The sequence below is a fragment of the Ursus arctos genome, unplaced genomic scaffold (genome assembly GCF_023065955.2).
Source record: "Ursus arctos isolate Adak ecotype North America unplaced genomic scaffold, UrsArc2.0 scaffold_23, whole genome shotgun sequence".
Classification (NCBI taxonomy): domain Eukaryota; kingdom Metazoa; phylum Chordata; class Mammalia; order Carnivora; family Ursidae; genus Ursus; species Ursus arctos.
This window is the reverse complement of record NW_026622908.1, coordinates 15,320,128-15,595,511: the sequence shown is the minus strand read 5'-3', so window position 1 is coordinate 15,595,511 and position 275,384 is coordinate 15,320,128. Positions and strand designations below refer to the sequence as shown.

The window sequence follows — 275,384 nt, the reverse complement described above, 5'->3', positions numbered from 1 at the left end:
TCTGTTAAGGGTAGAAAATTAGAAATTAACCAAATGCAAATTGGGAAAAAGACTATATATGTGTGTGTGTGTGAGTATACTATATACATAGACTATATATATATAGTGTGTGTGTATATATATATATATATATCTCCCCAGGGAAAAAATAATCCCCTTGGGACCTTATAGTTATGGGAAATATTAGATAGCATGAGGAAAAGGTCAAGTTAATACATTTGATTTGATAAGACTTTGCACAGAGGTCATTATTCACTTGTCTCTTTGTATAAATTCATACCCAACTCACCAACCTCCTTCCTTTTAATATCCCCACCAAACTTGGCTAGTGTGGAATGGTGCCTGCATTAGCACATATAGACTAATTGTCATAAAAAACAATCTTCCCATCTCAATAACAAGCATAATAAAGTTAATTTCCTGTTCACTACACGGTCCAATGACAACCACTAGAGCATACTTATAAGATTTATTTTCTTTTGTTTTAAAAATCTGCTTAGCCAGACCTTTTCTTCCTTCCCCTAACTAGAGGAGCTCTACAGTTAGGAATAGTCATTGTCCGTGTGGTCTTCATCATCATCATCGTCCTCATCATTAGCACCAACAGATGAACAAGATCAACCACTATTCATTGAGAGTTCCTGTGCATCACTTACAATGAGAAACATTGCACATAGTTCAGGAATACATTCTTTACTCCCATTGAACAGATTAAGAATCACATGGTCAGTAAAGTGGAGCTGGAATTCAAACCCATATCTATTTAAATCTTAAGTTTTATGTTTTTTACCACTTCCTTATAGTGTCCTAATATATTTTAATTATAGAGAAGAAAATTGGAAAAGTAGAAGACTATCAATCCAATGTAATTTCTACTTAGAATGAAGTGGAGAAGACACTGTAAGATTTAATGAATTCTTAGGGTTTGAACCCAGTGTCACCTTGGTCCTTAACCCCTGCAACCTGAGTTTGCCAACACATGCAAGCTATCTCTTTTCCCCATTGAATGAGTAGTGAAACTCTGGACTTTCCTGCGTTTGCACAAAATCCTCACTGACATAAAGCTGTATATATATTTACTAGATTTTACTGAAATTTTTGAGGTGTGGTTGGGGGATAGAAGTACAGTTTACATTGTCGAAAAGCAAGTAACTTCAAACTGAACGTCAGATCTTCACTCTTCCCCCAAGTCCCAGGACTGTGCACTGGTGCTTTGCCCTAGCTGTAGGTCATCTCCTTTTCTGGCCCCTTTCATGGTCTGTTCTGGATTGTTTCCCAAACTCCACAGTTTTCTTCTTCTATTAAGTAGGGGCGTTCAGTTTTCTCCCACTTTACACTCTGCTTCATGTTCACCTTTGTGAATCCAAATCCATTAAGATGCTCAACAGAGCAAAAAGGCTCTCTGTATTACAGATTCCACTTTTCTTAGAAGACAGATGGTAGAAATTTCCTCTCTAGGGCCACCACCCTGGAGAGACTAGGCTCATTCCAGCAAGGACCTAGCAGATCCTCAAATCAATGCTAATGGTAATCTAGCATCCCACACCTCTCCTGATAGCCTGAACCAAGCAGATTCCCTGAAGACTAATTTTACTGGGTCTAGGTCTGGGTCTCTGCCTTCTGCTACTTTTGGGCTAGGCTGGAGTTTCTGGAACCCAGGGGACTGCTTGGGCTTCTGGGCTCCTTAAAGGGCACTTGGCACCCTGTAAAAACTGCTTATTAAAGGAAATGGTAGGACTGCTTCCCCTTTTATAGTCTAGCCATGGAAAATTTGACCCACTTGGGGAGGTTGGAGGTGGAAGATTGTAGACTTTGAGACAGTAGGTTGAGCCTGTTTGGCAAGGCAGTAGCAAGGCCTCAGATGGAAAACATGGGCCCTTGAGCTCTGAGGCCAAGTTCCTGGTGGTCAGGAAAGCCCAGTGAGGGCTCTACAAAAAATAATGACAGCAGTTAAGACATTCAGTCTTTGAGCTTTGAGCTGCAATTCCATATTTTGCTTTTTTTTTTTTTCCTTCTTCTTCACTCTTGAGGTTTGGCTCACCACTTTTTCCCCTCTCCTGAGGTCCTGTTCACACATGAGTGTTATTAAGGCATCTGGAGGGCTGGGTGAATGGTGACTACGTCACAAAGGAAGGCTAGTTGGCTTGAACTCCTCCTTCCCCCTCTTCTAGCTGGCCTGAATCTCTTTGGTTTTTAGTTCTTCCTAATGCGTCTTGGCATGGGTGGCCTGCTTCTCTTTTCAAAAATTAAAACCAAAGGAATTAAAACTATATCTTTCTTGCTGCTAATGCTTTTTAGCCATAGTTTGTGAGGTAGGTAGATGGAAGCAGGGTGCCATTGGGATATTTTGGTTTCCTACCTAGACCCAAACCCAGTCAACTTCTCCTGCAGAGTATGCCCAGGTCATAGTATCCCCTAAAACATGAATGGCAAATTCTGGGCACGTGTGAGGCTCTTCCCACTCCCAAACTTGTGGCAGAAATTACTAATGAATGAAAACTTTTTTTTTTTCCTTGTCAGATGAGCCTGGGTAATCCCATGATCCTCCTTAATACAACTTACCCAGCAGCTACACACAGTACTTGAGGTTGGCTTAGTGATTGGAATCCACTTAGCATTCTTGTTCTTACCCTAAATTGCTCCGAGGCCTAGAAGGCATGGCCTTCTTGGTAGGGGCTCAGCCAAAGGCAAGGTTAGTTGGATAAATTGTAGGTTTGCTTTGCTTCTGAATCCAAAAGAAGCTCCTTCCCAAGCCTTAAGACATCTTGTACCTTCTTTCTCCCCTCTCCTGTCTGCTTCCATACTTCCTCTTCTCAGAATGTACTCTGGCCTCCCAGGGAAGACTCCCTGCTTTCCAAGGTACTCGCTACAGTGATGAAACGGCCCACCTGATTCAACCGAGACTCCCTTAGCCATTAATTTACAACACTTACAGTGATTCTTTTGGATTAGGCCTTTAATTAAAATGAGAAATATGTTACCTAGAGGAAGCTGAGCTGTCTGGAGTTTCTGGAATGTTGAGTGGGTGGCAGCTGGTTGACAGAATGGTTCACTAAGGGTACCAGGGTAGATAGAGCTGAACTCAAATTGCTGCTAGACCACTGATTTGCCATGTGACCCTTGGATAGTTAATTGAACCTCTTTGAACATCCATTTCCTCATCAGTAAAGCAATAAGTCCTTATCTGATGTTGCATTGGGAGGATAAAATAAGTTCATACCTGTTAAGGCACCTGGCACAGTTTGGGGAGTTCTGAGTACATGTGAGGCCCCTCCCATTCCCCACACTGGTGGCAGATAATATTAATGGACCAACACATTCAATAAATTTGTGCTGATTTTATCCTCTGTTTATTGACCACTTGACAAAGAGATGACATTAGTTGTCCAAGGTCACACAGCTAATAAGGGACAGAACTGGTTTTTGATTCTAGGTCTATAGGAAACAACTTTGGTGTTTTTGACTACTGGTTGACCTTAGGTAAGCTACTTTAATCATCAGTTTCCTGGAGGAAGAAATCATCTTCTCACCTGTAAAATGGAAACAATATAACCTATCTTACAGAGTTACTGTGAGGATGGAATCAGTCAGTGATTATAGCGTAAGATTTGATCTGTTGTGAATACATGCTCTCACAAATTTGTTGTCAGTCTTGTCCTCCTCTTCATAACTGTTACTACATTTTTTTTCAGAATCTGCTCCCTCCTCCCCAGCACCCAGCACTGTAGCTAGCATGTGACAGGTGTTTAGTATGTGAGCAGCTCTGTGGGGGCAACATATGGTATTGTTACTCTAGCAAAGGGAGGAGAAATGAATGACTTTTGGGACTGAGAACTCTGGCTGACCTCTTGGCATCCTAATAAGCAATTCCAGGAAACCTCTTTCTAGCTACCTTGGGAAAAGCCTGAAGAAGTAGCTTAGCCACGCAAGGATCAGAAGCTCTTCCCAGTCCCCACCGGATCTTGGCTGTTTGTGGGTATCCTGCAGCGGTTGGCCTTCTAAATGGCCAGTAAGATAAGACCTGTTCTTCTTATGTTCGCAGGGGAATATCTCCTAGGCCTCCTGTGTGTAGAAAGAGCAGATGATTGGATCATGTAGGAAAAGAGATCTCATTAACTGTTGTGTCTCCATTTTTAACACCAATACCTGAAATAGACCACTCTTGTTGAGATTGTTAAGAGAGGTGTTTTTGTTACCAAGAGTTCTAAGAAAATCAGAATTCGCTGAGCTTTGGCCTGAACTAACCCCAGACAAATGCTAACATAAGATTAATTATACAGATTATTATACTTCCCCATCCCCAGTAGGGACTTACTGATTCGGGCAGTCTTCCTTAAGCTCTTAGTGATCATTTCCTTCCTGAAAACATGTGAGTTCCAGTGATGGCAATTTTATATCTCTATTGGCCAAATGAAGGTGGTATACCTTGCTTTTAGTCCTCATATATCTGTTTTCCTCATGGTTCACCTATTTAAAAAAAAAAAAAGGAAACAGAAAAGTTACAAAGATAGTACAGATAGTTCTCATATACCATCACTCAACTTTCCCTAACTATCTTATACAATCATGGTACATTTGTCAAAACTAAGAAATTAACATCAGTACCGTGGTATTAACCAAGCCATAGACTTTGGGGGGGGGGGATTTTAACAGTTTTTTCACTAGTATCCTTTTTTTTTTGGTTCCATAATCCAACCCAGGATTTCACATTGTTTTTTTTTTTTTTTTTAAGATTTTATTTATTTATTCGACAGAGATAGAGACAGCCAGCGAGAGAGGGAACACAGTCAGGGGGAGTGGGAGAGGAAGAAGCAGGCTCATAGCGGAGGAGCCTGATGTGGGGCTCGATCCCATAACGCCGGGATCACGCCCTGAGCCGAAGGCAGACGCTTAACCACTCTGCCACCCAGGTGCCCCTCACATTGTTTTAAATTGTCATGTTTTTTTAGTCTCCTCTGATCTCTGGCAGTTTCAGAGTTTTTCTTTGTTTTTCATGACATTGACAAATATTTTGCAGAATTTATTTCTATTTGGGTTTGTCTGAGACACTATTTATTTAAATAACTTTTTAAATTTTGTGATAGTTTAAGATTTACAAAAATCAAAAAGGTAGAATAGTTCCACATACCCCACACCCAATTTTTCTTATTATTAACATCTGCCATTATTATGGTATATTTTCATAATTAATGAACAATATTGATATATTATTACTAACTAAACTCCATTGTTTATTCAGATTCCTTATCTTTGACCTACTGTCATTTATCTGTTCTAGGATGCTATCCAGGATACCAAATTACATTTAGCTGTCATTTCTCCTTTGGCTCCTCTGCTCTGTGGCAGTTTCTTAGACTTTCCTTGTTGTTGTTTTAAAGATTTTATTTATTTATTACACACAAAGAGAGAGCAAGAGCAGGGGAGGGGCAGAGGGAGAAGCAGACCCCCCACTGAGCAGGGAGCTCAATGTGGGGCTCAATCCCAGGACCTCACGATCATGACTTGAGCGGGAGGTGGACGCTTGACCAACTGAGCCACTCAGGCACCCCGACTTCCCTTGTTTTTTATGACCTTGACACTTTTGAGGAGTACTCATCAGACATTTTGTAGACTGTCCCTCAGTTGGGATTTGTTTGACATTTTTTCCCTCATAATTAGACTGGGATTATGGCTTTTTGGGCAAGGACTATAGAGGTAAAGTGCCATTCTTACTGTATCATATAAAGGGTGAGTACTATCACATAATTTATGACTGTTGATGTTGACTTTGATACCTTGGCTGAGGTAGTGTTTGTCGGGTTTCTACACTGTAAAGTTACTGCCCCCATCCACACTGACTCTTCATAAGAAAGTCATTATGGACAGTCCATCTTTAAGGAGTGGGGAGTTATTCTCCACCCATCCTTGAGGGTGGAGTCTACATACATTATTTGGAATTTTTCTGCACGGAAAATTTGTCTTTTCTCTCCCATTTATTTGTTTAATCATTTATGTATATTAGTATGGACTTGATATTTATTTTATACTTTGACTTATAATCCAATATCACTTTACTTATTTTTTTGCTCAAATCATTCCAACTTTGATGTTTGGGAGCTCTGTCATTTGGCTCCCGTATCCCAAAATTTGACATAGCTCTATCATTTTATTTTATTTTTTTAAAGATTTATTTATTTGAGAGAGAGAATGAGTGGGGGAAGGGTCGACGGAGAAAGAGAAGGAAAGAATCTCAAACACACTTCCAGCTGAGTGTGGAGCCTGGCGCGGAGCTCAATCTCATGACCCTCATATCATGACCTGAGCCGAAACCAAGAGTCGGATGCTTAACCGACTGAGCCACCCAGGCGCCCCTCATTTTGTTTTATTTATTCATTTTGGGGAGCACTGCAAGGTGCTTCAGGTTTATTTTACATAATTCTTGCCCCAGTTCTAAAATCAGCCATTTCTCCAAGAAGCACTGATTCCTTTTATTCCTCTAGTGATATTAGAAACCAAGATCTTGGTGTTCGGTGTGCTCCTTGCTACTGGAGTGCTGTTTCTGTGCCCTTTTAGCTGACTGAACAAGGAAATATATGTGCATAGTAATCCATGTTTCTAATAGTATTTCTGTATTTAACTATCTGTATCTATATTAAGCCAGACATGAATTCATACTGATATCTTTAATTCTAATGCTGTTTCCTCTCTGCTTATTTATAAACTCTTTCTCCAACAGTAAGAAACCTGGATCCTACCATCTGGCATTCATTTACTTAATTGTGAATTCCAGTATACATGTATAGTGATTGGAGATTTGTTAACCTATATCCTTAGAGGAAACAGTTTTATCAACTAGAGTATAGCATTATGTACAATTACCTTTTCCCTCGGTGTTACAGACTACTCATTTCCAGAGTTACTTAGGTCAGCACCTTTTCTCCATCCCTTTCACTGATGTTTGTTTCATGCATTTCCAGCCTAGTTAGATTCTTTTGTCACATTCTGCATCTCATCTGGGATTTCCCCTGACCGCCTAAGTGATTTATTTTTAATTTGCACATATTAAGTTCACTCTTTGTTTTGAAAAGTTCTAAGATTTTGACAAATATGTAGTGTTGTCCATTTGTCTTTTCTACTTACTGTTAAGGCATACTTTTCAGGAGTTTTTAAAAAATTTTATACAAATATAAGATGTATCAAAGATTATATTTAACTCATTAATCACTGAAGAAAACTAAAATATTTAAACCAGTCCAAAGAGCATTTTATTTTTTATTTTTTAAAGATTTATTTATTTAGAGAGAGAAAGTGCGTGTAAGCAGGGGAAACGATACTACTAGAATCCTCAAGCAGACTCCCCATTGAGCATGGAGCCCATTGCAGGACTTGAATCCAGGACTCTGAGATCATGATATGAGCTGAAATCAAGTTGGCTACTTAACCAACTGAGCCACCCAGGTTCCTCCAAAGAGTATTTTAGGGTCTAAGTATCTGATATTAGATTAAACATCTTAATTACATATAATACTGGTTATTTTTTAACAGGGCCATAAACCATAAATTCTGAGATTATGTGTTCCTTGGGAAGGAAATTATTTCCATCTCAACCAGACACAAATGTACAAGGTAACCTCTGCCCCAGCAGAGCTGTAAAATAGCCCAGACAATAGATTGTCAAGAGGGGCACTGCACTGGCAGAACATCCAGCAATTCCTTTGCAAGTCTTAGATAATTTTTCTGATACTTAGTTGTTGAAAAATGAATTTGAGGTATCTAACAAAGCTACATAGTTGGGAAAAGTGCAAAAATTGTTAATGAGGTAAATTTAAGAGAGAAAAGTAAGGATAGAATGAATCCAGGAGTAAAGTTCGGCTTGGAAATTTATACCTGAAAATCTTATACAACTTCTAAGAGACGCTGGCAAATTTAACTTTCTAGCTCTTGAAACAAAGAGGGAACTAGGGGACTCCTAAGATTTTTCATATTCAGAGATAGTTCTGAAACACACAGACTTTGGGTGTCTTTTTTAATTGGGGGGAAAAACAAAACAAAACCCAAAACCTCTTAGTTAAATTGTTAGCCGAAGTGCCTGTAGCTTCAGAAGCTGAGATATTTATGGGATTAGGGCTCTATGGGATCAAGGATTCTCAGGCTTTTTTGCCAAACTACGATTTCGCTTGGATGCTTCTAGCCAGAGCCCTTTTCTAAATAGACCAAGGCCATGGGTCTAAACCTGCTATAAGTCAAACAAAGAGGAAATTGCTCTCTGATGTTGCCCACTATAATGTGTTTGGCTGGGTTAATTTTCTATAAATATCACTTGAAGAGGTGATAAGTTGTACTAATGGTGGTAGAATATTAAATCTCCACCAAACTGCTTATCACAAGAGCTGATACTCCCAATTTCCTGAGTGATACACACCCAAGGGCCACAGGACTAAGAATTTCCAAGAAAGCCTTACAGGCAAGCAACAGGGCTCGGAACAGAACAGGGCAAACATGGAGGAATCAGAAGGCCGCTCTCAGCCTGATGTTGCTTCTAGATTGTTTTAACATTTTCTTGATTAATCTTCCTATTGTGTTTCTGCGTTTTAGGCAGAGGTCCTCTCAAAATGTCCATATCTTTGTTCCTTTGTCTGCATTTAAGCCTCAAACACAGGGACACACTGAGTCTCTGTAGGTGGCAATGGAAGTGTCATGAGAGAAATCCTATAGGGGAGGAAAATATTAGAGGCCAAAAGTTGAGGTTACTTGTGTGGCTGAGTCCTCCCCAAAGCTGAATTTCCAAGGAGCACATCTCTGCTCTAGTTTTCGGAGGAAAACTTTATAACTGGTTTTTAAGGGTAAGGGTGATCCTCTTACTGTGTCTTTATGTAGAGCTAGACATGAGCTCTTTTTTGCCCGAATCATCATCTCTCAGTCAAGAAGAGGTACTATAGGATTTCTTCCCTATACAGGATTAATGGAAAATGGCTTTTCTCTTTGAAAGGGTGTTGGAAATACAATCCCTCCACTGGTCTCAAGTTCAGGCAGATCATTCCAAGATAAGTATTTTTTATTGAATTGTTTTCATTTTCCCAGTGAGGTCACCACTCTGCCTCCCCGGGAGGCCTCCCACACAGAGAACATCACACCATCTCACTCAGCCTTAGAGATCCTGTCTGGCTGCCCTGGCACGTGTCCCGAGCCTAAGACATGGTGAGAGCAGATATGGCTCCTCCTTGTCTCAACCACAAAGATGTAAATCTTAGCAATATGAGTGACAGTTTGTGGTTTACAGATGGTGAGAAGTCCTGATGGAACCAAAGGAGCACTCATTTAATCTGAGGGTGCTGTTTAAACCCTAAATATTGGGTTTAAGGCTGCAAAAACTTTGAGGAACTTTCCATTTTCCTCAGTTTTTCTTTATTATAAACTTCAGTAATTATTAGCTTCTAGAACATTCTGAAGGCCAAGATAACCATGTCTTTCAAAGAAGAGAAGAATTCTAGCATGTTGTTTAACCTCCACATGTTTGCATTTTTTCCAGTTTTTTTCCTTGTTATTAATTTCTAGTTTCATACCTTTGTGGTCAGAAATTTGCATGATATGTTTTCAATCTTCTTAAATTTATTGAGACTTGTTCTGTGGCCTACCATGTGATCTGTCCTAGAGAATGTTCCATGTGCACTTGAAAAGAATGTGTATTCTGTTGTTTTTGGATGGAATGTTCTGTATGTATCTGTTATGTCCATCTGGCAAAGAAGAGAAAATTCTAAACATCACAAAAGTCCACTGTCATCTCTAAGCCCAGACACTTATTTTTCATTATTTATATCATCACCACTACCACCACAACAAAAACCAACAAAACAAAACAAAACTGCCTGTAGTGCCTAAAAATATCTCCTTTATATTTCCTGGGGTTTCACTTTCAAAAGATATTCTGAGTTAAGAAATCTTTTCTCTACTGTTATATATTATCCTTTAAATTGATGCATATGAGACATTAGTCATTCATGCTTTGATGTTTAATTCTGTAACTTGCTTTTTTCCTGATGTCCTTCTAATCAGCACCTAAAGAAATGGAAATTTTGGGTTGCCTGGGTGGCTCAGTTGGTTAAGTGTCCAACTCTTTTTTTTTTTTTTTTTAAGATTTTATTTATTTATTTGACAGAGAGATAGAGACAGCCAGCGAGAGAGGGAACACAAGCAGGGGGAGTGGGAGAGGAAGAAACAGGCTCCTAGCGGAAGAGCCTGATGTGGGGCTCGATCCCCTAACGCCGGGATCACGCCCTGAGCCGAAGGCAGACGCTTAACCGCTGTACCACCCAGGCGCCCCTAAGTGTCCAACTCTTGATTTTGGCTCAGGTCATGATCTCAGGATTGTGAGTTAGAGTCCCGAGTTGGGCTCTATGCTAGGCATAGAGCCTGCTTAAGATTCTCTCTCTCCCTTGCCCTCTGCCCCTCCTAAAAAAAAAAAAGAAAAAAAAAAAAAGAAATGGAGATTTTATTGGAAAGGAGTGGAGTGGAGATGGGAAGGACTTAGATTGGAGAACACTGGTCCATATCTAAGACTCCTATCAGCCTTAAGACTCTTCTTGTATTTGAAATCTCTTTTCCTTAAAAAATTATGTCCGATATTTAAGCCAATCCAGAGTATAACTATATCAATACACACCTGCAGATAGTCACCTAACAAACACTCAGCTAATTCAATTTAGATAGTGACAAGAGAGCAGTTCCCAGTGAATGACTTATTGTTCCATCTCTAACTCTTAAAAGAGTGACTACAGGGTGAGTTAGGAAGGTGGAAAGGAAAGTGGTATCCTAATCTCTGGGGTGCTCACAGGCAACCAGTGTATAGTATACTCTGCAACTCCTTTAGCTCTATGATGGTCTGTCACTTTTCTATACCCCCTTCTTCACTCTCCCCTGGATGAAGTTTGACCCATTATAACACAGCCTCTCATTCATTTCCAAGCAGGTATAAGTTACATTTTTTTTTTAAACACAAACAACAGAAGCCGACTTAGACTAACTTTATTTAAAAAAGGATATATAGGACGATTAACAGGGAACTGAATAACAAAGTTGTGGTAGTTTGCACATATGACCACATTTTTATACCCCTCTCTGTATCCACACCCTTCGCAATGTGACTTTGCAGCTCCTCCCACCAAGGAGTAGGTCTTAGTTCCCACCCTCTTGAATTTGATCCTGTGGCTTGCTTTGGCCAATGGAATGCAGTGAAAGTGATGGTGTGCCCCATCTGAGCCTAGGCCTCAGCAAGTCTTGCATGCTTCCACTTCCTGTCCTGGAATTCTGCGTAGCTGCATGTGAATAAATTCAGTGTGAGATGAGACATCATGTAGGACAGAGCTAATTCCACCTGAGGTTACCTTAGACCAGCCAGCTTCCAGTTTACCAATGGCTGATTGCAGGTGATGTATGAATCCTTCCAAGACCAGGAGAGAGGCCCAGCTTAGCTGAGTGCAAATGGCTGACCTCCAGAATTTTGAGATAAATAAATTGGATATTATTTTTTGCTACTAGTTTTGGAGATTATTTTTTATACAGCAAAAGCTCACTGGTACAAAAGCCTTGAGAAAAATAGAATCCAGGAACTGGGTCACTTGTAGCTCCCCACAGAGCTGCCAGTAGATGAAATGGTTCCAGTTGCCCTTTCTTCATTTTGAACCCTGTCAGTTCCTGTGTAAAAGAATTTGATGGGCCCATCTTGGGTCATGAGCCCTCCCTAGGAGAGTGGTGGAGCCCTCTGGTTTAACAACCTTGCCTGAACCATAAGGAGTAGAGAAGGGACAGTTCCTTGAAAAGGGGGGTAGTAGCTTCCATTTCCAAGAACAGGGAAGAGGAGGTCCTAGGTAGATAAAACACATTTATTTTATGTACTTACTCAAGGAGGTGTAAGACATTCACTTTCCTCAAGGAAGTCTTGGTCTAATGGAGGAGTCTGGGAAGCAGCAGTGTCAGGCAGGTAACAGTGTGGTTACTGCTGTCACTGAGGGACCAGAGGTGACCGAGAGCCCAGAGGATGGACATCTAACACAGACTCACTACCAGGAAAAGATTCTTGGAGGAGACAGCATGGGAACTGAGTTCTATGAGATATATACTGAGCTAGGTAAGGAGGCAAGGGTGGCAAGCAGCACTGAGGTCCTTCCAGGCACTTGGAGTGAAAATGTACAGTCAGAATTTTAAACTTATCACCATGGACCAAAATTACATAACACTTATGCCTGGTGTGGCTCAACTTCTTTGCAGAGAAAAAAAAAAAGAATTATTTAAAAAATTATTTTTAAAAGTTTCTATTGTTTTATCTTCCTCTGTTATAGACAAACTTGTATGCTTGCTAAGGAATCTATGTTTTCTCCTATAAGCAGTGGGGAGCTATTGCAGGTATTTGAGCAAGGAGGGTGGTTAGGCTCATATTTGTATTTCAAAAATGTTGTGCTTACAGCAAAGAGAAGAAAGATGGCAATGGGCAAGAGAGGAGGCAGGGAGACCAACCACGGAGCTGTTGTTTTCTAGACAAGAAGTAATGGCTTCAATTAAAGGGAGTGGAATGAGGAAGTGGCAAGGATGGGATGGATCTTTCGGTAATATCCTCAATGGATATATGAAGACACAGTTGCTTCTATCTTTAAAAGTACTGTTGTTCCCTTAAAGTCGTAATGAAAAAGGCCTTTGTGTTTGATAACAGATCTTCCTTTATGTCAAATAAGACACACCTGTTATGAAGAAATTTGTGATAAGCTTACATATACATGATCCAAAAAATCCCTCCTCATTCTTGCTTAGAAAAACAAACAGCTATCCTTGGATGCACTCAACCTGCAAGAGAGCCAAGCAGTCTCCACACCCACTTAGAGCCGTGGTGTGAGACTGAGGGCCATCAAAGGCCAGTCCTGAACTAGAACCAGATGGGAGAAGATTCACGCCAGAAACCATCATCCAAACCTCTTGATTTTCAGTGATCAGCAAGCAGTTGAATGTTCAGAGAAAGTGCATTTGATGGCTTAGTCACAACTGGATCAACTGTAGTAACAACGCAAGGAGGTGTCTGCCCCCTGAGGGATGAAAGGAACAGCTGCCAAGAGATCCTTGCTAGCCTTCCATGGAGAGGAGAGGGAGGAAGGGGTGATATCCTTGCCCAAAAGGGTTGGACAGAAGGCAAAAAAAAAATTGATTTGAGGTTTCCTCTTTTAATTTGATAGAGTAGGCTTGTGTGTAAGTTGGAAGGTAAAAAAATATGCATTTATAGTGGAAAGTGTATTTCTGTTAGCACTTAAAAAAACTTGATATTTAAAAAGTATTAGTAATTCAATTAGTAGGTTACATGTTTGTTGTAAGCACAGAAACTCGCAGCAGAGTATATGACTCTTTCCCTCTGGCTGGGAAGTTCAGACATTTGCATCGAGACATGCCGATATCAACACAAGGAATAAAGGCTGATGGCAATCAGAATCTAGTGGTGTTGGTAAAGGGAGGAGGTGCCCAAGGAAGGCAATTTGGCAATGAAACCCAGTTTTAGACTTGTTTTTATCTCTAAATGATATGATTGAGTTGCAGAGCTTTACTGACATGACTGAAAGAAGACTTTGTACATGGAGAGCTTGACAGCTTGGTCTCCTTCCCAGGCCACATTGCCTACGTGATGTGTGCTCCATGCATTATTTGTTTTTCATAAATCTTGAAATGTATCATCAATTGCATGATTTTATTGTATTGTGGTTTTGCATGTGTATGTGTGTTTAAAACATTGATTTGTTAAGTGAAACATTTCAAATATATCATATGTTTTATAATCCTGTTTTTCCATTTATCTATTCTTATTTTACTTTTTTATTAAACAAGGCAGCTCCAAAAAATGGAAGTCAATCTGTCCTCTCTTGACAGTAGAGAGCTCCTGATTTCAATGCAGGAAATGTTAGGGCACTCTGATTAATTCCCAAATAATAGTGATTACTTTTTATCAAAGACCTATTATAAGCAGTTACTTTACCCATATCCCTTAAAATTCAAAAAAAAATTAATGTATTATAGCAGACACTATAAAAAATCAAATGAGGAAGAAAATAAGTGACTTGCAATACTACAGGAAATCCGATCACTGGAGATCCCTGTTAAGAGACAACCATATTGTCTCAGTCATGCTATCGCAAAGTTGGATGAAGGGCCAACCCTGCCTTGCTCCAGTCGGTGGAGCTGAGCATGGCAGAAAGGTAAGGCAGACACTTTTTAAGGGACTGAAGTCAAGAGACATCTCTGCATTTTTTTTTTTTTTTTTTTTTTTTTTTTTTTTTTTTTTTTTTTTTTTTTTTTAGTAGATGGGGCTTGAACTCATGACCCTGAGATCAAGACCTGAACTGAGATTAAAAGTTGGATGCTTAACTGACTGAGCCACCCAGGTGACCCTGGACATTGCTCCTTGACAAGAGAATGTAATTCTGAAGTGCCAGTGAGGGGACAAGGGTCTTGTAGAACAGAAGTGGGGACCATCATTGGGTGACTTCTTGCCTCAAGCTGGCTACCCTTTAGAAAGTGCCCCCAGCCTTTTCTTTCAGGTGAGATGTCCCAGAGCTCTTCTAAATCATCAGCCCCGCCGTGCTCATACCTGATGATGAAAGTCTGGGTGTGAGGGCAGTGTTAACCTCCACCCAGAATTCAGAGGCCTGGTCAGCTGTGCCATTGCTCAGGCCCAAACAACAGAGCACGTGGTCTCTCTTTTCCCTGTGATTTTGCTCCTCTGCTGACTGGTTTATTGTATTTTCATTATGTGTCTCTCTCTCCCATTCCTGCCAAAGGTCAGGGGGAGGTATTTCACCTGGTGAAGACATCTCCTTTACCTGGTGAAGATATCTTCTATCACTGAAATGTTTCAGGAGGGCTATAATTTATAGGCAATGTGATGCTGTGTTTAAAGCAGGACCTTCATGAGTCCTACATGCTCTGACTTTTGGAGTCCCCATCACACAACATATCAAATATACCAGCTGCAGCCATATCCCACATTAAATATACTTTTTTGTTTTAAGAATCTTGTAGGGTTTTTATATTTGTGCTTTAGAAATTATTTGGCTCCATGATACTCATTTAATTTATGATTGGCTATGAGTTCCCAACAATTACTGCGTATACTATGAATAAGGGAATTTGTGAAGTGAGAAAACTGAACCTATAAGTTGTATTTGATGGAATGAAATCCTTATGAATGCTAGATTTAACAGTGAATGAAGCTGGCATGTTGGTACATTTCGTAGACATTTAATTAAACATTTATTAATTTTTACATTTATTGTTTTCTTTTGTAGACTTGCAGCCAACAACTGTTTTTCTACCTGGGTCTCATACATTTTTCTAGGCTCCTTAGAAGCTCTTACCTTTGGGATCTCGTTGCACTGGTAAGATTCTTATACAATGGTAATTCTCAAACACTTTGGCTTCAGGACCCCTTTACACTCTTAAAAACTATGGAGGGCCCCAAAGAAACTTTTTATTTTTAAGTATGGGTTGTATCTACTAATATTTATTGTATTAGAAATTACAACTGAGAAATTGAAAAATCATTTATCTACCAATTTATTTTAAAATAACAATAATGAACTGATTAAAAGTTACATAATTAACATTTTTTGTGATAATTATATTTTCCAAAAAAATTTCAGTGGGGAAAGTGACATTTTGCAAATCTCTTTAATGTGTGACTTAATGGAAGACAGATTCTCATAACCAGTTCTGCATTCGATGTGTTGCCATATGTTGTTTTGCTTGCAGTATAAAAAGAATTTAGCCTCTTGCAGATATGTGATTGTAAAAGGGAAAGGTACTTTAATAGACTTTTTTGATACTAAATCAAAATTTGACTGCCAGTTTCTTAAAAGTTGGTTGTAATGTAGAATCTGAAACCATGTCAATGAAATTAACTATGTTACCTTAAAGTCCATTGGCTATTTTGCACTTAAATCAGTGTTTTGCCTGTGTGTAATTTTGCAACATGACGTATTGGGCATTTGGAAAATATTGATTCACTGAATTATGCAGATCACCCAGGTGTTAACACATTTCTTTATATAACATCAAAATATCACTTTCATTAATGCCACAGATCTCATCAGGAAAGTCTTTAGGTATTGGGAAGCTGGCAAGTTAATGATGGCATAGATATTTTCCAGAATCCTAATTTCCATGTGAAAGCACAAATGTTACCATTGGCAACAAATACTGTCAGTTGTTTTCCTTTATATAACAGGCTTATTTACTTAATTTTTGAGAACATGTCTGCCCATTACTCAAGTCTGAATGCCCACAGTTTTCCATTTGTTTTTTCAAGTACAAATGGTAATCTGTGAGAAAAGTTTAGTTTGGATTGCAGTTCCAACAACTGAGCAGGTGCCTTTCCTTGAGACAACCAGGATACTTAGACGTGTAGAAATACATTATCCGATCTTCCCATTTCCCCATGTAGAGTCTTTTTTTCTTTTTCTTTTTTTTTTTTTTTTTTTGAGAGAGAGTGTGCGGGTGAGGGGGGGAAGGGCAAAGGGAGCGGGGGAGAGAGAATTTCAAGCAGACCCCAAGCCCAGCGTGGAACCTGATGCAGGGCTCTGTCTCACGACCCTGAGATCACAACCTGAGCCAAAATCAAGAGTCAGTTGCTTAACTGACTGAGCCACTCAGGTGCCCCTTATGCAGAGTCTTAAAAAGACATGTTCTCAGGGGTTGAGATTTAATAAAATTAATAATTATTCTGCTTCATCAAAGACATGCCTAAGTGAAATGGCATTTTTTTTCCAATGTGGGTGACATTGGAGAATGCAATGACCTCTAGCATAGTTTGGTGGCAGCTTTTTGCACCTTTTCTTTTGCACCAATGTGTAAATACATTGGAAGACAAAAATAATGTCTTGGTGTTATTATGAATATTGTTTTGACCTTGTGGGTCCCCTGTCAAGCTCTGGGATCCAGAGTTCCATGAACCTCACTTTGACAGCCGCTGTGATACACAGCCCTGATATATGTACGGGACAGTGGCAGGTACATAGTACATGTTCAATCACTTGTAGTTAAAACCATGTTTTCTTTGCCTTACTAAGCATCATTTTGCTCTTTTTTTAAAAGATTTTATTTATTTATTTGAGAGCATGAGCAGGGGGAGGGGCAGTGGGAGAGGGAGAAGGACAAGCAGACTCCTTAATGAGTGGGGAGCTCGATGTGAGGCTTGATCCCAGGACCCCGAGATCCTGACCTGAGCAGAGGTCAGATGCTTAACCAACTGAGCCATGGAGGCACCCCTACATTTTGCTCTTTTAAAAACAAGGTTAATGTTACCTCATAAGGTGGTTGTGGAGCTTAAAGGAATTAAAGTCTAAGCAAAGATGCTTAGCACAATGTCCAGTACATAAAATATGTGTGATAAATGCAAAATATTATTATTATTACCAATAATAGGTCATTTAAACTTTTCCTAGAGAGGACCAGCAGGATCCCTTCATATTTCTACTGCCAGTGCTCAACTAGACTCTCTTTCCTTTTATTATTATTATTATTACTATTTTTTTTTTGACAGAGAGAGAGAGAGAGTGTGTGTGTGTGTGTGTGTGTGTGTGTGTGTGTGCATATGTGGTGCAGGGGCGGGGGGCAGAGAGAGAATCCTAAGCGGGCTCCGCACCCATCTGGGAACCCAATGTAGTGCTTGATCTCATGACCCTGAGATCATGACCTGAGCCAAAATTAAGAGTCAGACGCTTAAACAACTGAGCCACCCAGGCACACCAAGGACTCTTTCCTATTGAGACTTGTACATGAGTACCTCTTTTCCCTTTTTATATTCATCCTTCAGGCCAAGGCTGCTGCTGCTTCTGGGATTTACTCCTGTGTACTCTGGGGAAAGGCCTTGCCTGGAATTCCCACTTGTTCGAGGGCCACAGAAAGCTGTAGTCTTTTTTTCCCCCAGCTCTCGCAATCTAGTCTAGACACCCTGACGAGGTGGAGGATGTAATTACACCTTGAAACACTCTGTGCACCAGTAATCCAGCTCCTCACATGTGTGACTCAAGCCCCAAGAGGTCAGTGAATTCTAATGATTCATGTGTCCGGATAAGCTGGAAGTAGAAACCTCGAGGTCCAGGGCCAGTTGCTTTTAGTGTACAACATTTTTTTTTTTTTTTGCTTGAAACCAATTTCTCCATTCATCAGTTCAGTTTAAGGCAACAAACGTGTCTTGTGCCTATCCTAGACACACACGCTGTGTATGGTGCCCCGTGTACCACTGTGTGCCAGCTGCTGTGCGGGTTATTCTCTGGGCTGCCTCATACTCATCCCTGCTTTCCTCTGCCTTGCTCTGCACCTGGGAGGCCGCCTTTATTGCCATCATCCCCGGTCTCTCGCCCTCTGGCCTCCCGTTGGATTCCATCTACAGCAGGGGCTGGCAGGACAGAGATTAGACAGTTAGAGGAGAAATAGGTCGCCCCTCCCTACTCTTAGCTGGTTCTCCTTTGGCCACAGTTTCTGTCTGGTGACTCCTCTTCCACCATTGCAGCTGGAGATCGCTCTCCATAATCTGGTAAAACCATTTTCTGCTCTTGTGCCTTCCAGGGTGCTAACAGCCTCCCTCCATGGCTAGTCCCCAGCACATCACTGCCTTCTGCCATTCTCTTGTCCTGCTCGCACACATCCCTGAGCCCTCCTTCATCATGCTCTTGCCAGTGAAGTCCTTGCATGCGTCATCTGTTCTCTGGCTGGACCCTGACTGACACTAACAGGATCCTGCCCCCAAGAAGCTCACAGTCTGCTTAGACTTGTTACTCCAAGCGTCGGTCAGGTGCAGGCCTCGTTGTAGCTGCCCCATCTGAGAACCAGCTTACCACTAGTGCCCTAGTATACTACTTTACTTCAGGTCGAAAAGAGGCTTTTATCACCAGTTAAATAGAAAATGAATATACTTGCCCAAGATAGAAGACAAGGGCAAGAAAACAACAACTTTGTGAAACTCTACCCCAGGATTACTGTGGTTAAGAGCCTACACTGGGTACGCTGCTTAGGTTGGAATCTTGGTTCTCCCACTTCCCGGCTATATGACTGTGATGAAGTCACCTAACTTCTCTGTGCCTCAGTTTCTTTGTCTCTAAACTGAAAATCATGATCCTATCTACTTCATAGGGTTGCAAGGATTCACTGAATTAATTTGCGTAAGCATATGTAAAGCCTTAGAACACTGGCAGGCACACAGAAAGCACTACATGGATTTAAGCCACCATTGTTTGATGACGATGATGACGATGGTATGGTGATGGAGTTACCTGACTCGGGCTCTGAGCTGGAGGATTATTAGCAAGGGGGCGAAGACACATCAGCCCCAGACTGAGGCTTTCTCCCTGATGTAATGGGAGTTTGGAAAGAACTGAAAACAATAACTGTCTTATTTTGTGGTTTAATATTGCTTGTTTCTCTGTGTACCAAATGAAATTATTGATGTACCACAACAATTTGTCTCAGGGACCAGCAGTGGAACATTTCCTTACACTTTAGGAAACACGGACAGGGAAACAAATAATTGTTATGTCACAGCAAACAAACAATAAGTAAAATGTAAGAGGCAGCACAGAGGAATGAGTGACAGACTTGGGGCTGGAGATCTGGAAGGGAAGCCATTGACCAGGTTTATCAGAGTCTGAATTGGGGTTGGAAAATGCAGATAAAGTTTTCTCAGGGGTAGAGGGAAATAGCATGTTTGCAGGCAGGTGCGTAACTTAGCAAGGTATGTTCAGGAAAGGACAATATTCAGAAAGAAGTAACAGCTCCCTAACAAAAAGAGGCAGCAATAACTAAAGAACTTTGTAGAGCAACAGTTCTCAGCCTGTGGTTCCCAGAGCTGCAGCAGCAAGACTTAGGAACTTGTTAGAATGCACATTACCAGGCTCCCAAAACTCCTGAATCAGGAACTCTAGAGTTGGAGAACCACTGGCTTAGAGGACTCTGGGAGAGTATTAGCAGTAGCGGAGCATGACATCTTGCGCACAGTAACAGTGGGAGCTCTTCGTTGAGCACTTTTTCTGTGGCAGGTATTGTGCTAGTCACTGTACCTGTTCTGTCTCCTGTAATCTTCACCACAACCCTGACAGGTAGATATACTATTATACCTGTTTTATAAATGAGCACATGGAAGCTGAGGTTGGAGTTTGATAACCATCTCTCCCCCAAGGCAATAGAACTGAGAATAATGAGGCCATTGGGTGGTGGAAAGAAAGCCAGAGGATGGATTCAAAATGATTGTCAAAAGCTTGCCTACATTGTGGAATTTAAGAAACAAAACAAATGATTATAGGGGAAAAAAAGAGAGAGGCAGACCAAGAAACAGACTCTTATAGAGGACAAACTGATGGTTCCCAGAAGGGAGCTGGGTGGGGGATTGGGTGAAATATGTGATGGGGATTAAGGAGTGCACTTGTGCTGAGCACCTGCTAGTCTATGTAGTGTTAAATCACTAAATTGTACACCTGACACTAATAGTACACTGCATGTTAACTAGCTGGAATGTAAATAAACCCCTCCCTCCCAAAAAAGCTTGTCTACAGCAGCATTGTCCGATGGACTTTCTGTGAGGGTGGTAATGTTCCGCATCTGCACAGTCTGATACAGCAGCCACAAGCCATGTCGTTAGTGAGTTGACTAGTGACTACTGGTGTGACTACTGTCACCAAGGAACTGAATTTTATATTTTATTTACTTTTAATGAATTCAAATATAAATAGCCAGATGGGGCCAGTGGCTACTATCTCAGGCAGTGCAGGTCTAAAATCATAGGGCAAGTAAATTCAGGGCCAGGACTTGACCTTGGGTGTGTCGGACTCCCAAAGCCATAGGTTTGTCCGCACTTGCTCCTAACGTAGAGCATCGCTTGCCCATTGTCTGAGAAGCACTAGGCTCTTTTCCTTGTCAAGTCCTTGGGAAATTACTTCCCTGACCTGGGGTGGCTCTTCGAGTACCCTATCCTTAGCTGATTAGTGTTTGTGCAGTGGCTGGGAATAAGGCATAGAAAGGAGTTACACAAGCTAACCTCAAAATATTCCCCATGTTTTGGGAGACCGCTGACTGGTGGCCGTCAGAGAAAGAGTTTTCATACTGACATTATCTTCCTGAGCTTTACCGTGCCCCCCCTCCCTGGCCCTTAGGTCAGTTATTAGACACTGGGTGGCCCAACTAGAGACTCCAGGAGGCCTCCTGGAAAAGATATTTCTTAAACTGAATTCCAGAACTCAAGTACATTTTATTTTTGACTTGCTTGATTCTCCATGGAGCTGATGGAACATTGCAAACTCCTGCTCCCAGGAATTCTTGGCCTCATCAGCCCTATAAACTGTTCAGATCCACCCCCTGCCTTTCTCTCCACCATCCAATGACCTCATTATTCTAGGCCAGGGATTGGCAAAGTTTTTCTGTAATGAGCCAGGTAGTAAATATGTCAGACTTGGGGAGCCATGGAAGGTCTGTTTCATATTCTTCTTAGCATGAGTTTGTTGGTGGGTTTTTTTGTTGTTGTTGTTGTTTTTTTGTTTTTGTTTTTATTTTTTTGTTTTTTGTTTGTTTTAAAGGCAAAAACTTAAAAAAATTTAAAAATGTAAAAACCATTCTTAACTCTCTGGCAGAATTTGGCTCAGCAGCCATAGTTTACTCCCTGTTCTAGGCTCTCTTGGGAACAAATATCTATCAAACTTCAGTGGACACCAGGGCATCCTGGGCAAGCTTGTTGACACCACAGATCCCTGTGTTTCTCAGAGATTATGGTTTAGGGGCATTGGGCTAGGGTGTAGGAACCTTGGGGTTGGTTTAACAAACAGTCTAAGCAACAGTTCTAATGCAAATGGTCCATGGCCCACCTTTTGAGAAAATCAATTAGAGGTGTTAGGGCAGACTGAGCTCATTCAGTGACCAGCCCCATCAATTGACAGATCAGGGACTTGAGAGGTCCGAGGTCTGAGGCAAGGAAGGGAAAGGACCTGGCCTGAGAGTTCCTGAATTGGGGCCACAGAGAGAGTGGGCTATAGGAGGAAGATGGTGCTGCCAAAGGCAGAACAAGAAGATGAAGCAAAACTTGGCTCTTTGGTGATTTAATTTAGCTGCCAGGAACGAGCCTCCCCTGAAGGTCGCCATACTGTGGCGCTTTCAACAAAATCCCCTTTATTGCTTAAACCACTTTGAGTCAGATTTTCTGTTGCTGGCAGTTGAAAGCACCCTAACGGATACAGACCCCTCTTTCCACCAGTCTTCTTTGATCCACCTCTTTTGAGAGAACCGTCTTTGAAGGAATACTCCCAAGGCATCATCCAAATGTTTAATCCTTTAAATGTCAAGGCCTTTGTAATAGGCTGGGTAGGTCACATGTACCTCCCTGCACCTGAAGGCAGAGTGCACAGAGTTGAACTGAAAGTGGGCCAGCTCTGGAATTAGGAAAATCTGGCTTGTAATCTTGCTTCTATCATCATGTAAGTGTTTGAAATGGGCAAATTACTGAATTCTCTGGGTCTAGCTTTCTCATCTGGAAAATGACAAGGGTGGAAAGAATCATTGTTTAGGCCCCTTTTGCTCTAGATATTCCCATTGCATTCTAATTGTCAACACTGATCTCCTTGTTTCTAAACTCACTCCTTCCCTCTTCCTCCCGATACATTCTCTCTTTGTGTTCTCTTTCTCTCTCCCTTCCTCTCTCTTTCCTTCCTTCCTCAGTCCTCCCTCCCTTCTTTCTTTCCTCCCTTTCTTTCTTCCCTTCTTTCCATCTCTTTCTCTTTCTCTCTCCCCTTCCCTTCCCCTCTTTTTTTTTTTCTTTTCAGAGAAGAAACACAACCCCCCCCCCCAAAGCATTGACTTTGGCCCATCCTGTTCTTTCCTGACAGAAATTGTATCCCTGAGGAGCTCATATGTATTTGCATTTGAATCAACAACCCTCAAAGGTTTTTCTAGGGAACTTGAACATTTCCTTCCTAGTTTAAAGAATGGAGCTAATGGACAAAACATGAATTTTGATCAGGTGGAAACACATTTTTTTTTCCATTTGGAAAAAAAATAATCAGACAAGTCAATTGAACAGCAACAATGTTTAAAAAAAAAAAAAAAAAGAGGCTCTCACAGCTCAGTATGGTGGTGTTGGTGGAGTGAGCTCTCTGGGCCCCAGACCCTAGGAGAGCGGCCATCCTGTCTTGGCAGGTGTTTTCCTTCGCTGAGGGAGGACGTTACCTAATTCCACCTTCAACATGTTGTGACAGGAGCCAGGGAGGCCTAGGTGGTTGGAGCTCACACTCACGTGAAATCATTCTTGTTTGAGTTTTAATAACGTTTATTCTTTTTTTCTTTAAATCCTAAAGTATTACACGTTCAAAGCAGAAAATGAAGTAAAACAGAAAACACACAAATTAAAGAAGCAGAAACACAAATCACCAGTAATCCCACAACCCAGAGATGACCACATGTGGTTTTTTAACTGTTTTGTTGCAACCATTTCTTTTCTAATCACCAAAGCCCGTATATATGCTCACTGCTCAAGCAAACGCTAAAAAGAAAAATTAATCACTGCTAATCCCACAGCCAACAACAGTCGCCCAGAGTCTCTCTGAATGCCCCACCCTGCCCATCCCTCCCAGCTGGGCCCCATGCAGCAGGATTTCATGTTCTGAGAACTGTGGGCATTGGGCCTAGCAGAGGGGCATAGCATATTTGGTTCAGTGCTTTGGAATGATGTCTCCCTGAGGGCTGGACCCAGGGAAGGGTCTGTGCACAAGAAAACCAGCTCTGCAGAAACACACAGCCACCAGGGCTCCCCTCCCCACATCAGAATTTAAACAGTGTCTGGAACTCTCCCACAAGGGCTTTTTCAAACTGGTTGGAATGCCGGCTGTACTCACAGGCGGCAATGCAGCCTAAAAGACTGTTTTTTTATTTGCAGAGTTAGCTTCTGATGTCATTATATAATTGACCCCCTCTCTCCAAACCATTGCTTTTTCTGTCTTCGTTACTTCTGCTAGAAGATGAACCATCACTCTCCCTAATACGGAGCCTCCCCTTTTTTGGCCCTATCTTTTCTGCCCAGAGAAAGTCCTGTTTTTGTACTAGGTATATGATAAAGAGTAGTGGGATAAGCATTCTACTAGCTCTGGAATCAGTTTGACTTGGATTTGAATTTTGCTCCAGCATGTGAGCTCGGGTGAATTAATTAACCTTCTCGAACCTCTCTTGCAGGCTCTGTAAAAGGTTACAGCAGTCAAGAGTAAAAGGTTACTATGTGCTTAACACTCTTCTTACTGCTTTGCATATATTAACTCATTTAGTCCTCATGACTACCTTATAGGTATCATTATTCTCATTTTACTGGATAGAGAAATTGGCCCAGAGAGGTTAAGCCACTCACCTCAGGTCACACAGCTAAGTGGCCAAGTCAGAGTTCAGACTCAGATAGTCTGTTCCAAACTATTCCTCTACTTACCCCTCCAGTTTACTCCAAAAAGTATCACAAGAGTTGAGTGACAAGCTACGTATAGTGCCTAAGGCTGTCCAATCTACATGCTTCACTTTTCCTTAAAAAATTCTTAGAAAATTTTCCTTTCTAAATATTATTATCCTGTCCTCCCTTCCCCACTTTTTTTTGGTTAGAGTTGCAAAATTGGAATTTTAGGAATGCAGATGGTCTATAAATTTTTAATGGCCAGGTCATAAAAACACAAGTGTCTACTATGCATTTACTGTGTTCCAAGTACTGTGCTAAATATTTTAAATAAATGATCTTAATGAGTCTTCCTGGTCGCCCTGTGAGGTATGCAGTATACTGTCCTCATCCCATAGATGGCAGGACTCTGTCTGGTGTGGTTAAGTTACCTGGCCAAGGTCACACAGGTGAGGGACAGAGCCGGGATTCAAACCGAGGCTGCTTCACCTCAGATCCTGAAATCTTAATCAGTTTTGCTAAAAGAACACCGTTCTTTGTGGTGATAAAGCTTTTCTCAAGATGGGGGTGGGGTTGGGAAGAAATACATGGGATTCTTTCTGAAAGGATGAGAAATGGTCCTCCCCAGAGGGACGTTGGTAGATTTGCTCTGGCCTCCGGGGGTGGTGGCATCACCGCAGAACCTCAGTCACGCAGACATCTGATGGGGCGAGGGCGTGCACGTGTGGCTGAAAGCATTTGGAGGGACTTGACAGTGTTAGACCCCCAAGCCTTCTCCTTGCATCACCTACGAGCTGTCCTCATAGGCATAGGGGAGGAGAAGACTTTCAGACATTTTCTTAGCACAGGAACCAGAGTGTGGGGGTGGAGGGCACAGGCAGTGAGATTAGGAAATGAAGGTGGGATCACAGTCAACCTTGAAGGGAGTGTGGCTTAGGCTGCAAGGCTTTTCTTCCTCTTTCTTTCTTTCCTTCCTTCCTTTTTTCTTTTCTTTTAAAATATTTTATTAATTGTCTTTCCTTTGCCTGGTGTGAGAAGTAAGGGGGAAAGAATTAAATTTATAGAGAACCTTCCACGTGCCAGATGCTTTCTACAGACATTATCTCTTGTCAGCCTTATGATGATTTTTCACGGTAGATAGCACCAGCCCCACTTCACAGATGGGAAAACCAAGGCCAGGAAGCCTAGGTGACTTGTTCAGGATCATGAAGAAATAAAATGGTGGAGCTGGAATTTGAAATCAGACCCTTGTGACTCCAAAGCCTGCTCTCTCTCTCTGGGGCCCAGGAATGAAACTACACGAGTGTGACTGAAGGCCAATGGCCACGGACCAAGTGCTGTCTAGGTACGTTGTCGTGCTGCGGAGCAAGGACTTGGTGACCAGCGCAGCCAAAACACACAGTCTGGGGTCAAGACTTGTCCTCCCCTGGGCAAGAAATGGAATTCTTGCCATGTCCACACTGTTTGCTAAAGTGGTTTTGTTCCAGAGATGACTGCTTGCTTGTTTTCAGTTTCAACTGTGACACAATAAAGACAGCTCTAAATGTTAGAAAATGTTTTCAGGGAGCAAAACACAGTTAGTACAACGTGGTGAACTAGGTGGTGGTAAGTGACGTCACAGGAAGACATTCTTTTTTTTTTTTCTTTTTAAGAGAAAGAGGGTGTGTCCGTGCACATACAAGCCAGGGGGGACGGAAAGGGAGAGAATTTCAAGCAGACATCCCTCTGAGTGCAGAGGTCTGATGCAGGGCTCCAGGCTGGGCTTGATCTCAAGACCCCAGCTCATGACCTGAACTGAAATCAAGAGTCAACTGAGCCACCAGGGCGCCCCTCACAGGAAGGCATTCTTATTGGAAGTTTCTTCAGTTCAAACTCTGTTGGCTTCTGATGGCTCCTCCAAGACCAGCACCTCAGCGGCCCTCCTGATGAAGTCATGCCAGATACTTTTCCTCTGACTGGGAGGAACCCCATCTTGGCTCCTGTCCGCAGGCAGCTGGGGCAGTACAACCCAGGGGATTAGTGGGATTTGTGCCCAAGCCAGAGATATCTGCCCCCAGCGAGCAGGTCAGTGACTTCAGCATGACCTGCTGCCCTGAGACAAACGGCCCCTGGGCCTCTGCACCCTCCCCTCCCTCTTCCTGGAGAAGCCAGCTCCCTCAGGCCTGGACTACTTCCTAGAGTCTCTCTGCTTACTTAGTTTGGTGGGGGAGAGCAGGGGGCAGCCTGCAAGTTATCCCGGGGAGAAGCAATGCTGGCCCACACAGCCCTTCCACCGCAGGCAACCGCACGTGGAATTTTCCCCGGCGTCTGTGCTGTTCTCAGGTTTCCCAACCTGTTCACCCGTGCTTGGAGTTGGCTTTCCAGCTCAGAGAAAATACTCGGGGCTGCCGTGCCACCAGTTTAGCCTTGGGGCTGTGACTAAATAAATAAGAGGGACCCCTCCCCCAACTGGATCAGTTTATTTTCAAAGAAAGGGCTTTCCGCAGATGTCCCTACGGAGCCAACAGGAAGGACTGTGGGCAGCGGACTGCCGTAGCCACACATGGGCAGCTGCAGGACCCTCTCCCTGACCCGTTTAAGTCACTCCGTGATTGATGATGGCAATGGAAAAACAGCAACTGCAGATGGACGGGCAGTGGGATAAGCAAAAAACAATAGTGCTGTTCCTGTCACCTGTCCCTGGCTGAGGTGCAGGAGGCGCTCTTACGTAGTCTGGTGAGGAGAAATATGGGTTTTGGAGGCAGACAGGTTGAGTTCAAATCCCACCAGCGTCACTGCTGGGCTGCGTGTGTCTGGGTGAGTTTGTATCACTGTTCTGAGGCTCAGCGTCCTGGGAGGGGGGCAGATTGTCCTGCCTGTCTCAGGGCTGTTCTGAGGATTAAATGAGCTAAAACCAGAGAAGGTACTGACAGCAGAGCCCGGCAATGAGCTGCGATTATTTTCTGATCGTATAAAATGCTCAGCCCAGTACCTGGCACCATGGAAATGTTCAATACATGGTAGCCGTTTCATGGGATCCTGGAATGCCTGCGTTGGGAGGGAACTTGTCTGAAGACCAATGAATTTCATCTGCTCCTTGGGTAGGTGAGGGTCCTGAAGACCAGAGGGGGACAGTGGCGGGTCCAGGATCCCACTCCTCGCCCAGGGCAGAGAGAGGGCAGACCGCATCACACTCCCTGCCTTCTCTCCCTTTGAAGAACACCCAGGCCCCTGCTTTGCTCATCAAACTTAGTTTGGGGTTTTACAAGTTAGGCTTGCTGGGAGAAATTCTGTTCTGCGGTGTTGCTCTGAAAGGGTCCAGGCTGCCAGTTTCATTTGGTTTGGGAATCTGTGGCCTGGTGGGAAAGCAAAAGACACTAGACTTGGCAGCTGCAGAAATGGGTTTAAATCTTACCTGCAACACATCAATTCTGTGGCCGCGGGCCAGCCCCTGAACTCTCTGCTGGTTCCCACAACTCACTGTGAGACATCTTTGTGAGCGGATGTTTAACTTGCTATGAAAAAGGGGGAGAGAACAGAGGAATGTCTCACGCTGCCATAGTGCTGATGTCGCTCCCCCTGATAGTCAGTTTCCTCTTTTGTAAAATGGAGATATCAATTGTACCTACCTCAAAATCTCTTGGTGAAGATGAAAGGAGTTAATATAAAGAGGTTAGAACAGTGCCGGGCACATGGTCTTCAATCAATGTCGCTGTTATTATAGTTAAGGGTCAGGTTGCAGGAATTAGGTACTTGGAAACCCTTTCCTGCCCCCCCTCCCCCGTCAGTTTTGTGCCTCAGCAGCTGGGTTGGTGGCCCTTGTCATGAGATAAGGGGGCGGCAGAGCTGCTGCTCTGGATGGAGTGGTGGCACGGGAGTTACCCAGGATTCACGGGAACAAGAGAGCATTGATTTGCAATCCTGGCATGAATTTGGCCACTTTCTCCATGGCTGGTGGCCATGAGAGCCACATATTACATCATTTCTGTTATTTTATTTTATTTTATTTTATTTTAATTTTTTTTGTGACTGGAACGGAGCAGAGGCTTTCGGTTCCAACAGGAGCCATGGGCAAGGCCAAGCAGAGAAGCAGGGCAGCTGTCGGGAGAGCTCAGGCAGGAGCGGGCTCAGCGCCCAGGCCAGCAGCCTGCGACGGGGAGGAATGTAGTGAGACGTGACATCTGCTGCCCAGCCGCAGCCACACGCCACCCGCCCTTGTCCAGCTGCTTCAGAGAAGGAAGGAAACCAGCCTTTTCCCACTGCTATTGTGTACCTGACAGGTTCATCAATCTTACTCTGCTCATCCTCATGACCTCTCAAGCTGGTGATTCTTTCTCTTCTATGGAAGAGGAAGAGGAGATTCAGAAGTGTCCTGGGGAGCAGGGAGGGGTGGAGCCAGCATTCAGGCCTGGAGCCTCTACTCCCAAGTCTGCGCTCCTTCCTGGGCACCAGCTAGTTCTCGCTGGCCCGGCCCCCCTATCACCCACAGCATCTGGCTTATCTCTAATCAGAGCGTGCACGGCCGGAGGAGACACAAACACAGGTCGAGGCGCCCAGCTCCTGAAGAAAAGAGAAGCTTGAGCCCAAGACCCCTTCCCTGCTCGAGTACTCACCCCCACCTTTCACCTTCCCACCCCCAGCGCCCTAGGCAGACCTTTGGCCTGGAGGGGCACCCTGTCCCAGTGCCAGCCCAGCAGGCTGGGCCGAACAACAATAGCCGGAAGGGCCTCTTAGAGCAAGTACTTCCTGAAGTGCCCAGAACAGCCACTGTCCCCGCAGCTCAGGAACAATCCGCTCAGCCGGCTTCCTCACTCCTTGCAGGGCCTCCAGTGCTAGGGCGGAGTCCCTGGGCCTGCTGCTTTGGGACGAACAGGCAGACAAAAGCAGCGCTCTCTAGAACACACCTTGGGAGATATATATATATATTTTTTCTCACATTGAAGCTGGAGGAGAAATTCCAGATTCTCACTTTTCTTTATCCTTCCTGTAAATCAACTGCCTCATCCTTGATCTTTGTACTTCTGTCATCTGTCTTTGGGATTTTTAAACAAACAAGGAGAAAGGAGGGGAGGAAGCCAAAGGGAAAAATAAATTCTGGAATCAGGCTATACGCTCAGTTCACTCAGCAACTCTGAACGAGGCCCGCTATGTGCCAAGCACAGTGGGGTCCAGAAAGGAATTATTCAGCATTCACTCATTAATTTAGGTATTTATCTGCTTATTTCATAATCTTGATAGAGCTTCTGCCAAGTTCCAAGCATTGTGGATGTGGCCAGGACTCAGCAGCGTGGGCCCTGCCCCACGTGGGAGGCAGACGGGTGAACCTGAAGTTGACTACCCGGTTTATTTGGTGAGTGCCAGGAAGTTTAGGGCCATGAGGGGCAAGAACAGCAGGGCCAGCGGACCCTGACCAAGAGTTCTGGAGGGTAGGCAGGACAGAGCCCGAGGAAGAACGAAGTCAGGCTGCGGACTGAGAGAGTGTATGGAAGAGGTATTAGCATCTGTGAAGGCTGGGGGTGGGAGAATGCACGTTTTCCAAGCAGCGTCAAGGAGGTCCCGATGGCTGGAGAGTGGGAGGAAGAAGAGCGTCTAGTGGTCACAGTTGGTTCGCTCCAGCCTGCCTGGGCTACTTATTACTGTGGGTCCTCTGCCCAAGCTGTTCACCTTGCCGTGACTCACTTTTCTTGTCTTCGAAATGCAGAGGATGAAAATAATAGTACTTACTTCATAGGCTGTGATAAAAATGAAAATGAGCTAATACACATCAAGTGTCCCCGGTGCGCAGTTAGCATTACAGAAGCGTCCGCTGTGATTAGGTGGGGGCCGACGGGGAGGGGGAGGAGTGGAGAGCTGGGAGAAGTGAGCTGATCCACACACCTGGAATAAGCTCCAATCGTGGGCCGGGCACTAGCAAACAAGCAGACTCAGACTCAGCTCCTGCCTGCAGGGAACTTGCAATATTCCCTGCTGTTAAAAACTTGGACCTAGAGGGGCGCCTGTGTGGCTCAGTCAGTTAAGCGTCTGCCTTCTGCGCAGGTCATGATCCCAGGGTCCTGGGATCAAGTCCTGCATCAGGCTCCCGGCTCAGTGAGGAGCCTGCTTCTCCTTCTACCTGCTGCTCCCCCTACTTGTGCTCTGTCTGTCAAATAAGTAAAATCTTTAAAAAAAAACCCCAAAATCTTGGACCTAGAGTCAGAGAGACCCAGATTCCAATCTCATCTCATCTGTGTGATTTTGGGCAATGATTTTGCCATTTCGGAGCCTCACTTTTCTTATCTGTAAAATGCACATAATGATAGCCCATTCCTTATAGGTTAAGGCGAGGGTTAACTGAGATAATACATGTAACATAAATAGCATGGAAGGTATAGGGTTAGAAAAATGATAGCTATTAACGCAGTTGGTATAAAATGAAAGAGAAATAATACAAGGGAGAGTATCTTCTAATAACCGGGTTGGTGATGCCCTTGGGTACAGTGGCTACAGCCTCTCAGTGGCTTCCCATTGCTCTAGAATAAAGATGTACTTAATTCACAGGCTTCATCTCCTGTCTTCATCTTTCCTGCTCTCTCTTCACTTCATCTATCCTGCTCTGTCTAGAGGTTCTGCTCCCAAACCTTCAGATCACAGGTGAGAGAAACTCATTTACCAGGGGAAGCCTTCCCTGACCCACATGTAGTCACATACATGCCCCCCCCCCAGTCTCATACCACTCTTCATTTAGTGCCTGTCACCCCATCTCGAGCATAAAGTCCATGAAACCAGAGGTCATATCTGTTTTACTTATCGTATCTCTGGCACTTAGTATGGTTTCCATAGTAAGAAACCAATAAATATGTACTAAATGGATAAACAAGAACACGGTGCAAGATTAAACTCTTGGAAAGGGAGAAGCTGGAACCTGTTCTAACGCTCAACCACCACTCACAGAGCCCCATTTTCCAAGGCCCCTCTGCATTCTCTAAATCAAGACAGTGGACTCAGAGAGCCCGTTCTCTCTCTCTCCTCTCTCTCTCTCTCCTGGACAGCAGTGTAATCGATACCTCACACTGTAAGGAACTGGAGGGCCGATGAAGAGTTTATGTAAATGCTGAAACCTCTGGCAGCAGTCACTTCCCTCAGTTTGCCATGACTCAAAGCACGGGAATTTTTTCAAAAGAGAGAGCTTTCAGAGAATATCCACACCCAACGGTGGAAACTTTAGAAGAACGGAGTGTGGGGGAACGTCCCTTGTTGAGGGATTAGGGGACTCTGAACAGGTTTTAAAGGCATATGGAGACAAGATGTCAGTGTGACCTTGTTTCTCTGATAGAATCTGAAATGTGTTTAACCAGCCAGTTTCCAAGAGGCTTTTAAGTGAAGAGGTTAACGTTGTAGGTTTATAAATAAATGGATGTTTGTGGTGACTTCACCGTGGTTCATGTAACAGGGTGAACTGCAGGGAGAGATTACGCCTTGCATCAATGGTTTAATTGCTTCTTCTGCCTCTCGGTTCAGTGAGCAGGAGAAGGCCTGGATGAGCAACTTTCTCATCGTAGCCTTGCCTCTGATGAGGATGTGACCGTGGACATGATAGTAACTGTTTCCTGCCTCGGTTCCTTCGTTTGTGCAATGAAATTGAATAAGACCTCATCGAAGTGTTGTCACGTTGACTTGTAGTAACAGTCCCTAGAAGTTACTGAGCCCTTACCATGTGTCAGTGCTTATAAGAGCTCCGCAACAGTGTGTGGGATAGGTTACTATTACTGCTGCTATTTTACGCACGAGGACACTGGAAGTGCAGGAAGGCTAAACGCCTCGCTCAGGGTCACACGGATGGTAAGTGGCGGAGCCAGGATTTGAACGCAGCCTGCCTGGCTCTGGAATGGGTGTATGACTCTGCTATACTCTACTTTCTTTCCAGGTAGGGAGTGCATGGGTTGGGGAGGGGTTTAAGAAGAGAAAACACCCCAATGCTTGCCAGCTGGCCAGGATTTCAACAGTTCAGTGGGGAAGGAGGAGGGTGGAATGGCTGCCGAGGGGAAACCTGAGGTCTGACCATGGTAACTGTGCTGTCAGAAGGTAAGCTTTCCATGTTTATGGCTAGTGTTGGGGAATGGGAGTGCAGAGATCCTGGGCTTGGAGGCAGATACGGATTTGAATCCCGACTTGATCACTTGATGTGTGACTGCCAGGGTAAATTATTCTAATCTGATCTGAGTTTCATAGCTTATGTGAAAAATGGCACCGTCTAGGTTATAGCGTTGCACGGATTACATGAGAAAATGTCTGGCAAATAGTGGGCAGTCAGTGAGTTTCTTTTTATCGTGGTCCCAAGAAGATGAATTTATTTAATCAATAACTTAATCAATTTTAATCAATTCACTGAATTGACTGAATTTATTAATTCAATCACAGCCTGAAGCTGGTTTGGGATAGGTTTATTCTCTGGGTTCTTCAGATAAGCTGCATTATTTGTTGAAAGTCTTTTTCAGGTCAGGGTAATTGATAGTTTTCAGAGTTACTTCCACATTCATATTTGTCTGTCAAAGAGCAATTTTCTTGTCCTTTGATCAGAGGCGATGACCATTTTTTATGAGGTTTTTTTTTTTTAAGATTTTATTTATTTATTCGACAGAGATAGAGACAGCCAGCGAGAGAGGGAACACAAGCAGGGGGAGTGGGAGAGGAAGAAGCAGGCTCATAGCGGAGGAGCCTGATGTGGGGCTCGATCCCAGAACGCTGGGATCACGCCCTGAGCCGAAGGCAGACGCTTAACCGCTGTGCCACCCAGGCGCCCCTTTATGAGGTTTTAGTAGCCATATTGCAGGTAGAGCCTCAGCCCCATTCCAGTGATGAGCTATAAATGAACATGGACACGAGACCATTGGATTCTCTGTACTCGGATTGTCTATACCTGAGCACCAGTTCTATGCCAGCCTTCTGAACCTAGGGCTTTGGCTGCTGAACCAGGAAGCCAGCTCCTTGGTTAGCTGTGGCCTTGGTTTAGGAACTTGAGGACCTGATAAGGCTAGCTATTAAGGAAGCAGGAAACCAGAAGAGCTGGTAAGATAAGCCCAGGCCAGAGTCCATGATGGCTACTTGGAATCATTTGCCAGAGAGTCCAGAAGCAACGTCCAATGAGGTCAGGCAGGATAGGGATTATACATAAAATCTGAAAAGCTTCATTGAATCCAGAGAAGGTCAAGATCTGAGTGAGGAAGTTTCCAGATAAGCCCAGGTAGAGATTAATGATCTGAATTTATGAAAAAGAAGGTACGTGGTGGTGTAAGAGTGCCAGGTGTTAAAGACAGAGGGTGGAGATGGGGTGCAGGTAGTACATTCAGCACTGGAAGGCAGCCAGATAAAATTTGGAATTCCCTGGCCACCCCAGCCTGGGGGCAAACATTCAGGTGAGGGGTGGGGGGGGGGAAGGAAAACTGACTTGGGTTCTCAGGCCCTGTGCAGATGGTGATAATAGTATTTGCATGTATTGAATACCTACTGTGGGTCAGGAGCTGTGAACATGTAATCCTCTTTAATGTCTACCACAAGCCTGTTATATTAGGACTTATTTTCTCCATTTATAGATGAAGAATCCTGGTTTTAGGAAAATGGAGTAACTAGTTGGTCAAGTAGTTAGAAAACAGGAGGGCTGCACCAGTGATTTCTGACTCCTTGGCTTTCTCTCTTAGCATGCTTTTTGGGCTCCTGAGCTTTCTCTTCCACATCCTTTCTTCTTCCCTGGCAGGGTCCTGGAAGGCTCTTATGGTCTGATTGGTAACCAGAACATTTTGCTGGCTATTGTCATTTCTCCCACTTAGAGGTTTTAAACAAAGAGTTGGTATGCCTTCTCTCCCTCCACTAACTTTGGCCACCTGCTCCTGGGGAGAGCTTTCCTGACCAGCTTTGGGATTTCAAGGGCAGTGCAGGCAAGATTTTAGGTTAGAGGACTCTTGAGTAGCACCATGCAGGGTCCCTCACAAATATGACCAATCCACTGAGAATTAATGGCATTTCAGGACAGAACCTTGGAACTTTAAATTTCTCCTTCCATTGAATGGCATCCTTGCCTGAGAAGTCTTCTCTGTGGATGCCTGTTCGTCTATGTTCTACAGCATTTGGCCCAGGGCTCTGGAGGAAGTCTGTCTGTCCTGGTGTCCTTGTAACATTTTACTCAAGGTTGTTATGCAAATAGAACACCTCAAGCAATGCTCTAATCATCACTTAGAGGTGGGAAGGAAGATTAGAACCCCCTTTCTTGGACAAAAAAGTGTTAAGAGTTGGTAAAGAGTGAAGCAGTCCATGAATTGTGTCATTAAGGCTTAAGCGTTTCCTTACTCCAAAAGGGATAGTCACATTCACTGTATAAGTGGGGACTGAGCAGAGCTTCAAAACAAACTTGAAAAGTTCTACTTGAAGACTCATGTCTAAAATTTAAGAAGGTGAGAGCTCCTCTCTTCCATCTCCCTCGCACTCGACACTGGGCAGACCAACCTGGGACTGGTTAAATTCTTTGAGTCCTGATTGACACTGACAAATAAGAGAGTATTTAAAAGAGGGGGTCACCAAAAGATGGAGAGACTTGAATTCTTGTCATATAAGGAATGGGTTGTATTTTGAAGGGGATACAGTTAGGCAGAGGCCTAGCCATAGGAAGACTCATATCTTGCCCAGGACAGAGTAGACCTCTATCCTCCTCCTACTTTTTACACACACATTCCAGATGGAATGCTCTAAAACATGACTCAGAGTCATTAATAACATGACCACTTGTGCAGCCCAAAGATTAGACAGCCAAACGCCAAGAGTCTGTTGTGTTGAAGTGGCGCTGGGTGGGAAGCACTCTCTCCAGAGACTGGGGCAGGGTATGACTTGCCAAAGGAGGGTTCATAGAATGTTTAGACTGTGACTCATGGAGGTCTTAGATGAATAAATAGCTCTCTTTCTGCTGTGACTGTTGACAGGGCTGGTGACAGCTTACCTTTGCAGTTGCCAAGGAGAATCTGACTCTGATTTTTGACAAGTTCAAATTTCCTAACCAGCCAGACCCTCCAGAGGGGCCACCTTGAACACAGAGCTAGTCAAATGAAAATGGCAATGAAGCAATGGGTAATATTTGGAGGCATAAAATCAGAAGAGCAAATGAGGATTGGAGGAAGGAAGTCTTCTGCTTCTAGGATTGGAGAAATGTTATCTTACATCTTCATGTAGCTAGTTGGTCATAGACTATCACTTTGTTAACAGTCTCAGAACTTCATAATTCTAGTAAGAAGAAAGGTGGTCCTCTTTCTGGAAACAGCTTCATAATTTAGGATATATTGGACAACAAGCATCAAAAAATCTGACTGATAGTGGCCTGAGCAATAAAGATGTTTGATTATTTCACATTATAGAAAGTCTAGAGGTACGTAGTCTAAAATGAGAATAGAAGATCAGTAGTGCCATAGAGATGCCAGGCACTTTTCTATCCTCTTGAGGTATGTAGGTCATTGATTCTTTTGCTGGTTGCCTCATGGCTGCAGGATGGCTGCCACATCTCCAGACATCACAATCATATTCAAAGGTAGAAAGGTGGCAGGGGTAGGGGCGTGATGTGATAAAGTATCCTTTTCCTGGAATGACTGTGGTGTTTTGTCAGCGAAGGAACAAAAATATCTCAGAAGTTTCCCAGCTGACTTACACTAAGTGTAATTCACCAGAATATTATTAATCAGCACTGGGTCACATTAGCTGTGAGGGAGTCTGGGAAAATGAGTGGCTGGCAAATGTTGATGAAATAGCAATGTTTGACTTAGACCCATTATGATTCAACCCCGTCAGGTCTGGACACCTTGCTGTCTTGAATAAAACTGATGTTCTGCTGGCCATGGAGAAGTTTATTGGGAGCAGGGAATGGTGCTAAGTGCCATATACACTTAGAATGCTAGTTAAGCATTACACTATGAAGGCACATCGTTAATACAAAATTAAAAACCCAGAGATAGAGGTGTGGATTTGCAGGATTTTCAAGGCAGGAAAGTCTATTGGAGTGTGATAGATTCCAAAGACCATCAGTGGATGTCAAAAGAAAATACTCATCCTTCAAGTCCCAGGTCTTCACTGACTCTGTGACCCTCCCATCCCCCACAGGCAGAGCTAGACAGTCCCTCCTCCTTTCTCCTATTGCACTCTGCATACATATTAACTCCGTCCCTGCTCTGTCCCAGCCCTGTGCTTCATATCAGCATGCATCAGGGAGACTTTCCATGGCTTCCCATTGTCGATGGGTAATGAGTGTTCATAGAAGGCAAACTCAGGTGAATTTTTAACTTAGCTCGCAAGGCCCTTTGGACTCACCCTGACTTTCGTCTCCAGTCTCACCTCTCCCCACCCCCTTCTCTTTGAATCCCACTTAGGTACATTCTCGACGTGTAGAAGCTGCCATTTCTTCTCTCCTCACCTTTGCACTGCTATCATTCTGCACAGAACACTCTTCTTTCCCTTCCGTGCCTGGCCAACTTCCACTTACCCTCAGGCCCCCACTTAGGTGTCATTACCTCTGCAACGCTTTGCCGGCCCCCAGGACTGGGCAAGGCAGCCTTTCGCTGTGCTTTTTCACATTCTGCTTATCACAGAGCGATAGTCACTTCGTGTAACTCCCGTGCTTCCCAGCGGGGGGACCGGGGTGTGTGCCCCTCCTCATTGCCAAGGCTCCGCGGTGCCTGATCCATCCTGGTAGATTCTTGTTGAGTGGCTGAGTGACAAATGCTCTTCGTCACATATTTAGTGCTGGGACATGTGGCAAAGCCCACAGTTACAGCCCTGTCCAGAGGAGGAGCTCTCTGAGCACTTGAGAGGAGTGGGCCAGTTGCCTTGCCACTGTGTGATCAAGGGCAAAGCGTGTCTCTCTCTGGGCACTGACATTTCTCCTCTAAAACAAAACAAAAAGAAGAGATAGAAGAATCAGTTTTCAACTTGTTTTTTCTTTTAACAGGAAAATTGAAATATCACAAAAAAACCTTATAGTGGAGGGACTGACTAAAGCAGGGATATTCTAGATTTCTGTTGCTGCCGTTACGAATTACCATAAAGTTAGTGTCTTAAAGCAACACAAATCTATTATGTTACAGTTCCATGAATTAGAAGTCTGAGGGGTCTCACTGGGCAAAAATCAAATTGTCGGCTGGGATGCGTTCGTTTCCGGAGGCTCTAGGGGAACATCCATTTTGCTGCCTCCTCCAGCTTTGAGAGGCGACAGTTCTTGGCTCACGGCCCTTCCTCCATCTTCAAAGGTAGCAACGTTGCCTCCCTCTGACCATTGTTCTGTAAGCACAGCTCCCTCAGAACGCAGCTGGGAAAAGTTCTTCATTTTTAGGGCCCTGAGTAATTGGATTGGACCCCCTTGGATAATCCTGGGTAAGCTCCTTGTCTCAGGGTCCTTAACTTAATCACATGTAAAGTCCCTTTGGTGATATAAGGCAACATGTAACAGGCTCTGGAGGTTAGAGCAGTGACATCTTTGGGGGGGGCATTATTCCACCTGCCATGAAAGGGGGAGAAAGGTGGGGTGGGTAGGAGCTTTTCTCTCTAGCTCTTCCTTCTTGGTCAGCTCTTTCCCTCACAGTTGTCCCTGGAGGCCCAGAGCTGAATTTAAGACCGCCCTGGTCTCCGAGACTTCTTTTGGCTTTAACGATGTGGCTGAATAGCTCTGTGACCTTGGAAAGTTATTACTTCTCTGTCCTTTCATTTTCCCATCTGAAATAGAGGTAATAAGTCTATCAACCTGATAGCATTGTGCTGATGTTAAAGGAAACAACCTATGCAAAGTGCTTAGCCCGGTGCCTGGCACGTGATCAGTGTTTGGCAAACGTTAACTATTTTCATTATTAGGTGCCTAAGATTCCATTCCATTCCACTATCTGGTCCATCACCTGAATTCAAAATATGTCTGCAGCAGATGGGATGAAAAACTGGTTTCTCAGGTAATTTAGCCACCATACTGAATTTTTTTTTAAAGTTTCAGTTATTTTACCTCAACAATGAAGCATATTTTTGTGCCTCTGGGGTTAGAGACATTTTGTTTTTTCGAACAGCTGGAAAAAATGGAAAACATGGTGGGTACCAATGAGAATGAAAAGGCTGGGAGATCTCGGGGGTCTGCTCACACCAGAGGCAGTGTGCGGGCCCTGGTGTTTATTTAGAAACATATAAAAAGGGCTGAGCCTGTGGCCACGAGACAGTTTATGAAACACAAACACCAGGGAAGTTTACCAAATATCAGGCTTGAATTTTATAGCTTCTGGAAGGGGCACCGTATTCCCAATGACAATAAAAATCTAGCCTTCTAAAGGTAAATAGCCCCTCATGTCACTTTTGAAGAAACTAACCCACAGGAATGTTCAAGGGAGGGGCCCTTCCTACTCAAGAGACATGTCTCCATTCTCTTGTTTCCGAAGTCTCACAGTGGCATCTTTGAGTTAGAGCCAACTGGGCATGGAGTGTCAGTGGCCTTAAGTGTGCTCATCCTTTCTGATTCAGTCACACTACTTGGAGGATTCTAACCCAAACTCAAAATATAGAAAGAACTTTATGCACAAAGATACTAATTGAAGCTTTTTTCGTAATAGTCCTAAGTAGAAAGCATTTCAAATTGTATTAGGAGAAGGAAAGACTTAGTAAATGATGGCATATCCAGGTCATGGAATATAAGGAAGCCTATACTCAAAAGGAGCTTTGAATAACATAAGTAAATGTGACCAGTATGTTAACTAAAAAAACAAGGATGTAGGATGCATCCTTATTTGTAGATGTAGTCTAATCTCTGTGTTGTTAGGAAAGAGATTAAAAAATTATTCATGCTTGTTCCCAGGCATCTGGAGAATGGAAAAGTTTTCCTCCCCTTCTTACTACTATTTTTCTCTGTTTTCCATCTTTTACAAATGAATGACTAGCACAGTGTTTAAGCATGCTGGGTATGGAGCCAGACTGCCTACTGACCTATCTTAACCTCTCCAAATCTCAGTGTTCTCATCTGTCATGTGGGAGTACTAATCATTCCTAGCTTGTTGGATGGCTGTGAGCACAAAGAGGTAATGTAGGTGAAGGGCTCAACACAGCACTTTGTACATAGAAAGTACTCAAGGGATGCCAGTTGGTACTGTTATTTTCCAGTTACAAAACTACCTCCAAGAAAACTAAAAGCCATAAGGAGAGGAATATATTGTTTGTTCTTCCAGCTTTAGTTCAGTCAAAGACGTATCCCAAAGGGTTATTTAACAAATGTTCTTTTTTCTAGTCCTTAATCACTGTGATAGTTTGAAAAGCAGCTATATATAGTCAGCAGCTAAAAAGCCTTTTAAATGAGAAGACTCTGTTCTATTTGAAGAATAATCTAGAACCTTGGTTTTCTCTTCCTCTGCCAACAATCCCTGCTCTTCAGCCTTCTCTAAAAATCAACACCCATCTCTCAACGCTTTCAGAAGGTGTCCCTAAATGCTCATTTGTGTCTCCGCCAGCTGTATCTGCACATAACAGAAAGCTGACCGCAGCAGTGTAAATGAGTGTATTAGTGATTTGTTGTGGCATAACAAGCTGCCACAAGTGTATGCATTTATTATCTCACAGTTTTTCTGAATCAAGGATCTTGGCATGGCTTGGCTGGGTCCTCTGCCCGGGGTGTCACAAGGCTTCAGTGAAGGTGTTAGCTGGGCTGCATTCTCATCTGGTGGCTCAACTGGGGAAGAGTTTACTTTCCGGCTCATTCAGGTTATTGACAGAGAATATTTCCTTGTAGCTGTAGGACTGAGGGCCCTGGCTTTTGCTGCCTAGAGGCCACTGTCAGCAACTAAAGGCTGTTCAGACTTCCTAGAAGCCTCCTGCAGTTCGTAGGCACTTCCCACAGTTCCCAGAGGCCACCTGTATCTTTTTGCCATATGGACTTTTCCAACATGGCTACTGACTTTATTAATTCAGCAACGAGACTCTCTAGAGCAAGTCTGCTAACAAGATGAAGCCTTACATAACCTAATGCAATCATGGGAGTGACATCCCGTCACCTTTGCCATATTTTATTGGCTAAAAGCAAGTCACAACCATATTCAAAGGGAGTAGATCACACAAAGACATGCCCACCAGTAGCTGGGGGTCATGGGGACCACTTTTGAGTCTGTCCACCACCTCAAGGAAGGGCCCTAATTCTTCATGGCAACAAGAAGCCTGAGCACACACAAATGGAGGGTGAGGGCACTCCCATTTTGCCATCCATACCCCAGGCTCTTCACTTCTTACTATTCTATCATCTTTCATCTTTCTGATCATAAGATAGGTGCTGCTTCTCTAAGTTTCACCTCCTCATTCAAAGAAGGAAAGTGAGAAAGGGCAAAAGACACATACCAGCTAAGTAGGACTTTTTTTTTATCAGTAAGACAATAGCTTTCCAGAAACCCACCCATACACGTGTCCACTGCTTCCCACTGACCTCATCTGAATCACCTGACTGCTTCTACAGCACCGGGCATTGGAAAATATATATATTTTATTAAACAGTATCCAAGCGACCCCCACAAGATGAGCAATGTCTGCCACAAACGTCTTCAATACATGGGCACATGGGTCAAATCTTCCAGTGGTGGCTAGCTAGCTTGAGTGGGGAAATCGTTTGCATAGTGCTTGGCACATGACTGCTTCTCAGTCAATATTGCCTCTTTTCTCCCTTCTCTCTCTCTCTCTTTTTTCAAACCCACCTCTGGGTTTGAATATTCCAAGTGCAACAGCACCTCCAGAGTTAAACACCCTGCCGAGCAGACAAGTCTGCATTTGGAGCTCAGAGGAAAACTGATGAGGGAGGAATGTAATAGCCCCAGCTGGAACCCTGCCAGGGGACTAGCAACTGCAACACCCTTATTTGCTCCAGGGAGGAGCAGCTTGGAAACTTTTTATGAGATTCCAGAAGCAGCAAGGTCATCAGTTTTATGGCCATTCTGCTTCGTTTGTAAATACAGCCTTTGAATGAGAATGTTTGGGCTCCTTGACAAGAACAAGGCTGCTGTTAGCTCCTTTGGAAGAGGGGACAATAAAATAAATAGAAGATACTTTTGTTCCACGTGACTACAATGCTTTCTGAGTGACTCGGGACCCCCAACAAATGCCAACGAGGAACTAGAGTACATTCAGAGAGCTGGACTTCCAGGTTGCCTCTCAGTAAAGCCCCTGTGTGTGTCTGAGGCAGGTAATCTGATTTGTCAGGTCACAGGCGAAGCAACATGTGTTTACTATCACACTCATTTTCCAGCCAGCTGCCAGGGTCCGGAGGAAAGCTCTAGGTTGGGCCTGTTTGCTGGGATAAAGTCAAGGCCGAGGAGGAGGGCTGTGTCTTAGCCAGCATCTGTACGTTCTTGTAAATGGGAACCAGCTCCTCCAGGGACACCTGGGCCCCTTTCTCTAATTGCTCACTGGACTGTGCTTTTATTGCCGCTGAAGATTTACTAGGCTGGGCCCAGGAAATACTGGGCCTTCATTGTCTGGCCAGCTGCCAGGGCCGCCGCTGATTGCAGTTGGCCATGGGGACAGGGTCACCCTATCTTTGGGTTTCTTTTCTTTGGGCTGCAAGGCACAAAGGCAGAGCCAGCCTGTGTGGGTCTATTTGTGGGGGTAGAGGGAGGGTATGGCAGAAAGTGCTAGGGAAGCAAGGAGACGTTTTTCATAAATGGATGAAATTCTCCTTTATGGGCACAACTCGTGGCCCCTAACATGCTTTTTTTCTTATTTTCATTTTTTTATTTTTTAAAGATTTTATTTATTTCTTTGAGAGAGAGAGAGAGAGCACGAGTGGGGTGAGGGACAGAGGGAGAAGCAGGCTCCCTGCCAAGCAGGGAGCCTGATGCAGGGCTTGATCCCAGGACTCCGGGATAATGACCTGAACCGAAGGCAGACGCTTCTGACGGACTGAGCCACCCAGGCACGCACGTAGCAAGCTTTTAATGAACATTTGCTGTGTAAAGAAACGAGTGATTTTATTCATTTAACTGATATTTACCAAATGCCAATTGTTTGCCTGGGGCCTAAAATCTGATGACACAATTCAAAATTTAACAGGCAAGATTTGAGTTCTCCTGGAATTTGAATTCTGGTGAGAGATAGACAGCAATAAATAAATGAGCAAGGTAATTATGGAGAGTGAAAAAGGCCATATGAAGACTAGAAAACAGAGAGGGCTGGGGGGGCTGGGGATGGAGAGCTCCTTTAGATAGGGGACCTTCCTTCCTAAGGAGGTGATATCTGAGCTAAGACCTGAGTGCTGAGAATGCACTAGTCATGAAATATCTGGGAATGTGCATTCCTGGTGAGGCAGAACACATCTCTGGAAGGGGGAAGACAGACGAAGACACAAAAGGAAGGGAACTATAGTTTAGGCACCTCAGCTGAGGAGGGGGCTCATCTTTCTTCTAGAACCTGGGCAAGAATGAGGAAGTAAGAAAAAAAAAAGTTTAAGGAGCAGGAGTAAGAGGTTGTGTTGAAAATAAGACGTTTAAAGACATTTAACGTCAAGTCTATCTGTATTCAGAATAGGTGGCTCTCCATCCTTGCACCAGGACCCTTGGTGGTCCATCCTTAATGCAAGCAAGTTAACCTGTTGTTTTCTGAAGACTTTGGACGGCCCTAGACAAATGACTTTCCTCTTGAGGAATTTAGGGGATCCCTCAGCATGATAGTAGCTCCCTGCCTGATCACCACAAAGTAAAGCCTGCTAGTTGGTCCCACACTCACTAGGCTACACAGAGCTCCCAAGCAGCTATTGATCAGCTTCTTTGTAAATATGGAAGCTAATTAAGCTTCACTAAACATATGAACAATGCTTGCAACATATGCACATGAATAATATTTCTGCTTATTAAATTCCTGGGCTGTGAAAGTTTTGCCTAGAGTTTATCAGAGTTGGCAGGTCCTTGGGAGCTAGGGAGGTCATTTGGCTTTGAGCGTCACAGAGCCTGAAAGTTTTCAAAGTTGAGTTTTTTATATTATCTAGAAATGCACACATAGGATTGAAAGAGGAATATGTGCAATATGTATCTTTAAACTTATGTCCCCAGTACGGAACCATAGTACCTGTATACTATGAATTAATATATGAATCCTAAAATCAACCTTGAAAGAACATAATGATATCATATTTTATTTTATTTTATTTTTTATTTAGTTTTTACTAAGCTCTAGGCCAAGCCCGGGGCTTGGACTCACAATCCCAAGAGCAAGAGTTGTATGCTCCACTGACTGAGCATTAAAAGTCTAACTTTGTTAAATATAAACATTTTATGCATAGGATAATTTTTAAAAAACTGTTTTGGCATTTCTTTTTTAAAATTGACTATGAGGGGCGCCTGGGTGGCACAGTCGTTAAGCGTCTGCCTTCGGCTCAGGGCGTGATCCCAGCATTCCGGGATCGAGCCCCACATCAGGCTCCTCCGCTGGAAGCCTGCTTCTTCCTCTCCCACTCCCCCGGCTTGTGTTCTCTCTCACTGGCTGTCTCTGTCAAATAAATAAATAAATAAATAAATAAATAAATAAATAAATAAATAAAAATAAATAAAAATAAAATAAAATTGACTATGAGCCTCAAGACATGGAAAAGGCCTGGATACTTGAATCATCTGGATGGGACTTTGAGTGTTCCCAAAAGCATCATTACACATTTGCAACAGTTGTTTGGAGGATTCACACTTATGACTCGTTCTACCTGCATATGGATTTTACTAGTTTATCACTCGGAAGAAATCCTTATATCTGAGGTCATGGGAAACCCTCGTGTTGGACAGAGCTAATGATTTGGACATTATCAGCCTACTCAGGAGAGAGCATTGGGCCTCTCTCAGCATTCTTGGAGAATGTTCGACGTGGTTAGAGAAGTTTTAGGTAATGAAGACGTGGAATTAAAACTGCATTCAAGCATAGAAAATGAGAAGTCTAGGAGGATCAGAGAGGTGATAGATGGAAGAATATTGCATGCCAAGGGAAGCCTCGACTGTTTCCTGAAACTTAGTGCTTGCTTTATGCTGAATGCTTTTTGTAAAGATTGCCAGATGAACCTTTGCAGCCTTCCCCATCATTATACCATTCAGTTAAAATCCTATCCATTCAGGGGCGCCTGGGTGGCTCAGTGCGTTAAGCATCTGCCTTCAGCTCTGGTCATGATCCTGGGGTCCTGGGATCAAGTCCCACATAGAGCCCCGCATTGGGCTCCCTGCTCAGTGGGGAGCCTGCTTCTCCCTCTCTCCGCTCCCCCCATGCTCTCTCACTATTTCTCTCTCAAATAAGTAAATAAAATCTTTAAAAAAAAATATCCTATCTGTTCATCAAGGTCCATCTCAATGCTCCATTGAGAGTTATGAAGCTCTCTATGAAGCTCTCCTTGAATGTCCAGTTGAGAGCAATCACTCTTTTCCCCCTTGTTCGCATGTTGCACTTAATTCATTCTCTCTCTCTCATCTATCTCTCTATCACCATCATCACCATCATCATCATCATCATCATCATCATCATCATCATCATCTATCCTCTGCTTTGATCTCTGCTGGGCACTAATATTTGTTCAGTGCTTTATGGTTCACAAAGTGACATTCATGTGCATTTACTCATTTAATTCTTTGCAACTCCATGATACCAAGAACAGAAACCGAGGCCAGAGACATGAGGACATTAGTAGATTGGCTTTATAAATTGTGACTACAAGTCAGATAAAGTCATGTGATCTCTAAATTCAGTAGCCAAAGAATGCAGTGTTCTGTTAAGAGTTAGAAAAGACATTCACATAGCTTTGGATTCTATTACATTCAAAAGTCTATAACATTCAATGAAAGAGACATGCAGAGATCTTAAGAGCCAAAGAAAATGCATAGTCTAATCAAGAGGCCAACCTGAGTTGAGTTGCAGACATTTGTGAGTAGACGTTTATGAGGTAGAATCACCATGTGCATATAACTTGAGTCCCAGGATGTGACCATGCCCCACTTAGAAGCTACAGAATCAGTGACATAACCTTTAAAAATAGAGTTCAGGATGTCACATCAAGGTCGCCGAAACCTCTGATCACTAGTAATCCCAAGAATGCTGAGATGACAACTCCCCGTACTTCTGGAGATGATTTAATAGTTTTCTTCATTTTTGTAAAGAGCACCACCCAGGAAGCCTGAATTTCCAGATCACATTTCCAGCCAAATAGCTCTGTGTAAGGTAATTTCAGTTAGCAGGGATGATTGTCTTTTTTACTGGGTAAGCATCTTACATTTCCTGGAAGTTTTAGATTACATATATGCATGTCTAAAATAATCAAAACCATAGTATAAATATTTTTGTATTAAGAAAGAATCAGGTCATGTTTCATTTCTATATGCTTGCAATGTTTAAGAAAATTTGGCCTATTTAAATGACACTCATAATTCTAATTTAAAATGTATAACTAACAAATTATTGAGACTCACAACTCTAAGTGGAAATTCATGTCAGTCACATTTAGAAGCAGACTATATTAGATTAAATTCTTGGGAACATTTGTTGATCAGACAATTGATGTGCTTAAAAATGAAAATTGAATTTATAAATGCAATTTAAACTATTTGAAAAGATTCAATGACTTATGTTTGCAATCTTAAACAAACATTGGTCAAGGCTCTTTAAAAGTGACTAAAAACAGGCAGCTCTTCCTGCGCCTGGGTCCTGTCCCTGTGCTTTAATAAAACCACCTTTAAAAAATGACTTTAAAAAGTAGGAGAAAATTTGGTCCACTTCTAAATAGAAAAATTAGATTTGTAAGTGGAATGTAAACCCAAGAAGAAAATATATGTATAACTTTAATAAATTAATTTAAAAATCCAAGATAAATATCTCAATAGCCTTTTCACTACACAGAGCTCACTCTTGGGGCCTCAAAATAGCTTAGATTCATAGAGGCGACCTGTGCGGGGTCACCAGGCTAATAAATGGCACGCTCACAACTTGGACCCAGGATTTAAATCCTATATCTTTTGGTCAAACTCTGCTTCCCTTATAGACTTCATTTCAGTACCTCTTTTATAACACCTGTACTATTTTGCCTTGGATTCGGGTTATTTATCTGTGTCTTATTTTGACTACTTGCCTCTCCTTAGCTGCCAGCACAGGGTCAGGCATGGGGTGGAGGTCAGGGGAAATCCAATAAGTGTGTCAGATTGAAATGATGGTAGGCCACAAATGGCCTCTGAGAAATGGTGGCTGGCATGGGGGATTCATATAGAATGTTATCTCTCTGGGACACTGTTTAGCTTTCAGGGGATCTAACACAATAGCCTTGGACTCCAGAGGTCTAAGCTCTGATGAAGTGGGTATAATTAGCCATATGCTGTCTGCCTTATTTTAAGATTTGATTCCGTGGATATCCTTCAGTGTCTTCCCCTTGATCAGGATAGAGACCAATCCTATTTATTTGAGAGAGAGTGAGTGACAGAGAGAGAGAGAGAGAGAGAGAGAGCGAGCTCGCACACACGCAAGATGGGGGAGGGGCAGAGGGAGAAGCAGACTCCCCTCTGAGCGGGGAGCCTGATGCGGGCTTGATTCTGGGACTCCAAGATCATGACCTAAGCAGAAGGCAGACGCTTTACCTACTGAGACCCACAGGCATCCCCAGACCAATCCTTTTTATGCTTCATGAGGCCGGTATGGTCAGCCCCCTGATCCCCTCTCTGGACTCTTGATCCACTTGCTCTGAGTACACGACCAGTTCCCTGCATAAACCGAGGTAGTCTCCAGATGAAGTCAGTTCTCTAGCTCGAGTGCTGTTAATAACTCTCTGAACCTTTCCTTCACAGCTCTTGCTAGAGGTTGTAATTATAAAGTACCGTAGTTATTTATTTAATATTATCCTCCTATGGAAGGCCTTTAGCTCTGTGTACTTTGCTGTTTTTCTCACCATTATCCTTGATGCATAGTAAGGGCTTAATAAATGTAGACGTTAATGATGGTTATTAGCGTTTAATAAATGTTGTTGGGATGCACGCGAGAAAGAATGAATGAATGTGAGAAGATCGAGTTTATGGTGATCTTTTAGACTGGCCTGGTCTCCATTCAGCCAGGAAGGATTTGAGATGAAATCTTATCAGACAGATAGGGGACATGATGTCTGAGATTCCTTCCAGGCCAGTGAGCCTTTTGCTCCGGGAAGGCTATTTGTCACTTTGCTTTAGCCATTGCTTTTATCATTCTCATTGAGAACTCTGCGTGTGCGTGTGCGTGTGCGTGTGTGTATGAGAGAGAGACAGAGAGTGAGAGAAAGAGCGAGAGACAGAGGAAGAGACAGAGGGAGAGAGAAACAGAGACAAAGAGAGAGAAAGAGATGTGCCGGCATGCAAGGTGATGGGAAATGATCCAGGGAGGCCCCTGGGAATGACGTTGGTCTTCATTTTGCCTCATTCAAGCAAGTGAGATCTCATTTGGCAGGGAGGAGGCAAGCTGCAAAATGTCAGGCCCCTGACCATCAATGAGTTTTGCATTTCCAAATGATGGGTTTATGATTAAACTCCAATAACTCAAATGCACCATCCGTGAAGAATGCCAGTTGCAACTGGTAATTCTTGTTCTGTTTAATCCCCTCCCCCCTTTATTTTTTTAAGCTGTGCCTCAAAATCCTTCAAAGGACAGCCACGAGTTGGGGGCTTGATTAAATTTTCTGATGACATGGAGACGCTTACTGATCATGGTGAACCCATCCTGAAAATTATAGGAAAAGACACCAAAGAGCATGAGGCTGGAAAGGCAGACAGATTCTTTAAAAACAAGCTGTAGTATCCTCGCTTTCTTCCTCAGGGAGACTGGAGTAATACTGACCTCTAGCTGAATGGAGAGGGCGATTTCAGCTGGTGCCTTCTACTCTGGTTGGATGTGGGCCGATCTGAAATTAAAAGAGAATATTTGGAAATCTTCTCTTCCCCCCAAATTTTTCATATATCTCTCCTGGCTTCTCTTCCCCTTGTCAAGTAATAATATCAACCATTTATTTAGTATTCATTGTGTGCCTGGTGTTAGGATTTCCTATATTAGCTCTAATTATTCCCAACGACTCTGTGAGGTGGGGGTTATTGCACCCATTTTTTCTGGCAGGAAAATTGAGGCTCCGTGAGTTTTGTAACTTGCCCAGCACATACTATTGTGATGTGGCTGAACCAGGATTCTAAATTAGTTTTGTCAACTCCAAAGCCTGTCCTCCTTCCTCTAACTCTGAGTCTGGCAGAAACCTCAGGGAAAGTTTGGGTGTCTGGTCCTCTCCCCTCCTTCCCAGGGCCTGCTCTTTGGAAAAGGTCTCTCAGTCACTGTGCTTATTTGTTCTGCTTCTACCTTAACGAATTCCTGTTTATATTCAGAAGCCAGGCTGAGTCTCCTTCCAGATACGTCAGTTCCTGTAAAGGCGGCCAGCTGTCTCCTAAGCCCTTCGCTTTCTTGATAACATCTTCGTTCTTGCAGACTGAGAACTCTGTTTTAAGCCATCAGAGTGACTGGTTAGTAGTGAATCAATGCAGCTACCCAATAATGACCTAGAATGGAATTTGAAAACCCAGGGGTTGAAGTGTCCAAGAAAGTGTAATTCGGTTTTCTGTTTATCTTTCTCTGTGTGTTTCTAGGATGTTCTAGCTGAGATTTTTCAGGGTGATGAGTGGGTTTCAAGCTAACCTGATTAAGATGGGATTGGGGGTAGTGGGATGTAGGAAAACAGTTTCATTCCCGCTTTGAGGAAGTGATTGAGCTGAGTGTGTGGGCGGTGAAATGGGTCCAATAATAAAAGGACGAGGAGTTCTGGGGGGGAAAGGCAATAAAATTTTTAGTTTTTTAAAAAATGCATGAGCCAATAGAAGGACTGTTATTGCTTCTGTAACAGGGTGTTATCGTTTTCTCTGGTGGGGAGTCTTCTAGCATATATCCATGTTGTCCCACTGACATGGCTGGGACTTTTCAGTGGCTTGCAAGCTGGAAGACGTTGCTCTAATGGCCTTTTTCTGTGTTACTTCCTTCGGATGGAAGCTTGCTTAGGGTGCCTTGACATATTCCTATTAAGGTGCAGTGTTTACCTGACGTCAAGTATCTTATTTTTTCATTTAATATGCTCGTAGCTACCCAACTAATTAAAAATAATCGTATGTTGTTCTTTTAGACATTTCCCGTGGATAAACTATATTTCTTTGTTTAAAAAGTTTGATTACAACATACAGACTACATTTTTTTAAAATTTCTTAATATTGCCATCGATTCAAAGCTGCAAATGCTTCCTTTCCGTTCACCTGTCACTGCCCCACCTTCATTGCATATGCACTCTTCCTGCTGCTAGATTGCGTTCCATTCCATAGTATGAGCGAGCCGTAGTTCAATTCATGAAACTCTCATTGTTGGGCATTTTGATTTTTAATGACATTTTGGTGTTAGACACATTCCTGTGATAAACTCGCTTGTAGGTGTATAAGATTACTCTGTAGAATACATATTCAGAAGCGGGGTTGCCAGGCCAAGAGTGACAGCTCCACTTCTGAAAATACATGCTTCAGTTCCTCTTCTGAACAGTTATACTAACTTACATTTTCTCCATGACTGTGCATTTCCCCAAGGCTTCAGCCTGCACAGAGTGACTTCTCAACCTACTAAGTAGTGTGAAAAAAAAAATGACAAAGTTGGAGATTTCAATTTAACAAACACTCATGGACAATAATATGAGTGAGACATTCTGCAAGCTGGCAAGAATACAGATACTATGAAGACTAGCCAGTGTCTGTGGGAACCCCACTGTGTGGTGGGGGGATTGACATGAAAGAGCGGAGTGAGTGTGGAGAAATGCTGGCAGACTGGGGTGGCTGGAGTGAAGCATACGATGGGAGATGAAACAGAGAAGGGATAATAGTGGGGCTCTTGTATTTCTCTCTAAGGGGTTGGGTTCTTCTTTTGGTTGTTGATAGACATGCAGGCTTTTGAGAAAGGGAATGTGATGGGTAAATTTGATTTTTTTGAAAACCATTCTGGTTCTCTTTCCTTTTAGCCCCTCTCCTTTTAATCAACCTCGTGCCCCTGCTTCCTTTAGGAATCAAGAAGAGAGAGACAGTACATGGTTGTTTGTTTCTGCATGCAGTATTTACTTCTTAAAATTTAAAGTTATAGGTAGAGAGGGATTTTCTTGTGTTGGTGGAGCTTAAGGATAAAATGGAGGGCCAGCCAGAAGCATTGTTGACCTCATTGGGAAAACTTACTTGCATATTCTTTTTTTTTTTCTTCTGCTCTGGACCAAAAAAAAAAGGAGACTGATTCTGGAAAAAAAATTTATTAATTTAGATTTTTTTAAAAAATAAAGATACTCAATTTTTCTATTTGCATTTTAAATTCATCACTTTAAAATATTAAATGAATAATAATAGTCTAAGTTTGTTTTGGGAAATTAAATATTATGCATTGCATTCTGGTTAAAGATAAATCAACATGTCAGTTGAGTTCACAAAGGATGTTATATTTGAAAATCTAACAAGTTAAAGATATGGATATTCATGGAGAAAAGGCAAATGAAGGGAAGGAAGGAAGAAGAAGAGGTGATGGGAGAAAGAAGGGAAATTAAAAGCTTGAGCACAGGTTTTCAAGTCCAGAGAAGCAAAGGCTCCTTTGAGTATTTTTTTCACCTTTCTTCGTGAACTGTTAGAAACAAAATAAAAATTATAGCAATCCCATAATTATCTTAAATTCTGGCAGCTGTATCTTTGTATTGCATTCTTTGCAATCATGTAGAAGGCAACTCAAGGAGCCTTAAAACTCTGACCTCCGGCATGACATGTGACCAGAGCGGGTCCCTCTAAAACCTGGAACCTCACTCTTATCTTTCCGCTCACAGGCACGTCTCTGCCTGGACCGGAAGGGAAGGTGGCAGAAAATAACAGATATGGGAGCTTTCTGGAAGGTAAAAAGAAAATTCCTTATAAACACAAATCTTTTAAAAAATTATTGTTCTCTTTTAGATCACTTTACCAAAACAAATTGAGACACACACACACACACAAGACCCAGGGACCCAGTAATCTGTTGTCGGGACAGAAATCTCCCGGTGACATATCACATCTCTTTTACATTGTCACCAGTACAGAATGAATCCCAGAGTAGTATGTATTGCACCAGTGTTGCTACGCAGTTGACAACTGGTTTTCTTTAACTATCTCTGTTTCCAATTCTTCTAGAGCTATAGACTATACTTTTTTTGTTTCATATGTGTACATTTCCTCCCTTAATAAATGAAACCGAGTTTATCCATGACCCTTCTGGTACATACAATTTTTACTAATTGGGCTTATAATGTCTTACAAATTGACCAGGAGTTTTATTGACTTTTTTGTTTAAAAATTGGGGCGCCTGGGTGGCTCAGTTGTTAAGCGTCTGCCTTTGGCTCAGGGCATGATCCCGGCGTTCTGGGATCAAGCCCCACATCAGGCTCCTCCGCTATGAGCTTGCTTCTTCCTCTCCTACTCCCCCTGCTTGTGTTCCCTTTCTCGCTGGCTGTCTCTCTCTCTGTCAAATAAATAAATAAAATCTTTAAAAATAAATAAATAAAATAAAGGATTAAAAAATGAATATTAATAAAAACAAGAGTGAATTTGGAATTATATTCAGAAATTTCTGAGGTAGTCAGCATTGTGTTTGGTCAATGGTCTGTAATTTGCTAGCATCAATCTCTCATTTCTAGAAAGAAAAGGGCCAATTTTTACACTTTGTGGTTTTATAACTAAATTGTTTACAAAGATTTGCAGTATAACTTCATTATGGAACTTAAAGGAATGTCCATATGATCTTTTTCTCCTGCATTAGACATTTGAATCCCTATACCTTCACTCCTTAAAAATGTCTAATAGGGGCTCTGAGTGGCTCAGTTGGATAAGTGTCCAATTGATTTCGGCTCAGGTCATGATCTCAGTGTTGTGATATCGAGCCCTACATCGGGCTCCACACTCAGCAGAGTCTGCTTGAGATTCTCTCTCTCCCTTCCCCTCTGCCCCTCCCCCCAGCACTCTCTCTCTCTCTCTCTCTCCAATAAATAAATAAATCTTAAGAGAATGTTAGTAAGTTCTCCCAAAGAAATCTACCTCTCGCTTGCTTTTTTATTTCCCATACTGTGAAGGTATTGTTTTCTATGTGCACCTGGAAACTCCCCAACTTTCTTTAAATCTTGCTGGCTTTGGATAGGCCCATGATGTTTTACTTGAGGCTAATCTAGTAAGGGAAAGAATGTTAGATTATACAGGGCCATTGGCTCAGCCTCCAATGGAGTGATCATAGGTCTTGGTTGAGATGAAGGGAATTGATGATCCTGTCCTGGCTGGAATTATTGATGGAGGACTTAAGTTGCCCAAGCTGACCCTTTGGCCTTCAAATCTGGTGTAACATAGAAAACCACTCCCAGAGTCATCGTTCTTCATGGCAGTGTCAGGAGCCTTCTGTTTGAACGTTTGACTTCTTTGGAGCCCTACAAGAGAGACAAGGCATACTCTGAGAGAGTTGATGTTTACCATGAACAGGAAAGAAGATTGATGGGAAGTCCCAGCTTATCTAAAACACAGGGGCAAGGCCTTGAGATAACAAGGTACTGTTTCAAAAGTATCTGTGTCCAGAAAGAGGAATTTGCAAGGCGCCAAAGCATGGCCATTGTGGCATGAATAGGGTCTTCCTAACCACTGCCTAACCCTGGAGTGTCTATTTTGGAAAGTATAAAGATATTGCTGGGAAAGGAAATTATAGTACTTATGAGCCTAAAATCTTAACAACTGGTAATAGCAAAGTGAGATAGTCTTGGTTTGGGAGAAAATGAGGTAAAATATAAAGAGGGAGATTTACTTATGCATACTGCCCTCCACACTGGCCAATAGTAACCATCAACTTAGGGGTTACTGATCAAAAAAGCTTTCATACAGACTTAACAACAACTTTGATTTTATCATCCCCTTTCACAGATAAGGAAACTGAGGGCTAGAACATTTAAATAACTTTCCTATGACCCAGAGCTGCATGTGCAAGTACCCATACATACACAGATGAAGGTGATGTTGACTGAGTGGGATTGATAACGTGTATTAACTGAGAATCTCTCTCTCTACTGTTAAGAGCAAGAGGCCAATTAGTAGACTGCTAGGTAAATAACATAATTTCCCTCAAAAATGCAAAACCAATAACAACAAACAGCCAATCCTGTTGATTTTGTGAGAACAGTAAAGATTCATTTCTATGTATTTTTCCTCTTCGCCCACTCCCCTTAAGAGTAACTGGTGGAGTTATTACTGGTAAAAAACAGTGCCAATGCTCTGTCAGATTTTCAGTTTCCAAAGAACATTACTGTCATTTTTACCAACTTTGACTTCCAGAGTACCACAGTAGATTCATACTTTCCGGAAAGATTTTCAACAGAAAATAGAAGAAACACAAAACTGGTTTTACTTATTCCTCCATTTACCCAGGGCACTCCAGTTCATTAAGGTTTCTCTGTATTGATTTGATTCATTTCAAGGTACACAGGACAGTGTGGCTAGGCGAAGTGAGTACCAGGAGAGTGGCAGATGAGGCAAGAGAGGAGTCATGGCTGGATCATAGTGTGCTTTGTGAGCCCCGCAAAGGATCTGGGGTTTTATTACAGTCCAAAGAGATTAGAGCCAGAGAATGACATGAGCTGGTATATAATTTTAAGGGATAATCCTGGCTGCTTTTTGTAATTATTTGTGTAGTTAATGCATTGGAAGGGGACGGAAGAGGCCATGGCATCTTTGACTTGGGTGGGTGACAATGGTGATGGAGAGAAGTGAATAGATTTTTAGAAATATTTTAGAAGTGGGAATTATGGGATTTGGCAATGGATTGGATATGGGATGGTGAGGGAAAAAGAAGAGTCAAGGATGACTCAGGTTTCCTGGCTTGAGCAACTAGATAGATAATGGTGACATTTGTTGAAATGGAGAAGACTGCCAGAGTAAAAGCCTGAAGGAGATAATCAAGTGTTTAATATGGATACATTTAGCAGATATCCAAGCACAGGCATGCAGTAAGCAGCTAAAGGAATGGATTAGGAGGTCAAAGGAGCTATCTAACATGGAGAGGTAAGTATGAGAATTGTTGGCGTATGGATGGTCTTTGAAGCCTTGGGAATGAATAAAGCCCCCCCCCCTTTTTTTCATTTTCATTTAAAAAAATTTTTTCTATTTCTTAGAGAGAGAGAGTGGGGGAGGGGCAGAGGGAGAGGGACTCCTAAGCAGGCTCCACGCCCAGCACAGAGCCTGATGCAAGGCTTGATTTGAAGACCCTGAGATCATGACCTGAGCCAAAATCAAGAGTTGGACACTTACTGACTGAGCCACCCAGGCACCCCAAATAAAAACCTTTAATATTAAAATGTCAAGTGAGAAGAAAGAGACTCAGTACCATGCCTTGAGGACTCTAATATTACCAGTCTAGTGGAGGAGGTACAATCAATAAAGGAAACTGAGAGGTAGCTACCAGAACGGAAACGAAAGGAAGAATATTTGAAAACGGAGGGAGTGGTCAGTTTTATCAATTGGGATCAAGTAAGATGAGGATTGCATTGCAAGGGTAAATACACGCTTACCAGGGAAAATCATATGCTATGAGCAGTCTCAAAATTAGAGATTTATAAAGGTCTCAGGACATATATTGGGCAAATATTAAGAGTTTACTGTTAGCTTATAAAATGTAAAAGTTGTTTTAAATTACTTTTCAAAATAGCTAGGTTATTAATATGGTGGGGGCACAACTTGAGGGAAAGTCAGAACTCCTTATCCAGTTGAAATTGACTAATGGACAACTCATACAGAACACAAATTTCTTAGTAGCAACATGTGTCGTAATTAAGGAAGGGAGTGAATTCAGGGAGCGTTCTTTGCAAAACCTAGAGCAGTGTGGACAGGGCAAAGTATATTGTCTTTATGGTCAAAACAGAGCTGTTAGTCACTTTTTCCATCTTCAGTTAACAGACTCTTTTGAGAGCAGATACAACAGGGAGATCTTGAGAAAACCAAAGGTTGTATTAAGCTTTAAAGGCCAGATCTTGCTTCTGGGGTCCAGACTAGGGGCTAGGATTCTCTTTAGAACAAGAAAAGAAGAGTATCATCTTCTTATGTGATTGGTACCAAGATTTCCCTTCAGGCGAATTTGAAAATAAGCTGAGCAAACCTGCTTTGCCCAATTTAGGCTTCCTTTGAGGTTGGAAAAAAAAAAGACAACAACCTGAAGACTAAAATAGAACAGGAGATTATATCCAAAGGAGGTTACGAGATCTTTGGCAACCACTGCAGAGAATCAGAGGGACATACATGCATAGTTGGAGAGAGAGAGAGACTACGGCACAGCTCACAGAGAGAGCACACACACACTGGAGTGGTAGAGTGAGACCACATGCTGGGATTCTCCCTGTAGAGTAGCTTTATTTTGGAGGACCAAATAGTTTCTTTGCTTAGGTCCCAGAACTTTTCCCAGCATTCTTCAAGTCAAGAAAGTAATACACGTGGGAAGGAAAAGAGTTGATTTAAGGACATGGGTGATTTTATTTGTAGTGCAGAGCATTGGAGTTTCTTTGAACTTCTGGTCAGTTCAGGGTGAAGTTAACATCTCCCTCAGGGGATAAGAGTATAAGCACCAAGCAGAACCCTCCCACTGGAACATAAGAAGAATGAGAAAATGTAGCTTTTATGAGCTTCTTAGACAGGTCTGGTTGGATTCTGGTGCCAGTATTTACATCAAGATACTCAACAACATTAAATTAATTCATTTGTTCAACAAGTATTTATTGAGTGTCTACCATGTGCCAGGCATTATGCTGGATACTAGAGACACAGGTAAGAGTGAAGCAGACAGGGTAACCTCATGGTGCTTACATCCTGGAAGAAAACACAGAAAAGGAACAAGCAAACAGAAAACAATATAATTTCTGTTAGTGATAAGGGATGGGAAGAAAACAAAACAGAATGTTGTGAGAGAGGATGCCTTGTTGCGGGGAGAATAACTGTGTGTGGAATGGATGGAATTTTACTGTGTGATCAAGGAAGACTTCTCTGAAAAGATGACATTTGTACTGAGATAAGAAGGAGGCAGCAGCCATACACAGATCTGGGGAGGGAACAAAGCGGGCTCATAAAGCTGCAACTGCAAAGACCTCAGTAAGTTTGAAGAAGGAAAAGAAAGTCCATGTGGCTGGAGCTTAGTGAGGGGGAGGAGAATGGTAGACAATGAGTTTGGAGAAATAAGCGGGGGATGGATTGATCAGGGGCTGGAGGACCAATGATAAGGGTGGTGGATTTTGTTCCAAGTGCAATGGGAAGCCCTTGAAGGATTTGTGCAAAGGAGTATTATGGTTTAGCTTAAAAGAACATAATGAGGAGAATGGACTGAGATACACAGAGCGTGGAGATGGAAATCTATTAGGAAGCTATTGCCATAGAATTCAGGTAAGAAAGAAGCTATGGTAGCTTGAGCTAGGGAGGAACTGGAATACAGCATCTGAGCTGGGGAAGGATTATGGTCCAGTCTTTTCAACATAGCATGTGTAAAGCCATGGGGTTCAGATGGAGGAGAGCAGGGCTGGTCAGGGCCAACAGAGTACTGGCCAGGTGGAGGTCCATCCCTGTCTGGCCTTCCTTTCAACCAGGGCTTGATCAAGGTCTGAGGTATCCTGGACAGGCTGATAATATTGCATTCCTTTAAAGAGAGTATCTTTACATTTTTCTTGACCATTTAGAGATGAGAGAGAGACTTGCCTTTTGGATGATATAGGAGGTTACAATGTTTAGCTTCTCCGCTGTTATCAAAAGCAATCCAGCTCTGGCCCCAAACTTACAAAGTGGCTCAGTCAAAGAAAACTCTATCTCACAGGCCCTACAGAGTTTAGGAAATAGTTTAGCAACTTTAAACCCTTAATTTAAAGGAAGTATACCTTGTGGTGGGGGAGGGAGGTCTCACTCCCATCTCATACGGTTACCATACTGATTTTTCCAATAACATGCTATATTGCCAGAAAGAATTCTGGAAAACAGTTTTTACATCTTGTTACATTTCCAGTGTTCACAATCATCCTTTTAGATTCCCTTTATTACCCCAAGTGGAACACCCTTTAACTCAATTTTACCTTTAGCCATGGCATCCCCCACTCATATCTCTTATATATTGCAATTGGGCCCAAGGTTGCATTTCATAAAAGGGTTCTAATGCCAAAAATCATTGGGAAACCATTAATCTAATCTAATCTAATCTAACCACACTTGACAGCTAAGAAAATTGAGGCTCAGAGACAGAAAGAGACTTCCTCAAGGTTGTACAGGGAGTTAGTGAGTTAGTGGCTAAGCCAGAGAACCTCCTTTGTCCTAGATATTCTTTCGCCCATATACAGAAATTTGAACAAGCTCCCTTCAAAGCAAGCAAGCAAGCAAACAAATATACCTCTGTTGGAGTATGGCCCAGATTTATCTGGGGACTAGTGTAGGAATTTCATAGGTAACTACTTCCTCTTCTGAGGCAATAATTCTAAGCTCCTAGGCATAATTCGTTATGGTATCCCATAGCTAAAGGAGGCAAGGTCCAGGGCAGGATTCCATAGTAAGACCCCTTCTTGCAAGTACACACAAAAAAAACACAAAGCTTGAGAGCTGGGTGCTACTTGCTCAAGGGAAAAATATGACTATACTTTGTTCTCTGAAGGGACTAAGTTTGAATAGAGACTCACACACTGACTTGGACTTGGGGTTGTCCCAGGGACAGAGATAGTTGCTGGGGATTTGGTGTCCCAGGGCCACAACTGGGTAGGGTTGCAGTACTTCAGTGGTGTGCTGGTAAATGATTAACACTTGGCTCTGGGCGGAAGGGAGAAGCCTAGAGTTTAGTGTTCACCCATTGCATGCTGCAAATTCCCCCACAATGGTCAATTTCAAGCTGCCAAGTTTAATGTCACTGAATGCAAGTGGGGAAAAGTTGTGCACAATTGGCTCTTTGGAGCCTGTGCTACCAACTCCAGCAAGCCACTGAGCACTTTCCTCCCTTCCAACTCTGCTTCTGGCTACTGCTACTAACTACTGAAAACTGGGCAGTTGGAGCCAGAGATCCAGTTGTCACAGCCTCTTCTGCAGTCACGAGAAGTGTGAAGAGGTATGCCTCCCTCCTTACAAGTAGGCAGCTGCCTCTACTCTTTCTAGAGTGGGTCTTGGTGAACCCTCCTGAAGCATCTCCAGTGCATTCACCCATGCGTGGGGTTCCGCCATTTATAAATATATATATTTTTTCCCTTTTCTTCCTGCAGCCCTCCAAGAAAGCAGGATTTCTTGGGTTGGGAGTGGTGAGTCTCTGGCACTTTGACATGAGCACATTTGACAGAATGGAGGCCCTGAACTTGAAGGGTGTTAGAGAGGAACCAAAGCACTAAAAAAGGTCATGGGAAGATTGCAGAGATGGTCTGGAGTCAGCATTCTCATTCCTCACAGTCTGCTGATTTAGTGAGGCCACCAACTGAGTAGGGGAGGACATGACTTTGATTCTTCTTACCCTAAAGTCCCTAGGTAAAGCCCATGGTTAGAAGACTTTGACTGTCCTAAGGGAAAACACTTTTGATTGGCCTGGAAAAAGGAGGTTCTAGGATAGTTCTAAAAGATTCCATACTACCTTATATCAGAGCTCAAATAAATTCTGGATGACATTAAATGTAAAAAGCAAAATCTTCAAATGTTTAGAAGAAAACATAGGAGAGTGTCCATATGACCTGGGGGAGTAAAGGATTTATTAAATAAATAAGACTCGAAAAGTACTATAAGTAACAGAGAAGAGGTAAATTCAACCACATTAAAATTAACTTGCATTCCTCAAAGGCCCATTAAAAAAAGACAGACTTCTAGTTGGGAGAAGATATTTGGGATGAGTAAACTATCGAAGGATTGATACAGAAAAGCTATATGACAAATGTGAACAAATAGTTAAAAGAGAAATGGGCAAATTACATGAACAAAAAGTTCACAGAAGAGGAAACATAAATGGCCAACAGTCATACTCAGTCTCATTAGTAGTCAATACTATATGCTATCCATTGTATTCCAACTAGCTTGGCCAATATTAAAAAAAAATCGAACTACCAAGTGTTGCATGAGATATGTAGTAATGAGACATAGAAGCTGCTGATTGGTGTAGAAATTGGTGCAACTGCTTTAGCAAAGAATCTGATGCTATCTTGAAAATTTAAAGATGAGCACACTTATAATTCGGCAACTTCACTCTAAGTATATCCTCTAGAACAGTGATTTTCAGCCTTGATACTATTAACATTTGGGGCTAGATGATTCTTATTTGTGCAGAGCCGTACTGTGCATTTTAGGCTATTTATCAGCATTCTTAGTTCCTATCCACTAGCCAGTATCAGCTTTCTGCCTCCACTTCCTCCACCCATTTCCCTGGTTGTGACAACCAAAAATGTATCCAGACATTGCCAAATGTCTCCCAAGAGACAAGCTTGCCCTGATTGAGAATTTCTGCTCTAGAGAAATTGTTGTATCCTTGTATGAGGAAACATGCAAAAAATGTTCATGGTAAAGTTATTCTCAACAACAACAATAATGCAAATCTGGAAATTATTCAAGTATTAATCAATAGTAGAATGGATAAAGTGTGGTACATCCATTCTATGGAATACTATACAGTAGGGAAGATGAGAGGACTACAACTTTGGAAATCTTTAAAATATAATTTTGAGTAAAAAATCAAACTGTAGAAGGATGCAAAATTCATGATTCTATTTGCATAGCATTTAAAAACAAGTGAAACAACAAAAAAATGCAATGTCTAAGGATATATACGTACATAGTAAAGCTCTGAAGATAAACTGAGGGAATGAAGGGAAAAGAGCAAAATTGAAGATAATAGATTTCTCTTGGCAAGGAGGTAGAGAGGCATCATGAGAAAGGGGCACACAAGTAAGTCCTATTTCTTAAATTAAGGGGTAGATTATGGATGTTTATTATAATTTATGCTTTATTAATTGTGTGTGTTAGATACCTTATTTTTTAGGTAGAAAAAACTGAAAAAGGAAGAAGAAATCATGGGATATTTTTTAGAAGAAGAAACCAAGTGTGTTGGGAATAGCTGGCTGAGGGAGGAGACCCAGCAAGGGCTTTTAGAACACAAAGCATGTGGAAACTTCTTTTTATCCACTCTCCACTCCTGGATTGATCTGTCTCAGGGTTTTCATGATCTGAAAACTTACTCCTTGTCACTTAGCTGAATGACCTTGACCACACTCCTTTCCTTCTCTGGGTTTTAGTTTCCCCAACAAAACAAAACAAAACAAAAACAAAAACAAAAACGTGAGCCCTGGATTGTAAATCAGACTTGGTAACTACAAGCATATCCTACTTATTCTGTGCCCATGGCAGACATGAATAATTGATCACAATTCTCATTTTAAGTTAGGAAGAGACCTCCCAATTGCTTTCAATATAACTTCAGTCTATTGGTGACATGTAGCAATAGAGAAGAAATCTCTACTTCTAATATTTTATTTTGAGATTTCCTTCAAGTTTTGTCATTCTTTATGTCCCTTTCCTCCCAGTCCATATATCACCCTGGTCAGTCTAGAAGCTCTTTAAAGGATGGGACTATGTCTCATTTCCCTGGTACCACCCATGCCTGTGTTTAGTGGACACTAGGGTTTCCGTAAAAACTGGCTGGCTGGAAAGCACCATTTTTCCATCTTTTTGCACCATTCATATCCCAGATCCTGAATGAAGCAAATCGTTTAAAGCCCATTAAATGGATTCTGACTGTCTATCAGCTAAACCCGTTCGACATCTTAGGCCATATTCCAAAGGACCAGGATCTAGTTTCTGATGGAGATTTGAGAAAAAGACAAGGGAAGTTGGAGAAGTCATGTGCAGGCATAAGGAGCAGAAGGGATGGGCTCAAAGCTGAGCTGAGAGGTTGCGGTGTGAAGGTCTGTATGGGGCTAGTATTAAAGGGGGAAAAGGAAATAGAAATGGCACCATGCTGATTAAGTAAAGTTTTCTCTCTGTTGACTTTGCCAGTTCCCATCTCTTCAAGCTGCCCTTCATCTGTTAAGTCAGTCAAGTGAAGGAGGCAATTTCTTTGAATCTCTGGTTCTGATTTGAATGACTGAAATTTAAGTTGTGAGCCAGAGAGCTAAAATCCTGGGAGGATATTTTACAACCAAGCACTGCACGCCCTCCAGTGGTAGAAAACCAGTAACTCAGTGAAAATGGAGAATGGAATTTTTGCCTAAAATAGATTTTGGAAGTATTATATAATGCTTTTCTTTTCGCTCTCAACTGTATACGTAGGATTATATACAGATTTTTAAAATGCTTCAGTGCTCTGAAGGAGTATTATTGCAATGTTATCAATCTCCAGAAGGTCAGAGCTGAAATTAACCATAAAAATAACATATCCAAGTTTTCATTACACCCAAGAAACAAAGTTCAGGAGGTAAAGGGACAGGTATGTCTTGTGGCCTCTATCTTCTGGCTCCCAGTTCAGTACTTGTGCTCCTCTGAATCTTGGGTTCCCGATAGCAGTCGTTTTTGAATATTTGCCTTGGCCATGAGCCTGTTTTGGGGGATAATGGTAACAGTTTTCAGTTACCGAGTCTTGCTCTTTGCAGAGCACTATTCTAAGTGCTTCATGTCTGTTTCTTATTAATTCTCACAGCAACCTCATGAGATAGAATAATTATCCTTATTTTGTAGATGAAGAAACTGAGGCTCAAAGGATTTTAAGAGTGTTACTAAAAGGAGTAAATGATTTGTCTCTGCCCGCAAGCCATTTACAGCCTAGGTGGAAAGACCAGCTTGCTTATCTCGGCTGGAAGGAAAGATACATCTATAATTAACTGGGGCTAATTTGTCCAGGATACAGAGTTTTGGAGCTAGGGCACTAAGGCCTGAGATACGAGGTGGGTTTTCCAAGTGGATTTCTTTGTAATGTCGATGGATGGGACTCGCATCAGCACTTTTAAGCTCAAGGGTGACCAGTAGGCTTCATCTCACATAATTATTCCTATGGAGTAGCGTCCGTACTGTGCTCTATCCAATGGTCATATCTAGGCTCCGGAGGAAAATGCGTTTGAACAACTAGTGATCTCCACTGTGGGTAAAGGATGGGGGTGGTTGGTGTGATGCTAAGTAATTGCCATAATTGCTCCAACTGAGCTAAATTCTCCAAAGCTTACACATTCTACAGTGTTGTCTGTAGGCACAGAAGCAAGGGCATCATCACTTGGGAGCTTCGTAGAAATGCAGAAACTCAGGCCCCATTCCAGACCTACTGAGAGAGAATCTTCATTTTAATTAAAGCCTGAAGTGATTTGTGTGCCCATTCATGCTAGAAAAGTGCTGCTATAAAGCTTATTTACACATACATTTGCAAATGTGACATTTCAGAGGACAGGGCCTGCATTCTGCTGCATTGATTCCATGATACGATTTTTTTCTTTTCTTCCCTTTTAAAAATTTTATTTTCAAATGATCATACAGTTAAATTGACTTATTTTTGCTGTATGGTTCTATGAATTTTAATACACATACATATTTATGAAACACCATCGTAGTCAATACCATTCAATCATCATAAAAAAAACTTGCTCATGCTAGTTCTCAACAAGCCCACTCTGTCCCCATCCTGAATCCCTGGTCACCACTGATCTATTCTGTCACCGTACAGATGGTCCCCAACTTACGATGCTTCGAATTAGGATTTTTTTGACTTTATTATGGTGGGAAAGAAAGACATTCAGTAGAAACTGTACTTCAAATTTTGAATTTGGGTCTTTTCCCAGACTAGTGGTACATGGTGTGGTCTTCTCTGGTGATACCGGGCAGGGCAGTGAGCCTCAGCTTCCAGTCAGCCACGTGATCAAGAGGGTAAACAGTCAGCGTACTCACAACCATCCTGTACCCATGCAACCATCCTGTTGTTCACTTTCAGGACGATATCCAATAAATTACCTGAGGTAGTCCACACTTTGTTATAAAATAGGCTTCGTATTAGATGACTGTGCCCAACTGTAGGCACATAAGTGTTCTGCGCACGTTAAAGTTAGGCTAGTCGGAGCTATGCTGTTTGATAGGAGCATAAAGTGCATTTTTGGCCGATGATATCTTCAACTTACAATGGGTTTATTGGGAAGTAACCCCATCCTAAGTTGAGGAAGATGTGTGGTTTGTCTTTTAAGAACGTTACATAAGTGGAACCAAACTGTGTGTAACTTTTTTTAAAAAAAGATTTTATGTATGTGTTTGAGAGAGAGAGAGTCAGCGAGCAGGGGGAGGAGCACAGGGGCAAGGAGACTCCATGCTGAGCACAGAGCCTCAATCTCATGACCCTGAGATCAGGACCTGAGTAGAGACCAAGAGTTGGATGATTAACTGAGCCCCTCAGGCGCCCTGTGTGTAACTTTTGAGACTGAGGCCGATCACTCAGCATGCCTTTACTAACTGTGTTTTAGTAGCTTTTTTCTTTGTTTCCCAGCTATGTAGACAATACGAAATTCTGTGACTCCATAGAAAAAGACGATTTCTCATTATAAAGGTTAAGATTCTCAATTATTCTAGGAATTTATAAATATATTAACGTCTAGGCTCTTTCAAGTATGACACCATGTACTGAGTTTACTTCCTAGACACTCAGCCCGATGGTCTTGAGTTAAATTTTCACTTAGCATTTGTTCTACTTCATAAATTGCTTATTCATATTCCCTTTATTAGGCTAATATTTCCTTTATTTTTCTTTCTAAAATAATACTTTTAAAGGATGGCATTCCTTAACTAACTTTGTAAATTGTGTTTCGGATGGAACCCTCAAGTATGTATCTGTTCCATCCCACCAAACATTCCAAAGTGGAACAAAATCAAACAATTTCTTTAAGAAAATGTGTTTTGAAACAAAATACATTTTGAAACAAGGCCTCTAAGGGCTCCTTAAAAGGAAAAAAACAACAGTAACAACAACACTGAAACTTTTCAAACTCTTCCCTAGAGTAGAATCTTCACCATCAAACTCAGGCTTTGTGTTTGCAAACGAGTTTCCCATCCATCCTCTGTTAGACATCACCGGCCTGGGGACGTGAGGGAGTCGGGCCAGGTGTTGTTGCTGTCTTTTGTGGATGAAGAAGGTGAAGACTGGACAGAGAGGTAGCAGTTCCAGGTCACACAGCTAGCTGAGCTGGCGCCAGAACCAGAACGCAAAACTTTGGCTTCTACTATGTGCATTAGGCGTCCCTGATCACGGGCTTTTGTTCTCTTAGGTACCCACAAGGACCTCTTTAGATCTAATGTGTTCCAAACAACAGGAACAATCTCTTTTTCTATGAAAATCAAAGGGTTTTTTTCCTATTTATGGCAATCCTCTAAAACTTGATGAATATTTTGATAGTGATTCTACTCCGTCATGTTTTGTTTGACTCTAGTCACACAGAGCAACCTGGTTTGAGGATGTAATTCATTTGCCATTACAATCACACAAATAAACATTCAGAGAGGAAAACTATGAAGATTGACGTCATTTTCTAGTTCAGTTCTCCTGCTTCCCATTTTAGCGCTTTCCAAGGACAGTCTCTTAGGAAGCAAGACTTTTAGAAAACGAGGTAGCCTTCTTTTCTCCCTTGGAAATGCCATGGGATCTGGTAGCTACTTCTTTACACCCTTCTGATCAGGTTTATTGGGACATCTTACAATCCAGGGAATAAATGATATTTCATTGGAAGTGGGACACTTTGTATGGCATTTGATCTGAAATGTGCTGTACATTTGTAATGTGGGAGACAATGTCTTCCAAGTCATGGAAACTGAAACTGAGGGCCTCTTTGAACTTGCTGGGCATGTACAGAATGGGTTAAGCCAATGGTTAGCCCTCGTGCATAAAGCTTGCTTTCCATTCTCTCAGCGCCCTTTTTACCCATCCCCACAACACTCTCCATACTGGCCCTGATTAACAGTGCCCAGATGCTGTGTGGCATTCCTGCAAGGATAACCTGCCACCATCTCATGCCGCAGAAGTCTAGTCAGGGTGAGCAGCAGGCTCAGAATTCCTTAATTAACGAGGGTGATGTGAGGTTGTAAATACAGCTGTGGGCTGCTGGCTCCGCAGACCCACCTGCAGATAGCAAGGGAGGAAACGTCAGGTGGTAACACAGCTTCATTGTCCTGGGGCCTCCTTAACTGAACTTGACAGAAGATGCTTGGCAGGGGAGCCGAAGGCAACATGCCAGTCTCTCCAGAGGTACCCAGGGGCAGGGCTCCTTTTTCCTGGGAGTCTCTATCCTTAGAATCAATCCAACGATGGGAGAGAGTCTTGGAGAAGAGGAGGAAGGAAGCAACAGCTTACTTACAAAACGCCATATTTTCCAGTCGCTACGCACTTTTGTTTTTGGTGAGTCCCCCGAGGAGACTTAGTATCCAGCCTCTTCTTCCCGGCTGTCTTTTCGTAATGATTACTTACCTTTCATCCCAAACTGGGCTCTGACAACCTTCTCTGTGGGAGAGACACATTCATTGCTTTACCAGACAAAGTTGTTTGACACATGAGAACGAGAGCACCTTGTTTTCCAGAGAGCCAGTCTACAAAACATCTCCATATCTGCCTTTCAAAAAAAACAAAAACAAAAAAAAAATGAAAAAACCCCACCTCATTTTAGTCTTACCAGTCCCAGCTTATAGAAAAGACTGAGGTTCGGGGACCCCTGGGTGGCTCAGTTGGTTAAGCCTCTGCCTTCTGCTCAGGTCATGATCTCCAGGTCCTGGGATGGAGCCCTGCATCAGGCTTCCTGCTCAGCAGGGAATCTACTTCTCTGTCTCTCCCTCTGCCTCTCCCCCTGCTCGTTCTCTCTCTCTCTCTCTTTTTCAAATAATTAAATAAATAAAATCTTAGAAAGAAAAGACAAGACTGAGGTTTGGAGAAGTTAAGCAACTCACACAAGGTTGTGTAAAAAGCCAGGGACCCAACTAAAACTGGATTGGAATCTTCAGTCTCCACACTCTGTGCCCTTTCCACTGCCTCTTAGAAGCCCCGCCAGATCTTCTGAGAGAAGCAGGAACTCATACTGAAGTCTGACTGTTGGCCCTAGGGGTCAGAATCCCTCAGCCTGCGTCAGCCTTCTGACTAACACGCAAAGCTCATGGACAGCACATTCTGATAGCAGAAGAGGGAAACACGTGAGGCAGCTTGTTCATTATTAAAAATGAGAAAAAAGAGGAAAATAAGTGAACTCACAAGGAGGCCAAAGATGAGTTCCTTCCTGCTCCTGGCAAAGTGTTTTCCATTCATGCCCACAAGACGTCCAATGCCCCTGGAATTTCTAACACTGGGTTCTTTTTTTTTTTTTTTTAAGATTTTATTTATTTATTCGACAGAGATAGAGACAGCCAGTGAGAGAGGGAACACAAGCAGGGGGAGTGGGAGAGGAAGAAGCAGGCTCATAGCGGAGGAGCCTGATGTGGGGCTCGATCCCATAACGCCAGGATCACGCCCTGAGCCGAAGGCAGATGCTTAACCGCTGTGTCACCCAGGCGCCCCTAACACTGGGTTCTTTAACAGTTCAACCTGGTCACCAATATGTGTACAATATATCAAGCGACATACACACACAATTGTTCTTTGCAAACAACAGATGCGCTATATATAATATATATTATTATATTATATATACAGTAATATAAATAAAGGTTCCAATCAGGTTTATTGGGACATTATTGGGCTCGCACATTGCAAAGTATTATTGTGCAGTAGTGGTTTGCAAAGCATAGTGGTAGAAGCTGACTGGTATCAGAAATGACTAAACCGGGCTCCGTTCTTTTGTGTTGCTTCCAGTCATGTGGGAAAGACTGAACTCTTGTAAACAACTTTTCGGAATATGAGGCAGAATGAAGTAAGTGCTATAATGGAATGAAAAATTAAGTGTTATGTGATCCAGAAGAGGGAGAACTTTTTCCAACAGGATAATGGAAGACTTCAGGTAGAGGAGGGATTTGTGGTCAGCCTTGAAGGATAGTAGGATTTAGACAGAAAAAAGCCAGGAAAGGCATTCTGAGTTCAGGAGCAGGAGGAGCATAGGCTGGGATGTCTACAATGTTCTGTTTCGCCAGAGGATGGCTCTAAGGTGAGGGACCTGTAAATGGCTGGGAGCAGAGAAAAGCAGCCAGGCATAAAAAAGGAAGGTCATAGACGTGTTAGAAATTAAGGTGGGCTTTTTAATAGTTTCATGTCTAGGGACCTGGAAAAGTTTAGATCTACTCTACCAGTCATTTCTCCTTCTAATTGATTTTCCAGTGGAAATAGAGTCAAGGAATAACAGCTAAATAGGAATCTAATTAGCCTTGGGAATACACAATAACTCTCGACGTGGAGTTCTGGAAAGCACTGACTTTAGCTTGAAGACCAAGTTGGGATTTAAGTCTCATAGAATTGAGTCTGAATCCTTCCAACCGGCTCAATTATATAGACAGGCAAGGGCCAGCATGCTTAGGCATGCATAGGGAGATACAGTTGATCTGCCTGGATGTATGTTCCCAACCACATGGAGGAGGTAATGGGTTTGTACCTTTAACACACAGTAATCTGATCCCAAAGAACATGTGACATAAGAAATGATCCAGAACTTTGATCAGTCAGATTAGTAACTCTTCCTCTCTTGAAAGGTGAGGGAAGGAGCTAGAAAGGGGTGGCAGAAGTTTGCATGGCATGAAGAGAGGGACAGAAACATTCCCTCTTCTATAGGCAGGGAAGTGGATGAACCTCCACGAAACAGGCAGACACCGATTCTGGTTGGCAGAACAAAATGGGTGGGGCTCTGGTTCTAGCAAACAGTTAGGAACTGGTAGAATTGACGGAGTTCACGAGCCAGAAAAAGGTGATGGTCAAAGGACCAAGGGATTGATAGGAAACAAGGAGCAGGGCAAGACAAGTAGGAAAAGGCACAGATGATACTAACAACAAGGCAAATGGAAACGTTGTGGTCCAAATGCCCTCTTCACTCTTTGAGATCGAGTCCCTGGTGAACTCAGGCGATGATGACTGTAAACAGCCCACTTGGTAGTAATGGAGTGGGGGGTAAGGAAAGACCTCTGTCTGTGGCAGCGGGCAGTAGAGACTTCAGCCCCTGCCCCCCTCCAGCACCCGAAAGATCCGTTCTGCTGTATTACACACTTGCATGCCTGTTTTCCTAAAGAGGAATTTCCATGCTTTGCAATGTTGGAAACTATTGGTATGGCAAAAAATATTGGATTGAAATTCAGCAAACAAGGGTTTTAGACCCAATTCTGCTATTTCAGCTAGATGGCTTTGAACAACAACAACAAAAAACCCCAAAACTATGATAAGACCATGATGATCACTAACGGATAGTGTGTTAAGCTGTGTGTTAGGAGCTGTATGTTATAAGTACCTTACATGTTCTACTTTATTGAATCCTCACGGCAATTCTATGAGATAGGTATATTACTCCTGTTTCACAGAGGAGGAAAGTGAGATGCAAAAAGGTAACTTGCTCAAGGAGATTCGCAGCTGGTAACAGACCCAGGCCTCAAACCCAGGTCTGTCTGATATCAAAGACTCTGATCTCATAGGACTCCTGCTAGTTCTATGACTTTCACTCCCACCTGTAAGAGATAAACAAGGATCCCCATCTATTCCCACAGAGTATGGTCAAGGATCAAGTGAAAGAATCTTGGTGAAAAAAAACAATAGTAAAGTGCTTTAAAAGAAAGTAATTGTTACCCTATTCAAAGTCTGGTGCCTTTAAATGCTTATTGAATGAATACGTCCTTAATTGGGAATGCAATTTCTCTATATCTGCATCCCTCTATTAAAAAAAATTTTTTTTGTCCTAGTTGTGTGAACAAGAGGGACTTCCTAAGCCACAGGAAAACAATCTTTTAGAAAATCTTTTAGTAGAAGAGCTTCCTTCTTCCCAAAATTTGATTGGTTTCGGAGGATCAAAAACTGATTGACCTGAGGGTGCTCTTTCATGAAAGGAATCACAAAAGAGCTCATCTTATTGAGGGCACTGTATGCGAGGTGTACTTGTTAATCTCATTGACTCCTCAAATGTGGACAGTATTATTTTCATCTTATAGGCGAGGGAATTCAACCTTTAAGAAGTTGAGAGATTCACCCAAATTTATCTAGCCTGAGGTGCAAACATGAAGCCTGAAAACATTGGATGCCTTGGAATAGAAATACAGCCTTGGAACCACAGCTTTAAAATGACTTTTATTCCCTACAAAGCCAAAGGAAAAAAAAGAAAAAGAAAAAAGAAAAGAAAATGGGTACCACTGCCTGTCAGGAAAGCATTTCCCAAGCATTTCCCATAGGTGTGGGTGACTCTGAATATGGTTTCAGCAGCCCTGTGACCCTGAAGAGTACAGTCTGGCTCCTCCCTGGAGCCCTGGCGGGTGGCTCCAGCTCTTCTCAGTAGCCTTGGCGCGAACACCCACCTGGCGAGGGTCTTGTTTTCCTCCCCGACAGAGCTAGGCTGGAGTGTTTCTGATAGTGTTTAACTTCAGCAAGTCTCTGCCTGCGTCTCTGATCCAGTGTTGGAACAAAGCAACGGGGAGGGAGGCCTCGTTTAGAATGAGTCAGTCCGATGCCCTGTTTCTTGTTAAGCACCATTCCCCCTCCAGGTATGTACTTCTCCCCACCAGTCAAACTCTGTCCACACAAGTCTGGGCTTCCCTCTCCCCATGAAGGCAAACACTGTCAATAGCAGGAAAGGAGAAGAAGCCCATGGCTGGGATTAAAGACCTGCGCTTTCAGGAGGAGGATCAAGAGCCCTTCACCTTGCCAAACATTATTTGAATTTTGTAGAACAAACACTGGAGTTTAAGTTATATCCTCGAATCCAGTATTTGGCTAGGATACTAACCATTGCTGATTGCTCCCACTTGGTGTGCCAGTTAATTGCTTTGAGATAAAGTGACAGACCCTATCAGAGGATTTTAAGCATTCATTTGCATTGAATCACCCTTTTTTTAAACTAGTGACTAAGAAACTGATTAATTTCTTCACCCAGGGCTTTATAGCTACTTGAAGAGTTGGCTGGTCAAACTGAGGGCACCTTTCAACTATGTTAGACTTAATTGTTTTTGTTGGTACCAATATCCACGGAAATAAAGCTATTTGTCTTGGACCAGCTTGAAAACACATTCTTAAGAATTGATCTGCTAGTGACTAATAGTGTTTACTATTGCTACATATTCTGATTTCATTCACCAGCACCTCTAATGCTGTGGAAAGTCCTCTGGAATCTGCTTGGGTTTGTATCTGGGTTGTGCCACTTATTAGCTCTATTATCTGAGATTTCATTGATGACTTTGCACCTCAGTTTCCCTCTCCATAAAATGAGGATACTAATCACTCCCAACTAACAGAGTTTTTGAGAGAGTCAGGTGAGACTATACATATACAGAGGTCAGAACAGTGCCGGGCACATAGTAAATGCCCAATAAGCATCAGGTGTCACTATAACATGGGACTTTAGGAAATTTTAGTTTTGGCTCGGTCACTACCTAGCCTCTTACTCGCTTTGCCTCAGTTTCCCCATCCTTGAGATAAAATTCTCGTTGTTTCGCCATTCAAGATTGAATAAATTGACTTGTATGCGGTGCATTGGAGGCATTTATTCCCGTGCTCATTTATTTGCTGATGAATGAATATTCATTGAGTGCGAACTATGCCAGGTAAAGTGAGCAACACAGAGGAGTCCCCTGTTTTGGAGGAGTTTTCAGCCTGTGGGGGAGACAGGAAAGTATACAAGCAGTGACAGTAAGCGCAATAATTGTTGGGAGAGTTGCAGTATCAGTGCTGGAGACCTCTGTGTGGCAGGGGAAACTCAGTAGTTTGAGGGTGGGGGTGGGGAAGTTAAGGAAGACTTCATGGAAATGATCAACTAAAACCCAGAGCATGAGTAGGAGTTAACGAGGCAAAGAGAGAGTGTTAGAGATAGTGAGAGCAGAACACATGAAAGTCCAGAGATTAGAGAAAGCAAGAGAATAAAGTGGTTCTACTGTATATCTCATCTACTTTGAGACACCATTGATTTTAAGATGAGCCCTTATTTTATATACCCCCAAGAAAGAGAAAAACACTGCTAGTTAAATATGGCATAAAGTTTTCTTATAACTTAGGGCTTAAATACTATTTGAAAGAGCTTTATTTATTTTTTTTATTATTTTTTTAAAATTCTTAGGACCCTTCTACTCCACCATCTTCCCAGGTTCCACATTTTTTTAGTTCTTAATTGGACATGCATTTTATCAAATAGCACTCTATCAAATATAGCAATATATATGTAAAATACTTTGCTCTCAGTGTTCCTAAAACTTCACTTTTAGAGTCAGATTCTTTTGAGAGGTGTTTTTAATTCAGATGCATTGACTCCAAGCTTTTCCACACAATATGGTCAACAGCACTGGTGATGTAGCATTTCTTGAAAGAATTCATGGAAGAACTGAGCCATTAGGGCTGGGCCCTTAAGCTGGGTTTACATATCTGGAACTAGCCTACTTTTGATTCCTCCTTGGGTAATGTTGCTAAATGCCTCTGATTCACCACCTCCCCCACACCCTCCTCATAACATTTGGTACCTATGGGTTAAAAGGGTGGTCCACTGTTGTTTCTGGGATTTTCTTCCAAGCTAACACCCATTCTGACGGTTTTGAAACTGGTCCTTTTCATGTTTGTGCATGCAAGGCCAGAACTCTGAGTTAACAACTTTGCCTGTTTTACAATGATTTTCAGATGTGTCCCAACCTCAGGGGTATTATAACGTGAAAAAAAATTGTGCATCTCCAAGGATGATGAAATATGGCTGAAGCAGACTGTGTGTGTGCGTGTATGTGTGTGAGGTGTGTGTGTGTGTGTGTGTATGTGTGTGTGTGTATGTGTGTGTGTGTATTGCAGGGAGCAAAATGAGGTGAGCAAGTGGTAGCCTGTGGTCAGACCAAGGCATTTTGATTTCATCTTAAAAGTCTTAGTTAATAAGGATATTGAGCAGAAGAATGATAACCCTTGCTGCCAAGTGTAGAATGCAATGGACAGGAGCAGATCCAGGGAAGAGGCTGGCTATAGAGGTCTTTTGCTTTGTAGGTTTTTGTAATAAAAAGAGGAGGAATGATCCTCATCATCTTGGGAACTTCTGGTGGGGGCTTCAGGCACAGATTACTAATCAGGGTAGCCAGCAATTCCCCAATTCCCCAGAAAAGGTGGCGTCCCAGGGAGAGGATCAAACACAGAAAGACTCTTAGCTTTTGACCTTGAATGAATATCCCAGATAACTGAAACTTCTCTTTAAGAAGTAAATTCTCTTTTAGATGAGAATCTCTTTCAATTCAATACAAATTTAGATGCTTTCTTACATGGGGCCTATTAAATCTAATCTTTTTAAACTGAGTGCTATCACTAAGAATATTAATATTCTTAAGAATATCAATATTAATAAATGAATGAAGTACTGATGCAGTGAGTTCTAAAAGGCTATTGAGTTGTATAGAACGATTTGCCCTGTATTTTTTTTTAAGTGATAATACCTAATACTTAGTTTCTTGCTATGGTTTTCAAAGGCTATTTGCATCCATGATCTTATTGATCCTCACAGCATTCTGTGTGTCAAGGCAGGTCCTCCTGGGAGCAGAGGGCAAGATGAAATTAGAAGTGTGAGAGATTTACTGAGGGGAATGCCTGTGAACCACGAAAAGGAGAGAGAACAGGGGTAGGCAGGTAGAGCCTTCAAGTACAATGCAGGTTGGACGGCCCTGGAAAGACCAGAAGAGGAAGGAGATGAGTAGGAGGAGGCTCAGACTGCAATGTAGCTTTGGGAATGTCTCTACTGGGCTGATGGGGAGCTCCTGAACAAAGTGCTTACTAGAGAATCCTGTGACAAAGCAGAAATGGTCTGGTTCAAGTTCCACTGCCATACTCAGTCACTGGCTAGGAAGAGCCTGGGGAAGGTGTAGTCCCAGAATGAATACTATTACAGATGGCCAAAATACAGCATCTGGAAGCTGCTAGCTAACTGTACTCCCCCTGGCAGTTTTTCCTCTTTAATGAGGAAGATCTTCCCTGCAGTCACCCATGGCTACCACACCCTGTGAAGTAGACAAAGCAGTTGCCAATAACCCTATTTTAAAGAAGTTTCAGATAATTAGAAATGTTCAGTGTGATAGCAACAGATTCCCAAGATTCATGGCTGTCCTGCTAAGTAGATTTCTAAAATATTTTTGAAAACCCAGTTGTGGTAGATGGTCTTCAAAATGGCCACCATCTATTGCTTCCATTCCTGTAGGTCAATCTGCTGCTCACATCCAGAGGTGGACTCTCTTGCCCCTCCACTTGAATCTCACTGTCTCTGTCTTGCCTTGACAATAGAAGCTTCAGCGTTGCTCTGCAGGCTTTCAGAAGACAAGCAGCTTTCTCTTTTCCCTCTTAGAAGCCAGACACCATGGAAGTGGTGTGACCATAACTTCATTCCAGTTACAGAATTGGAGAAGATGCCAGATAGAACCAAACTGAGAAGTGTTCTAACAAATAACTGACTAGTACTTGTCAAAAGTGTCAAGACCATGAAACACAAGGCTGATGAACTGTTACAGATTAGAAGAGAGTAAGGGTAAACAACTAAATACAGTGTGGGATCCTGGATAGGATCTTGGCATAGAAAAACATCATTAGTAGATCACCCGGTGAAGGTTAATAGTGTCCGTAGTTTAGTTTTAATAGTATAATACCCTGTTAACTTAGCTTTGATGATGTATTAAAGTTGTGTAAGAAGTTAATGTTGATGGAGCCTGGGTAATGAGTATATAGGAACTCTCCACACTATTTGTGTAACACAAAGTTTCAGGGTGATTCGCAGTGCATCAGTAGAGACCTGGAACATCAGAACAGAGGCAGCAGCTCAGATATTCCCAGCAGAGTTCCTCTTAAGTCAGGGCTGTTGGAAAAAAGGACTGATCTCAAGACTGAGCAGCTGGTGTCTTTTCTGTGATGTTATCTGAGGGGGATGAATGACCTTTGGTTTCCAAACAACCTCTTCATTCACCTGTCTCAAAGCTGAAATTCCCATTCTTCTGATAATTCATTAATTTAAGGCAAGTACCATAAAAGGTATCTTGTGAAACAGTAATTCTTAGAGAACAATCACGAAAGAAGAACATTTGGTTAAATGTTTGGGAAGTACTTGCACACTTTATCTACTTCTTGAAGATTATCTATGAACCTTAGTAAATGAAAGGCTCTGAGAAATTCTCCAGGAGAGAAATCTATGTAACTTTATTTAACCTAGCATTTATTCCCCACATTTATTCAACCACAGAATCCTAAATGTATGCATGCACAAATTTTCCTGCAAAAGACCCTTTAGGGAATGCCAGATGAAGTCATCGTGAACTGCAAAGGATTTTAAGTGGCAAAAATGAATCCCCTTTCCCTAGATGGAATAAAAAGGAGGCTGAATGTCAAAATTACTGTTAAAAGTTCTCTCACATTAGGAGGTAGTTTAAACTCAATAACCTCTAAATATTCTCTCCCACTTCGAGAGTCTGTCAGGTAGTGGAAGGGTGTGTATTAGTCAAGATTCTTAATTATAAATTACAGAATCCACTTTAGGAAAGGGATTTATTATAGGGCATTAATAAGTTTATTAAATTTAAATGAGGGCCAGGGAACTTGTTTTCATGCTACACAGCTAGAACATAGCAAGTTGGAAGCACCCAACTACTATAGAAAGTCATCTAGAAGAAATTGTATTGCCAGAGATGCCCAGCTCTTGTCACCTGTGATGCCAGAACCTTCACCATAGCTGCCCAGAAGAACTGAGGACCCCAGAAGACCCTGTCTTGTGGAGTGTGACCACTACCTTATGTTGTGTCTTTCGTCATCTTGTCATCTGTGTCACTTCTGCTTTCCAATAATGTTTCTCCACAGACTGTAAATAATGAGTATGTCAGCCGCAAAAGATTCTGGGAAAGATTCACAGTTTTCCCCATTTTCTACTGTTATAGTAACAGGAAGTCACACAAAAAGAGTTTCCGAACAGGTGTTGGGTAAACCAATTTGCGGGATTAGCCACACAGTGCTGCGTTTACTCATTTTTCATTTGACATATGCAACCATGAGATTGTTTTAATATCATGATTGTCATTTTTTCCATCTCTACCCAGACCATTAAACTCTTACTAAAACACTAAACGTGGCAGCAATGATAAAATCTAGAACTGTAATAATGATAATAATCATCACCATAAAACCCAGTACTAAAATAATACATGCAATATAGTATTAATGACCAGCCAAGTATTGTAGTTAAACTAAACTTTAAAATCATGGTAATGAAACTCAATGTTAATGAAATTCATTATCAGAGTAAAATAAAATTCAGTATTATAATGGCAATAAAACTTAGTATTCTAAATAGACTGAATAACATGGGTTGAACCTCAGTATTTGAACTTTGTTCTTTTCCTCTTAGTGGTTAAGAACATGGGTTCTAGAATCAGAGTGTCTGGCTCTACCCTGACTTTCGGACATTATGTTAGTTGGTTAAGCAACTTAGTTCTCAGTTTCTCATTATGAATTGGAAGTAATGGTGGTATCTCCCTCATAGGGATGATGTGAGAATCAAATGAGAAAAAGCAGGAAAGTATCCTGCCCACAGTAAGCAAATCTATAAATGTTAGGTTGTAGTCAGGGGAGAATGTGGGGAATGTCAATGAAACTCATTCTCTACTTTCCCAGAGATAGGAAGCCTGCCTCTGTAATCTAGTTTTCTATGACAGATTCCCTGACGTCTCCCTATTTAGCTACTTCCTGATGAGTTATCCATCACTACCTAGTGGGATGGCCACCCACTTCCAGTTGTGGATTGATCCCTACTTACAAACATGGAGTTTGGGACCTACATTCTGTCCATGAGGTACTTTCTGGATCTCTGGCTTTAGGGACTAGACTTCCCTAGAGCTCAGGGGTCTGCCTATACCTTTAACTGTCTTTCCTTGATTGTGGCTTTACAAAGAGAGACAAGGGTCTTTGGAGCCAGTCACAGTTGGACTCAAATACTATATTCATCTCTTCTTAGCTGTGTGACCTCAGGGAAATTATTTCACCTCTCTGAACCTTGTGTTCACATGCAAAATGGTATTAATAATACTTTTCTTCAAAGGTTACTATGAAAAACAATAAAGAGATGGTGCCTGGCACAGTTCTTAGCGCATAGCAGGTGCTTTATAGTGAGGATTCCACCCCTTCCACACTGTGCTGTCTGCTCTGTCCCCCAGTGCCATTATTCTTTGTTTTAATAATGTGTGTGTGGTGGTAGGGGCTGGATGCTGGACCTTGAATCTGTTATGACCCAGAAAACACCTAGATGTTGTCGTGATTTTTCTTTTAGTTCAAGAAAAAAATTCAGCCTGTCCCCTTGTGTGTTTCTTTCCCTAGAAGTGGAACTCAGCTAAAATTCTGGGAACAGAGAGTTCAGGTTGACTGGGTTCTGCTTGAGAGGTTTTGTTGAGTCTCTCCATTGAGCAGGTTGTTCCAGATCTCTTGCTTGGTTGGGCAAGTACTTTACTTACTTTTTACTTAATAAGTTAATGACTACATTCTCCTTAGGGCCCATCGAGACTTTGCACAACTTCTGAGACTCTATGTTGGAGTTTGGTATAATTGTACGATCTCAGAACAATCTCAATATAGTTATTATTACAGTGCTGGCATTTACTATTTTGATTGTAAGGCAGAGAGCAGAGATTGTGGAGTGTTATATCTAGGCTTAAGTCCTAGGCTGTAGGACACAGAGAAAATTACAGCTCTTGGTGTGCCTGGGAGGGCAGTGCCCCCAGCTCTTGGGTGGCTGGACAGGGCCTATGGTGGCCCGTCTCCCAAAGATAATTTCTTATGGCTGCTAATACCTACAATGTGCTGTACAAATGGTATCCTTTTCTATCTGTGGCTTGACATGACAAACCTTGAGTTCTTCGTTTGCAAAATGGTTTCAACAATACTATCTACTTCATGGGATGCTATAAGGATTAAAATAATTAGAATTTACAAAATGTTTAGAACAGGACATTTGACAGAGTAAGTAATATATGTAAGCAATTATTATATGTATTATAGATAATGTAACTATTATCTGTAAAAGGGGATTCATAAATATTTATTTTGTACTTTTTTAATCAGATAGAGGCATATCTCAAACATATGGAGGGTTTGATTCCAGACCACCACAATAAAGCAAATATTGCAATAAAACAGGTCAAATGAACTTTTTGATTTCTCAGTACATATAAAATTATGTTTATACTATACTATAGCTTATTAAGTATGCATAGCATTATGTCTCTAAAAGCTATGTACATACCTCAATTTAAAAAGTTTGTTGCTAAAAAATGATAACCATCATCTGAGCTTTCAGGCAGTCCTAATCACTGATTACAGATCATTATAACAAATACAATAAAAATGAAAAAGTTTGAAATATTGCGAGAATTACCAAAATGTGATACAGAGACACAAAGTGAGCTTGCTATTGGAAAAATGGCGCTGAAAGACACGCTTAGCGTGGGGGTGTCACACACCTTCAATTGTGAAAAAGGCAGTAGACTGTCAAACACAAAAGTGAAGAGCAGTTAAATGAGGTATTACTGTGCTATGTTACTTCGTTACTCAAATCGTTCAGGCTCCACTGGGAGATTTTTCAAGCTGACTCCTGTTTACCTTTGGTGTGCCTCCATTCTTCTGTTTGCACCCTTCTTTACTGTTTGGCATTGCAAGATCCTCTAGACTCACTTTGTATTTTCCCTTGACTTGCTCTCAAATTGTCCATTTCACCAAGAAGCCTTAGTTTCTTTTATTGGAGAGTAGAATTAGAAACCAATAAACACATCTCCAAACAAGACATCCAGATGGCCACCAGGCACATGAAAAGATGCTCAACATCACTTGTCATCAGGGAAACACCAATCAGCACTGCAATGAGATGTCACCTCACACCTATTAGAATAGCTAAAATCAGGAAGACAAGAAAAACGAAAGTTGGCAAGGATGTGGAGAAAAAGAAGCCCTCCTGCACCACTGGTGGGGATGTAAATTGGAACAGCCACTGTGGAAGACAGTATGGGGGAGTTTCCTCAAAAAATTAAAAATGGAAACATCATATGATCCAATAATTCCACTAGTGGGTGTTTACCCAGGGAAAATGAAAACACTGACTTGAAAAAATATATACACCTCTCTGTTTATTGGAGCATTATTTACAATATCCAAAGACATGGAAGCAACCTAAATTTCAATCAATAGAGGAATGGATAAGAAAAATGTGGGGTGTGTGTGTGTGTGTGTGTGTGTGTATAATATATAGTACATATAAAAAAGGTGTGTGTGTATATATCATACATATTATATACTTAAAAAGCCATAAAAAAGGATGAGGTAGTGTCGTTTGAGACAACATGGATGGATCTAGAAGGTGTTATGCTAAGTGTAATAAATCAGATTAAGAAAGACAGATTAAGATTTAGATCAGATTGAGAAAGACAAATGCTATATGATTCCACTTGTAAACAGAATCTTAAAAATGAATAAACAAATAAAAAGCAGAATCAGAACTATAAATACAGAGAGCAAACTGATGGTTGGCAGAGGAATGGGGAATGGGAGGTTGGGCAAAATGAATGAAGGGGAGAGAGAAATACAGGCCTCTGGTTATGGAATGAGTAAGCCACGAAAATAAAAAGGAGAGCAAAAGGAATGCAGTCAATGATGTTGTAACAGCGACGTAATGAGACAGAGGGTAGTTATCCTTGTGGTGAACATAACATAATGTACAAACTTGTCAAATCACTAAGTTGTACCTCTGAAACTAATGTAACTAATGTCAACTATATTCAAATTAACAAATGTCCAAAAAAAAAGTAAATGGTTCAAGATAATCGGCTTCCATTTTGTTATGACTTGTATAAGCCACATGGCTACATTAACTTTAATAGAAAATTTGAGAAGGAAGGTATTTAACGAAAAGGAAGAAGAAGAAGAAACCAAGATGGGGATGATGGGTGAGCCACTGTATTTTGATCCAAATACTTCTGGTGTTATGTTAATGTCTACTAAATGAAACAGAGTTGAGTTGGTTAGGGAGGCCCTGTAGGGCAGAGCATAGGATCATAATATCAAGTCCGGGTTAAAGAAAAGAGAGAGTGTTTATAGAGCTTGAGAATACTCCAAAGGGAACCCTGCTTAGGGGAGCCGGTAGAAGTAATTGAGCATGTGTTTATAGACAGCATGAAACTTGACGATTCTGCAGTTGTGCTCCCATTTAAATGATTCCTGGCTTGTCCTGTATGGCTTTAAGTCTTTCATTCTGTTACACTGTCTACTGCTTTGTGACAAATTCCTCCAAAACTCACTGGTTCAAAGGGACAATTATTTTATTATCGTCCTTGGTTTCTGTGGGTTAATGATTTGGGGAAACACTCTGATGGACAGTTCTGGAGTCTTTAATTGTTTTAGTCAATTGGTGGCTGTAGCTAGAGCAGTAGGTGTTTATAGCATCTGGGGACCAGCCAGATGTCTCTCTTCTGTCTCTCTTTGTATAACCTCAGGGCTTCTCCATGTGAAATGGTTTGGCTTCCTCACAGCATGGCAGGCTCTGAACTGGTGCACTGCTTACATGGTGACTGAGGGCTTCAGGGCAGGCACTTCAGTGCACAAGGCAGAGAGAGCCTCGCCCCTCTGACCTAGCTTTGGAATTTATTTCCACTCCATTCTATTGGTGCTGAGTCCTAGACCACTCAGATTCAAGGAAAGGGGACATAGACCCACTTTCAATGGGTGGCGAGCCAAAGTTAAATTTAAGAAGAGTCTGTGGAATGAGAGATATTGTTTTGGTCATCTTTGGGGAAAGAATCCTGCCACACAATCACCACAGCTATGCTTCCAAGATTTCTAGCACTTGAAAATGTGTCATAAGCCCACAAAAACAGCAGTCTGCTGCCTTAAAACTGACGGGCCTTTCACTGGTGTTTTTCTGAATCTCTCTCCATCTATTTTCACACTCTCGTGGCTTCTTAGAACTCCTTTGCCACCCACGATTCTTCATCTGCTTTCCTGGGGCATGTTTTCTGATTCTCCCCTGAGGGGCATAAAGATTTCCTTTAAAAACACTGTTTGCTCTCAGTGCACTGAAAGGAAACGTGTCAAGTAAAAGAAACATGTAGAGGAAAAAGACACAAGTGAATAATGGGAGACACAAATGGGAGTGAACAATGATGGGGAAACAGAGTCCGTGGCTCGGCGTGATGTTTGAGAGCGTGCAGAGAAGGGACCGAAAAACTTGGACGAGTGGAAATTTTAAAGAATGGGGAAGACTGTACCAGTGCTAAGAATTGTCACAGGCCTAGTATTTATGGAATAGTGAACTTAGAGATCAGGGATGGGTTCTGGGGACATCCTTAAACGATCAAAATTGTATGCAAAATTACATATAAAATGAGAGAAGAGGGTCCACAACACTTACCAGAACTGCAAAGGGGTATGGGGTCGAAGAAGCTTTAAAGTACACTGGTAATGAATGTCAGAAGCTCATATGGGGAGGTCCTTAATCAAAGTCACCTGCTGATAGGAGCAGGGGCGCTCTGGCCACCTGAGGTGACTTGTCGAGGGCCAGAAACTAAATGTCCTGGTTGATATTTGTCTCCTTTTGGTCACACTGTGCCTCCCAGTCCCGTGAGGCACCATGCTTGCAAGTTTGTGCATCTGCTTTTGTCTCGTTGTGCATTCATTCATTCTCCTGTTGTACGGACTTGTATCCCATATCTCCAACTTTGGCCATTGTCTACTCTAGCCCACAACTGGGCTCTTTTCTCAGCATACCCAAACCTGACACACACACACACACACACACACACACACACACACACACACTATACACTACATAATACACACTCACACACCCCTTTCTCCCACACACGCACCTTCTTTCCTTTTTGTCATTAGAAATCATTTTTCATCTATAGCAACAAGATAAACTAGATACAAGACCTCCATGAGTGGAGAGGACACAGCAAAATCTAGAGGCTAAGAAATCTACAGTTCTGGGTGACAAAGGGACGGCGTTCAGTGGGCTCAGGGAACACCTGGTGAGGTAATTTCTAGAGCAAACCACTAGATGGAGTTCCTGCCTAAAGAACACGGTCGGATCCGGGACTCCAGTCTGCGCATTTTCTTCTCTAGATGAAAATGTGAATTGGGGGCACCAGGTGAAACCCCAATCTATCTAAAGGGCTCTGTAATCTTGTCTTGTTGTGGAACACGCTTTCTCTCAAACTGCTTTCTCCATTTCTTTTCAGGAATTGCCCCAAATGTGGGTCATTCCGTGCCACATGGTTTATTAAGCTTAGACCACTACTGCAGTGTTTACTTTTCCAGTGGTTCTTCCCCTTTGAATGCCTGAACTGCCAGTTTTGTCTTTTTTCCCTCCATTTCATGAGCTTTAAGTACTGCCTGTCCTGTGAAGAGCTCTTTGTTCCTTGAAAGGAAACCCTGCAAACACAGGTAATTCTCCCAGTATGGCTTTTACGTGCAAACAAGGCCGTAAGTAAACTCAGACAAATCTGGAGCCAGCTAACTTCTCTTTCTAGGGGTTGAATTGACTTTTTCTGACTGATACCGATTACCCCATAGCTAAGGAACTTGAGACAGACTTTATTTTTATTACAAGGATTACTAGAAGCAAGTGTGCATTTATTCTGCAAATAAAACTCCGTTAATTTAAACATACGATAGATCGATTTAATGAGCTATGAACTCACAAATATTTGACATTTTTGCCAACAAAAAGCTTCACGCTTGAGATTTATGAGTGAACTGACAATTCACAGGGTTTGTCTGTTTCCCTTTTGTGTGTAAGAAAGCAACAACTTTGCACTTGACAAAGAATGATTTGTTTTCTAGTGAAACCAGATGGAGAATTAGGTTACACTGATGTTAGCCTTGGGAAATCTTGATACCAAGTAGCCTCTGAATCCCTCTTGGCTAGGCTGACCAAGGTCAAGGTGGCTGAAAGAAAATTGGGGGCTGAAGACGTTTCTTTCCAGTGTCTTTGATGTTCAGTTAGCCTCTCTTTACCTCTGTATTTCTTGCAGTCAGTAGCAGGGGCCATGTTTATCACTTTGCCTGCTTGTTTCTACCCCTTGGTCAAGACTGGGAAGGGGGTAACATTATTTTACCATCCCAAATGACCAGACCAGGTGATTCTTGCAGGATCTCCCAGGATAGCCTAAAGTACTCCGAGTATTTAAAACACAGGAAATTTAATACAGGTGATTGGTCATACAAGTGATTTATAGCAGAGCTGCAAAGATTAAGAGGGCAAGAAACCAATCCAGGATTAACAATAGCAAGAAGTCGTTACTACCTCTGGGCTTGAAGAGACAAAAGGAGAAGGAAGTATGTCCTGATTCAGGGGCTAGGATCATCAATCAGAGCTTGGAACCATAGAAACCCTGATAGCAGGAACTGGAGTCATGGGGAAGGTGCATTCCCTCCCCGAGATGCCACCCTGGCATAGTAACGGGGGAAATACTCTGGCTTTCCCCTTCATTGGGTCTGCAGTCTTTCAACAAAGGATTCCATTGTCCAAACTCACCAGAAGCCAACTGATGGGGATCTTGGGAAATACTTCCTACAGGGACCAGGCCCCTGGCTACAGAGCAAAGCTGAGGGAGGGTAAATGGGTCCAGGAAAAGTACAACAGGCAAACATCCATACCAAGTAAGACCAATCCAACACTTTCTTTCTTTTCTTTCTTTCTTTCTTCCTTCCTTTCTTTCTTTCTTTCTTTCTTTCTTTCTTTCTTTCTTTCTTTCCTTGAGAGGGAGAGAGAGCACAGAGGGAGATGGAGAAACAGGCTCCCCACTGAGCAGGGAGCCTGATGCAGGGCTCGATCGCAGGACCCTGGGATCATGACCTGAGCTGAAGGCAGATGCTTAACTGACTGAGCCACCCAGGTTCCCCCAATCCAACATTTTCTTCCAGGAATTAGAATGGACTACAGAAACTAGTGTTAGTTGCTTTTGAGTGCTATAGCTGGAAGGTCCTATAGAGCTAGATTGTGGTCTCCTGTTATGTTTATGTTTTTGCTAAAAGGGAGAAAATCAGTATGGAAAGAGTAAAAGAGAGGGGGAGAGGGGCCGAATGAGGGAGAAGGTAATAGAAAGGTGTATCTAAGAGGCTGACGGAGAAGCAGAGCTGTTGGTGGTATTAAGGTACTGGGAGATAAAAGTAGGAAATGAGGGCCTGCCAAAGGACTAAATAGTTCAAATAAAAGACAAAGCACAGGAGGAAGTAAATAATGCTGAGAGTATCTCTATCGTAGGGTAGAGTCTTTTGATGGGGCTTCTAATTTTAATTGGGTATGTTTATATTCTGTTCCAAAATGGAATGAAAACAAGGAGGCCTACAATTTTGTAACATCTAAATCTGGCGACATTTCAAAGAATTATACAATTTTTTTGATCAATCTCGCCTTCTAATAAAATACTTATTAAATAAAAATATTTTAAATAAAATCAGAAAGAGAGTACCTTTGGGCACATTTGGGCTGAATTTTTATCCATTTAATCCAAAAAATATAGAAAAAAAATACTTTCTGTTTAGCAGATTTTGCTCTGTGTTTTCTAGGAAATTCAGCACCTGTTGTAGAGAAAGTATTTTTTAATTCAATATATAATAGTCTACTGAGAAAAGTCAATTAAAGGTGTCAAGTTATTAACCATAAAATCTAATTTTGAAGTTTGCAGACAGTTTTATGAAAAAAATTAAAGGTAACATTACATAACACAAAGCATTCGATAGCATACCAGTGACATGGTATTAGACACAGGTATATGTTCCAAAAATATTCTGCTCATTTTTCTAACGTTTGTACTGTCAACTTAAGGAAGCTTTTAAGATTATTCAATGTTCACAGATATACATCATCTTAACTTTTTAAAATGAATTAAAAATAGTTTTAAAATGAATCTATTTTATAGATCCAGTAATACAATAAAAGCAGTTTGTTGGTCAGTAAGTAAGTATTAAAATAAATAATCAGACGCACTTTTCCCAAGAAGGCCCCTGGAGCAGTCAAGTTCAGGGTGCTCTTTGTGGACTCTGAGCTGCCCAGCAGCACCTGTAAGGGGAGGACAGAGACTTTCACCTCCTACTCCCCTTAAAAGTCCTTGTGGACATTTTCTCTCCCAGCAGGAGGGCTAAAGCCTCTGGTTCTCACTGAGACTCTCTACTGTACTTCATGTTCATCCTTCACCCTGACAGCAGTAATTCTCCCTAACATTTCAGAAATTACCTGTAGAACAAATTGGTCAGTCCCTAGAGGAGAAAATTTTGTACTCTTTCTTGCTTGGATTACAGGTTATTCCTGCAGATGATATCCTTATGCTTTCCAATTATATGTTAGATAACCAGAACAGATAAAACAAACAAAAATAACTCCATATAGGAAACAAAAAAGAATGTTGAAGCAATGAAAATTATAATAAAAACAGGCAGGATAAAACAAATGAAATTAAACCATGATAAGACCCTAAAAAGAATGAAGAAAGCAGTATAAATAAAAAAAACACAGAGTAGACCAAGGACAGTGAAAATACAGTAAAAGAGTGAAAATGAAAGGAACAAAAGGTTCAATGAACAGATCAAACCAAAAAAGGATGAAAGTAAAGCTCAGCTTTTGATTTATAAAAACTAAATCAGTTGAAGATTGGGTGAGTACTCGGCCGCATTCGTATTGCATGGTGCACTGGGTGTTATACACAACTAATGAATCATCGAACTTTACATCAAAAACCAGGGATGTACTGTATGGTGACTAACATAATATAATAAAAAATATTATTATAAAAAAAATTAAAAAAATTAAAAAAAAAGAGTTCTTTGTCTCACCCCGTCGTGTGAAGATAATCTTGGCCTTACTGGCTAAGCCAGACCTGGAAATTCTAGAGCATTCTGGATAGAATGCTAGTGCAGAGGGCCTTCAGTGCTATGGGGTGAATTCTAGAATGCAACTTAAATCTATGAAAAGAAACCTTCTCTGAAGCCTAACTGACTATTTAGATCACGGATCATGGTACAGTAGATGGTTCCTTAGAAGAACAATCTAGTCCGATCTCTTTTGTATAGTTTTGCAAACTAGAGCCTTTGTTGAAGAAAACAGTATAATTTCAGTGACGGGGGTGGATAGATGGAGGAGACATAGGGAACCTTTCTTGCCATTACCATCCGATTAGGAAGCCTGCCCAATTAAAGATCCTACCCTCAGCACCTTTTTAAATAATCCTTTTCCTTGCACGTGAAATTTTGGGAACTGACACAAGTTTGCTTGATATGCCTGATGATCCGTTAGCCCGCTTGGGATCCATTCCCTGGGCTGACTAGATTGGTTGTAGGGAGCTGAGCTGCACAGCTGAGATGTCCAAGAGCAGTGGTTTCCCATCAAGGACACGGGAAGCCCTGCTGGCCTGGGGTGAGTCAAGGCTGTTGCAGAGGAAGGCAGTGGAGGAGGACAGTCCTCAGAACCTTTGGCTGGGTTTGGTGGAGCAGGTGGAGAAAGCTCTGAAAGGGGGAAGAAAATTGCAGAGTAAACCCTGATCCTGGGCCAGCCCCAGCCTGGCTCAGCAGCGCGGGTGGTGTTGGGATCTCTGCACAGATGGGAAAGGGGCTCCAGGCACAGAGCTGGTGGTGGGTGAGGACATATATGGTAAGACCCAGATCTGTCTTGTGCCGGTTCCAGAGTGAGGGACTGTATTCATTTCCTATTACCACTGCGACAAATCACCGCACGCTGAGTGGCTGAAGACAACACAGATTGATGTTCTTACAGTTCTGGAGGTCCGAAGTATGCAATGAATCTTATGAGTCTAAAATCAAGGTGTTGGCAGGGTGAATTCCTTTTGGAGATTCTAGGGGAAAATATGTGTCTTGCCTTTTCTTGCTTCTAGGGACCGCCTGCATTTCTTGGTTTCTGGCTCTGTTCTCCATCTTCCAGCAAGGTTGTGTCTTCAAATCTCCCCCTAACCGCTCCCTCACCCCTTCTCCTTTTCTGTTTCCCATGAAGACTTCCTACTCTAACCATCCTACTCTGTTCTTATAAGGGCCTTGGTGATTACATTGGGCCTACTTTGGCAATCCAGAATAATCTCCTCATCTCAAAATCCTTAATTTATCAGAGCTGGAAACCCCCTTTGCCATTATTCAGCCTACCACAAGAGCTTCGTCTTGTCGGGAGAGGGCACAGTGTCCTTGCAGAAACACCCACATTGAAGAAGCCTGTTCATCAGCTCCTGGTCCTCACCACTCTCCTGGTGGGAGCTGAAGGCAGACACTGCCTCAAGACTTCAGTAAATGATGCGTGATTGAGTCAGCTGCTTTAGGGCTAACGTGGGACTCCACTTTCTCTTGCAGTTCTCTGCAGCCTAGGCCTCTGGTTGCTTAGGAAGAACAGAGCTAAAGGTTGGCTGCAAAACTTTTTAGTACCAGACATGTTCATTGAGCAACTCAGTACTTATACTCAGTACTTATTGGATACTGAGCACTATGTTGGAGAACAGAACTGGTGAATAAGACCCATTGCTCTCAGATTTTATTGATTTTGCTTATTGTCTCCTCACATGCTAGAATCTAAGCTACATTAGAGCACAGATTTTGTATTATTTACTACTAAATGCTGATGCCAACTTTCCAGGGGTTTTGATGGTAAATTCTCAACAAATTTTTGCTGAATTAAGGAAAGATATGATTTTGACCTTAGTGAATGTATAATTCAATATAGTGGACAAGAGGTTGGCAAATTCTCGCCCTTGGGCCAAATCTCATCTACTACTTGTGTTTGTAAATAAAGTTTTATTGAAGCACTGCCATATCCATTTATTCAGATATTGTCTTCCGCTGTTTTGTGCTACAATGGCGGAGTTGAGTGGCTACAACAGACCGCATTGGTTGCGATTTGGGTCTAAATTATTTATCATCTGGCCCTCTACAAATCAAGTTTGCCATTGCCTGGGCAGACAGATAAATGGTAACTGCTTTGAGTATAAGATCTATGATTGGAAATATACTATAGGATGCCTCTGGTTATTCTTGGAGTGTCTCATGCTCCCAGGGTTGTGTCTTTAGAGAGGCCCTTAAGGGTATCAGTCGTCTGTCCACAGTAGTTGTCACGAAGAACCCATTGCTTCAGTCTTCATGGTCCCTGCAGTTTTGCGGTTTCATCACCCGTGAGAATCTTTGTTGAGGTGGGAACTCTAGCGTCTAAGAACCTAGATTCCCTAGATCGGCCATTCTGCCTTTCTGTCCAAGGTCTCTCCACCTTCCTGCTATAAGATGGGGGAGTAGGGCTTGGATCCCTACTGTTCACAAACTTCTCCCTTCCCTGAAATGTCTTACGATTGTTTGCTATGACCTCATTTCTTCTCTCTCTTTCCCTTATCTTCCAGAGAGTCTAACATAATCTAATGTCTTCAAAAGGTTTAGATAATTACAAAAAACTTAAGCTTCTGATTTTTTCTCATAAGAATTCCTAAGGCAAGAAATTGCAAAGTTTGGTTACTGGTTTGGAAAAGGTATTAGGTAGAAATGGTGATAACAAAAAAAATTGCTATTTTAGGAAATTATCCTGCCTTATTTGCATTGCTAAGCAGTTGTACTATATCCTGAAGGCAATAAATTTTAAGAGAATCAAAAGAGAATGGTTTTAAGGAAGAGAGTGACAGGATGAGCAGAGGGGATGATGCTCAGTATTTAACAACAGGTGTATGCAATAACCTGTCCAACCACTGTTATGGCAAGATGGGTACATAGCGGCTGAGGATCAGCTGGGTTTATGTGTTGGAAGCTGATCTAGCTGTCAAGGGCAGAATAGATGGGAGGCATCCCTCCACGATTAGAGGGAGGCTAGGGAGGAGAGTATTACAGTAGTGTAGGAAACAGATGATGAGACCTCTACTTGGAGAGTTGCAATGGGAATGGAGGGGGAGTGTACAGCACCTAACTTGATTTTAGATGTGGAAGCAAAGCGATTAGGTGAGTGATAGATGCTGAGACTGAAGGAAAGGGAAAGGCGTGGATTGCTCATAGGGCCTGGGTGAGGGGGTGGCTGATGGAGTTAGGAGATACTGTAGACAAGCAACTGTGAATGGATGGAAAGATGTGAAATTAACTTGACTGGGGGATTACACCTTCTGGCTTAACCTCTGAAGTCCTTCTTTTGATTGCTTAGTGAATGACTTAGGCATTCTAGGAAAGACAAGACACCTTATGCTGGAATGGCAGACATCTCTGCATCAAGGGAACCATTTTGTTCTGTGCAAGCCCAGCCCAAGAGTCTAGGAAGGGGGACATAAATGTTTACTAAGTCATTTTTTTTTTTTTTGCCATCTTGCCAGCATTTCTGTATGTAGATTTTATTTTATTAAATATGGAGTCCTCCAGTCTGATCTCTTTCTTCTCTATTTTAGGTCCAGAGAGTTCTTTGGAGCATTTAAGATCATGTGAAATCACACACACACACACTCATTTCCATTCTGATTCTATTAGGAGTTATGTTTTCTTTATTTTTTTCCCTTCAAAATAAGTTTTGCAAACCCCATAAACTACAACACATACTGGTTTCATTTACTGAGATTCCGCAGAGAGTTTTCCTGATAGGACAATGCAGATAAGGCACATGGCAAAATTGATATTTGATCTATATTTTGTTCTAACCCCAAATATCACGAATAATCCCTTTCCCATAGAACAGGATCTGACAATAGTAAAATGGCCATTTTTAGGCTATCGAAGTATAATCTGCCATAGAAGCAGAGGGCAAAGTAATAAAAAGGGAATATTTAAAATTACTTTCTCCTCCGTCAGTTCCCCCACTTCCCCATCCTGTCCTTCTCTTCCTCCCTCTGTTCCTCTTCATCCTCATCTTCCTTATTCTCATGGGAGTAAGGACTGATGACCATACAGTAGCCTAAATACCCTTCTCAGCTTAGAGTTCCCAAAACAGAAAATAAGGAGAGCTTAAGGGTTGCATTTATGATGGAAACTGTTCAGAACTTTTCCAAGTAAAATTTAGTTTTTCATTTAGTCCAAATTCTTTTTCACTTAAGTGGTTGGATCCAACTTAGGATCCTCTCAGAGAATAAAGTGAAATATTCAAAAGTAAAATCCTTCTGGTGATTTAGCAAAACTAGAGCCTGCTGTCTTTGTCTTAATTCGATCCATAGCCAGAGGATAGATGTGCTGAGCATGTAAATGTGTTTTTATAGACTGTTTATTTTTATTTTTTATTTTTTTAAATTAACAACCTAAATTTTTAAGAGCAGTTTTAGGTTCGTAGAAAAATGGAGCTGATAATACAAGAATTACTGTCGCTCCCTATACTTACACGTGACCAACGTCCTATACCACAAGTGGTACATTTCTTATCGTCCATGAAAAAACATGGGCTCATCATCACCCAAAGACCCTAACAGTTTACATCAGAGTCCACTCCTGGTGGTGTACATTCTGTGGGTCTGACAAATGTATAACGATGTGTATCCACCACTGGAGTATCACACAGAGAACTTCCACTGCCCTGAAGGTCCTCTTCCAGAAACACCTTCACAGACTCACCCAGAAATAGTAATTTACTAGTTGTCTGGACATCCCGAGCCCAGTCAAGTTGACGCATAAAATCAATAATCACAACAATACTTGCTTTAAACATTTATATGTATTTTAAAGACATTAAGAAAGGAAACTTATTTTTTAGTTTACTCTTTTTACAATTTTGGGTACTTTTTGCCCATTCTTAAACACCTGTGTGTACTTATGCTACCAAGTCATTTCAGTCTGAAGAACTTCTTTTAGTATTTATTATGTGGATTCGCTGTCAATCTATTCTCTTAGTGTACACGAAAGTGGCTTTTTTCATTGAAGATATGTTCATTGGATATAGAGTTCTAGGTCAACAGTTGTCTTTTAGGAATTTAAAGATGTGGTTCTACTGTTTTTTGGTCCCTATAATTCTTGACAAGAAGTTCACGGTTATTTGAATCCTTGCGTCTCTTTATGTAATATGTTTATCTCTCATTGCTTTCCATGTTTTCTCTTCATCTTTGGTTTTGGCAGTTTGATGATGATATGCCGAGGTGTGATTTTTATTCCTACTTCTCCGTGTTTAGTGCTTGCTGCGGTTCTTTCACCTGTTCATCTCTATATATATCCTCTACTCTATTTAGGAATTTTTCGGTATTCTTTCTTCAAATAGGTTTTTCTTTCCATTCTCTCTTTTCTCCTTTTGGACTGAAATGACCCATATACTTCTGTTTCCTTGTTCTTCACATTTGAATAATTTTGGATTGTGAATTCATGTGTCAGGACCCTGTATACTGTTTTAATGCGCCAAAGAGTGTTGATACTTTTGTTCCAGAAGGGCAGCTAATTTGGTGAAACTCAAACTGGAAAGTCTGCCTTAACTGTGGTGGATGTTTAAATCTCAGATTAATTTTTTTAGTTCTAGGGAAGTTGTTTGAACGTGCCCAGCACATAAAGTTCAGAGTTCTTATGCATAATTTGGGGCCCCTCCTTCTTCTCCCATCTGAGATTGCCTCTTCCCTTTCTCTGGTTTCTCTGGGCTCCATTATTCAGTTCGTCAGGTGAGCAGGATTGAGGGGTTTCAATCAGAGGGCTAGTCATCCTGAATCGTGTTGTGACTTGTCCTGCAGCTTGTCCACAGGCCAAAGAAGAAAAAATTCATCCTACTCCAGTCTCTTCTCCCAAGCTCTGATACCCTTTCAAAATTTGCCTGTCTTGTTCGCTCTGCAGAGACCTCGGGTAGTTTTTCTTTTTGACTCCTGTGTTTTCCCATGTTTACGGTCGTCTATTAAGAGAACCATTTTGTTAGAGGCTTACTCTACCATAGAGAAATGTCTCTTCCCTCCATTTTGACTACATTATGTTTTTCATTTCTTTCTTCAAGGATTCACTAGATCCTGTAGCAGGTTCTGAGAGCACCAAGAGTCACACGGATGGGAATTAAAATGCAGATTTTGGAGTAGAAAGACTGGATTTGTACAGGGACTCTCCACCTAAGTCACCCAATGAACTTGGCCAAGATATTTACCATCTGTTTCTTGATCTGTTAAGGAATAATGGAAAAATGTAGTGTGGAATGCTAAGCAGTGTCTTTCACTTTGGAGGTACTCAGTAAATTCCAGTTTCTTTCACTTTGGGTAACTCCATCAATTAAAGGAGATTACATACATCAGATCGATATAATGCAAAGTGAAATAACTTTTGGTAGAGGGTTATACAGAGGAGCAATGAAGGACCATCTCCCACAGTATGAAAAGAAATGGGAGAACTTTCTGAAGCTGAGTTGTTATTTAAAAATTAATTTGTAGTTTTTCATGTTTTCTCTGTAATGTCATTTGTTAAATATTTTGCAAATATTTTATTTCTGTCTGTCATCTGACTTTTGTCTTTATTTATGTTGATGTTTGTTGTATAGAAGTTTTATGTTTTTGTGAGGTCCAATCTTCCCCATTATGTTCTAGGTTTTATATCCCGTCTATGGAGTCTTCCCTACTCCCTGATTGTAAAATACTTCTGATAGTTCTTATTATGTTCATACTTTGTACATTTATTATAACTCCAAAATCTATTTGAAGGTGTGTGTGTGTGTGTGTGCGTGTGTGTGTGTATAGAGAGTGAGATCTTGTGATAGAGATGGTATGAATTTAATGCTTTCAAAATGATGGCCAATAATGTTCTAATATTGGAAAGAACATCTTTCCCTACTGACATAAAATGTCACTTTTATAATAAATAAAATTGTAGATATGTTTCTGAACTCTATGTTATACCATGAAAGAGCCTTCTATTCTTGTGCCAATACCATGGTTTCTGTTACTACAACATAGTTCTCTTTGACATCTGGTAGGGTAGAAGGCCCTTGTTCTTCTTCCTTTACTCTGTTTTTAATGTTCTTTGCTATTCTTACACATTTTATCTTTAAAGTGCATTTTAGAATAGCTTGTCAGAGTTCATAAATGATCCAGTTGGAAGGGTGCCTGGGTGGCTCAGTTGATAAGCATCCGCCTGCGGCTCAGGGCATGTTCCCATGGTCCTGGGATCAGCCCTGAATCAGGCTCCCTGCTCAGTGGGGAGCCTGCTTCTCCCTCTCCCTCTGCCCCTCCCCCCTGCTCGGGCTCTCTCTCTCCCTCTCTTTCTCAAATAAATAAATGAAGTCTTTAAAAAAAATGATCCAGTTTGAATGATGGTTCTAATTTCATTTTATTATGAAATAATTAATTGGAACAGAACTGAAATATTTATAACATTGAAGTTTTACATGCAGGACCATCGTATCTCTACATTGTTTAGGTCTTTCAAAGTGTGTCAGTAAAGTTAACATCGTTTTTTATTTGAATCTTCCACATTTGTTGCTAGATTTATTTATTCCTATATATTCCAAGTTTCCTTTTAAATTGCTTTCTCTCATTGGTATTGTCAATCTTGTTTTGGCAAGATTTTATTTATCTCAGAGAAACTGATTTTTTTGAGTCATGTAAGATTCTATTATGCTGAATAATATGGTAACATTGATCCTAACTAGAAAAAAATTACTAGATTTAGAATCACAAAAAGTGTTATTGTGCCCCACTATTTGTTATATATAAATCACATAACATTTCTGTTGTTGTTCTCCATTCTCATCTGTAAAATTGGAGTAATAATTTTAACTTCATACAGGGTCATTATAAGTATCCAATAAGATAGCATTTGAGGATATGCTTTATATTAATGTAGGCAATCAGTAGATTTCTTACTTTTGCTAAAATCCTTGGATAAAAGGTGAGAATCAAACTTTTATAGATTTAAGAAGCTCTGGGAGAGTCCTATAATGGAAACATCCCTACATGCTAGAATATCCCTGTAAATTAAAGAGAAATAAAAACTTGTCTGAAAACTTTTTCAAAAGCCCATTAGAACGACTACATAGGTATTCTTTGAGTGCTCCAGGTTGTAGAATAGCTCTCCTTTATTGGACACCTTCTATGCTTGAATTACAGCACTCAGCACTTTACACACACTACTTAAATCTAAAAGGTAGGTATTATTACCTCCATTTTAAAGATTCTTTCCTTTCTCCTTTCAAACTTACTGAAAAATTGCAAGAATAATAAAAAGGATTTTTGTATAATCTTAACTCAGATTCTCTAAAAGTTAACATTACATATATATATATACATATATATATATATGTATGTTTAATTTAATATATATGCCTTTTCATTCTTCCCCCTCCACATATTTAACCTATAATTTTTATAATTGTATTATTATTTCTCAAACTTTAGAGAAAGAACAAATTGAAGATGTAATGCCTATTGCTGTTTAATACTTGAAGAACCCTGTCCTACAAAATCACTGGACCACTACTAAAAGCACATACTAGCAATATAATACTACTATTCAAACCCAGAGCCCACTTAAATTCTGGCCCATTGTCTCAATAATGTCTTTGTAAACACATCCATTCCTTTTTCTCTAGGATCTAGAGAAATTGTTGCATTAAATTGTTGCATTAAATTGTCATATCTTTCTAGTCTCCTTCAATCAGGAAGAGTTTCTCATTTTTTTTCGTTGTCATTCATGACTTTGACATTTTTGAGAAGTACAGTCAAGTTGCTTTGTAGAATGTTCTTCAGTTTGGGTTATCTGACGTTTTCCCATGTTTTGATTAATTTATACACTTTTTTCCTTTGGCAAGAATAGCACGATGTTGTGTCCTTCCTAGTTCTTCCTACAAGGAAGCAGATGGTGTCTATTTGAACCATCACTTCGGATAAAATCACTTTTATTACTTGGTTAAGATGGCGTCTGCAAGATTTCTCTACATTAAAGTCCACTTGATGTATTTTGTACTTATTCATTAATACATAATTATATTGGTAAGTAATTAATAAGTGTTTTATGGGCAGCTACTTTGAGACTATGTAAATATTCTGTTCCTCAACAAATTTTCACCTACTAGTTTCAATATTCATTGATGATTTTTATCAGAATCAGTTATTACTATCATGGCATTTTAATTCCATGATCTCTTCCACATGATTAAAGGGCATTCTGCTGAAAGGTGAAGTTTTCCATTCACCTCCATCTATTTATTTATATTAGTATGGACTCTGGAATTATTCTTTATGCAATCTGAAGCCATAGTCATTTATTGGAGGCTCAAATTATCCCATATTTGGTCAGTGGAATCCCTTCAAGCTGGCTCTCATTTATTTATAGAATTTCAGTTATATTGGGGCTTATTTTTGCCATCCTATTTTATTTAAAAAATTTACTATATTGTGTTCTTAGATTAATCTGATCTCCCTAATGATGAATTCCTAATCCATTCTTAGCTGAACTCATCCTACTATTTGTCTTGTATATTTTAGTCTTTATTTCAACAGCTACATTTTTTATATCTGTTATTTTCCCTATTTTTTTAAATGACTTTTTATTATAGCTTCATATTACTATTATCTTTCCTTACCTCCTTAATGATACATTTTCGTGTTTATTCTAGATTATTGGCCCCTCTGTGCTGGCTGGTTCTTTAGTGGCTGCCTTGCCTCTCTTTCACAGTGGTCATATCCTTAGGTGAATTGTTATTTTGTCTCGTGAGATCACATTGCCCTAAAGGTAACAATTACTCTGAAAATGAATGTTAATTAAGGGCCGAGGCCAAGCCTTCATGTCTGTCCACCCCAGTGAGTTTGAGGAGGGAAGAATGAGGCCTTGCACCACTTTTAACTCTTATGAAAAAATAGCATGGTGAGGAGATGATGGCTACAGGTTGTAGTATTGCCAATCCTGGGAATTTGGGAGGTAGAGAGTAGGATCTGGGCAGTCATATCCATTTTCGTTAATTCTTCACCTTGTTAAGACTTTTGAGCTGACTCCTGTCTCTCTGGCCATCATCAGTTTGGGTGCTAAAGGAACAGGCTGTGATTTCCCCAAGGTTAACAGGACTGAGACAAGAAGAAAATTAAAAAATATTTTCCCCAATTGATCTCCTCACTCCTTTCCAGACCATTTCCACCCCATGCCGCATTTACCCATTTCCTATACAACCCTGATCAAGACAGTCATTTCCTCTTCAGAGCTTCTTGCGTTTTCTTGATGATTCTGGGAATCCACATTTCCCCACTCATGTCTGTGGTTTTATCAGGTCTGACATTTGGCAGGTAGCCAGCAGCAGCCCCTGCTGGTTTATACACCGACAAAAAACTTGCAAAAATTTGTTCTGTATAGTTGAATGGCTATAATTTCTAGCTTATAACTTTGGGTTTTCAATGCAGATTGTACATGCGGTCTCCTAGGTTTATTTTTAGGCTTTTATTCTTAAAAATATTGAAGTCATTCGTCTATCTATAATTTACTTTTTTTATTTTTTATAATTTTAAATTTTATAATTTACTTTTTTTATTTTTTTAAAAGATTTTATTTATTTATTTGACACAGAGAGACAGCGAGAGAGGGTACACAAGCAAGGGGAGTATGAGAGGGAGAAGCAGGCTTCACACCAAGCAGGAAGCCTGATGAGGGGCTCGATCCCAGGACCCTGGGATCATGACCCGAGCCGAAGGCAGATGCTTAATGGCTGAGCCACTGAGGCGCCCCTATAATTTATTTTTGTGGGTGGTTTAAGATTGGGATCTTGGTCAGTTTATTTTTCCAGAAAGATAGCCTGCTATGTCATTATCAATAAATAATCCATCCTTTTAGGAACTGAACTACCATATTTGTTAATCCAATAAATTCTTTTACATGGTAGGTTTTATTTCTGGATTCCCTATTACATTTCACTGGTCTGTTTAGCTATTTCAGTACCAGTAGCATAATGAATAGATTAAAGAGGCTTAAGGTCTTGAACCACTAGTGGCTCAGCTGTAGCTCCTCTCAGGACTCATTCTGTCACAAGGGACGAGACACATATCCAGAGTCACCAATGCTGGTTATGGCTCCCTATCTTAATTGGAAATACTTGTTGAATCACTTTTTGTATGTGCCAAAATATAGAGGGTAAAATTTGCCAGAAATCAGCATTCAGTGTAGGGGCTATCTGGTTTGGTTGGTTTATTAGATAAGTAAATCATACTCTTTTTTTTTTTTTTTAAATACCACACTGTTTTTAAAAATTAATTTAAAAGGCTACATAATTGGTAGTTGCTGCTAAAGGAAAGCAAATGGCATCTCCTTCTTCCTTAAGAGGTTTTCCACTTGGGTCCTGATTCAGTTTCTTCAGCAGATAATGCCAATGGGAAACTGCTTGGTGGTGGCTTCAGATGTGGTCTTCAGAGTTGAGATCAGGTCTTCCTTTGGTTCCTGGGAAAGAAGGTACATTATTCCTCACCACCAATACTTTCAGTTGTATCCAAGAAAAAATACAAGACTTTTTCTGTGGATTGTTAAATGTTAGCTTTCACCAGTTTCATTTGAATTTTTGTTGAAGCCAATATTTCAAAGACATTGCCTAAAATTTGAAAGCAAATTGTATAGAGGAAAAATAGAAACCACGAAATAAGTTTTCTTTAATGTGCATATTTATATTCATTGCATCTTTTTTTCCCATCTGGTTCTGCCCCACGACTGGTCCAAGAATTAGGTCTCTCTATGCATGACTTAACTCAAAACAACTAGGACTGCAATTTTGCCCCAGTGTATTAGAAAGGAAATGCTGTGATTTATGTCTTACAATGAAACCACATATCTATATGCATTGCATCTTCTCTATCCTGGTTCCCCACCACCAGCTGAAGAATTAGGTCTTTCTGTGTATGATTTAACCCAGAGCAACTCTGGTGGTAAGATCTGTAATTTTGCATAAATGTATTAAAAGGGAAACCTTGTGATTTATGTCTTTAAATATATAATGGACGCTATACAGCTGGGTCAGCACTCTGATACTTCTTGGAGAGAAATCATAGCAGTATTTGCGTTCATCAAGCATCATTGACAATGATTGTTTCCATATGGCTTCCTGAGAATGTAAAGCTTAGGCAGGCCCACTGCTTACATCATACATAAATAAGCCAAAAGCACCCTTTTTGCAGTTGTTGTAAATGTTTTCTCATTATATTCATTTCAGCAATTTGAGAACATTTATAACCACCATCTTCCTGGGCACATCATAGGGTGACCATTGGAAATGCTACTTTCTCCAAAAATAAAAGGAAGGAGAACATTTCCTCTCTTCTGCCAAATGTGAAATTTGAATTATTTTCAAAAGAAAAAAGAAGGTGATATTTTGCTTGTTAATCAGCATCTATTCATCGAGTATCTCCCAGCTCCCAAGTATACTGTATATTGTGAATATAACAATGTCCAGGGGGGAAAAATAGATCCCAGATAATTAATTATGCAGACAACCCTTTGATTATAGTGATGGTAAGTACTTCCAAGGAAATGTTCAGTTTTTGAGGAGAGTTGACCCCTAGTAATATACAATAGGGTAAGGAGACCGTTTTTTGCTATTGAGGTACCAAAGGAAAAGAAGGGAAGTCTTGAGCAAGGAGAACGGAGTAAGTGCAGACAATGAATGGCTATCAAAGGTCCCAGAGGCCTTTTCGATCAGGACTGCTTCTTTGGGATCATGTGATTAGAACACTGTTTCTGAAAGTGTATTCTGTGCGCCGCCTACAGCCCTATCCCTGGGATGCCTGTTAAATGTCGAGATTTGTGGGCCCAGCCTGCTGGAACCAAATGGAACTGTATCAGGAGTCAGCATTTTATATGGGCTTCCAGTGTTCTTCGCCTGCACTCCATAATTTGAAGACTTTTGCACTGATTTAGATTCTCGTGTTTATTAAACCCTCAAATGACCTTTGTACCCTTTCACTTTTGTCTCTGAATCATTTCTGGGATTACTTCACAGGGTCAGACATTTAGAAATGCAAGTAGCCAACCTAACTCCACATGAAATTGGAATACTCATAGTGTAGAAAAGTGGAAAGAGAACTGAACTGGAAATCCAAACTTGTGTTTGCATTGCCCGTATAACAATATCTGAACAATAACACATGTTGTTATATATGGTCATGGAAAGTAATTTCTCCTCTCCATTCTGTTTGCTTGTTCATAAAATGATCAGCATTTTCCAAACTTTGGTCAATGCGCTACCACCTTCGAGATAGTACCACCGACAGTATTAGCAATACTTTTCTTCTAATAGTTACTTCAGGTTCATTTTTACAAAGCTTTATACCATTACCATAGTGGAAACCAATCATCACTTACTATAATTAGAAAGTCATAACTATAAAATGTATAACAATTAAAAAATTTTTAAAGTCTATCCCTGAAGCTCTAAAACAAATGTACCTACTGTTAATGATATTGTCATGATACTTTGGGAAACAGTGAATTAAATACTATTTAAGATTAGTTGCTGCTTTATAAATCTAAGTGTTTATTAGAATATCATGCAAATGGTTATTTCATTATTTCTGGGAGAAAAGAAGTCCAAATTTATAAGGCAATTTCTGAAAAATCAACCATCAGTGACTATCAGGCAAAAATTCTATAATAGAAGCTGAGAAAAAAATGACACTTCTTCCTCAAAAGAAATGGCATTTAATGTTACTCAAATATTTAATTAAACAATTATATCAAGTGCACAGTATTTAAACAAGAATTACATCTGCTAATTCCATCTGTTTCTTTTTTCACATCATTAAAACTAGGATGGAATTATAAAAAATATTACACTTTTTGCAGAAATGAAATTCCAAATCTGTTCACAGTATACTTATTGTACATCATTTTTTCCTCAGCTTTATTGAGATATAATTGACATATAACATTGTATAAATTTAAGATATACAATGTTTGATTTGTTGCATTTATATATTGTAATGTGATTACTACCATAGTGTTATCTAACACTTCTATAATGTCACATAATTACCATTTCTTTTTGTGGCGAGAATATTTAAGATAGACTCTGCTAGCAAATTTCATGTATATAGTACAGTACTGTTATCTATAACATACAGTGTTTGTCTTTCTTTTCTGACTTATTTCACTTAGCATAATGCCCTCAAGGTCCATTCATGCTGTCACAAATAGAAGTATTTCCTTCTTTCTCTGGCCAAATAATATTCTGTTGTATATATACAAATAATACATATACATATATACAACATATATACACATATATGTATATACATATATATTATATAAATGCAATGGAATATTATATGTATTATAGTTTTTATACATTTATATATATGTCTGTGTATATATATATATATATATATATATATATATATATAATCTTTATCTGTTCATCCATTGATGGACACTTATGTTGTTTCCATACTTTGGCTATTTTAAATAATGCTGCAATGAACATGGGAGTGCAGATGTGTCTTTGATATCCTGCTTTTATTTTCTTTGCATATATACACAGAAGTGAAATTATTGAATCAAATGGTATTTCTATTTTTTTTTTAAGATTTTATTTATTTATTTGACAGAGACAGAGACAGCCAGCGAGAGAGGGAACACAAGCAGGGGGAGTGGGAGAGGAAGAAGCAGGCTCATAGCAGAGGAGCCTGATGTGGGGCTCGATCCCGGAACGCCGGGATCACGCCCTGAGCCGAAGGCAGACGCTTGACCGCTGTGCCACCCAGGCACCCCTGGTATTTCTATTTTTAATTTTTTGAGGAACCTCCACACTGTTTTCCATAGTGGCTGCACCAGTTTGCATTTCCACCAACAGTACACAAGGGTTCCCTTTTCTTAATGGTCCTTGACAACACTTATCTCTTGTCTTTTAGATGATAGCTATTCTAAGATGTTAGGTTATATCTCATTGTGGTTTGATTGCATTTCCCTGATAATTAATGATGAGCATCTTTTTATGTACTTGTCAACCATTTTTGTATATCTTCTTTTGAAAAATTTCTATGTAGTTCCTCTGCCCATTTTTCAAATGGATTGTTGTTGGTGGTGGTTATTGAGTTGTATGAGTTCTTCATATATTTTGGATATGAACCTCTTATATGAATCAGAGCTTCTAAATACATTAAGCAGATGCTAAAAGCTCTGAAACAAGAAATAGAAAATAATACAATAATAGTAGGGGACTTCAATACCCTACTTCTAGCAGTAGATAGGTCATCCAGATAGAAAAGCAAATCAAGTTGTAGCTGTCCCACAGTCCTTGGATATTCTGTTCTATTTTTTTTTTTCAGTTTGTTTTTTCTTTTTGTTTTTCAGTTTTGGAAATTTCTACTTTCATATCCTGAAGCTCAGATATTCTTTCTTTAGCTGGGTCTACTCCCCTTATGAGCCCATCAAAGATATTCTTCATTTCTGTTATAGTGGTTTTGATCTCTAGCATTTCTTTTCAATTATTTCTTAGAATTTCTACCTCCCTGCTTATACTATCCATCTGTTATTGTGTGTTGTATACTTTTCTATTAAAGATCTTAGCATATTAATAAGTTTTTTGGGTTTTTTTTGTGTTTTTTTTTGTTTTTTTTTTTTAGAGTTACTGGTCTGATAATTCCAACATGCCGGCCATATCTGACTCTGGTTCTGAGACTTGTTCAGTCTCTTCAAACTCTGTTTTTTTTATCTTTTAGTAAGCCTTGTAATTTTTTGTTGAAAGGTGGACATGATATATGAGGTAAAAGGATTGGCGGTAAATATCCTTTAATAAGGTAGTGATAAGATGTAGGGGGAGGGGAAGTGCTCTGTAATCCTATGATTAGGTCTTAGTCTTTTGATGAGTCTTTGCTTGTTGACTGTGAACTTCAGTGCTTCTTAATTTGTTCCCTTCTTTAGGTGGCTCAGGATGGCTGACGGAGTCTAGAGTTGTGTATTTTAGATCTTCCAGGTAGGTTAAGTTCTGATATAGTCTGATATGTTTTTTTCTCTTGGACTTGTCCGTATTGAGCCTTCAGCAGTTTGCCAGTTATAATTCAGGTCTTCCTACCCTGGCACTGGTTCCTGTGGAAGTTTCTACTCTGGTACATTGTGATTCTCTGTATTTGCCTTCTGTCTGTACAATTTTCAGGGCAGTGATTCCCCCTATAACCTCACTTGTCTGACAAATCTAAGAAGAGTTGTTGATTTTTCAGTTTGTTCAGCTTTTTTACTTGCTGTGAGAATGGAGCAAGGACTGGAAACTGGAAGTTCCCTATCAGATTGTTTTAAATTGGTGAATGGACTGATTCTGGGAGAGTGGGAAAGCTTTTGAGGCTAAAATTTGGTATGTGCATAGATAAAATGTGTTACACAGTAGAGAGGGAGAAAGAAATGAGGTCCTGCCTGACACAAAAAATGAAGACTTTTTTGGGTGACTGAGATCCTGAGGATGGGACTTGATTTCGTTGAAAATGTAAAATAAGGAACTCTGAGAAACAACCGACCTAGTACCCCTCACTTATTCTATAAACATTTAGGCACTGGAGAGACACAAATGAAAATATCTCTGCCTAAAGGGTTCACAGTATATTGGACTCTGCTTGTTGCCTACCTGGCTTCTTAGACTCATGGCCTTCCTTTATTTCTTCAAGGGCACCATGCTGCCTTCCATGCCAGAGTCCTTACTCTGCTTGCTCTCACAGGCATGCTCTCCCTGCCTGCCTTCCCCTTTCCCTTCCCCTAGACAAATCTCTCCTATCCAGCACAGACAGTAGTGGTTGTCTACATGCCATCTAGCCTTCATGTTCATCCCAACTTTTTAGTTATTCACTCCTTCTCCATACAACCATGTGCACCAGAGATAGAAACCACCTCCCCAGCCCAAGGGCAGGTCCTGGCTTGTTTCAGTTTGTCACGGAAATCCCATTTCCTTCTGTCAGTAGTTAGTTTAGGAGAGTGTATTTGACCTAATTCTGGTTGAGAAGGCATGAGGAGAAGCCTGTCTGAGGGGTTCTGGGAAGCATTTCTATGCTTCTAAGAAGGTGACGTAAGAAAAGTCTGTTTCTTTCTTTTTCATTCTGCAGTCATGTCTGAATGTGAGACCTGGGACTTTTGTAGCCATTTTACCAGCTTTACCAGAGGGTGAAGCACACACTTGAAGACAGAGCCAAAATGGCTGCACAGAGGTGGGAATGGGGATACACAGTATGGGGAAGCTTCTGGACTCCATGTTTTATGAGATAAAAAACTTCCTTATTTGGGCGCCTGTTTGGCTCAGTTGGTGAAGCATCTGACTCTTGATTTTGGCTCAGTCAGGACCTCAGGGTCGTGGGATTGAGCCCCATGTTGGGCTCTGTGCTCAGTGGGGTGTCTACTTGAGATTCTCTCTCTCCCTTTGTCCCTCTCTCTGCTTGCTCTCTCTCTCTCTCTCTAAATAAATAAGTAAATAAAATAAAATCTTTAAAAAATTTTCCTTATTGTTAGATTTAGAGTTTCTGTTAATTGAGGCCAAAGTATCATCATTGTATATCATTCTTCATCAAACAGCTCAAAAGCTTCTTCCTTAGGGAAGCCTTCCCTGAGTCCCACTTTCTTCTTATTTGTCCTATCTTCTTATTTTATACTGCTGTAGCTTCTTGGACTTTCCACCTATAGCAGTTGCCATAATTCAAAATTACTTATTTATGTGATTATTTGATCAATGCTTGATATTACCACTAGACCATTAGCTCTAAGAGAGCCCTTATGTCTGTCTTGCTCATCACAGTATTACCAGTGCACTAAATAGTGTCTGGTACATAGTACATGCTCATGAATATTGCTAGAATGAATGGATAAATATACAAACCTGTATGTAAGGCTCGGTGGAAGCCAGAGTAAAGGGTGCTTAAGCCATACTAGAAGAATAAGGAAAGGTCTCCCAGGGGAGGTGAAATGTAACCTAAATTTTGAAGGAGGAGGAAGAATTTTCTAGGCTTAAAAGATAACAGGGAAGAGTATTCCAGGCAGCTGTGCAGAGACAGAGAGGTATGCTACACGTCATTAAGTCCAACCAAATCACATTTTCATTGCAAGAGATTTCAGTTCAGATGTGTCCTTAAAATCATATTTAACATAAAGGGGTACTTTTGTTTATAAAATGTTTCCTGTTTCCTAGTTTAAGTTCCTGAACCATGAAATTACCCTCAGTGTCACTCAGTTTCTCCCTGGAATTCCTTCTTTTGCATAAATTCCCTGTACCAATAGTCACTTGCTCACCTTTTAGTGGTTAGCTTGAGGGAGAAATAGAGACCAGTGACATGTCATTCTTGTGACCTGTGGAGTTATTCTGATTAACCTGCCAAGCAGCTAATATTCTCCAAGTCAAATCAGAGCAATGGAACAGACAGTAAGAATCCCCACTGCCAAATATGGGTAAATTCCAATCCAAGTTACCTCAGATCTATTATGAGTTTGGGGGAAAGTCAAATCTTTAGACCATTATATCCAGGAAACCCAATCATCTTTAGTCAGCACCAGCTGCTGTAGCCCATAATATGTCATGTCCTATATAACACTTCAGAAATTGTTGCAACTGCATCCAATCCTTCTGTCCCTCCTTTCCAGGGCAGAAATAATTTCTGACAGAGAAGGAAACAGCCAGGCCGTGGGGTGCTGGCTTGGAATGCTGTCTTCTAGCAACAAAATATGATATGTAAGAGGTCTAGCTGAGTTTGAATATAAGCCACTGCAGATTCTTTATGTTCAAAGTGTAACTGATTCCACAAACTAGGCCAATATCATTAGGTTATCATCCTACCATGAGGCTTGTGACCTTGGTCACAATCACTAAATGTCTCCAGGAAAACAAGTGATGATTTCATCCACCATCTATATACTTTCCAAATGGAGCGCTCTATTCCAGGTGTCTGTCCCAAGCTGTGTGTGTGCATATATGTCTAGCTGCCAAGTAGACTAACTCGGGGGCAATTCAAATTCAGTCTGCTCGAAAGTGGATTTGTTTTCTTGCCACAAGCTTGTTTCTGCTGTTGTGGTTTCTCTCCTTGTACTTGGAATCACTGTTAGTCTCTCTTTCCCAAGTAGAAACCCATGTTAAGAAACATCTTAAACATCTCCCTCCTTCCATGGGTCCTCAGGTCCTCTAGATTTGGCTTCTAAATATCTCTCCTCTTCTTGTCCCTCTCCCAAGCATTCTCATTCAATCCTTCCTAACTTCTCATCCAAATTCTTTCAGTAAGTGGATTCACAACCTTGTGAGTGGATTTATGGCCTCTGGTCTTGCTCATTTACAGTTCTGTCCACAATGTAGCCAAATGCATCTTTAAATAATGAATATCTGATCAAGGCACTTTAATGCTTAAAAACTTTTAAATGGTCTCATTACTTTCAAGATAAAAATATCGGATCTTTAGTGCAACATGCATTTTAACATTTCATGACTTGGCCCCATCTCGTCTCCAGCTTCATACATCTCTTTTTACCCTAATCTACCCTCTTCCTCTACAACCTCTGTTATTATAACTAATAATTGTTAACATATGTTGAGCACTTACTTTCAGCTAGAAACTACGCTAAATGCTTTACATCAATATTTTTCAAACTTTTTGATGAGGCATATCACCTGGGATCTTTGATAAAAAATACAGTTCCTGTTCCTTATCCCAGACCCACTGAATTGTAATCTTCAGGGAATGAGTCTAGGAAGTTGTATTAAAACATGCACATTCATAGAACTAGAAAAAATTCTAAAATTTGTATGGAGTCACAAAAGACCCTGAAGAGCCAAAGCAATCTTGAAAAAGAAAAGCAAAGCTGGAGGCATCACAATTCCAGACTTCAAGTTGTATTACAAAGGTGTAGTAACCAAAAAAGTATGGTACTAGCATAAAAATAGACACATAGATCAATGGAACAGAATAGAAAGCCCAGATATAAGCCCACAAGTATATGGTCAATTAATCTTTGACAAAGCAAGAAGAATATGCAATGGGAAAAAGTCTCTTCAACAAATGAAGTTGGGAAAACTGGACAGCAGCATAGAAAGAAAGAAAAGAAAAGAAAAGAAAAGAAAAGAAAAGAAAAGAAAAGAAAAGAAAAGAAAAAAGAGAAAAAAGAAGAAAGAAAGAAAGAAAGAAAGAAAGAAAGAAAGAAAGAAAGAGAAAGAAAGAAAGAGAAAGAAAAAGGAACTGGGCCAGTTTCTTACACTATACACAAAAATAAGTTCAGAATGGATTAAAGATCTAAATGTGAGACCTGGAATCATAAAAATCCTAGAAGAGAACACAGGCAGTAACTTTTTTGACATCAGCCGTAGCAACTGCTTTCTAGATATATCTCCCCAGGCAAGAGAAACAAAAGCAAAAATAAACTATTGGGACTTCATCCAAATAAAAACTTCTGCACAGAGAAGGAGACAATCAAAAACCTAAAGGGCAAACTACAGAATGGGAGAAGATATTTGCAAATGACATACCTGATAAAGAGCTAATATCCAGAATCTGTGAAAAACTTCTGAAACTCAACACCCAAAAAGGAAATAATCCAATTAAAAGATGGGCAGAAGACAGGAGTAGACATTTTTCCAAAGAAGACATCCAGATGGCCAGCAGACACATGAAAAGATGCTCAACATCACTCATCATCAGGTGAATACAAATCAACACCATAATGAGATACCACCTCACACCTGTCAGAATGGCTAAAATTAATAACACAAGAAATAACAGGTGTTGGCAAGAATGTAGAGAAAAAGGAGCTCTTACACACTGTTGGTGGGAATGTAAAGTGGTACAGCCACTGTGGAAAACAATATGGAGGTTTCTCAAAAAGTTAAAAATAGAATTACCCTATGCTCTAACAATCGCACTAGTGGGTATTTACCCAAAGAATACAAAAACACTAATTTAAAGGTATACATGCACCCCTATGTTTATAGCAGCATTATTTATAATAGCCAAGATATGGAAGCAGTCCAAATATACAAAGAAGACGTGGTATAGATCTACAATGAATACTATTCAGCCATAAAAAAGTGAAATCTTGCCATTTACAACGACATGGATGGAGCTAGAGAGTATAATGCTAGGTGAAATAAGTCAGTCAGAGAAAGACAAATACTATATGATTTCACTCATATGTGGAATTTAAGAAGACAAATGGGCAAAGGAAAAAGAGAGAGAGGGACAAATCAAGAAACAGACTCTTAATTATAGAGAACAAACTGATGGTATGTTAACTGGAATTAAAATAAAGACTCAAAAAGGCAAAAAAAGATGTGCACAACGTGCACACACACTTAACTTTAAAAACGTTAAAAAACTTAAAAAACTTAAAAACAACACACAAAAATCAATGTGTGATTCATTATTTGAGAAGTTTGGGAAAATATTGCTTTACATGAACTTGCATTTAATCCTCATGAAAATTTAATCAGATAAGAACTGTTACTAGTCTCATTTATAGATAGAAAAACTGAGGCTTCAGGGAACATGTTATATGTTCAAATACACAGCTAACCGTCATCATTATAGTTTGAACCTAGGCACACAGTCCCAGAATTTACACCACTGCTAGTCCACGATTTTTCACTTTAAGTCAACACATGCACTCTGTTCACACTCAGTTCTCTGTGCCTCTTTTGCCCTTTGACTTGGACAGTCATGTTCCCTTCTTTGCCTGAAAAACTACTATTGACACCCATTCAACTCAGACTGAAGCTTTGATCAATCTTCCCAGTCTGGCTTGGTTTCCTTCCTATGAACCATTCTGTTAACATTACATATCGTCATCTATATCCTTATCGGTTCCTCTACCAGACTATAAGCAGGCACATCTCAAGTCCTTCTGTGTCCTTAGTCTAGCGGAGTGCATGACATATACCAGCTATAGGGTAAATATCTGCTGAATGAATAAAAGTATAAGTCACTTTAGCCTGGCAAGTGCCTAGGGTTTAGATGCTGTAAATGGATGAAGCTAGGGTCACTCCAGAAAATTATTTTTAGGTATTGAATGCTGCCTCTTAGAATCAGGCCATGTCTCCATTGAACTCACCTATTCACTAGGGGTGCCTTATGAGAGAGGAGATTGAGAACCCAACCCATTCCTTTTGAAGTTCAAAGACATTAATCATACATGATATATTACTGTAATCTTGATCAAAACCAGACTATAGGAAAGGACAAGGCAGTGTTGTCGGGGAAAGGGGAGTCTGGGCTGGCAATGTGGACTCAATACCAGAGTTTAGAGAATCAGAGTGTGTGCTGACATGGGCTCACAGCACCTGTGATCTAGCCTCCCGGTGCCGTGGACACCCAATGAGTGTGAAGTAGAAGGAGCACATGGTTGGAAGTTGAGTTTTCACTTGGTCTTAAGGCAACAGGTAGAGCTCCACAGCAGTGAGTCATTAACACTTAAAAAATTAGAGGGCTGTTTAGGTCCCCAAAGTTATCAACTAAAAATCTATATTACCAGGATTTCAGCAAATGATAATTTGCTTTCAGCAGGGTTGGGGAAGGGACTGGGCTCACCAGGAGTGGGACTTCCATGGCTGGCAGTGATATCTGTGTTCCACCACTGGGGGCAAGGAGTGGCCATAGAGGAAGGCAAGATCAGCAGGTGAAGTGGTCCTGAGGTTAGCAGACATTGTGTTTGTATATGAGGGTTGTGTGCACCTTGGTTGTACCTTTCCTAGTTATTAGTTGAAGGCAAGGAATGAGAACTGATTCACAGACAGGTGTAAGCTATTCTGGCAATACTTAGGAGTGTTTACTTAGGGCAAGAGAAACTTAAGGAGACTAGGTTTTTTCTTAATTTGACATGTTTGGGTTTGGTGTCATAATTCAGCTGTTAAAGAAAATGTTGAGATCACATGTTCTTGAGGTCTGAAAATTTGGATAACAGAAACCTATAATAAAAGTGAATAAAACAGATCTTTGAAAATATGAAGACTTTTTCCAATCACGCTAAGGACAGTCACATGCAGTCATGAAAACTGAGACTCTACAGAGAACAGAGGAGAAACATGTTTTATTTGAGACAAGTTTTATTTGAAACACAAGCTTTATTTGAAACAAAAGCTTTATTTAAAAAAGGCTTCATTTGAAAAAGTTTTATTTGATACAAAACTATTTGTAGGCATTCTGGAGACTCTCCTATACAGGCAAAAGAAATTAGATCATACATGCAATAGAGCAGAAGAAATGCTTTATTTGGAAAGAACACTGCTAAAACATCTAAAAAGTTGGCATTATATGTGATTACAAAGAAAAGAAAACCCATTCAAGAAAGGTGACATATTCAATGTGAAAGAAATTAATATGTAAATGACATGGACCGTGGTCTGTGAAGACAACCTTGCCATATCTTATAATTGGAATCTTACTGAAATTGCAGACAGGAGATTCAGTTTCTATTCTGGATACTCTGCCTTAAGATACGAAGCCTTGACATCACTACATCCCAGTCAGCATAAGCTCCTTCCAGATGGCGAGATATCTCTGTTCCTGCTTCATAGCTACATCGGCCATGAAGTAAACGCCAGTTATCAAAAGTAATCACATCACCTACACAAAAGATTTTTTTCAACATGAATAATCATGAATTTAAATGATTTGCAGACCTAGAAAATATAAAATGCAAAATAACATTGCTACTTTGTTCACATCGAGAAACAGTATGTTTGTTTGTCTCGTTTTTTTGTTTGTTTCAAGTTTTTATCTAAATTCTAGGTAGTTAACATATAGTGTAATATTTGTTGCAGGAGCAGAATTTAGTGATCCATCACTTCCATAGTGTTCATCACAACCAAGCGCCCCCTTAATACCCGTCACCCGTTTGGCCCACCCCTCCTGCCCACTTCCACTCCATCAACCCTCAGTTTGTTCTCTGAAGAGTCTGTTTTATGGTTTGCTTCCCTCTCTCTTTCTCCCTCCCCCATGTTCGTCTGTTTTGTTTCTTAAATTCCACAGATGAGTGAAATCATATGGTATTTGTCTTTCTCTGACTGAAAACTGTGCACTTGCTTTTTCACAGAACTTAGGCCATTGGACGCAAACTGCTTTAGACCTTTTGACATTTAAAGTACAGGCATCTGTAGACACTTTTATAATTTCTACTTAAAATATTATCTTTGTGTAAAACTTTGAATTGTTCTTCCCAGTTGTTATTTAGAAATGTTTATTTACTTACTTAGAAAGGTTTATTTCCAGTTTAACAGCTTCAAATAATTAAAAGGATAATGACTTGGTTTGTCTTCTATGTTCCCAGTATTTTGTGTGCATTATTTCCAAGCCTCATAAAAATCCCGAGAAGAGTGTGAGCTCTTCTTTTTGTGTGAGAAAACTGAGGCTCCAGGAAGTTGAGGGATTTGCCTGAAGCTATACAACCATTAGACAGTGGAGCTCGGATTCCAATTTCTATTTTTTTTGGTATTTTTCTCTCCTGGTATTTCAATTTTATATGTTACTGCTCTTAAAATCAGCCTGTGGAGCCTGCATATCAGTGGATTTATAGAGGTTTCTAGTATTACTTTATGATGTCAAAGATCAATTCAAAAAATAGTCAGAAGTAAAAGCACCTTCCACTTGGCCAGGTCAACAGTAGAGAGAAATTCTGTTTTTACTATAGATATGGAAAGCCTCAAGTTTGAGGTCACTTCACTGAGTAGAGATGGTCAAGAACAAACACAATGCTTTCTGTTCCTTTATTTCAAGTAGCTGGACTACAAATACCGCTTATTTCAGGTAGCACTCTCTCTGCCAGACCAGATAAGCTAAATGAGTACACACGACCCATGTACCTCATGAGTGAGAATCATGGGGATACTTTCACTTGTTTACTGGGATAGAAGAATTAAGTCGAAGCCGCAGTTCATATTGACTGGCTATCGGCGCAGAAAATATAAGTCATCTGTCTTGACCTCAGACATGAGATTTCATTTGGCTTAGAGCTTGTCTTTCACATACTTTTTCTTTAGGTTGGAGGTTATTAAATTTCGGTGTGCTTAAAGGTTACCTAGGAGTTTGTTAAGAATGAGTATTTTTAAGTCTGGAGAGGCGGCCGAGCAGGGACAGGGGCTGCTGACAAAGATTCCGTTGTAAGGGTTCCACACGCTGTATCTGAGAAAAACTGCTCGCGATACTGCTCTACGTGGTTAAGGTTAAAGAACATCCATGTTTTCAGTTGTTTAAGAAAATGTGTTCACTGACCTGGATTCATCTTGAAAGTAAACTTGGATTCCTTACAGTTCATGAGGTCAACAAACTCCCTCAGAGCAGCATAAAAAGGCTGAACTCTTTCAACAGGTACATCAAATGCCGTGTCTCTGGTTGCATTATTGAAGTTGATGCGAACCACTTGGCCTTTATCATCTAATCTGTTTTTTAAAGAGAAAAAAAGTTAAAAAGCCATGAGGTATTTATTTACATTTCTGAGGGTCAATTTGTCTTGGAAGATGTGTCTGAAATACAGTATTAAAGAATCCAAAGACATGTACAAAAGGTATTAAGGCTATCTGTGGTATGATGTGCTCATTTGTTTTTTATTCATTCATTTAGCAGTTTTTAAAAGATTTTCAATCCAGTATAGTAACCCACAGTGTTATATTAAGCTTCATGCGTATCCTGTAGGGATATGGCAACCTCTACATCCACTGCTCATCAAGATGAGAGCGCTCTTAATCCCCTTTACCTACTTCGCCCATTTCCCAACCCCCCTCCCCCCGGCAGCCAACAGTCTGTTCTCTGTAGCTAAGAGTCTGTTTCTTGGTTTATCTTTTTTTCTTCGGCTTGTTCTTAAATTCTACATAGTGTAATTACTGCATTGTGGGGTAATTCTATTTTTAACTTTATGAGGAACCTCCGTAATGTTTTCCACAGTGGCTGCACCAGTTTGCATTCCCACCAACAGTGCACGAGGGTGCCTTTTTCTCCACATCCTCGTCAACACTTGCTGTTTCTTGTGTGTTTGATTTTAGCCAGTCTGACAGGTGTGAGGTGATAGCTCATTGTGGTGTTGATTTGCATTTCCCTGATGACGAGTAACGTTGAGTATCTTCTCATGTTGGCCATCCATTTAGCAGGTATTTTTTGAAACCTTACTACGTAAGTGCCAGAATGATTCAAATTAACTTAAAATAAATGTTACTGAAAGATTCCAGTTATTTTTTTTATATTTTGGGAAATGAATTCATTCCTCATTCTTTAAAATAGTAGCTTTTATGTATTAAATATTTTTAATGTTACAAATTCATGGTCAACCACTTTATTAGGGTTTTAAGTATAATTTTTTTGAAGCATGATTGGGAGGAATGATCTATTTTCTAAAAGTGTGAAATTCACTGTTCTAATTCAACCCTTAGTTTACAGGTAGGGAAACGAAGACATAGAGAAAAGAAGAATCTAGCCTGGGATATGTTCTTTGTATCTCTCTATCTGTACTATGTATCTTAGTATATAGGCTTCTAGAAAACCAATACTCTATCTCATTTAATATTGTATTCTCAGCACTTAACATAGAGCCTGCACATCATAGGCCATTAATAAATATTCATTGCATATGTGACTCTCTATACTTTTTTCAGTACCCTGGGAGAATACCAAGGTCTTTTTAGTACTTTTGAGATAGTATATTGTGATTTCTCTACCCTTCCTTAGAATATGCATCATAATCATGACAATGTAGGGTAATATTACTTTCGATGTAAAAAAAATACCATTATTTTCTAATTTAAGCTATGCTTGTTATAACTAGCACAACATAAGCACTGTTTCCACACAGAAGCAAAAGGAAGATATATTGTTAAGCTTATCGGGAAGGTAAACTTTCAGTCAGTCCTAAAGCATCTACCAACTCTATCCTTTCTTTAGATAGAAGAAAGGAAGGATGGATAAAAACTGAAGGTGAGCAAGGATGGTGGCAAAGTGCCTAGAGTTGTTCCTGGGCCGGCCCAGGAGGTGGTACTATGAGCCTACAGCTGACAGGGATCCAGACCTGATGGATCAAACCAAAGAGACTGCTGCATGTACCCAGGGACTTGGTGACGCTGATTTGGAGTCTAGATCATACTTAGCTGACCAATCACACAGAGTGAACCATTATCAACAAGTCAGGGTATAGGAAGAAAACGTGATTGCCTGTGGCATATAAATTGTGGCCCTCTGGGTCCCTCTGCTTTGTGACTCAGATTAATATTCAATTTTCTGAGCCAAAGGTAATTGTAACAGTAAACTCTAAGAACTGGTCGTTAGCCACAACTCTGCTTTTTGATAGTGACAGAAAACCACCTATTGAAACCACACCGGGGAAAGAAAGTGAAAAAAGGAACAGGTTTTCAATAAGGCTCTTGGACCCTTAAAACCAGAATTTACATATATTGATTAAAAAGCAAATATGACTGAATAGGCAAGGAGTGCCCTCCCTCCTTCCCCCATCCTTTCCACACAGATGAAGAATACTCCGTGGCCTGCAGGTTGCGGCTTTCTGAACAAAGAGTCAAGGAAAAGGTCAATCATCGGAAGAGACTGTGGGCCTCCACAAAGGTCTGAGTGGCACAAAGGGCAGTGACTGACCTTTCAATTGCCCTGTTAGAATTTACACTGTGGGTTTCAGACCCTTTCACAGTTTCTAAGGCCATTTTGTCTTTTAATCTTAAGATTCTAGCCTCATTGCTCCTGATTCCCTTTCCCTCCACTCTCCCTATGCTATTTTCTGTACATTTAATGATGACACCCTTTGTGCCATCCACTGTGTTACAGACAAGGTTGTCATGACTTTAAAACTTCTTGGAGGTCTTCTACACAAGCCACTCAGGCGATCTGTTTCTTTTTTTCATTGACATCGTAATTCTTTGATGGAAATGGTTGTGCTAGTAATGAGTGCTCCCTTTTGGAGTTCATGTGTGTATCCTCACATATCAATGAAAGAAATTTTGTGACTCATCAATTTAAGGAAAATCAGAATTGTGTACCCCATGAACCATTGTATTACACTTTCATTTCCAAAAAGTTCATATATATAGGCAATACTAATCAATATTTTCTCTTTGTGTGTGAGAGAGAGAGAGAGCGAGAGAGAGAGATCAAGAGAGAGACAGTCTCTGTCTCCTTTTGCCTGATGTTTACTTTCTATCTGAGAAAACAAGGCACAAATTCATTATTTAGCATTTTTCAGCAATGACATGAGGGGAAAAGAAAGAAAATTTAGTTTTGAGGTCTAGAGAAGACATTATTTTAGGGATTGAACAATGTTAGAGGAGCTGATTGGTTGATATCTTGAAGGTCAACCTAAAATGCAAAACTGAGTCTCATTACGCATTCTGTGTGCAGCCACAGAATGAAATGGAGGTCCCAATGCAGGGTTACATGCTAAGGAATGGGTAAAAAGCCTCCAAAGATGAGGAGTAACTGGTTACATACTAGCAATACATAAGGGGCAAACATTTGAACATAAACCAGCATCCCAATGACTGCAAATCAGCAAAAGCAAAATGTCATCAGTGATGCCAACAAAAGAACCCAGTGAAAGGACTGTAGAATCAATTCCTGCCATCAGAGTTGGTGACGTGACTGCTCCTCGTTAGTTACAACAGTCTGTCTCATTGAGAGATGGGACTACTTGAATTTGTTGTATGTCACTGTGGTGTTGCCCACATCACATTTTACTGGAATCTGCAGGAAAAATTTATTTCACACTTTAGAAGTGTCTCGAATCTTGCAAATTGATTATGTTGCCTCCTTGCTTTGGTCTGTAGAAACTCAGAGCTGAAACTGAAATCTATCACTAGTAGTTGTGTTGGACTTTATAGAATTTTAGCTGCTAAAAGTTATTCTACTCTTTCAGAGCCAGGCAGGGGAAGTCTATCTATTGTCTCTATAATTCCCGCTTCGGTTGTATGTGGTAGGCATTGCTATTACTCCCTTTGTACTGGCAAAGAGACTGTGCTTAGCAAGCCTGAGTCACTAGACCGTGATTGCACCACTAACCAGGCAAACAGTAGGAGCAGTGTTCATGGGATTGAACTTGTAGCCATGAGGATGCACTGCTGTAGCTCAGTCTCACCATTATTATTTTTCCTAGTTTCTTTTTCTGTTTACTTTTCATTATACTGCATTGTACCCTAATTCTGCCAGCAGCCTCTAAGATCTTTTTGTACTAGATAGGACATAAACATCTCAAAGGAGTTAAAAATTTAAGCATGAGGAATATTAAATTAACCCAAACACACAGACAACCAAATCCCTCAATTAGTTGAAAACCCTATTCGTTTCACCCCCTGTTGTTTAAAAATACATTTTAAAGCGGATTAACATTAACCACTTGCTAGTCTCAGGGATGTCCCTGAGACCTTAACACTTGACAATGGCCAAATTCTGGAATTCTACTCCAAAAAATAACAAAGACAAATTATGATTCGGATGATGAACATTCAATTAATCTCACTCAATAACGAAGGGTTTATTTGTTCTGCCTCCGCTCACCAGCCTTGCAGAATCTGCAGTTATATTCTGCCACAACAAAATTATGCAACCTGTCATGGATTTTTAAGGTAATTTTTGAATAGTTAAAACCATCATGTTAAAACTAGGAATCCAAGAGTTATTTCTTCTCTTTTTCACTGTGGCCACTGACTCTCAGAGAACATGATTCTGAACTAGAATTTATTTTTGATGGCTCTCTTTCTCTCACACTCTTCATCCCATCTGTCAGGAAAATATGCTGTTTCAACCTGCAAAACACATCCTTAAGCAGTTCTCCACACTGCCTCTCCCACCACGTGGGCTACTCATGTTCAAGTTACCCTCACCTCTAGCCTACTGTCCTACAGTGGCTTCCTGACTGGTCTTCCTGTTTCTGTCCTTCCTTTCTTCACTATATTCAGCACAACAGCCACGGTGACCCATTTAAAATGTAAATAAATTTTATTTATTTGTTTTTTTAAATAATAATTTTTATTATGTTATGTTAGTCACCGTACAGTATATCCTTAGTTTTTTATGTAGTGTTCCATTATTCATTATTTGTGTATAGCACCCAGTGCACCATGCAATATGTGCCCTCCTTAATACCCATCACTGGTCTATCCCAGTCCCATACCCCCCTCCCCTCTGAAGCCCTCAGTTTGTTTTCGGTAGGAGAAGGAAGGGAAGAATGAAGGGGGGATAAACAGAAGGCGGAATGAACCATAAGAGACAATGGGCTCTGGGAAATAAAATGTAAATAAATTTATATAAATATAAATGTCTCTCTTCTGCTTGAAATCTCTCAGCAGCTCCCTATTTCACTGAGAGTGAAAGGCAATATGGTTTTAAACAATGGATAACAAGGCTCAACATGAACTTACTCCCATCTAACCTCCTCTCTTAAAACTCTGCTCCACACCAGCCTCCTTGCTGTCCTTTGAACACCAGCTGTGCTCTTAGAGGCTTCTTAGGACATTTGCTTTAGCTGCTTCTGGAAACGACTCCTCTTCTGGGAGTCCTTCGCTCCTTTAAGTTTTTGCTCAAATACCACCTACTCAGGAAAGCTTTTCCTCACCACACATAAATAGTGCAAGTTCCATCTTCCCTAAGTCTTTGGTTCTACAGATTCCCCTTATTCTGCCCTACTTCTCCTTTTTTTCTTAAACACCTAAAAAATGTTTTAACAGTCACTGTAATTTACTCATTTGTTTTAAAATCTCTAATTTCCTCTTCCCCCATTAAATTTAAGCTACATGAGGGCAGGAATCTTTGTTTTGTCTACGGATATATTCCAACCAGCAAGAAGAGTGGCTGCTCTCAATAAAAACTTGTTGAATGAATAAATGAAGTCCGTATGTTTATATAAGAAAGATGAGTTTGCATATTTGGTATTTGATTATTTGTTAAGTGAGTTAATTCTCATATTATCTGGCTGTTTCTACTAAAAGAAGAACACAGACTCAACTCTAAAATTGGAAACACCCCTATGACCCAACAATTGCACTACTAGGATACCCAAAGGATACAACAATAGGGATTTAAAGGGGTACATGTACCCCGATGTTTATAGCAACATTAGCAGCAATAGCCAAACTATAGAGAGAGCCCAAATGTCCATCAACTGATTAATGGATAAAGAAGACATGGGAGGGGTGCCTGGGTGGCTCAGTCGGTTAAGTGTCTGCCTACAGCTCAGGTCATGATCTCAGGGTCCTGGGATCGAGCCCCATATCAGGCTGTCTGCTCAGCTGGGAGTCTGCTTCTCCCTCCAACTCTCCCTCTGTGCCTTCCCTTTCTCTCTCTCTCTTTCAAATAAATAAAGTAAAATCTTAAAAAAAAGAAGATATGGGAAATATACACAATGGAATATTACTCAACCATCAAAGAGAATGAAATCTTGCTATTTGCAATGACTTGGATAGAGCTAAAGTGTATTATGCTGAGTGAAATAAGTCAGTCTGAGAAAGACAAATACCATATGATCTCACTTATAGGTGGAATTTAAGAAAGAAAATAGATGAACATATGGGAAGGAGGGCATAAGGGAGAGAGAGAAATAAGCCATAAGAGATTCTTAATGATAGAGAATAAACTGAGGGTTGATGGAGGGTGGTGGGTCAGTGATGGGCTAGATGGGTGATGGGTATTAGGGAGGGCACTTTTTGTGATGAGCACTGGGTGTTGTATGTAAGTGATGACTTACTGAATTCTACTCCAGAAACCAATATTGTGCTGTATGTTAACTAAGTAAAATAAATAAATAAATAAATAAATAAATAAATAAATAAATAAATAAAATTGGAAACACTCCAAAATTCATGAACTGAGGTCTGATTAAATAAATCATGTCCAGGAAAGACAAGGTAAGATAATTCTCAAATAAAAGGATAGATTTGTGGCCTTCGTAAATACTTGGGAAAATTATGTCAAAATAACGTTAAATGAAAAAATAATAGGGGCGCCTGGGTGGCACAGCGGTTGAACGTCTGCCTTTGGCTCAGGGCGTGATCCCGGCGTTATGGGATCGAGCCCCACATCAGGCTCCTCTGCTATGAGTCTGCTTCTTCCTCTCCCACTCCCCCTGCTTGTGTTCCCTCTCTCGCTGGCTGTCTCTATCTCTGTCAAATAAATAAATAAAATCTTTAAAAAAAAACTAATTAAAAAAAAGAAAAAATAATAAAATGTTCTATGTAGGGAAATACGATTTTTGTTGGCATCGATTTAGGCAGACATTCCTGTTTCATTCTCAGCCCATGTGGTTCAAATGAGTTTGACTTTGCTTCAGAGATGAACATGTAATCCAGGAATGGCCAATCGGAATTCTCTGACTTCCTGGCCATGGTGATTGCTTCAAGGATAGACTTAAATACTAATCTGGCAGTGAGTCATCTAGTTTTGTTATAACTATTGGGAAATAAGGGCTTTCTGTGTATGTGATTACCAGCTCTGAGGACAATGAAAATGCAGAGCTTCTATTGACATCTTTGAAAAGGAGACCAACACAGAGGATGGCAAAGCTAAAAGATGAAGAAAAAAAGAGATCAACATCAGATGACATTTTTATCTATCAGATCTACCTAATTTGAGTTAGATTCTTTTCCCTTCTGGCTGAAAGGATTCTGACTACTACAATCACACTGATTATAATTCTGTAGAACTTGTATGTAAGAAAAGTCAAGCATATATAAAGTCTTAGTTATTTCTCTTATACTAATTAGGAAGAGAGAGTTCATGGAATTTGATAATGATTTTTTTTATGGTGAAAAAATTTTTTTTCTTTTTCTTTCTAAAATTGGATTAAACCGTTAATAAAAAGTAAGCTCTGGAGTTAATCGAAGCTTTCTTCTGTTTAAGCTTTAGGTTTAGGGTAATGAGGATTTGCAGTCAGGTATTTAATTGCTATGGGAAATGTAGAAATAGTACTTACTCTATAATCTTGTGTTTGGATTGTACAGAGAAATCACAGTAATCCACTCCAATGTCTGTAAAGTCCACAAAAGTGGAGGACAAAATCTGGAATGCTCGAGGATTTTTTTCCTTGAGCTTTCGGCATACATTAAACCCATCTACAATTTCTGAATCACCCCCAGTGACTGTTTGTTTTATGCAGTGCAGAAACTGAACCTGTAAAAAGAAATAGAGAAATGTGTTTTAAAATGGTAAACGTTTACATCTTTTGACACTGTTAAAGATTCAGAAAGTTATGAATGCAATAAAGTCAACAAACTCCCTAAATCTCTTTTGTGTCAGCAGGGAAAAGGATTGGAGAGAAAAAGTTGCTTTTAACTAATATTCTATAGTTCAAACCTTGTTTCAGGGTGAGACATGAACACAGGCATGATAATGTTCATTAGTAAACCAAAGGCACAGATCATAATAGCTATAGGGAGGGAACACTTCATGCTGGAGCATTTACTCACTTCATTTTGGCTTTATAGGGGAGGTGGGCTTTAAACTGGGCAAAGGAGGATGGATAAGACTTTGGATATGCAGAGCAGAATGGAGAGAGCAAATCAAGTGCAGTGATAATGGATGTGCAAAAATGCACACCTCATTAGGTATCAAACACTTTGGTCGCAATAGAGGTTCACAACTAAAAGGAAGAGATCCAGTTGAAAAGGTCATTGAAGCCCTCATTGTGGAGTCTTGAATGTCAGATGAAGAATATTGGACTTTCTCTTGTGCATAGAGGGGAACTGTTAAAGGGTTTTACATTACAGATGTAATGTAGCCAAGACTGAGTTGAAGAATATTAGTCCAGTGGTGTTACATAGGATACGTTTTTTTTAGGGGGGGAATTAGTGAGACAGGAACTACTTGAGAGTTAAATAAGACAGTTCAGGTATAAGGATAAGAAGGGAATGGAGGTTGGGTGGGGCTATGAGGATGGATAAACTCAAGAAACATTGGGAATAAGACACCAAAAGGATAGTTATTTTTACTAAGATTTAGGGAGAAATGTTCAACATTGTTTCATTTTGAAAAGCAAAAACTAGTAAAAATTTAGAAATACATTTTTTGGATGGAGGTTCTATGACTTCGTTAGTTAGCATGAGTGAGTGGTTTTGAATACCTAAGTTTAGACCCAGACTTTTTTGCTTAAAGAAATGAACACTATTCAGCTGTGAAAACTTTATTCTCAGTTAAACAAAAATAAGAAAAGAGGCAAATATGATCAAACATCCAGAATAGGGGGAATATGAGTGGGAAAAATATCCATTTGGCTTGGTTATTTCTGTAAAGGGTCTAGAACAGTGCTGTCCATTCGAACTTTCTGCAGTGACTAAATGTTCTTCTATGCTGCCCAATACGTAGACATTAGTCCCACATGGCTATTGTGCATTTGAATTGTGGTCAATGGGACTGAAGAACTGCATTTTAAATTTAATTTATACATAATTAATTTAGATTAAAATTTAAATGACCATATATGGCTAGTGCCTACTGTATTGGATAATGCAGATCTAGAACACAAATCTTGCCTTCTTTCCCAAACCGCACACATTTTTTCAATATTTTAAATCTTATACATACTTGTTCTCAAATTATGATTGTACATTTATCAATTCCTCACCACAGTCCTTAGAATTTGGTGCTTTCATATCCATTTTATGGCTGAAGAACCTGAGACCCAGAAGTGAAATAGTTGGTCAGCTAGTACGAACTCAGCCACACATGGTAAAACTGACATTCAAACCTTTGTCTATTTGCCTCAAAATCATCACACAGCGAGTTCCTTTTCTATAAAACGGGGAAATCCCTTTACGGGACTCTTAATAGTTTAGTATCATGCGGTGTGTGTATATATGTGCTTTGTAAACTCTAATTCCCATTTCAGGTTGATTATGCCTCATTTTCTGGTGTTAGGAGAGAACTGGTCTACATTAAAAATCGTTCCAACCTTAAACTGATGCCAGTTTTTTAAGCTCGAAAAAATGTGCATAAGCTGACCAAGTCATTGTAGAAAACTGTCTCATCGCCAGAGCGATGAAGGATGAAGTGGCATGATTAACAGGAGGATGAAATGGAAACCTCAACCTCAAGTCTACCAACAGAAGGCAAAATAATGGTATAACTCTGAGAGAATCAGTGTTCTTTAAATCCTCTCAGATTTTGCCATAATGAAGTCACAGAATATTTCAATATAAATCTTTAAAAAAGATCGATTGATGTCTTTTACATATATGGCAAGGCCAGTAATAATCTTCTTTTATATATTTATATTTTAATGCAATCTTATGAAAGAAAAAAGATGATGGTGCCAGACAACCCTTCCATCACCTAATTCAAACAGTACATATGGACCTGATGTGTATAAAACCAAATTCTGTTTCATGTAATTCATTTAGAACCAAAAATATTTTCTTTCTAGATGTTACTTTATGGCAGCATGGGACTTTTGGCCCAAAGACAGTGAGCAAAGGAACATCCGTGTTTCTTTAAAGATGTGTCACCTTATCCCTGCCCCACATGATCCAAACTGATGAAATTCAACTCTCAACAGGTAACTCATTATTCAGATCATCTGTACTGACAAGAAAAGTGACTTATTCTATTTGTTATAAAAAAAAAAAAGCTCAAACTTTGGTACAAAGACCCCTGAATGATTCAACGGGGTCTTGAATGATGGTCAAGATGGAAACTTGACCAATAGCACAAATAGCTGCCTACATTCTAATTATTCTCCTACTACAACCTAGACATTTTAGGAATCATCTTTCACTTAAAAAGCTTCTATCAGGTCATTTATCTTTGCATGTTTCATTCACTGATGGAGATAGGTACAGCTTTGTGGTGTTTCTTTGCCTCTTTATAGCATACCTGTGAAGTCTCTATTACGTGAAAGGTGCTGGCCTAAGACTTGAAATGTGGTCAATAGGACTGAAGAACTGCATTTTAAATTTTATTTATACATAATTACATTAGATTAAAATTTAAATGACCCTATATGGCTAGTGACTACTGTCACACATCAGGTCCATATGTACTGTTTGAATAGATAGAGAGAAGTGGAAGATTCAGTTCCTGTACTTAAAGAGTTTGTAATGTCTGACAATGTCTATGTTCACGTTATATAAATTATGGTAATTAGAAAGTCCAACTCAAGACCACCATGGTATGGAAAAAAAAAAACTAGACAGAGGCCTGGGTTCAGTTTTAAGTGTCCTATTAGTCACATGTCATTCAGCGAAAGAATTTAATGTTTAATGTTGCTGTGTGTCATTTTGTCATCTAACATAGAAAGACATGATCAATCGTCTACCTTACAGGAATATTAAGAGGGACCAGACAACGTAATCTATGTAGCAATATTTTGAAAAAGTATAAAATGCTATAAAAATGTCAAGCATTATATTATTTCAAGAATTTTTACAAAGCCAGGTAATCACTTTTCCTTAGGCTTTCAATTTTAACCTGGAAACAAAACCTAAACTCATAAAAAATAGCAGATAATTAAAATATTAAATTAGAATCTTTAGTTTTCTAGTCTAATTTTTACAAAAGATTTTATTTATTTATTTGTCAGAGAGAGAGAGAGAACACAAGCAGGGGGAGCAGCAGGCAGAGGGAGAAGCAGGCTGCAAGGAGCCCAATGAGGGACTTGATCCCGGGATCTGGAGATCATGACCCGAGCCAAAGGCAGACAATTAACTGACTGAGCCACTAAGGGGTCCCTTCTAGTCGAATTTTTAAAATTTTATTTCGTCCAACTTCTCCAACCTATCTTTGGTAGATGAATTGAGCTGATTAGTTTAGCTTTTAACTCCCAACGTTTTAGAGACTCTCTGGGGCACGTTTAGAACAAATCACATTGTGTGTCCTCTGTGGCCCCTCATCTCCACCCAAAAGTGACTATAGAAGTCATTTTACTATCATCATTTTGTTAAAAAAAAAAAATCATGCGGTGTTTTACAGTCAAGAAAATAATTTAAAATGTGTGAAGTTCATACTGGAAAATGGTTAACAACGAGGGTGCAGAGAAAATTTGTTCAGTCAACATGATGGAAAAAAAGACTAATTTTGATTTTGGCCCACTTTGCCTTCGTTAACTAAGAATTGCCCCGAATGTCCACTTCTCCTTACTTTTGAAGATACAGATTTCTGTGTGGTTATTGCATTTAATCCCATTTAGCTATAAAAATAGGAAGAGGAGATAATGCTAAGTGAAATAAGTCAAGCAGAGAAAGACAATTATCATATGGTTTCACTCATTTATGGAACATAAGAAAGAGGAAGATTGGTAGGAGAAGAAAGGGAAGAATGAAGGGGGGGTAAACAGAAGGGGGAATGAACCATGAGAGACTGTGGACTCGGAAACAAACTGAGGGCTTCAGAGGGAAGGGGGGTAGGGAAATGGGATAGGCTGGTGATGGGTATTAAGGAGGGCATGTATTGCATGGTGCACTGGGTGTTATGTACAAGTAATGAATCATGGAACATTACATCAAAAACTAAGGATGTACTGTATGGTGACTAACATAACAAAATATTATTATTTAAAAAAATAGGAAGAAAATATCTTTTCAAAGGCAGTGTCCTGACCATTTATTTCTTGGTTTAGCAAAATGATGCTTTTGTAAATATGTTGCTGGTTTAGTAAAAGGGCAATTTTGTAAAAATGTAGTGGCGGAGTGTCCTCCCAGAAATTGTCCTGGAGGGTTTGTAGCTCCATGCTGAACATGTCTCTCCCTGAGGAGGAATCTGATAGGTGGGAGTAGATGATTTCCAAAAATAACCATGGTTATTTTGCTCTTTGCATTCCCACCTCTTGAAGCTGGGCTAACCTATTATGACTTCTTTAGAACAATGAAAGATGGCAGAAGTGACATAGTGCTGATTACTAATGTTTGTCTAAGAGGCCCTTTACATAAAGGCTTGCGCTCTGAGAATTCATATAAACCTGGGCTAGCCTTCTGGAGGGTGATGGATCAAGTGGAGCAGAGACAAGCCACCTTAGGTTGTCCGCCCAGGTCAACCAGTTTCCAGTGAGCCCAACAGCAGAACTGCCCAGCTGAACACAGCCCAAACGGTAAAAACGTATGCTAAGTAAATGGCTATTCTTCTATTTATTTTTTTAAAAAGATCTTATTTATTTAGTTAAGAAAGAGAGAGAGAGCACAAGCAGGGACAGTGGCAGAGGGAAGAGCAGGCTCCCCGCTGAGCAGGGATCCAGACGTGAAGCCCGATCCCAGGACCCCAAGATCATGACCTGAGCCAAGGGCAGAAGCGTAACTGACGGAGCCACCTGGGCATCCCAATGGTATTTTTTTAAGCCACTAAGTTATGAAGTGGTTTTTATGCAGTGATAGCTAACTGATATGAATGGTGGCCATGGAACTTTATGGGAAAACCCTACATTGTGTTCTCTGGTTTCATTTTCTCTTTTAACTCTCTTGGGAATGGTAAATATGCAAAAGGACAGCAAGATGTCCTGCTATCGTAAAATTTGTCCAGGCAAAGCAAAAAGTGCCAATAGTTATTTCCAAAAGGAAACAAAGAAATATTTTTTTAAAAAATACACCAAAATCTATCCCTTGGAAATGTCAGGCTATTCAGGATTTAGGCACAGAGATTTTGTGTTTGGATTTGTGCTTGAAGAAGATCTATGTAGGACAAATTAGCTAGTGAAACCTATAGTCTGTTAGACTCAAAATATAGGAGGATATTTGTCCTTGGCCTGCCTTGTGGAAAATATGTTGAGGCTCACCTTACCCCAGGTGGATGATGGAGGGCTGGATAATCAGTGTGAAAGCTTAGCTTCCCGGTTGTGTAAGCCACATTGTTTGCGTCAATTTTGTCTTGCACTTGCCAAGTATGTCTGTAAAATACAAGAAACATATGTTTAAACGGGCTGTCAGTAAGCCAGAGGAAATGTGTTAGAATGAACTGAATACATGGGGGAAATGGAAACTTTTCATTTTATGAAATAATTACCATAACGATGTGAGCCAGGAAGAGAGCCTGACCTTTCCTTGTCCAAAGTTACCATTTGAGAGTGTGCACCTCCTCCTTTCTTGTCTCTTCTCCAGAGAAAAGTACATTTACACATTAGTCTATCCCACAGAGTTTATAAAGAGGTATGTGTGGGATTGTAGGTCATGTTTTTTAATAGCTTAGTGCATTTAAAATCATTTATTGAAGTGAAATTCACATAACATGAAATGAACCATTTAGTGGACAGTTCAGAGGCCCTTAGGACTTTCACCATGTTGGTAAGCATCATCTCTATCTACCTAGGTACAAAACATTTCCATCACTCCACATGGAAACCTCTTACCCATGAAGCATTTTCTTCCCATTCTGCCCTCCTCCCAGTCCCTGGCAAACACCAATATGCATTCTGTCTCTAAGGATTTATCTATTTGGCATATTTAATATAAGTGGAATCATATGTGTGACCTCTTGTGTCTGGCTTGTTCTACTTAACAGAAGATTTCTGAGATTCCTCCATGATGGTCCATGTATCATTACTTCATTCCTTTTTATAGTTGAATAATATTTTCTGTACGGATATGCCACAATTCGTTTATTGACTCATCAACTGATGGACATTTGTACTATTTCTACTCCTTGGCTGTTATGACTAGTGCTGGCATAAGCATGTCTGTGCATTTACTTATTTGAGCCCCTGTTTTCAATTCTTTTGGGTAATGCCTAGGAGTGGAATAATGGAATTATACCATAATGCTATCTTTAACTTTTGAGGAGCTGCAAAACTGTTTTCCATAGTGGTTGGACCACTTACATTCCCACCAGCAATATGTGAGGCCTTCAATTTCTTCACATCCTCATCAACACTTGTTATTTTCTGGGTTTTGTTGTTGTTGCTGCTGTTGTTGGTTTTAACCATCCTAGTGGGTGTGAGGTGGTATCTCAAAGCTTTGATGCGTATTTTCCCAGTGGTTAATGATGTTGGGCATCTTTTCATATGCCTGTTGGCCATCTGTATATGTACTTTGGACAAATGTCAGTTCAAGTCCTTTGCCCATTTTTAAATTGAGTGGTTTGTCCTTTTGTAATTTCTATGAGCACTTTAGATAGTCTGGATACTAGACCCTTAATAGATATATGATTTGCAACTATGTTTTGCCCTTTCTGTATGTTGTCTTTTCATTATCTTAGTAATGATCTTTGATGCTCAAAAATTTTAAATTTTGATGAAGTTCTATTCATCTATTTGTGTTGTTGTTTGTGCTTTTAGTGTTATATCTGAGAATCCATTGCCCAATCCAAGGTCATGAAGATTTACCCCTATGTTTTCTCCAGAGAATCTTATGGTTTTATATGTAGGTCCTTGATCCATTTGAGCTAATTTTTATATAATGCGTGAGGGGTCCAACTTCATTCTTTTTGCGTGTGCATATACAGTTGTCCCAGCACGGTTTGTTGAAGGGACTGCTCTTTCCCCATTGAAAGGTTTGGGCACCCTTGTTAAAAATCAGTTAGCCATAGATGCATGGGCTTACTTCTGGACCCTCAGTTCTATTCCAGTAGTCTGCATGTCTTTATCCCAGCACCACAATATTTTGATTACTATAGATTTGTAATAAGTTTTGAAATAAGGAAGTAGGAGTCCTCCAAGTTTGTTATTTTTTTTTTATTGTTTTGGCTACTCAGAGCCCCTTGCAATTTCATATGAATTTGAGCATTGCTTTTCCACTTCCACAAGAAAGCCATTGGAATTTTGGTAAGCATTGCATTGAATCTGTAGACGTCTTTGGGTAGGAATCACATCTTAACAATATTACATCTTCCAATCCATGAATGCAGAATGTCCTTCCATTTATTAGGTCTTCTTTAATTTCCTTCAGCAATGTTTTATAGTTTTTGTTTTATGAGTTTTCACCTTCTTGGTTAAATTTATTCCTAGGTATTTATTCTTATGGATGCTATTGTAAATGGAATTTTTTTTTTAATTTCTTTTTCAGATTGTTCGTTGCTAGTGTATATAAACACAACTCATTTCTGTGTATTGCTCTTGTATCCTGCAACTTTGCTGAAGTCATTTATTAGCTCTAATAGATTTTTCATGTGCATTCTGTGGGGTTTTCTATATATAGGATCATGTTATCTATGAATAAAGATAGACTTACTTCTACCTTTCTCATTTGGATGCCTATATTTCTATATCTTGCCCAACTGCCCTGGCCAGAACTTCTAGTACAATGTTGAATAGCAATGGTGAAAACCAGCACTCTTGTCTTGTTCTTGATCTTAGAGGGCAGTTAATGAATATTTATTTTATTTTATTTGAACTTAATGAATTTTTAATTATACTCGTGTAACTATTACTCAGATCACAAAATATAACTTTAAGGTTATATGTCCCTTCCTAGCCACAATCTCATCTCTCTCCAGAAGACCTGGAAGAAAAGGAGAAACACGAATTTCTGGGAGATGTATCTTAGGGAGAGGAATCTGAGGTGAAACGTAGGGTTTCTTCCCCATTCTTTGGAATTGAGGATGAAACTATTTGGCTCTGTTTTTGTTTTGTTTTGTTTTGTATTTCATCTAAATGTAAAATGGAGGGGCCCGCGGGTGGCTCAGTCAGTTAAGCATCTGCCTTCAGCTCAGGTCATGATCTCAGGATCCTGGGATTGAGTCCCACTTCAGGATCCCTGGTCAGTGGGGAGCCTGCTTCTCCCTCTGCCGCTGCCCCACCCTCCCACTCGTGCTCGCTCTCTCTCTCTCAAATAAATAAATTTTTTTTAAAAATTAAAAAAAAATAAATTTAAAATGAAAAGCCTGGTAAATCTTTCACCAAAATTTAAAGAATCATCTCTATGTGGCCATAAGTTGGAAAGAGACCCAGTGAAAGAAGAATATATATAGCCTGCTGCAACTCATTTCAAATATGAGTCAGACAATCCATTATACTATAGTAACTGCAGCCAGGAAATACATGTTCTCTATGGACCTCATGCCACTCTGTGACCCAAACCTAATGAAGATTCTGCCTGTTGTCACCAAGAGCATTCCAACAATAATCAACATGGAGGAAAGCATTTAAGGATACAAAGAAAGTAATTTCATCAAGTTGTAGAATCTATAATATCTTCTAAAAGATGATGCTTTTGACACTGTGGACAGGAAATGACTATATTTAGAGTTTCTTTTCAAGATTGATGATGGTTTTGCATTGATTCACCCACATTCCCTTTCCTGGTTCCTCCTATGATCAGGGGTAAATTCACTGAATTTTCATGCAGCCAAGAGCTGGCTGAGATTCAAGGTGCATGTTTCAGCCAGGGAACAGATCTTTCCTTTATTCGACATTAACTGGCTTCTGCAGGGATGGGGCCTGTGACTTGGCATCATTGAAGCAGTTCTCCAGCCCTCTGTGCTAACTGGCAGGGGATAATAAATATTTTTCAGCCCTAAAGTGTCTTAGGCACGGTGTGGGATATGTAGCCTAAAAGTCTATGCTCGCACATAATGATAAATCCCAGGAAAGGGGCTTGCCAATTCCAGTCATAAAACATTCTCATCATAGTCATAGCGTAAGTCTGGAAAAATCCTAGAAATGTCATCTGATCTACCTTTCTACCTCCTTATAGAAATGAACCATGCCAAGAAGACTGCCGCTGATTGTTTATGACCCTAAGCTTTCACGTATCCGTATCCTTCTCAAATCCAAAGGAAAACACAGCAGAAATAAATGCAAATGGGATCCATTGGCCTGTGGAGAAACTGTTTTTTAAAAGCCCACTTGTGGGGCCTGAGTGGGATGAAGGTGTATTTATAGGCATCTTTCATTAGAGGCAGGTTCTAATGCCCCTCCAAGTAAAGCAACTCAAGCAGACCATCAGGAACTGCATCATGACCGGATCAGAGGTGCAGGACCCGGGGTTTTCTAAGACCGAAGGGGCAGGCTCAGCATAACATCTTAGCCAATTGCTATAGACGTGTCCGGTATTGTGCTGGGACAGGCGATTGAAACTGTGCTCGTAATCCTGTTTTTGCCAGAGATCCTATTTTAAACAAATCTAGGTATTTCCACTGAGCTACTCGTGTCATTCTCAAAATCGGATAAACCAAAACACAGACTCTTAACTCTAGAGAACAAACTGATGGTTACCGTCGGGAGGTGGGTGGGAGGATGGGTGAAATAGGGCATGGGGATTGAGGTTACACTCATCACGATGCACACTGAGTGATCTACAGAATTGTTAAATCACTATATTGTACACCTGAGACTAATATGATACTACATGTTAACTATACTGGAATTAAAATTTAAAAAAAAAGAAATTTCTATTTTCCATTTAAGGATTTTGTCAGAAGCTCCACCTGTACATCAAAATCATGATTTTTAGAGACGATTTTGTGGTCTTGGTTTGAATACTTATTCACTAGATCCATCCCACTCTAGATGCCAGTCATAAATATTCATGATATTTCATGAAATTAATAGTGTTCTGGGACAAATCTGAATTCTTTAGTGTTTAGGGAATGCTTAAATATTGTTTTTGCTAGATTTGTTCTTTATACCCTTGGTGATAGATTTTATAATCTTTTGGTTAGTGGTTCACACCTGGAAAATCATGCTGGATTTATTTTTAATCTTGTTCTTTTTTGAAGTACGACTTATATGAAAAGATGTTCTACAACTGCGACCTGGATTTCTTATCACCAACAGCTACGATCTCTAACGTAGCCTGCTATAAGCTGCTCTCATCAGGTAACAGAAGAATGCCTTCTTTTGACTATCATCACTTGTCCTGTTGGATCTAAAACATAATGCTCATGTGTCATTTTTATTTTTTAAGTTTTAACATAGACAGTTATCTTCTAGGGGCACCTGGGTGGCTCAGTTGGTTAAGTGTCCAACTCTTGATTTTGGCTCAGGTCATGATCTCAGGCTCCACACTGAGTGGAGAGTCTGAGGTTCTCTCTCTCCCTCTCCCTCTATCTTTCCCCTCCTCTGCTCTTTGACGCACATACATGTGAGCACATGCTCTCTCTATCTCAAATAAATAAATCTATAAACAAATCTTAAAGAAGCTTATATCCTAGCTAAAATAAACAGAAACCTTTATAATCATTCAAAGGAATATTATACTGTGTATCATTTCTTTTTTTTTCTATTTATTTTTATTTTTTCAAAGATTTTATTTATTTATTTGAGAGAGAGAGCGCAAGAGTGGGGGAGGGAGAAGCAGACTCCCCACTGAGCAAGGAGTCTGATACGGGTTTCAATCCTGGGACCCTGGGATCACAACTTGAGACGAAGGCAGACACTTAACTGACTGAACCCCCAGGTGCCCCTATCGTTTCTAACTGTAGTTGAAACACATCCACATATACCTTCCCAGATGCAGTCACCCTTCTGAGCTTCAGATATTTATTCTTGCATTATCACCTGTTAGATACACACAGTGGGCCAGGAACTAAGGATGAAGGTGTGAACAGAGCAGACATGGTACTTGGACCTCATGGAACGTACAGTCTATGGGAAAGAAAAATCAGTGTGACTTATCTTCCAAACCTAAAGTACAAGGTGTTATGAGAATAAAGAAGTGAAGATTAGGTTAAGACCTGAAGATTGAGTAGGATTTACCTAGAAGAGTAAAGGTCATTGTGGGTAGAAGAAATAGCATGTGAGAAGGCCTGGTGGAGGGAGAGAACATGACCTCTCAAGGGAAGTGAGAGAAGTCCAATATGGGCTGGAGTGGGGATAGTTTGCTCTATGGCTATTCCCGGCTTTGCTTCAAATTTCTGCTTCCCTTCTTTTCTGTAAAGTCTTACCTAAAAGAATCTCATTACATTGGGGAACTGAGTTGAAACAAACTCTTTATCTTATAGCATTTAACCCACTGCCAAAAATATTTGTGAATGAAGGCATGGACTATAAAACAGTAAATTGTGTTATTTTCCCAATTGTCTGGCTATCAACTTTAATCCTGGCCAAAGCTATATGTTTTAGATATATTAAATTATGAATAATTTGGCCACTAATCATTTCTGTTGTCTGATTTCTAGGGAAAGTGTTACGGTTGTTTGTAAACAATACTTGGCAAAATTGCTAGAGTTGTGTTTTAAAAAGCCATTATCTTTTCAGTTCTACTTATATTATGGACACTCATTTACATTGAATTTATTCCTGAAAATGAAAAACTCCATACCATTCTTGGTGAGAATTAATATCCCCACTATAAACTAGAAGAACAAAAGTAACCTGTCTGATATCTAGCATTGCTCTGACTCAATCCATTAAACTCGTATGGAAATCTCCATGAAGCATAGATACAAAGTAAACAAGGAGGGTCCTGGGGTGATGATGGTGACATAGTTATTAATCTCTCTGAATTTTCTTCGTAGGACATCTAGTGTGCAAACCCCAAAACTCAGGGCAACATCCACATCAAAATTAGGTGACGAGATATATCCATAAAGCCCAAAATAGGAGTAGGAATAGAGACAGACTTTCCGAAGTCACAATATGCGGTATCAGAAATGGTGCAGAGGAGGAAGCAGAGGGAAGCAACTAGGTACTGGACGGATCTGAAAAACTCCCAGATCACGAATGGACAGTTACTGGTGCCTGCAGGAGGACACCAAACAACGGTATGTTCACGTTGCAACATAGCTGCCTATGAGAGGTCCATGGTAAGGGACTGGATTAGTCTGGGCCTTGGGAACTCGCCTAACAGACAAAACCCTCATCCATGATGAAGCTTCCTTCTGAGAAAAAGACCCCAAACTGAGCAGTCCAGGGACAGTAAGGACAAAGGAAAAAGAAGTTCCAGATAAAAGTAAAGGAGAGAAACCAGGAGGTCTTAGAAATTAATCAGCCGTTGTTTGGAAATACAGCTTAAAACTATAATAAAGGTTCTGAATCATATCTCCTTTTCATAATTAAGAAAAAAATCACATAAAAATGAGAAACATCACGTGATTAAAGTTTAGTTTCATGAAGTTATTTTAAGACAAAAAGAGAATGAATAACAAAATAACATACCTATAGATAATACATGCCAGAAGGATATTCCCCCAAAGATAAAAAATATTCTAGTTTTTCTATTTCTAACTTCTGTTTTTCTGTTTATACCTACTAACACTCCATTTCTGAGTTTCTAACTCTGATATGTTATATTTTCATATAGTGTATCATTTCATTCATGTCTTCTGGACTCAGGAATGGAGTGTTATACTCAGAAAGGAAAAATTTTAAAAATCATTAAAAATGAAGACTAAGCTAGAAGGGATATGCAATATAGAATAAGCCCAGCAGATAACGCCTTTAATATACACACAATAGGAGTCCTCAAAAGAAGACATCCAAAGTAAGGAGAACAAATATTAAGAACTATAATTCAAAAAAAAATTCTTGAAATTAAAAAAAAAAAAAGGTTTGAAACATTGAAAGACCAAACCATATGCTCCCTGAGAAAGTTGCCCCAGAGCAACCAACACCAAGATAGCCTGTAAAATTGCTGGTCTTTAAAAAGAAAATCTTTTGGGCGTCCAAGTAAAAATATCAAATTATTTATAAGGGAAAGAAAATTAGATTACCAATAAAACTGTAGTGACATATTAAAGATGACGTGAGCCAAGAATTTTATATTTAGCCAAACTGATTTTCAAGTATAAAGATCTTAAATTGCTGTCAACATGCAAGAATTTAGAGAATATTGTTCTCGTGGGGCCTTCCTGAGGAATTTACAAGAGAATAGCATTCAGACAACCAAACTGAATACAGATATGTTCACACAGCACTGGTGCTAAGTAGTAAATTTACTTACTAACAGAATTAGTAATAGGAGAGAAAAAAAAAGATATAAAAAATCTAAAAAATTGGGAAACCAGACTACTGACAAGGGATGCACATTTTGGTGATAATATTCTAAATCAGGAAAACAAGATAGTGAATACCATAAAATGCAGAAGAGCTGTTACATTTGGGGAAAAAAGAGAGGTTTGTGATTGCTTGGCATATGTGGATCGGCTCCAGAGTGACTGGCGATGTTCTATTTCTTGACCTGGCTGGTATTTCAAGAGCATGTGTCTTACAAAAATTCATTTAGGTATATATCTGTCTTATGTAATATTTCTGTGTCTGGATTGTATTTTACCACAAGAAGTGGTTTCTTAAATTTATTTTGAAAGGTTAAAAATACTCCCAATAATAAAAATAAAGACAAGTAGTGATAGAAAGATGACAACTGCCTCTAAAAACATAAAGAAAAAAGTTATAGCAATTTCCTCCAAAATTCTAAAGTCTTTCATTATGAAAAACTAAGAATGCAGTGCATTGCAGAAAAAAAAAAAAAGCTTATGAGAATTCCAAATTAAGCATATTTAATTTTTTGGAGGTGGTAGGTCAAATTGTGCTTAATTTATTTCAACAGAACAGGAGCTAGATGCTGGTTTAGATTTTTGATGTGAAAGATTAAAATATGAGCCTCATTTTCTCTTGTCACAAGTTATCTGATTCCTTGTCAACTGTCACTTTCCCTTTGCATAAACAGATGGCTATAATTTGAATTTAATAGATGGGATGGGAATGAATATTCTGGTGCTGTTGTTATGAATTAGTTTGAGAAATTTCTATATCACCCTGTTGAAGGGTTCCCTGGTATCTGAGCTATGAATACGAGCGGAAGCCACATTTGATAGTTAATAATTCTTACAGCATTAGGAACTATAGGGGGAGTACTAGATAAACCGCCATAGAAGTACAGTGCCAAGGAAAGGCTGCAGGCTGTTGAAACAAGTAAACCTGGGTTTGAAGCCTGATTCTTCTGCCTCGGTTTCCTTATCTCTAAAATGGGAATAATGGTTCTTATTGGAATTGTGAAGATTCAAGATAATGACCATAAAGCACGGAGTTCAATACTTAGCACATAAAAAGTGCTTAACAGAAAATTATTTTGTCCCATCCCAATACTAGTTACCTGTCCTGGGTGCTCGGAGGAAAACCAAGGAGGCAAGTGGGAGTCAGGGCTTGTGGAGAAGCAAGTGGTTTACTAGGGTCTCATAATTTCCTCAAGTGATTTCTAGGGGAGCATGAGACACGGAAATTATTTTTCCTTTTCATTCATGAGATGACCTCAGACTCAAGTGGTTTTGCTGGCAGCAACTTTAATTACTGCAAAAGCAAGTATTACAAAGGGAACCCCAGGGACTGTCTTTTGGCTGATAACATGAGCTGGGGTTCACAATGGCCGAAAGAACACAGCCTGTTACTCTGCTTGGGAACCCTTCATATTCACAAGAACACACATTTTAAAGGTTCTCTCCCCCCTACTCAAACACTAGGCTCAGTACTAAATCTAAAACAACTCATTAAGAAATCCCATTGTGAATTTTTTACAGTAGGATGGAATTACAATTAGATTCAGAACTCAGACAGGTTTTCTTTGTTTTCTTCCCAAGTCTAAATTGCCTTTAGGTTGGTTTTTCATAACTCAGAGCCATTTTTATTCAAGAAGGGCTATGTGGTTCTCTCAAGCATTTTCTTGGCTAGAAATTTCACCAAAATGGGTAAACTTGTTTTTTCTTTCCCTGTTGAGTCTCCACACTTCACAAATGTTTTCTGGTAGCATGTATATCAAACAAGTAGCTGTTTCAAAGTCAGTTTTGGAGGCAGTGCTAATGATAGAAGCAATTTCAAAGGGGGCAGAAGCCAAGGAATAATAATATTTTTCACTCATATACCCCCAATCTCTAATACAACCGAATGTGTGAAATGCTGCTGGGCTGGCTTACAGAAATGCTAGCAGAAATCCAGTGAATGCTGGAAAGGATATATTCTTGTATTCCCCAGAGGCCATTTCAATATTGTTAATTCCTAACTGGCCTGGCTGGTGTACTTGACAAACAGCCCACTAGAAACATTTTTGGTTCGACATGACTTTATTCATCTGATGAAGCCTGCATGCAAGGCGCTCATGCAGATGCGAAACTGGGCAGCAGTAGTAGCCTCTTACATTTTCCAGCAAACTTTCATCTAAAGGTTTCAAAGGGCGTGCCAGGTATTAAAAGATTCCTGTAGGAAGAGAGAAGCAAGTCCTCAGTAGAGGAGAATCAGAGAGCTCCAGGAAATTACATGAAAAGCTTAGATCACCTTCTCACCTACACATAGCCAGTGGTGGAGCCATGATCAACTGTGTTTCTCTTTTGGTCCTATGGGCAGCTCTCCGGGCAGTAATGTAATGCAGATGCTCTGGGGTGTTGGGTTCCCAACTCTCCCCCAGTTTTTAGGAATGAAGTGTTCCAAAGTCTTTATTTAAACTTTTCCACTACAATTTGTAACCTTGTAAGTTTTATTCAGTAATTGAACAGCTTCTATGCTTGTCTCCACAAGATAAAATTTGACTACTACCAAGATCCACTGAGTTCCTTTTACCCCTTTTCCTCATTGTCACTATTTTATTCCTGATGTTGGTGTTTCAGAAAAACATATTTTTCATTTTCACCTCATTATTCTTATTAGTCTAATCCCTGCTACAAGTGTTAATGCAACTTGCTTATGCCAGCAAATAAAACATTCTTAGAAAGAAGAAAATCTGAAACTTCTGGACTGTATTCTGGAAAGAAGGCAGTCTTGCTAGCTAAGGTTGAAATTTGTATTTTCGTCTGCTTGACTTTCTGATGAAGATGGGTCACTCAGAGTTGCTCACAAGGTTAATTTTCTAACTAAGGGCTTACAAATGTTGACAATGCTAAGAAAGAATTTCGATGTCTTGACCAAATGAAGTCCTTAAGATCTTAGCATACTTTCCCTTTTATTAAAATTCCCCGAGTGCTCACTCTGTGTCAGGCACTGAGCTAGTACTGAAGGCCACCATTTCAGCCTACAAGGAGCTCCATATGACAGTGATGATGGCAATGAGATGCGCAGGCCTTATTTTCAGAGATTACCCTGTTACTAGCCAAACAGCTGGTTGATACACACTACCGGTGGTAAATGCTTTAAAAAATTGACACTGAATTTCTTCCTTGTCTCTGTCACATGCAGGCACACACACACACCATTACATGAACTTATGTAAATAACAAACCCTGACCTGGCCAATTTATTTAGTTGTCCAACCAGTTGGCAAAGGAATATTTCCAGAGCATGATTTTACCCTTTTAGGGAAGTACATCTGACCTTCTCAATGTTTTCTTATCAGAATTATGGTTTCAAAAGCCCACGACCAGTGGTGCTGGTAGTGATCTCAGAGAGCAGAGGCTGGGAGAGGGTTGTCTTTCCTAGAGCTACAGAGGCTACCAGACCAAGGGAGTGTGTCGCAGAGGTGGTGGTCTGGAGGGAGGGGGAAAATGTTAGTATGTCAAGTGAGAAGAGTAAGAAAGGCCAAAAAGTAGCCAAGAAGAGAGGAGGACTTGGAACAGGATATGCTGTCTATAGGCAGAATAAAGGCCAGGAGAGGGAAAAGCAAGGGAAAAGAGTTAAGTAGGATGGAAGGGAAGCAATCTTGGACAAACAATGGAAAGAGTGCTAGTGCTGTAGTTGTCCCTTACCAGCTGTCTCTGGTGGGATGGCCAGGAAAGGGGAAGAATAGCATAAAATAAAAATGGCTTTCATCTGAATTGAATTAGCATGGGGATGGGCAAAGGGGCTGTGTAACTTTATGAAGTCTTAATTAAATATATATTTATTCATGCCAACCCTACTTACACGATGGTAGCCTGTGTAAATTTTGAGAAGTCTGGCTTCATTTTTTCAAGTGGCCATATGTTTGCCCATCTTTACTGTTCTTTCACCATGCTGGGAGAACATCACCCTTCACTGCCTTTTAACTGCTGTTGGTATGGAACGTTTCCTCATTTATAATGCCAAAAGTCCAGGGTTACTTTCAGTCTATTTCTTGATTTTATGGGATTTTTATTAGTTCTGATTATTTAGATAAAGTCAACTCAAGTATTTATATTTGCCCATATACAACAGTCAGATAGGATACTTTTCCATAAAGTAGAAACCCAAATCTAGGTCAGAACAAAATGCCTAACACAGTGCCTTGTACCGTGTAGCGTACTGATGGGTAAAACAATAATATTGCCAATCAAGACATTCAGTATGATTGAGAGTGACTGTACTTCCTTTCAAATTTATTCTGCTGGTTGCATTCTTGAAAACTTTCTAACTTGGTATAATCATTGAGGATAGCAGTGTATAGAAAAAGTATAGTTTACAATGACTATTTCTCATTGGGTTAGATTGTGTCATAAATTCAAATAATTTCTTCAATTAAGAAATTATCATCAAAACCACAATGAGATATCACCTCACACCTGTCAGAATGGCATCAAAAGCATGAGAAACAACAGGTGTTGGCGAGGATGTGGAGAAAAGGAAGCCTCATGCCCTATTAGTGGGAATGCAAACTGATGCAGCCCCTGTGGAAAACTGTGGATGTTCTTCAAAAAATTAAAAATAGAACTAACAGACAATCCGGTAATTCCACTAGTAGCTATTTACCCAAAGAAAACAGAAACACTAATTTGAAAAGATATGTGCACCCCTATGTTTATTATACCATTATTTATAATAGCCAAGATACGGAAGCAGCCCAAGTGTCCATCCATAGATGAATGGATAAAGAAGATGTGGTGTATATACAATGGACCACTACTCAGACATAAAAAAAGAGTGAGATCTTGCCATTTGCAACAACACGGATGAATCTAGAAGGTAAAATGCTGAGCAAAATAAGTCAGTCAGAAAAAGGTATATACCCTATCACATGTGGAATTTAAGAAACAAAACACACAAATAAAGAAAAAAAGACAAAGAAACAGACTTTTAAATATAGAGAACAAATCAGTGGTTGCCAGAGGGGAGGCAAGTGGGGAAAGCATGAAAATAAAGGGGATCAAGAGTACACTTACTGTGAGGAGCACTGATAATGTATAGAATTGCTCAATCATTATATTGTACACCCGAAATGAGTATAACTCTATATTAATTAGACATAAAATTTAAAAAAATAAATAAAAATTTAAAAAAGAAATTACCCAAAAAGATATTTTTATTGATTTTTGGGAAGAAGTTCAGGGACATGAGATGAGGCTTTTAGCCCCACTCTGTAAAAACTATATTGATCCAAATTTAAGATCTAAGTCCCTCTGAAAAGGTTATCTTATTACATACTGTTCTACATATATATATATCTGACAAATTAACAATGAGAGCTTCTTTACCAAGTCTTATTCTTTTCTCCTAGGAAAGCTTTCATCATCAAGGCAGTAAGCTTGCAGAGCATTTCACAGAGTTGCATGAAAAAAATATTGTCTAGATGATGCACTGACAAAATAATGATAAGCATCTGAGAAAATGTAGACATGGAAATGACATATACTTTTGTCCTCAAAGTTATTACCATTTTGATTTAGTAATTTAACAGAATTTTATGATTATGAAATGTTCTAATAATTTTTACATTCACCTGTTGCTTTATAGTTTTTTGAAAACATCTAGGTGTGCTTCTATCATTAAACAGTTATTCCTCACCTACTATATGCTGAGACTGCGAAGTGCTAGAATCTACTGTTTTGATTTATCCGACCAACCCTTTAACAATTGAGATGACAGCCAAGAACCAAAAATAGATATTATAATTCTCACTTTGGACCCATGCATTCAAATTCTCCAAACTAGTAATCCTATTTGAATGGAAAAGTGCTAGGTGGATATTTGTTTCTCAAGGGAAGCATGTGTAAAGTAGCACCACGCTATTATTATTTTTGGCATTTAAGCAAGAGTAGAAACCAGGCTCCTTGAAAAATCTACATGGAACGCAAAGTTAGCCTTTAGCCTTCCTCTTCCCGCTTTCCTTTCTCTATCCTTCTATTTCTGGCAATCCCTCATCTGCCAACTTTTTTTCAAACAAGAGTCTTAAGGCTCTTTGCCAGGGGAGAAACAAAGCTATGAAAGAAAGGGACCGCACTGAAGGCAGGGGCTGATTCTGTTATAAAGATAAGCCGTGTCCAGGCATTACCACAGCACAAAGAATAACGTGAGAACTGCCACTTGGTGTACACAACTGTGAGAGCTGAGAGGAGGTAAAGCACCCAAATTCCACACCAGCTGAGATCTGCTTTCTCTCTCTTTTTTTAGAAGATTTTATTTATTTGACAGAGACAGCCAGCGAGAGAGGGAACACAAGCAGGGGGAGTGGGAGAGGAAGAAGCAGGCTCATAGCGGAGGAGCCTGACGTGGGACTCGATCCCAGAACGCCGGGATCACGCCCTGAGCCGAAGGCAGACGCTTAACGGCTGCACCACCCAGGCACCCCAAGATCTGCCTCCTCTTGAAGTAACCCTCCTCTCAAGCAGAGTTTGTAACCTTAACTACACACAAGAATCACCTGCAGAGTTTTTAAAAGTCCTGATACTCATGTCAAATCCAAATCCTGTTTTGAAAAATTTCCAGAGAATGGACCCAGATGTCAGCGTTTTTAAAATTAACTATTCCAATGTGTAACCTCAGTTGAGAACTATTGCTCTGAATATCCCTTCCTCCTTTGAATCTCATGTTACAGAAATTTTAATATCACATTGCACATTACTGTGGGAAGGGGCAGAAAAGGGAAATCACTTCAGGAAAACATTCACTTTTCTCATTCTCTTAACAAAAAACAAATAAGCAAACAAATAAAAAGAAAGCAACAACAGCAAAACTGTCCTCTACTGTAAGTTCTTGAGGTAAAGAATTAAAAATGAAAATTAAAAAACAAACAAACCCCAAACAAAATACCCACAGAGATCTTGGTAATCAGTTGTGGAAGTCGCAGTAAGGCATGTGGTGCAGTTTGAGCGATTCAGGGAAGAAATGTGATCCTCCGCATGGAAGATGAGATTGCGTAGGTTAAACCTATCTGCTTAGATGCAAAGGTCTTGGACAAAGGAAATGCAACAGTAGTAGGAGGTCTGATTTGTTTTTGGCAACAAACCTGGAGTATTTATTCCAATAAATTTTACAAGATTAGATCAATTAGATCAGTGGTCAAATTATCAAGCCATTTTAGGAATTATAACAACAAAACAAAACAAAATGCAAGTCATAAATCAGGACTAAGAATCTGACCCTAAATGTGATGGGTGGGGGTGAGCATTAGGAAGAGCCCTATAACAAAGAGCCCCCCAAATTTGGCTGCTGTTGTGAAATTGTGAAATGTGTTGCAGAGATACAAAAAGTCTGTTGTCAGCAAATAAAAACTAAGTAAAAGAATATAGAAGAGATTTATTTTAAAGTATTCTGTTTACTTCTGGTGCCTAAAAGCATTCCTTCCATGTTCTTCCTTAATATCATTGATAGTGAGGTGCATTAGAAAGCCCGTGGATAAAACAGACCCGGATTCTAATTCTGGTTCCTTTTCTACTACCTGTGAAAACTTAGTTTATAGCTTAATTCTCCGCACTTCAGATTCCTAATCAGCTAACTGGGGGAAATTATCTATTTCAGAAAATTGTGAACATTAAACAAATAATTAGATCGAGGCTCTTAATAATTTCAAGACTTTTTCCAATTCTTTGTTTTGTCTGTTGTTACTGATATAATCTCTAAAAAGCTTAAATTTTTTTTAAAGATTTATTTATTTATTTGAGAGAGAGAGAGAGTGCTCGTGTGTGGGCATGGGGAGGGGAAGGGCAGAGGGATAGAGAGAATCTCAAGCAGACTCCCATAATCCTGAGATCATCACCTTAGTCAAAATCCAGAGTTGGCTGCTTGACCAACTGAATCACCCGGGAGCCCCAAAACAGCTTAAATTCTTGCAGATGAAGGGGAGATAAAAATTATGTAGGACACAGTGTGCTAATGGTAACGGTAAGTTCTTGGGGTGGGGGTGGGGGCCGGGTCATCTAAGCCTATACACAATAGAGTCTTCTGCCATGAATAAACTTGATCAAATCACTGAGGGCAAGAGATTAGTTATTTTTGATCCTCTGTTTATCTACAGACAGAGTCTTACTCTAGATTAAGGGTGGCGAACTCAAGGACAGGCAGGGCCCTTGCAGGTCTTGTGGGGGGGCTCCATTTGTGCAACTGGAGCATGAGGACGTGCTCTCTTCAAGGGGCAGCCTCCACTTACATCAGGCAGGTTCCTGGCACGCAGGGATTTAGTCTCAGTTGTTGCCAGATTTGTTTTTCAAGAAAAGTCAGATCCATATTTAATGTAAAATCTCCCAGTTTTTAAGTGTTGACAACTAATTCTATTTTCTTTCAACATCCTGTGGGCCAACCAAAACATATCTGAATACAGCCTGTGTGCTACCAGTTTTGCAACCTTTGGATTTTAAAGGTACTTTTCACTCCCAAAGTCCTCTGCTCTGTGAGCCCAAGAATAATTGTATACAACCCGCATGAGGGGTTCACCCTACAGATTAAAAATAGTCATACCCCCCACTTCCAAATAAGTGTTTCCTGTTGTTACTGTTTCATTATCCTTAATGAATATTCCCTCCCAGGCAATTCTTATGCAAACAGCTTCTTGTTCCAAAGTTAAAATCAGATATATTTCCTGTTACTTGCCGAAGTGCATAGACCTAATTTTCTGCATGTTAGTTTTATCTTTTTTAGCACATCTGGTGGCTGGTTTCGGTTCCCCAGGGCCCTACTTTATTTTGTGCCAAGTCTTGGTCGGTAAAACTTTAATGAACTTCAGCATTTATAAAAGCCTCGGAGAAACACAGTCTTCCATCCTACCTGCTACGAGCTGAATGGTGCTCTCCCCAAAATCAAATGACGAAGCCCTAACCACCAATGTGACTGTATTTGGAGAGGGAACCTTTAAGAAGGTGATTAAGGTTAAATGAAGTCGTAAGGATGGGGCCCTTCTCCAACAGGACTAGTGTCCTTGTAAGAAGAGGAGAGACACCAGCAGTGCAGGTACAGAGAGGAAAGGCCATGTGAGAACCCAGTGAGAGAGTGGCCATCTCCAAGTCAGGAAGAGAGCTCTCACTGGAAACCAAACATGCAGCCACCTTCATCTTGGACTTCTGGCTTTCAGAAGTCCGAGGAAATGAATTTCTGCTGTTTAAGCCACCTATTCTACGGTATTCTGTTATGGCCGCCCTAGCAAATTAACACACACCCTCTATAACTAGCCTGTCTTTGATGTCTGATGCCTTTGGGCTTTTACGATCCTTTAAAATCCCAGTTATTCTCAGAGAAATCCCACTTTTAGGCACGTCTTCCCATCCGACTTCCTGCTCAGGGCAAAATGGAAATTTTCTATCTCCAATCAAAAGAGTCTCCCTTCTGGGAAATATATCAAACTTTATATATAATGGCGAATACAAACTCTTTGGTGACTCACCCATAAAATGTGAGATAAAGGAAACCAATCCTTTTCCCAAGTTTTAAAATTTGTCCTCGTTTGTCAGATGCTCCTGTAAGTCGTACTATGCCTACTTTCTTGAGGCTGGAGAGCCACTTGTAAGCGTGTTCATCATTTTTTAAAACATCTTCAAAATCCAGTGTAGGTAGCTGGAGCTCTGCGCCCCAGTACTGACATTCTGTGAATAAGAAAAAGAGGAAACCAGATGGGTTACGTTGTTTTTATATAAAATGAGAACCTCAGAGAAGGGACTAGTTCATTGAAGTTGACCTTTGATTTGTCATGGGAATTACGAAACTTCAGTCTTTCGAATTGATCTTCATTCAATCTTCCCTGGGTCCATGACAGTCTGCCAACTACCTACCACTGCCTGACCCATGACAGGTATTCACTAGACCTCATTGGTTGAGACCGTGTTTAGGTTGTGGATAGCTCTTGATCTGTACATCCTTAGGGCTTCTTTGCCTGGACTCTACTTAGAAACGTCTCCACTGAGACACTGTGTGTTTAAATGGCCATGTTACATTGCTCAATTCCAAACAGGTGATAAAATCTGAATGAGGGACTTAGAACAGCATACGCACATTCCTTGAGGTGAAAGGAGTGTTCGCCTTGGTTGGTACAGCTCCTTCTTCCTCTTATTTCACCTGATAAGAAGCTTTCTCTGAGGTCAAATCATTCTTTGGAGTCAACAAAAACTGTCCATGGGGGAAAGAAAGATGAAAGGTGTGGTCCTGGGATGCATAAAAAAAATGCATTTTGCATAGATCCTTTGATGACAACACCACAGTCGATAAAGTCAAATGCCTTCGTTAGCTTTCTGATTCCTCCTGATCAAATGCTCATGAAAAATGTTTACTTGAAGAAACAGAAAGGAAATCAAACGGAAAAAATAATTTGCTTTGCAAACCAGGCTCTCCCAAAGGAGGCAGAACACAGATGTCATTTTGCCAGGGGAAATAACTCAGATACTAACAACTGCATTCAGGAAAGACCTAACTTGAGCTGATCAATTTGATTTCTTCAGTTTTCGAAGAAAGAATCTGCCATAGGAAGGCAAACCTTCCCAACAAGTGACAGAATGGGATCTCACGATCTCAGTATCATCCTGAGCAATGCCTCACTTCTCAAACTGGGGAATATATGTCATGTTATGGAAAACAGCCCCAAGCCCCACTTTAAGAATGAAGACTGGATCAATGTTCCTGTGTAGTTGTTGTAGACTGGAAATCATTCCCTCCTCTTTGATGTCAACCTGGCTGGTTCTGCAGAAACGGGGATTTCTTAGGAGTCAGATAGTAGTGTTAGAAGTGAAAAAGTGCCTGCGGGTACAGGAGGCCACCTCCGGCTCTCCCACCAGCTCGTTAGCCACCAGCTAAACGGCCATATGCAGCTGGTACTGTATGAAACAGGATATGAGTAGGGTAAAGAACACGGAGGCCGAGGGCCTGGGTTTGAATCATTGTCCTGCATCTTACCAGCTAGTTTCTTGGTATCTTTTCTGAGCCTCCATCTCTTAATTTATAAAATAGCCATAATTACATTTACCATGCAGGTCATTTGTTGACCATGCAAAGAGCCTGGTATAGTGCCTGGCACATAGCAGACGACCACTATTCTGACCACATATAATAATAGCCAATATTTGCTGAGTGCTTTCTAGATGTCAGACACAGTGCAAGGTGCTTTCCATATTTCTCTTAATGTCCACAGAAAAATACACAATAGATGCTTTCGACATTCCCTAGTTATAGAGAAGGGAACAGAGATCCAAATCACGCAGAGCCAATGATTTGCAGAGCAACTGATTCCAGGCAACTGATTCCAAAGTCTATAATTTTGACAACGATGCATAAAATAAACAAGTGATGCCTTGAAATACTGTTGTCACATGTATTTTTATGCCCTATGTCTGAATGTCCATTGCTTATTCTGTCCCTTACAAAAGAAATCTACTAGGTAAAAAGGAAACCAAAGCAAGTTCCACTTAGGATCACTTTGTCTGAACTTGCTCAAGCTGGGGTGTTTAAAGATAAACCTTGAATATAACACTGTGTGCTAATTATACTGGAATTAAAAAAACCGCTACGCTTGATCTTAACCAAAAGGCGAAGAAACAATGGAATTAAAAAAATATATATATAAACCTTGGCTCCTAGTCAGGATTTTAAATGCAGAAAAACGTGATGGGTAGGTTTCATGGTACAGCAACATTGCCGTCCACCTTTTGTGAAATGAACCAAGGCTTAAAAATCAGGTAGCTTCTCTTCTTTAATTTATGCCAGTGTATTTCAGGGGTCTAAGCCAGTTTGCTTTTACTTAAGGCCACTATCACTTTCCAGAGAGTGTCAGTGACCATGTGTCAAGGAAATAGAATACACAGACATTGAAAAAACATTTTCCAAGATGTAAATGTTTTAAAAAGTTTGAGTTCATATTTTGACTACTTTGTGGTTTCAAGGAGGGTCTCCTTAGGGCACACACTACATACATCTATATACATTTATAGCACGTTTTAATGAGTTCTTGTTTTTACACGAGTCATTTTCCCATTATAGAACACACGCATGCACACACATGTGCACACACACTATATTTTTTGTTTTAAAGACACAGAATGAGTTAGGCTCTTTCAATAAATACGTTACATTTTATCTGTATAAAATTAACCATATTCATGCTGATACTCCAGTATAAAGCAAGGACGGCTCTCAGCACTATACACAGTATAGTCTCCACTATGAGTAATTGCAGATTTACAGGATTTTACTATCAGAGGGTGGTTACAACGCCTTTTAAGTTCGCAAGGTTCACTGTTTTCCAACTCTAGCTCTCATTCTGGCATGCCCTGGCAAGGACTTTACAAAAATCAGCAACCAACGGCCACAGTTCATTCTAGAACCTGTGCCTTAATATGAGCCATTCATACACTCAGTTATGTTACTAAGAGTGACTTTCCGAGATAGCACTGTGACTACCCAGTTTCTAAATTCATCATAGCATCCACAATAAAAAATACTCTAATTTGCGGGGAGAAATAAACTACGTTTCTGTAAATCCACCAGTAAAATCATTTCATGATATCCGCACAGAAACTTCAACATTGAAAAAGTAATTTAAAAGCACCTCCCCAGTCTCCCCCCAACCACAGAACAGAACTACCGTGGACTCAAGAGAAAACACGTTTGACTAGGGTAAATCATTTGTCAGGTGAACACATTAAAAGCAAATTTAAATTTCACACTTGGGTCTGGATACATAAACAGTATGGAAAGTGACCGAATATTTAAGGCATGACCCACCCTTTCTAATTTAACTTAGGGCCCGACTAATAAATACTTCCTCGAACATGTGCTTCACACATCGTAAAATTTATGAACACACTCCATGCTGGCTTTCAAGGAACCATTTGTACAAGGTTTCCTTTTCGGGGTTAGGCATCACATTCCTGGATCTTGAGTTGTATTTCAAAAAAGGGAAAGACACAAAGAAGCTCTTTGGTTAAAGATTCCTGAGTGTAGCATGTGGGTTGCAATGTGTTATTTTGGGTTTAGAACCTTCCGTCCACCTGCACTGGACTGTGCTCTTGGCTCTGAAATAGCAAGTCTGACGTGCTGAGGATCAGCCAATCACTTACGATCTTTTCCTGTGGATACTTTGCAGGGGCCCAGCCAAAACCAAAATCTGACCCTTGTAGAGGCAGCGTACCAGGGTGGAAATAAGGCTTGGAGTCTCTTCCCTGGGGATCCTGGCTCTTTGGATACTCTTACTTTTTGTCTAGTGAACTCGACGACATGTCTCAAGAATCTGATCACTTGTTCTCTCTAGACTGAGATCTTCCAGAAGCTGACCTGTGATGAGGATCTGAATGTAAGCAATGTATTAAGGAGGTATCCCTGGAAGAACTCAGAGGACGTAGGGAAGAAAGACAGGGAAGGAAGCCTCTGGAAATCATTTTAATGAATGGTTAAATGAACTGCTGGGCCTTACGGCAATACTGCAGACTATACTTCTGAGTTGTTCCACCCAGGGGCACGGAAGCTGGGGTGCACAGGCCACCCACGCCTACCCCTCATTGGCTACTTCTCTAGGCACTTCTGGAGACCTTCTCTGTGTGTTAGCCAAGGCAGAGAAACCTCTCCAGCCGAGTGGCAGTCTGCGCTAGAAAATGGCATCATGCATGGGAAGAGTACCGCAGGGCTGTGGTGGGGCACAGCCAGCCTCTGCAATGCCCTCCTCTAGGGTCTGTAAGAACGAGCTAGATGGCTGTCTTCTGTGGTCCCCAGCGCTGAAACACACCTTAGTCTCAGCGCTTGCCACATTGTGCCCGAGTGATCTTGCACATATTCAACACGTGCTTGTGGAAAGCCTTGCTATTCGAAAGAGAGCACATTAGTGAATAAAAATGATGGGATCGCACATCTATTTTGTGAAAGGAAAAGTGAATAAGCAAGGAAGCAGACAAATAAATACATAAGAATGAACACTGTAGCCAGTGCTACAGAGGTAACAAATGGGGTGCGTTGGCAAACAATTATTGGGAGTGGGATGGGGAACCTATTTAGACATGATAGTTAAGAACGGTCTAGCTAAAGAGAGGTTACTTAAGCCAGAGGCCATGGGGTGGGAAGAGGGCAGTCATGCAAAGGGCAGGGAGAAGAGGAGAAGAGTGTCTTGGCAGGAGAGACAGTAGGAAGAGGGGGAATCTCTCATCTTGGTGGGGGAACTCAAAATCTCTAGGGTAGCAGATGAAGCGGAAAAGAAAGCAAGGGTCCGTCAGGCAGGACTTATCTCTCTTTCTTCCACTAGACTACAAGTTCCTTGCAAGGGATGGAGATCATGTCAAGTATCTTTAATTCCTTACCTCTACTGCCCCCTTCTCCCCCCACCCTTCAGCATAGAGCCCAAAGCTGGCACGCAGATTTCCAGAAAACTAATATGTTCTGTATCTTAAACAAATCTTCACTTATTTTCTAATGGAGACTAGAGACTGGAGGCAATCCCTGAAAGATGAGATTGTGTCTGAACACTCTTTAGTATTTTAAAAGATGGAGAAATCTATAAAACCTTTTCCCTAGGTGATAATCCCACCAAACTCAAAAAGTCTCCCCGAGGATGTATAAAACACACTTCTACACAAGTTTATGTTGCTTGAAAGGAGAGAAATACATTTTTGTTTTGGACTATTAGGTACTTGGTATATTCTATATGTTTAGCCCTATGACAACAGTGGCCTTCTCGTTGGAGAATCCAAGAACACATGATAAAACAAGGCAGGTACACTAAAAGGCAGGGTGTGATGAGTTCTTGAAAACCGAGAGCTAACATTTATGGAGCACTTTGGATTCTAGGCACTCTTCTGAGCACCTGATACGGATTAATTCATGTAATCCTCGCAGCAACCCCATAACAAAGATCCTAGTATTGTTCTCATTTTATAGATGAGGAGATACAGATGTAAGCATCTTAGATAATTTGTGTAGAATCACACAGCTCATGCTCATCAGAGCTGGGAAACCACACAAATCATTTGATTATAGTTTTCAGAAAAAAGCATATGTCGAAGGAAAACTATCATGTAAGGTGTCAGAAAGGGAGACGATTATCTCAGACTTCCTTAGAGTTTCAGGGCAAATAGAAAATTCAGTTTTACCTTCTGTTCTTGCTGTGGCTATCCCCTATGACATCCATGTAAAGGTTATGGAAAACCCTCTTGGTCACTTTCAATTATGTACACTGCACACATCTTCCTATGGAGCGGCCCTTATTGGTTCCAGAAAGCTCCAGTTGTCACAAGCTTCCTTCTTATTCTAAGGTATACTCTACCTCTGTCACTTTTCTTTCAGGCTCTAATTCTGTGCTCCATAATCCCACAGAATATGACAGTCTTAGAGATGCATATAAGCACAGCAACTGTGCTGTTTTTGGTTCTAAGTCCAAATAGCCTTTTTATTCCCCATATTTTTCATGTCTTATGGCTTCCAAGCTCTGCCCTAGGCTCTCTGCTCTCCGTTGTATGATGTGTTCAAGTCTGCTGACACTCTCCAACAGGAATGGTGTCTTGAACCAGACATAATACTATAGATGTGGTCTGGCCCGTGCCAGCATGGTGGGCTCACTGCCACATTTTCATTCATGCACCCAAATCTCATTAATCTTTTTTGGCTGTCTCAACTCTGTTGACTAAGATTAACTTTTCAGTCAATGAAAATGTGTAAAAATTGTCTACCAGCCACGTCTTCATTTCTGAAGCTAGTTCACTGAGAATGTGTGAACATGTGTAGAGATGGGGATACAGGTCCAATTTGATAGGGACATCGTGTCAAAGTTAATAACTCGAGGTGTGAAGGTGACAGATCTGGATTCAAACCTGAATTCTGATACTTCCCATCTGCGAGAACGTCGGAAAGTGATACACTCTCTCAGTTCAATTACTTCATCGGGAAAATACAGGTTGAAAATGACTTCCACGGTTGTTATGAAATTTAAATGACATGCTATCAATAAGCAATTTAACAGAGCGTACCTGATTAAATCTGCACAGGAACCAGAGCAGCTGAACATGACTGAAGGAAAACACACCATGATGACTGATCTTACTGCATGTCTACTAACATCTGCTTAACTCTCTCTTACCAGCTGACCACGTCTCGTGTTCTCTATCCTCAAACCTTCCACTTCCCCCTCCTACTTATGCTCAGCTGACAGCTTTGCTTCTTATTTCGGTGGAAAGATGGGAGGACTCAGAAGAGAACTTCTATACATTCCCTCCACCACATTCACCAACCTGCCTGTGTCCATGTCCTTCCTTATGGCCCTTGATGTGTTGTAGATATACTTGTAAATATATATATAGATAGATATAGGTCTATCTATCTATATATATATTATACATAGTGTGTGCATATATATATATATATATATTTAAATTTATTGATCCCTTTCTCTAACAGAATATAAATTCTCTATAAGTAGAGTCTTTCTCTGTTTTGTTCACCACTGCATCCCCAACACCTAGAACAGTGCCTGTTCTAGAACATAGAGGACATTTAAATATTTGCTGAATAAATTCATAGTGCATAGTAGGTACTCAATAAATGACACCTTTACTAATATTAGTTATTTCCCTGAATTAGTTATTCCCCAACTTGTAGTGGGGAAGACAGTCAAACACACAATCACCATTCAGTGCAATGATTTCAGTGACAGAGAGAAGCCCACACAAATCACAGCAACCACATAGAAGAGATGAGAGAGATAGAATAGTATTTATAGAACAAACACTCTTCAGCCACACCTTGGCTCTGCTATGTATTGTCTCTTTGATTTTGGACTATCTACTTAATTTCTATCATGTGCAAAACAGTTAAAATGCTGCTTTTGTGAGGTTTTTGCTAGGATTAAATAGAGCGATAAATATTAGGTGCTGAGCTCAGTGCCTGACATAGAGCAATGCTTTAAAAAACACTACATCAGGGGCGCCTGGGTGGCACAGCGGTTAAGCGTCTGCCTTCGGCTCAGGGCGTGATCCCGGCGTTATGGGATCAAGCCCCACATCAGGCTCCTCCGCTAGGAGCCTGCTTCTTCCTCTCCCACTCCCCCTGCTTGTGTTCCCTCTCTCGCTGGCTGTCTCTATCTCTGTCAAATAAATAAATAAAATCTTTAAAAAAAAAAACCACTACATCAAAAACTAATGATGTACTATATGTTGGCTAACTGAACATAATAAAAAAAATAGAAGAAGAAAGATTGGTGAAGGAGTAGGAGAAGAGGTAGAGGAAGAAGAGGGCGTATGATGTTGGTAGTTCAGAGGTTGGTGGTAGAGGTAGTGAGATGTGATGGACTCTAGATTATTTTGATTGTTATCAAAGTAACAACAGATTTTCTTGATACATTGGACATATAGTAAAAGAGATAAGAGGAGTCAAGGATGATCCTGCTGCCAGAGAGATGGAGTTGTATCAACTAAGATGGGAAAGAATGGAGTAGGATTCTCTAGAATCATCTGTTCCCATCAGGGGGGCTCTCTTTCCTCTGGTTTCCTCTTTTTTATTTTTTTCTCCCAGTAAATCACTTTATAAATCCCCTTTTTGTTGTCCATCATAGATTTCCCTTGATCAATTTATTCTAGAAACTTCTATTATGCTCTATTGGCATTAGAGCATAGAGACTCTGTGCTTCCTTCTTGCATGAGCACATTGTTCTCTTTAGATACCTTCCCTTTAATTTTGTTGTTGGGTCTATCTGCTTCTATATGATCATGAGACTGTAGCTAGTTCGGGTCAGGGATGTTTTTCATTGAAGTATTTGGCTTGTACATGGAAAATATGTCTGCTGATGGCTGGTATTCTCATCTATAGTAATCCTTAGCTAATAGATAATGCAGCCATTTCCCCCCAAGTTTAGTGATCACCCCAGCCTCAGCGAACATTTCTACATCCCTGATTGGAATTAGGTTCATAGTTGACCAGTCCTTTCACTGACTTCTTTAAATTTATTTAAATGAAACTATCTGCCAGGTAGATGAAATTTTGGCCCAGGTGTCAATGTCTGAGCGATTAAAATCCTTTTCATGGCAACAATTTCCCCCCCAAGCCACTCTCATGTTTTTAGTCAGGTATAGAACATGATGGGGAGCCTGGGTGGCTCAGTCGTTAAGCCTCTGCCTTTGGCTCAAGGCCTGATCCCAGGGTCCTGGGATCAAGCCCCGCATCGGGCTCCCTGCTCTGCTGGGAGCCTGCTTCTTCCTCTCCCACTCCCCCTGCTTATGTTCCCTCTCTCGATGGCTGTCTCTGTATCTGTCAAATAAATAAATAAAATCTTAAAAAAAAAAAAGGAATAGAACATGATTATTCTCCACGTAAGGGGAACTCAACATAAGATATTGTCATGTCACTGTTGTTTATTTCTCCCTCTGTCCTTACCCAAATACTCTTTGCTATGCCTCTGCTTCTATGCTCATCTATGTTCATGGCTGTCTAAATTGGAGGAAAAAGGGAGCAAGTACTTACATTTTATCATTTACACTCCACATTCCAAAACTGAGAGGCATTGCCTTTTTTCACATATGGAAAAAGTGAGGCTCAGATCATTTCTGAAACTAAGTCAAGTTCACAGAGCAGAGAGTCAAAGCCAGCTCTGCTGACTCCAAAGCCTGCTCTCATTCCATAACACAATGTTGTTTCACAGGTGAAGAGCTTTCATGACATACCACACTTCACTTTCTCTCCTAACACATTCTAACAAAATTCTTTTTGAAAAATGTGTGTGCTTCCATTGTTATGTTACAGCCTTGTACTTCAGTATTACCAGTGAAATGAGGTCTATTTTCTGGGCTTTCTTTCTTACCTGTAGTTTGTAATTTGGCTTAGGGATAATACAAATATAGGGTGGATTGTTGGCAAAGGGCTTCACTGGGATATGAGATGGGCCTTGCAGAATGGATAGGTGAAGTCTGGCCAGACAGAAAGAATGGAATTAGTGATCCAGAAAACAGTTTGGACAAAATCTACATGTTCGTGGAGGGGGCACCAGACTGTGGGATGACTGGAAAGCTCCAGTGAAGACTTTGGACTTTATCATGCTGCAGTGAGACAGCGGAGCAAGGGGGAAGAGAGATGAAGGTGGGCATGAGGAAGATTACCCTGCAGGCTTGTGCAAGGCATGTGTGAACAGAGGCCATGTTATTTCATAATCTAGATATGAGATGATAAAAAGCTCCAACTAAGTTGCTGGCTAGAGGGACAACCCATACAATCGTTTCTCCCTACAACCTGTTGAGTATCAGTCTTCTCTGGACCACAGGCCATGTGCATAGAAGACGGACAGCCAGTGGGAGTAAAGGAGAAAGAATTTCACTAATAAAATTCTGCATTTTTAATTTGAATTTTTTTGTAAACTGATATACTCTCAGGGCTGTTCTCTAGTTATTTATAGTGCTTTCAAGGGAGTCGTGTAAAGATGAAGTGAGTTTATATGCAAAGTGCGACAGTGCTTTTAACCCAACCTAGCACTACTTAAAGGTAATTAGGTGCTATCTCTATCATACAGATAAAGATTTTGGGGTATAGGAAAGCAAGATGCTCAAAATCGCAGACCTAACAAGGCCTAGGTTCAAGAACACTCTGATTTTAGTCCCGTATTTCTCTTTTGATTAAGAGCAAAGTTGCAGATTGAGAAAAATCACAAAATTTTGAGAAAAATAATAAAGTTAGAATGATAAGAAATAATAATAGTAAATAGCAATAATAATAATAAAGTTAATTTGAATGGAGTAGTAGCTTAAGAATTATTTTTTTAAATTTACTAAGTTAGAAATTAGGCAAATCAACAGAATGTATAAATAGCAACATCATTTGTTTTAACCTTTTTTTTTCCTAAAGGGATAGAAACATTGAAAACAAAATTAATCAGGGGCGCCTGGGTGGCATAGTGGTTAAGCGTCTGCCTTCGGCTCAGGGCGTGATCCTAGTGTTATGGGATTGAGCCCCACATCAGGCTCCTCTGCTATGAGCCTGCTTCTTCCTCTCCCACTCCCCCTGCTTGTGTTCCCTCTCTCGCTGGCTGTCTCTATCTCTGTTGAATAAATAAATAAAATCTTTAAAAAAAAAAAAAAAAAAAAAGAAAACAAAATTAATCAAATTTTTTCCATGGGCACATTTGAAAGTTTGGGATTGGAATTTCAATGAAGAAATTTAATGAAACTATCTATTATCTCAAAACTAAAGTGTATTTCAATGGTCTGCCATCTTGAAGAAGAAAAGTAGAGTCAGAGTTGAGAAGTAACAGTTAATCGGTTGTCCTCTTTTTGTTGGGGAGGGGGGGGGCTGGTGAATCTCCTGATACGTAGGCACTAGCCACGATGACAGGTTAAATATATAAGTGTAGGTTTGGTAAAAATGAAGCCAGCATATAAAGTAATCCAATTTTACTTCTGGAAATTGCCACCAATTCGAATTTGCTAAATTTATAAATTCAAAATTTGCAGTCCAACTGCCATATGCTATAAAATTCATTCCTGGGCTGTAAGAAAAAGCAAGCCTAGTTTGTGAGAAACTGAAGCTTTTCACTCATTGAAGAAAGCCTACTCTACTTTTATTCTCTTTGGGAAAAAAAAAAAAAGGAAAGGAAAGAAATAAATTTACTTTAGCATAATAACAGAAAATCACTTTTCCAAAAGTAAAAAACAGTCTATTTTCCTTAATTTTGGGTGTGGTGAATATACTGAGAAAATATGAAAAGGAAACATCCTGCAATAATTCTTCCTTAAGATACATTTGCTTTAGGTTCTCAAAAATATCCTCAGACTTTTTTGAGACTTTTAAAGACACTTGCTTTTCAGGGTCCTACTTAGCATTAACATTGGATGATGCAATTATACTTTGTTTTACAAAGTTATTAAGTAATTAAGAAATCTTCTTAATTAAAAATGATTTCATTTTTTTAATTAAAAATGATTTTTTAAAAAGAATGTAATTAATGTTTCTTATTTAAGAATTCTTAAAAGTAATAAAAGAATATACAGGCTTTTTTTTTCTCCTGTCCCATATCCAGTTATAAAATAGACTTCTCTTTAATATTTATCTCTGAGAATGTGGTTATGTGTTTTCTTGCTTCAAGTAGGGATGGAGATAAGCAAGGGTGAAAGGGAGAGGATTTTACCTAAAGTTTAGAAGTGAACCCCAAACGGCAGATGGCTGGCTGTGGGAACAACCTCGGATTAGTGGCATCTGCTGCATAGAGGGCACTGCAGGGCCCTTCCCAAGCTGTGAGTCTCCCACCTTGGCTCAACGACAGGACAAGGGAGGCTCCATCCCATGTAGGGACATTAGACTCTTTAGATATTATACCCAACTCAGTCAAGTACAATGCAGACATTGAGTGGGCTAATAAATGGCAGGTAATTCAGAAAAAAAAATAGGACACATCGGAAGACATCAATATGACACAGAGGAAAAGTGAAGCAAAACATACCTTGGTAAACTCACAGACATTGACGATACCTGTATTCATTTCATCAACACCCCAAAGACATTTCTCTGAAACTCAGTAGGTCCATTTCAGCTAGGATAGGCAAAACAGAACAGATACTTGCTTCTTAAACATACCGAAGACTTTGAGCTAGTCTCCCACCTGTGCATCACAGTGTGAGCCCGGATAATGGCAGGGAGACTAGGTCTTTCTTGGGTAGGGAATACATTTGGGTACATGACATCGTGGCTTGATAGTTCTGATGGAGCGGGTTGTTTTTGCTTTTTTTTTTAAAGATTTATTTATTTATGAGAGAGAGAAAGAGAGAGCACATGAGCCGGGGAAGGGGCAGAGGGAGAATCTCCAGCAGACTCCCCACTGAGTGAGGAGCCCCACATGGGGCTCGATCCCACAGCCCCAAGACTGTGACCTGAGCCTGAAATCAAGAGTTGGACACCCAACTGACTAAGCCACCCAGGCACCCCCGATGCAGCTGTTTTCACAGGGCTGTTCCAAAACGATAAGGACCTGGCAGCCCTGATCCAGCTCGGGCATTCTGATGCAGCCTGAAAAAAACAAGCTCCCAGCCCTTTTTATAATTACCAAGTAATATATGAAGCAAATACCCTCACTCCATCCCTGACTTGCACTGCAGACTCCCACCTCTGGGGGTTCAAGAATGGGTGAAGTGTGGAGCAAGGCTTAGGGACAGGGGTGAATTATCAGTTGGAGTTAGATATACTTATTGTGTTCATTACTTGCTAATTTTAAAAGTAGTGATTTTTGCTTTTTTGACAGATCTCTGTAAAAATAGCCTCTGCATCAGACAAACTCTGTTCTTTGTGCCATAATAAAAATCTTCATTTTTAAGGAAATTTATGGCCTTCTGCAAAAAAGGGGGAGTTCTGCTTTTTTTTTTTTTTTTTTTCCTACTCTGTGAGAGGCACAGAGATCTTAGAGGGCCCTGACAGTTACTTGAGAGTTTTGATTCCCTCTTGTGGCATGTTCCTCTTGAAACAAAAGAGGGGCATCTAGCTATGGACTGATGGGTGGTCATCCAATTAAATAGGGGGGTGAAGATTTGCTCTGCTATATCGAATTGAGGGGAAATGTTCTTTTCTGACTACACAATGTATTCAATCGCTGGACTGCTGAGAAAAGTGAGTAGACTGCTTCCATGGAAAAAAAGATTTTCTTCAAATTACAATCTTTTAAACCTCAATTTGAAATAACAAATATTATTAAAGTCAGAGAACAGTATACAAATATTTTAGTACCAATTCAATGAGATAAGAAAATGAGCATTCATTCTGACACTGAATGTTAATAAAAAGAACAAATATTTAGGTTCCTATATATAAAATCATACTATATATGGATTTTTTCCCATTTTAGTCCTATCAATTATATTTGGGGAATTTTGCATCCCAAAGTTAAGCACAAAAATGAGTGTATAATCATTTCAATTTGACATGGAAGCTAAAACACAATTACATTAATAAAAATCTTCGTATTTCCAATGTTTTATTAAAGTTTTCAATTTTCATTCGTATGTTTGGAAACATTTACATGCTAGGCATCAACAGTCAGTTTTTAAATTGGAGAATAGAGAACGAGGCCAGCAACAAGGCCAGATAGATATTGACCTATCCTATAGGTCAGTTTGTGTTTCCCTTGAATACAAGTTCTTCCCCATCGTCTCTTCTACTTCCTAGTTTATGTTCTCAATGCCTCTTGTAGGAATATTTCTAGGCCATGCTATGGTCACCCCGTTCCCTGTTCCACTCCCCACGCCAGCCCATCCAATACAGATGACCATGACCAAGAATTTCCAACACAGATCCGATTGCTCCACTCTCTTTTGGAAGATAAATATAAACCAAGAACTAAAGGGACCTACTGGGGGAGGGGAGAATGCAACCAGAGAAAGAGGAAGTTAAGAAGATATTCACAAGCTTATAAGCATTTGAGAAATTATCTGCATCTTGTCAAAATCAGAACGACGTAACTCTGAATATGGAAAATGCATTCGAAAGAAAATGAAGCAACCTTCTTAAACTTATAAAGATACTTAACTCATTTCCCTGGCCTTATTAGGAAGAGAATCAGCCTGGAAAACGAATGGAAGGGAACACACCTGAGCTCTATGTTGAGAAAATGTCCTTGTTGCAAGGTTTTGGACTCAGCACCTTAGTAGGGCAGGAAGCCGCTTCATGGTTTGGCCCCCTCCTTCTTCTCTGTTGCCCTAATGATTTTAACTTCACTGATATTAAACAAACTGCAGTTTCCAAGCCTACCCTTCTATTTACACATCCATGATTTTCTTCATGCCCTTTCTCTGTCGAGAATTTCCTCATTGTCTTTGCCTGACAAACTGATTCTTCAAAATCCAGCTCACCTATCACTGGGCTTCTGAGGATTATTTTCTTGTCTCTTCAGATTCCTTCCTCTATGTTATAATTAACCTTCTCTGCATGCTTTCATGCACTTAAAATAAAATATTATGCTTATTTGTTTTCAGGGCTTGGGTCCCCCTCTTACACATGATAAATCCTTGAGGACAGAATCTGTGTCTTTTTTTAACTTGGTATTTCCTTACAGAGTTTCCGGCACATAATAGATGCCCCATATATGTGCAACTGAATAGAAATTTATGAGGGAATGACAATTACCCATGTCTTTCCTTCCAGCTGGGGCGGTCCACTGACAAGAGTTTTTTTCTGGCTGACCATCATGCATCTTTTTATTTTTGAGTTCAACAGCTAGTGCCAAGGGAAGATCAAGAAAAAGTGGTCTGCATCTTGACGCCAGATTTTAAAAGTCTTCCCTCACTCTAAGGAAAGAGCAGAAGAGGCAACATGGCCACTGAGGACAAAAAACAAAATCCTTTCACAAATGTAACTGAGTTTGTTTGCATGTTCTGGAGTTTAAATGTTTGAAAATATGCGATGGCAGGACAATAAGGTGTCAAATTCTACAGGCAAAAAGCCATAGAAGCAATATTCCAAAAATGGCCCGTTGCTTTCTCCTTTACCCCACCAACTGCACAGCTTGAGAATATATTTTAAAAATCTGATCTTGTTTTAAACCATTAAAGTATTTTCCAGTGTCTAAATAGCAGCCAGGTCTCCTTATATTATTCATGACTGCAGTCTGTCAGTGTGACTGGTTTTTTCCACTACTTAACTGAGTGTAGTATCATTTCCATTTTGCTACTGCCTGATAGTACTGAGAAATGTAAGCTATAAAACAGCATTCGTCAAGAAATATTAATGGAGGAGGGTGGCTGTATCTTTTTACAGTGCTTAAAAGCTTAAGCTGTAATAATAAAAAGTTGGCTTTTATTCCCTAAAATCATCAAAAGAAGAACTTGAAGGAAATGAAAGCAAAATCCAACAGGATTATAAAATTAGGGCAGAGTTAAGGAAAAATATTTTGAGTACCAGAAGAAGTCTAAAATAAATAAAAAATAATAATACATTTGTGAAGCAGCTATTTGACCCAGATAATTTCTATTCAGTTATGTAATTAGAGACTACTTGGAGAATCTAACAATACCCTCTCCGGGGAAAGGCAGGATAAACATCTTTCCCTGGATGCCCATCTGGATTCCACCAGCTAGCTAGATAAAGAAGAAAGCGGATTCCTGGCAGTTTAGACAGAAAGCACTAGAGCAAAACCATGTCAGTTGTCAGAATGATGAGACTAAGAATGTAGAGGAACCTAGTTCTTGACAACCCCAGCCTGTGCCTGAACAGGAAGGGGACAATATCATGCCCTATTGATAACCACAGGACAAGGCGGAACTGTGTGGTTCAAGCTAATTAATTAGTAATATCTCCACACCCAGGAAACTAGCATTGAAAACTACTTACTATACATGTTTGAGAATTTCAGGCCTGAAAGGAGTAGGTGAGGTCTCTATCTTGGTGTGTGACCCAGAATTCTCAGAAGGGGTGTTAAAAAATTCAACAAGCCTGGTCCAATATATCTGGTTAACAGTGAAGAAGAAAGTTCAGGGAGACTTGCCTTGTTAGTGTGTTTGTAGAAGTCAAAATTCTGGTAAATACTTAAGAATCGTGAGATTTTTAGAATTTGCCTTTGACCCACATAGTCTTACGTTACAAATGTTCAAATTACACAGAGAGTAAATAATTAACTTTTTACCTGTATTAAATATTTCTTTTGTTCTGTCTCTCAGCTCAAGAATAAAATCTTTTTCCACCAAATCCAACTACGACAGATTTTCTGAACATTTTTGCGGTCGCAGATTTCCTTGAGACCCATGAATCTCTCCCCACACAAACTTGCACACATGCACTCACACTCACGCTCCCATGCTCACTCAATGCCCTGTATACCTTTCATGGGATTCAGGGTCACATAATTTTGCCTGTGGATACCAGGTTAGGAATTCCTGCATTGTTGATTTCGTGTTGTTGTGGCTTTAGATAAAATTAAGAAGTCCACCTCATTCACCCTACTCCTTTGCAGTGGTGACTTAGGGAGTGTCTGGTGTGTCCAGAATCGTGGTAGATGACAAGGACACAAATTTGCTGCACTTTTTCTTTTCCAGGCTCTTTAGAATCTCTAGACCTCCTCTTTATTTCCTTTCATCTCTACCCAAACGATCTGTGTTAGTAAATCATTAAACATTCTGCATAAATTACAATAACGTTTCAACAAAAGCACAAGGGTTTGAATTTACTTCGGCGCAAATTTCTTACCATACAAGTTTTAAAAGACGGCAAGGTTACCTGGCAAAAATAATTCTCTTTGCAGTTTTTCTCTGGCCTGCTGTGAAAAGCATCTTTTCTTCAGCCAGTCAGCTTCAAATTCACTGTAATGCTCATTTGGCCACGTGATACAAACCTTGTAACACAGAAAGCAAATATCGTATGTATATGTGTATACATGTATGCCATGCTTCTATGTACTTTCATTCACTGTTGCTCTGGTTTTGAATGTCAGTTTAAGATATTCGGGGGATCCAATTCTCCCTGAGTCTTTTATTTTTTTATTTTATCTTATTTTCACCTAGGCATAGAATACACTTTTGGAAAACAAGAAAACTGAAAGCCAAAGGGATACATCTGTGGTCTGGGGTCCCTTAAATACCACACAAGAAATAAAAGCTGACTAGAACCAAAGTTCTTTTCTCGTTCTATGTCCTCTAAACCTGTTGTTTCCAAACTTTCTGTGATGACGAACGGCAGCTATCCCCGAATCTAGCCTTCCTTCCAGGAGTATCAGAAGCAGGAATGACAACAACAAGCCAGACCATCATCACAAGAAGCAGCAAGGACAACAGCACTCGGCGTGTGTCCTGTGTCACGAGTACGGCAGACACAACTCGTCTAGTCCTCATACAGCCCGAGAAAGAAGGTGCTACCAGTATTCACGTTCTTCAAGTGAGGGACGTAAGAGTAAATAACAATTCTAAGGTCGCACAGCTCGCAAGCAGTGAATCCTGGGAGTAAAGTCCTTGAATGCAGATGAAGACAAGAAGCGGGGAGAGCCATGACCTAGCTGGTCACACTTGCTCCTCTGAGAATTATCCCAGTGAATTTGGAAGGGAAAAACACAGGCTGGTGGCCCCATCCAGTTTGTGGTTTTGAGAGCTATGTTTTCGGGAATCCTAGAAGCCTTGCATTCGACTCACTCATTTGACTAAAAATACACTAATCAATACACCTTTCTGAGTGCTCACCACATGCCAGACACCATCTCAAAACTTTTTACCCATATTATCTCACTCAGTCCTCACATCATTTCTACGGACAAGTTCTGTCAGTATCCCTATTTTACAGATGCGTAAACTGAGGCCCAGAAGCATTCTTTTTATTATGAAATCGTCTGACTGTGTCTTCAAGGCTGTCACGCACTGAAGGAATAACGAGCCATACGGCAATAGTTCTTCAAAATAGTAGTAATAACAATAACGATAACGATAACAATAACAATAACAATAGCAATAACAGAAGCTCCCACGCAGAGTGAGCGCGCTTACTTTGCACCAAGCCCTACACACACGGGGTTCTAGGTGTAGGCGTGCACACGATCAGATGAAAAATAATTCATCATGTAAGTTATCGGAGACTAACCCCTTCATTTAACGTGGGGGAGAAAGGAGAGGTCATTGAGAGCGGATTACCTTTTTTCTGTCAAACGTCAAGCCTTTAATACCGATGTTCACGTCAAGAGCTTCCATGAGAAGTTTCCGCGCTTTTGCAGAATGCAGGTAGCAGTCGGGGCACTGGCAATTGTCTCGCAGCCATACGGCTGGGTAGAGGGACTCTCCACCCTCATTCCAGAAGATCTGCATCAAATGAGCCCCATCCAGCACGGCTGCCTTCTCGATGGCACAGGTCATGTTTCTGGTCCTTGCAGGCAAATCTTGTCAGCTCCCTGCTATGACAAATCCTGGTTAAAAGGAATCTCAGGCAGATCAAGTCTGAACTTGACTTCTAAGAGTGTGAACAATGCAAGTGGACTCTGGCTCCTGCTAGTTGCTCAGCTGCCAGAGTTTGAGGTTTGCCTATCAGCGCTGGGACCTTTGTTCTGGTGAGAGTATTTCATATGCTGTAAACAGAAACACAGTGACTAAAAGTAAATAAGATAAACATGCTGAATCAGGATCCAGATGAAAAGAATTCTTTGTTTTTTTTCCAGAAATTTTAGATAATGAGTTCAGAACCAATGACACAGGTTTTGTAATTATGTTTGCATACAAGCTCTGAAAATTTTTTAAGGGAGAAAAATACTCCACAAATTGAAAGACTCACTAATGATATCTGTGCTATTTTAACTGACATTCAGTTGCACATGCCTTTTGGAAAAAAATGTTTTTATGACACTAAATTAGTGAACTTGTTCCACTGAGGGAAATTCTAATGCAATTTATTTATTTTTAGAGGTACTATAATCCAGTGCATCGTGCTACTTCTGTTCCATCATTTACTTTTTTACTTATACAATTCATTTTCTAAATGCGGTATAGAAGTCCCCAGGCTCTGCAAGCTCCCCATTCTTGTCTTGCTTGATCTGTTCACTGGGATTTTCTAATAGAGTGTGCCTTGATATTGTGGTTCATTTAATCTAAACCTTAACTGAGTATTTTTATGAAGCTTCACCTTAGTTAGGAATACATGAATTCTTTTTGTTAAGAAACACACCAAATTTTGAGGGCGTGAAGTATTTATAGGAAAGGAAATCAAGGGAAAAGAGAGGCACAAGGTATTACAGACTGAGCCCCTCAGTGTTCATTATGATTCCAGTAATGACTACATATGGGGCCTTCCAAAATTGTGTCCATGTTCTAAATCTCACTTTCTTCATATATAATTTTCCAGGGCTCTAAAGCTTATATGAAGAAGTAGAACTTACCTAGAAAATGTTGAATTTATATGGAAGAGGTAGAACTTCTTAACCTGTCCCATATCATGATTAACTCATTAACAGAAGGTGACATGTGATGATAGAAACAAGACTTCACTGTCTTGGGATGAATGGGAGGCATGCATATGTGTGCACGTGCACACACACACACACACACACACTGCTTAACAAATTCCTCCCATGTTTCAGGCACTGCAGTAGACACTGGAGGGTTCAATGACAAGCACGGCAAAATAGCTCCCTGCCTTCCTTGAACTTACAGATAGGAAGACTTTATGTACCACTAACACAACTTTAAAAAATACTTTACACTACATCAACATGAAACAACTTTTAGGTGATTGTTTTATATATAGTTCCTCAAATCATTAACGTGGCTGATTTAGTCAGGTTATGAAGCTGGGCCAAGACAAGAAAAGATTGCTTTCTCCAGTTAGCTCAACCACACTGAAGTTACCTAATGATAAAAAGAGAAACACAATTCACAGGGTCTCATGCCGATACCTACTCGGGAACTCTCATCCATTTTTTTCTTAATAATTTATATAGCAACAGGGCAGCACTACTACCTAGAAAAAAAAATCATTGAAAATGTTCTTTAGTTCAAAAAAAAAAAATCATAGAATAGATAGGGTGGTTAATGTCCCTGACAGCTGAAGGGGAACCTGGCAAGCTTTTCCTATAAGTGGTTTCAGAAGACAGTGATGGTTCCCGTAAATACAGAATAATCTAACTAGATCCTTAAATAACATATGATACACAAGGACAAAAAGAAGAAATGCAGTAACTCTTTATTTAAGTCAGGGTTGACAAATATTTTCTATAAAAAGGAAGATGGTATATATTTTTGGCTTTCCAGGCTACCTATAGTCCCTAGCACATATTCTTATTTTATTTTCTTAAATTTTTGTAAGAATGTAAAAGCTAGTCTTACCTCATAGGCTGGATAAAGCAGGCTGTAGGCCATACTCGGCCCACTGACAAGGATTTGCCTGTCCTTGACTGAATTATGTAAGGCATGCTTTCGTTCCAGTGGTAGACAATCATACTTAAATACAGAAAATAGTTCTCTAGGGGCGCCTGGGTGGCACAGCGGTTAAGCGTCTGCCTTCGGCTCAGGGCGTGATCCCGGCGTTATGGGATCGAGCCCCACATCAGGCTCCTCCGCTAGGAGCCTGCTTCTTCCTCTCCCACTCCCCCTGCTTGTGTTCCCTCTCTCGCTGGCTGTCTCTATCTCTGTCAAATAAATAAATAAAATCTTAAAAAAAAAAAAAAAGAAAATAGTTCTCTTCATTTCCCCTTATATATAAAGTTAACATATTCAAATAATACTAAACATCTTTTTGCTTGAAATGCTGTATTAGAAAGTTCAAATTTCACCATGAAGCTCCAGAGTTCAAGAGAAAAGTGAGAGAATTATGAAAGTAAACAAGAAAATAAGGCTGGGGACGAATTGCACTGGAAGTTGTCTGAGAAGCTCCGGGACACCTGCTTAGAGAGAACGTCTATTTGAGGAAGTCTTAACACGATATGATCACTTGCTTCTGAATGCATGAGAATTCCTTGTTCCTACAGATAGCCATATGGAGACGTGGATATGTTTACCATGAGGCTATAACTAGTCTTCTTAGTACAAGGCTATGCTTTTTCAGTGGGTGGCAAGCAGATGAGAGATAGAAAAAGTTCTGGTTTTATAGCAAGGAAATATCAACATGGATGATGGAGATTCCACAGGCAAAACAGAAGCAGGGGAAAAAAAATATATGCGTGTATCCTAATTTGTTTATCTTGTTATTTATTTGTTTTGGTACTTAACCTGATCTATTTATTAACTGATGAATTATTCACTTGCTAAAATTACTTGCCAAGAATCAAAGGTGAAAGATACGTCAACATATCAATACACACAAAATAAACATATGTAGCTTTCAAGCTCACCTTCTTTATATTGAGAACAGAGCTACCTTTTTTTTTTTTTTTTTTTTTGAGAGAGAGAAAGAGGGCATGTGTGGGGGTGGAGCAGAGGGAGAGGGAAAGAGAGAGAATTTCAAGCAAGCTCCATCCCCCAGTGCAGAGCCAGATGTGGGTCTCAATCCCACACCCTGAGATGAAGACCTGAGCCAAAATCAAGAGTCAGGGCATCTAACCCACTGAATCACTCAGGCGCCCCAACATAGCTACTTTTAGAATACATCTGACATATTTGTCCCGGTCTGGTTTCAAAATGGTGTAGGATGTATTTAACCCACTGTAATAGTCCTTCGGTTACAATAAACCAAAATCCTGTGCCTCCTTCATTCCCTTTCTTCTCTCAATCTACTCAGTTTTTCAGCCTATTCTTTATAATATATGATCTCTTGATTTTGTACCTTTCAGGATGTATGGTTACTTTTCCACTTTATAAACATCCTTCAAAATGTGGGACTTCGAATTATACAATATAGCACAGATGTAACATTTCTAGTGTAAAAAAAAGAGAAATTAGTACCTTAATGAGGAAAGAAATTTTTTTGTTTTTAATTTTTTTTTTTTTTTTTACTTGAAGGTTTGGAAGAATAGTGTTAACTGTTTATGGGATCTTAAGAAAGAATAACTAGTTTGGCTGTACGATAAGAATATTGGTTTTAATATATTGAGGTAAGATTACAATACTAGTAATAATAGTAAAAACTTACATTTACCAAATGCCTTCCTCATGCCAATCATATGCTAAGTGCTTCACGTACAATAACTCACTGAATCTTCATCACAACCCAATGAAAAATGTACTGCAATTACCTGAATAAGCAGCAAAAGAAAGAGGCTAGCGAGTATCAGCATACAGATGGTAGTAGAATCCATCTTAAGTTCTCCAAGAGAGTAAGACAATTCAGAAAAAAATAAATTCTTTTCATTTATTTTTATCATCAAAATTTCATGTAAGTTTGTGTATATTTCAGACTCCACTCATTTTCTGTAATGTGTTCATTAATGAGTTTGAAAAGGTGTTGGTTGAAAGGATTTTCATGAAACTTGAAACTTGATACATTGATACATAATGGATACATTGTTTTCCACTATAATAAACACCATCCCTATACTTAAAGATGTATAGGGACTGTCTCCATGTCCCACTTACTGTTGAAGTGGTCACACTTCATAGACATCTGTACCAACCAGCACTAATTACATTCCAACCTGCCATCTGAAGCTTTCCATTTCTCTCTTTTTTTCTTTTTTTCTTTCTTTGTTCTACCTAACATGTTTGAACACTTCCAGATATAGGGGAACCTGACTCTTCCCCTCTTTCCAGCCTGCTTGGCCAAATGGAGACCCTGAGGAGGGTATTTCAAGAAAGGAGGCGCTGTCAGGATCAGAGGCTGATGGGAGCTGCCTGAGGCACCGAGGAGAGTGTGGAAGAACTGGAAAGACTTGGGTGTTGCTGAAGTTAAATTGTTTGGGTATCTATGAAGGAGCTTGTCGGGTCATTTCTATTCTTCACAATCCCTTTCTCAGTTTATGACAAATGTGAATGATAACCCAAACAAAAGCAGAGAGAAATGGGAAAAAGGTTTCCCTCTTTAACTTGTCCTGTTTTACTTAAAGCTCTATTGGGGCAAATGCAATGAACATTCAAAAAGAAAGAAAAATTGAGGATCATCAGTATTTAAAGGCAAATTCTTTCTGAAGGTTTATAGACTTGTAAGTAAGTGCGATTTGTAGAAATCCGTTTTTCCATTTAGCCCACGTGACCTGTGAAAATTGAGCCCTGTTGAAGCATCATAGACATGTAGCTATCTGATAAACTACTGTGTTTCTTTGAAGAACAGAAAAAAAGAGAAAAAGAAAAAAGTAGATATTCCTAACTATATACATAGCTTCTATATATTATATATACACTAAAGATATCTTTATATATTATATATATATATATTTTTTACTGGTGGGTCCTCTTTGCTAAAATAAAGAGCACATATAAAACAAAAATCTTTATTTATCTTATGACTTAATTATTATTTGGCCTTTCCCTACTCCCAATTATAATTTGGTTTATGAAATATCAGATTTGTTTGGGTGGGAGTGAGTAAATTTGCTTGTCCTGAAAAACAAAACAAATCTTGGATTAGGGGGATTCCAAACTGATAGGGTAGATTTCTTTTAATTTAATCCCATCACTTGGTGTGTGTGTGTGTGTGTGTTCTTTCCTAACTGACTCACCATATTTTTTTCCCCTTCAGAGTTATGGAAGTTTATTTGGGACTCCTATTTGGCACAACTAAATTGTCTGTTTTAGAGATTATCCTACTTCGGCAATAGGTGTGGTTTTGTCTTTTTAAAAATTGTATAAATTCAAGTTCTCTCAGCTGGTTTTCTCTAGCACTGTTTGGAAATGCAAGAAAGTAGCTCTGAAAGTTATTTCATGCATTGATCTTGGAAATAAAAGAACTTAGAACTAGAACTCTCAGAGCCTGAAAGAAACAACTCGTGATATCCCTGGGCTCAGTGCCCTCATCTGATATGCAAGGATAATGGAAGCTCAGAGATGCTGGGTGTGATCTCTCCAAGCCCGCCATGCTGGCTAGTGGGAGAGGTTGCTCCAAACCTCGGTTTGCCAGTTCGCTGTGCACGTATAAAGTAAACATTTCCTAGTTCTAATAAAAGAGTGCAAAATTCCCTCAAACACTAATTAATTGCACTAATTTGTACCATGGGTTTTGGATAAGATTCTCAGGAAGTCGACGTAGAAGCTCCACAGTTACTATACATAAAAATTAAATCGATGGAAATTAATAATATACATCTGAGCAGGTTGATTCCTCTCCTAGATTACTGACCCCTAAAATAAAGGCTATAATTTTTGACTGCTTTTTTTTTTTTTTCGTAAGAGAAGGAAAGAATAGAGTGGACTCATGTTATCAAATGTCAGTATCTGTTAATTTCCATCTTCTCGTCCTTAGGTAAGTCATCGGACCTGCTGTCAGATAGCAGGATTCTCTAATGTGTCTGTCCTCCGGCTTCTAGGTGGCAGGATGAGAAAATGATCACAATGCAAGAAACATGCAAATCATAGGGGAATGTGTGCATGTGTGGTGTATGTATAAAATCATTTATTTAGCACTTATTATGTTCTGGCCCCTCGGCTAATGCTTTCTATTATATTCACCTCATTTAATTCTCCAGAAATACTGAGTTCAGTGCTATCACTTCTATTTTACAGGTGACCTTGAGCCTGGACAGGTGAAGCAACTGACTTGAAAACAGAGGAAATAGGAACCCGACCACTACACCAAACTACATCATGGAGAATCTGTGGCTGAACAATTTCCCAGGCAATAATTTTAATTTACCAAAAATGTACTATTAAAATATTAGCCAAATATCAAGTTTGTTGGTTGTCAGTTGACCTCACCGTCCAACATTTCATCATCAGAAGAAGAGGACAGGAAGTTTTCCAGACATTACACCATAAAGGCTTAGAAAGTATTACTATTGTTTTATATATCAACCTTTAAATCATAAAACTGAACTCATTTCCATCTGGTAAGGTAGAGGTTGACCAGACTGTATCTGAGAATTTGAGTGTTTGAACTTTAGTATCATTTGAATACATGCACACTCTACTCATTACACCTGCTACCTAAGGACCGTCAACTTAGAGCCTCTTGTTTTTTTTTTATTTTTATTTTTTAACTTGATTTAGTAAGTGGCTGAGCTACTTAAGAATTCATGAATATACTCCTGTGGATAATGAATTCTATAAAGCCATTAGAAAAAACAGTCTCCACTCTCTTGAGTAGGGTCACTATTCTGCCAGCTACCTTGTTTAAGGTATCAAATTTTGTATAAATGCTTCCTTTCTAAATTATAAAAAAGAAAACTTTTTGTAAAAAGCTTCAGTCTGGTAGAATTAACCACATTCAGATTGAAACTCCTATATCAAAGTGTCCGTTGACCAGTGTAATGCAGCGTACTGAGTCTAGATTTTAAGATTTCTAAATCTTTGAACCAGGACATATATTCGTTATAAGAAATTCTGTGTTTTATAACAAAATTAATTCAAAATACCTGCCATGTCTCTTCTTGAGCTACATTTGGGGAACCAAACAACTGAAAATGCACACAAAGTTCAGTGTTAATTGACCGGCATTCTAGAGAAGCAGGCTCCATTAAGTTTTGGACTTCACAAAGGGCCAAGGTATAATATGCAGTCCCTTTCTTTGGGCTGGGTTGTGGATTATTCAATGAATGTTTCCAAATCCAGCCAGAACCCTCCCTTTCCCACCACCCAGTCTGCTTTTGAGACAGTGTCCTCTCTGTCCCCTCTGTAGGCTTTCTGGATCAGCTTAGGGACTGTAAAGTAACTTGACTACTAGACTAAGCCAAACATAATTGGGAAAGGAAAGCTGCCAAGAAGCAATCAGATCCACTGCATTCCAAAATCAAGCCTATTCCAAATGCCTGATGGACCATCCCCTTCGCAGCCCACATGGCTGTGAGACACATGTGCCTGGATTTCCAATTAGATGCTCCCCCCACCCCCAATCCACAGACCTGAAGCTCTTCAAACAAGGCAAAGTTGAGCTAAAATCCTACCTGTTCTCAGATGTGCTTTAGGCGCCAAAGCATGCAAAATTTACCAAGGAAAGAAAACGTCAGCTTTGATCTTCAGCTTCCTTTGGGGAGGGAGCCTTCTGGTAACTGGCACATCCCAGTTGATCTGCCGGCAGTTTCCTTACATCTGACATGTGATGTAGCACTATTACTTGGGAGCCTTTCTTTCTGCTCCTGGCAGCTCCATGGAAGCCCTGCCCCCAGACACAGCTGAGGTTTGCAAATGAGGAAGGATGTCCCAATCTGAAGGTGTAGCAACTCCTGAAGGGAGCTTGGAGGTAGAAAGAAAGAAAGAGAGAGAGGTGTCGGGGAGAGAGAGAGAGAGAGATAGGGAAGAAAGGAAAGACGGAAGGACGGGAGGGAAAGGAAGGGAAAAGAAAAGGAAAAGATTTTCATGGTCTAGAGGAGAAGCAGTCGGAGAAAGACTTGATCTCATATTGGTGCCTGAAGCCACAAAACCCCGGGACTCAGTGCAAAGCGCTGCTTTAGTTCAGAGTCTTTCCTGGTAGAAGGAAGAGCAGTTCTCACCTGCCTGTTCTCCTGGCCCTGAGCCAGCAGCAGCAATGGAAGCCCGTGAAGGAGACTCCTGTCTCATCCGTTCACAGTGACAGTCCTTTTACTGCCAAACTCACTTGGAGAAAAGACATTGAGATGAGGAATTAACAGGAAGGAGCCACCATCTCCCACCTCAGCAGAGGTGAAGTGGTATTTGCTTGCCCATAGAAGATTCCATCTGAGTCTCTCTGAAGGGAGACTATTTCTGGGGCTAGGAGGAAGGGTGGGATAGATCCCCTTAAGCCTGATGCCCTCCTTTCTTGGCAGCTTTAGCGGAAATGAACAGTAGCTGCCAGAGAACATGGGGCTTTTTTGAAGGCACCTGGTTGCCCAGTGACTTGACTCACAATTACACAGGCCTGAGGGCAACAAAAGGGAAAGGCCAGGGTGGGCAGTAGGCCAGGGACCCAAAGCCTGGCTGCCAGGCATTCAGATGGAGAGTGCCCAGTGCAGGGGAAGGGCTGGTGGACAAGTCTCAAGTCCTAGTTCCTAACAGGGTGGGAGATTCCACTAAAAGAAAATCTGCAGGTGGCAAGTGAGGTCCAGGAGAGAGCCACACGAGCCCTCTGCCCTCCTCCTGCAAAACCACCCCACCCAAAAGACACTGAAGCTGCCTCAGCCGGCAACTTGTTGCTTCTTGCCCGAAGGACTCTCACAGCTGTGAGACAGGCAGGCAGAAACAAAAGAGCTAACCCTGGAGAGAGAAAATGCAGCCCAACTCTCCCATGGCCTCCGTTCTTGCTCAGGACAGCTCCCCCTCCCAGCGACCCCGTCCCTCCACGATGCCCTGTCAGCGCCTTTCACAGTCAAATTTCAATGGTGTCTTTTCCTTTGTGGTCCCCTCCTCCATCTTCCTTCTTCCTTTCCCCAAGTCCCCAGGTCAAATTACTGACACCCAGCGTCCAGTGAAAGTAACAGCAGGTTTTGTTTCCCAAGGACGGGAGGAGGGTAGGTGCATGTGAGATGCCCTCCTACGCGTTGCCAGCATTTTAAAGCCCCCGGTAACTGAGGCTACAGGTGTGCCAGAAGCAAGCAGTTAATTATATTCTAAACATTCAGATGACATCATAGAAGTACATTCAACTAATTTTTATTCCACACTTTGCGCTTTCGTAACCATCCCTGGAGTAAATTAGGTAAATTCGGCTCCAGCTTGAAGAAAGTTGTTGAAAAAATGTGTTGCACGTACATGGCTTCTAGTAGAAGAGCAAACCAAAACAAAACAACAAACACACCTGTCAGTAGTTCTAGGTTTAAATCCTGCGCCTGAAGAATGAGTTCCCACACTGAAAACAACAAACAAATCATATTCTTGACCGTGAGAAGCCTCTTCAAGATAAAAATAAATAAATAAATGAGCATCTCTCCGAGGCTGTCTCCTATCTGTGTCAATCTTTCATAGTCTCCAGCTTGCTTTCCCATAGGGCTGTGCAGCGTACTATCCGGCAGGTAGCCAGCCACGTCACTGGTCTGGGTTTTCGGAGAAAATGAGACCACGCAGGCTCATGAACTACAGAAGGTGACAAATGAGCAAGAGGTAGCGTTGGTTCCAGAGCCAGAAATGTTGACACTTTGCTCCAGTGTCTTTCTTTCTTTCTTTCTTTCTTTCTTTCTTTCTTTCTTTCTTTCTTTCTTTTTCTTTCTTTTCTTTCTTTCTTTCTTTCTTTCTTTCTTTCTTTCTTTCTTTCTTTCTTTCCCTCTTTCTTTCTTTCCCTCTTTCTTTCTTTCTTTTTTTCAGATTTAAGAAAAGTTTATTCTTCAAATGAACTCCATCTGCAGTGCAGTGAGTTGAACTTAAGTACAGCCGGCGTGGTACGCAGGAGAACCACGGAAATACACGACGAGCGAGCGCCAACAAAGGCCGCCCCGGATTTCTTCAAAGCCTCCTTCAGTGTTGCCCAGGCAGAAAGATTGGACCTGACGGAGCAAGATCCCACTCCGAGATGCGAGGGTGGGTGGTGTTTCCCGGGCAGGAAGCCTGGTGACTTCAGCGGCAGCACCGTCCATCGTATTGTATTTAACGTGTGGGGAGGCTCAGGGAGTTGTCTGGGCTTAAGAAACGATTACAGATGGCGGGGCGAGTTAGCGGAGAGCGCGCTTCCGGGCTCCCTCTCCCTCTGCCCCTCCCCCTCCCCACAACTCCTGCTCGCTCTCTCTCATTCTGCGCTCTCTCTCCCCAAGAAGTCAATAAAATCGTTAAAAAAGACTGTAATTTATATATAATTTTATATAAAGAAGGAAACTAAAATGGCCCCTAATCCCATTGCCCTCACATTATTTAGAAAAATACAGAAAGATTAAATGAAAAGTAAGTCTTTCTTCTCCTTCTTTTGGATTCCTTTTCCCAAATACAATTACTGTTATTTATTTATTTTTTTGGCCTATACTGAAGTATTATTATACAAGTGTGAACCCCAGCGGTGTACTCGTAAACAATGAACAACCAGTTCTTGGTGCCCACATGGTCCTAACCCTCAGGTAAATAACAAAAGTGTTTTTATCACCCATGGTGACAGGTCCCATGAGTAAGGAGCGAGCCAGGCATCAGAGCGGGGAGCCGGCTGCAAGAGTGCAGCCAGGAGTGGGCTCTCAGCTCAGGGTTGCCGCAAACCGCGAACCCCGGCACTGTTGGGTGACCGCTCTCTGAGCGGGGGTGCAACAAACAGCAGAACCAGTGAGACCCCCCCTCCTCCACAGGAGTGGTGCGGGACTGCACCACAGCAGTCTGCAGGGTTTGGAGACTCAAAATGGGGTCGTGTGCCTGAGACAGAAATGCTCCGTCACAGGCTGGGTGAACATGGAGTGCCGTCGGGGACCAGGGAGACTGGAGGGATTGCTTTTCTGAGGGCGCACTGGGGAGTGGGGCCATAAGCCTTTGGCTCTGCCCACGGATTGGGAGGCCACTGTCTTCATTCTCATCCTATAGAGCTGTGTGGAAAGCCTACAGGAAACAAAAGCCACGGATAGCAAACCAGAGGGGATTACTTAGCCTGGCCCCTGGCAAGGGTGGTGCAATTCCACCTGGGCAAAGACGTTTGAGAATCAACGCAACAGGCCCTTCTCCCAGAAGATCAGCAAGAACGTCCTGCCAAGACCAAGTTTACCCATCAATGCGAACTGCAGAGCTCCAGTGCTAAGGGAACACACTACATAGAATTCATGGCTTTTCCCCCATGATTCTTTAGTCTTTCAAATTTAATTAAAAAAAATTTTTTTTTCTCTTCCCTTTTTCAACCAACTTTTTATTTTATCAACTCTTTTTAAAAATCTTTTTTAATTTTAATTTTTTCATTTACATTCTATCTCTACATTGTATTTAATTATATATATGTATATGTGTGTGTGTATATATATATATATATATATTTTTTTTTTCTTTCTTTAAAAATTTTGGGATGCAGTTTCTTCTAACAGATCAAAATACACCCAAAATCTAGTGTATGGTTCTGTTCTTTCACCTGTCTGATCATATTCTCTTTTTTGTTTTTTTTCTTCCTTTATTTGTGTTTTTTGTTTTGTTAAAGTCTTTTTTAATTTTCATCTTTACAGTTACAATATATTTAATTTTATTTCTGTATATATAAGTTTTTCTTTCTTTACAGTTTCTTCTAACAAACTGACCAAAATACATTAGGGAAATAGTGTATTGCTCTGTTCTATTCACCTGTTTGTTTATATCCCTTCGTTTTGGTAGTTGTTGTTTTCTCTTTTGTTTTTTATTGTCTTTAAATTTTTCATTTTTACGGTTGCAGTCTATCCTTTCATTGTATTTAATTTTATTTTGTACATATATAAGTTTCTCTTTCTTTACAATTTTGGGATCTAGTTTTCTAAGAAACAGACCAAAATACACACAGAATCCAGTGTGTTGCTCTATTCTGTTCACCTGTCTGATTATAGTCTCTTTTTTCTTCTTTTATTTATTTATTTGTTTATTTATTTATTTTGGTTTTGGGTCCCTTCTGATTTGGTTAGTGCATATTTCTCTGGGGTCATTGTTGCCATTATAGTATTTTGTTGTCTTGTTCATCTGTTCTTCTCTGGACAGAGTGACAAGATGGAAAAACTCACCTCAAAAAAGAGAACAAGAGGCAGTACTGACTGCCAGGGACCTAACCAGTATGGACATAAGTAAGATGTCAGATCTAGAGTTCAGAATAATGATTATAAAGATACTAGCTGGGCTTGATAAAAGCATAGAGGATACTAGAGAATCCCTTTCTGGAGAAATAAAAGAACTAAAATCTAACCAAGTTGAAATCAAAAAAGCTATTAATGAGATGCAATGAAAAATGGAGGCTCTAACTGCTAGGGTAAGTGAGGCAGGAAAGAGAATTAGTGATATAGAAGACCAAATGTTGGAGAATAGAGAAGCTGAACAAAAGAGAGATAAACAACTACTGGATCATGAGGGGAGAATTTGAGAGATAAGTGATACCATAAAGTGAAACAACATTAGAATAATTGGGATCCCAGAAGAAGAAGAAAGAGAGAGAGAGAGAGAGGCAGAAGGTATATTGGAGCAAATTATAGTAGAGAAATTTCCTAATCTGGGGAAAGAAACAGACATCAAAGTCCAGGAGGCACAGAGAACCCCCCTTAAAATCAATAAAAATAGGTCAACACCCCAACGTATAATAGTGAAACTTGCAAATCTCAGAGACAAAAAGAAAATACTGAAAGCAGTTTGGGGCAAGAGGTGTGTAACCTACAACAGTAGAAACATTAGACTGGCAGCAGAGCTATCCACAGGGACCTGGCAAGCCAGAAAGGACTGGCATGATATATTCAGAGTGTTAAATAAGAAAAATATACAGCCAAGAATACTTTATCCAGCTAGGATGTCATTCAAAATAGAAGGAGTGATAAAAAGCTTCCAGAATTAACAGAAACTAAAAGAATTTGTGATCACCAAAACAGTCCTACAAGAAATATTAAAAGGGATCCTCTAAGCAAAGAGAGAGCCCAAAGGTAACATAGACCAGAAAAAAACAGAGACAATATACAGAAATAGTCGTTTTACAGGTAATACAATGGCACTAAATTCATATCTTTCAATAGTTATTCTGAATGTAAATGGACCACATGCCCCAAACAAAAGACACAGGGTATCAAATTGGATAAAAAAGCAAGACCCATCGATATGCTGTCTGCAAGAGACTCATTTTAGAGCCAAAGACACCTCCAGATTTAAAGTGAGGGGGTAGAAATCCATTTACCATGCTAATGGACATCAAAAGAAATCTGAGATGACAATCTGTATTTCAGACAAATTAGATTTTAAAACAAAGACTGTAGTAAGAGATGATGAAGGGCACTATATCATAATTAAAGGGTCTAGCCAAAAAGAAAATCTAACAATTGTAAATATTTATGCCCCTAATATGGGAGCAGCCAATTATATAAGCCAATTAAAAATAAAATTAAAGAAACACATGGACAATAATACAATAAGAATAGGGGACTTTAACACTCCCCTCACTGCAATGGACAGATCATCTAAGCAGAAGATCAACAAGGAAATAAGGGCTTTGAATGGCACACCTGGACCAGATGGACTTCACAGATATATTCAGAACATTCCATCCTAAAGCAACAGAATACACATTCTTCTCGAGTGCACGTGGAACGTTCTCCAGAATAGATCACATCCTGAGTCACAAATCAGATCTCAACTGGTACCAAAAGATTGGAATCATTTGCTGCATATTTTCAGACCACAATGTTTTGAAACTGGAACTCAACCGCAAGAGGAAATTTGGAAAGAACTTAAATACATGGAGGCTAAAGAGCATCCTACTAAAGAATGAATGGATCAATCAGGAAATTAAAGAAGAATTTTAAAAATTCATGGAAACAAATGAAAATGAAAACACAACTGTTCAAAATTTTTGGGACACAGCAAAGATGGTTCTAAGAGAGAAGTATATAGCAATACAAGCTTTTCTCAAGATACAAGAAAGGTCTCAAATAAACAACCTCACCTTACACCTAAAGGAGCAGGAGAAAGAACAGAAAATGAAGTCTAAACCCAGCAGGAGAACAGAAATAAAAAAGATTAGAGCAGAAATCAATGAAACAGAAACCAAAAGAACAGTGAACAGATCAACAAAACTAGGAGCTGGTTCTTTGAAAGAATTAATAAGATTGATAAAATCCTGGCCAGACTTACCAAAAAGAAAAGAGGACTCAAATAAATAAAATCATGAATGAAAGAGGAGAGATCACAATAAACACAGAAGAAATACAAAGAATTATTAGAACATATTATGAGTAACTATATGCCAATGAATTAGGCAATCTGGAAGAAATGGATGCATTTATAGAGACATATAAACTACCAAAACTGAACCAGGAAGAAACAGAAAACCTGAAGAGACCCATAACCAGCAGTAATCAAAAATCTCCCAACAAATAATAGTCCAAGGCCAGATGGCTTCTCAGGGGAATTCTACCAAACATTTAAGAAGACTTAATACCTATTTTTCTGAAACTGTTTCAAAAAATAGAAATGGAAGGAAAACTTCCAAACTCTTTCTATGAGGCCAGCATTACCTTGATCCCAAAACCAAAGCCCCCACCAAAGAGGAGAACTGCAGACCAATATTCCTGATGAACATAGATGCAAAAATTTTCACCAAAATACTAGCCAATAGGATACAACAATTATGTTAACTAACTGAATTTAAATTAAAAAAAATTTTAAATCTAAGTTATAAATAAATAAATAATTAAAAAAAATAAAATCAATAGCTAGGCTCTAAGTTTTTAGCCATTCAGTTTCCAAGAATTTAGTAATTTGTGAGTAAATAATTAGCTACCAATAAATGGTAATTATTAATATTTTTTCACTTGTGTGAAAAAAAAGGGTGGTAATATTGCCACTTTGATCTTGGAAATAATTTGTTTTAAATAATTAAACTGTTATATTTCCTCTTAGTAGAATGTGAACTCTGCGAGGACTTTGGGACTTCTGTATTTTGTACAGGCAATAGTGCCCTGTGTTTTAGGGGGCTCTGCTTTGATGTTCCTTCATCTGTCCCATGTGTGATCCATCTGTGAGACCTAGGGACCCACCCAGAGCCTTCACCATCCCTCCATCTTAGATAATGTTCTGCAAATGCAGGCCCTTAAATTTCAGAGACTTGTGCCTGCTTCTAGGGTCTGTGAGTGATCTCTTCTCTTTCTCCAGGCCACTGAGGTTGCACTACAGTCCTGGTATATACACACACCGAGGCCCATGGGATGATCGAGGGGCAGCTGTGTATGTGTGTAGGGTGTATGGATAGATGAAGCTTGGATGTGTATTCTGGAGTACCCACAGTCTCCTTCCCTGTGCAGGATGGAACTGGGGTAGGATGAAAAGTGGAGGGGTCTGTGGCTCTCAGGCTGCAGGCTGGGAGCTACGGTCTAGGGACTGGCCCTCCCTCCCTTCCCAAACTCTGGTGTAGAACAACAAAGGCATCTGGGAATTCTATTTTTTTGTTGTTGTTGCTTCAAGTTTTTATTTAAATTCTAGTTAGCATATAGTGTAATATGCCATCTGGGAATCCTAAGTTCAAACTTGGACTTCTAGGTATATTTTTCAAGGTTGGAGGATAGAATATATTTTATTCAACAGTTAGATTGTTATAAGCAGCGGTATGCTGGTAAGAGTTCAACAAGACGCTCCCGGAAAATAACACCCATCACCACCCAATTTGTAGCATTTGCCGTTTGTTGTGGTGTGTAAATGCTCCTGCCATGGCCAATTTCAAGTTACAGATGCAACATCACTGAATGTGAATTTGGGAAGAGATAAATACAGTTGGCTCTTCTGAGCTGAGAAAAGCTGGATGCAGCACATCACTGTTTATAATTTTAAATGTTTTAGACATACGGTATAGGGGCTGCAATTTATGCTCTCATCCTTGGCCCTCCAAATGTTAACGACACACCTCAGTGCATTGAAAAGTGCATGGAGTAGTCCCTTAATAAATACCTCTTGAATAAAAAGCCCTATTAGTTGTGTGACTTCAGATAAGCCATTTATCTATAAAGTAATCTGTACTCTACAGAGTTCCTGACCAAATTATGCAGTTCATGTGAAAGCATCTGGCATAGTTCCTGGCACCTTATATACAATCAATAAATGTTGTTGAAAGAATGAATAATTGGCATTCAATAAATTTTAATATCTTTTCTATTATCATATTTGGGAAAAATTCAAGTTTTTTAGTCGAAGCTATTCTTAGGTGTTTATAATTTTCTGCAGTTGTCTCTAGGTCAAGACAAATGCCCATTTCTTTCAGGGTTTTTCTTAGAGAACCCTTTGAGATAGACATCTCATTTTTACACAGCTCCCAAGGGAACAGTGCTCACACAATGTTACTCATTTTAGAAAGTTTGGTAAAATTCCATTTGGCTACAAGTCTGTTATCTGAGCCTAGGGGAGAAAGGCTATGTTTTTTTTTATGTTCTGACTTTGTTCTCAGCTATCTTTTGTATCCTGGGATAGTGGAGAGAAAAAAATGGCTTTGAATTAATATTTAAGATTTAGTCATTCCATATGTTACTCTCAGCGAGGAATATATTGAGTTTTCAAGACGAATACACGAGAAATTGGAAATCTAAAGGGTTTAGCAGTGACATTTTCCCTCTCACCTGCTTGGTTAATTGCATGAAGCTTAATGATGAGTGATCATTTCTACTTGAGAAAGCTGACACCCATGGACATATTCCATTGGCTGGTAATTGATACGTTTAGTGTAAGAATTGTTTCTTTTCAGTAATTCCTAAATAGCAGGTATCTTATTCCTCCTGAGGATGTTTTCCTCCTCTCCAAATATTTCAACCTTGCTACCATGTGCTCAATGAGCCATTTTCCCCTCCTCCTCAACACATTTTTAGCAGTTAGATAGATATCTTTTTCCCTCCACAGGGCCACAAGTAGTCTTTTGTTTCCTACCAATTCCTACCAAAAAGTTGCTTAGCTGAGCTCTGTTTCTATAAACTCAAAACTTTGGAAAGAAATCTCTTATAGGGGCACCTGGGTGGCACAGCGATTAAGCATCTGCCTTCAGCTCAGGGCGTGATCCCGGCGTGATGGGATCGAGCCCCACATCAGGCTTCTCCACTGGGAGCCTGCTTCTTCCTCTCTCACTCCCCCTGCTTGTGTTCCCTCTCTCACTGGCTGTCTCTATCTCTGTCGAATAAATAAATAGAATCTTTAAAAAAAAATCTCTTATAAACATAGAAAAGATCTTGTCTGGGAATCTTCCCTTATGCTATTAAAAAAAAAGATCTCCAAAAATAAGTGTTCTTTGATCAGATCACAAAAGAGTTGAAAACTCATCTGGAAGGTTGTTAATGAAAACACAGATTCATTGATATGAACTTCAACTTAAAGGCAGAGCTCAGGATAATCAGTAAATGTGGAGTATAATTTGCCATTTGGAAGAATCTTAGACATCTTCCGATCTAATAATCTTATTTTACAGATGATGAATCTGAACATTTTCTAAGCTAAAAAAACAGAAACAGAAACAAAAGCCCCACAACCCAGATAATCATCAGGGGATACTCTAGAGATTTTCACTTCTTTATCAGTGAGATTAGGTTGGGTTATCATGCATAAATAAATAACTACAAAATCTCAGTAGTTTAAGACAATAGAGGGATCAGTATTTCTCACACATGTGACATGCCTATCATGGCTGGGCGGTGAGACGTGCTCCATGAGCTCAAGGATCAAAACTGATGAAGTCCTGCAACATCACCTGATGCTGTGGCAGAGGGAAAGTAAGAATGGCTAATCGTGCCTAGAATTTAAAGATTCCCACCTGTAAGTGTCACATATCCGTTCCACCCATTTCATCAGTTAAGCAAATCAACAGTCATGTATCCCTTCAAGGAAGTAGGGAACTGCAATCCAGCTATGTTATTGGAAGGAGGAAACTGGAATATTTGTGAGCAGCCCCAATGTGTACAAATCCTTATGAGTCCTACAGTCATTGACAATTTTCAAATGTGTGAACTCAGTGATAGCAAGTGGACTCAGTCATTCCATAAACATGAAATATACTGAAGCATAATAAGACCTTTGAAAAGAGGCTTAGAGAAGGCAGTTATAGAAAATTAATTCTAGAAAAGTATAATAGAATTTAATGGCTAACTGGCTGAAAAGTTTTTTCCATCTCTCACCTGGCTAAATTACTAAGACAAGCAGTTGCAGGAAATTGATATTAAGCTATCTAAGAAGGGATCAGTTGAAAGGTGAGGGAATATTTTAAAAAAACAGAACAGAACCCAGAAATTAGAAGAGGAAAGCTGATATCAACCCTCCAACACCATCAAAGGATCTGGCAATACAGACGAGTGCATTAGTGTCTAGCACATCCCCAATAACATCGGACATGCACAAATAGTTTCCTTGCTCACCAAGCCATTTTTACATCAAAATTTGATTTTCACGGATTTTTTTCTTAGAGGGACTTCTCAGGCTAATGTGAATAGTTGACATTTTGAACTTAAGAATTCTTATTCTTTTTTTTTTCTTTTTTAGATTTTATTTATTTATATGAGAGAGAGCATGTGGGCATGTGAGTGGGGCGAGGGTCAGAGAGAGAGGGAAAGAGAATCTCAAGCCGACTTCACCCTGAGTAGGAGACCCAAGACCGGTTGGATCCTACCACCCTAAGCTCATGACCTGAGCCAAAATCAAGAGGATGCTCAACCGACTGAGCCACCCAGGTACCCGAGGTTTCTTATTCTAATTCAACAAGTTGGTCTCTAGTTTAGATGCTTTAGTTTGGATACTGCAAGGCAGCTTTGCTGAGTCTTATCAACTCTGGGAGACTGACATTTCTGGATCTACAGGGCTAATAACTAACTGATTGTGGGAAATTCACTCAGGAAATGCTACTGGATACAACCTTCTACTCACCAGTCAGGTAATCTGGCAGCATCTATCCTCCTGTCCTGTCTCCCAAAGACAGCTCTTGCCTTCTCTGTTGCCAATCTTCTCTTCAAAGTATGATGTGAAAGGTGCTAGCTAATTTGCCTTCTTAATATGATCCCCTTTTTGCCCAAAGAAAGTCCAATTGTGGTGTTACTGGGTAGCAAAGTGTACAATGCCTCGCTTTGACTTCTTCGAGGACAGAATACAGTGATGAGACTTGATAGAGAGTTAAAGCAGTGACGGTTTTATTTAGCAAAGTGAAAATACTCTCCACAGTGGTAGGAGCAGCCTGACCAGAAGGTAGGTAGCAATCTGCTGAGGTCCAATTGGGTTATTTTTATGGGGGTCTATTGGGTCTCCTCCTTCCTATCTTGTCATTGTCATGCCACCCTCTGGATCCGCCCGGGTTTCCTCCCCTCCGACCTTTGATGCAGGCTCATGTACACCATTTTCCCATGAGCACCTAAGGAAAACCCAGGGAGCGGGGAGGGGGGAGTTGGGGTGGCTAAAACCGTAATGTATATGATTTTATAATGATATTAAAAAAGCATTGAGTTTACTAGCGGACATGATTTTCCTTAAGTGTGCATGCTCCAAAGTTGGGCCAGTCCCTGCAGTCCTTATCTCCTAACTATCAGGCTGTGCTAAACTGCAAAAGGGGTTGGTCTAAGGAAGACGGGGCAGTCCCTGGGCGGAGATTAGGTAGTCGCTGGCAATCTCCCATCTGCCATCCAGCTCTCTTCCTTCCTGCTCAGGTCTAACTGCCTCCTCTAGCAGTGGGGGGTGTCCTACCAGGGGCAAAGCACAGCATCTCCTCCTTAAGATTGAGTCTCTTCCTGATCTTTTCAAACATAAATGTCCTTTGTGAGAAATTCAACATTGTCACAGATGTTTCCTGAGCATTTCCTATAGAGCAGAAATTTAGGTCCGTGTTTTATGCTTTATTTTGTTTAATCTTCACAAAACTTGGTAAAGTAAATGCCATTATTCCCACTTTACAGATGAGTAAACTGAAGCTCAAAGAAACTTGGTAACTTGTCCAAGTTACTAAGCTGTAATTAGCAAGGGTAGGATTGGAATGTAGTTCTGAGTTCAAAATCTGCGCTTCTCATTACTATGTAGCAATGTAAAGACTAAAAGCAACTGTAATAATCATTTACTCATTTATTCAACAAGCATGTTTAAGAGCCCACTATGAACTCTTCGAGATGCTTCTCAAGGAGCTATTATTCTATTGAGGAACACATGAGATAGCAAATAAGTTAATGAAATAATTTTAGTTAGTGGTAAGTGGTATAAAAATACTAAACAGGGTAATCGGATGGAGAGAAATTTGAGTGAGAGGGTATTAGTGTGCTGGTCCAGGGAGGCTTTTTTTTTTTTTTTTTAAATTTTATGGAGAAAGTGCTCAAGCTGAGACCTGAATAATGAGACAGAACCAGCTTTTGGGACAGGGTGAAAAACATTCCAGGCAGAGAGAACAGAAGGACAGGAGACAATGTGAGAACATTCCAGGCAGGAAGAAGAGCAATACAAAAATGTCTGAGATAGAGGTCAGGGTGGTGCCCTTGAGGAACAGACAGACCCTTGCAGATGCACAGATAAAGGTGAAGTGGAAAGAGTCAAAATTAGACAGATGGGCAGGACTCAGTTAAGGCAGAAAAGAGGGGAACAGCATCTACTCTTGGATGTAAGTAAAAGGCTCAAGAGGGAAAAGGTGAAGAGTCTTAGAAGACAGAAGTTTATATATATATACATACATTTCTTTCCAGGGGCTAGCCCTGCTCTTAGGAATTCTTAACTTTTATCCCTCAAGGCCCCGAGGTACATATTACAGTTTTGGTTTTCGAAATGCAAACCATTGCATTCCTTCAAACATCTATTGAACACAGGACAAAAGATTGTCTATAGTACTGACTTCAGTTGGGTCCAGCAAACATTCTTTTTTTTTTTTAATTTATTTTTTTTTTAAGATTTTATTTATTTATTTAAGAGAGAGAGCATGACCGGTGAGGGGGGGGCGGGGAGGGGAAGGCAGAGGCAGAGGGAGAAGCAGACTCCCCGCTGAACAGGGAGCCCAACGTGGGACTCAATCCCAGGACCCTGGGATCAGGACCTGAGCCAAAGGCAGATGCTTAATGAACTGAGCCACCCAGGGGCACCTTCAGCAAACATTCTTACAAATAGCTGGGCTTCAGACATCTCCACCTCTCCAGAAGTTAGTGCTTAGAATTTTTACATTTAGAAGGATGTGTAACAAACTGATGGTGGCTGAGGTTAACTCACAAAGCTGGAAGTAAGACTAAATGAATGTTACCTGCAGATTCGAGTACACAAACTGATAAACTGTTGCCTTCCCAAGATTATCAAATGGTTCTCAAACCAATATTGTAACATTGGTAACATTGGTCTGAATCCTGTTGGTCTACCTTGAAATTAATGGATTTCTTCTGAGTCTCAATACAAAGGTTCAAGTGATCTCAATGATGGACCATGTCTTTTATTCTTTAGCTAAATTCTAGGAGTCCCAGTGGGACCCAAGGAAACTTTCCATGCTGTTTTCTTGTAAGTGTATCTCTTGCATGAACCCTTTCTGGAACCAGAAATCAAATTACTTCGGCAAAGTAAAAAATAATTCTGTTTGCTGAATTGTCATAACAAATGAAGTACTCTCCGGGCTGTTTGAACACCTCAACAAAACACTTCAACATATGCCTGTGAAAATGGATTTAGGATTTGATAATATGCTGTGGAAGATGAATTTAGAATGTGGAAGATGAATTTAAAATGTGACTGGGAAAAAAATGCTACATTGAAATCTCTTCAGGAACATTGTCCAAATGTGTATAATTCATGGGCAAACTTGCATTTGGGAAAGCATATTAATGTCTTTTGCGCACTTGAAACTAGATCCTAAATCTTATATTCTTATCCAGATGTATTTACAATATGTTTTATTTGTTCTTAACTTTATAGGATTCTTTGTTTTTCTTTCATGATCGTTTTTCCAATTAGCTCACAAGGCTCTGATTGCATTATTGGCTTACAAGAGTGTAACTCCTTACTCACTGCATTACTGGAACAATGGGAGAAGAGAACACACTGTTTATATAAAACACACAAAGATTTGTGTGTTCATAATTTGTCTAGCCAAATATCAATTCCTCAAAATACTTGATTTTTTTCCTACTTCAGAGAATATGTCATCTTGAGTATCAAAAGCCACTGGAAAAAAAATGCTTCATCCAGACATGTGTACTTGATTTGCAAATATAGGAGTAAATTTCAATTTTGAGATGTTTTTGGGTATATAAATTAGAGATATAAAAACATCTCAATGGAGAAATTTTTTTTTACTCTTCTAGTAAATTAAAGGATTAGGTTGGTCCATTAACGGCTTAAAAAAAAAAAAAAGATAAACACAGAGTTCTGAGACTGAAAGCCTCCTGGAATACAAGTGGAAATCTGGACTCATTTAAAAATTTTTTTTTAAAGATTTTATTTATTTGTTTATTTATTTATTTATTTATTTATTTATTTACTTGAAAGAGAGAGAGAGAGAGAGAGAAGGAGAGAGAGAGATCATGAGTGGGGATAGGGGCTGAGGGAGAGGGAGACCCAGGCTCCCCGCTGAGCAGGGAGCCCAACTCAGGGCTGGATCCCAGGACTCCAGGATCATGACCTGAGCTGAAGGCACGTGGTTAACTGACTGAGCCACCAGGGCTCCCCGGACTCATTTGCTTTAGAGTACGTGAGCACAAGTGTGTTACTCCCATGTGCCCAGTCACAGATGTATCTAGAATAAGATTTTTTAAATTTCATCCTTCTGTAATTAATAAAAGGATTACTATTACTGACTGCCTTATCAATAAACAATTTAAAAATATTTTTATTTATAACTTACTATGTTTGATATGTTACTAAGTTAAATAACATTAATGTAAATGTCAAACACACGAGTCATATTTCACATGACTCTGCTAACTTATTTCTCAGTGAAGCTGAAAGTAAAAGAAACCATTAAATGGAGAGTATGGCTGCATAACTCAGGAAAATGAGGATTTTTGTCTTATATTCAAAGAAACATTTTTATCTGTATCACTTCCTTTTATTATAAAATCTTATATGATCATGAAATTTTAAACAATGTAGACCAATGAAGTGTGCAACTTCAGTTCTCTCTTTATTCCCTTGTCCTGAAACTAGTGTGTACGAGAGTATCATGGTTAACAGTGTGGAGAATATTTTTCCAGATTTAAATGTTTGTATAGATTTACATGAAAGTATGCCCACCCACGCACACATACATGTGCACACATTTATACATGAGGCATGTGTAAGTTCGTATGTGTATACAAGAAATGAGATCATATTACATATAGTTCTGCAACTTGCTCTTTCACTTATGTTGTGGAAACCTTACCATGTGTGCACACGTAGTAATGCTTAACTGTTTTCAACCAGTGATACTGAAACAATGAGATTTTTTTCCCCCTCAGTATGGTAAAATTGGAAAAGATTGTTAAGGCCAGTCCTTAGGAGGGCATGGAAAAATAGGCCTCCTTATAGCCAGCGGGAGGAAATGTCAATAGTGATGATATGAATAGTTACAATAGCCTTCCAGGTAATTTTGGCAGTGTATAACAAAGTCTTAGTGTGCAATACCTTTGGTCCAGAAATTCCTCTGCTAGTTATCTAGCTTATAGAAATAATCCCTCATATACACAATGATATATGGAAAGATATGTTCATTCAAGCAAATAATGAATTTTTTAAAAATTGAAAGGATAAAAACCTATTGCTTAGCAATATTGTAGAATGGCTAAACTAACTCATATCTATCCATTTATTTCTCACATTGCACCAGTTGGCTGGGCTCCAGCTGTTCTAGACTGGGCTTAGCTGTAGTTCCTGAGTTGGGTTCATGTCCTCTTCCCTTTCCAGGAGTCCCCATCCTTTTCAGACCAGTGACCAACTGAGGCATGTTCTCCTTATGATGGAAGGCACCGAGTGGAAAGGGGCTAGCCAATCCACATAAATACTGTTTAAGTTCTTGCTCAGACCAAGTCTGCTAACATCCCATATACCAAAGCAGGTGCCATAGCCATGGCCTACATGAATGGGCAGGATTCATGCTATTCTCCTCCAGTCTATGGAGGAGGTCAAGGGAGAAGGAGTGACCATTTGCAAGTAATCTAATGACATCTATTATGTTAATAATCTGAACTATTTTACACAGATCTGACAAGTTTCCAGTAAATTTTAGATACAAAGAAGTTCAATCCATTCTAGTTGAATTTAAAGCCTCAATGTCATAGTCTATTGCTTTTGTCCTGCTCTTTTGCATCAATTTGAGATTGACCCAGGGCAAAGATCTCTCTCTTCTCTCTCTTCCTTTTCTTGGTCTCCCTAGTATGGAAGAAGATGGAACAGGACCAGTGTCTTTAACATAGCAGGTCACTTCAATTCTGTATGTCTCTTGGCAGTCTCTGAGTCTCTGGCTACGACAGGCTGGCTGCTGATGCAAACATTAGTGCAGGCTCTGTTGTGGGATGCGAGAGGGTCCTTTGAGATTTCCTTACCTCGTAGTTTCCTAATATGAGATTTTTTCCAGCTTAACTTTCTTACAACCATTCAGTTTGTGCTCCTGGCAGTTTATCCCATGGATTCTTGATGCTCTTGATATCTTATTGAGTGCCCAGCCCTCTTGGACATATGTGTTACCAGCAAGATATTTCCTGTTCAACTACCTTTTACAATGTGCACTCAACCTTGATATTTTCACACACCTTTGGAAATCTCACCATCGATGTCCCTATCTGCTTGCTGCCATCTTCCCTTAGTCCCTTTCCCTTGTTGAAATAGGTAGATTAACATGTGTATTGCTTAAGCAAAGGTCCAACTGAGGAATGATATGACAATTCCGTACTACTGCAGGCACCCCCCAGGTTCTAATGTGGTTCTCCGTGTGCCCTCTTGGTTTGGTTTGGGGTGAAGTTAAGGGCACCATCTCCCAGCCCAATGACCAATTACTCCCACACACCTCTGTTTGTAACTTTCTCTTTATTTATGCTGGAGGTTGGAGGGAATGGGGAGAGGAAGATGAATTCATGTAGCTGAGGCATGGTTGGGTTTGGAAGAACCCAGTCTATTGCTTCTAAATAAGTCTTAGAGTCTGGCTCAACTTTTTCATTCTTTTAAAAATGTCACATTTTTGCTGTCAGCATTGGGTCTTAGGAGTCGATTCTAAGGAAATGGGGACAATTTCATATTACATCATATATGTGAAAAGGATTTCCAGTCAAGAACAGCCATGCTACTAGGGAAATTGTTCATCCTGCAGAAAATAACTTCAGTGCCATCGAAAAGATCCCTTATTGGTTAAAAACACACACTCTTAGGGGGGCCTGGGTGGCTTAGATGGTTGATTGTCTGACTCTTGATCTCAGCTCAGGTCTGGATCTCAGGGTCAGTGAATTCAAGTCCCATGCTGAGAAAAATATGCACTCTTAAAATTCTAAACTGATGGAGCTTAGAGATAAGTATTGTTTCCATAAGGACTAACTAAGAGAATATCGTAATCTCTTCTATTTTCAATTCAGCTGTCAGGCACCCTATATCTTGGTGGGTCCGAATTGGGTAGATAATTGGAACCATGTTGAGATGCAAAGTACAAGGATATTATCTATACTCACCATATATAGTACCAGCTGTAGCCTTCCCAGTAGAAAAACTTGCATCAAGATAAGGAAATTGTTATTCTTTCCAATATATTATGAATAACATTACTGACTCGGAGCTAGACTTTTGGCTGCTTATCATGATGGGGAGGAAGAATGGGTGATGGAATGAGAGAAATCACATTATAATCCTGACCTACTACTTCCTAGCTCTGTGGTTTGGGCAGTTAACCTTTCTAAATTCAGCATCTGCATCTGAAAATTACGAATCCTAATAACTATCAGATGACCTCATTGGGGTTAAATGGTGCAGTGAATGTAAAGCTCTTAGCGCACAGTATGTGCTTAACAAATGGTTACTGTTATTATTTAGAAAAGTAAGAAAGCAGATAACTGGTAGGGTTAGTGGGACATGTACATGCTTGGCTGGATAATATCAGCGACTGCCTCCTAGTAACTTAGACTGCAGAAACTATTTGAAAAGCCCTCTCTTTTTACAAGTCTTCATTTTTAAGACCCTACAATTAATATTGATTATTCTGGAATGCATTAGACTCTAATTGACTATCTGGCCAAAACTAAAAAAAAGAAAAGAAAATTCTGTATTTTGTGAAGCGATTCCCAGGAAAGGTGGTCTTGGATGACAATCAGCATATACTGATTTTCGATGTTATGATTGTTTCCATTTTTCATTATTTCCCTGTGTTCATTCCAATGCGCACGCACATACCACGTTAGTCAGTGTAGTTTCTTCGCGAGTTACTAATTCAAGGATGACTAGCTCTTTGTATAACGCAGTTGCTTAGTGGGCATCCACGGATTCAAGCATAATGAAAAACACCTAATGACTTTGCTTGGGTTATGTTTTTTATACTCTAGCAAACTCAGTACCCAAGGAGCACATGTGCCCTAGCATCACAGAACTTGTTGCTCATGGCCTGCCATTAGCAAGTGATTGTCCAAAGTCATTTTTGATCTTTGGCATTTATTTTACAGGAAGCAACCTATATTACATTGGGAAGACCATGAGATTTGAAGCCTGTGGTGGAAGTCACCAGCTGTCCACTCAAATGTACTCTTCCCACATTTGCCAGCCTCCCCCACAGTTAAGAGTGTGCACGTGACACTTTCTGTAATGCAACTTGAGTAGGAATAATGAATATCACTCTAAACCTGGCCTATACAACTCCCTAGTGTGTTCTTTCATGTTCTTTTCTACATACAATGGTAAAGATCTAGAGGTGGAAGGTGTTTAGGCCACTGGATGACCACATAGAGCAGAGCTACTCCAGTGACTCAAATGATGTGCCTGGGACCCTTATGTGGATGAGAAGTGACTGTCTATTGTGTTAAGCCACCAAAGTTTGGGGGTTAGTGTCACTGCAGCTTAATCAAACCAATACATAATCACAGTTACATCCAAATCTGATATTTAATTTTTATTAGATACTTAGTGTTGGGCTGTTCATTATCCTCTGTGAGCCTCTTATTTTGTGTAAAATATAGATTAAAAAAGTAGCTACATCACAAATCGTTATTAGAACTTTAAATGAGGTATATAAATCACCTAAGTTAAAGGTATATAAAGTCACTTTTCTTTTTGTGTTGTGCCCAGGAGCACAGCATTGGATTAACCATAGTTTTTGGCCATGAAGCACTCTCATCACTGACTCATGAACTTGTTTAGTTGTTTGCTTATTTGTTTGTAATTACTCATTTATTTCCCAAAATACAACAACCACTTAAGGACTCACCACTCAATACAAGAACCGGAATTTTACTTGCAAATTCCACTTGGGCCACTCCATATGGAGTAGGTCACCGTTATCTAGCATAGACAGATGTCAGACTATAGAAGAAGAGCCTGGTTTGTGGATTGTAGGGTTTTAATCTGTACAGTTTACGATACTCCAGCTCCTCTCTCAATGTGATTAGAGTCCAAAATAAAATATCAAAGTGACATAGCAGAACTTTTCAGGCAGCCCTCTCTTGCTGGTTGAGTCTTCTTGGTGGATTGTACCATCAACCTCTCTTCTGCGGTGATCAGGAGGTCAGGTTCCTAGTCTATCACTTGTAGCTGTATGATGATGTGAGCAAATGGCAGAATTTGCTGCTTGACATGAGTGTTCATGTTTCCAGAATCACCAGTCCATCACGGGGCATAATCAGGGTGCTGTGGTCTAAGCACTGAGGTTAACTAAAATTGATGTCACCTTAAATATTTGACCAGTGCTGGTTTCCATGGTGCTTTGCAGGAGGCCAGCTCCAGTGCTGGGAGATCGTTGGTAGTGGATTTATCTTCGAAAGTTAATCTCTACCTCTCAATCTGTTCATCTAAATTTTTCTCAACACTTGGTCGTTGTTAAACATTAGCATTTTCATTTTATTATTTTGCCAATCAAAAAGGTCTAAAATGGTATCTTATGTTGTAATTTGTATTTTCCAGATAACTGATAAAACTAAATCTTTCTTTCTTTGTATATTGGCAATGTGTTTCCTTTGCCTCCAGGTGATTGCTTGTGCATTTGACCATTTGTTATTGTGTTATTTGTGCTTTTCTTATGATTTCCAAATGTTCTTTATATGTTGTTATTAATATTTTATTGGTTATACACATTAAAAATATCTTCCAGTCTATAACATGAATTTTCATTTTGTGGTCTTGATTTTAACATGGTTAAATTCATCCATTTTTTTTCACCCACATTGACATATTTTGTGTTTTAAGAAATCCTTCTCTCCCTTAAGGTCAGAAAGAAATTCACCTATATTTCCCACTAAAATGTTCACTTTTGACATTGAGATCTTTAATCTATCTGGAATTGATTTTTGCGGGGCTGGTAGAAATCTAATTTTATTTTTTCTTACATGGATAACCAATTTGTGGTGGTTTACCTAGTACATCATTGGTAATCTCCGGAATTTAGGTTTGACATTCTATGGGTTAAACTTACACATGGGACAGAATGGACCTCCACATCCTTTCTTCCCTGACACAGACAAAATCCCTATTATTACTCTAACCAAGAGGGAGAAGGTTGTCTCCTTACCAAGGCTTTTGTTTTTTCTTTAGTGAACCCAGTTGAACTTTCTTCCTTACATTTTTCTTAGTAGTGAAATTATTTGATTTGCTTTCCTCTAAGCCATTTTTCTTAAAGAAGTTCTTTCAGGGTGATTTTCCTGGACCTGGCCATATATTATTGGCCTCAAAACCCCCCTCCCTGATCATAATCGGGGACTAAAGATGAAGCATGTGTGCCTTGGGCATCGCATCTCCCTCCGTGGAGGTTTCATCAATGGCCACTTTGACACTTCAAGGCTTGAGTGTTCTGCAAAGTTGGGGAAGGATACACTGGGTCAGCTGTTGAGACGGTGTTGTCTCCATGGCATCTGTGTGCCCAGTAGAAGCGAGGGGTGGTATTTAGTGAGTTCTATGGCCTTATTGATGAAATTCAGATCTCTGTGGTTAGAAGAACTAGAGGTTTTCAATGGCGGCTCTCTTCAGGGAGAGAGACTCTCAGGAAGAAGTAAAAATACTACTTGACAAAGTTAGCACATAGTCCTGCTTTGGTAAACTTTTGAGTCACTAGCAATAGTCAATGGCAATACTGGACCTTTTTTTTTTTTTTTTAATCAAAGTTGATTCTTGGGTGCCTGAGTGGCTCTGTGGGTTAAGTGTCTGCCTTCGGCTCAGGTCATGATCTCAGGGTCCTGGGATAGAACCCTGCATTGGACTCCCTGCTCAGCCAGGAGCCTGCCTCTCCTTCTCCCTCTGCCCCTCCCCCCTGCACTGTCTCTCTCTCTCTCTCTCTCTCTCAAATAAATAAATAAAATCTTTTTTTAAGTCGATTATTAATATTTTTAAGATGTGTTTTACTGAATAAGTTGCTTAAGAAGTTTCCCAGGAACACGACTGCAATCTCTCATTTTTACTTAACAGACTTTTGCAAAACTGCCAAGTAGAATTGATATGCTGGATAAAGGAGGTACTATAGAAACCCCGTAACAGAGAGAAAAAAAGCTTTTTTATTTTTCTGTGCTTCAGAAGGGAAAAACCAATCCACACTATTATCTGCAATTCTGATTCAACATACATTCCTCCATCTGATTCTGCAAACCAATGTTGCTGTTGAGTCAGAGTCTGTGGTGAAACCGGAGGCCCAAACTAACATCCCAGTCCCTTACAGCCACTTCACCATGACACACCGCCGACAAACACACGCAGTTGCTTTGGAACGACATGACTTGTAGATCCTTGCCAGAACTCCTAGTTACAGTGTGACACATAATTTGTCTAAGAAGTGTTTAAATAAAGAGTTGCTGAACTCTTATTTGTCAAGATTCCAGAATGTAATCTCGTGAGCACAGTTTTCTGAATGGCGGTGAAGTGGTCTAGTTCTGTAGTTGCTGTGGGTCTGAGAAAAGCCTGTTTATTTCAGTTCAATTCAACTCTAGCTGTTGAATACCTAATACACAATAGGTCAATTACACAGACTTTCTTGAGCACGTATGAGGTACGAGGCATGGTGCTGGGGAGGTGATGAGAAGCTATTTTCCTGCTTTCATAAGGAGACTAAACACTTCTTGGCAGCAAACAATAAAAGCCCGATACTTGAAGCAAATGGATTTAGTAGAAGAATTTCAGGAGATCATAGAATCAGAATTATTTTCTCTTGTCGTTTATAATGCCCATATTAGCAAATAGCCATATAAACAAAATTCATATAATCACTAATGACTTAAATGTACCCTTGTCATTGTACATCTGTCCTCTCCATATATTCATTTTTGTAAGACGTATGACAAATAAACATCAAAAGTTTATAAAAACAATTTTGACGATATGCATCCTTGTTTATACCTTTCAGAAGCCAGGTAAAAAACTTCAGAAAACATGAGTAATGGTATGTAAATGTTATTATCTTTGCAATAACCTGAATAATATTACTGAAGATCTAACGAGCAGAGGACATGTTGTAGAAAATTAGTCTTTCGCCGTTTTCTTCTGTGAAAAATCTCTTGATTTGTACTTGCATATTAAGCATTTATATTTGATTTGTTTCGGCGCTAATGAGATTGTTAGATACAAACAACTGAATACAGTGTTGAAACATTCAATATGCTGGAATTTATAATTTTGATAAATCCCATAGCTGCCAGTGGAGTTGTGTTAAAGAAATCTGATTTCTCATGCAAAAGGATTACCTAGCCAAGGCTTCAAACTCAAGATAGTTATCGAAAATGTCCTCAAATGCAATGAAAGTGTTAAAATATTTTAAAAAACGTAGTAGAAAGACAAGGCTTAGGAATAATAGAAACCAATGTATAATATGATATGACACACCTAATGTAATATATAGTGTAATAGATATAATACATAATACATAGATTGTATATATATATAATATACCTTTCATTTATTACATAAGTATATATGTGTGTGTTTATATAATACTCATTATATATGCATATATAAATGTTTATATATGTTTATATATATATATATATATATATATATATATATATATATATATATATATATAATGTTAGTCTACATGTATCAATCCAGAGGCTTAAAATGCAGTAAACCTGGACTATTTGGCAAATATCTGTAGCATTCTGTATGCTGGTGATATTGTAGTGACTGCTACTCTGTCCTTTCCTATCATAAGAAAGCCCTTCAAAATCCTAAAAGCTTCTGATTGATTGAGATTTGGCCACAGTCCTACACTGGTTGAACAAGAGTCTGGTCCACAGTTGGAGGTAGGCATTTACAAGCCAGGAATTACCTTTCCACCAACTTTTAATATAAGGAAGAAAAGGTAATTCCCCCCCCCCCAAGAAATTGGGGGACCATTGAGAAGAGACGTAATGTTGGGAATTGCTTACCACAGGCAAGGTGGACATTTCGTGTTGTATAGAGAAGAAGGAAGATGAGAACCAACAAGGGGCCATCGAAGTCAGAGATGAATTAGAAGACCATTACTGTTGGTGAAGGATGAGGTGACAATGAAGGACCCTCTAAGAACACACAGAAAGTGAAATAGGATAGCCAGGGAGAGTAAACCATAAAACGTGCATTTGAGGTTCGATGGGTCAGAGCCAGGCAGGGTTACATAAGAGGCAGTTGCTGTCTAGGCCAGTAAGACAGGATTGAAACCTGATTGAAGGCATTACCTTATCAAAGGAAAGAATGTGTCATTAGAAGGGATGTTAGCCAACAAGAGCAGACAGACACAAGCCAGAGAAACGAGTGCCCTGATTAGACAGTATAAACACCCATTTTTTTCACAGGCAGATGCCTCCTTATCCTGGAAGCAGACGCACTGGAGTCATTAAACATTCCAGTCACCAGAGTTGACTACAAGAGATCCAGTTCTTTGCCTACCAAGGTACCCTCTGATAAATTGGCTTCCATGTGACTTTTCTACTGGGAAAGAACATGCAACAGAAATAGTTTGTCCTAGTTCTCTTTTTAAACATATACCCTGGGTTCTACACCCAAATCAGTACGAGTAGTCATCACAAAGGTAATCAATTCTGAGAAACTGGTAAGACCACGTTTATGAGTAACTTTTAAGAGAGGAGTCTCAGAGAAGTGATGGTTGGGTAAAGCCAGACTTCAGGGGGTTAAACCATGAAAATGTCGTAATAATAACACTCTGTATGCTCTTTTGGTGTCTTAACATTTTCAAAACACCTTCACTTATGTTATCTCACTTCACTGTTTTGTGAGGGAAGCAAGAATTTCAAAACCCACTTGAAAGTAAGGCCTTTAGGGGCGCCTGGGTAGCGCAGTCGTTAAGCGTCTGCCTTCGGCTCAGGGCGTGATCCCAGCGTTCTGGGATCGAGCCCCACATCAGGATCCTCTGCTGGGAGCCTGCTTCTTCCTCTCCCACTCCCCCTGCTTGTATTCCCTCTCTCTCTGGCTGTCTCTATGTCGAATAAATAAATAAAATCTTAAAAAAAAAAAGAAGAAAGTAAGGCCTTTAGAGATTACGTAATTTTGGCCTTTAGAGATTATACAATTTTCAGGTGAGAGGTGTAGAGAGAAAGCTATTTCTTCTACCATTTGTGTTTTCCCTTTGGTCTACACTTCCTATAATTCCTTAAGTATTGTGGTGATCACCGTGGGATTGTAAAAGGTGGGTGAGACACTGTTCTGGCCCTCAAAGAGCAGGCAGTGCTACAAAGCTATATGCTTACATAATTTATTTTGTATTTAAGCCTTAAGTGGGATCAATTCAGTCATCTACTAATCCAATCTAAGCACAAGAACTGTAACAGAGAATAGGCGCATATGAACTTGCCCTCATCAACCTTTCAAATATGGAAAGTACTGGGTGTCTACTTTCTGTATGCTTTGAGGCTGAGGGACTTGGAAGTCTAAATTACTGAATGTGTATGACTATGCACAGAGCCAGGGACATTGTATAAATTATTTCACAAAATTCTCTTAACACTTTATAAGGGAACTTTGCTAAACAAAAATCTTTTGAGGGGATTCTCAGCTCACTTATCATCTTTGCAGATGTCTCTTTCCCCGGACAAACTATAAACTCCATGAGGGCAGCGGCTAGCCGTCCTGCCCACAGCTGTAGGTAAGAGTCAGACACTTGGGGCGCCTGGGTGGCACAGCGGTTAAGCGTCTGCCTTCGGCTCAGGGTGTGATCCCGGCGTTATGGGATCGAGCCCCACATCAGGCTCCTCCGCTATGAGCCTGCTTCTTCCTCTCCCACTCCCCCTGCTTGTGTTCCCTCTCTCGCTGGCTGTCTCTATCTCTGTCAAATAAATAAATAAAATCTTAAAAAAACAAAAGAGACACTTAACCAACTGAGCCACCCAGGCCCTCCAAAAAAGTTGGTTTTATACACACACATACATACAATACATTTATATAAATATATATACCTGTAAATATAAATATGTACATACTTATCTATGAATATATGTTTATATAAATAAAATAGATGTAAACATAAATGTAAATGTATATGCATACATATGTAATATCTATGAATGTACATATATATGCATCTTGGGTTTCTGTTTTAAAATTTTTCTTTAGGGGCGCCTGGGTGGCACAGTGGTTAAACGTCTGCCTTCTGCTCAGGGCATGATCCCGGCGTTATGGGATCGAGCCCCACATCAGGCTCTTCCGCTATGAGCCTGCTTCTTCCTCTCCCACTCCCCCTGCTTGTGTTCCCTCTCTCGCTGGCTGTCTCTATCTCTGTCAAATAAATAAATAAAATCTTTAAAAAAAATTTTTTTTTCTTTAAATCACTGTTTTGATCTTTATTCAAAGCTTAGTTTTGTCTGTCTTAACAGAAGATTAGGTAAATTGTTAGCAGAAACGGAATGGATATTCATGGTTATATAACTCCAAATTGAGTTTGAGCAAAAAATACTATCATTCAATATAGAGACAGATAAGATTCAGATCAACAAGTAAACACAGACTCTGTATTCGTTTGGAATTTTGTTTGACTCTTTGATTCACCACTTGCAATCTCTAGAAATTGGGATCTTTATTTAGCTATTTATCTCTAAAAGGTAAGTTCTTTTCAATTCAAGAAATATTATGGAGTACCATCCTTGCTAGTGCTGATGCGGGCTCCATCCCAGGACCCTGAAATCATGACTTGAACTGAAAGCCGACGCTCAACTGATTGAGCCACCCCGGTTCCCCTCTAATCCCCTCATTTAGAAACTGTTACAGCAACATCTGCTTCTCAGTTAAACTCATCTGTCCTAGTTGCAACTATCCATTTATTCACTTCATTTACAAATCTTTATTGAGCATTCTGCTCTATGCCAGGCGTTGTTTTGGCACAAACGTTACAGCAAGAAGCGGTACAAAGTCCCTGTTCTCACCGTTTTTCTCCTGTTGGGGGAGACAACAGAGAAGTAAAGAAAATAATTTTAGGTAGTGATTAGAAATTCAAAGAAAATAAACAAGGGCAATGTGACAGGAAGAGAATGTGAGAGGTCTACCTTAGATACGATGTATATTTGCTATCACTGTATAACAAATGACCTGCATACTTTGTGGTTTAAACCAACGGCAATTTAAGTTTCTCACAATTCTTTGGGTTGACTGGGTTCAGCTGAATAGTTTTCCTGTTCCACATTGTGAAATGTGTTTGCTGATGTGGCTACATTCAGTGGGGAGATCTGTTGGCCCTGCCGTGATCAACATGGCCTCTCGCTTTCCCGGGTCTCTCTCCACGTGGGCTCCTTCATTCAGTGGTCTAGCCAAATGTTCCGCACCCCTTGATAGCTTTCAGGAGCAAAGGTGGAAGCCGACAGGCCTTTTAAAGCTTGAGTCCAGTCCTGGCACAGTGTCACTTTCAACACAGTCCATTGGTAAAAGCAAGTCACAAGGTCATCCAGATTCAAGGGGAGGCAAGTAAATGCCACTTTATGGTGAATGAAGTAGTAAAGAAATGGGACTATTTCTAATTCATCACAGGGTATATTGATTATCTGATTACTAAGTTATTTTACTAGACTTTAAGTTCTAAAAACACGGAGGAAATATCTGTTATTGCTCACTGTTGCTACACAGGTGTCTAGCACTGATACGAAAAATGAATGACAATGTCAATAAATGTCAGGAAAGGATAAGGAAAGCAGATATTTGGTTCATGTTACCTCCTCCCCATCTTGTAATCTGAAAGGTACTACATTACGAATCATAGAAGTTTTTTATCCTTGAACTTTAATAAGACTTTGACTCATGATCCCAGTCGATTTTACCAACTGAAGTTGTTATACATTATATATATATCATATATATAATATTTTATATATATATATATATATATTGACAGGATCCTCAGAGAAGGCTTTCGGGAGGTAGAATGAGCTGGGCTTAGAAAGATAAATAAGATTAGAAAAGGTAGAAAAAAGACCTCCACTGGTCAATAGTGTTCCTTTAGATGAATTAGAACAAGGTGTTCCCTCTTGGCAAATGAATAATAATAAGAGAAAAAAACCACCCAAATAACAAAAAGACAATGTCCCTCTTCTGCGTGGACACACTCCCTTGGGTTTGTGAGCAGACAGGAACATATGTGTGAAGAAAAAGTTGCACCTTTCTTCAGGCAGATATACTCCTGGTCCAGGGAATATGCCTTAACTTAATGCTTTTATGGGTTGCACAAACTTCCCATGAGTATAAGGTAACTGTGAGAGGGTATTTGGATAGGAGCAGTCACAGGGAAACATAAATGAAGGTTATTTTTGAGTCCTTCATTCTCAGTTCTAGAGCTCCATTTCTTATAAGCAATGGTCTTTCAGGTTGAAGATTCATACTTACAATTCTTTATTTTAGGACCAGTTGATTCTACCCTGTTATCAGCTGGGTTTACAATGATGAGTAGCAAGTATCCAACAATGATTATGATTCCTCCACGTCAAAACCACCAAGTAAAGAATGAAAGTGCCAATCAACCAGATGTTTTGTCTACATCATGCCAAACTATTAGTTAGACTAAATCAACACCTAGCATCCTCTTTAATTGTCTTGCCAACGTGTAGAGGAAGCCCTAATCAATGGAAAGAACAGAAATCCAGCCTTTTTGTGGAAACCAAGGAGATAAAATTAGCCTGTTGATAGATGCTTTCACTTTTCAGCCAGATATTGGGACATTATAACCATAATACTATATAAAATATATGAATTTGCATCAGGATATCTGGAACTCTCTGGTATCCCTATGTTCTAATATATTAGACAAACCTTGTAATATACATCTTGCTAAAATTTTATTTTCTTCATGCCTTGAACCCTATAATATGCCCATTACCTTTGGGAAGGATTTTAGTCTGATAGTCAAGATCCTCAGTCTAACTACTACCTCCCCCAATCCCACTATATCCTTAGGTTTTACACGTTATAAGTCAGGATTTCTCAACCTTGATATTATTGACATTGTGGGCTAGATAATCCTTTGTTGTGGGAGTTGTCCTATGAACTGTAAGATGCTTATTAGCCTCTTTGGTCTCTACTCCCACCCCACTTTTTTTTCCTGTGTCACACTCTATCCCTCAATGCGTGTGGTTCTTCCACCTTGATACAATTTTATTGGGAAGTGGGGTGGATAATGAGTCAGTGCAGTGTTTTCTTTACTACTGAGAGCCAGGAGAGAAATAGGAGGAGAAGGAGATGCCTAACAGGCAAGGAACAGGAGAAAGAGTATGGACTCCAGGTTATTAATTATTTCAAGCCCATCATACTAATAGGACAAAGACTGATTGCTATATGTCACTTTACCCCTCATGAAATAGTGTAACACCTGTGCCAGGCCATATACCAAGCTGGTGTCTTTTATTTGTTCTTCTTCAAAATCCCAGGGAGTTTTCAGTCATTTACCACAGATAGCCCTGATAACAAATGGATAAGCCATGATCAATGGAAGTCAGGCTGTCCGTTGGTCTCTCCTTAATGCTATGCTAAAGTATAAATGATTTAGGAGATATTATCCTTGAGATAGTTTGCTTTGGTTTCATCCTCCTGTTATTGCAAGATGGATCACCTGGGAGAAAAAGCCAATTGAATTCCTATCATCCCCATGTATTTCCATTCCAAGGCTTTCATTTCCTTTTAATGAGTTTCTCAGGCCTTCCTCCTGAGAGTGAGACCTTCCAGGGCTGAGCTCAGCCCAAACATGAAACTTTTGGGAAAGGATTAGGAAAGTCTGTTCAGCTGTTTTTGTAGAAAGGGAGGAAAAAAAAAAGATATAAAGTACCTTTTCTCCCATTCCCAAAATAACTTCATGTTTGGGCTTTCAAATTAGCATATGGTCAGACCTTTATGAGAAAGTCCAGAATTAGTTTAAAAAGACTTGAATTTAAGACTCTTCCCCCCTCTCCCCTTACTGAGCAGAATCATGAGCATGAAGCACACTGCTCATCAGATGGTTGACGAACTTGTGAAAGAACGGCCCGCACAGGAAGCTTGTCATCTGTGGCCATTTTGGGTTCTCATTTAGGTGTTTCTCCTTCATTTTTCCTTTGGCATTCTCCTCTACAGGATCTTCTCCAGGTTTGCTATTCATTCTATAAAACTCCCTTATTAGCACCCAACCAGGGGTTCATTCACTCATTCATTTAAATAGATTTTGAATTCCTATGAAGTGCTAGATATGATGCTCAGAGTTTTATGTATATTCTTTCCTCTGTTCACCACAACAGCCCTTTGAGGTATGTATCATCATCACCAATTTGCATAAAAGTAACCCAGGGTGTGGTCAGAAGAAGTAAACTACCCTAGGACATTAATGTAAGTATAGAACAGATTCAACCCACAGGTTTATCTGTTTGCAAAGCTCATGCTTTTAACCATCGGAAATCATTGCTTCCTGAAAAGCTAGGAGACCTTGGTTATTGTTTAAATTACGAAAGGAAGGGTTGGAGGAACTTGGGATATCGAGCCTGGCCAAAGAGCTGCCAGGTCTGTGATTAACTTGATGTGGAAAAGGGATAAATGGGGGCTCTGGGTTCTTGAATGAAGAAAGGCACATCAGGGGAGATTTCAGGTCAAAATATGGAAGGACTTCATAAGAGTTGGAACTATCCAACAGATGAATGCTCTCCTTCAGAGAGAAGGGAGTGCCCCATAATTTGAGGAGTGCAAGTGTGGGCTCTATAATCGCTTGGCAAGTCTGTAATATTACAGGGAAGATTCAGGCAGCTGATGACCTGGGAATATTGAGCTTGGCCCTCTGGGTTGTGATTCTGTGATACCCTGGCCTTAATACCATGAATTTATCTGACCAAGAATAGGTTTCTTTACCTGTTTAGACTTCAGATTCTCCATGTGTGAAGATTATTTCTAGCTCCTGATGTTCTCAGCTCTCAGGGCCAAAACTATGTATAAGGATACAGTTACAAGTACAGTTTTATTACTCTTTTAACCTGACGGAGGTTAACATAATGTTGAAATCTTGGGTTTCATTCTCAGGTTGGCTGCCTCAGTCCTGGAAACTCGAGCCTGGGGTCAAGGTTCTCTCTTGCTAATTTCCTCTCATTTTGTTCTCCGTTAAATTCAAAGTTTGTTTATTTAGCTCCCTGGGTTACTGAGCAAGAACTTTCTCCAAATATTCCCGAATTCCAATTTAAAGACTTCCTGGTACTTCCAGAATTAGGGTACTGTTAGAGGACAGGATGGACCAGAAGAGACTGGTTGTCAGAGAAGGGACTGTGGCAAGGCTGGAGATCTGGGAAGAGACAACAAGAGGTGGCTTGGCATCAGGTGACATTCCAGGAAAGTAGCTGAGCAGTTTATAAACAATACTTGTGAAGGGTTGTTGCAAGGATTACCTGTATTAAATATATGTGCCATGTTTAGAATAGTGTGCTAGGCACATGGTAAGCAGCGTTAAAATATTGTCTGGGTTTTATTGTTATTGTTATTGTCTTGTTTTATTGTTATTACCATTATTATTGCAATTATCACCTTCTGAATCTAGTCCAGTGATTGCACATAGTAGGTACTCAAGAAATATTTGTTGAATGAATAGAAAAATGAATGAATAACCTCTTTGAAAAATAGTTTTTTAACAAGGGTTGAAAGGCAAAGTGGTGGCTGCATGTTTGGTAATGGTAAGGCTTTTACAGAGGAAATGGGAAAGCCCTATAAATTCTGACATCCTGTTAATATTATGTCTTTATTCTGAACTGTCAGTCCAGATTTTTCACTGTGATTCTTTTTAAGGTAAAACTCTTGGAAATTAGAGGGTCTATGGAAAATGTGAGTTGGAATAAGTATTTATCATTAGTATGCCCTTTGCCAATTTCTAAGCTTGAATGAGTTTTTGTTTGAGCCAAACAGTGAAAAACTGTTCTGCTTCTGAAGTTTTCCAAGTGACCAAAATGTCTCTAATTAGAAAAGAAATACTGCTTATTCATCCCCTATATTTATTGCTCAATATATGCACATATTAGTGTTCACTGGGCCAACATGTCTGCTTTCATATTGGAGAGGATGTAGATTCAAGTCTCTTCTGGCATGAGTTGGAGGGGTCACCATGCCTTATCCTGAGTCCTTGTTCCATTGAGCCAAGTCCTCTTCCCTTGCAGCCCGGGGAAAGGTTGCCCAGGAACAGGAGCAGGTGAGTTATAGAATTACGCAGCTGCCTTCTTATTTCAGAAAGTCTGTAAAACTATAAATGCTCCAGGTACTCCCGGTGAAGCCCACCTGGATCACTCCATTCTATCAGCCGTGGTAAGCTCATGACCTGGAGACTCTAGAAGCCTATCAGGCGGTTGGGGACAGCAAACCACACAGAGAAAGTCTGGGGTTACATAAAAAGACTCGTGTTTTCACCCTACTGCTCTCCATATTGAGATCCCCGCAAATAGGGCCTGGCCTGCAGTCTTATAGGCCTAACAACTGGACTTTTCCAAGGTACCCAGAACCAAATATGTAATTGGTGCTCAATAAATATTAGGAATGAATATTCTTATTCTTTCTCATGTGGTAGACCTGTTGCCAAGTTTTGAGAGTTCTCTCACTGTAGCCACCTATATGCTGAGCTTCCTGTTTCATGTATCTCCCCCTCATGCTAGAGGCAAGGAGCAAAGGCACTGTTAACATTTGGAAAGGAAGGGTAAGCAAGACTGCTAACTTATTTCCTGCTGCAGAATTCATTCTCTTGGCCTAAATAGCAAGGAATGTTTGCAGTGCAAACACGTGCAGAGGAGCATCTCTTGCATGAACAGGAACAAATGTATGTTTGGCTTCTGAGGTGCCCTCTAGAACGGGAAGGAAGCTCAATACTGGCTCCAGGGACATACACAGAGTGTCCAAGCCTTATCTGAAATACATTTTTTAAAAAAATTTCAAGCTTCTTAAAAGGTTGTCCCTTCTCAAAAGATTGTCCTTTCTCGAAAGAGGGTTTTCGATGAGCTATGCATGGTCAAACAGCGTGGAACAAGTGGCACTGACTATTATTCAGGATTACAGTAACTCCTTCCCATACATGGGCTCATCAGATCGTCACGAAAACCACGCAAACTATGTGTCATAATTCCCACTGTACAGTGGAAAGAACCGAGGCTCCCAGAAGTTACACAATTTGCTTAGGTCCTGTAGTCAATAAATTGCAGAGGCATTATGGGGAACAGAGTTTTCTGCCTCTACTTCCCATGCTCCTAACAGCAAGAAGAGGGGCAGAGAGAGCAAAGGAGGAAACAGGAGAGAAAGAGCTTGGCTAAGGCAAGGAGGAGGGGGAAACCAGGGCAGGAGAAAATTGACACTTGAGGAGTAGGCAGAAATATAATTCAGAGCAAAGCAAACCCACTAGGTTTTCTGCTCTTTATAATTTAATTCGTAGTAGAATCATGTGGAAAATGTTAGTGGTTGACTCAGTGGGACTGCCAGCAAAGCATACATTTTGAAAGTTGAGTGGAGCATCCGCATTTGCTTGGTCTTGGAATGAACGCTGGGCAAAGATCAAAGCAAGAGAAGACGTTCAGGAAACACATTTCTTTAACAGCCTGCAGGAGGAAACTTTTCACAACGGGAAAATGCACACCATTACTGCCAACCCTGGAGCGTGGAGCCTTTACCTCATTAATCATAACTGTCAGGTTCTTCTCTGTAAACACAAACTGTTGACACACAAAATAGCTTCTGGTGGTTTTTTTGGGCTTGGGTGTGTGTGGAATAGTAAAAAACGGGAGATGGTGCATTGTACAAGCTTTCTGAGAAAATGCTTCTTAGAGTCAAAATACGATGCTCTGTATCTTTACTGAATATATGGCAATGCAAAATTCTGAAGTCATCAGAAAGCCTCAAGAACAAAGTTTTATCTTTAGATATAGCTTATCTACTTAAAGCTCCTGCGAAGAAAAATGCAGAAATCCAGTGATGTTGCTTGAATCACTAACAAAGGGAAGATAGATAGTTAAGCTTCAAGGCGATCACAGTGACTTTTGTGTACTCGTCAGTCATGGGAGGCATTCCTGTCGTGGAGTGCAAATCTCCACCTTCAGAGCGGCGTCTCTCCAGGCCGTCAAGTAGCTTAGATGGGGCTTGGGCTGGTGGGCCCGAATCGGGCCTTCGAGTCAGAGGGGTGAGCTGGGATCCATATGTCTCCTGATATAGTCAGGAAAGCAGCAGAATTCAATTCGTACATATCCAACCACCTTGGTGGGGGAGGGGAAGGTGGTCAAGAATCTGAGGGAGGCAGTGCTGTCCAATCCAAATTTGGAGGAAGAGAAGAAATGGAGCCAAGATTAGGGAATTGAAATAATACATAAGAAGATTGAGAAGAATGACATGCATTCTTCTGGGACAAAAATCAACAATGGGACATGTGGAAGATTGAGGTCCATTTCTGTCACCTTCACCACCACCACCGCCTTAGAGCAAACCTCCATCATCTCTTATCAGCATGACCTAGTAGCCACCCAACCATGTAGCCTTCCTGCTTCCATTCCTGCTTCTCTACAGATAATCTTTGCCAGAGTGTCTTTCTTGGGTAAATCAGATTGTATCACTCCTCTCCTTAGACCTCCAGTATATTGAAATTCAAATGGTAATTAGATCATTGAAATTTGAATAATATCCAAACATTATTTATTAGTACTCAAATATGTTAGTTACATATATTATATAAAATATATTAATTAGTATCTACTCCTTAGATCTCCAGTGCATTAAAATTAGAATTATATCCAAATTTCTTGTGATGGCCATCTAGTTCCTGTATTACCTAGCCCAGATATCCTCTCTGACTTCAAGTTCTCTAATTCTTTCTTTGATTCGAACTGCTATAGGCCCATTGTTTCCCCCTTCCCCTCCCCAAACATATAAAATTGTCTCTGCCTGAAGGACTTTGTACTTACTATTCTTTAACTAGAAACCCCCTTCTAACATTTACTTTCTTGGTTTTCTACTCAAGATTTAAGGCTCTGTTCTAGTATCTCTTACTTATTCAGAGAGGTCTTCTTTAACCATCTTAACAAAAATAGTACATATCACTGCCTAATATCCCATTATATATATTTTTTAGTTTATTTGTTATCACCCCACTGGAGAAGTCTTAATGATTCATTAAACTTGCGTATTTCAATATAAGATCGAGGAGAGCATGGATTTTGTCCGATCGCTCTATCCTGTACAGGGCCTGATACCTAGTAGGCATTCAATGACTGCATTTTGTTCCATTTTTAGTATACATGCTGTCAAAGCAAGCACTCGGTGAGTGTGTTTTGAATGGATGAAAGATGCATGAAAGGCAGACCTGTAAGGTAAACGGTGTCCGCACAAGGCATCTTTCCATCTGGCTTCAGTCCTGACTGACTTTTCTAGACGTGAACATTGGACTCCCATTACCAAATGCTAACCACCACAAACCATCCTGGCCAGTTCAGCATCGATAAACATGTGTTGTCAAATGTAATAGTACAGGTGAAAGTGCTTGGAAAAGAAAAGATTCAGCAAGAAGCCGGTTGCTCTTAGGCAAAGAATCATGGCGTGACAGATGCATGTGCGGGAGATTCTTTACCCAACATAAATCAAGCAGATAAATAAGTTCTCTGAGAGAAATTGGGTTTGCATTCTTTCAATTAAGGAAATGATATAAGGAAAATGTTCATTTCATAGGCCATTTAGAATAGGAAGGGAGTTAGGAAATCATGTGTCTCGTCTCCTGCCTTCAGAAAGGAAAAGCATCATTAGTGGTTAGTACGGTGAGAGAGGAGAAAGAATCTTGACTCCATTCCCGTCTGGCTGTGAGACCTTGGGTAAGTTGCTTAACTTATTCTTTGTGCCTCAGTCTCTTTGTCCAAAAAGTTCAGAAAATATAACATCTGCCTGAAATATAATTCTGGGAGGATGATATCAGATAATGCACCAAAAAATTTGAGTGGTGCTTGTTTAATAAATATTGGCTTCTATCTGCATTTTGCAAACAAAAGTAACGCTTAAGGGATTTGTTCAACGCTGCACAACACATGGTGGGGCAAGATCTAGAACCTGGAACCTTTGCCTCCTAAAGTACCGTGGGGAGATGTAAGCATTTTTAAAAGATCTATGCTACTGAACATATTTAATCCCTATAAGAGACAGATGCTACAAAACAATGTATTACTAGGATATCATTTTTTCCCAAAGGAAAATACAGTCACCTAGGCATGTGTTAAAAAATACTAAAAAAATTAAGTACACCAAAATGCAAATAGTAGGTGGATGCTGGGAGAATTTGAGACTATGAATGATTTTGTTTTCTTTGTGTTTTGCTGTTTTCACGTTATTAGAATACTACAGCTATGGCTTGTATAATTGGGAAAAAATGTTATTTAAAAGTAGAACGACAATAATAATAGCAACGATGCAACCCTTGTAGCTCTTGAATGTGTGATTATACCAAATCCTTATTTTATTTACATTGCTTTACATTTCCCAAACAATTCTAGTTTAGATTCTTGCTAGGCTCCTAGAGAAGCTTGTACTGTGCCAATCCCACATGACGCTCTGATTCTTGGTCTAGGTGTCCTTTTTCTCACGTGTCTATACGCCATTTTCTAGCCTGGGTACCTCATATGGTGGCTCTTTAAAAATGTTGGACGAATGACATACCCACCAGGATCTTGACCCTGGAGATAGTATTCCTAAGCACAACCCCAACTCCAAAATCGCTAAGATGAGTCACAGAATCTCATTCTCTATATCCGTGAATTATCGTCATGCATTTCTGTATTCTATTTCTAACCAAGACTTAGGTCTCCAGTTGTTTTCCCTGTTATATGAAAACACTGATAAACCACAGTTAGCATTTATATTTCACAACCGATTATTGTTTCTTATCAAGAAGATTTTGGGGTGCCTGGGTGGCACAGCGGTTGAGCGTCTGCCTTCGGCTCAGGGCGTGATCCCGGCGTTATGGGATCGAGCCCCACATCAGGCTCCTCCGCTATGAGCCTGCTTCTTCCTCTCCCACTCCCCCTGCTTGTGTTCCCTCTCTCGCTGGCTGTCTCTGTCTCTGTCGAATAAATAAATAAAATCTTAAAAAAAAAAAAGATTTTAATAATCATCCTCTGAAAAATGTCCCAAGGAAATTTGAGCATGCTACCCATTTAGAGTGATTTCACATCTTTCATGGTTTTCATGGACATTTTTATTACTTGCTAAAATAGTTTATAATCTAAGTTTCACGACGTCTCTCAGAAAGCTTTGAGCCTATTTCCTTAGCAGAGTTATAAACAAGAGTTTAAAAGGCAATGAAAAGTATGTGAACTATGAACAGCCTCTCCGTGCTGCTTTCATCACACACCTACACAGGCAGGCTTCTGCCGGCTGCTAGGAGTGTGGCTTTGGTGGCTGCAGAGGCTAACGTGGACTGGTGTCCTTTATCAACAGACTCTCGATAACAGATACCTATGGAATGTTTCCAAGTAGGTATAGGGAAATCTTCGCACGGTCAGATTAGGAGAGTGGGGAGTAGTGGTATTTACCAATGCATCACACAGAGAAAGAATCAGCAAGAAATTCTGTAAACATAGGAGCCACTCAGCTTCTGACTGACAGAGGTCAGACATCTGAACTGCTGTAGGACGTCAGCTGACGGGCCTGTAGGGACAATCAATGTTTGCAGGGGACAGCTAGTGGCCCCAGTGGACCCCTAGCCTCCACATTCTTCTTTTATTTCACCTATACTCCACTAGATAACCATCAGTTTAAAAAGGGAAAATATAGGGAAGTATGTAAGACATCCCACAGCTCCCACCTCGGGAACGTTTCCTAGGCTTTCTGGGCCTCAGTTACCAAAGGAGTCTTTATAATAACTAACATTTATTGAAGATTCATTCTGTGTCAGGTACTGTTCGAAGCACTTGGCATGGAATAATTCCTTTTCTACGATACTTTCCTCACAGTTTGTTGCTAGAATTAAGGGAAGTAACTCAGACAAAGTTCTTAGCACAGGCCCTGAGTTCTCAAAAAAGTTAGCTGTTTCGTTATTTTTATAACTAACTAAAACTTGGGGCACCTGGGTGGCTCAGTCAGTTAAGTGTCTGCCTTCTGCTCAGGTCATGGTCCCAGGGCCCTGGGATTGAGGCCTGCATTGGGGGGTCCCGGCTCATTGGGGAGTCTGCTTCTCCTTCTGCCTCTTCCCCCACCCCTGGCTTGTGCTCTTTCTCTCACTTGCTCTCTCTCTGAAATAAATAAATAAAATATTTAAAAAAAATAACTAACTAAAAATTATGACAATAAAACAAAATGTCTCCCACTCAAATAAAACTCCAAGAGGCTTTTAAAAACTTTTAGTTAGATTAAGTCCCAAGGCTTCGCGATATCCCAGAATTACCCACACCCTAACTCAGTACCTGACACGTGTTAAGTGATTGATAATTATTTATAAAAATTACAAATATCCTAAATTGTATGGATATTTTTGTCAGATTTCTCAGGGAAGAAAGTATGTAGTTTTCTTCAGATTCTCAAAATATTATTTCATGGTCTGAGAAATAAAGAAGCATTATTGAAAAGAATTTGTCACCTGGCTAGTAAGGAGGTCCTAATAAGCATAACAAGGAAGTGGGGAGGAAAGAGCTGAGTGTGTCTGGCTCCCCCCCCCCCCCATAAGAGGATTTGGAAAAGCCTTGTGATGCTAGTCTCTGGGTTGGTATCTTAGCACAGTTCCCTACCCCCACCTGGAAATTCTCATTTGCCCTCTAGGGCCATTTACATAAGACTCTGTGGGATTACTGGCTGTATGTCTAGCCTTGAATGGATGATTCAATGTCAGATAATTTCGTTCTGGTTTTGCAGGACTCATAGAATGTTCACCCTGGAAAGAACCTCATATATAATCCGTTTCAGCGTTTTCAAATTTGTAGCAGATGTACCGCTGCTCCTCTTTCTGCACCCATGGAAGGCGTCTCTAACTGGGGACAGCCCTCTTTACATCTGTGCCTTTTAAATCCTTCTTAGCCTAATAGTGTATGCAGCCGTTACGGATTGATTGAAATTAGCATGCACAGGGAAACCAGTTTTCTAACCGTGTCATGTGCTTAATATTCTCCTATTGCAGATGGGGAAATTGAAGAGATGACATTTGATATGTCCATGGATTAGACTTGAGTCCTGTGAAGTGAGTGATAGGAAAGTTTTGAGATATTAAGCGTTGTGACTACAGACTACAACGTGTAAGTGACAGATATCATCTCCTTTGCCTCTGCAGTTTTTCCCTCATCTTTCATGGAATAAAGAAGGAACCCCTTTTCGACAATCATTTAACTTCTCCCCACACACTAGTAGAGAGGCAGCTAAAAGCAGGCTCCTGAGTGATGCGAAGAAACTACAAACAACTATTTTAAGTATTATTTCGTGTGTTGCTCTTTTATATTTTAAACAATGAGGTAGCTATGCAAAGGGTCAGGCCTCAGCTCCTTGCAAGGAGCACTGTGGGAAAGGTCTGTACTTTAAGAGACATGGAGCTGTTACAACAAGGGTCAGCCATTTTCTGGCCTCAGTTTCCCTTACAGTAATAGGAGGATATATTGGACACATCATAGGAATAGAAAACTGGAATTGTTTTTCATGGGAGAGAAAAAATGCTTCATTGTTAAAGAGTAGATTGTGAACATTTATTTATTTTCCTGTGTGTGTGTGTGAGAGAGAGAAAGGAAAGTATATTTAAGATGAGAGTGAGGGGCTCGGAAAAGACATGAAATAAAGTGCATTTCCACCTTTTGAAATCATTAGTCAGTAACATAGACCTGGCTTCAAAATTATTAAACATCATTATAGTTCTTATAACTTAGAATGGAGCCCTCCGTCTGCATTATGAGGGCATATAACTTACAAGCCTCATCATAAACTTTTCCAGCTGTTTCTATGGGAAAAACTGGGAAACATGGAGTTTTTAGGCAGACCAGCAGAGATCAACTTCTGGCAAGACCTAGATTTTTTTCTTTTGAGAATGGTAAGGGTGGCCAGGGAAGGGAGGATTGCCAAATACGTAGCCATCCCTCTGTCTTTTTTATCATATACTCTGAGTAAACTGGCTTGAGTCCCACCCTTCTCCTTCCTCTTGCACTGTACTCCGTTTTGCAATATGAAAGTTATGGATATCAATTAGAAAATAAGCCAGTATTATACGAGAACATATTTATTGGCTGAATAATAAAACTTAGTGAAGAAGTTATTAGAATTAGAAGCCCCCTACTGGAAGTACAAGTTTCCAATACGCAAACAGAAGCAAACCCCCCCCAAACCAGAACGAATACATTGGTAACCTACATCATCAGCATTTGGGGGTGTGTTCAAACAATCTAGCTACTTTTTTGTAATGGACTGTAGCTCTGGGGACACGGGCATACAATGAGAGACACAACAAATCAGCTTAGCAACATGAGTGTGCACCTACCACAAAGCTTGGACTTCTTAAATGTAGCCACTTCAACTTACACTCACAGAGGCACCTCAGACACCTCCCTGCAAAGGACGATTTGCATATAGTTTCTAGGCAATACTCTTACAAAAAAACAAAAACACGAAAAACAAACAAAAAACCCCAAAACTAAAAACAAAACCTTGGAGACCATGGTTAATAAATAAGAGAGAAAAGGAGAAGAAGAAACTGGCGACTCCCATCCGCTGGCAGGCAGACTGAGCAGCACCTCGGACCTCATCTGAAAAACAGACAACTGACAGCTTTTCAGAGCCCAAGAGCGAAGGCTGAAGGCGAAAAGGAACTCTGCACTATCCTCTCTGAGTATTTTCACATAATCTCCAGGGTGGGGAAATTTAATCGCTCCCTACTGCATACACTGTGTCCTTCCAGATGTGGCTGAAACAGGTGTCTCTGCAGAGTTACAAAGTCCTCTAGGAAAGGCAGGAGGCATGGCGTTTTTCTTTCCAAGTAACAGATCAATAGCAATCCCATAAATAAGGTACAAAAACGAAACAACTCGACTCTCGCTTATTTCCTTTAAAGATCGCTTCAGATCATTCTCCAAGTGCAAATCCAGACATAAAAAATAATAAGTAAAAGGGAAATGTTAGCCCTGTCTTCTGTCCCCACCCGCCACAACCGGGCTGACTCGATGCCCTCTCCCTGGCAGAGTGCCCTTCCACCTACACTTTAAGATAATCATTTTTCAGCCGACCTAGCCTGGTCCCATGGCTCCTGATGGTGAGGGCCAGCAGCTCGTATTTGTCCCTGAGCCCCACAGAGATGTCAAGCGTTTCTTTCAGCAGGGACCTGGTGTGGACCAGCATCCCCAAGAAGTCCTCGTTGAGCCTGCTCTCTTGCCGGCTGTCCTGTTCCTGGCCCTGCTTAAACTTGCTTTCCAGCTCAGTGAGGGACTTGTCCGAGTTGGAGTAGGCATCCCCGATCTGGTGGGACTCCCGCCGCAGGTACTTGCCATAGCTCTCTTCCCCGTCCAGGTCGTAGGAGATGCTCTTACTGATGCCCTCCAGGACACGCCCAGCATCCTCCACCTGGCGGCCCAGCACGGTGAACTCTTCCCGAAGGGTGAGGCTCAGCAGACTGCTGGCCTGGCTCCCCTCCCCCTGGGAGCAGCGCCGGTGGTCACTCACCCTGAAGAGCAGCTGGCACTTCTCGGGGTCATCATTCTCTTCATAGTCCCCATCGGGCACGAAGTAGTGGTGCAGAGTCCCGTTGGACATCTCCGGGTAGAGGGGGCCATCGAAGTAGCCCTGACACAGGTGACAGAAGACACCCATCCAGAGGAACTTCGCGAACACCATCCTGGATAGTCAGGATGACCGGGGACCCCTGGAGAAGACTGTTCGCCCAGGCACGCAGAAGGGGGTTCCCCTGGGAGTCAGTGCCTCCCCAAGACGGCGACAGCCTCAGTCCCCGCCGGCTTGCTGCACCCTGGCCCGCCCTCCCCAGCAGGCTTCATGTGGCTGTGTCACCAGCCTGGGTCGCACGGCCACGCGGCGCAGGATGCACCCTGGCTCCGCGTTCCTGCGCTCCAGGCTGGAACTCAGCCTGCTGTTTCCCGGTGGAGGCGAGGCAGCAGGAGCAGGGGCAGGAGAGGGAACCCCTCCTCCAGGGCTCTGTTGCTCCACTCTCCGAGGTCCCCCTTGCTCCTGAAAGACGGAGCCTGTGGCTGCAGAAAGGCTCTTGCTTTCTGATACGATTTCAACTTCTGGACTGGGTGGGAATGTGGAGCTTTTCCTTTGGCTAATGATATCCTGAGGATCTCTCTGCTCTCAAATTACAGCTGGTTTCGTCACTTGGAAGCCAGGGAACAAGTTTGGAAAGAAACCTCTCACCAGGTCTCTGTTATTAAAGGTACAGGATCATTTTTTTTTTTTTTTAAAGACTGGAAGAGGGACCTTGCAAAATAGAATTTAGCTTGAAGGAGAAAATGAGAACAGGGTAAATAAAAGTCCCACAACAGAAAGACTGATTTGCTATTAACATACTGGGGGGGAAGGGGGATTACCCTAGAGAAAACTACTTCACATTTTAAATAAGTACCAGTTCGATTGGATTTGGTAAGCATGTCTAATTTTATAATTAAAAATTTATCATTAAAAAGTTTGTAACTTCGAAGGCAAATTTGCAGTGTAGGACATGGCAATTTTGTTTGGAAATAGTTAATTAAAAATGTTAATAACAATACTTTGGAAGCAATAGCAATATAGAAAACTGATTAATGCACGGTTGCTAGTATGTACAGGAACAAGAGCTGAAAATGGAATTTTGCCAGTTTAATAAGTAAGTGGACAACTGAGATAATTGTTTAATCCTATGAAAAACCATCCGTGCTAAGCTTTGTCATGCATCTTTAGCCTAAGGCCTTGGCAGCTATTGTCTTTTGAGACACTGAAAAGTTTTTGAAGAATGTAGGGTTGGCACCATTATCTTCGTTTTCCAGATGGACAAACCAAGGGACACAATAGGAAACAAATTGTTTGTAATCACAAAGTTAGATTGTAGTGGAGCCAGCACAGAGTCTTTTCATTTAATTTAGAAAAACAAAAAAAATTTTTTTTTACCAGGCCATTTTAGTTTCTGATCTATGAGTTAATTAGCAAATTGCCATCCATCAGGCCAACTCATTTGTCCAAGAAATGTTTATTGAGCATTTATTATATGCTAGAGTTATTTTAGTTACTGCTACCAGAGCTGTGGAAAAAAATGGAGGTGAATACTTGCCCTCCTGGAGCTTACGTTCTAGGAAACGGATAGAAAATTAAATGAATATAAATAAAGAAGATACATTGCATGTTGACAGTGCTAGGATTGGAGAGAAGACAGGAAAAGGATGGGAAAGTGGAGGCCGCTTTCCTATTTTGGTAGTTATTTCCTTTCGGCCTTGAAATGTAACTGAAATATTCATGTGATCTGCCTGTGTTAGTACTTATCTTCCTCTCCAAGTCATAAGGGACTGGTGTCATTCAAAGATACAGTGCCATACAGTTCTGGGATTGTCACACTTGATACTGTCACTTTCTGACACAAACAACCCAGACTCGTGGATAGAAGAGAAGTTTGGTTAAGTAACTGGGTATTTTGTCGCTGTGGTGCCACATGGGTAGATTTTTTGAGACATGTTGACTGCACATTTTAATTCTTCTCCAGATATTTGGCATCGTAAAAACATGGACAAAAGGAGTTTTCTTAGCAATTATGCTAACGAAAAAGACGATGACTTATTTTCACTGCATTCTAGCAGAAAACTACCACCTTCTCCATTGGAGAGACTGGACTGTTGGACTCAAGAGCCATATTACTTCATTCTTTTTTTCCTGGGACATTCACAAATGACAACAGATGGATTCAAATTGGCCGCTTGGCCAAAGAAGGGAAGAGGAATTTACTCGGATTCACTCCACTTCTTGCACAATCCCTCCCTGACTTACCAACCAATTCAATTAAGCAAACCTAGATTAAGCACTTATTACTACTCGCCCCCTACTCTGTGCAGGGCACAATGTTAAGTCAACTACAGCTACAAAGATGTGCAATAGGAAGTTTCAGCCTACAAAGAGTTTGCTCTCTAAAGAGTCAGGCATATATACACAAACAATCACGATATGAATGGCTCAGAGTATTTACTTTTTCCTACAATTACCCCATCTAAAGATATAAACTCCATGTCATGTATCAGGAAGGCATCACTTTGGTACAAGTAACTGAAAGTCTAATTCAATCACACTGAAGTCAAAAAGGAATTCACTGACTTACAGAAAGTCTATAATTAGGTTTTCAGTCTGCTCCTGGTCCAGAATCTAGTTTCTCTCTCATCATTTTTTGGTTCTACTTCCTCAGCTTAAATTCATTCTCGGATAGTCTTTTTCATTTGTGGTTCCAGGATAGTTACCAGTGTCTTCTGCAGCTACAAACTTCCTTGTTCGTGTACAGTAGGAATGAAAGGTTATGTATGGCAGGTCCTTCAAATCAGCCTCAGGGGCTATGTTGGTTTGATTTGGACCGTGAATTCATCCTTGAACCAGGCTGACTGTAGTCAGAGGTTTGGGCTTGGCCACTGTGCTTGAGACAATAAGGGCCCTGTTCTGCAGCTGTACGCAAGGTACCATGCAACCTACATGGATGAAAAACTCAAGGTCTTATTAATGAAGGGGACAGTATGAGAATGGATTCTGGGGAAGTAACTACAAATATTCCCCTGACCCCGTGTATTTTTCTTTATTAACTGCTTCTGAAAGACACCAGCACTCCTACAGTTGTGTGCAGTCAACGATTTAACAGGTGGCTCTGTGGGAGAAAAAAGCTCTTTGTAGCATTTGCTGGTTTCCGTGGTGTGAATACACTCACCATGCCCGGGTCACTGAATGCAGAGTTAGGAAGATTGTGCAATGACACACCGTTATAAAGCATTTCCATCATATAGATATGTAAGATCCAGATAACCCCAAGGGCATAGAAAATAGTAAAATAATTACAAAGTGATGAGTTTTACATATGCATTCCCTTTATTTTAATATAATTTATTTAATTTCAAGTTTAAATAACATAATTTTCAATAATCTATGTTTAACAACTGACTTGCAAAATTCCCAAAAACCTAACAATTAGTTCTCATGAGCCAGTGCTAGTTAGCTCCAGTGTGCCATGGCTTTTTGCACTAAACTCTTCATCTTGTTCATTTTTAAAAGTTATTTATTTATAAGGTCTTCATATGTGTACAGTTTCGTCTTGGGCTGATCCACTAGAGTCAGAGTTAAGGTGGGCTTCTAACGATGGGCCTGAAGTAAATGGAGCCAGAGGAAATGCCCAAACCCAGATATACAAGACAGGACTTGGAGGAGAAAAATCGAGAAGTACCATCTGCTGATAGGGACAACAGTTGAGTCTAGGGCTGAAAACTAGAGATGAAGTCAAGGGGCAGGAACTGGGTAAATTTAAGCAGCGGCAGGAGTCATGGAAGTAGACAAGTGCCCTCACCCCGTACCGCGGCGTATTTGCAATCTTTGCCATGCAGAGCCAGCAGGGTTGGCTAGCTTACAGCTTGTGTATCCTTTCTTCTTTTCAGTGCACTTTAAAATCTTGTTGTTCCTTTGGTCCAGTTACTACTTCAGAGAGAGAAGCAGGAAATCAGGCTGGCACCATGAGCCTGAAGACCTATAAGATTTCTTAAGCTCCATGATTTCCCCTGCCAAAGATTTTTGTGATCCTGAGACTGTTTCTAATTATGATAATAGTGGAATTTGTATAGACAAAGAGGCTTGTATGAGATGAGGTCCCACTATGTGGTAGACTATGTAGTCTAGAAACCCAAAAGGTGTCTCTGGAAAGTGGAAGCTCTCACTCTCAACAGCTCCCCTCCCCCAGACTATCAGGCTGAATTCCTAGACCATGTCAGAAAAGAGAAAAGTACAAGGGAGTTATCTTGGACCAGAGTAGAGGTTCTGGGATGGGAAAAGAGAGAAAAGGAAGACAAAGTGGGAAGATAAGAAAGCCCCAGGATTTAGCAGTTTGGGTATTATTTTATCAATTAACAGGTAATCACTAGCATTTATTAAGCAACCATTGTTTACAGAGGGTGGGAGGAGAAAGGAAAAGAATTGGATGAGTAAGAAAGAAAAGGGAACTAGGAAAGGTAGAAAGGTAGCAACGAAAGAAGGAAGAAAAGATGGAAGAAAAGAAGAGAGAGTGGAAGAAATTTTGTTGATCTAATCTGCTTGTCACATTAACTCAGTGAAGTGGTTATTATTTGCTATAAGAACATTGGTTTGGGGGGCGCCTGGGTGGCTCAGTCATTAAGCATCTGCCTTCGGCTCAGGGCGTGATCCCGGAGTTCTGGGATCGAGCCCCACATCAGGCTCCTCCGCTGGGAGCCTGCTTCTTCCTCTCCCATTCCCCCTGCTTGTGTTCCCTCTCTCGCTGGCTGTCTCTATCTCTGTCAAATAAATAAATAAAATCTTTTAAAAAAAAAAAGAACATTGGTTTGGGGCAATTCTTAACAAGAACAATCACAAAGTTCCCATGAAATATAGGCAATACAACACACTCGTGAAAACATAATGAGAATGCTTACAAGGAAATAAGTATAATGTGGGAAGAGAGTCTGATCAGTTCTCCCAGTCTATCTCCGTTAGTGAGAATAGGCTATGACATTCTGTGGTAACAAATATCACCAACAAGCTAACACCAAATTCAAGTCCATTGCAAGTCAGGGTGACTCAGTAACTCTCCTCTATGACTTAGTTATAATGGCATTTCCTCTAAAAGCCCTTCCTTGATTTCCCAATTTTAATCAGTTCTCCATATCAGTTCCTTTTGTACCATTCTGTTTTTTCCCTCATGGCACTTTCCATTGTTCATAATTGTCCATTAATTTATGTATTTGTTTGTTCTAGGTTTGTCTCTCCAGCTTGATTTATACTTGATTTCTACAGAAAGATAGGAGCTGTGTTCCCCTCTATCTCCTAAGTGCCTAATACAGTCATAGGAAGTGCTTAGTGAATATATGTTAGCACCTTAGGTGAAGTTGGTCACTTCCTATTTAGTGTTTTGACAAGATGTTTTTTGCAACTAGTGTTTCTTTTTCTTTTCTTTTTTTAAAATTTAAATTCAATTAATTAACATATAGCTTATATTATAGTTTCAGAGGTAGTTTTATATACAGTTTATAACATGTAGTGTATATTAGTAGTTTCAGAGCTAGAGTTTAGTGATTCGTCAGTTGCACTGGAGTTAATGTTTCAATGGTACTTTTTCTTTTTTCTTCTGTTATGTGTGTTGCATTGTACTGGATTATCTATGAACTAGTTTGTCTTCTCCACTTGACTGTGAATTCCTCAAGGATAGGGACGTATTTTATTTACCTTTATATTCTTGTGATTAGCCCAGAACCAAGCATATAGTGAGAGCCAAATATTTGTTGTTGTGATAGTTAAACTGTAGAATTTAAGGAATTCTATTATTTAATGATGGTCAGATAATCTATTTGAATACATATTTTGTCTGGCCAACAGTCAGCCAGTGATGTCTCACACTTAATCTGGCAGGAGAGAAGGGAAAAAGTCCTGCGAGTTCCAATATTCAGAACATTCAGAAGGGAGTATCACTCAGAAGAGTGACTTTTGACCCATCCTGAGTAAACTATGCAGCAGTCTGTACATATGGTCCTAGAGTGTCCTGGTCTGTAAACTACAGAAGCATCAGACCACCCTGCAGAGTAATTTGCTGTTTTCCTGGTGAAGATTTTCACTTTACTGCTATTGGAAGTACATGTCCTGGGTTATAATCCAGCTATAGGTTAGAGAAGAATCAAACCTCGTTTATTTCCCCTCTTTGAGCTCACATTTTAATTATATTTTCCCTCATCATTTTAATTATAAAGACCAATAGAACTGGAGGAGATGAGAAAAGGCGGGGAGAGAGAGTAAGAGGGAGGATGTACCAGTTTCACTTTGATTGTGCAAGCGCTTTGTTCAGCAATCACATGGGAAAGCAAGGAGGAGCAGAAGCTGCTGTACGATCTGTCGAGGTTAGGGGGACACGGGGTGCGAAGAGTCTGCAGACGGGAGTGTACAGTGAGGATCAGATGAGAGGGCCCTGCAAAGACTGTGATGATTTGACAGAGTGAAAGCTCACATCCAAGCTTGGGAGCAAGACAAGTGTCATGAGATTTTTAGGCCAAGAGCCACTGACTGAGGTTACTGGGGAACAATGGGGCTGAGTCAGTCTCCCTATTCAAGGAACTCTGCTAGTTCTGGTCTTAATAAAACTTACAAAGGAGTCTACTAAATGGCCAAACAGTTACCCTTCAGAAATCAGTTAGGGTGGGGAGTGGAGGGATGTGGCAGAATTAGTAATAGCATTTCACTTTCTTTGTCAGAAAATAGGAACGTCTTCCATGCTTGTGTTTCTTGGTCCTTGGCTGCCTTTTTTTTTTTCAAGATTTTTGAGATTTAAAAATTGTCTTGCAGTGAAAAAGTCCTTGATTATGTTTTGAATCCAAATCCAAATTCAGTTTTTTATTCTAAAGAAATGCAGTTGGAAGGAATTTCTCTTAGGTAGCTTCAGAGACTAAATTATATCCTGTAATGTACGTGAAAAAATTTAAAAAATCTACATCATCAGATAATTACCATATTTTTTCTCTTTCATTTCTTTTAATGTAAATGAAGTTTTTTTTCAGGGATACTTAAACCAAGTTTGAAGATGTGTGGTTGTCTACATGCAAATGTTATAAGGAAAATGGGAGGAAAAAGTATAATTTCCCATTCTCAATGAGGAAAAATAAAGAGGGCAGGTTTTAATAAAATATAACAACAAAATTTGTCTTGGTCCTAACAATTCACTGGAAATATCCTTTGAACTATTTTTTTTAAAGCTGTATAAATATAAAAATGAAGTTTGGATTTTAAGAAAGTTTAAAAATAAAGCATGTGCTACCAGGGAGGTCTGTCAAGTAACCAAGTAACTGATGATGTTCAGAAAGACTCTTAACTGTATTTAAAAAAATAGAGAATGCTTCCCCCCCCCCACAGTAGGCCAGTGCCTGGTACAAACTGACAGCAAACTATAATTTATGAAGAGTGGAAAGACTTGTGACTTAGAATAACACTGTTGTGACAGCACAGTAATATAATAGGATTGAAGGTATTTAATATAGAGAGAACACAAAATAAAAATGTTCTCAGTCTTAGAGATTTTAGTTAGTATTAGGTATAGCAAGCCACTTCACTATGGGGTATGTCACTGGGTCCATGCATGTTTGGATAAGATGAACATGGGGCTTTCTGCCCAGGGTAAGCCATCTTCCTTTTTTCTCCTCCCAAATGGTTTATTGATAATGGCTTTATCTCAAAAGTAGAAGCCAAGTGGAAAAGGACAAAATGATCCCCAGAAAAGAAAAATATTCCTGTCATGAAGAATATAAACAAGTTTAAAAATAACTAAAAGTGATTTGTCATTAAAAATTTACTTTCCACTTGTAGAATGATTTTTACAATCTCCAATTAGAGAGAAATATTTCTTATTTTTAACCTCCTGGACCCTCCTTGGTTCAGGTATGGCTACATTCCAAAGCTGCTTGAAGAGAAGAAAAGGATTAGCTTTGGAATGGGGAATTGTCTGTAGCTTGCACTCATGGATACTGAGCTCCAACAGCTGACAGGAAAGAGAAAAAGTAAGCATTCAGATATTAGGTCTATATGAAACTAAACATCAGGCTACTTGGATACATCTAGATTTTAGATGCTTGGCAATGTGTAAGCAAAATATTTTTGTGGTTTGCTCTTACTCTAGATATTTTAATACTTTGGGATCTTAGTTTTAGAATCCTAAACATGGAGATGTTTATAGGTATTTTAATTTGAGGAAGAAAGACTGTTGATTGAAAAGTGCCATCCCAAATTACCCCAAACAGAATATCATCAGAATATATGAACTCAAATATTACTAGTAAACTTAAGACACTAGAAAAAATATTACAGTATTTTTGCTTCTTGCCAAGATGAAATAACAGAAGATGAATATAACCTCCAATCTGAAATGACTAAAACACCTGACATGGTACATTAAATAAGAGTTTTCAAGGGGCACCTGGGTGGCTCAGTTGGTTAAGTGTCTGACTTCATCTCAGGTCAGGATCTCAGGATCCTGGGATGGAGCCCTGCATTGTCAGGCTATATGCTCGGTGGGGAGTCGGCTTCTCCCTCTCTCTCCCTCTGCCCCTCCCTCTGCTCGTGCTCTCGCTCTCTCTCAAATAAATAAATAAAATCCTAAAAAAAAAAAAAAAAGTTTTCAAGACACTGGGCATCAGGCAAGGAGGACAATGACCCCAGAAAGTTGGAAAACCAGAGATAGTATAAGGAAGTGTATACCAGGTGGAGAAATGGGGCTGGAGGTCCAAGGAGGCTAGGGTGGCTAGAGTTCACAGAGCAAGGTAGTGGGGAGGATAGAACTGCACAGAGAAGGACCTCCAGATGTCTGTAGAGGGTCTTCCTCAAGTCTTCAGCTGAGTAGTGATCAGCACATGCAGAAAGGAAACTACCAGAAGTGGAGAAAGAACCACTGAAAGGATTAGAGGGAACAATCTCTACAGCTCACACAGGGCTGAAAGGAGGTCCAATTGCAACCAGGCAGAGTAGAAAACTTCATTATTGACTAAATGTTGGGTAGATTACATGAAAGAATTTTGCCTCAGTAGTGGGTAAGTATTAGCCATATTCTAAATGCTGCTCTGACACAGACTAAAAAAGCTTATAAATAAAACTTATAAAGATCAAACTATTTCCAGGTAATGTACCCACATCCCAGAACAAACTGAGGAATATTTATAAGAATACAACAATATCTAACACACAAGTTAAAATTAATAATGTCTAGTATTTAATTCAATATTACCAGGCATTCCACATCTAGGTAAACAGAACCCATGATGAGGAGAAAAATCAATCAATCGCTACTGAACTAGAATTGACACAGATGATTGAGTTATTAGACAAAGACATTGAAACGGTTATTATAATTGCTTTCCATTTATTCAAGACACAAGAGGAAAGATTGATGATACTAAGTAGAGACATAGAAAGTATAAAAAAGAAACAAATTGAACTATAGAGATGAAAGTTAGAATGCCTGAGATGTGAAATAAACACGATTGGATTAAAGGTAGAGATAACTCATGGCAGAAAAAGAGATTAGGGAGCTTAAAGACTGAAAAAATATCCAAAATGAAACACAGAAACACAAAAGGCTAAAAAAAGCATGAAGACAACATCAGCGAGCTGTGGAACAACCTCAAGCAGCCTTATGTGTATGGAATTGCGGTTCCTGAAGGAGACAAGGAAGGATAAACAGAAAGAGTATTTGGAGATACAATGGCCAATATTTTTTCCAAATTTGATTAAAACTATAAACCCACAGATCCAAAAAGCTTAAAAAAACTCAAAAAAATAATCATGAATCAAGCTACTTAAAATGAGTGATAGAGAAAAAAACCTAAAAATCAGCTGAAGGAAAAGGACAAATTGTGAAGAGAGGAGCAAAGATAAGGATGGCAGCAGATAAACAATGTAAGCCAGCAGACCGCAGGGAATCTTTAAGTTACTAAGGAAGAAAAACAAACAACAACCCCCAAAAACTATCAACCAAGAATTCTGTATCCAGGACAATTATCTTTCAAAAAATGAAGACAGAGAAGATGTGGCTTCGAAGGAGGATCATTCCTGCCATGAGAGTATAAATCGCTGGACCCACCGGACATACCACATGGGAAATCCAGCAGTAGGATGTTGGTAGAGTGAGAGGCCAGACATGGTAAGGACACTAGAAGGTCCGCATAAAACTGGCCATTTACCTAGCCATCTTTCCTTCCCCTTTATATGTTCTGGTAGCATGGAAGACTGTGAGGGTCTTGCTGTCCTTCAGTACCTCCAGATGCAATGGGCCCCCTCCCACAGCTACTACTGCTATCCTGGCAGGTATGGGATATTTCTTTAAGGTGCTTTTCATTTTTCTGGGCTGTACCCAAGAAAAAAGGCCCAGGAGTTTTCTACTTTTGGATTGGAGTTTGTATTAGGGGTTCTATTGTTTTCCCTTACTCCTACCCCAGGGCTTATTCTTTGGAGTCCAGAATATGTTGGCTTACCAAATTCTGTCTAACTCTTTTACTTTCTCTGAAAATCTTCCTATTTCCTCCAGCCCATAGAAGTTCTGCGTATTCTCTCTGTAGTAGGAAACTCTGGTTAGCTTCCTGCAAATCTGTTGTTTATGCTAGAATCTGAACTATTGGAAGCTTAAAAGCTTCAAGTTGAGTGATTTTATTTTTATTTGCATTTCTTTCACTGTGTCCCTTCACAAATAGACTATAGGAGACCAAAAAAATACCACATGTACTCAGGTTATCATTCTGTTAGAATTGCAAATATTTTCTCCTGGCACATTGCTTATGTTTAGCTTTCTTTATTCTGTTATTTCTTAGCCAGCTGAGAGTCAGAAGAGTACTCTGTATGTGCTTACACATGTGTGCACACCTACAATGAGTTATTAAGGGGAAAGAAGATAACACTCAAGAAAAATTTAGATGACGGGCAACATTTCTCGAGGGCTATCCCTGGTTATGTTCTTGAGAACCCTCTCTAATGCCTTCTTTGGTATATAGTCTTATTCAAATTGGGAGCTTACAGCCCTGGCAGGAAGTTCACTGGGGAAAAATCTATTGAATCATTTCTTGGATTAAACAGGCAAATCAGTCATGTGTCTGAGCCTAGAAGTGTTACCGAAAGTTCCCAGAAGAAAAGTCACAGGAGATTACCAAACCTTACTTGAGACGGAAGAAATAGGTAAATGACTGAATTTTTAAATTTTGTTTAATTGCTTGGTCATTGTTGTACATATTGTAAAATGGACCCTGATGGTTATGGAGCAACTTTAAAAGGGTAAAGTGGCACTGCTTTCTATCAAGAAATATTTTTGAGAGAAATGTTGCTAATGCTGCAGAGATATGGCTATAACAATAGCTAACCCTTATCATATTTCATCCATTCTAAAATGCTATCAGCTTTAAGATGTACCATCATTTTGTATACCAAAAGAAAAAAAAAAGACAGTCAATGAAACTATAGCAGAATGCCATCTTATTTTTTTAATAATTTATTGATAAAGTCCTTTTACACTTATTTAAACATTAACTTTTACCATTTATCCCTTTTTGGCATATATTAAAAGGAAAGTACAAGAGAAATTAACTCCTTTCTTCCCTCGTTCCTCCCTCCCTCCCTCTTTCCTTTCTCCTTCCCTCCTTCTCTTCCTCCTCTCTCCCTCCTTCCTTCCTTCCTTCCTTCCTTCCTTCCTTCCTTCCTTCCTTCCTTCCTTCCTTCCTTCCTCCCTCCTTCCCTCTTCCTTCCTTCCTTCCTTCCTTCCTCCCTTCCTTCCTTCCTTCCTTCCTTCCTTCCTTCCTTCCTTCCTTCCTTCCTTCCTTCCTCTCTTGTTTTGGTCTTCCTGATCCTATAGCTCTGGAACCTAAGTTCAAAATTGGAAGGAAATTTTTTTTTTTTTTTACAAATTCTTGTTTAATACCCTATTACTTGTGCCATGTAAAATATGAATTGGTCATATTAGCTTGTTGTTTCCTTAAGATTCCTTTTACCAGTTTATCCTGTCTTCACTTCTACTGCTTGGCGTGTGATAGATGATCTTTTTGTAGATACCTAAGTAAGAAAATGTTAACGGCCTTGTTTACTTGTAGGTACTGATGTCCTTTGGAATTCTGGGGTCCAGAGCCAATGGCCAGGAAAGCATTCTTGAGATGTCTTTGGTGCAAAAAAGTGGTTTTATTAAAGCATGGGGTCAGGACCCATGGGCAAAAAGAACTGCCACCCCAAGATTATGAGGAGCAGCTGATTATATACTTTGGGGATGGGGGAAGGAAAGATAAAGGGAAGTTTCCACAAGGATTTTCAAATGCTAAAGAAGACTCCCAGGATTCTGGAGACCTAGCTATTGTCAAGCTAATGTTGTTTTTCCCTCTGGCAAAGCACTAACAGTAAGACAGTTGGGAGTTTCCTGGACAAATGTTATACTCTCCCTGCCTCAAGTATCTGTCATGGGCTGCAGGTTATAAGGAAATTTAATTTTACCTGCATTTCTTTCTGCCTTTGTTCTCCACATCAGGAATCTTTCTTAGGTCTTGATTGTTGCTTTGCAAGAAAATATGGAATTTTGTGATTTTTCAACAATGATGTATGTGTCCTTAATATTAAATGTCACAGTATTACTTTTCTGTGACCTCAAGCATACATTTTACCTTTTGTTTCCATGGGAATCATAGTGCTATCTTTTTAAAAGCCATCGGAAAAGCCAATGACACTCAGCACATATACAAACAACTATGCACATACATCAATTGAAGTGACAATAATGTGGGCATCCATGGTTGAAATCACACAAGCACAAAGAATGACATTTACCTCGCTCCCTAGTCAAAGAGACTACAAATTGTGCTTTTGTTTTGGGTTGCTCTGAGCCTCTTGCTAATGATGCTATAGGGTAGAAATGCCTGGGGCACTCACCTGGGCCCATTCTAGTTGGAGCCCTCCCGGACATTTCCTGATTGGGGACAATACTCTTCCCGGACTGACCCTTGTGGTTCTTACCATGATTGCAGAACACACGTCAGCAACAGCCATCAGGGAACTTTGAAACAACAAAGTTTATTACTCACAAGCCCTAGGGGATGCATAGCACACCCAGGGTCACAGGGTAAGGTAGCAGTAAGAGAGGGGGGTGGGGTGGGGCAAAGACAGAAGGAAAGAGACAGAGAGACAGACTTAGGGTTTTCCAGGTTCACTATTAATTGGTGAATTTATTTATTTATTTATTTATTTATTTATTTATTTTAAAGATTTTATTTATTTATTTGACAGAGAGAGAGACAGCCAGCGAGAGAGGGAACACAAGCAGGGGGAGTGGGAGAGGAAGAACCAGCGGAGGAGCCCGATGTGGGGCTGGATCCCAGAACACCGCCCCGTCGGATCATGCCCTGAGCCAAAGGCAGACGCCCAAGGACTGAGCCACCCCGGCGTCCCATGGTGAATTTAAAACATAAAAGTGGGAAGTAGACCTGGAGAAGGGAAAGCAGGGTTACTCAGACAGGGCTTTTGAAAAGGGGAAGCTCATGGGTGGGGAGGCCTGGGTCTTTATCTAGCTGTGTAGCTGCCAATGTGTTTATTTGGGATGGATGTCTTTGAAATGGATGCCTGACAACCAAAGCTTCATGTCGAGCACTGACACTACAATAAAAAAAGCTAACGGTCAGGCATTTGCACTGCGCACCTATTGTAAGACACTTCCTGATTTCAGAGCTGTTAAAGCATTACTGAAAATGCATTTTGGAACTCGAGAAACGCAACACTGAGCATTTATCACTGCCTATGTGCTTTACATAGCACTTACGTAATCACTGCAAATCAGGATTACCATTTTTCATCTCTGTTTTGCAGATGCGGGAATTGAAGCTCATGGAGGTATATAACTTGCCCCCGGTCATAAAACTGGTAAATTGAGGAACTTAGATTTTAACCTAGATCTGCCTGATATGAGCACCTGAGCGCCTTACCACTGAGCTAAACTTGCTTTGGGGACTGGAATGAGGGAGTCCAAGGCTGCTTTAAAGTTAGCGTGGCTCTCCAAAATCACTTAGACAGTATTTTTGTTCTAAATTATTAGCTGGCTCTCAAAGCAAACTTCATCGTGTGATTTAGAGAAAGTATTCGCTATGCATTCGTAGAATGAATAAAAGCTGTTGTAATCTGTTCTGAGTATTGATTGTCCATAATATGCCAAAGTTATGTTATGGGAAAATACAACTGTTGAGAAAAGACTTGTAATGGGAACTTACTTTCATAAAGATGCATGCAAAAGTCCATATAGTTTGGATAACTCCAGGGTCCAACAGTGTTATCCATTACTGCTATATTAAAATGTATTAAATACCACTTGAAAGGTATTACTTGACAGTCAACAAATAATAGACCATTTTGTGATCATCCTTATTTCTAATTATATTTTTTTCTGTTTGGCTATTATACCAAAGGCAGTGAGCATAGATTCTCATGTTCAAAATGGAGTGAGTTGGGCAAAGGAGAAGAGCAGAGTGAAAGGGAGAGCCACATTCACCTGTCAGACCACATCCATTTCTGGGAGGCCAGGTCCAGATGTGGTGCAAGAAACTGCTATTCATTAAAGACCTAAGCGTTATGCATCCTCTTTTCCTTCTTTAACCCAGTACTAAGGAAAAGAGGTGTTAGCTGCTTTCTAACACGAATCTTTGCATTGAGAATCACATGCTCTCTCCCAGCCACATCCCCACCCACTGGTAGAACCCAGGAATGTACCTGCAAACAAGTAACATCTTTTAGTGATACCAAGTCCCCGTTTACCATTTCTCAGCTCTTTCTTAGGGCTCAATTAAATAGGGTCTATTCTGGGGTTTGCACAATACAGATTGGGTTAAAGTCTGGAGAGATTTTCTTCAATATGAAATACGTGGTAAATTACTTGTGTTTTATATGTAATGTAATACTAAACAGCTTGAGTTTTCTTATGCTAGTCTATGGAGTCAGCAAATCATAGAGTCTTATGGCTAGGAGGTTTCTTAGATATTATCTAATGCAATTCTCAATGCAGCAGAGGAAAATTCTCAATCATATCACTAGCAAGTGCCCACTGATGCCTCCGGTGATGGAGAAAAAAGCAGTTAATTCCATTATCAGAAAGTGTTTATTTATGCTGAGCTGAGCTTTGTATTCTGCCGTGATCCATCTGTTGGTATTAGTGTTCCCCTCTATTATATCACGTCTTCTTCTTGCTTAGACATTTTCGCACTGGACATGTTAGTTAATTTTTCTTTCTCGTTTAAACCCTCCTGCTCATTGAGCAACAGATGATCAAGTTAAGAGCAAACAGTTGACCCAGGAAAAATTTGAACCAAGGGATATTGGAGACCATGCCTGATCATAGAGCACTTCACAGTGGATCCCCCAGGATTTACAGTGTTAACGTCAGTGAGGTCTACTATAGAGAAAACAAAACCCAAATGGAAGGACTAACTGTATCTTGAATCATCATGAAGAAAAGGTAAAATTGATTGGTATAGAGAAAAGAGGCTGTCAGGTAGAATTAATACTGCTTCCTATTATTTTAATTGAAACTTTCAGTATAAGTCTATCTCAAGAGTATTAACAAAGTATGATATGTGATAAAAGAATAAATGTCTTGCTTTAATGGACACCAAATAAAGCAGAATATAAATAACATCCTTTATCTGGTCCATTAGCTGTGGCAAATATTAGAATAGAATTGTCAAAAGTGTCATGCCCAGATCTTGCCTGACAGGGGCCAAGGGCTGAACCCCACGGAATGTGACCTTAAAGGCAATATACTGGTCTTTGGGAGAGAATTCTTGAAGAGCTCTTTGGTCCTGGAAATTCCCATCGAAAGCCATCCTTTCCAGCTGTTGAAGTGACCATGGAAGAATGTATTAAGGAGGAACTTCTATCAGCCTGTTTCTTCGAGCAACTGCAGTGAGCAGAAGCCACTGCCAAACCAACCGGACACTGAGCAGGAGTGACAAATAAACTTATGGTCTGCTTGCTGCTGAATTTTGCAGGTATTTGTTACCACACCATAACCGGGTCTATCCTCAATGACCTGAGAAAGGTCAAGTTCTGCCTCAACCTTTGTCTTTGTTCAGTGCTCTGTATGAGAATGTGAAATGATTAGAGTATTCGGAGAAGACTACATACTCAGGTACTCTAGTTAGCATACCCCAAGTGCGAGATAAGTTAGCTGCAAATATTTTGAATGTTTAACTTTACCAGGTGAAATTGAACTGAGATATCCATTTCCTCATGGGGATTTACCTGCCATAAGAGGACTGGAGAAGCCGCACCTTTAACCACTGCACCATCTTCGCTGAATTGTCTTTAATTGGCACTGTTAAGAACTGTCACTCTGACTATCCCTTTTTCCATATTCTCTGTGGACAAACCCTTGATCTTCCACCTCTTCTGTGTTTGAACATTCAGGTTGTGCCCATGAGTAAACCAGTCAACCCTTACACATTTCAGTCTCTAATCTCCTATTGTGTCTTTATTTTGGAATTAGACTCTTAGAGGCTAGTCTATTTACACCAATTTCCCCATGTTTTTTAACCTCATTTCCTCCCATTATCTTGCTTGGACTACTGAGTCAGGGGATTGAAGGCTAAATTAATCTTGCCCTCCAGGACTGATGTCCTACTACAAAGATGGAAGTTATACTACACAGGCTGTGCCCCAGCCATGGAAAACATCACAAATCTACCACAACACACTTTCTATCTTAGCCTTACATCCTTCTCAGCAGGGCCGTAGGCAATTACCACCAATACATTCATTCATTCATCTGTATGTTCATTACCTTAGCAAGAATTTTTGTTGTTGTTATTCAAAGATGTTTATAATTTTTGAACCTCAGCAAGTATTTATTAAACACTGGTTATATGCCAGGTCCTGCTCTAGGCATCGGATATAAACTAGAAATTATAATACTGAACTTGAGTTTCCAAGATGAAATAAGACAATGCATATAAATACCCTTGTGAACTCTAAAGCTCTGTTCAAAGAGATTAGAAAGAAGTTTCCATATTCCTCAATATCAAATTTTCTCTTTTAGGAACATTTTTGTAAAGTATGGTGCCTAATTTATCATTGATATTTTACTTGGTAGTAAACCACAGACGGAAACTTGCACAGGCTCAGAAATCTAACAGACTGGTTTTAAAAAACCTGGCTGTAATATTTACACAGTCAAGTCATTTAATTTCTTTGGGTCTCTGTTTTTTTTTTTTTTATTGTGGAGATATGTAGCACAGTAATAGGTACATAAGGACTCTTTACAAATATTTGTAAAGCATTTGGCATTGCAATTAGTACATAGTAAGCTCTCAATAATAATGTTGGCTATTGTTAATACCCTAAAGTCTAGTAGCAAGCATTTTTCTCCATGAAATTCAATAAAGCTACTGACTTTTGAACAAAAAAAGGGGCTTATAAAAACCTTTTCATTTTCCTTAAATTATCCCTTGTGCAAAAAAAAAAAAAGTTGCTTACCAGTGATTAAGCATTGTTATCACCTGGGGATTGTTACAAATATGGAATTTCTGAACCCTCCCTAGGCTCACTAAGTCAGAATTTGCATTTTATCAGGATCCCTGGGTCATTGGGATGCACATTAGCTTTGAAGAAGCTTTCACTGAGTGAAGGGGTGCATGGAGGTTGCTCATGACTGATCAGATTCATTTTCATTCCTGTTCCAGCTTCTGGTTTTGGCATATCAAACATGCTATTCCATTCAGCTTTTCAGCTTTCCATAATTAATGTCCAGAAACAAACAAACAAACAAACAAAAAATGAAAACAAGAGCAGAGTATAGAATGAACTTTAAGTTGTCATCCATTTCATTTGGTGTTAAGTTCAACCATGTACTCTGCATGTGAATGCTTCATCTAAAGTCTGTTTAGTCCATGTAACAATTACCCAAGGTAGGCATTATTATCTTCATGTCATAAGAAATAGAAGTGTCTCAGTGAGATTACAAATGCTTTAAAAGGACACAGAGCCCATAGGCGGAAAAGCTGAATTTGAATCCAGGTTTGTTTTCTCTCCAAATTCTATCTTCTGTTTTGTTTTCCAATACCCCAGTGTGCCATTACATCACTCGCCTTACATTTCTGCTCTGTAGGTACTTGGTCAAAGAGGAGGCTTTCTTCCTTTCCAGCAGGTTGGGAACACAGTTATCTCTATCTATCCAAGAGTATTTATCCTGCTACATTAGCTCCCTCCCCTCTGTTTTTATTGGGTCTTAAAATGGTACACATTTTGCAAATGTGAATTATTGAGCCAACATATGGTTTCAATTGAACAATTCCAATATATCATTGTGGAAAAAAAAAAAAAAGAAAGAAAAAACACAAACTAACCCTTGTACTTTTGCAAGTGTGTTTTAATAAAAATCTATAAAGTGAAAGGTCCAGAGTTAAGTAGAGACACATTTATATTTGCTTATTTTTACCTTTACTGTTGATCATGCCTAACAGCCAGAGTACTTTAGACACAGCTTTCATTCATCTGCTTTTATGATTTCCCCGAAGTTTGAGGCGCTATTTACCAGAATTCAGACTATAGCTTACTGTGTCTGCCTATGGTCTTGTGGTGCCTCGGGAGCTGCCAACTTGAGTGGGATATTTGTTCCAGAAAGATTGTAAGGATTTATACCACTCCCATTTTACTGAAAGAGAGATTCATATCCTTGGGTAGGTCTTGCCTCATAAATGTTTTAGATTAGGAATCACTGAATTTCAATTAGATTGTGGTTATCCACTCCCGAACCAGCTGGGTAAAACCTGATGTGGTAAGGTGGAGGCCATGGCTGAGGTAGGTTGTGGGAGAATTCTACCTCTTCAAGCAGATTGGGCACAAAGTAGAGGAGTCTGTGCATGTGACTACAATGATAACAATTACTGTCATCGTTGGTGTGCGACTCGCAATACTTTCATAACCACTTTGCATTTCATCTACATAATGGATCCTTTGAGGCAGGTACTATCAATATATTAGTACACAAGTGTGGGAAATGCAGTTCAGCGAAGCTGTGACTTGCCTTAGTCACAGCTAGTAACTGATGCCAGTTATACATGACTTCTCACTTTCCTTTTTTTTAAAGATTTTATTTATTTATTTGAGAGAGAGAGAGAGCACAAGCTGGGAGAGGGACAAGCAGACTCCCCACTGAGGAGGGAGCCCATAGTGGGGCTCCACATTGGTCTCGATCCCAGGACCCTGGATCATGACCTGAGCCCGTCAGACACTTAACTGACTGAAACTCCCAGGTCCCTCCTCACTTTGCATTTTGAGACTTTGCTTAGCTTTTGTGATATCAGACTTTCCTGGTTTTCTTCCTCTTCTAGATGTCACTTTCAGTGGCCTTCTCATATTTTCCTCTGGTTGACCGGGGTTCCTTGCCCTTTCTCACTCTATTTTCTCATAGATGTTCTTATTCCTTCTCGTGTCTTTAAATACCATCTATATTCTGATGACTCTAAAATCAAGCAGACGGGATTTGTCACTTCCATTCCATGGTGGATAAAACAGTTGTGAATTCCCCATATTCCTTCTTTCTCACACAGGTTTGAGAATGAAGAAATGCAAAATGACAAAGTCATGAGCAAGCAAAGCTCACCATGGCCTCTACTGGTATAATATCACATAAGTAATCATATTCTGATGAATAATGTGATGAATAACCATAGGCTACAGAAACTGTACTTTTCATGAGCTTTGTAAATTTATTCAATTGTGTCTTTTTGTACTTCATCAATATTTTTATCATGATTAGTTGTCACACATCTTAGCAGATTCCACTTCATTTTATATTGAATTATGTTCTCTCAGCTTTGAAACTATTCCTGCCTGTAGATATTCCACACAGATCACGCAGGCTAACTTTTCAGTCACTTCAAACTCAGTATTAACTCCTTGAACAAACAACCGAACAGTATCGGTAACAACTGTTGACTCATTAAGAGCGTTGAAAAGCACATAAAAGCATTTGTTTTGTTTTTGACGACTGATGTTGTTCCCCACGTTCTCAACTATTTGAGCAGTGGTTTTGGTGAAAAGGGTAATAGTCTTAAGCAAGTGTTCTCTGCATACATTTCTTGGGCTGCTGCAATCAAATATGATTTGATTAAGTCAGGATCAATAACCTTCCCTGTTTGGCCAGCTAAGAAATGAGCCACTTGGAAATTCACTTTGCTTGTAGCCTTACTTTTATTTCTATTTGTGTGAAGAAATTCTGCTGTGATGAGATATTAAGTTTTAAACTTTCTAATTTTTTGGACTGTTGCTTTCCTGTGAATTGGGAATATTGTGATGAATGCTTGATATGGTAATATCATCACATAATATATCCTATAGCTATAGTGTCGCTGAATAATGAACACACTGCTTTGTTGTCTAATTCGATAACAAAATAATTCACACTCCACTGTGTCTGAAAAGCATAACATCTGAAGTCCACTTTTCTCTTTCCTTTTTTTGATTTGGTGGGTATTTACTGGTAATAAAAATTACGTAAAATATCACATGGTGATAATATGTGAGACATATAGCACTGGTGAGTAGTAACCGTGCTGCTGTGATTTACGTGCACTGAGAAGTGTGAGATTAGTGCCACATGTGGTTTCTGCCACAAATGCTCAACCCTGTCACTGCAATGCAAAAGGCAATGTGTAAATGAATGAGTGCGGCTGTATTCCCATAAGCTTTCTTCGTAACACTGGAAATTTGGACTTTACATAGTTCTCCTATGTTACAAATATTTTTCTATTGATTTCCAGCCATTTATGAATATAAAAACCATTCTTAGCTTATAGGCCATGCAAAGACAGGAAGTTATTTGGATTTGGTCCAAAATCTATCGTTTAATTTCTGATCTTGATTAATACACTGTCCATAACTGAATTATTGTTTGTACATCCCAAACCCGTTAGTGTCCCATCCTCTTCACCTCTATGAACAATATCATTACACTAACTGCTTGAGGTAAAACTTTACTTCAATCCTTAAATTCTCTCTTTTTTTTTACATACAAATATTGACTATATTTTATCATTTACTTTTTATCTGTTTATATTTAAAATTAATTTCTTAGAAGTCACCTTTTTTTTCTGTTCAACCTGACAATCTTTGCCTTTTAATTGAGATGATTGAGACCATTTACATTTTATGAAATTATTGGTATAGTTGGACATAAACTTACTATTTTGTCATTTATTCTTTATCCCATTTGGTTTTTGGGTTTTTTTTCTTTCTTCTTTTCTCAAAAAATTGAATATTTTAAAAATTTATTTCCACAACTTTTTGTTATATCGCTCCTTAAGTACTTGCTCTAGGGTTTTCAATATATACATCTAACTCATAATCACCTGCCTTCAAGTAATATTAGACCACTGCACATTTAGAAGAAGAACCTTAACACATATATTTCCAATTCTTTCTTCTTATCATTTGTATTATTGTTGACATACATTTTACTTCTACATATGTGATGTACTCCAAAATACATTCTTACTGTTTTTCTTTTGGCCATCTATGATCTCTGAAAGCCATTAAAATCCAGAAAAAAAGCATATTTTAATATTTACTCTCCTTTGGGCCCTTCTGTCACTCTTCATTTCTTTGGGTAAATCCAATTATTTATCTGGTATCTTAGTTCTTCTGTTTACAAACTTTCTTGAACACTTCTTATAGTGCAGGTGTGCTGGCGATAAACGGTCTCAGCTCTTGTTCTAAAAGACATTTTTGCTTGATATAAAATTTCTGGCTTAACAAATTTTTTGTGAGTACTTGAAAGATGTTGGTTTTCATTTTGCTTGAATGCCTGTGTGAATTTTCTTTGCCTCTATGTAATATATATTTTTTCTAACTGCCATCAGTATTTTCTCTTTCTTTTTCAATAGTATAACTCCAATGTATCTAGAGGTGTGTGTGTGTGTGTGTGTGTGTGTGTGTGTGTGTGTGTAATTATCCTGCTTACAGTTCTCTGAGCTTCTTGGATCTGTAGATTATTGACTTTCATTATTTTTTGGAAATTCTCAGCTATTTCTCTTCATATATTTCTTGTGCTCTCTTTTCTTCTGAGACTGTAGTTACGCCTGTGCTAGACAGATATCCTATAGTTTGGATGTTCTCTTCTGTTTATTTCTCATCTGCTCTGTTTGCTTCCCTTCTTTTCCTTCCTTCTTCTTCTCCCCCTCTCCCCTATTCTTCTTCCAGTTTGCTGCTTTTATTTAAAATGAGAATAAAATTTCAGGTTACCTAAATTAGCTACAGGGTTTCACACTCTCTTTATTTCCCTATTAAATACAACAATCAAGCATTATTCGATACTGCCCTTATTGCTTTAGCTTTGGAAGGCGAGACACTTTACTCTCTCCAAGTGCCCTTTGTCCCAGAGTAAGTGTGTGCTTGGGGTGAATGAACACAGAAATTTCTGGACTTTGTACTGATGACTCTGCAGGCTTCTGGTCTTTTCTCTAGCACTTGCCTCTTCATAATCCTTTGGAGAAGGTGGGGGTTTCTGATCGCTAATGCTAGCGCACAATGGACACCGTAAAAGCCACAACTGTGTTAGACCTTAGCAAAGAAACAAGCCTCTTCCCAAATGTATTTGGAAGGGTGAGCAAACAAAACCAGCAAGCAGTTATGCAGTTTGTAAACACTTCTCAGTGCAAATATGCAGACATCATACATGAAAATATGTAGCTCACTTTGGCACAACTTGTGTAACAACAATAGCCATGACATTAATGTTTTATGATATCACACACACACAAGGTCATCATACACATGGTTTGTGCCAGAAGAACTTCGAGAGTTATTTTTTGCTGTCACTCTAATATACCTACAGTTTTCTGCTGTTTATCTAAACGACCAGTATGTCATAGTTCATCTGTTACTTCTAGTGTGTAGTTTCAATCTATTTTGGAAGATTAAATCACTCTTATATTTGTTCCTTAAATGTACCGTAAACACACACATTTCATCTCTGTGATTCTAGCACATAGCACAAACACTGGCATATAGCTGGCAAATCCTCATCTGTCCAGAGAATGAATCAATGCCAGACATCTGAGCCTTTCGAGCAGTTTAATTCAGAAGCTGCCTATCCTCTTTGCACAAAGCTGATTTTACATCTTAGGCCCCTGGATCTGGTGCTTCTCCGGTCTGCGTATATTTGAGCTGAATCCCCACGGTGATCTCCTCCATGTATTCTTCCTAGCCATTAAATCCTTCCCAGGGAGAACAGGAAGCCTGGCACTGCTTTTGATGACACATCAATGACGTGATGTCTAGTTTCTATTAAAAATTGAAAAGCAAAAGATTTAACGCCAGAAACAAAAAGTATAGACAATGTCATATGTAAACATTAATATATTGCTTAATATACTAAGCAACCCGCCTTAAGGGCTGCCAGGAAGTCCTGGACCAAAGTGGACGATGGTCTGAGAGGCCTAGGCAAGGATGGCCGATCCCAAATACCATAGGCACTAGCACAGGCAATCACAGCCTTCCTCTGTTATGGTCTTTCTGAATTTTCTGTTCAGTAGTCCTAGGCAAGTTAGCTAGAATTGTGGTAACTACCCAGTTAGAGGCAAAGTAGTTTCCTGGTAAGGTGTCGTGCATCTTTTGAGTTCAGAGTTTTAAAATGAAGGAGATCCAATTGCTTAAATTTGGCACACGTATATAATACGCTCAAATTAGCCACATGTGAGGAGTATGGCCTGGCCCCATATAGACTCAGGACTTCACTATATGTGTGCTATGATTTGAACTAGGCTCCAAGGGCTCCCCTCTCTAGAAATGAAAATAAGTATATTGTCTAACAAACAACAGAGTACTTACTCTATGCCAGGCTCTGCACGAGGTTCGAGGAGAAACAGGTAAATAAGATTGGTTTTGCTCTCTAGGAGCAAGCAATATAGTGGAAGAGATAGATATGTCACTTGAAAAAGCAATTCAGTATAAGCAGGGCTCTGATGGGGGATGTACAAGACAGGACACTCAACAAACCGGGGAAATGGTCCCGGGCATTTTCAGGAGATGAGGGCCATCAGATTCCAGGTGCTTGCCACGAGTTATTATTCATTCTTCCTTGGCCCAGGAACTGAGATGTTTAAAATGAAACATAGTGTGTGGGCAGGTGTTATGGACTGAATTTTGTACCCCCCACCCCAACCCCCACCCCAACCCCCACCCCAACTCAGGTGTTGAAATCCTACCTTGCAGTGTGATGGTGTTAGGAGGTGAGACCTTTGGAAGGTGATTAGGTCATGAGGGTGGAGCCCTTGTGGGCGGGAATAGTGTCTTATAGCAGAGACCCACAGAGCTCTCTTGCCTTCTTTCTACCACATGAGGACACAGCGAGAAGATGGCCATGTATGAACCAGGAAGAGAGTCCTCACCAGGCGCCAGATCTTTGGGTAGCCTGACCTTAAACTTGCTTGCCTCCAGAACTGTGAGAAATACATGTTTGTGATTTAAGCCACCAACTACGTAGTATTTTGTTATAGCGGCCCAAACTGACTGGGAGGGCAGGGTGACCTACCAATAGAACAGAGCGGAAGGGCCATGGGGTCACACAGGTAGCAGGATTTTTTTGCCAAGCAGTAAGGAGGAATATTAATATTTCAACATTAATATCTAACACTTCATTTTATTATGTATGAGGACGTATTCGAATAACTTTATATGTATCATCTCTTTGAATCCTCTAATAATCCTATAAACCCAGTATTACCCTGAGAATAGCAATCTTCTGGGGAAAAGAGAAGACAAAAGTTGCAGACCAAGGAAAGGTGCTCCACCGTGGAAGACAGAGGCCAGGGGTGAAAACTGAATGAACTCTAGAGAATGCATGGAAGGGAGTGTCCTAGCTAGAGGACAAATATCTTAGACTAGAATCGAGGCAGCATAAGGGGACAAAGTGTCTTAAGAAGACTCATTGAAAGAGATGATGGGTGCAGGAGGGCCGGGTGGGTAATTATTTTCTCTAAAATTTTATTTCGAAACTTGGCCCTCAACAGTTTGATAAGTGGTCTAGTCTCAGATTTTTACTTCCTTGGGAAGATAACTACCTTTCCCTTTCACATGGATAAAAAATAATAGTAATTGGTGTTTTTTAGAGGGTTTCCTATGGGCCGAGAACCGTTTCAAGCATTGAGCATACATTATTTCATGAACTCAAGTAATGACTGTATGAGGAATGAGCTCTAATCGCTCCCATTTGATAGGTGAAAAAACTGAGCTTTGGGAAGGTTAGGTAAACTACCCCAGGTTCACGTCCCTTAGCGAGGGATGGAGCCAGCAATAAACACTGGAGCAGTCTGATGTCTAGAGGCTACGCTGGAAACTGAGGAAAGTGCTAGATTATAAGTCAAGACAAAACATTTCAGCTGTGGTGGAAAAATCGAAGAAGTAAATTGTAGCAATATGTGTCCTTTCAAAATTAAAATATGGTGTAAGTGTTTAAGGATTTTTTGCTGTGAGGCATTGCAGACAACTGATAAATGGCGCTGTCTCCGGCGGGGATGGGAAGCGCTGCGGTGGTGGATTTTAGCCGTCACCCTGCGGTTTCCTGCAGCTGTGATTTTCCACGGATGCAGCTCTGGACTATCTCCTCTCTAGCTTCTTGATGCCAAAGCCTTCAGAAGGCAGTTCCTCTCCATTTCTGCCTTAATTTCCCTACAGCCTCTCCATCTCTGAATCACCTGCTTATTACTTGTCTCGGGCCCTTTGTTGTGCTGGGATCTTGCTCTGGAGGCTTGTTTTCCTTAGCTCAATTGTCTCATTCTTTTCCAAAATCATTTTCATCCCGAGAGGGGTGAAAGGTCTGTCCTTTGATGATCTGGTTGATTTTTCATTGGAAGAAACCTGCAAAATTTCTTTACAAAACATTTTAAATGGCAGCAAAGAGCCTGGGAGGTGTTTAAATGCAATGGAAAAATAAGGATTCATGAGGAAAGGATTTTCAGGAAATTTGCACAGAAAAAAATATTCAAGTTGTTTAAAATAAACATTGTTTGCCAAAGTGACCTTCCACATGACTGTTCCCTCTCAGGAGCTCAGGCTCCAGTGATTTTGAATTGACGGCGGTAGGCAAATGTAGAATAATCCTGGCAACAGAGCAGAGCGGATGGAGGTGGGGTTTCAGCCGGCCATTGCGGACAGTCACAAACTGGGAGACCTTGGCAAGCGAGTTTCTGTGCTTTGTCCCTGCCAGCCTCAGTTTTCACATCTGTAAACTGGGGAGAGTGGTAATGATGACCTCATAGTTGTTGTGAGGATTAAATCATATGTATAAAGCTATTCGCAAAGTAACTGGTACTTATTAAAAGCCGAATACCAATAGATCTTATTATTAATATATTATTATTATTTTACAAGTATCTTTTCTTCTCCCAAATCGATATTAAAATAGCAACTGTACAAATATCTGTGTTGGTATTGACTCTTTCTTCATTAAAAAGAGCCTAGAGGACTTGAGCCTTCATCAAGCCCAGGCTTCTACCAGACGGGGGGACCCTGCTCTTTCTCCCACAGACATCACCTTGTGCCCATTACTGCTACAGACAAGCAACTCACTCTTTTGTAGGATAGCTTGTTGCCTGGTTGGAGAAGCTCAGACTCTCAGTCCCTGTTCTAAGGACTGTTTTCTAAGCATTTCTACCCATTGTTTTCAGTTTGGCTCCCTGGGACCACCTGGGAAGGTCTAGTCTCTTTTCCATATGATAGGTCCCCAAATAATGAAGATACCAGTCAAGTTACTTAACCACTCTGGGTCTCAGTTTACTGATAATGTAAAATGGAGATTATTGTTTCACACTCATGGGGATTTCCTGAGGATTAAAAACATATATGTTTGAAAAGAGCTCAGCATATAGTAGGGTCTCTATAAGCTGCCGTGTGCCAAAGCCAGTGTGTTTCCCCAGATTCTATGAGATTTTTGCCTATGCGACTCAGGATTCTTGAGGAAGATTGCCTGGCATCAGCTGCTTTCCTGCAGGACAGACACAGAGGGGGAAGGTTTCGGCCTTCACTGAGCATGTGGCAGCCCTCCTTGGTTTGGGCCATGCCAGACTCACTGTGAGGACTTTTCTGGGCCCCTGTGTCCCTGGCAGTCATTACCTGCCTGGTCTCACTTCTGACCTCTGTTCTAGGGCTTCCCTGCTTCCCTGGCGCTCAGCCGACCCTGAGACTCACTGGTGCCTACACGTGGGCTTTGGTCCACTTGGCCAGGGCAGCAAGACTGCTGGTTTCAGGATGCAGATGAGGCCTACAGTCACCAGCAGGTTGGCTCCTCAAGCCATGGCTTACACTGTAAATGTCTCTACCGCTGTCTTGGTTTCCAGCTTCTTCCAGCTAGGAGGGACAATCCTGAGGTGTGGTGGAGTCCATGTCTCACGGGGCACCCTTTGACTAATCAGGGCTAAGAGTTATCCCTCCTATTCACTCTCTGACAGCCAGTTTTGGAGAGAGTAATTCCAGGCATCTCTCTGAAGATGCCCCACGAGACTGAGCACTTAGTAGTGCTTATTAGGGACATGCTATAAAAATTGTTCTCCTTCTATCCCTGCCCTACCCCTCTTTTTCTGTCACTCCCATTTTCAGGGGGAGTTACCTTTGGGGGGAGTTAGTATATAAACATTTGTCTTCTTCTTTTTTTTTTTTTTTTGTATTTTGGAGAATCTTGGCAAAGAGGTAACATTATTATCATTGCCACTACCCCTCCTCTAGTTCAGATTTAATTTGATTATCAGCTCTCTACTCTCCTACTCAGAAAGTCAAGTTTATTTCTCTGCTTCATGAGTCAATGCCTTTGGCCCAGATTATTCTCCTTCTTTGTTCCTGCCAAAGAGTACTTTTTTCAGTTCTCACACCCTGCTTCCAAAGCTCATATGGAGATTTGATCTAAGATAATATGGTGAAAGGACAAGTGGCTTGATGTGTCACTTACTGGAGGTAGTAAGTGGAATTTTCACAAGGGTTTTCTGAAGAAAACTTAACTGGAAACAAGGAGTTGGCAAACTTCTTCTAAAGGAGCAGAGAGAGGGTCAGTATTTTAGGCTTTGCTGGCTATGGCCATATATTGGCTATTGCCACTATTTAACTCTACATGTCTAATGAAGAAGATACCATAGCAAGTATGTAAATAAATGCTCATGGCTGTGTTGCAATAAAACTTTATTTATGAAAACAGGTTTGGGGGCAGATTGAACCCATGGGCTGTAGTTGCAGACCCTCGCTCTAAATGATAGAATTACAAAAAAAAAAAAAACAAAAACAAAAAAAACAAAAAAAAACAAACCAAGTAAAGCCAAATTTTGGGAAAATACAGGCTATTTAATATCTCTTAATTTCAATTTCTTTAACTTCAATTCATTTTACTTCAGTAAAAACAGATCGAGAGAAGGAAAGTGAACAAACTCTTATGGAATGAACCAGAGTCTAGACTGGGGGTTCCCATCTGATATAACACTTACTGTTCTTAACAATCCTATTATTGTCATAATTAGTTTTTTGATGAGATGAGAAAACTGAGAGATGTCTCTATATCAGAAAGCGGTGTCAAGATTCACAAATGGGCTACCTCTGTCTACTTGAAGGCCTATATTCTAATTAAGTCCCTCCTGTGTGCAAAGTTCTGTACTTCCACTGCATAAAATGCAGAGATAAGCCAGTTCCCTTTTATTTAGTCTAGAACAGGAAGAAATAGTGCTTCCTGGGGAGGTGCACACCACTGTGGTATTCATAGGTTGACTAAAGATTTTTTTGCTTAGTCCTACCTGTGCTTAAAGACCCCCCTCTAAGTCTAGCTTTGGCCTGGGCCTGGCCATTAGTTAAATGAAGTCAACCCTGTCTAATCTCTCAGATGGGTGTCTCATTGAGTACTCAGGATGAAGAAAGAACTTTGATCAATAGGAACAAAAGGGCACAGAGTAAGCTAGTGGGTCAGAGGTTGAGTAGATATGAGAGGAAAAGAATGCAGAAAATAGTCACAGGTTAAGACCAAAGATAGACTAAGGAAGTCTCACAAAAAATGGGCAGCCCAGGACTTGACTATCTTCATGTCATTTACTCCCCCTACATTGTGAGGTCTGTAAGGGCATGGACCTTTCAACATACTATCCCCTGCATTTAGTTTATTGCCTTGCACATTGTATATGCTCAAGAAATATTTGTGAATTGCTTGATCAAATGAATGATTGAAATCAGCTAGGTTCCTTTCCCAGTTAGAGAGCTAAAGCCTAAAACTTGTCCCATCCTCCTTCAGCAGGAACTGCCTCTTCCATAGAAAGAGTCCTATAATCCGCTGGTACTTCCCACATGCTCCTCCCAGTCTGTGAAGGCTCAAAGCCAGGAGGAAGAGCTCAAACCACCTAGAGTAACCAAGAGTCTTGCATCATCCACAGAGAGAGGGAGATTTTCCAAGTTCTTGTTGCCGTGGAGAGATGAGGTCAAACTCTAAGAGGTCAGCGGTGTTCTTAACACTGCTTTTGTGTTGTTTTCATATAAATATTTTTACTGGGACATTTTTTGGCAACCAAGACTAGCTCCCAGGACTGTGGCGAAAGGGAAGCTTTGCTCACCACATGCCAATGGTATGCACTTGAGTCAACTTAGGGCCAGCGTGATTTGATATCATGTCCTTTTTCACTTTTGTCTTGATGCTTTCCCACTGACTCAGTGTCTACCCTTTATCCTTTCTTCAAATGGGAAACAGCTGGGCTGAAGTTAAGTTCACGTTCAAATTCCCCACCCCCTCCCCACTCAACGTCCCCACCTCCTTCCCTGGCCAAGAAAGCAGCAGCTGTTTCTGAGATACTAATCCTATTACAGATGTTTTGCTAATTATCAAAAAGCTCACTTTGGAAGCTTGTTGATGTGATAGTTAAACAGATTCACACACTTAAAACATTTTCTCCTCTCACCTAAAGTTCTGTTTCAGGACTGTGACATAATTTGGTTGGAGTGGCTCTGAGAGGGTGGCTCTTTACTGAGGTAGGTGAGTTTCTTTAAGAAAATTCAAACAATAACCTCTTGATCCTTTCAGTGGGTGTGAAGGATTCATGTCTGTGTCCCTCCCCCTTTGCAGTGCCTAATCCATACTGGTGTTAAGGATGGTTGGGGGTGCAAACAAGTACATTCAAAGCTATATGTTGCATTTTTCTCTTTGTCATGGTCCTACTTTGTCCACAACGCATTTGACCTGCTACCTTATGCAAAAGACTAAACCGAAATACTCTCTACTAATAAGATCTTGTGAAAATAAAAATACCTTACATATTAAAGAGTTTTACATTTTTTTTTCAGGTACTTTCTTAGACATAATCTTAGTTCACTTTTACTACCCTATAGGGTAAGCGAAATGCATTATTTTTATTTCTGGGTTTTTCCTCTCCTTCAATAGCTGTATCCAATATAAATCCAAGCCATCATGATTCTACCTCTGCGACGGTTCCCAAGTCAGTTGTTTATACTATTCTACAGTGTTGTCAGCTTAACCCAGACTGTCATTTTTCTCTCATAGAGACCCTTGCAATTGTATCCAAGCTGGTCGCCTTAATTTCTGATTCTTCTGTTCACAATATTGTCATGATCTTGGCAAAGTTTGGAGTTGACCTCCCCACTCCCTTTCTTCTGGAATGCCAGTAAGTCCCCACTGCCTACTGGGGCAAGTCCAAACCCATTGGTGTGATGCATAAGATCCTTCCTCGGGTCCTTGCCCACCTCTGCTTAGCTTCCAAATGAGTTGTGATCGCTGAGAAATCTCATGCCCCTTCAGATCTCTGTGCCTCAGTGGACTACGGCAAAGAAAGTGTTAACCAATTTTGGCATCCTCACCTCCTTTCCAGAAGGCCTGATTAGCAAAGAATTTGAGCACTTGGGGAATCCTTGATATTTTTAGAAAGTAGGTTATATCAGAACATTCTCTGATCCCTAATTAAATTAAATTTCCTTTTTTTGTTTCTGTACATAATAAGTGTAAAAGTAAATATTTGTGGAATGAATGAGTTCCTAGGCTTCTCTCTAGCCAGCAATTCAGTTGCCAAGCACCATGCCCTCTCTGGAAGGATCACCTACTTGTGCTAGCCTGTACAGCGTCTCCCTTCTGTGAGCTGCCTTAGCTCCCTGACTTTGGAAACCGTTGACTGTGGGATGCAATTAGATACATTTGAACACACATGTGTGTCTATGAGTAGCCTCCAAGTCCCTCAGGCAGGAGAGTCCTTTATTTCTCCTTGATCTGTTACAAGGCCCCTTGAGTGAGTCAGCATTCAGTAGTTACCTAGCAGCCATGGCAGGGTAGTCTCTAATATAAGAATACTAAGGCAAGAGAGGGAGATTTATAATGGTATTGGGGTAATACAGGTTTAAGCTGTGTAAATAGAATTATCATCTCAAACAATAGGGTGAGGCAGTCCCTGAATTGCTGAGATAATATGTTATATTTAGTCCTAGCCACCATCTTCTGAGAAATAGGGACAACTTGGAGCACAATCAGAGGAGAAGGACAAAGTTGGTGATTGACTGGAAAGCGGGTTATGCAATGACTGGTTCAGTGCTCTGGAGGCACTGGCTCAGGGAAGAGAGGGGTTAGAGCTGGCATGAGAGCTCCCTAAGAATACTCGAAGGCTGCCCTGGAGCAGCAGGATTAGGCTTCCTGTATGTGTCTTCAGGGGGTAAAACTGAGACTGGTGGGTGGGAATATAGGCAAGTGTGGAGGTACGATCCCTCTTCAACACGCAACCCAGACTAGCTCCTGCTCCTGTCTTACGGGTATGTGTCTAAAATCACAAAATCCCCAAACTGGAATGTGTTGACCAGGCTCAAGGATGTACATCAATCACACAAGATTGCTTTTTGGACGAGATATTGGGTCATGTACGGCTACACAGGGACACATATTTGGTGCCTATTCCCTGCTTGGAAATCTTCCGCCAGAAAATGAGTTTGGGAGAAGCAGCATGGTACTCAGCAAGCAAGCCGAGGTAATTACATAAAATCTAGACTCTAGAACTTGAGTCCTCAAACCCAGCAGATCCATGGTACCACCCTGTGAAGCCTCTGAAGTAATTTAGTAACTAGAGCATCAAATACATTCAAAGTTTGAAAACCATTTGAGTGATTCCTTCCATCATCATTTATTGCTAACAGAGGCAGTGGTAGTAGGCTCTTGAAGTTATGGAAGAACCTGAGCCTCCCTGATTTGCCAGTGGACATAAGGCTGATCTTATTACAATCTCCTATTGGGAGTTAGATGTCAGCTGAATAAAAGGGATGTCTTTCTCGAAGGTGGAGTTGCCAGAAGATGAAATATCCTTCCTTGATACATGGTAAGCTTTCTTGAGGACATTAAGCATAGACTAAAGAAAGTCTTCTGACTGTTTCTGGCACTTGGGAGAGCAGAATAGTTAAATGCAAGGGACTTCCAGGGCTTCAGTTCTACCTATGTCACTCATGGGGGCTTGCTTCTGAGCCCCAAATACAGCCACCAGGAAGCCATAGTACACACTCTTGCCATTTTCCATCTTTGTTCTCATCCACTTTTCTTAAATCATTCCTCGTATCCACTCTCATCTGACTTCTGTCCTGCCAGCAATGAATTTTACTGTTATTTCTCCAAAAGGCATCCCTATCTTACCCCTAAGGCTTGATGTTTGGTCCTGTGACCCTGACTGTCACATTGCTTCTCCCTAACCCAGCTATGCTGCCTCTGAGTGCCTAAAGTAAGCACAGTCCCTGGTTTCCTTGGCCTGGGACCTTCTACCCTGAGATCTCTTTCCCCTTATCCTCCTTCTGCACGTTGCCTTTAACTCCCATGAACAGACATAGCAGCAACCTTGAGATTTCTCAATTCTCTGAATCCTTTTTCTAATGCAAAGTCAACTGGTTCTCAAGGTTATGGAGACATGCACCTATGCAGGAAGTCAGATGCTGTGTCCTTTTACCCAACCACTTGGAAGGCTGAGTTCCTCCATCTGGCCCTAATTCTATGGTTTCCAAGTACAGAAAAGAGCTATTGCTAAAAAAGCCATACAATTAGGTATGCTTCTGTCCCTCAACATCTGTGTTTCCCTACTGAACCATGCTTTGTACCACATAGCCTAATTAAAGAACTTTTACACACAGCAACATATTAGATTTAATATTTTTTCAAGGAAAAAGTGAAACTGAGCAATAAAGGAAAATGAGCTATTTCAACAAAAAGCATCTGAACTATTTTGCAACTTTTCTAATTTAAGCTCACTAGTGGGTAAAACAATTGTATTCTTAAATTTTGTTCACTAACTTGCCTTTCAAGCCCACACTGATGGCATAAAATAATGACTGTCTGGATATGATTTTCAAAAAAAGAACTTTCCATTTTTAAAAACTCACTTCATATGACATCCTGGATTTCTCATGCATCCTTGACTCTCAGAAAGCTGGTCTTAGATATGTCAGTGCAATTAACAGAGATGTTCCAGCTCAGAAATGTTTTTAAGGATACTTCTTCATGATTAAATATGAACTAGCAGAGGATTTAAAAAATGTATTTCTCTAGTGGAGAAGACAATAGGGAAGGGAGGGAAAACTGAATGGGAAGAAGTCAGAGGGAACCAAACTATGAGAGACTCTTGACTCCGGGAAACAAACTGAGGGTTGTGGAAAGGGAGGCGGGTGGGGGAATGGGATAAGTGGGTGATGGGCATTAAGGAGGGCTCGTGATGTGATTAGCACTGGATGTTATATGAAACTAATGAATCATTGAACACTACACCAAAAACTAATGATGTACTCTATGTTGGTTAATTGAATTTAAATTAAAAAAAAGAATTCAGGATTCTATTCAAAAATAAAAATAAAAAATTGCGTTAAAAAATGCATTTCTCTTTGGACAGTAACCAGTACCACCACAAACAAATCACCTGGAACCCGATGCATGAGAGTGAAGCTGAAACGTAAATATGGAAAAATGGTACCATGCACCTGACAATGGGGCCACAGTGTATTTGTTTCTGTGCACTCACCTGAGCCAGACATTTGGATAGAAGAAGAGAGTAAACAGGCTTGAGCAACCCTCTGGTTTCTTTCATTCAACTGACATTGCTTAGACCAGTGGTTCTTAACGTTTTTGGGGTCACAGACTTCTTTGAGAATTTGATGAAAGCTTCAGACAGCCTCTTCAGAAAATTGTCCTTCCCACAGGAGTAATTTTGGTAACGTAGAGATCAAACAAGAGCCTCAGGCAAGGAGTCGAGGGGGTTAGGAACTCAGTGTAAACTTGAGGTCTAATTTGAGCTCAGAATTCAACTGGTACTCTTTTTGACATGAATTCCCGTCTCTGGTTCCAGAGTTTCAGACACATATTTGAACAACTTGCTTAACATCCCTACTGAATATCCATCCATCCATGTGCGTCATCGGCAGTTCAGATTTGATCTATCCAAATTTAATATCCAAGTTCAAAACCTGAGTCATTTTGATTTCTTCTTCTGCATTCTTCTCAGTAATCAGTCAACATATTCCTCTACTCGCCACCACCCCCCCCAGGATCACTTCCAGCTGCTCCCTCACTGATGCTCCCTGATGCTAGCTAGGCGGGTCCTTATCACCTCTAGTGTGGTTTGGCGGTAGATTTCCAGCTGCTCTTCTTGCCTGCATCAATAAGGCACACTTCAATTTTTGTTTTTTTTACCTTTGACTCAAAAGCATTTAATTTTCTTTACACTCTCATAGATTACGTCCAAAATTCTTAGCATGAATTAAAGACTCACCAGCCAAAACTTGATTCCTCTTTTAACTAAAATGCTCTGTCTACCTGGTGAGTTAATGTCTGCTTGCACACATATATATATACATAGCTTTATACATAGCTTTATTGAAGTACAACTTACATATCATAAAATTCAATCTTTTTAAATGTGAGTTTGAACCATTTTCAGTAAATTTTACAGAGTTGTGCAAACATCCTAAAAATCCAGTTCTGTATTTATTGTAACTTGCTATCTCTAGTGTCAGGCACCATAGTTGGCATATTTACTTTCATAATTATAACCATTTCGACGGCAGTAATTATTTCTAGTTTATGAATGAAGAACTGAAGATGTAGTGATATTAAGTAATTGTCTGAAGTCACACAACCATTAAGAAGTTATGTGAGGATTGGAATCCAGACCTGCCTGACTGCAAATAATATTTTTAGACTATCTGACACAATGTTTCTCAAATAAGAAAAAAAAAATCCTGCTTTAAGACTATAATTTACTAAATAAAATGTGGATTAATTTTATCCATGGTTGTAACTAAACTCCTAGCACACATATAAGCAAGCAGTGAGTGACTTATGCATCTATACCCCTGTTTCTTGGTGGGGTTATTTTAGGATTATTCTTCTGTTATTTTTGCTCAAATGATTTATAGAGGTGTTGGAATAATTTGTGTCACTGTGCCTTGGAGGAGAATGGGGGAAGGGCTTGTTCATCAGCTCCAGTGTCACCTCACGCACATGAGGGGGATGAATAGGGTCACTAACTACGCCACCCCTGAGCTAAATAATCCCTCAGGGTTTTAGTTTTCTGATCTATAACATGGGATAGCGATACCCTCTGTATCACCTTGGAGAATGATTATAGTGAGAAAATTGTGAAATAGACGTGGGAAAAAATAAAGAATGAAGAAGAAGGGAAGGAAGGGAAAGAGCTAACTACATTGAAGGGAAAGTGCACCACCTCTTTCTCTCTTGCTCCTGTCTCAATGGCAGATCTATTCTTTTCCCTCCTTGACAAAATGAAAGAATAGAGCCTCAGCTCTCCTGATTATCCTGAAGTGCTAGGATTTTCTAGTTAATAGGGATCTAGTATAGTCATGGTTGATTAAAGCATTGTCTGGGCTGGCTTTCCCTTCATTTTAGAAACAAACTGCCAAATATGACAGAAGGAAAGAGGGAAGAAGCGAATAAAGAAAAGGAAAAGAAAGTAAGGGAAGACACTGATGACCATTTGATGACAGGGAAGGAAGAAAGGAATGGCCAAGAAGAAAGAGTAATTGAAAGGAGAAAAGAGAAAGAAAAAGGGACAAAAAGAAAGCAAAGAAACAGGAGAGAGAAGAGAGAAGAGAATGATAAAGAGCGAAACAATAGGAATGTGGAAACATTTGAGAGACAGAGAAGGGAGACAGTAAGCTCAAACAATTTCAGCCAGGCCTGTGCATTCTGAAGCGATACTTTCTGAATCTATGCTTTAACCACGAGCCTTGAAATGCAGTTGCAAGTGGAAACAGCCTCCACCCTGACATTTCTCCAAATGTTTTTCTGCTGAAAAAACTGCCTAATGCATGGGATCCTTCTGTGTCCCAGTCTGTGTTTGAAAGCAAACTGAAGGTCTGTTCTTTCATTTCCACAAGGAGCGAAGGAGTCTTGGCTCGGGTTAGCCCGACAAGGAAACGCTCAATGCACAGACACACGCTGGCCAGGGGACAGGAATTTGAGTTTTTACTCTGCGGCAGGAGGGCAGGCTTGCTTCCTGTCTTTCCTGCTTCTGCTCCAGTGTCACCTCACGCATCATGACAAGGACTCTATTTCACTCAGTGAAAGTGGTCCTCATTTAGTGAACCTCGGAAGACTTGGGAAGGCAGAATAAAGATGGCCTTGGCCTGTTTTGGGGACTCAGGAAAGAGAAAGGATGCTGGACTTCCTATTGAAACATTGAAGTCCAATTCTCAAGATAATTCATGAATCACGCAATCCTTCTGGATCTTCCTTGCAAATGGATTATATAATCTATTTATTTGGAAAAATGAACATAGCCATTTCTGTCCAACTGCTATGTTTTTCAAGACAGTGATTTGTTATCTGTTTTAGATTGTGGCAAAATGATAAAACACATTAGTAGCTCACAGAGAAGATTGTTTACAGCGTTGACATTTCTACCGTATCGTTCCCCAGTGTACTGGAGACACTGACTGGGTCATCCATATTTGTCAGAGCTTAATTGTTTGCTAGATGAAGTTAAAGCCAACCACAAAAAATGTTTATTTAATTGTGATTATACTCAGTCCATTATTAACAAGAAATTCCTAGCGTTTCAGAGCACTTAAGAGGGAATCACGGGAATATATATTTTTTATGAACTGAAAATTTGTGTCCACCCCCTTTCCCCCTAAATTCATATCTTGAAGCCCTAATCCCAGTGTGGTTGTATTTGGAAATGAGGCCCATACGGTAGTAATTAAAGTTAAGTGAAGTCAAAAGAGTGGGGCCTTGATCCTACAGAATCAGTGTCCGTATACGATGATACGGCAGAGAACCATCTTGTTCCCCGTTGCCCCCCGCCCATCCCCTCCCCCCCCCACGCACTGAAGAAATCTCACGTGAGGTTGTAGCAAGAAGGTGGTCCAGCTGCAAGCCAGAGAAACCTCACCAGGAACTAAGTGGGATGGCACCTTGATCTTGGGCTTCCCAGCTTCTCGAAGTGTGAGAAATAAATTTCTGTGGTTTCGGCCACCCAGTCTGTAGTATTTTGATATGGCAGCTTGAACAGACTAATACACTATTCTTTACTTTTCACAAGGAGGAAACGGGATGCAGATGCAATCAAGACATGACCAAATAAGAAGGAAGTCCCCTTCACGGTAGTCAGTAGCTACTCCATATTACTGAAACCAACATTTCCATCCTCTTAAAGTATCCGGGGTTAAGTAAATATTCCCAGAACATTTGGACACTGACCTACTGATTCCACAGCCATACACAAACTTGTAAAATTAAATACTCCAGATACCATGTTTTTCTCAAAGACACTAGTGGCCTCACACCGAATGATTGCCTTCAGAACAGAAAAGAAAATGCTATGGAAAGGGAAGTTTCATGTTCTCTTTAGCCGATAGATTCAATGTCATATTCAGATGACTGTGATTTCTGCTGAGTGTTTCAGACTTGGGCCAAAGTTTTCAGAGGAATTTTTAGACATTAAGCAGTAGGACCCTTAACAGATCTTTCCTTTGTAGAAACTTATGACCTAAGCCTGGTGGGCCTGCATCTGCTCCCAGGAGATGGCTTCCACCGAGGCCCTTCCTTCTACCCACCAGCTTTTCTCTCTGGTTCCTTCTCCTAAACATACGTAAGTGACCTCCAGGTCCCCGAAGGCTCCATACTCACTCATATCTCCGGCCTCTGTACTTGCTAATTTCTCTGTTTGGGAAGTGATTCCCCACTGGGCTAATCTTATTATCCTTTTTAATTTTATCTATTCAATTCACAGTGAGAGTTTGCTATTGTTCTCAATGCTTCATGTAGCCCTTATAATACTCTAAATTTTCCAATTTTAAAGATTAGTATGGCAGAGGTTAAAAATAAGTTGTCTGCCTGCTGTCTCTGGTGTGTAATGCTGGGATTTGAACCCAGATAGATGGACTTCAGTCTGTACCCTTAACGGCATGTAGTTCTCTACCAAATTACCCACAAATGTCACTTTTCCTGAGAAGAATTCTCTCCAAGGCTGGATTTATTGTTTTGTTTTTCTCACGTGTCCTGAGAGCCTGTTGTGTTCACTGCCCTTTTACTTGTCCCTATGGTATCATCACTGATGACTTGATTTCCTTCCACTAGTATATGGTGAGCTTCTTGAGAGAAGGTGTTTTTTTATTCTTTATCTTTTTTCCCCACTTAGTGCCTGACACATAGTAGGCCCTCCATAAGTGTTGCAACAGTGAATGAAGTTGGTGTATGTGCTATTTCTATAGTTCCGCTTCTCTAGGTTGGCTGGTTTATGGTAAAAACCGATGGGGGACTCTTAGTTTGGAAGTTTGACTCCGGGTTTACAGCTATCTTATTTTGTTCTTTGGCATTTGGCACCATGCAGATGATGCTTTATATAATCATCAAATACTTATTAAGAATTGATTATTTGCCAGAGACCTTTCTAGGCATTAGGAACTGATTGGTATCTGTGAGCAAGATAGCCAAAGATCCCTGCTCTTAAGAATTTCATGTTCTACTTGTAAGTCACAGGTTGGATTCTCTGGAAAGCACACTCTGATAGGGAGTTTAGGGGCTAACACACTTATTATGAGGTGCTCTTGGTGTCAAAATCTGTGGAAGGAAAAGAAAAAACAAAAACAAAAACAAAAAACCCAGGATTAGAGGGAGGGAAAATGAAGCTGCAATGCTGCCATGTCACTTGCTCAGGGACAGTCTTGGCCACCCCATGGGGAGGTTTGGAGCTCAACTAGCCCATCAGAATTGTCCCTATTGAAATGGCTTTACCCCCCACCTGACTAGTCATTGTATCTGAGCTCTCCCAGGAAAGGAATGACTTTGGGCAGGGTGGCTCTCTGCAGCTGAAAAAGTCCCTAAAAGGGGAAAAGATTGAAGGCTCTCTGATGACAGCACCTTTCATAACCACAGCATACATTACATGCCATATATTAGAGATCATATAGTTCCAGGATAGGTATATTTAAATTATACAAGCCCAAATCCTCCATCCATGAATTTTTGGTTTATTTTTTGGTTAATTATTAGCAACAAACAACTGCAAAAAATAAAAACAGTTGATCAAACTTACATACTTTGAGAAACAAGAGAACATTAGAATGCTAATTATTAATTAAGGGAGTGCAAATAGTATAGAAATGCGATGATTCAAATTTAACATAATTTTATTATTTTTAACACATTTAAAAAATAAATGGGTGTTTTAAATCCTTTTTATAACAGTGGCTTGGAAAATACATATGTACATATTTATGTAGTTACATAAAAGAGAATGCTTAATGATTTAGTGTTTATAACCTTATAGACTTCAGAAAAAACAATTCACCAAGAAGAAAAAAGTCTGTGAAATTTCTGTGTCAAACTTTGGTCTAGAACGTATAGTCACTACCCAATTTGGGTCTACTTTAATGTTTGGGGATGTGTAAATTAATGAAGATGTTGAGACCCATCAAAGAAAGACCTCTTCTTGCCACCTGTCCAATATGCTTTTGGGTTGTCCCTTAAGTTTGGCATCTGGCTAATTCTAGAGACATGTTTTTGGCCACTTTTACTGTCTCTACTTTCCCTTCTCGTATCTCTGTGATTCTAGGAAATAATTCCAGCTATCGCTGTGTAGCATAATGGACACTTTTTACCCTCACTTTCGGAAGCTTCTCCGCCTCCAACTTTGAGGGCTAGGCTGGAATATATGGTCATGTCCGCGGTCTTCATCAATAACATTTAGCTGTCTTCCAGGCCCAGTCAAGGTGATCAAGAGATATAGAAGCTGAATATAGTACTAGTTAAACACCATGTACTTTCATTAAACGTATCTGGTTAGAATTCCAAATGTATCCCTTCCTAACTGTGTGATCTTGGGAGAGTGACTTGACCTCTCTGAGCCTTGGTCTCTTCTCTGTAATATGGGAAAAAATAGTATCCACTAGAGGAACTAATTAAGTAGTGTAAAGTGCCTAGTGTGGTATTTCATGAATAATAAGCACTCAATACATTCTCTCATTTAATATATCATTTATATTGTTATTATTTGTTAACACCAGCATGAAGGAATTGTAGTTGATGTAAACAAAATGGTAAGCCATTCAGCTGGGTCATTCTGTCCACAGGAAGACAGTATATTAAGAGAAAAGCAGCAGCTAGTATGGTATATAAAATACCAGGAATCAAGGTGCAAAAATATACCAGTACATCTCCAGTTTCCTCAAGGGAGGGGCACAGTAGATTTTAGGCACAGCCCTTTTGTCCCTGGAGAGGAGAAGGACAATTTATGAGGCTCATGCAGCCTGATGGAACCACTGTTTGAAAATATTCAATTTTCAACACCTCTAGTCTACACTTCTCTTTCTTAAAAGGAGAACTTGTAGACATTTCTTGAAATGGCATTTTATGGTCAAGTACCTTTGGAAAATGTAAATGGTTTACTCCTCTGGTAGTAATAATATCATATTAAAATTCTAAGTAGGGGCATCTGGGTTGCTCAGTCGGTAAAGCTACCCACTCTCGATTTCAGCTCAGGTCCTGATCTCAGGGTCCTGGGATTGGCCCCTTGTGGGGCTCCGTGCTCAGGACAAAGTCTGCTTGAGGAGTCTCTCCTTCTTCCTCTGTCTCTCCTTCCACTCACACTCTCTCTTTGAATCTCTATAAAAATAAATAAATAAATCTTAAAAAAAAACCCTCTAAATAATCTTAGAATGAAGGTCCCATTTAACTTTAAACCAGCATTTTCTAAACACATTGGCCATATTTACACCATTTCAGATTTTTTTGTCCTTAAACTAAATACATAGCATTGGTTGACTTTTTTTTCTTTCCTTTGCTTTGCTTTGTCCATTCAAACAACAAATGTGTGTCACCCTCACTGCTTACTGCTTCTGCTAGCTAAAGGAGCAGGGTACCCCAGGCCTATGACTCCCTGGGCACACATAGATCTAGGACCAATAGCGGTTGCCTGCCTCCTTCTCCCATGCCATAGAGAAAGGCTTATCGAACTTTAGCCTCTACTTGCCCCAGCATTTCACAGGCACATGCCAAGGGTCCAAAACAACAACTTGCCACCCTGACCCATGGCAAAGTAGACCTTGTCACCACTAGGCCTGGGTGGCTCTTCCATTGAATAAAATAGCCTTCCCAGCACAAGATGAGACCAAGGGAAAAATTGGCCCTTCCGTCAGTCACTCAAAGTAGAGTAATGAGTATGCAGTCTTTTTTTCTTTTTAAGAATTATTTATTTATTATTTTAGAGAGGGGGGCAGGGGCGGAGGGAGAGGGAGAGAGAGAATCTCCAGCGGACTCCCTACTGAGGAGGTAGCCCAACTTGTGGTTCGATCTCACAACCCTGAGATCAGGACCATTGCTGAAATCAAGAGTCGGATACTTAACCAACTGAGCCACCCAGGAGGCCCAGTGAGTATGCAGCCTTACAGCAGGACCTAAGGAACCCTGGGTCCCTCTTGGTCACTGCTTCCAAGAAACAGCGAAGTGTTCAGTTGGGTTAGTACACCTCACACTGTAAGTGGAGAAACAGAAATGCAGGTGTGCACATGCACACACACAAAACCACACGTATTCTCTGCTTTGTGTTTTCCAGATAACTCCAGAGTCTCCTGGGCAGATAATTGTCCCTCACTCTAGAACCAGGGATTTCTTCTCCCCAGCCCAGGTGAAGTTAGCTTTTTGTGAATGGGTTCAGCAAATTCATCTGCCAGAACCCAATAATCTTTGAAGTGTTAAAAATTCTAGTTTCCGAACTTGCAAAACCAAACCGATTAATGGGACCCGTAAATAGCAGATGTAATGAAGTAGACAGACAATGAGAAGATGAGGATTTGGGTCCTTGTTTTGCTAACAAGTAACAGTCCTTAGCAAGTCATTTATTAAGCTCTCTATTTTCCCCTTTCTTTAGTGCCAGTGTCACACTTGTTAGTTGAAAAGTGCAATGGAGATACATGGGTTCCATTATGATACAGAAACCCTGAAATCATTATTCTCATAGCTGGAAGGCATTTGAGAGATTACATCTTCTAGACTCTGCCTTTAGAAAGCGAATGTCTGAAACACCACTGAGAGAGCCCCTGATTGATTTAATTCCTAACTCAAAGCAAAAAAAAAGTTGCACATGGGAAAAATATGGCTTTTCAGATGTCCTAGCAGGCTCTCAACAAATACTTGTCCAAATGAATTAAAGTGAAACATTTTACATAGCAAGCAGCTGTGCTAAGATTTCAAGTATGCAAAAACAAACCGTATTTTTCCTGTAATTGATCTTTCACCCCTCACCCTTTATTTCACTTGTCACAGGTCACTTGACCTACGTACTTCCAGGTGAACTTGGTCAACTCAGATGGAAAGCTCAGGCCCATTCAGGATTTTCCTCTTGTTCTCCAGTCTGTTTCCCCCAGTTCCTGGGACTGATGTCTGTACAATGGTCATCACACTGGTATTTTCTGGAACAGTTGTCCGGTTGCTCTTCAATCATCTGCTGACGAGACAGAAACCTCCCTGACTTATGATGGGATTATATCCTGTTAAACCCATTTTAAGTTGAAAATATCCTAAATGGAAAATACATTCAATAGCTTAGACTCACCCATCTTAGACATGCTCAGAACACTTATGTTAGCTAACAATTGGGCAAAGTCCTCTCACACAAAGCCTATTTTATAGAAGAGTGTGGAATATCTACGGTAATTTATCTAATACTGTACTAAAAGTGAAAAACAGAATGGTTGTGTGGGTACAGGATGGATGTGAGGGTATCACTGGTGACCCTCGTGATCGCGTGGCTGACTGGGAGCTGGGCCGCCTCTGCCCGGCATCACGAGAGAGGCTCATACTGCATATTGCTGGCCTGGGAAAAGAGCCAAACTCAAAATTCCAAGCATGATTTCTACTGAATGTGTTTTGCTTTCACACCATCCTAAAGTCAAAAAATCATTAGAAACATCATTAGGTCAGATCATCTGTATTTACATCTATTGAGAGGTCTGGGCCCCACCTGTCTTCCATGGCCCATGGTTACGTGCTGCCTTCTTCAACCCTTTGCTTCTTTCCTCCTCTTTCCCATATCCTTCTTCCCTTTTCCCCCTTTCCCTTCTCCTTCATTTGTTTGTTTCTCTGTCTCTCATTCCCTGCCCCTCAACACACACACACAGGAGCACGCACGTGTGCACACACATACACCCTATTTACTGAACACATAGTGTCAGCCCTACGAAAGTTGCTAACCTGTGGTCCTTGGCCTTCAGGAGCTCTCAGATAAAGGAACCTGCATCAACAAGGTAAGGCCAAAAACGTGAGCCTTGAAAATCCTAAATCTCTCAAAAGAACTTTTCCGTGAAGGAGGCCAAATCTCTGAGCACCAAAGATCCTGAAACCTAAAATCATCTTGTCTCTGAATCATCTAAGATCAAATCCTAGCCATCACCTGCCTCACTGCCAGAAATAAGAGCCCTGCAGGAGTCCGCAGGCTCCCTTTGTTTGAGGATGAGTGGGGAGAGGCTCCTCCTCACCATCTCTTGTTAATCACCTCACTTGACTGTGGTTACTGGTGAGGTAAAGTCCCTCAGCAAGCTGAGGCAATATTTTCCAAAGGAAAGCAAGTTTTGTTTTGCATTCGGTCCTCCTCATCATCACAAGCCACGCTTAGGTTCCCAGCCTGGATCTGCCCACAAGCGACCATCTGGCCCACAGCTGCTGCGTCCAAGTGGAAACGCTCCAGCCCGAGGACTCCAAGGGCTCTTTTTACTTCTTGTAAATGGCAAAGTCTGCATTGTAGGTTACCCCCTTCTCTTCACTGGAAAGGCAACAACCGTCATTTTCTTTCCTTTTTTTCCTCATACACGGTTGTTTACGGTGGGAGCACATATGTCAGGCATATGGCAGGGGCGTAGTTGGCTTAAAATATAAGCATGACCAGTCGCATTTCATCAACTCTATGAGAGCAGCTCTCCAGGAGAAGCTTAGAAACCGAACTTGTAAGGTTGGAGCTGTGGAATCCAGCCAAAGGCATGTTCATTTGGTCGGGAGACTCTGCTGGTTGAGTGCTAACAGTGGGCTCCGCACCAGCGAATAACCTATCCCTCCCATTTTCTTGCCCTGACCAAGCCCAATGACGTGGGTGAAGAATAACAATAGTTAATATTTATAGAGTGCTTATTATGTGCCTGCACTTTGCTGAGTGCTTTATATTCATTATCCTATTAAATACTCTTAACTACCCTATGAAGTGGTTGTAGATATTACCCCACTTTAAAAATTTTAAATCCACAGCTCCAAGAAGGTGAGTCATTTGTCTAAGGTCACACAGACCGTCCCAGTGCTTTCTCAATGGCAGGATTGTTGTAAGCTCCTTGGGGGCAGGAATCATGAACTGTCCAGCACTGAGTCCTCATTATTTAGCACAGAGCCTCACTCACATTAAGATGCTGAAAACAAATACGAAACCCCACAGAAACCCCAAACCCAAACTCCTCCAAAACCCAGTACTTGTGGGATAAGTAGTAGTCAAATGAATAGATAATAAGTCTGTGCCTTTCAATAGAAAGCTATCTGTTTAACTTTACTGAAAATCATCTCCACTCAGGACCATGGTATTCTTTACTGCCTGTTCTCACTGTCACACTGACCTGTCCAGGGACTGCTCTCATCCCACATGATCTGGCAGCGGGCCCTTCTTACCTGAGAACAGATGACAGTTAATGTTGTCTCATTTATTTGGGCCTGCAGTTTTCCCCTTTAATCATGCTGTTTGGTTCATTAACATATCCTCTTTGTTCAGCTTGTTCAATCCTGTCCACCTTCCAGTTCAGCTCAGACTCCATCTCCTCCCGAAGGGTTCCTCCAAGATTCCTTGATCTCTATTTGCTACTATGGTGATTATAATTCTTTAACACCAATTAGAGTGTCGTGATCCCCAGGAACCCAGCAGATTATACTTACAGACTAAGGCCTTAGGTCCACTGGGTAAAGAGGGCTTTAGGCAGATACTGTCCTGTGTCCTGGACAGTCCCTGGGATGGTGGTTAATAACTTAATGATCCAGTTTGTGGCCAGATCTTTGGTCCCACATCCTCCGTGGCTAACACATCCTTTCCTCCACATCTTTATATCTGTAGGGTTCAAATTGTGCGTCCACACATAGACACAACCTTTTAATGAGAGCATTTCTTCATATTGAGATTTTAGAAAATATTCCAATTAACATTCAAGTATTTACTCTGTACCAGGCCGTTTACCTCCATTGTAGCATGAATCCAGTCTGCAAATAGCAGGGCTGATCTAAACTCATACAAAATATGCAGGTTTCTAGGGCTGGGACTTTAGAAGGACCACTGAGGCCTTGTGCATTCTTTTTTTCCTTAATCTTCTTTCTCACTTCCTGCTCCTTCCTGACTTTCCATTCTTGGAATTTCCTTCTCTTGGTTGGTCCTATAAAGAGGCAACCATTTGGGTTTTGATGACCATAATATTATACCTTGAAAATCGTTTCCTTGGCTTTTCTTTTTCTCTGGCCATCCAGAGACTTGAGCTGTCAGGCTGGCTATGAGTTTTGCTTTGCTGTCTTACATGACACTTGTAAGTGTTAGAACCAGGGTCACAATAACCTCAGAGCTGATATTTGATCAAAGTGTCATAGTTTGCAAAGTGCTTTCAGAGGAACTCTTCTGAGCCTTAAAATTCTCTATAAGGGAGAGGAAGATTCTTATCCTCATTTGGCAAATGAAGAAACCACAGTTTAAAGAGATGGAGTTTCTGATCCAAAGTCGTACAGCCAGTAAACGAAGGACTAGCATGTTCCATGACTCTAGCTTTTTCCACCATACCATGCTTCCCATTCTTAACATTCTCCCAGATACTGCTAACCACATTAGAGTGACCTGGGATGGTTATAAAAATACCAATGCCGAAGCCCCACCCCCAGTGATTCTACTTTCGTTGGTATGGTTGGAGCCTGGCCATCATTATTTCTTTCATGCCCCCTATTTCTAATGCAAGAACCATTAATCTACATAGTCTTCATTGTCATGATACCTGGTGAACTGCAGAGCATTCTACAAATTGATGGTAGTATGAATATTAGTGTTTTTTCCTTTGTAGCAGTTGCCGAAAGCCAGACTGTTAAAACCACTGAATCCCTGAAAAGGAAATTTTCTGGAGATACAGGAGCTTCAAAATCCACCTCTTGTGTCATTCTAGAAGACAGTTTCCCGCTCCAGACATGCATGCTGCCCCAAGCAAAATAGAAGACAGAGGTTATCTCCTTTAACTGGTCAGCTGTTAATGTTTATAAAGCTGTTTGTGCTCTGTGACTGCTCTGCTATGGAAATCACATTTACAAGACTATCACCAGCTCACTTTTATATCTGACCAGCTGTCCAGAGGAAAAATGTTAGCTAGTTTACAGTTTTTACTTTCTCAGAAGTTTTATGGCGAAAACACATTTTCCAATAAGTACATTCCTCTCTTTCTCTGGGTTTCAAGCATAACACTTTAGATGTGATCAGTGGCTTGGACCTGGAAGCACAGTCTGCTACTCCTGGCCCGGGAGGCCAGCGTGCTCAGCAGCCGCAGGCGGACGGGCAGAGCCGGTGTCCTAAGTGCCCACTCCTCTGGCTCAAAGGGCCGGATCAGCTCCTCCTTCTGCGTCTCCCGTGCAAGGTGGGTCTCACGTGCTGGGAAAGTTGTAGAGAAAAGTGAAAGGAGGCAAAGTGGGAGAGACTTTTTATCTTCTGAGAAATTAAAACCCAGATAATCAGAAGCTTCGATCAATCAGAACTCCCTTCTGTTGCAGCAGGAAGAGATAAGCCTTTCCATGACATAGGTAGGGTAGGCCATTTAGAAAAGAAAATCTTGCTGTGTCTTAAGTTTTATTAGAGTGTGAGAATTTAAAATCAGAGATGGCCTTTATTTGTCTTTGTATCCTTCTCACCTAATACAGTGCCTAAAGTACCTTTGCACTTAATATATTTGTTTTCAAATTCATTTTTATTTTCACCAAATAAGCATATGCTCATAGGCTTTCGGTTTTGTTTTTTTAGCAGTATATTTTCAAACTTTATCATGAAAAACAGCAGCCTCCAGCTTTTGACATCCTGGTTCCATTCTCTAGAACCTTTAAAATATTTTGACTATCTGTCTGACATTTTTCTTGTTGTTTCTACATAATACATTAATGCTGACTTTTCTGGATTTATCAGTTTTAGAAATTATTTGTTAACCAGGTGTCACCTTTGGAAACGGTCTATTGACCTATTACGGCAGATGGAGATCTAGCTGTTTGTCACTTCCTTTCCCCCGACTTCTCCATCCTCACCTTTCCTTCGAGCACAGTGTATGTGACAATGCTTTTGAGTACTCACTTACATGCCTTTGTCCACGTAAACAAGTATTATTTGCTGCTGAACCGAGTGGATATTCTCTGATTATATTTTCTTTCTCGTATGTTTTGTTTTTTCTCAAGTTAACTGCCTGCTTTTACGTTTACTTCTTTCCCTTTGCTGAAATTGTCTCAAATTTTTCAAGACTTCCTTCTAAATGCAGCACAATTCCAACTGTCAATACTATTTTTCACACTTGTTGATATGTTGTCACAGGTATCAAAAAATCTCTTAGCTCCATTTTAATATTTTTCCCTTGGAGACCTCTTGTTCTGTTTTTGCTCAAATCTTGAGGGGCTGTTCTCTACATCTGCTGAACATCTGTCATCTGTCTGTAGTATGAAAGCCTCTGAGGTGGCCCCTGGGGACCCCATCTCTTGGCGTTCATGTCCTTGTCTCCATGGGTGTGGGTGGGAACTATTTACTCACTTCTGACACACTTATGTGCTAAGTGATCTTAGGTGAACACTTCCATGAACGCTTTAGAACACTTATGTGTTCAGAGAAGAGACAGGCTTAATTTGAACTAAACAGGAGCACTGGATATAAAATAAATGGCAGGATCAGAGACCTCTTAGAATAGATGGAAAACCATCCTCTGTGATCAGCCTATGTATTACCTGTTAAGTATCTGTTAATATAAACTACATAATTAGATCATCAGCTTTTTAAGGGCAGAGAGGAGTCCTCATGTAAGTTGATTATTTGAAGTATTCAAATTAGAGTGCTACATCAAGCTTGTGTCCTCGGTGCTGTGTCCTTTCCTGCACGACCCCCATGACCCTCTCTGCTCCTTCCCTTCTTGCCCTGCCTCTGGCAGTTCTGCTAAATGACTGGGCTCAGTAAAATGCCATCATTTTCATTTTAACCGTAAATGGGGGACATTCAGTCTATGCCATTTCTCTCTGGTGACTTGGACTATTGGGAAACAGAATACATGTATGGAGTAGGTTTCATAGGACAAGGAAGAGCATTCGGAATGGCCAGCTGGTGAAACGCTCCCCTGTCAGCGGCATGATATCCCTCACTGCTTCATCAACAATGATCATCCATTTCTCTCTCTGAAAAGAAGCACTCTGGCTTAAGAGCCAGAAGTATAATGAGAAGGAGACCAAGTTTTCACAAATGAGAATTAATTAGTTACATAACATCTAAGCCATTCACGGGAATCTGTGAAAAAGCACTCTTGCAGGGACCTCTATTCACTGCGGTTGGACACACAGCATAGATCTGCTTTGCCATTCATACATGCAGGGCATCTACTCATGTTATTCATCACAAATATTTTGGACAGGTGTTCAAGATACGCTTAGACAAAGAGGGAACAGAATAGCATTATATTCCGTAACATCGCCAGTGTTATATCTCATTCCAACACCCCTAGAACATTGATGGTCTAATTTCCTACTGGGTAAATGTGTAAAGAAAACATATATGGCTTTGGAACAGATTGTTAAAAACAGGAGGCACTGGGGCGCCTGGTTGGCTCAGTCGGCAGAACATATGACTCTTGATCTCGGGGTTGTAAGTTTGAGCCCCACTCTGGGTGTAGAGATTACTTAAAAAAATAAAATATTTTTTAAAAAATAGGAGGCACCATTTCCTCCCTCCCTCCCTCCCTCCCTCCCTCCCTCCCTTCCTCTGTTCCTTCCCTTTCTTCCTTCCTTTCTTCCAGTATCCTCTTCCTGCCACCTCTCTTTCTTCATTAATTAATTAACTCTTATACTCCATCCCTAGTCAGGCACAATTAGGAAGAGAATGCCTCTTCTAGCTTCACATCTGGGAATAATTTCTTCCATTAATCAGGCCCTAGGGAGTACATTTAAAAGCAGTCTCTCTCACATCTAAAACCGTTTTGCAAAGGCACCTGCAGGCCAGTGACTTCTATACTGTTAAGTTCTTTGTTCATACCCTCATTTTACTGTCTGCTGTCTGCTTCCCCTTCACTCTACTTACTTCGAGCTCCTGATGGGGCAAGAGACTAATTTCCATTTGGATCTCTTCTCCCTGCCTTCTGTTTCTCAGCTTCTCCCTCCTCTCCTAGCCGGAGATGTCATCCGTCATGTGGCAGGGGCTCTATAAAGGCTGGTGAAATAGGAATTGTAAACAAGCAAGACATGGCACTGGAGAGGAACAGAGAAATGGCTGTGGGAGTTTGAAGAGAAACGTCACAAAGCCGTGGAGTGGAGCCAAATCAAGGAATGAACAGGTAGAGCTCTAGCATGGCTGAGGTGGAAACACGATTATAAAATCTCTTCCCTCTGGGGACTCTGAGGAAATCACCTTCCCTCTCTGAGCACTGCACCCTGCTCTTAGTTAAATAGCATAATAATATCATTTTTTCCCTACCTCCCTGGACTGTAGGAGCATAAACTGAATAACATGTGTGAAAGCAATCCGAACTACTTGGAAGTCAGGAGTGACAGACCCAAGGTGTGGCATTATGATTTTCTTCCTGAAAGCTGCCGTTTAAAATAGTGACTTAAGTAAGATTGTTTGATGTTAAAAGAATTAGTATATTTCATTTATGGTGATCTTTTAGTGACTAGAACCTAAAGGCATATAAAACATTGGTTCCAATGACCATTAAAATGGGATCAGATGGTTTCTTAATTTAAGTAGTTGCCTCACTTTATTAGTCAGGAGAGGCTAGGCTTATGCTGTGGTAACAAACAACCCTGAAATGTCGGTGGTTTAACACCTCAAGTTATTGCCCACTCATGCAAAGTCTGCTGGAAATCCAGGCAATTCTCCCGGGCAGCGGCCAGGGACTCGGTAGTCTGTGCTGCTTCAGTCAGGGACTCCGCCATCTCAAGTGAGCCCTTCTCCATGACTGCTGGGACACAAGAAACCAGATTGGAGAATCATGCAGAGCTTTTCACTGACTCAGCTTGGAAGTGCCACATCCCTTTCCCATTTGTATTTAATTTTTCAGAATTAGACAGATGTCCCTCCCTCCCTCTGAAGTGCTGGGAAGTGTAGTCTCCCTTACATACCCAGGAGAGAGGAGCTGGGTATTGGGAAGCATTAATAATGTTTACTACACTACCATCCTTACTGAGGCTGTTGGAGCATGTTCCCGAGGCCATGGATAATAAAGCATAACAGTAATAAAGTTGAAAGGCAATCCAGCACTAACAGTTTATTCTTAAAGATAAGGGAATGAAGATGTTGTGCCCAAGGTCATGAGGTCGGTAATGATGAGTCAGGACTAGAACCCAGAACTCTTGATGCTCACTCCAGAACTCCCAGTCTAACGACGTTTCCCAAGTGCTTTCCTTGGGAGGTAAATAGATATCTGCCTCACAGACACACAGAAGTGGTTCCATGGTCAAATTAATCCACAAGGACTGGTTAAACACTAGGATAAACAAGGTTAACTACGTTTATTTGCAGCAGAACTCCTCAGAGCCTTTAGCATAGTAAAGGACATTGTGAATCTTTAGGTGCCAGAGTATCCAGACATTACTGACCATTTTTGAACACAGGAAACATCCCCTTCCCTGCAATATTTATTTTCTTCAGAGTACCTTGAGAGGATCACACTATCATATCACACTTGCAAAATTGTTATGGAGACAAAGTTAATCTTTGGAAGTTGTTTAGTAAATAGATATCTTTTCTCTCCACCCCTCCTTAGGCACTCATTTCATTCATAATTCAAAATCATTCTGATTTTAAAAACCATATTCCACTGATACATACCACCATTCTTACATTCATACATTGTTTCCACTCATATAACAAATATGTAGTGAGCACACACTTTATGCCAGGTCTGATACTGATGTTAGATATTTAAAGATGAACAAGATGTGATCACTGTTTTTATTTTGCACATAGACTAAAATGGGAGACAAAACCCAAATAAACAATATAACAAAATGTTCTAAGTGCTGTTATAGACACAGGAATAACATTCCGTGGGTACACAAAATAAATGTGACCCAATTCTGCTCTTTCCAGTGAATTAAAACTCCTAGGGGATTTTCTCAGGAACTATTATTAAATCTCTCCCATTTGTTACTTGAACAAGTGATTTCCTTCTCAGTGCTCAGTTTTTCTCATACACTCCTTAGGCTGTATCTTAACCACTCTGGCCAACTGGGATAAGCAGGCGATGTCTTTTGGAATCTTGGCTTAGTAGCTGATGCAGTAGCTCTCCCTCCTTACTCCTGTCATGTGCAGATTTGATAGCCTTCCTTGTACATTTTCATCCAAGTCCATAACAACTTTGTTCAAGGCAGGGCCAATGACCCACATAGAGAACTACTCCCACTGTTAGAAAACTTTATGCCCCTAGAGAATTATCTTCTGTCTTTAAACCAATTTCAGTTTAAGTGAAAGTTCCGAAAAAAACAAGAAACATTTAAATTGTTCCAAATGGGCCACTGCCTTCCAAACATTCTTCTTGTAGAAATTTGCAACAGAGAAGAGAGACCTTGTACTTATTACTGATCCTTACTTGTATACATGTTCTTTTCTGAATGTTAACTGAGTTCCTACTAGGGTGCCAGAGATGGTGATAGGCAGGGAAGAGACATTCAGTTCAATCCTCATGGTGATCTTCTAAATTAAGTATCTTTACCCTCATTTTACAGGTGTAGAAACGGAGACAATGAGAATTTACATGTCTTGCCCAGAGAGAAACATACCAATAGATAGATGAGCTGAAATTCGATCTGGGTTTATTGAATTCCCAGATCCAGCCAGTTGAATTCCAACACATGCTGTATTTCATCCTGAGGCCTCACTAGCCTCTGAATGCAAATATGCCAATCATTTTATTGACACTAGAATCTTCTTTCCTTATTACCAGCAGGATCTTTTCCATTCATCTTTGGGAGTCCACAGGGATATATTACATATATTCTGCTCCACTGGTTCCTGAACCCATCATCATTAGAATGATCTGGGAAGATTTAAAAAAGAGATTCCTGGGACCCACCTTTGGAGAATTTTGATTTGATAGGTCTAGAGTAATGTCCAAGAACGTATATTTTTATGAAAGCACTCGGACTGATCAGGATTTGGAACCAGTCAGGTTTTGGAACACTGGGGACTTTTCTGTTTGATTTGGGGTTTTTGTATCTTATCATAGACTGGGATTGGGGATTGAGGCCCGAGTGGAGGGTAAATGATCAGCGAAGCATCCTGTGTTGGTAAATTTCAGAAAATTAAATAAAGCTATTAGCTCTCTTTCAGTGGTTCCTGGTACCATCCTCCCTCCTCAACACTACAGTCCAGGAATGAAAAAACTAGGCTTTGGTCCTTTCTCCTTCCTTATCTGCCAAAAAAAGATAAAGAGGGATAAAGAACAATGATGACTCTACCATCACAACATGGTTGAAATGTGAACACACCACTCCACCTCACTCCTAGTCTAGCCTAATCATCTTTCTGGAGGGCTACAGCAAGATCCTTCTAATTTGGTCTCCTGCTTCTAGTCTTATCCCTTTACTCTAGCCTTGAACTTGAATATAATAAACTGCCCTACTGCAATTGGTATAAATATGTTTCATGCTTTGTCATCTTCAGCAGGAGATTGTGACCTCCCAGTATACACATCTGTACTCAAATTTTAATTATTTTTGCATTGCACAGAGTAGTGCCTGACACTCGTAGCTGATTAGCAAAACTGAAAAAGGAGGACAAGAGCAATAGATATTAAAAGAGGAGAAAGAGAAAGACGAAAGAGCTGCAGGCAAAGGAAGACGATGATAGTGGAGAAAGGAGACAGAAAGTGGAGGAGAGACAAGAAGAACGAGAAGAGGAAGGAAGGTAAGGAAGAATGGTGAACATTTGACAGGGAGAAGAAAACAGGGAACGGGACTTCCCTGTTAGCCAGTATCTCTCATTTTCCAGATTAGAACAGGTTGTGACTCCCAGGAAGCTTCAACCTATGCACCAGGACGCTTCTGCCTCCCTTGGAAAGCATTAAGCTACATGGTAAGCAATAGCATAAAACTCGGAGATCCACCAGTAGTCTTCACTGGTGAGTTCAGAACCCCTGCGGGAGAGTACACAAGATTCAGGAGAGCATTCTTACTTTTTATCTCATCGTTTTAATATTGGCAAGGTTGTCTTATGCTCAGGGAGAGAGGGGGCTTAAGCTCTCACACTCTTCAAGAACTGCAGTGTTCCAACTTGAAGGCTCTTCCATTAACATCCCTGACTTTGATCAGAAAATATTAGAGATATGGGCGGGTTTTCTCCTTCCAGAAATATGAAAGGAAGTCTTTCCTTTTGCTCCCTTGGAAGATTGTCTTTTCTCTAAACACATTATTGATTTTCCCTTTTCTCAAGCATAAACCCAAACAGTATGTGTTGTTTACTTTCTTCTTCTCATTTTCATTATCTTTGCCTTCAGGAAATCTCAACAAATTGTCTGGCTAGAGTGTCTGCCTTGATACTAACGGACATAAACACAGCCAGGAATTGACTCGCATGGCCTTGGCAAAGTCAGTATGGAAAGAAGAGGAGAAAAGGTAGGTATTTTTGGAATCATGCAGAGGAGTAGTCAGAAATTGCCATTGGCTGATGTGCCCATTAGTCTCTTGAAAATGTTTATAGCTCCAGTGTGTCAGGGCATTGTTTCCTTAGAAATGCCCACATGTGCTCTTTCGGTTAGGCACCTTTACAAAAGCCACTCTTCTGTATAAATAAATGTTTCTCATAATTGAAATGGTTTCAAGTCCAAAACTGAAAAATGTTGACAGATATTGGTATACAAAATATGAATTTCTCTACTCATTTGCCTTCTTGAACAGGGAGTACTGAACTTGTAACAATTTTTCTGATAAACAAGAATCATTCTTCTGGGCTTCCATTATTCAATTTGATGGTGGTAGAAGTTTGGGTTGCATTGCAGTTTTCTGTTTTCTTCTTCTATGTTAAACAATACATTATCATCTTCAAATCTCTCTTTCTCTCTTGCACTCTCTCTCTCTTCCTTTTTCTTTCCTTCTCTCTCTTGGATTCTCTTACCGTTAGGTTTTTCTATAAGCCTGTCAAAGCATATGGTTTGGGTGCTTGAGCTTGGTAATGGCTATTTCATGAAGTCAGGGGCATTTTTTTTCTTAATTTAAAGGGATATCTGGAGGGTTGAATTTGCTAGAAATATAAACTGAGGAAAATGGAACACTGCTTTATCTAAATTCACACATTGCTTCTTAACCACAGCAAGAAACTCTCCAAGTAGTCATTTATCACTTCTCATCAGACAGTGTTTTTATAGTTTAAATGCTCACTGAACTTCTATTTTAACTTTCTTCCAAATTACTACCTTATGCTGGTACAAACTGCTCAGCCCAGAAACACACTGGTCAAGTCCTGAGCTCCTGTGTGTGTGTGTGTGTGTGTGTGAGAGAGAGAGAGAGAGAGAGAGAGAGGGAGAGAGAGAGGGAGACAGAGGAGAATTTGTTTCTCAATCTATTTTACTTTTAAAACAAATAATAGACAAATTTTGCACAAATAAATTGAAATCATTAAAATGTTTTTGACTTCAGCTATTTTTTAAGGGCAACATTTGAAAATAACTGGATGTACCAATTTTGCTTTTGTGTTAGGTATGGCATGAATGACTTCTATATACCAGTTACAGACATCCTGGCAACAAAAGCTGATGTTTAGCAGGAAGAGATTGGAATTACATCCACTGCAAGCTGAATTTCTGCCATTCATCATCAGTCATCGGTGATTTTATCCCGAGACTTAGTTGATTCTGTACCACAAACATCAGTAATTATAGTTATAGCATTCACGGGGTCACCGTACTCACAGTCACTGAATGTCAGCTTTTCTTATACATTGCCTATGACTAAATGGTAGCTTTAAAAAAAAATCTTTGTGTATTCCAAATGTCTCACATGATATTCCCTACTCAGTCGTGCTGCAGCATAACATGATACTCGACTGCCATGAGTGTTTCCAGCATAGGGCCTCTATACCTTGGCTCCAGTTTGACCAAATTCAGCTCCTTCCAGAACACACTATGACAAATTGAAGAGAGTCTATAATCAGCAGAGGATTTTTGTGGCTTGCAAATGCACCCCAAATTGCCAATAATGAATATTCCATAAGCAAGAAGCCTTTTTTAGTTCCAAATGCTATTAGGGAAGCAAAGATTTCATCAAAAATACTTATTTTGTAAATACTTTTGAACTTAGCAAATGACTATAGAGATTAAGCAGAAAGACTCCAAGCATGAATGCCATTTACATCCAAAGTGGGATTTTCATGTACAAGCTGACTTCAAATGAAACCTCTCAAAATCATACTCATCTTCCAACAGAGGATGTTCATATTTTCCAGTCTCAATCTCTTGGTCCAATCAATTTTGTTTATATTACTGGAAGATTTCTATTTATAAAAGGGAAGTGTTCCTGCCAGTGATTAGGAAATAAATTGTTCACTGTTTGGAAGACAGCTGACTTTCTCAGGTGGTTAGATGACTTTGCATGCTTTGGGGTTTTGCTGAAAAAGCAGAGTTACATTAAACAACTTGATTTCAAACAGATATGTTTGGAACATTTTAGAGTTGAAGGCCTTTGAGACTATCTGGTTAAGAGGCATGATTTTAAAGATGAGAAAATCAAAACCTAGAAGTGAAGGAAATGTATCTAAGTTTATGCTGTAAGTTAGGTTGATCTAACTCTTCTGAGTTTCAGTCCCTCAATTACTTCCTCACATTAATATAGCATCATTCCCACCCCTCACCCCCCATTTTTATCAGTTATTTAGGACATACGGTATGCCAGGCACTACAGTAATCTCTGGAGATACAAAGATGTATGAAAGAGTTTGTCTATTCAGGGAACTAAATAATGTGGTGAGGGAAAGAGGGCAGTTATGGAACCACCAGTATACTTTAAAAGTTATATTCAATGTACTATGAGAACACAGAGTAGAGTGTGAATACCTTGGTAGTCAGGGTGGGTAAAGGGGGCTGATAAAGACCAAGAAGGGGGTTCAAGAGTCAAGTCTTAAAGGTTCATTAGGATTAAGGGTATTTCAAGCAGAGAGGAGAGCAGCGCCAAGAATGTGGTACATTTGAAGGACAGCAAATAGTTTAGTATACAATGGGGTCAAAAGGAGATGAAGCTGGGGCATCTCGGTGGCTCAGTCAGTTGAGCTTCCGATTCTTGGCTTCTGCTCAGGTCATGATCTCAGGGTCATAAGATGAAGCCCCAGGTCGGACTCTGCTGGAAGTCTGCTGAAGATTCCCTCTCTCTCCCCCTCCCTCCCCCAGCTCTTGTGTGCTACCTCTCTCTCTCTAAAATCAATGAATCCTAAAAAAAAAAAGAAGACTCCCCTTTCTCTTCAGCTACTTCTCCTTTCCTTTGTTTCCATTTGTACCACAACTCCTCAAATACCTCTGTAAGTTTCTGAACTTTCTTGCCTTCCGTTCCTTCAGCAGCATATGCCATAGTTGCTCACTTGTTCCTGTCAGAAATACCTTCCTTACTTGAAAACTAGGATATCACTCTTGGTTCTTCTTATGATTTATTTGATCATTGCTCCTTCTTAGTCTCCTTTGTTAGGTCCTTCTAATCTCCTTCTTCTCCTTCTTCTTCTTCTTCTTCTTCTTCTTCTTCTTCTTCTTCTTCTTCTTCTTCTTCTTCTTCTTCTTCTTCTCCTCCTTCTCCTTTTGTGAGAGAGCAAGAGGGAGAGGGCATGTGCATGAGCCCAGTGGGGAGGGGCAGAGGGAGAGAGAGAGAGAATCTTAAGCAGGTTCTATGTCCACACTGACTGAGGGCTCCATCTTACAACCCTGAGACTGTGACCTGAGCCAAAATCAAGAATTGAATGCTTAACCAACTGAGCCACCCAGGTGCCCCCCTTCTAATCTTCCTATTGTATACACATTAGAGTGTCTGCAAGCTCAGTGTTTGAACATCCCTATCTCATGTATTCCCCAGGTGAGCTCATTCTGTACCACGGCATTAATTACCACTTATATGCTAATAAATGCAACATTTACCTCTAGTTCCAACTTGTCCTTTTTAAACTCCAGACTCACATACTCACTTTTCTTTTGAGCACCCTAATAGTTCTATTTTAAAAATATGTCCAGGATCTAACCATCTCTCACCACTTCCACAGCCACTACGCAAGGCCATCATCTCTCACCTGGATTATCATGATAGCCTCCTCTACAAGGCTTGTCTTCCTCAGTTATCAACCCAGCAACCAGGGAAAACTTTAAACACTTCTATTAGATCTTGTCACTGTTTCTGCTCATAACATTCTAAGGATTTCCATCTTCCTCAGAATAAGATCCAAAGTTTTAAGCAGGATTTACAAGGCTCTGTTTAATCTGGTCTCTGACTACCTCTCTGACCCATCTGTTATTACCAATTCTTTTCCAGGTGATTCGGTGAGGAACTAACTGGTGGTCTCCTTGCTGCTCCTTGAACACACCAAACATGGTCGCATCTCAGGCATTTTTTTTTTCCTCCCAGGAAAGCTTATGTCATGTTTGGGACTCATTCTTTTACTTTATTCAAGTTTTTACTCAGATATGATATTTTCACTGACCACTCCACTTATCACTATATTACTTTCTGAACCTTACTGTGTTTACTTTTTCCCTTTAAAACACTTACCACCATATAATATATCATATGTTTATTTGTTTATTTACTGTCATTCTCCTACAGCACAAGGTAAGCTCCAGCCAATGTCTTCAGATGGCATATGGTCAGCACTCACATTTTTTGAAAGGGCATGAAGGTACTACCAATGTAATTGCAGTTTATAAAATAAAATACTTAAGTACGCCCTGCCGAAAAGGATGAACAGCACTCATTTCCTCTTCTACTAAAGATAAGCTATGCATATTTAACAGAATGCTATCGTAAGATTCTTTATGTTTTAGCGTTGACTGATACCCCAGAGTCTGAGAACAATACAAGAAATTATAAGTGCCTCAGGCGCCTGAGTGAAATGTTGACCACCTATGCAGATCTATAAAGATAATAGTTGAGAGTCGGTTTTGTGATTCTCAGTTCAAAAAATTCCTCAATAATACTCAGAGGGTGGAAGTTAGGAGAGGCACTGTTATTGGAGGTAATTTCAGTAGAGAGGGTTTTTGGACTTGAGTAATGTTCTACTTTACTTTACTTAATCCCAGACCCCCGAAATGGGGTTGGATGGGGTGGGCTGCTTATCTTTCTTCTCAAGTCAAGTGACAATGCCTTAAAAAAACATACCCGGAGTTTGACTTGTGTCCTGGAGTTTATTGGGGGTAAAGAGACTGCTGCTAGCCCGATTCCTGAAATATTCTAAAGGCAGTAGATTATGGCTTTCTAGTATCATTGCATAGTTGTATTGGGAAGTAACTTCACTTCCATCAATATTAAATCCAAGATGTGTTTTGTTGATGATTCATTTTGGACCTCACAGACAGAGCTAACTTGGGATCATTTTGGATTCTTCTCCAAGGAAAATCTAGATGGGTAACGGAACTTTTATCCTTGCTTAAGCTGAAAAACCCTGTGCTTCTGTTTTACATTTTGGGCTTCTACAAGAGTTCATTGAATAATTTTGGATGGCTTAAAACAACAGCTTGAAAGCCACTGATCTGTTGGTGGAGGGAAACAAAAATAATCACTGCTCGATGTGATACATGTTATGTATTCAATTGTTATAACATGTTAATGCCAGCAGAGAGGCGGAAACAAGGAATTCTTCCTGAGGGGGACTGGCAAAGTGTTCTTAAGGAAGTAAGGAAGGAAGAAAGAGAGAAGCAGAGAAAGGAGAGAGCCATTTTGAGTAGGAGAAACACTGTATCAAAATCTCAGAGGAAAGAAAGATGTAACGTTTACAGCTGAGTAAGTAGTGTAGGATGCATGGTTGTGGGGTTGAGAGAGTGATAGATGAGGTTGAGAAGAAGGGCCCTAGAAAGGATCACAGATGAACATGCAATAAACAGACTTTTTCTCATGGTTAGGTTCCACAGTCTTCATTGATACTATTGCATGAGTCTCCTGAAGAGCCTCCCTTATTTACTTCTAATTCTTTCTAATCCATCAATGTAAATACAACAAATGACACTTTTTTGCTTAAATCAAGCTTGTTAGAATCCTCAGGATAAGATAGTAAAATCCTTCAAATGACCCACAATGGTCTGGTTGGTCTCCCTGCTGGCTGCTGTTCCAGCTTCATCTATCCCAAGCTGCTCTCCGTGTCCTGTGCTCCTGCCCTGGTGGCGCCATCTTTTATTTCCTTTAACGTGTCATGCATGTCGCAGGGCTTTTCTTCTTCCTTGTGCCTGGAATTCACTCTTTGGCTGCTTTCTGCTCCCTGACCACTATTTCTACTACTCTTAGTACCTAATTTGATTGCTGTATTCCTTCCGTCTCTCACCAGTCCTGTTACCTCCTCAGGATGTCACCTTCAGAAATTTCAGATGTCCATAACATGTAGTCTCACTGCATCGGGTACGTTTCCCATGGTTGTCATTGTACTTTATTTGTGCAGTTTCTGTAAGCTCCCTCAGAGAAATTACTTTTTTTTTCCTTTTTCTTTTTTTGCTCACCATTGCCTCTTTAGTGCTCAATGCATAGTTTCTAGTACCCTTACACATAGTCGGTGTTCAGTAAATATCTCTTAAATGAATTCATAGGTGTTCAGTTACATACAAGATGAATATGGGTAATGATTTTGGACTATTTTTTAAATTTTTTAAAAGATTTATTTATTTATTTTAAAGAGAGAGAGAGAAAGCGTGTGCACAGGTGCAAGGGCAAGTGGGGGGAGGGCAGAGGGAGATGATCTCTAAGCAGACTCCTCGCTGAGCAGGCAGCCAGGCTCAAGGCTCTATCCCAGGACCCATGAGATCATGACCCAGTGAGATCACGACCTGAGCTGAAATCAAGCGTCAGAGGCTCAACTGACTAAGCCACCCAGGTGCCCCGATTTTTGACTCTTTTAAACAAAAACGTTAAGTGGTAACTATTGGTTAATCTAGTATGTCTTTAAAAATCTAATCCTGGTTCTCAGTATCCACATTTAAAATTTTTCTCTTCTCCTTATGCGGGAGGGAAAACAGAAACTGCTTCTGAAGCAATTTTTACGAATCAACATTGAATGCACCACAAAATATGTAATAGAGTTGCTCTGCTATGACAATAAGAGTAAATACTTCCACTATGACTGAGCAATTCCAGATGGTCTTGGTGTAGCATTTTTATGAAAGCTTCTTCTAAATTACCACTGTCAAAGATAATTTGTTTTATGTAAAACTCTAATATAGATTATACCTGAAGCACACAAAAGAAAACTGCATGGGTTTACGATGGCAAGTTTGCTAAAGAAAATATAACATATGGTTTGAGTAATTGAATAGAAGAGTTTTTATTTCAAAACCTGAACATAATGCTGAGTCAAGTCTTCATCTCTTTATGAGGGAGAAATGTCATCACTTAGTAATTATTTTTATTATTTTGTGGAATTCAAATGTGTTACTATTTTAATTTCCTAATCAATTTAGTTTAAACAGTGGAACATGTCCTATTTGGGGTCTCTCTTCCAGACCTATACAGGGCCCGTAAAGTTAAAATGAAACAAAACAGGCAAAGTGAGGCTAGGTGATTTTTTAGTTTATTCATGGAGTCAACAAACATGATAAAATTCCTTTAATCAGATTACAGCCTTAGAGTAAGTAAACAATTGAGATTCAGTCATCTGATTAATTAACTGACATTCCTTCTTCCCGCCTCCACTGTTGGCTGGAGTAGTGCCTCTAGAAACTTATTTTGCATACTAATCACTGAGCAATCTTGTTAAAACACGGAGCCCAATTTGGTTGGTCTGCCCAGAAGCCAGAGATTCTGCATTTCTGACAAGCTCTCAAGTGGCTCCAGCGCTGGGGGGCTGTTGACCACATTTCAGTAAGTCGCAAGGAGCTGGATTGGCACTGAGGCCACAGGGTCACAGAAAGCTTAGGTGCTGTCTTTTTTGGGGAGCTCTGAGTTCTGTCTGCTGCCTGGACTAAATGGTTCTGTTTGTTTTGGGGAAGCGGGATCAACTTGTACCATGTCCTCGAAAAGTCTGCACAATTGTTTTCTTTTCCCTTTCAAACTCGAACTTGCCCCTGGCTGAGCCCTGATTCTATGACTGCCACCGCCATCCTCCCAGTTATAAATACTTGGAAGTTTTAAGGTATCATGGACGGCTCTGCAGGCTTTTCCTCTATCCCTTACATTCAATCATGTGGCAAGTCACACAGCTCACCCAGCCCCGTGCCTGCCCCCTCTGTCTCCTTCTCCTCCCCCATCGTTAATCAGCATCACCCACACTTACTGAGAACTTCAATATATTGGGCTTTCACATGCATGATGTATCTTAAACCATAAACCACAAGACAGCTATTTTTCAATTTTAAAGTTCATTTTATTAATGTGGAAACTGAGGCAGAAAGCACAATGTCTCAATTCACATTAGTAGTAAATAGTGAGGTGGGGGTGTAAACTCAAGTCTGTCTGACTATGGATATTGCTCCTAACCAGTATTCTTGCTGCTTTCCCACTCATATCTCTTCGCTCAAGTTTACATTAATTGTTACTGGAACATAAGCAGATTTAGCAGTGCTTGTTACAGGTTAAAGTTAGTATAAAGCATTGAAGTCATTGTCCTTCAATCTATTATACACACCGGTACTAGAATTTCTTCCCTGCATTCATTCCTGAGGATGTGTCATTCCTCGTGCCTGCCAGATGTTCAGTCTCATTTGAAATCCTGTATCATATTGTCATAACTTACCTTCCTTCACAAACTTTCTACTCTAGCATAATTGAGATGTATCCATGCCTCAGGGCCTTTTACCAGGAATCTCCTTCCCCATTCCAACAATTAGAATCATATCACAGAGGCAGGGCTAAAATACTAAATATCATCTTCTTCATGAAATATTTTTTGGCTTTTGGACTAAAAACACTTTTTGACTTTCTGGACAAATGTACCCTCTTTATACCCTCTTTTGGTACTTACTATGAAAAGGCAATGAGGGAATGAGGGGTCATGATTTAACTTCTACTTAAAGACCAGAATTCAAGTCAGAGCACTATTAAGTCAAAGCAACTCTTTGGGCCACTATATTCACGTGTGCTGATGAAGGAGAGAATAGGGGTTAAGTCCAATCTAAGTCTGTGTCCAGGAATCCTTCTCATTTAGAGTTTGATAAGAGAATCGAACTCTAATGCCCCAAGGCATCCACTGCGTGCAATTAATTAACATCCCGCTCTACATCTAGAATGCTACTATGTACGCGCCATCCTCGGGAGAACTGAGAAGAGTTGCTGAAATTATTTTTGGTGTTCTGTGGTTCAGGTGAGGAACTCCATTTGAGACAGGCTGGGAGGAAAGGGCGCACTTTTGTAATTTATCCACCTGGAAGGGACACATTTTTGTAATTTGCGCGAGGGCACGTTGTGTAAGCAAAGGCCTTGGATGCCAGAGCTTTTTATGAGCTTAACTGCTGTACAAACTAAAGGGATTACTGCTATTATAATTATTATTATTGGTATTCCCCCTGGTGAGCCATAAATCCCTCGAGACAGAGGCTACGTTGTACCTATTTTGGTGTGTGCCTTGCCGTCACCTCTCTGTCCCTACATTTATACTCAAATACCTCATTCATACCCAGTTTTTAAAAACAAGGCTTCTGTATTTTCCTTTGGTTTAAAGGAATTTGATCTTGTTACATCTGTGTTTTTCCTTAAGGTAATATAAATTATTTTTGAAATCAGGTAAGACAGAAAAAAAGGAAGGAAAGGTAGGCAAGAAACAATTACAATAATTGGAAAAATATCACTGTCTTTGTTTAATTTCTACCCGTAGACTTCCCATGCACAAGGGATTGGAGGACACTGCCCTCTGGCTCTTGGCACTAAGCTTGAGCAGCTTTGGGCAGCTTCTCGTGTTTTTCCTTATGAAGTCATGAAACGGTACAGAGCTATGCACTTTCACATGGGTACTGAGAATTAGAATGATTAACAGGGATGATCCCAATGGACTGAGACCTTGAACTAGCTTATTTCCTCTCTTCCTGGGATGAGGTGCTGGACGTTTTTATACCCCATTGGGCATACGGAAGAATGATTTTTAACAAAAACACCTTTTTTTGCCAACTTGTTGGGCTTCGATATGGTTTTAATCTAACTTAGACAACAAATTTCGACATTTCTTTTCTTCTATGTATTTCAGAATTATATATTTCACATATATGTATATATAATATTATATTTTATATATGTACATACACACGCAGGAATAAGGAATGGAGTGAGCAAAGGAGGTGGAGTCATATTTATAACTCTTGTAAAGCCTCAAATTGGTTGCAAAATAAACAGCATAAGTTCACTGGTTCAGCAATATAGAAGCCCCTACAGATCTCTTGTTTTAGGTTCGTTCCCTTCTTTCAGACAAAAAAGCCCAAACACAGCATACAACACGTGATTCATGCTGTAAGCTCTCCTGTAGCTGAGCACAGGGAAGCCCCTTTAGAAAAGAGTCGGGCCTGGTTCTGCTCTCTCTTCACTCTGAATCTACTTTCTTGCTCAATCCTGGGCTCATTCTTCTCTCCAACACTGCCTCCAGTATTTGATGTCTGCTCTGGTCCCATAATTTAAAAAAACCCATTCAGAATTCCCTTGCCAATGTTCTGGATTCAGGTTCCTAATTAGTGCTGAGATCTGTCTACCTCCCAACTCTGCTCTTTTCTGGATCTCTTTAACTTAAGCTTTGAGTAATAGACTCAACCAACCTTTGCTCCTTAGAATCCCACCACATGATGAGTCTCTGATTAGGTGAAGGGTATTTATTTAATGAGTATAGTGTTTTTTATTTTCCTCCAGATTGTTATTCTTGGTACAGATACTGATCCCAATGTCTTTCAAAATAAGCAGGATATACAGGAAATATTTGGGTAGCCAACTAAAGGTTTGCTTTCCACCAGAAAGCTTAGGAATCATGAATCATGAATTATACTTCTAAGGGAAGGATCTACCTCTCCCTCTTTTTCATAAACTCCAGTACTAAAATGTCCAATACCAGAATCTCTTCGGCTGTAATCCTCTGAGAGACTAACAATACTATCTGGTTGGAAGCGTTTGCTAATTTCACTGTTTTGTATGATAATCCATGATTCTTCGTTAATAAGTCAAATTGCCATAAGAATTTGAACTTCTGTCACTTTACCTACTGATCCTAGTTCTATATTCCAGAGCAGTTTCTTCTTTCACATCATATGGCTTCAAATGGTTGAAGAAAGTTATATCTGTATGTATATTTAACCAAAATACAATGTTTCCATTCTTTCTACTCTTCCTAATAGAACTGCTTTTTCGAATTTGATATTAAAATCATTGCCTTCCAATTATAGGCTCTAGAATTGATCTACCTGGGTTGGATTCCAGCTCTGCCATCTCCTATCTGTGTCATCTCAGGTAAGCCATTTAATGTCCTAGGATCTGTTTCTTCATCTGTAAAATGGCAATAAGAAGAATATTTATCCAATGGGTTTTGTGGGAATGGATTGAGAATGTATTCAAAATGTTTGCACCTGAACAAAAGATCAACCTAATGCACAAGGTATGGTTTAGACAAGTTTGGGAATAAAAATGGAAATATTACTTCTGATATGGAAATTTTACTTCAACCCAAGAAATAAAGATTTCATCGGTCAATTTAAGGGTTAATTACATTATAAGGTTATATTGCTTTTGCAGTAAACTGAAAATCCAAGAGCTCTTGTTTAGAATCCAAATGCATGATTTTCCATTGATTCTTTGTCACATTTTCCATTTTTTGGTTCATTTTTTCAGAGTTTTGAATTCTCTCTGAAACCCAAAATATTTACTATTTTTTACTCTTCTTGAAGTTTATTTATTCTTGTTAGTAATCTCTGTATTCAACGTGGGATTTGAACTCACTATCCCAAGATTAGAGTAGCATGCTCCTTCGACTGCACCAACCAGGCACCCCTACTATTATTCTTGATTATGGCTAACCAACTTAAACTGGTACCAGCTCATAGTTTTGTTTACTGTGTTCCTTTAATATTCCTTAACTACAAACGGAGATACCGAAACCTTTCACGGGGAGGGAGGGGCTCTTTCTCCCTGGGAGACTCTGAGAAAGCTTATCACTCAAGAACTCATGCTTAGCAGTTGTAGATGTAGGCTCATTGTCAGTTGAATTTCTCCTTTT

General features: G+C 40.3%; 2 protein-coding genes and 1 long non-coding RNA gene across 12 annotated transcripts; 1 reads left to right on the top strand and 2 right to left on the bottom strand.

Annotated features, from left to right (window-relative positions):
- Window positions 1-31,864: 31,864 nt before the first annotated feature.
- On the top strand, window positions 31,865-166,322 carry LOC130544642 (uncharacterized). 7 transcript variants are annotated; one of them, XR_008961064.1, is made up of 6 exons: window positions 31,865-32,449; window positions 51,228-51,293; window positions 101,282-101,333; window positions 127,878-129,001; window positions 165,978-166,047; window positions 166,174-166,322. It is a non-coding gene; the product is annotated as an uncharacterized LOC130544642 (long non-coding RNA). The 7 variants fall into 7 exon arrangements; XR_008961065.1 differs by lacking the exon at window positions 31,865-32,449 and adding an exon at window positions 33,057-33,643 and having other exon boundaries at window positions 128,902-129,001; XR_008961062.1 differs by lacking the exon at window positions 31,865-32,449 and adding an exon at window positions 33,057-33,643.
- Window positions 108,387-168,406, bottom strand: BBOX1 (gamma-butyrobetaine hydroxylase 1). Of its 4 annotated transcripts, XM_057317290.1 has the most exons (9): window positions 168,096-168,406; window positions 167,550-167,838; window positions 159,733-159,986; window positions 158,336-158,450; window positions 141,588-141,786; window positions 124,033-124,138; window positions 118,247-118,443; window positions 110,569-110,735; window positions 108,387-108,924 (listed from the first exon to the last, which is right to left on the bottom strand). In XM_057317290.1, the coding sequence occupies exons 3-9, from the start codon at window positions 159,949-159,951 to the stop codon at window positions 108,764-108,766; spliced, it is 1,164 nt and encodes a 387-aa protein (XP_057173273.1). In that variant the 5' UTR covers window positions 159,952-159,986; window positions 167,550-167,838; window positions 168,096-168,406; the 3' UTR covers window positions 108,387-108,763. The 4 variants fall into 4 exon arrangements, with proteins under 4 accessions (XP_057173273.1, XP_044244978.2, XP_026367993.2 ...); XM_044389043.3 differs by lacking the exons at window positions 167,550-167,838; window positions 168,096-168,406 and having other exon boundaries at window positions 108,387-108,980; window positions 159,733-160,139; XM_026512208.4 differs by lacking the exons at window positions 167,550-167,838; window positions 168,096-168,406 and having other exon boundaries at window positions 159,733-160,139.
- Window positions 168,407-207,849: 39,443 nt separating this feature from the next.
- FIBIN (fin bud initiation factor homolog) lies at window positions 207,850-209,943 on the bottom strand. Its single transcript, XM_048217638.2, has one exon. It carries the CDS (start codon window positions 209,467-209,469, stop codon window positions 208,834-208,836), a length of 636 nt encoding a protein of 211 aa, XP_048073595.1. The 5' UTR covers window positions 209,470-209,943; the 3' UTR covers window positions 207,850-208,833.
- Window positions 209,944-275,384: the final 65,441 nt, after the last annotated feature.

What these genes read in the sequence shown, in the direction of transcription:
- BBOX1 (XM_057317290.1), bottom strand. Translation starts at nt 159,951, where the DNA reads ATGACCTGTGCCATCGAGAAGGCAGCCGTGCTGGATGGGGCTCATTTG. An exon ending in TCCAAACACAAGATTATAGA is followed by an intron (nt 110,736 to 118,246) that starts GTAAGTACTATT and finishes TTTAAAAAACAG; the next exon opens with ATTAGATGATAAAGGCCAAG. An exon ending in TACTTTCAAGATGAATCCAG is followed by an intron (nt 108,925 to 110,568) that starts GTCAGTGAACAC and finishes TCTTTTGTGTAG; the next exon opens with GTGATGTGATTACTTTTGAT.
- FIBIN (XM_048217638.2), bottom strand. Translation starts at nt 209,469, where the DNA reads ATGGTGTTCGCGAAGTTCCTCTGGATGGGTGTCTTCTGTCACCTGTGT.